Source organism: Myxocyprinus asiaticus, chromosome 48, assembly GCF_019703515.2.
Source record: "Myxocyprinus asiaticus isolate MX2 ecotype Aquarium Trade chromosome 48, UBuf_Myxa_2, whole genome shotgun sequence".
In the NCBI taxonomy this organism is placed as follows: domain Eukaryota; kingdom Metazoa; phylum Chordata; class Actinopteri; order Cypriniformes; family Catostomidae; genus Myxocyprinus; species Myxocyprinus asiaticus.
In genome coordinates, this window is record NC_059391.1 from 20,301,682 (window position 1) to 20,590,039 (window position 288,358).

At 38.0% G+C, this 288,358-nt stretch overlaps 10 protein-coding genes, 1 long non-coding RNA gene and 2 pseudogenes across 26 annotated transcripts; 9 read left to right on the forward strand and 4 right to left on the reverse strand.

The window, feature by feature from the left end:
- The first annotated feature begins 5,122 nt into the window (after positions 1-5,122).
- On the forward strand, positions 5,123-48,828 carry LOC127437801 (fatty acid 2-hydroxylase-like). Its single transcript, XM_051692990.1, has 7 exons — positions 5,123-5,518; positions 31,512-31,604; positions 38,693-38,835; positions 39,056-39,156; positions 39,414-39,586; positions 44,875-45,127; positions 46,269-48,828. The coding sequence occupies exons 1-7, from the start codon at positions 5,225-5,227 to the stop codon at positions 46,334-46,336; spliced, it is 1,125 nt and encodes a 374-aa protein (XP_051548950.1). The 5' UTR covers positions 5,123-5,224; the 3' UTR covers positions 46,337-48,828.
- Positions 48,829-50,755: 1,927 nt separating this feature from the next.
- LOC127437287 (anoctamin-10-like) lies at positions 50,756-81,788 on the forward strand. Of its 3 annotated transcripts, XM_051692129.1 has the most exons (16): positions 50,796-50,871; positions 50,956-51,011; positions 53,410-53,516; positions 53,613-53,821; positions 54,026-54,199; positions 55,804-55,944; positions 57,203-57,322; positions 63,912-64,544; positions 64,877-64,932; positions 65,101-65,175; positions 65,264-65,428; positions 65,841-66,032; positions 66,148-66,285; positions 66,468-66,584; positions 67,547-67,638; positions 72,007-72,140. In XM_051692129.1, exons 4-16 carry the CDS (start codon positions 53,620-53,622, stop codon positions 72,032-72,034), a joined length of 2,133 nt encoding a protein of 710 aa, XP_051548089.1. In that variant the 5' UTR covers positions 50,796-50,871; positions 50,956-51,011; positions 53,410-53,516; positions 53,613-53,619; the 3' UTR covers positions 72,035-72,140. The 3 variants fall into 3 exon arrangements, with proteins under 3 accessions (XP_051548088.1, XP_051548087.1, XP_051548089.1); XM_051692128.1 differs by lacking the exons at positions 53,410-53,516; positions 72,007-72,140 and adding an exon at positions 81,761-81,788 and having other exon boundaries at positions 50,756-50,871; XM_051692127.1 differs by lacking the exon at positions 53,410-53,516 and having other exon boundaries at positions 50,756-50,871.
- Positions 67,641-102,906, reverse strand: snrkb (SNF related kinase b). Of its 3 annotated transcripts, none has more exons than XM_051692125.1 (6): positions 102,795-102,906; positions 87,087-87,758; positions 76,927-77,068; positions 73,075-73,287; positions 72,870-72,986; positions 67,641-72,285 (listed from the first exon to the last, which is right to left on the reverse strand). In XM_051692125.1, exons 2-6 carry the CDS (start codon positions 87,673-87,675, stop codon positions 71,100-71,102), a joined length of 2,247 nt encoding a protein of 748 aa, XP_051548085.1. In that variant the 5' UTR covers positions 87,676-87,758; positions 102,795-102,906; the 3' UTR covers positions 67,641-71,099. The 3 variants fall into 3 exon arrangements, with proteins under 3 accessions (XP_051548085.1, XP_051548083.1, XP_051548086.1); XM_051692123.1 differs by lacking the exon at positions 102,795-102,906 and adding an exon at positions 95,227-95,531; XM_051692126.1 differs by lacking the exon at positions 102,795-102,906 and adding an exon at positions 90,262-91,490.
- On the forward strand, positions 102,384-111,684 carry LOC127437288 (probable D-lactate dehydrogenase, mitochondrial). The gene is made up of 11 exons (XM_051692130.1): positions 102,384-102,582; positions 102,861-102,973; positions 104,937-105,078; positions 105,233-105,374; positions 105,577-105,736; positions 105,878-106,077; positions 106,692-106,820; positions 109,319-109,446; positions 110,201-110,291; positions 110,382-110,493; positions 110,964-111,684. The coding sequence occupies exons 1-11, from the start codon at positions 102,490-102,492 to the stop codon at positions 111,127-111,129; spliced, it is 1,476 nt and encodes a 491-aa protein (XP_051548090.1). The 5' UTR covers positions 102,384-102,489; the 3' UTR covers positions 111,130-111,684.
- A 1,590-nt stretch (positions 111,685-113,274) lies between these two features.
- Positions 113,275-158,112, reverse strand: LOC127437289 (E3 ubiquitin-protein ligase znrf1). Of its 3 annotated transcripts, XM_051692131.1 has the most exons (5): positions 157,088-158,100; positions 133,511-133,606; positions 119,138-119,243; positions 117,284-117,375; positions 113,275-115,832 (listed from the first exon to the last, which is right to left on the reverse strand). In XM_051692131.1, exons 1-4 carry the CDS (start codon positions 157,473-157,475, stop codon positions 117,318-117,320), a joined length of 648 nt encoding a protein of 215 aa, XP_051548091.1. In that variant the 5' UTR covers positions 157,476-158,100; the 3' UTR covers positions 113,275-115,832; positions 117,284-117,317. The 3 variants fall into 3 exon arrangements, 2 of the variants coding, with proteins under 2 accessions (XP_051548091.1, XP_051548092.1); XM_051692132.1 differs by lacking the exon at positions 133,511-133,606 and having other exon boundaries at positions 157,088-158,112; XR_007896554.1 differs by lacking the exons at positions 113,275-115,832; positions 133,511-133,606; positions 157,088-158,100 and adding an exon at positions 122,937-130,002 and having other exon boundaries at positions 117,341-117,375.
- A 2,220-nt stretch (positions 158,113-160,332) lies between these two features.
- Positions 160,333-167,304, forward strand: LOC127437536 (DNA replication complex GINS protein PSF3-like). The gene is made up of 3 exons (XM_051692522.1): positions 160,333-160,633; positions 162,814-163,047; positions 166,551-167,304. The coding sequence occupies exons 1-3, from the start codon at positions 160,463-160,465 to the stop codon at positions 166,779-166,781; spliced, it is 636 nt and encodes a 211-aa protein (XP_051548482.1). The 5' UTR covers positions 160,333-160,462; the 3' UTR covers positions 166,782-167,304.
- Positions 167,305-181,752: 14,448 nt separating this feature from the next.
- On the forward strand, positions 181,753-229,686 carry LOC127437402 (protein NDRG4). 7 transcript variants are annotated; one of them, XM_051692251.1, is made up of 18 exons: positions 181,760-181,863; positions 183,356-183,429; positions 191,315-191,405; positions 194,153-194,287; positions 196,480-196,518; positions 211,512-211,617; positions 214,535-214,655; positions 215,142-215,204; positions 215,352-215,412; positions 215,515-215,658; positions 216,331-216,434; positions 217,250-217,306; positions 217,390-217,441; positions 220,991-221,038; positions 221,121-221,156; positions 221,267-221,318; positions 222,086-222,124; positions 224,158-229,686. In XM_051692251.1, exons 2-18 carry the CDS (start codon positions 183,356-183,358, stop codon positions 224,310-224,312), a joined length of 1,377 nt encoding a protein of 458 aa, XP_051548211.1. In that variant the 5' UTR covers positions 181,760-181,863; the 3' UTR covers positions 224,313-229,686. The 7 variants fall into 7 exon arrangements, with proteins under 7 accessions (XP_051548213.1, XP_051548215.1, XP_051548211.1 ...); XM_051692253.1 differs by lacking the exon at positions 183,356-183,429 and having other exon boundaries at positions 181,753-181,863; XM_051692254.1 differs by lacking the exon at positions 194,153-194,287 and having other exon boundaries at positions 181,762-181,863.
- A 199-nt stretch (positions 229,687-229,885) lies between these two features.
- LOC127437401 (olfactomedin-4-like) lies at positions 229,886-236,159 on the reverse strand. Of its 4 annotated transcripts, none has more exons than XM_051692249.1 (6): positions 236,006-236,141; positions 235,432-235,557; positions 234,495-234,531; positions 234,071-234,289; positions 232,401-232,554; positions 229,886-231,503 (listed from the first exon to the last, which is right to left on the reverse strand). In XM_051692249.1, the coding sequence occupies exons 2-6, from the start codon at positions 235,479-235,481 to the stop codon at positions 230,677-230,679; spliced, it is 1,287 nt and encodes a 428-aa protein (XP_051548209.1). In that variant the 5' UTR covers positions 235,482-235,557; positions 236,006-236,141; the 3' UTR covers positions 229,886-230,676. The 4 variants fall into 4 exon arrangements, with proteins under 4 accessions (XP_051548209.1, XP_051548210.1, XP_051548206.1 ...); XM_051692250.1 differs by having other exon boundaries at positions 235,432-235,554; positions 236,006-236,129; XM_051692246.1 differs by lacking the exon at positions 234,495-234,531 and having other exon boundaries at positions 236,006-236,159.
- A 12,692-nt stretch (positions 236,160-248,851) lies between these two features.
- LOC127437609 (olfactomedin-4-like) lies at positions 248,852-253,053 on the forward strand. Its single transcript, XM_051692637.1, has 5 exons — positions 248,852-248,989; positions 249,610-249,768; positions 250,650-250,862; positions 251,059-251,191; positions 251,395-253,053. The coding sequence occupies exons 1-5, from the start codon at positions 248,957-248,959 to the stop codon at positions 252,204-252,206; spliced, it is 1,350 nt and encodes a 449-aa protein (XP_051548597.1). The 5' UTR covers positions 248,852-248,956; the 3' UTR covers positions 252,207-253,053.
- A 4,778-nt stretch (positions 253,054-257,831) lies between these two features.
- LOC127437813 (uncharacterized) lies at positions 257,832-265,404 on the forward strand. Its single transcript, XR_007896616.1, has 4 exons — positions 257,832-257,902; positions 258,025-258,271; positions 258,371-258,909; positions 264,726-265,404. It is a non-coding gene; the product is annotated as an uncharacterized LOC127437813 (long non-coding RNA).
- An 11,973-nt stretch (positions 265,405-277,377) lies between these two features.
- On the forward strand, positions 277,378-279,404 carry LOC127437541 (olfactomedin-4-like; annotated as a pseudogene).
- LOC127437540 (olfactomedin-4-like) lies at positions 279,395-283,879 on the reverse strand (annotated as a pseudogene).
- A 2,058-nt stretch (positions 283,880-285,937) lies between these two features.
- Positions 285,938-288,241, forward strand: LOC127437673 (olfactomedin-4-like). Its single transcript, XM_051692736.1, has 5 exons — positions 285,938-286,101; positions 286,248-286,406; positions 286,632-286,844; positions 286,977-287,109; positions 287,362-288,241. The coding sequence occupies exons 1-5, from the start codon at positions 286,069-286,071 to the stop codon at positions 288,171-288,173; spliced, it is 1,350 nt and encodes a 449-aa protein (XP_051548696.1). The 5' UTR covers positions 285,938-286,068; the 3' UTR covers positions 288,174-288,241.
- The last annotated feature ends 117 nt before the right edge of the window (positions 288,242-288,358 follow it).

Consider the following 288,358-nt stretch of genomic DNA (forward strand, 5'->3'; position numbering starts at 1 on the left):
ACCTGATCGGCCCCCAAGCACAGACATGATACATCCACACTAATAGCGTTGACAGAACTTGACCCAGTCTATAACAAAGAAAGCTCACACTAATTGAACTGAGAAAAAGATTCATTATGTTAAGTGATCAAAGACATTCTTTGATGTCATTACTAGCATCAGCACTACAGACTCTGTTGGATTCTACAGCAGTCCATGTTTGAATTGTTACATTTCGAAAATCTCTCAACTTCCGCCAACCTACAAGTCTTTTACAGAAAGATCTAAACCAGTGTGTGACTAATGTTAAAAAATACATTCCTAAAATAAATCAATTTTGGTGTGTAGAATGAATATTAAGTCTTCTTTAATATAAGATTGCTTTTCCTGAACCATCAATTATTAAATTCCAGTCTTGTGTGAAGTCATCTTCAATTCTCAGAAAAGAGTGACCAGCTCATCTAAACTCTACAAAAAGCATAAATCAACAGAGCATCCGAATTCTCAAAATACTTACCGGCACAACGGTTGCCATGGGAACCAACTCAGTAATATTCGCCCCAGGGATGCTGCACAAATATGTGCAAATTTTGCCTGCCTTCACTGAACATGCAATTCTTATACCTGTTGCCTTCCCAGGTGGCACCTGATGGGACCAATTACATGAGACCAAAGGGCCCAGCCCTGCCCTCTAACTGTGACATCACCAGGTGATGTCACTCCATCTTCTCAGCCACTGCCCCAAACTGGACCCAACAATGGGCAGAGAGGGTGTCTCGCATTTCAGCTTCTCAGCAGCAGTGACATGCAGTTAATTATCATGCCACCTTTTGTCTCTGGTGGGTAAATTTAGAATCTCGTAGGAGGGGACAAAGGATCATTCAAAGAACAATGAGTTCAATGAAATAGCTGATGCACTCCTGGGAGAGAACTTTTGTGTAGCCTACAAACAGTGCTTTACCGACAGTGAGGCTGCCATAATGAAGGTGGTTGTGGGTTACGTGTTTGTTTATTAAAGTATTCAACTCATAGATGAATATTTATAAATTCTGAGAAATTTCATATAAATAACATGAAAATGATCTTCATTGTGAATGAAAAATCTTAATGGATCAATGAAAATCATCATCACGACAAAAACAAATAAATTCTACTTGCGTAGCACCTTTAATACATAAAATGCAGTTCATGTTGATCCAAAAAAGAAGAAGAGAAATTTACAAAATAAAATGCTTAATATATATTAACCCTTTAATGCATACCTTGGGTCTTCAGTGACCCGGGACCTCGTTCCACCCTTTGTACCTCATCCGTTTTTTAGGAGTTAAGCCCTCACCTCTTTAGTATTCATCAACATTTCACTTATGAATAGGGTAACAAAAAAATGGCAAAAATTGCAAAAAACATATTTTTTTTATAACTGCTTAATTACCAAAAGTTGTATGTTCATTAAAGACCTGAGATATGTAATTGTCATGTTTATGTGTTTTGTTCTTGTTTTCATGTCTTTTATTTTCAAGTTTATTTCCTGTTCCTGTCATGTGATTTCCTGTTCCCTCATGTGATCTTGTCATGTGTTTTCCCTGTTCATGTGTCTTGTTTTCATTGGTTCATTGTTTGATTACTTTGTTATTAGTCTTGTCTTTTCATTGGTTTAAGACCATTTAGACTTGTTATCTTGTTTATAGTTTAGTCTTGTGATTGGTTGGCTTGTTTACTTGTTAACCATGTCCTTGTATTTAAGTCCTCATGTTTGCCATTGTCTGGTGTCAGGTATTGTGTATGTAACTTTGTATCTTGAAGCCAAGAGCCGAGCCGCTCATGTTTTGTTCACGTTAGTAGTCAGGGTTTTTGGATCTCACGTTTGGAAATAAACTGCACTTGCGTTCATCACTTCACCATTGTCTCTTCGTCTGCCTGTTTCCAGCATCGTTGCAGTAATAGCGTCCCTTTTTTTATGCATTTCCATAAATCATATTTTTATTTATTCCATATCTATATTTTAATTATAAGTTTACTATCACAGGATATATTTCTTTGCTTATTGCGAGAAAAATAAGTACTATATTCATACAAATGACGACTATATCACGTTGGAGTGACAATGGTGAATTATCAGTAATCCATTTGTGTACACATACATATTATGCATGCCATTTCTTTCTCAAGGTGGCGCTGATGTTTCAATGATTGACTTGATTTACATTTAACATTGCTGTTTGATGAAGAAGCAACATGGAAGCAAACTAGAGCAAGTGTAACACATAAACAGTATGATTTGGCTGTTGTCATTTGGGTGTACTACTTTAAGTTGTGCAACTATTTAGACACAAAAAGCACCTGAGAAAATACTTGTTTGTATCTTATGTGTAGCTTGTGTTATGTGCAGCTCTACATATATGTTTTTGATAGCCAGTTGTGTCCCATGAAATTTCAGTGTGAAAGTAATGAATCCTGTTCTAGATTTGTTGCATTATCTCTTTGATACATGAAAAATAAAACTTCAGAATGTATCATTGACACTATCTGGACATTTTGAAGATCCATTTTTGACAGATAAACATGGCGGGTCGCTAAAGACCCAAGGTATGTAATAATGTTTGGTGAACACCCATGCATTTAAGGGTTAATCAAAAGCTAAGCCAGGTCTTTAGATGCTTGAAATGAAAATATGAATGCTTTGAGCTTGTCTGATTTCAATATTAACAATTTCATATTTTGGGGGCAAAATTTATTTAAAAAATGGCTTCATCTGTCCTCTTACGGTTTACACAGTTTTCTACATGATTAGCTTTAGAAGACCTTGAAATACAATTTGGAACATATTTATATAAATAATTTTGTTTTGTTTTTTTTAAGCTGCAATCAAGTCATTCAAAGCTAAAAAAAAAAAAAAAAAAAAAATTTAAAAGGACTTTAAAATGAATCCCGTATTTAACAGGCAAATTAGCTAAAACAGGTATAATGTGGTTTCCTTGATGTTGTAAGCACTCTAGGTCCAGCATTTTGTATCAGTTTATCTGTACAAGGCAAGCCAGTTGAATGACACCAACAAAGACAGGCCATGTCTGTGCTGGCACACAACTGCACACACACAAACACACACGCTAAATGCCACCTCAAGGACAACCAGAGCTTTGCAGTCTAGTTTTGCTGTCAGTTGTCACATAAAACCCATCATTGTTTTTCTCAACCTCAAGAGACAGGCCTTACCAGCCATGCAAGATATAGCAGGTCACACAGAAACTAGTAGCATCTTGCAAGTCATTGTTTACAAATGTAATAAAAAGGGGTTTGGTTTAATCTGCGACCATCAAAATGTGTGTGTCTGAAAAGTACAGTTTTGTATTGAAGTAATAATTAAGATAATATGTCTACCCTGTACCCTAATCTACATAAATTTAGATTAATGCTGGTTAACTTTATTTAAAGGTGTTTTGTTTAGTACATAATTTGATCAAACAAAATGGATCCCTGTTCTCTGTGAACTCTACTCTCTTTATCTCTTCTGAAGCTATACATTTGTATGGCTTGGTATCATAAAACACGAGGCGGCAATAAATCTCTTAGTAACCAGCAGAGCAAACTTTGACACCCACTTAAAGTCTTACTGTTTTATTGCTCCTCCCATTATTCTGACGCTACCACTGATATCTTCCTAACTTAGTTTCTTAATAAACGTAATTTTATCAATACTTTTATTTTGAGAATAACGTATGATCCCAAGTATCACAGTTATAGTTGTATTTCTAATTAAGAGCATTTGAAAAAATTATGTTATTAAATATAAATATAATATTTAACAATTTTTTTTTTTTTTTTTTAAATATTAAAATCTGTGTATAATGTTCTTGCAATTTTATTTATTTTTTTAAATTTGTTCAACCTGTTTGTTTACTTTACAATACTGCCACCCTGAGACGAAACTGTAATTCCCTACAATGAACTAACGGAGCCCCAACACTGGAAGAGGTGAATTGCCATCGAGGTTAAAGTGATTTATTTATTTATTTATTATGGATTTTATTATTGATAAGTTAAATACTAGCTATTTACTGTAGGTTTCAGATGTCACTTAAATAAAAAAATAAAAAAAAATAAAAAAAACATTATTTTTCAGATTACTCAAAACATTTTTAGAAACATATTAAAACTGACCTGAGTAAAGCAAGTGACCAGTCAGTTTTTGATGTTTCTGGTCTTCATTTCTTTCTCTCTGTGTTTATTTAACTGATGTGTGTGTGTGTGTGTGTGTGTGTGTGTGTGTGTGTGTGTGTGTGTGTGTGTGTGTGTGTGTGTGTGTGTGTTTGTGATGTCACAATGCATCGAAAAAGAAGCGTGGACGTCAGGAGTTCCTCGTGCAAAATAACCTTAAAAATAAACAATCGCACATTTAATCGAGCCATTAAATCTCATATACATGTTCCAACAGCTAATTTGGGCCTAAAATAATTAAATCACAGCAATTAAATCACACCAACTTTCCACAAAATGTATCTCAACATGCGGGTGATGCCAAATATCTGGTTATTCCGTGTAAAAAAAAAAAAAAAAAGAACTACATTTTATATAACCTACAGGCAGCAGATATTAACAACTTTCAAAATAGTAATTTGAATACTGCCCCTTTCTTCTGCCTTTTCTTCCCCAGATTTGTCTCTGATAAATACGCAACGCTCTAGTAACAAAATGAGTTTTATAAATATCTGCGTCTGAAATGAAGTAAATCAAAGCCAAAAAAATAACCCCAAAAATGAATAAACGATCCAAAGACCAAGTCACGCCTCTCAGTGCCATAAAACGCTATTGACAACCCATCTGAGAGACTCGTCATATGTGCAAACACCAGAGGGTCATGTCACCTACAACACCCACAAGGAGGAAGTACAAAGAGAAAGTATCCATTGTTTACTTGAGGAGTCATCATTTAGCATGATATTTTTTTTTTTTTTTTTTTTATTAAAAAAAAATAAAAATATGTAAACGTTAAAAAAAGAAACAAATGTAGAACGTTTGGTCACGCTGGCAACAAACAAATGCAACAGGTGCTCAGATCAGTAATGAGTAGTGACTGCGTCATGCATTATTAATGACATGCTAATGAACAGGCTGGCTATGAACTCCGCTCTGGTTCGAAGTCGAAAGTCAGTAGTTATAGTCCACAATCACAGCATAAATTTAGTGGGGGTCCCACCTGCGTGCTTATCACTCATACGTTCTCTATCCTCTTGTGGACACCCCCTAAATGAAAAATAATATGTCGCCTTCGGTGTCCCCTCGCTTTTTCTCAGAAAAGGAGATAGCCACGCATTGTACCAAGGATTCGTGCTGGGTGTTGTTAGGGACGCGGGTGTACGATGTGACGGGGTTCCTTCGGATGCACCCGGGCGGAGAGGCGCTCATTCTCCGCCGCTCAGGCAAGGACATCAGCCTCGAGATTGAAGGACCCCCGCATCGGCACTCGGAGAACGCCCGGAGGTGGATGGAGCAGTACTACATCGGGGAAATCGACAGAGACAGCACAGATGAGCACACGGAGGTACGTCCTGAAACAGCTGCAGAAAGTCACTCAAATGGTCACAAGTACGATTTTGAGAAAGTTAACATTATGAGAGGGCACGTCTAAAGAAGATCTCATGCTTTTTATTTATTTTATTTTATTTATTTATTTATTTTTTCAGGAACTTCATTACTCAACACAAACTGATAGTTTTCATTGAATTTTAAATGTAGATTGTTTTGAATTTTTAAATTCAAATGACGCGCTTATTTAAAAGAATCGAGCGTTTTTCAAATTAAATGAGGCGCGTTCCAACGTTCGAAACCGTTAGAATGCCTCAATGACACCCAAAAATTCTGTCTTGGGAGACAAGTTATAAGGGTTTGAAACCTTTCGATCATAAATCGTATAAATAATCATAATGAAAGAGATGATATTTGGGCATCATGTCAGCAGGTGGATGTTCTACTGAGTTCTCTTGTTATATAAACAAGCCTTCTGTCCCTGTTTGCCTCTCATCTGTCACTCCCAAAGGAACAGGTGGGGGGAAGGAGCAGGTTTTTCTCCAACTCCAGCTTTTAGTACTTATTATTCTTATTTTATTAGGCTATCATTTTTATTCATATCTTGCCATATATACAAAGTTGCCACTTTGCCTGTAATAAACACTGATATAAGGCATTTACCAATCAGCAGGGTAGATATTCCAGAATGCAAGAGGTGTAAATGAGTGTGTATTTGTATGAGAGAGTGTGAAAGAGACAAGCAAACCGGTCTGTCTTGTATAAGCAGTGACATTCAGACATGACCAACAACACAATAGCTAAAAAAAAGAATTTTTTCACACCACTTCAGGTTTCATAATGTACTGTCAGCATTTGAGAGGGGTCATGTGAAGTATCATATCAGTAAATGATCTGAATGAGATCTAGACTAACTCTTTCCCTGCTAGCATTGTAAGCCATTTCAACCATGCATTTACAGAAAATAAAGAAATGTATATCCCTCTTTTCCATGGAACCCAGAAGTTATGACAGCTTCAGTCACCATTCACTTTCAACAGTTGTCTCTGTAATCTTTTAGCATGTTTGTTTTAAAGCAGGACGGTTTTTTGTGGAGATGGAGTAGATTCCAAATTGGCCTAAATTCTTGGTTAAATTCTGCTGAATTTAATAATGTAATTTGTTGTCTATTAAGCATTTATGTGATCTCTGAGCCATCCCTCCTGAAACATGTTAAACTTGTATCTTAGCAGCTATAATTGCAGTGTAAAGAGCAGTGTCTTATCCCTTTAATAGTGAGAACTTGGCTCCCCACCACTCAACACAAGGGCTCAGACTGATGAGACGTCTCTACTTTATATTTCCACACTGTTAATCTTTACAGTGTTTCACAAGCAAGTTTAACACCACTGTTGAAATCTCAGGTCATTAAAGAGTGCTGTAGTACAGAGTAAATTGGATTATTTTGTTGTAATGATTTGAAATTTATGGTAGTTTGAATTTGAGAGTTTTTTTGAATGGACGGTCACACAAAATTATTTTTCTTATTAAATTGGTTAATGATACAATTCTGTGTTTGCATTTAGTAATTGAGTTACCAGTGGCTGTTAAGTATTTTTCAGTCCCGACTCCCCAGTGTCTTTATTCTGGAACGCAACCCGATCTCTTGACAAGTCATAATTAGTAATAATTTAGCTCATACTAAAACATACAACTTTAATCCCATAGAGAAAATTAAACAACCAACAAGCAATGTTAATATGATTTTTCCTAAGTTTAACCCCTAACCCAAACCTAAACCTAAACCATGATTTGAATAGGAAAATACCTTTTGTGTATGACTTTGAATAAAAGCGTCTGCTAAACGAATAAATGTAAATGTAGGTTAAATGAAAACATAGAGGTTTGGAACAAGATGAGGGAAGTGTATTACAGGTTATCAGCCATTTGTATTACATAAATATAAAATAAGTAACCAAATTTATTCACAGACATTTCCTTTCTTAAAATAAAGTGAATAGGAGGCTAGCTAAAATGTGATGCCTGTATTGTACCAGTTTGAAATTCTGTTTTCTGGTCTCTAGGGGAATAAAAGTTGTGATTTTGCCATCTCGTACGAATTATTACAAGTTGTCATGAGACTATATCGGATGTCAAAAAAAATTTGAAATGTGAATCTTTTAATTTTTCCTTAATTTTCTGCTGAGTGACAGTGTTTTTATCTCAAGGATTTTATTTGGGGATTTCTAATACACTATATGGCCAAAAGTTTGTGGACACCATATGTGCTGGATGAACATTTGATTTCAAAACCTTAGGCATCAATTTCCCCCTTGGTTGTAATAACAGCTTCCACTCTTTTGGGAAGGCTTTCCACTATACTGTATGTAGTAACATGGCTGCTGGGATTTGCTCTCATTCAGACACAAGGCTATCAGTGAGGTCAGGAACTGATGTTGGTCGATGGGGCCTGACTTACAGTTGCTGTTCCAGTTCACCCCAAAAGTGATCAGTGGGGTTCAGGTCTGGGCTTTGTGCAGGCCAGTCAATTTCTTCCACGCCAGACACAGTAAACCATTTCTTTATAGACCTCACTTTGTTCAAAGGGGCATTGTCATGCTGGAACATAAAAGGGCTATCCCCAAACAGTTGCCACAAATTTGGAAGCACACAAATCCCAAGCCGTTACATAAAGAAACATTAAGATTTTTCTTTACTGGATTTAATGGAGTAACCAAATTCGTTAATTAGATGGGGGTGTCCACAAACTTTTGGCCATATAGTGTATTTTAGACCTTAGGCCTATTGATATGTGGTTGTATAGCGTGGGTTACAAATATACTTGTATAAAATCATAAAGAGATAAGTCACTCAAAAATGAAAATTCTGACATCATTTATTCACCCTCATGGACTGAGCAGCTTGAATATTTTGGTAGATAACTCCCTTTTATGTTATAACTTTAATTTGTATCTCAATTAATAATTGTTTCTTCAGTGTACATACAGCCGTACCCGGCAGAAATTCTCAAGAAATGGCACTTGATCTCAGAGGTAACATTAACTTTTCATTGCGCTATTATAGTAATTGCAAAGAAAGGCTATTTTTGCACGATTTTTCCATTTATCTTTGGAAAGTATTGAAGTGCATTTAAGTGATTTTTGAAAATCTGGTTTCTTGATGGGATGAAATAAGAGCCATTTCACATCAAGAATTCAATTTCTTTGCTTGCATTTTGATCATACCCATACTGTAGTGATTTCCCTAGTAGATTTTTTTAGATGATAAAGACTTCTCAAACAGAAGGCAGCCCTAAACCAGCTTGGAGACACGAGTTCAATAATATTTTACTATTCTTATCATGTTTTTTGTTATTCTTTATTACTCAGCTTTTGAACCAACCAACCCCTACCTGAGATCTTGATTGTTGTTTGCTCCAACTAAGAAAAAAGTGTGACTCATGATATTAACCACATATTCCTATTTAACTCTAAAATACTGAAAAACTCGCTAGACATGCTATAAAGTTTTGAACTTGGAAGTATTCATAGTATTAACAGCTATGACATTGCAAGGGCAAACTCAAGAAGCCTTAGTTAACCAACAAAAACCAATATAGAAAACTAGGGGGATCATTTCTTGCTCTGGTTTCTTATTGACCCCATTCATTTTCTCCATAGGGTAGTAGATTTTTAATGATAAGTTAAACCTTTGAAGAGTTATTGTGAACAATGAGGTTGTTAAACGATGGTATATGCTTCTGTTGAAACCATCAGTCATCAGTGCTAATTCTTCTCCATTTTTTAAAATTGCGTTTCTGGTAAAGAATTACATTACCCATGATCTTCAAGGGAAATGATCTACCAATCAGAGAATCGCAGCGAACAAAGCACACCAAACATGCACTGCGAAGCTGTGAATGATGCAATCAGTTCGGTCTCCCTACACTCTCAACTACTTGTTGGCCATATTTGCAAATATCTGAATATTTTACAATAAATTAAAATACATTGTTTCTATACTTACACTATATTGCCAAAAGTATTCACTCACCCATCCAAATAATTGAATTCAGGTGTTCCAATCACTTCCATGGCCACAGGTGTATAAAATGAAGCACCTAGGCATGCAGACTGCTTCTACAAACATTTGTGAAATAATAGGCCGCTCTCAGGAGCTCAGTGAATTCCAGCGTGGTACTGTGACAGGATGCCACTTGTGCAACAAGTCCAGTCGTGAAATTTCCTCGCTACTAAATATTCCACAGTCAACTGTCAGTGGTATTATAACAAAGTGGAAGCGATTGGGAATGACAGCAACTCAGCCACGAAGTGGTAGGCCACGTAAAATGACAGAGCGGGGTCAGCAGATGCTGAGGTGCATAGTGCGCAGAGGTCGCCAACTTTCTGCACAGTCAATCGCTACAGACCTCCAAAGTTCATGTGACCTTCAGATTAGCTCAAGAACAGTACATAGAGAGCTTCATGGAATGGGTTTCCATGGCCGAGCAGCTGCATCCAAGCCATACATCACCAAGTGCAATGCAAAGCGTCGGATGCAGTGGTGTAAAGCACGCCGCCACTGGACTCTAGAGCAGTGGAGACGCGTTCTCTGGAGTGACGAATCACGCTTCTCCATCTGGCAATCTGATGGACGAGTCTGGGTTTGGCGGTTGCCATGAGAACGGTACTTGTCTGACTGCATTGTGCCAACTGTGAAGTTTGGTGGAGGGGGATTATGGTGTGGGGTTGTTTTTCAGGAGCTGGGCTTGGCCCCTTAGTTCCAGTGAAAGGAACTCTGAATGCTTCAGCAAACCAAGAGATTTTGGACAATTCCATGCTCCCAACTTTGTGGGAACAGTTTGGAGATGGCCCCTTCCTGTTCCAACATGACTGCGCACCAGTGCACAAAGCAAGGTCCATAAAGACATGGATGAGCGAGTTTGGTGTGGAAGAACTTGACTGGCCTGCACAGAGTCCTGACATCAACCCGATAGAGCACCTTTGGGATGAATTAGAGCAAAGACTGCGAGCCAGGCCTTCTCGTCCAAAACCAGTGTCTGACCTCACAAATGCGCTTCTGGAAGAATGGTCAAAAATTCCCATAAACACACTCCTAAACTTTGTGGAAAGCCTTCCCAGAAGAGTTGAAGCTGTTATAGCTGCAAAGGGTGGGCCGACGTCATATTAAACCCTATGGATTAAGAATGGGATGTCACTTAAGTTCATATGCATCTAAAGGTAGATGAGCGAATACTTTTGGCAATATAGTGTATAATCAACAACTTTAAATCAATAGTTTTAGATTTTTACATTGTTTTTAATTCGATTACGGCATTTGAAATGCTTCATGTGATTGTCGAACATGCCCTCAGGGAGGACGTTAAGTACACACTCTTGTACCTTTGTCTTTTTTGTCCAATTTTCAAATACTTATATGTTTCTTCAAATCAAAGTTCATAATGGTGCGATTCACCTCGGAGTTGGTTGGTTTGACTGATGTCTTAGAACTCTTTATGACTCTTGGCTCTCCCAGTGACTGGAATGTTTCCTTTCTGAGGATATGAATCTAAGTTCTCCTTCAATGGACTTTTTGTTTTCCATTGCCTCAGCCATGAAGGAGCATGCCAACCTTCACCAAGGGCCATCTTTGTTGTGAATGCTCAATACAGTGAAATTCCATGAAGAATTTACTTAATATTGTCTCATGGTTGTGCTAGGACCTCATGTTGGATCGATAATAATCTTCGTATGACTGTGACCAAAGACGCTGAACAGGTATCCTCTGGTGTGGGAAATGTTTATTGCGGACTGCTATGCTGAGAGGGACACCCTCCGTACTTAGTTGCTCCAGTGTTATCAAACCTCTTTAGTTTGTAACCCTCCATTCTCTCCCCAAGGAGACTGTGTCAGATAGGTGGATTACACCTTGGGACTAGGTGAAAGGCTTTGGGATAGCACAGGGATGAGGCCAAGGTCCAATTGGATGACATATTCAGAGGGGACAAAGGGAGAGATTGAGTACAGCCTTGCTGATAGATTATAACGTACTACAAATGCAGATGGTTCAGCCACCATTGGTTCCCAAGGTAAGTAAAGTTTGCTTGCTCATCAATTGCATCAAGCCATTGGAGGGCCCCAAGAGAGGAACATGCTGGGTACAAGAGTCATAAGCCTGGCATTACCAGGAGACACCAGTAGCCATGACTCTGGGTGGAGCCTTGGGACCCAGGAAAGGTCTCACTGGCTACTATAGCAAAACCCAGACACGATATGGTTGGTTGTGCCATCTCGCCTACAACCAGCTATGTGTTACCCTTAACATTGTCAGTGAATTGAGGTAAAATATGGGAAGCTGGTATCAGATGTTTGTTATTATGCTGTTTTAAACCCATATAATTTTCTTCTCTGGAACACTAAAGGAGATGTTAGGCAGAATGACAGTCTCAGTCACCATTTAGTTATTTTATGGAAAAAGATGCAATGAAATTCAATGAGACTCAACATGTTATGACAGAATTTTCATATTTGTTGGACTATACCTTTATGAAACTGTTCAGAAAAGGAAACTTGACTGTGGGTGCTTGACTCTGACCAAGTTGAGAGTTCACTCTGCACTACTCTGAGCCAGTAGTGGTTCTAGCTTATATGGCGCCCTGGGCGAAACCCGCTTCATCACGCCCCCAGAGTTTTGGGGGGTGCCCCCCCCCCCCAACCCTAACCGCCTATATCACAATGCATTGTGAATGATTGTGTGAGCTGAACCAGTGTAATTCATAGAAACTCTGTTCAAATTGTGGGTTAACGAAGTAAAAGGATGGATTGTGCTAAAGCTGACACCATGGAAGTTCAGCAGGTATAAAGATCTTGCAACAAGAACCAACCTACAGATTGTTTTGACTTTGATTACTATATTGAAAATTCTTAAAAGCCATTTATGTTTTTTATATTGTTAGTTACAACAATGGATAATAATATTTTAAATAATTGCATTTTATTTATAATATTTTTATATCTGGGATCTTAAGTCGTATGTTGATTTTCAACTCCATCACAGATCTTACGACCGGAATTCTGAACAATGTGTTAAATAAAGCTTCTCAAAGATACTATCCAAAACTAATTTTACCTGTGGTGATTATATTTAAAACAACCAGGTAGTGCAATTCTTCAAGGAACCTGATAAAGGACCTTTTGTAAGACTTCATTTTGACTATGTTTCGTAACTCTCGTATTTCAAGGAGGGTTTACTGAAATGTACTGAAAGGTAAAGCAAACCTCGAAGTTTCTAGCACATTCTACTTGACAGGTTCAATCAGTAGAAAAGAAAGAACCTTGTTTGTTCAACCTGTCGAATTCATCAAAGCTAGAACACTGCGATTATTTCATTGATTCTGTAGGATGTGTTTGAGTCAGTGCATGATTTCTCCACACCAGTTATTTGTTTGCACTAGAGTGAAACTTCAAACCTTTCAAATGCATTTGCAGCTGTCTATTTTTACTGATTTTACAGATGCTTGTCTCTTGAAGGATCTCATCACTGCTTTAAACGATTGTTTGTAGTAGAAAACATGAAGCTGAGATGTTCCCCTTTTAACGGCAAGGCTCACCCTTATTTTGCCTGCATTGAGAATATTTGGTGAGGGTGAAAATCTTAAACTTAAAGTTACAGGCACGAATGAAACCTTTATCACACAAATAATACAAAAATCTGCATTGGGTTATGCATTTTGGTCATTTAGACTGGTACTTTGTTACCATATCAGTACTAAAATAAAAAAGATGTAAGGATACCAGTGTTTCCACAGTACCGGTAGTACCGAGCAACACCGACTTAATTCGATACCCGTACGCTGTCTGACTGACACACAACTCCATTTAAATGCTCACACGCATATTTGTGCGTGTGCTATTTAATTCCTTTTAAACTGAAATGCACAATTAATAAAATGTAAATTTTCATATGTCCTAGTGTGATTATTAAACTGCAAAAGACTGCAATCTTAGTCTGCATTCGAGCTGCATGCTTTAAATGAATGTGTGAAGCAGACCTTGTATACACTGGAAACTCCACAGATATTGAGAATCATTTGAATTGTATGAGATGACAGAGCACTAATCCACTGTGAAGTGCTTATAACTTGTAGACTATATATTTATATAATTAAATCACAGCATTAGCGCTTTGACGATCACACTGGGCCGAACTGTTTATCAGGAGGTATGAAGCTTCCATCAAAACCACACGTCAGAATAAAAGCTCACGTCAAAATAAAAGCATGATTTAAAATAAAAGCTAGGTGCCTGAAATTGAAGCAATAGGAACAGAAATATATTAAAATTTATATTCAAATTAAGCAATATATCACAAGCAAGAGTGCTTTTGTACTGAATAATAGTTTGTTAAAAAATGCAATGGTATGTTGAAAAGTAATTGTTCTATTATTTACTTGTTAAAAGTTTTAAGAATGAATTTAATTAGACACCATTTTGATGATGAAATTAAATTAAACTTTAAAACATGGAATTCTGGAAAAATAATTTTAAAAAAGGAGAAAAGAATTTGGGGAACAAATAAAAAAGATTTGAGTAGAACCCTGCTTAAAAACATTTAAGCAATGCAAGCTTAATTGAGAAACACTTGAAGGAAACAAGCATATGTTTTAATTTAATATTTACATTGAAATTGAACTTTAAATAGGCAAAAGGAGTGTGTTCGATAGCACTTTACCATATTAGCACATTTTTGCTGTGATACCGATACTAGTATCGATAAACGTGAAATTTCAGTGGTATCGGTACCGACTACTGAAATTTTGGTATTGTGACAACACTAGTGTCAGTGTACAGTTGCTGTCCCAAATACAGTATGTCGGACTAAAATGTACCACCCCAAATGCCACCATCACCAATCATGAAATGGTTTGAATTTGAAGAAAAAAAACAACATACAAACAAAAAAATAAATGGCAGAATTATTGTGTATGATCGATCATTGCTGTCCCTTCCATGTACTCAAGTACTTGGGTACTTGTGCCGATCCCTAAAACGTACTGTAGCAACATGCTAGTGAATCTGTGAACGTGCTCTTTTACAGTTGCAGGGATTTCCAGTATTCCTGCTGATGCTTTACCTGGATTGAAGCTTTCAACAGGTGAGGCTGATTTTGATCACTGAACTCTGTATCTTAGGTCAAGCTCATGTGTGCAAACCTGCAAATGGTGAGACCTTTGCACCCTTGTTTGAAGGGAGAGACTCAGAAAATACTATTATTGCATGTCAATTTACGGTCTTCTTTTACAAGCGCACAGCCTTTACTTGTTGAAAATGTACTCTTTCAGACATTTTCATTTATATTCTGTACTATACAAATAAAACCACATTTTCAAAAATGAATGCTAACTAGTTGCTAACTAGTTTGTGAAATACATACTGGAAAGTTAATAAACAGTCACTCCATCATTTTCCCTTTTCAATATTACTAATATAACGTTAACCCTGTCCCTGACAACCATGTCACTCATGTCTGTTTGCTGTTAGCCAGCTATAGTTTGTCAGTACAGTAAGTATTGTAGCAGATTGAAAGGTAAACATTGGAGCATCTTTTTGCAGCTCAGCAGACAACGATGCGGTGGTGGATTGTGTCTGCTAAGTGTTGATTTCATGCTACGTTGTTACCTAGTTGGTGAAACACAATGCTGGAAAATAAAATAAACATGTCTGTCTTTTACTCACCGTGACAACAAGCTTATAGCTAACTAGCTAAGCACAGAGCTACTTTCATTGTTGTCAGCTGAGTGGAAGCTGAGTAAACATATATTCATCAAACTCTTTTGTTCAGGATTCACAGTTTGGTACCCCCTTCAACGGAGCAATTCCAGTCGTTGCATTTACAAAATGTAATATTTAAAAGTATGGTTTTCCACCATTGAAAGTTTCCCCATAACTTGTATAGCAGAATACAGTGTTACCGCTGCCGCTGTTAATCTTGACTCGGCAGTATTAAAATAGCAAGCATTTGACTGATACTAAACAGTACTGATGTTTATTTAGCTATTTATTTTTATTTTTATTTATTCTTTATTTTAATGGTCAGCATTTGACTGATACTAAACAGTACTGATGTTTATTTAGCTATTTATTTTATTTTTATTTATTTATTTTAATGGTCAGCCATTGACTGACACTAAATATACAGTACTGATGTTTATTTAGCTATTCGTTGTATTTTTATTTATTCTTTATTTTAATGGTCAACAATTGACTTATACTAAACATATAGTACTGATGTTTATTTAGCTATTTATTGTATTTTTATTTATTCTTTATTTAAATGGTCAGCAATTGACTGATACTAAACATACAGTACTGATGTTTAATAAGCTATTTATTGTATTTTTATTTATTCTTTATTTTAATGGTCAGTATTTGACTGATACTAAACATACATTACTGATGTTTATTTAGCTATTTATTGTATTTTTATTTATTCTTTATTTTAATGGTCAGCAATTGACTTACACTAAACATACAGTACTGATGTTTATTTAGCTATTTATTGTATTTTTATTTATTCTTTATTTAAATGGTCAGCAATTGACTGATACTAAACATACAGTACTGATGTTTATTAAGCTATTTATTGTATTTTTATTTATTCTTTATTTTAATGGTCAGCCAATGACTGATACTAAACATACAGTACTGATGTTTATTAAGCTATTTATTGTATTTTTTTTTTATTTTTTATTTTCTCAGTGTTCATTTCTAGAATTTGTTGACAGTGTATAATAATAATGACAAATATTCTTTGATAAAAATATTTGTTTAAGAAAGCAGCCTTCTGAGTACCTTTGCATAGTCATATCAGTGCAAAATCGGTGAAAAATCCACATAGAAAAGGTCTGTTTTCATTCCAGCTCAAAAATGAAGTATATCGGCCACCATATCAGTAATCGGTGAATTGTCCCTCTCTATAATCGGTATCGTCTCAAAAATCCCATATATCGGTTGGGCTCTAGTGTACATAGATTTGATTGGTTTCTGGACAAACCATGCCTAATGACCATAGACACCATGTTTATTTTATGCAAAATGAGACTGTGAGGTGTAGATGTTCAGTTTAATGTAAATTAGTTGTTCAATGTTTTTCGGAGGAAAAAAAATTATATGTGACTTAGGAACTTAAGGCAGTTTTTGTACTTAACTGACTGTTATTCTATCCCTCACAGCCTCATTTTGATTTATGTAAAATTATATATGGTGTCTACCCTGACTATACCACAGCTGTTTCCCAACTCTACCTACCTTCACCCTCATCCTCATCCCATATCTTAGCTTTCAGTTACATCTACCAACCGCACGACAATGAAACTGGCCATTGATGTTAAGTTTGGCCTTGGCCTGGCAAACGAGGCAAGCATGAATGAAAAAGAGGGAGTAAGAGAGTGACAGAAAATGCTTGGGAGGATTTTCAGGATCTGGCCTAGCAGGTACCACCAGTTCTCAGGGTGATGCGTCTTACCAACCACCAACATCCCTGTTTATGGCGAGAGCAGAGAGCTCTAGACCCCGCCTACCACTTTAAATTCCAGAGCCACAGGTCTGGGATCGGTTTCATTGTTGTGCTTTTCATTTTACAAGCAAGAAGAACAGTTGACCAGTTGTACAGAGACGCAGTGGTGAGCGAAGCTAAAGAAAAATGCACTGATTTGAATGGCAGTCCTACAGATTACTCAGCACTGAAACCCCGAACAAGGACACAATTGACAGATAATTTACAACTGCCTAATGGTGAAATACTACAAACAAGCTTCTCCATTTACATTTATAGCGCATGTTTGCAATTGAGCTGAAAACAGTGATCAATTCAACAACCTTTCCCTTGGTACGTTTGCCTCAGAATGTATCTTTTGTTTAGTCATTTACATATGTAGTTTGTTGAGCAAAAAAACAGCGTCCTTGTCTGTTTATTATAGGACTTTCTTATGCTTAACCACTGACAACTGTAGCCTTTACCCACTGTACTTAAAACCTCTGCATTCTACATGGAGAAGGTGTGACTCTTTCTTTCGACAATCTGGTGTCTTCTTGCGTGTTTAAAGAAATATAGATCAAGTGAACAACTTGGAATTAATTTTAGGTTGAAGAGAAGCCGGAGACTTTGCACAAGTGTTGCTTTGAATCACAGAGGCCAAATGATTCCATCGGCCCCAAATCAGTGCCACTCCACATGGCTGATGTTTTTGACAGCTTAGAATGGTCCATCAGTTAGCCCCCTTATCAGAATCAGTTTGTCCAACTGTGTGTGGCACCGATTGGATAATGGTTAATCATTGACTTGGAAGAACCCTCATGGGCCATGTAACCCCATGACCAAAACAGTGCCGTTAAAGAACTGAAAAGGTTCTGCTATGCCTCTTAAAAGAGTTCATTAAAAAAATGACCACTGGAACCAGTTTGTGATGAGCCAACAGTATAGCAGACCTGAGATGAATAAACAACCATTTAGCATGTAAATAAACTCCATTATGAGTTTACCCTTCTTCTCACCCTTCCTTTGTGGGCCCAGTAAATTTCATTGTGAACTTCGACCGTAGCTTCTTTAAACGAAAGCCTTGCTCAGCAACCACTGACTCACCGCAGGCTTGGCCAGTCAATAACACTTACACAAATGTCTTGTTATTCAAGCATTACTGGAACAATCGCTCACATTGATGTATCTAAACCAGCGTCTATGTTTTTACAAAGATGATTCATACCAAACGTTCTCTCCTCCCTCACCTTTGTTAATGCTAAACCGATTTTTAACCATTCCAAATGCAGCAAGAGCTTCATCTGCTATTTGCTCCTCCTATCTGTTACAGCGAACAATATGGGTGTTTTCTCACTGGTTGGTATGCTGCCACATGTGTTCCTACATCTGTATCTGTGGTGGGTTTGAGCAAATTGTGAAGAGCATGCCCTACTGTTACTAACTAATGTGAGGAATTTGGGTTTGAAGGAATATGTGTGGCATATTTTTCATTAGCTGGTAAATACCATATTTTATTGTTAAAATGTCCCAATGTCTGACAAATTTAAACATTGTCAAACAAAATCTCAGGTGAAAACAGTACTATGAAGCAGACAAGTCTAATTTCTGTTTGGAGGACTAGCACTCACTTTGATGCCACAATTGTACATCGTGATGCCATTCCAATAATCTTATTGTTATTCAAACAATCTGTCAATGCAAGAACCACGTTTACATGAGATTTGAATTCATCTGATTATTCTGTGCTTTTCAAGTCAAAAAGCAACACGAAATCGGGTTTATGGGCAAAAATGCCAGTCGATTTTTGCTTAAACCGTTTATGACCTTACTCACAATAAAGGTAAAAACAATTTATGGCATTTACATGGCAACACACTTTGTTGGTTTATTAAGCATAATCATTGTAAGAAAGTACATGTAACTCGCTCAATGATAAACTTTGTGTTCACTTGACTTGATTGCTTTATCATTGTATAACATAGCGCATCATGTTACAGTGCAACACAAACACTGAATTTAGTATTCTTTTTTTTCCCATTTGTATGTTATCCTGTATCATTCCTGGATACATTGACTGGCACCAAATTTTCATAGCAGAAACTGAAGTGTGTAGGGGTTGCTGATGGCCTCGGTGCCCTCTGGCCTGGTGCTTTCACACTAGCACTTTTGGTGCACACCCAGAGTCGAATGACGTCAAAGTTTGATTCGTTTAGAAAATGTGGACGCTGTTTTCCGAACTCGGGTGCACACCCGTGAACCGCACCCGAGACTGCACTGGAACTGTGGCGCGGGTCGCATGAGTGAGAAAGCAACCTGTACTCAGGTCCACACTTGTTCAGGAAGTAAAATGACTTGCGCATACATTTTTGCCGATTTAAGCATGATGATATCATCAGTTACACAAAAATAAACACACACAAGTGCATCATGAGTGGCAGGGAAGCGTTGCGGGACACAGAAAAGGTGAGGTGCCTTTTATATATATGAGTGAGTGAGCGTGCAACCAGCTGTGTCCTCAAAAAAGATTGTTTGTGAGCATCAGATATAGTCTCCTTCCCCTGGACATGTACAACTGCTGAATTACATCACGTGAAGCATAGAGGCGCAAGTGTCGTTCACTCTAGTGTGCATAATGACACAAAATTAATTACAAACACACAAATATAGAGACCCACGTTGTGCTTTCCATCATGTGCATATTTGTGATGACGCAAGTTGATGACAGAAAAGCACGGGGGTTCGACAGAATCATACATGAGTCTGAAACCAGACCAATGCTGCGGGGGACGCCGGGAACAATCGCACTCGGATTCGGACCGCAGCAAATGTGCCCAGTTTGAAAACCACCTGAGTGTATGTGTCTGGGACTCTTAACCTCCAACTGTACTTCCACCCCAGCTTCACTCAAAACACTGCCAGCTCTGTCAGACTGAACAAGCCTGAGCCCTCTTTCTCTGTCCTCCGAGCCTTTGTTGTCTCAGCTCTTACTCTCTCTCTCTCCCTCTCTCTTTATGTATGTGGGCCTCTGTCATTCAGTTATCCCAGACCCTTATTGTTTCATAAAGCAGTCTTATTGTTCACCCAGGGGAATTCTATCTACAGCCCTGCCAGTTGGGGCCTGGGTAGCTCAGCGAGTATTGACGCTGACTACCACCCCTGGAGTCGCGAGTTCGAATCCAGGGTGTGCTGTTTGACTCCAGCCAGGTCTCCTTAGCAACCAAATTGGCCCAGTTGCTAGGGAGGGTAGAGTCACATGGGGTAACCTCCTCGTGGTCGCGATTAGTGGTTCTCGCTCTCAATGGGGCACGTGGTATTTTGTGTGTGGATAGCAGAGAGTAGCATGAGCCTCCACATGCTGGGAGTCTCTGTGGTGTCATGCACAACGAGCCACGTGATAAGATGTGCGGATTGACGGTCTCAGAAGCGGAGGCTTGTCCTCCGCCACCCGGATTGAGGTGAATAACCGCGCCACCACGAGTACTTACTAAGTAGTGGGAATTGGGCATTCCAGATTGGGAGAAAAAAAAAAAATAATAACAACAATGGCAGTTAGCTACAATGCTGTCGTTCTTCATTCCCTAGTCTTGCTGAAGGCAGTTATGCAACATTTCCCACATTTCATTTATTCATCTCATCGATGACTTCATTTGATAATTCTTTGATGCACATTTTTGTTTTTTAAATGAACTGTGAAATATAGCAGGATTTGGTTGCTTTCCTGGAATCCCGATGATCCTAGACTACATATGTAAGGACTACACGCAATCTATAGCTAAAGAGGTCTTAAAAAAGAACTTAATAGAAAGGAACTGAAGAACAAAATTGCTAGCAAATCTGGATCAATTGTCTTTTAAAGACCTCAGCGTATGCCTGTAATGGCCAAACCCAACTTCCTTTCCGATACAGTATCCTGAGAACTGCAATGGGATAACCCTGGAAACTTTCTGCACCTGGTGCATTCAGCATTACTTACATGATTCTATGTAAACTATGCTGTCATATCTTCAATTTCAAGTCGGCCAGTGCAGGTGTCATAACTTTAAAGTCCATCAATATTTGCATACCACACTGGAAAATTATTCGGTATAGGTTTAATGAGTTATGTCTGTATTTTCATATATTCCACTCTGTTGTTGTTCATGCAGAGGTTCAGTCTTTGCCACATTGTGCACTTTGTGAACGATTAAAAAGAAGGCAACATCTTGTTGTTTTATTTTATTTCACACCAAGAAGGATCATGCAATGATCCTGTTCAGAAATCTTGTGAAAGTGAGTTTTTACACATAGGACTACTGATAGACGGATATATTGGCCATTTCAATTAATTGGCTGATTTGAGATTATGATTATCTGCATCGACTAATAATTGGGCCATCTTGGTCGATTAATAGAAGTGTTAAGGCCAAAGTATACTTAGGTTGTCTGCATTGCTGATCGGAACATGCACAGTATGCGTGACGGAAATTTCCTCCTCAGCACAGTCTGCGCGAACTGTCCGCATGCAGCCCAGATTTTCTCCACATGCGGACATTCCTCTTCTGTGGGCAGTGTCAGTGTATGCTCCTGCCATTGACTGTACTAAAAGAATATCACAAAGCAGTCGTTGTGCACATGCGTCAAACTTGACCATATTTGCTTGCGATCAAAAGAATATACTTTGAAAGGCTGTGCGCTCGACTGTGTGCGAGGTGATCTGGAATGCTGAAAAACGAAGTACACCTGAACCTTAAGTTCCTCTATTGTATGAATTCCAAGATCTATTTACAGCCTTGTTATAGGAAAATAACACATTCAACAATGTTTTCAGTAAAGTATGAGTAAATATTGTGTAAATAACTGTTTTTTTGGAATTTTGTACGTCTCATTTGTCCTTATTAAGTGTACTATGTACTGCCTATTGTCTACCCTTCTTTAGATATTTTCATTGGCCATTAAAAACCCATGTTGGTCAACCACTAGTTAGGACTACTAACCCTGTCCATTCTATTCTTTATTCTCTCCAACTGATTAGAAATAGTAATAGGTTATAATGTAGGCCAGTATACAGATGACCAGTGGCGGATTTTGGGTTGAGACGTTGGAACATGTAGACATGACTTGTTCAGAATTTTTTTTAGTTTAAATTTACTATGAAGAAATATAATAAAAAGCAGACCATTTACCTGTCTATCTTAATGAAAATGTAGGTCACTTTTGTGGTGACTGCAGTTTTTTTCAGAATTCCATTGCGAGGGAAGTCTGTTGTAGAGTACAGATGAAGTGGTCTGACCAAAGATGTTTCACTCTCTCTTAGAACCATCCAACTCTTTGGTGACATGGCCCAATATAGGCTTAACCAGTCCTCTGACCATAGACTGCTTTTGAAAACCCTTTCAGTTATTGATCACTCTCATTTAACCACAAGTTAAGCCACATTCACATGCTTAAACACGTTCCTCTTTTCACCCTCTCTCCAGTTCAAGTTTTATGAGATGTTTTTATGACATGGATATATATTCTAGCACTTTTTGGCCTCTCTGATTTTGTTTGTTTGTTTGTCTCACTTTAGACCTTTTTTATTGAGTACATGTATTTGGTTTTGTATTGTTTTGTTTTTAGTTAACCCTCAGCATTCAAGCCTTTGAAGGGTTGTGTCTAGATCTAAAAATGTCACTTGCTACATTCATGAACAGTGTTTATTTGGAGTCCCACAGCAAACCCTCAGATAACACTTTATCATAATCTTCATCTTTAAAGGATTTGTACACTTTACCAAACTGCTTCTTTACCTGTTTTTCCCAAAGACTAAGCAGGAAAAATGTTGATTTTAGTCAGCCTTTGGTCTCTTGGCATTGTTCTATGTTCTACAACCATCTCAACCTGTCGTAAAATCATCTTAAATCACCTGCCAAACTGCTCAAATTAAAGCTTGGAGAAATCAGTCTATAAATGGCTTACTTATAGTTATGCCTCTGCATATTAAACAGCTATAGATTAAAGCATTTGAATGTCGAAAAAATACACGCTTCACCTTTAAGACTGAACCTTCACGCTTCTACTGTATCTGCACCTCTCTTATCTCAATTCTCGGTTCAGCACCTTCGTTCTCCTCAGCAGAAGGGCGACACACATCTCACATCACGTGCCAGTTGGAATGAAGTAAACACAAATACTCACGCACACACATAACCACTAATACAACACTATTTTTGAGCTATAATGGCAAATGATTTGCTGTCATTCACAGTCAGTTGACAGTGTCATTTTGACCATGAACTTAAAAACAAGGAAAAAAAGTGTAAATTGCAGACCTAATCACAGCAATTCAATGCAGGCAACCTGCCAGACCACAAAGTTGCAAAGTCATAGAATTTTTGCAGGTTTATTCTGATGTATTATCTAGACCAGATTGTATCTTATTGGTTTCCAAGTTTTTCTAGCGGTACTTAAATGCTTATGTACACTATACGAATTGTTCAATTTAAAGCATGTAAGCAGGGTTTCTTTTGACCTGAGGTTTATAAACTCATCTGCATCTGTGAGTTTTGTTAGAAAGGCCTGATGTGTGGGTTTTCAGCGACTGCAGAGCACAGATAGTGACAGTATCTATAACGACCACTGTTTGTTTCTAAATCCTATCCCTTGTGTATTGTCCTAGTTGCCAGTTTGGTGTGTATTTCTGCGTGTGTGTTTTTGCGTGTCTGCATACGAATGTGTTTTCAGAGGGTGTAAAAAATCTCATAAAGCGTGATTTGTGTATTTGCATTCTTCTGGTCCCTTGATTTAATGGCACGATAACAACTGACAAAGCTTAATGTTTTATTAAGAGTGTTCTTTTCCTTTTCCTCTTTTTTTGCTTTTGGTTTGTGTGTATTTCTAGGCTAATGATTGGCGTGGCGCATTGTAAACAGTGAAACACACAAGTAGGCACATACTGTATGCATCCCGTGAGCAAGGTGTGTCAGCCTTTGGTGCAATAAATTGAAATGACTAGGATGTCAAAATACTAGTACTTCGGTACCAAGTTGATACTAAATTAAAAACAATGTAACAATACCAATGTTTCTAAAATATTGGTACTACTGTGTACTGACTATTTGGGACCCACATGTTGTCTGACTGACAGGCGGCTGCTTTCCAACACTCACATGCATATTTGTGTCCGTATTCTGTGAAGAGTGCTCGCTCCTCGCAGTAATGCGACTGCATGTGTAAATGATCATACACTCAAAAAATGAAGTCATTACCCATACTTAAATGAATTTGAGAAAGTTTTTACAAGCAATTTAATCTATTTCATTCAAATTTTAATTGAGCCAACATAATTTAGTTGGATTAGGTAAAATCAATGCAATATAGTTAGTTTAACTCAACTTTATTAGATTCATATAACTTAATTTTTTTATGTTGGTCAAACTTAATTTCATTAATATACTAAGGTTTATTTAAAGAAGCATTCAGTAGTTCTCTAGCTAGCATTAGCATTGCTCTTCTTTGTGTACTTTAAGTACCGATACAACAGTGGTGTTAGACGCTGTACTGCCATCTATAGACATGGATCAACATGATCATCTCTGCTGCCCCCGTCAGCTCTGGAATAACAATTGCATCTGGAAAATGTTGGAGTTTGAGGTAATTTCTACAGTTATTTATTACTACTATAATATAATTGCTTTGCTTAAAAACAAACGTCAGAATTCAAGTGAACAGACTTCTACAGTTAGGGACAGATTATTATTGTCCCTCATATCAATAATCTTGTTGGAGACTGTCTACGTTTCACGTTATTTCTAAAGACAGTTATTACCTTTATTAGAGAACTGCTTAGCGTAAAATAAACCTCAATTATCTAGTGATACAGAATGTTATGGTAAAGGAAAGAGTAGAATTGTTTTGATGATCCAATTAGCATGTCCATGAATACTGTATAAAGAACTTGTTTTGTTTCCAAGCAAACCAACGTCATGATTTATTCAAAATCCACAACAATCGCTGTGCCAAGTTACTGACCGAATGAACACGTATGGTGTTTCATAGAGGTGGAGGTAGATGGGCCCCCCCACCTTACTATAGCTGTGATAACAAAGAAAATAAAATTACACGTTGCTTTCCAGTTGCGTTTGTAAACACAGCTGAAAACTGTCCATTACTAACATACGTTGACTACACACGTAATTTTAAAAAGGTCTGAGGGAAACTTGTATTTCCACTGTGGAGTTTTCCACTGATACTGTTTTGGAGATTGGTCTAAACAATTAATAATTTCTTACCTGTCCAACAAATAAGAAGCAACATCGGCATCACTACTCAGGTTTTTCTCTGTCATCAAATCTTTCCACCTTGTGTATGCCGTACCGATGTTTACTCTAGTTTTTTGCCTTTGCCGGTCTTTCTGTCTTCTTGCTTTGGACCTTTTTCGCTTCTTCGACAGTACAGCTACTGAACCTCCTGTTGTCACGATAATAAGTATGTTCCATTGTGTTTTTTTTTTTTGTTTTTTTGATCAGTCAACAGTCAATGTTTAGATTTACGGTAGAAAAAGGACTTAAATATTGATCTGTTTCTAGGAATATGGTAAGAAATAATTGAAGATTTTATATTTCTTGGCTTACAGAAAAGTGAGAAATACACTCTCAACTGTGAATTAAAAATGATGTTTTCCAACCTTGCTGCCTTATAATTATAATATAAAATCTGACTCCATGTATTATTCAGTCAATTCAAGTTCTGCTTTAAAATGAATAAAATTATCTTACAATATTTTCAGTTCTAAGGGTGGCTATGTGCTCACCATCAATTGCAAAATCTGATCAATTTCTTTTTCACAGCATTCTCAGAAAAGTCTGAAGTTAATTATAAAAAAATACATATTCTCTCATGGGAAGTGATAGTTCTATCAGAAAGACTTGCAGACTTGAGTGAAATTTAAGATGACATTTATTTGATGAATATAAAACAGAAATGTAATGTCTTAAAAGCCTTCATTCCTCAAAACAATGATTGACTGATGAGTTTCTAGAGAAAGCTGTTTCTTTTTTGCCATTTTTGATCTAATATTGACCTTAAGACACGCCAGTCTATTGCATACTGTGGTAACTCAGAAACAAACACAAAGACAATGTTAAGCTTCATTTAACGAACCAAATAGCTTTCAACTGTGTTTGATATAATGGCAAGTGATTTTCCAGTACCAAATTAGCAATTTAGCATGATTACTCAAGGATAAGGTGATGGAGTGATGGCTGCTGGAAATGGGGCCTGTCTAGATTTGATCAAAAATGACTTTTTTTCAAATAGTGATGGTGCTGTTTTTAACATCAGTAATGTCCTGTCTATACTTTGTGATCAGTTGAATGCCACTTTCACAAATTTCCTTCCGAAACAGCAAAATCTGTACATTCTTCCAAACCTTTGGCCGCCAGTGTTTATTTGGCATACAGTGAAACCATCGATGTGGGAGCCAGGCAAAATCGGTTTGTCATAAAAAAAAATCTCATTCATATCACTCATTATTGTTCAGGACAAAGTGATGTCACATATAACTAATTATTTTCTTTCCAGTACATTTATACAGCCATTTACTATTTAAAAAAAACAACAAAAAAAAAACAGTTTTTCTACTGTCGGAAATGCAAAGTGTCAGAAGGTGGATAAGATGACCATCGAGTCAGAAGGTGTCATCAAGCTGGTGATGTGTAGACAACTTTCGTCCAATCATTTGACATCTAATTATATCAATAGCAGGAGTTGCCAGAATACGGGTGGGGGAAAAATAATGCATCTACACTTCTAGTATCTATATAGGCAGCAGCCAATGAGTGCAAGGATTTTCTTCTTCGACGTTTAGTGAAACACAGTGGACCATGTCATTTCAACATGGCGAAACACATTGAAGGGGTGACCCGCACCATGTATAATAAAAACACTTTTTATAGAAAACTATTATGAGTACAGTCTTCGTCTCATGTGAGTTTACACCATTCAGATCACTCTTCACAAAAACACAATTAATTTGTTAATGTGTAAAACCTTTTAAATTAGCCCCAAATTACTGAATGCACCATTATTTAATTAATTGTCTTATGTTCGTCCAAATTAATAAATGTTTTAATCATCAGTATATGCCAGGTGAGCAACTGTAAGGACAGTGAGACTGTTGCACTGTGAGTTTGATAGCAACTGCTTGAAGAGCTATGCAGCACTTGAATCAAACATCACTTGAAAGTGCAAGTCCATCCTCTACCAAAGCACAATCACCAGTCTTCACAACGGTTACCCCCCAAACTCCAGCCAAACAAACATTACTTTAAAAAAATGATAAAACCGAACAGTAAACATGAACAAAACTCATCCTGTTCTTATCTTGCTCAAAAATGCATTATATAACACTCAGTTTCATCATTTGTTCACACCATCCAGTCCCTTGCAAAGCATGCTAGGAAATGGAAATCCCATGGCCAGTTTCATCAGTGCTACAAAAAATATTAATGTAGATTATACTCAAATGGATTAAGTAAACTTTAATTAAATTTTTGTAGAATGTAGAAATATGAAGTTTGTTTAGGGTTACTCCATTTGATGTAAACAAAATGTGCCTTTTCATAATGTCAAAATATCTGATTTTCTTTTTTTCTTTTTTTTAATACAAAAAGGATTCCAAACTTCTTATGGCAACATTTAATTTTCAAGAATTTCAGCTTATAATTATTATCATTAATATTTGTTCCTGGACAGTTACACCACTTAGACATTTTTTAATTTAACCCCCAGAAAAAGTTACTCTAAACTCAGAAAATGTTTAATGTAAATATTTATTTATTTTTCAATAGCTGACTAGATCTGGACAAAAAAAATGACCGTCATGTCATTGACCCATACCCGTCTTGGCAAGGTATTAATGTTAACAGAGTTGGCTTGCGTTATGTCAGTATTAACAGGTGGGACAAAAGAATATGTGTCAAAATATCAGATCTGAGGATTTTACACTTGAAAGAAAAGTAATATTTACTTGGACACTAATGCTGCCGTTCAGTAGCTAAAAAAATTATTTGTATTTTAAGCAGTGACTAGAAGTATAGCCTATTTGTTCTATTGTTTTATTCATTCTGTAGGTATCTTTATTTCTTAAATATTAACTTCAAAGCAATGTTCACTTAATTGAGAAAAACTTGAAGGCTACATGCCATTGTTTTAATTTAGTTTAATATTAATATTTATATTAATATTGAACTTTTTAAATAAAGAAGCGTGTTCAATTTCATATTCTTTTTTTTCTGAGGTATCGCAATTGGCATTGGGAATTACGAAATTGTACTGGTATTGACAACCCTATGGAGCTATATATTTTTAAATTGTAGCGTAAGAGTGTTATTTTGGCTCCAAGTAAAGTGTTAAAGTGAATGTTAAGTGTGACAACAGCAACTTGGACTGACTTTAAATAAGCTTTAGTTGGTGTCAATGTCAACTAGTGCCTTGAAAGAGGTTTGTGTGTGTGTGTGTGTGTGTGTGTGTGTGTGTTGGTGGTTTATGAGGACATTTTTTTAGGTTACAAACTGATAATTACAAGGGTATTATGCTATAAATGTGGTTTATGAGGATTTCTAGTGTCCCCATAATTGAAATAGCTTAAAAAAACCTACTAAACGCTGTTTTATTGAAAATGTAAAAATGCAGAAAGTTTTCTGTGAGGGTTAGGTTTAGGGGTAGGGTTAGGGTTAGGGTATAGAATCTATAGATCGTACAGTATAAAAATCATTATGTCTGTGGAGAGTCCTCATAAGGATAGCCACACCAACATGTGTGTGTGTTAGGGGTGGGCATTTTTGTCATTTTGTCTACTCGAGTACTCGTCGAGTATTTGAGGGGCAATGACATGTTCATAACTTTATATATAATATGTCTGACAAACGTCTATAGCTGCTGCATTGTCTTGTTGTTCCAGTGTATTGTCTGTTCATTATAGGCTGTTATTAAATAAAATGTTACAAAATGTACAAAAGATTGCATAATCAAAATATAATGCATCATATTTTGTCATTATGTGAAGATTCACTGCCCAGCTCGGAAAGAATGTGCACAACGCGCATCTGTCTGTTCTTCCTTCAGGTTACCGTAGTAATCTTTGTAAGCGCGCACCAGTTTTTTTAGTGACTGTCTGAACCGTCTGTTTTCAAATCGCATTTGGCTTATCAGGAGACACCATAACCATCGTGTTTTTAATATGAGTGTTGAGTTGAAGTTCAGTTTTGAAGATGCTGCATTCTGTTCCATTTAGCTGCGCGCTGTCAAAGTGTTTGAAACACTCGCCTGCTGTATGTGCATTGCTTCAGCGTGTTGAGTCCACTGCCATACTGCCTCTGTGTGTGTGTGTGTGTGCGTGTGCGTGTGCGTGTAAGTGTGTGTGTGCATGCGTCCAAGTGTTCGCTCTTGTGGGGAAAGCCTCGATGCTCAGTATTGTGTTTGCTGTGATTCATGAAGTATTCCATTCAAATCGGAGAGTTGGAATTTCCACCTTTCAACTCGGGAAAGTGCAACAGAATACACTTTATATCGGACATCTAACTTAGAAACTCATGCGTAAATCTTCATTCATTTCGTCAAGATGCAGGTGTGTTACATCACGCAAACATGACGCCACACAGGGCAGGGAGGTTTACGGTCAGTGACAAACATTCACTTTTATTAAATAATGTCCATTAATGAGTCAATGTTCTTACATTAAATGATAATAAAACGTGTTTAGCAAACGTTTTGCAGAGACAGGTGTTCGAAACACTCTCTTTTGATTATCGTAATGATAGCATTGCAGTGTCGTATATCATTTTGGTTGCTATGAGACGTCTCTATTCAATGTACCCCTCAAAGTCACAACGTAATCAATCTCAAAATTAAAAATAAGCTTCCTCTTTGACACGTTTGTGTTTAGTTGTCAGGTAATTGTCACTGGATTTCGAATTAAGTGAAAAGTCACATCATGCATGATCACTATCGATCATCGTTTTCATGATCGATCATTGCTGCCACGTCCGAGTACTCGAGAACTCGAGTACTCGTGCCCATCCCTAATGTGTGTGTGTGTGTGTTTGACAAGTTTTTATACAGACAGATATCTAGAATATCTGGTCAGGCTCGTCTGCTTTCATAAATCTGACAATGTTCCCCATCTGAAGAATGTGGATTGCCACAAGCAGTCACACTTGTGGATCATGCGCCCTCTCCTCCAGAAACCTCTAGAATAGAGAATGAAGACGAAGTGATGTCCACAGACAATATTAGGATTAAAGAAATTGACAAAGCCATGTGGTCAAGTCACAAGTAGTGACATAGTCTTCAAGAAGCCTAAGATGAAGGTCATAAAAACCAGGCCTATATGAGTAATCCTACTTGAATTCTTATTCTGCATACTCCTTTGCATTTTCTGAGCTAATTTTGATGGGAAATCTGTGGAATTCTGCAGGAAGGATTTAAATGAGAGAAAATAAAAGTCCTGTCCTGCATTTTAGTTTTGTTAAATATTCTGTTTTACTCTGAAATATGTTACATTACAGAAGTAAAATGGGTTGCGAACACCGTTTTATGTTGACGTTAAGAATGAAACAAGGGATGAATAAGATGTACAATTTTGTATGTTTGTAATTACTTGTCTTTAAATTATTTTAGCTGCAGATTCTGTGCAGTCCTAGCTACAGTATGGCAAATTCCTTGATGTTGTACAAAATAAATACTGTACAATTAAAATATATCCTACTTCTGTCCTTAGTAAATTGGTGTCCAGGAAGGCATGGACATATAACCAGAACAGTCAGAAGTAAAGCTGCATTTTTACATAAGAATTAATGTTGAGCTTATTTTATTTGTATAACAGAAAATGTGCTTGGCTTGGGTTCCCTGCACAAGTGCCAGGTTGCCATGGAGGTATATGTGTGTGTGTGAGCATGCAGGTGTAATGGGGGGCAGGGCTAATCACCTCGTTAGAATGGTATGGTACGACGTGAGACCTGATTAATATTTCACTTGTCCCACCAAACAAGCCACCTGTGAAGGATGTGTGTCTGGTGTGACCCTATGAAGAAAGGAGAAGTTTTCCATTATCTGGGATAAGGCATGTGTGTACTGCAATACGTGTACCATAAGAATAATTGAGCAGGCGTTGTGTACTTTGGATGGTGGTATGATGTGTGCGGATATGAGTGTGTGTTTTGTATGTGTTCTAATATGAACTGAACCTCCCATTTATTACCTCTGTGTCACATTCTTGGAATTCATATACCAATACATTTGAATGTCTTATTCTAGTACACTCTCTATGTTTGGTGTATTTAACATTTAATTGTTTCTGAACAACAGCAGATCCCACATAAAAGGAAATTAAAGAAGCAGTCCACCTAAAAATGAAAACTCATTTATCATTTACTCACCCTTGTATTGTTCCATACACGCACGACTTTCTAACGGACATCTCATTAAACGTGATAATTGGGGTTTTGCTGACCTGTTTCTATCTTCTTTTCTTTTAGACTCTGAGACAGAGAAAGAAAATGACAGAAAGTACCACAGAAGAAGAAGAAACTTCAGCCATCAACAAATGCAGCAAAGTCGATGAAGAAACGGTATGGAATACGAACAGATACACTGAAGTAGTGTGAAGGGGGAAGTTACGGTAATGTTCAGGGTTAAATACAAGTTAAGCCACAGATACTGTGTCGATTACCACAGAAAATAATTTTGACCAAATATCAACACATCGAACAAACAAAAGATGCATTGACATTCAAGAACTTGGAATGAAAGTCTATGGGGCAACCTTACACAATACTTGCCCCATAGACATAACATGTTTTTGTTTGATTTTACTAGAGACAAGGTAAAACCTCATTTTCAAAATAGGCTAGTTGGTGGGTTGACTAGGCAACTAGTTGGTCTTAAGGAAGCCCATGTTATAAGGCTGGTTTCAAGTTCCCCTGACCCTGATTGGGCGTGTTTTTTTAGAGGCTGATTACTTAAGACATGTTATTGCTTCAAAAACAGCTAAATGTAGCCTTTTGACACTTTGTAGCCTTTTAAAAGTTGGACTATTTTAAACTTGACACACCGTCTTAACACTGTGCTCGTGGCAGGATGTTTAAAAACATTAATTAAGTAAAAAATAATGCTTTAAAAAAATTAACAATTAATCATGTCCATTATAGATATTACAGTTTAATTTTCTGTTAATGCATGATTTTCTGTAAAGCTGCTTTGAAACGTTGTGAAAGGCGCTATACAAATAAAAATGACTTGACTTGGGTGTAACGTGTTACAAAGTAATGTAATCTGTAATCTGATTACATTATGCGGTAACAGTAATGTGGTGCGTTACTTAACAAAATTAAGTAATCTGATTACAGTTACAGACATGAATAAAATAAAATAAAAGTTACTTGGATTACACATTTATTGCTAAAACAATAATATGAATTAAGTAGAATGCGTTTTAAAATGTATTACGTTCCTATGTTGGTACTTTTATGTATGTTGCTGTGTCAGCTAATGAGCATGCGCTTTAACAAACCACTATGGCATAGAGGACACGTATCGAGGCGATGGCAGATGAGTGAACTGTGTTACTATGGACGCAGCGGAGTGTAGTTATTTAAATTGAAAACGAAAGTGAAGCGTTTCAAGTTCTCATGCTCTCGCAATCAATCTCAGCGAGCTCTGTGTCAGCATGCTCCCAGCCCTGGTTGAGGCATGCAAGGCTGGGCCGCCGACAAATCCTCCTTAAATATCCGCGCTCCGCCCCATCCTCGCGCTCCTCACGCTTCTCCCTCGGGTGTCCCTCTGCAGCTGCCGCGGGAGGAGAGGGGATCGGTTTCGGGTGTATATGGAAAACAGCACTCATTCCAGTCTGACAGAGGGATATATCGCTTACAAGGTGGGAACATTTGTAGAACGGTATCTTGAAAAACATGTTGCTAAGCAAACAGCTTTATGTCCTGTACACAATAAAACATAAACACAATGCTATAGCGTTACAGATGCGCAAGTGATCAAGGATACTCAATTCGTCCGAGCACAAGCAGGGAGGTAGAAATAATCCACTCGCTGTAAAGTTGTGTAAACACATACATGCTGCACATGTACACACACAAACAGACATGCATGATGCAAAACACAAGCAAACCTTTATATGCACACCGAAAAGTAACAACAAGCATTCAGATACACAATGGTTTTACTATCAAAGCTGTCTGCAAATGGGTTTTCAGAAATGTTTTCAGTTCATTAGTATTCTTTTTCTGTCTCTCACACCAACACAAACACAGGTAAACAAGCTTATTGTACACATACATTCCACACACAGCTAAGGTTGTACATAGCAGACACACACACACACACACACATACCTGAAGATACTACTACAGCATATTTGAGATAAGAAAGTTAAGTTGCATTTTTAGAAATGCACTGGATCTCTTTAGCAAAGTTGCTGTCTTTGTCATATTGCTGTAATTTGGTTAATATTTCAGTCAGTATTAAAGTACTAAAAGAGCTATTAGTGTCAAATGTTTTTTTTTTTTTTTTTGCAGTTTGATTGGTTTTAGAAAGTAACTTCAAAGTAAAGTAGATAGTAATCGAATTACTTTCCAGATTAAGTAATTAGTAAAGTAATCTAGTTACAATTTCTCAAAAGTAATTAGTAATCAGTAGTGGATTATTTTTTTGAAAGTAACTTACCCAACACTGATCATGTCCCCTGACAGCAATATGGAATATTTCTACCATCGGAGCAAATCATGCTTGAAGTACTTCCTGTTTTCAGCAGAGGGCAGTAAGCAAAACTCCAGCTGTATAGACAACAAACCATGCTCAGGCTTGCTTTACACCAGCGACAGCATAAGATGAGAACGTGTTCCTGTGTTCAAACTCAGACAGACTGCAGTTCCGAATGCAGAGATCTCAAGGCGTACTTTTCTAAATTTCAGACTACATTTAACTTGACACAGCAACCTAAAAACGCGGTGTTTATGACCCGATGCAACCAAAGTGACAAGCTACAAAAGCGTCCGTCTGACACAGGTATACATCGACGTGTCCTTAGACAAGCCCTTATAATAAATCTATCTCAGACAGATTGACGAATTCAATTGCAAAATTAATTGCTGTGGAGACTGTGACCAGTGATAGGCTTATGTTAAATAAAGTGGGAATAAACAATATATTACCTTCTAGAGACACCATTTGTATTGTCTTATCAATGCTTTACGTGTCTGCCATAATAATGTAACGTATTTACATTTTTAATTTGAAATCTGAATTATTATTTTTAGAATATATATTAGATTTATAATAATTTAAATGTAACTATTTCTAATTATTTAATCATTATATATTGAATTATTGTTATTTGAGAGGCTTTCTCAGCAAATATTTATATATGCGATTCATTGTTATTAATTTGATTAATTAATCGGCATATCATATTATTAATTTGATTAAAAACAGTAATCGATTGACAGCCCCAATTTAGAGACAGCTTTGCAAAGAGAGTTTTACCATGCAAACTGTCATACAGTTAAAGCACAGGATGCTAGGTAAAGCAACACTGCTAAAAATGTCAAAACTAAGACAAATTATCATTATTATTTAGTCATCATCTCTAAACAACTAGTCAGTTGTTAGATGACTAGTCGGCCATCCTATCCCTAGTTTTAACTGAGGTATGAATCAAAATTATATTGTGGTAATCAACAACATTCCACATATGTTGTGGATAGAGCTTAACCTGTATAAACTTGTAATATTGCTTTAACAGTAGTTGCCATTTTTGACAAATAAGTAATTGTTCTACATTTGTTTGCTTTGACATCTGGAAGCAAGGCTTTGAATATATGACAGGAAACCACAAGCAACCATTCCTCTTTCTGTTTGCACTAATAGTGTGAAACGCTCAAGAACAGATGGCTTCGCTTTCTGTCACTCTATTTCTTATTAAGTGGTATCATAATTTATTCTGCCTCTTTAAGTGTTCTTTTTTCTGTGGCAAAAATACGTTTTGCTTTACTGGCTATGAAAAGATATTTACACCCGTAAAAAACACCAGTATATGGGAGTTTCTTCAACAGTAGCCACGGTTATAGAATTTGGTTGTCACACCCGTAAATAACCGAACTGTGTGTGAACGAACCATATTAAGCACTCAAAACAGGACTGACAACCATATTCTGCTGCTGTGTGAATACAGATTTAGAACTTTCTTCTTCGTTATGTGAAAGTCACTTCCACCACAACCAACAATTTTGGCCCATAATATATATATATATATATATATATATATATATATATCGTATGATACAATGCTCACTATACAATGCCATATGTATCGTACAATACATAAACACATTATAGTGTAATTAAAATCAAGCAGCACAATATTGAGAGCTGCGGAACAGTCTCTTCTCCAGAGAGCGCTCACAGGAAAACAGAGCAACATATCTACAGTACATAGAGGAGAAGATCGATGGCAAACGGCAAGTAGATTGTACTGTAGCGGTACAGCTTGTGAAATTTGCCAAACAACGGTGTCATGTCCTGATGCTACAGACATGTTTTATTTATGCCGACATCACCGTGCAAATCGGTGGATTTGTGAGGCAGGAACAGCAGCAGTAAGTTTCACATCCGCCTCTCCCAGCCGACACCGAGTGTGACATGCACAGCAAGACGCTCATAAATTATGAGTCATATCTATCAAAAAACCGACAACGTAAGAAACCCTCGATTACGTAAGACTTATAATGATCTGCTTTTGACTTCGAAATGTAAACAGCTTTGAGAACAACACTTGTGCACGTGTTATAAGCCAGTAATAATGGTGGTAAAGTTCACATACAAAGTGAAAGAGAGGAAAAAAATGATGTGTGCCTATAGGTTTTTGCTCAATCTATTATTATTAATATAAATTAATGATGCATAAATGGCTAACTATGAAATTAGCCTCAACAACAAGACAAAGGAGTCTGCCATTTTATTCTGAAAATGTTGAAATGGAATTTCCACCACAAAATTGATGGTGATTTAAACAAAAATGACAGAATTCTCTTGTGCTGCATGCATAGCCACTGTTGGAAATTGTTAAGGCAACTTAAATAAACTAGTGATTTTGAAAAGTGTATTAAGGAAGAAAAAATGTCTAAAAATCCACTGGGCCAGAAGTGCCCGTAGTATAAGAAACACCTATATACATCTCTCATTCATGTTTTAGTGCATGTGAATGTCCTGTGTTCTCTATCATAGGCATGTTACTCTTTCACAAGCATTGATTTTTTGGTACAAAGCCCCTGAATTGAACAGACGGGGGGTCAGCGATCTAGAGTTCACTGACCCCCTTTGCAGAACCGCGCTGTACCATTCAGTTACAACTTTCCAGTTATCTCAGAACCCAGTGTATGCCTATGTGTGCGGGTGTGTAAACAGAAGCGCTAATGGATAATTTTTTCCTCATTCACTACTGGTATTCAGAAAACCAGTAATCTCATGAAAACCATGTCAAGGCCCCCCCCCCAAAATAAATAAAGTGTGCAATTTACATATTATTAAACAATTACATACACCTCCCAACCACAGTTGACCGTACATGACTATAATGCAGAAAAAAAACCTTGTCTTTACCATATTGTGAAAAACACCCAAAAATACATCATGATAGTATTTCTTAAAGTATTTAGTTATTGTTCTTGTCTTTAATAAAATAAAAGGTAAATACAAATAAAAAACATGGAATTCAGTCTGGAAAGGTTGATTGTCATTACTGTACTACAGTAATGAGTGAGATTTTTTATTTTTTTTTGCATTACTAGGAATTTAGCTGAGAAATATGCTTTATTGTCATGAATAACGTCGCAATGCGAGAATAATTTTTAAGAAAGTGAAGTGAAATTTGAAAGCAGCCGTGTGTTATGCTGACAGTGCGTGAGGTCGGTTTTCGGTACTACCGGTACTGCAGAAACGCTGGTATCGTTAGGCTACATCTTTTTCTATTTTAGTATCGACTTGGTACCGAAGTAACGGTACTATTGACTTGACTATATATATATAAAAAATTAAGTCAACTAAAAGTGTTAATAACAATGTAATCAAACTCACCAGTCTACCAATCCAGACCAGATTTCGGGGTACATTATGAGAAGAATGTGGTCTCAGTACCGGTTTATAGACCTCACACTCCGGGTTTTGGAACGCGGAGGTAAACGTTTGCAGGGTAAACTTTGACAGCGGTGAATGGGAGTGAATGGGAGATAACAGCAAATATTATTTTCACTTAACCATTTGCTCAAAGACCAAAAGAAAAAATACGCTATTATGTTTGAATGACTTTCCAGAAGAGAGGGTTTCTATTAGAGCACCTGTAATAGAAACCCCCTTGCAGCTGTGGCAATTTTTTTTTTTTTAACTAATTCCAGGGTAATATAACACAAGGCATAATGTTATAAATGTACACTCATAATGTTATAAATTTACACTCAATATTTAAAAAATTTATAATATAAAAAAAGTGAGATTTACGCTGCTAAATAAGGCAGAAACGCGTCATCACAGAGTGTGAAAAAGGTCTGTTGGCATGCTCTCATCCATTCCTGTGAAGGAAAAGGCTGAAATTCGTCATAATACGTGCGCCCGTTGATGGTGTGAACAGTCAGATGACGTTTCACGGAATTCAAACTGATTTCTTTGCCTATTACCTTCCTCCTCACCCTTAAATCAGGCAACAAACAGGGAAGTGGGTGGTTATCTTTAGTTTTACTTGGTATTCTGTCACGCAGTATCTTCGCTTGAAATGACATCACTTATCATGCCAAAGTTATGATGAAGCTTCATTTGTTTTTTTTATGCTGCTCCTTGATAACATCAATGAAATTGAATGATCTTTTGTATTTTGTATCTAGCTGCAAAGTGACACCGGAGAGTTGTTAATATGCACATGTGATTCTTGTTACATAAACTACACATACAGATAGAAAGATGCAAAGATAGAGGCGTCTATTCACCTTCAAGTCCTTGGCGTTCTGTGTTTGAATAGTGGTGTTTGTCTCCTTCTTTTGGTCTTGGGATAGTATTGACTGTCTCCACTTAGAGACCCCCACAAACTTTGTAATAGCGACATCGTGTGGGGAGAGGGGCAAACTGCTCAAGTTAATGACTGATCTAAGTTGGCACAGTCAAATAATTCAGCAAACTGACGTTATTAATAGACTGTTTGAAAACTAAAGAACCAACCTAAGCAGTGTGAGAGAGTTTCTTCTAAATTATGCTAATGTAAATGTCACCAAGGTAAAGCAATCTAGTTTACAGATGAGGTTTTGTTGAAATTATATAAATATATATATGTATGTATACATATATATACATATATATATATATGTGTGTGTGTGTGTGTGTGTGTGTGTATGTGTGTGAAACAAATTCAGTATGTTTTGCACCACATATCCATTAAAAGTGTTTGGCTAGGACAAACATAATAGTTGTAAATATTATTATTATTATTATTATTATTATTTTAAAGAAAATAACATTTAATAAAATATATAAATATTTCTCTGACGCTTAAAAATATGTTCCAGATATAGCGAGAAGACATGGCAATTAAAATCTGAACTACTGGCCGATATTATTGTTGAGACCTGTTAAGACTTAACATATTTTGTCATTGTGTGTTTAGGATCTGGTAGACTGGAAGAAGCCTCTAGCTTGGCAAGTTGGATACCTCGGAGAAAAATACGACACTTGGGTCCATCAGCCTGTGGACCGACCAATCAGACTATTTGAAAATGACTTTTTTGAGGCCAACACAAAGACTTCATGGTAAGAGAGATTAAATCAATTGTTTGATCATATTCAATTGTGTGATTGTGTGATTAAGTGTAATTATAATATTTTAATAGAATATACAGTAGTCCTATAAATAATGTAAGTGTACATAAGGCTAATTGTATTATGTAACAGGGATGTTATTCAAGTTGCTACTTCTTTGTGCCAGTATTTGAAAACATGTACTTAAACATTGGTGTGGTTGTGTTTGCAGGTACATGGTGCCAATTGTGTGGATGCCTTTAGTTATTTTTCTGAGCTGGTACTGCTATACATTATTGGCACAAGAGAGTACAAAGCTATTCATTACATCAGGTAACATTAACCCAACATCATTCATTCATATGAAATAAGTAACAAACACAGTTAAATAATTGATTTTAGTGATTTTTGGACTTATGGATTTGTTATTAGCCAAAAAATATTTTTTCCCTTCCTGAATATGTTATAAACTTTTAAAGTTTGAGCCAAAAGTTTGGACACTTGACCTTGACCTGCATGTCATTGTGGTTAAATGTGTTGTATCTGAATGTATCATCCCTTATCTTGAATCTGTTCCCTTGAATCTCTAGATTACTCCATTCTGATCCACAAGTACAGCTTTCCATTTATTTTCATGCTTGGCATGTTCCTGTGGTCTTTCATCGAGTACTGCATCCATCGCTTTGTCTTCCACATGCGCCCACCCGCCCACAATTATTACCTCATCACGCTGCACTTCCTGCTACACGGTCAGCACCACAAGGTGTGTGATTCTGTTTAATACCTGAGATTCATTAAAATACAGGTAGCACATCAATTTACACAATTTACAACATACAGTTGAAGTCAGAAGTTTACATACACTTAGGCTGAAGTCATTAAATCTAATTTTTTAACCACTCCACAGTTTTCATAATAGCAAACTATATGTTTGGCATGTCGTTTAGGACATCTACTTTGTGCATGACACGAGTAATTTTTCCAACAATTGTTTACAGACAGATTGTTTCACTTTTAATTGACTATATCACAATTCCAGTGGGTCCGAATTTTACATACACTGAGTTAACTGTGCCTTTAAGCAGCTTGGAACATTCCAGAAAATGTTGTCAAACCTTTAGACAGTTAGCCTATTAGCTTCTGATAGGAGGTGTATTGAATTTGAGGTGTACCCGTGGATGTATTTTAAGGCCTACCTTCAAACTCAGTGCCTCTTTGCTTGACATCATGGGAAAATCAAAAGAAATCAGTCAAGACCCCAGAAAAAAAATTGTGGACCTCCACAAGTCTGGTTCATCCTTGGGAGCAATTTCCAAATGCCTGAAGGTACCACGTTCATCTGTACAAACAATAGTACGCAAGTATGAACACCATGGGACCACGCAGTCATCATACCGCTCAGGAAGGAGACACATTCTGTTTCCTAGAGATGAACTAAAATTGGTGTGAAAAGTGTGAAACAATCCCAGAACAACAGCAAAAGACCTTGTGAAGATGCTGGAGGAAACAGGTAGACGAGTATGTATATCCACAGTAAAACAAATCCTATATCGACATAACCGGAAAGGCTGCTCAGCAAGGAAGAAGTCAATGCTCCAAAACCACCATAAAAAAGCCAGACTACAGTTTGCAAGTGCACATGGGGACAAAGATCTTACTTTTTGGAGAAATTTCCTCTGGTCTTATGAAACAAAAATTGAACTTTTTGAGGGATCACGTGACGCTATACGAGAAGCAGATGTGTGAATCACGAGCTCTGCACACTTTGCTGTTTTTTTTTAATTATTTTCATGTTATAATCCGGTGAGATTTGATACACCCAGTACATATTTGTTCTTTGAGGTAAACATGGCAAAGAAGTCAAAATCCTCAGGCTCTGGAGACATTAAAAGACACTTACGTGCTCAAGATGAAACCTCTGGGCCTGCAGACCAGGGACTCGATTTGGAAAGCTCGTCGGGAGATGAAATCCAGCGTCAACTGTCCAACATCTCGGTGATGCTGACAAAGGTTGTTGCTGACTTAGAGGATCTCGCTGTAATACGTCGATCGATTACGGTGTTGGAAGCAAAGTTCTCTGAGTTGGTCACAAGAGAGACAGAAGTTGAAAAATAAAATCGATTATCTGGAATCATCGGAAAGGGAATTATTCGCTAATCTGCCCGCATCCAAAACAGACTTGGAATATGTTTTGGAAAAACTGGAAGATCTCGAAAATAGAAATCGAAGGAACAATATTCGAATTGTTGGAATTCCTGAGCATGAAGAGGGCAGAGATATGGTGAAATTCCTGGACGAGCTCTTCCCAAGTCTGCTCGACATAACAGGCCATAAACTGGAAATCGAGCGAGCTCACAGAGTCCCAGCTCGCAGATCTGCTGAGGGAGACAGGCCCCGATCAATTCTGGCCAAATTTCTTAGATCATCCAATAAAGATCTCGTGCTACACGAGGCAAGGAGCAAAGTGAAGCTTTCTTGGAAGAACCACAATATTTTCTTGTTCCCGGACTTTGCGAATGCGACGAGAGAAACGCGATCGGTTCAAGGAATGTAAGGAACTCTTATATCAACGGAAGATCGCTTTTGCACTGATGTTTCCGGCCAAACTGAGAATAGAAACGAAGGATGGCCGCAGGGTATTTACGTGTCCAAAGCAAGCACTGTCTTTTATAAAAACAATGGGTGAGTAAGCCATTTGGGGTTTTTAATGTAGCTCCAGAGTGGATTAACTCGCTGTGTTTACTCTGGCTGTCTGAAGAATCGGGGCGCCATTTTTGTTTCTGTTTGTGTTGGTTCCGCCTAGCGGCTGGAGTTTGTTTGTGGCATGACTCCTTCAAGAAACTTTTGCATGGACAGATGATCGCTTTTACACAGAAGTTCCCGGCCAGATTGAGAATGGACACTAAGAATCACTGCAAAATATCTTCATGCCTACACAAAGGATGTCTTTTATAAAGTTGACGGACTGAGTAAGTCAAGGTGTATTTTTATTTATTTATTTATTTATTATAATTTTTTTATGCAGCCTCCAAGTGAATTTGATTCGCTCAATACACACTTGACCATTCGAGAAACCAGGGCGTCTGTTTTGTTTTTTGTGGGGGTTTTTTTGTGTTGGTTCCGCTTGGCAGCTGGAGCTTGTTCTGTGGAATAACACTCCTTCGGATCAGCTGTGGATGAATCTGATCATTCTTTGTGCTTTGCCTCCCGTTGGTTTGTTTTGTGGAGTATTTTTAAGGGACATTAGAATGATTACGTCATCTGCTGCACTCATAACATCCAGCTCACTGAACAATTGTTTACCTGTCTGAGGAAAGTGAACAGCTTTATATCAGCTGGAGTTTGTTTTGGGGAGGAACACACCTTCAAGACAGTCCTGTGAATGAATCCACATGTTCTTTGTGTTTATTCTGAATAATCCGACGGCAAAGTTGTCACGGGGGTTCTCGTATGCGTACATGGACCTTTTGAGTTTAGAGGAATTGACGCCGGTTGGTGCTGTCGTGCGCGGGATTAATGCTCACGTTTTTCTCTTTTCTGTTTGTTTTGTTCGGGGGGAAGTTCAGGGTTTGATTGTTGCTCTAATGTTGGAATGTGATCTGTATAATCTTGTTTTTGAAACACGATTTATTTTTTCTAATGTCAATTGTTAATATGAGTGGATTGTCTCTCTCCACATGGAATGTGAATGGGTTGGGGCACCCCATAAAAAGAAGGATAGTTATTTATTTTCTTAAACATTAGAAATATGATATAGTGTTTCTGCAAGAAACGCATCTTTGGAAAAATATGGGAAGATATGGGGTGGACATTTTTTCTTTAGCGCTGGCTCAAGTAAGAGCAGGGGGGTCATTATATTGATAAATAAACATCTACAATTCAAATTTCTCAAACAGATTAAAGTTAAATCAGGAAGAGTCATTATTGTTTTAGCAGAAATTCAGGGGCAAAGGTTGATTTTGGCTAATATTTACAACATTGATGATCAGGGATTTTTTATAGATCTTGAAGGGATGTTGCAAGCTGCTGGCTCCCCTCATGATATAATATTGGGAGGCGATTTTAATCTTTTGATGGACTCAGTCCTTGATCATAGTGAAGCAAAAGTGTGTAAGCCCCCTAGAGCAACATTGACGCTTCACAGAATGTGTAAAAATCTTGGTTCTTATCTTGGTCTAATCTGGGAGGGACTATACATTTTTTTTCATCAGTCTATAAAATTTATTCTAGAATATATATTTTTTTCAACAGTCCATAAGATTTATTCTAGAATAGAATTTTGTTGATTGCTCAATTGGAAATATCTCAATTGTCTCAGATCACGCCCTGGTTAGTTCAGAGGTGTTGCCTCATACGGAGAAAAATAAATCATATAGTTGGCGCCTTAATGTATCCCTTTTGCAAAATCCTGATTTTCAACAAATGTTAAAGACTGAAATCAGTGTTTATATGGAGACCAACTGGTCCTCAGTATCATCTGTAGGCATGGCTTGGGAGGCACTTAAGGCGGTTCTTAGGGGTCGGATCATACAGTATGCCTCATTCACCAAAAAATCCAAAGCACGTGAACTTGTGGAGTTGGAAGAGAATATTAAAAGTGCAGAGGCAGAGCTGAAGTGCCGAATGTCATCTAATGGCCTCAGAGAACTGACCCATTTGAAATACAGATATAATACTATTTTGTCGTGGAAAGTGGAGTTTTGGTTATTCAGGGCAAGACAGTCATATTTTGAGTCGGGAGACAAAGCAGGAAAACTTTTGGCTAGATATATAAAACAGAGAGAGTCTTTTTCTACCATTCCCTCAGTGAAATCTGCTGGTAGTGAAATTTTTACCTCGGCTGCTGATATTAATAATGCTTTTAAAGAGTTTTATCTTGATCTCTATAGTTCCACATATTCATCCACTGATGAAGATATTAGGAACTTTGTGGAACAATTAGAACTCCCTAAACTTACGACTGAGCAAAAAAATTCTCTTGATTCTGAAATAACCTTGGAGGAGATTGATGAGGTAATTAAGGCCTTACCTACAGGCAAGGCTCTGGGGCCAGATGCCTTTGCCGCTGAATTTTTGAGATCTTATGCTACAGAATTGGCTCCACTTATACTAGAAGTTTATACAGAATCATTAAAGAATGGAGAGCTTCCCCCAACCATGACACAAGCCCGGATCAGTCTGATTCTTAAAAAGGACAAAGATCCAAGCGAGTGTAAGAGTTGCCGTCCAATTTCCCTGATCCAGCTAGATGTAAAAATGTTGTCAAAAATTCTGGCTAACAGATTAAGTAAAGTTATGACATCTCTTATACATATAGATAAGATGGGGTTTATTCGGGGCCGCAGCTCTTCTTTTTTTTTTTTTTTTCTTTTTCTCCCAATTTGGAATGCCCAATTCCCAATGTGCTTTTAAGTCCTCGTGGTTGCGTAGTGATTCGCCTCAGTCCGGTTGGCAAAGGACAAATCCCAGTTGCCTCCGCGTCTGAGACCATCAACCCATGCATCTAATCACTTGGCTTGTTGAGTGCATTGCCATGGAGACATAGTGCATGTGGAGGCTTCACGCCATCCACTGCGGCAACCACGCTCAACTCACCACGTGCCCCACTGAGAACGAACCACATTATAGTGACCATGAGGAGTTTACCCCATGTGACTCTACCCTCCCTAGCAACCGGGCCAATTTGGTTGCTTAGGAGACCTGGCTGGATTCATTTTAGTCACATTTTTGTTATTTTGAGGAAAAAGTCCTTTAAATGTATTCATTATTTCGTTCTGTCGTATTCATACATTTTAGTCAGTTTTGTTCTGACTAAAATGTCATATAATTTTAATCAACAAAAATAACAGTTCAGTAGTTGATAATTTGCAAAATTACAAAACCGGTCAAACTGAAACACACATAACTCTTCGTAATCATTGACAGAATTAAAAAAACCTTCGTCAGTAATTTCACTGGCGTAATTAAATCTCGTATTCCTGACAAACTGTTTATCCATCCAACTTTCTTACAAACCAACCACCTAATTTGCAAATTTTCTTTTTTTTTCAGTCTCCATTTGACGGCTCTCGTCTGGTGTTTCCTCCGAGCCTGGCCGGCATCATCATCGGTAGTTTTTATCTGATCCTCATGCAGCTCTTTCCCGAGGGTCTGGGTACCTCCCTGTTCGTCGGGGGTCTGTGTGGATATGTGGTGTATGATATGATCCACTATTACCTGCACTACGGCTCACCAAGCAAAGACTCCTACTTGTATGGACTAAAAGCTTACCACGTCAAACACCACTTTGAACACCAACGGGCAGGTGAGGATATGATTTATTGAGATACCAGACATTAGGGCATCTGTCTACAAATTTGTGGCTACAGTCGTAAAATATTCAAAGCTCTTAGGATTAGAATAAAATAATATGTAGAACATTTAAATTAAAATTTGTAAAATTTAAATGGATCAAAATATAACACTTTACTCATTGTTTATAAGCAAATTATTCATTGAGTAATGTGCGTAATTTTTGCAGTGTTCAAATTCTTTCTCTTATCCCAGCTTTATATGCAGACATATGTACTAGTAAGCCCCAAGAAAGGTTGGGAACCCCTGATCTTAAAGGGATAGTTCACCCATAAATGAAAATTCTCTCATCATTCACTCACCCTCATGTCATCCCGGATGTGTATGACTTTATTTCTTCTGCAGAACATAAATGAAGATTTCAGCTCTGTAGGTCCATACAATGGAAATGAATGGTGAACAAAACTTTGAACCTCCAAAAAGCATGTAAAGGCAGCATAAAAGTAATCCATACAACTTCAGATATTTAATCTATGGCTTGTGAAGCGATCCAATTGGTTTTGAATGAGAGTGGATCAAAATGTAACTCCTTTTTCACTATAAATCATGACATCAGCAGTCTCCTTGGCGATCATGATTTCAAGCTCGATTACATTTCTTAGCACCATCTTGCGCTCTGCACATGTGTGAAGCACTAGGAGACTGGAGTGGCAATATGTACAGCAAAAAAGGAGTTACATTTTGGTCTGTTCTCATCCAAAATCGATTAGATCACTTCAGAAGACATGGATTAAACTGCTGGAGTCATATAGATAACTTTAATGCTGCCTTTATGTGCTGTTTAGAGCTTTAAAGTTTTAGGCACCACTCACTTGCATTGTATGGACCTACAGTGCTGAGATATTCTACTAAAAAACTTAATTTGTGTTCAGCAGAAGAAAGATAGTCATACACATCTGGGATGGCATGAGGGTGAGTAAATGATGAGAGAATTGTAATTTTCCCTTTAACCAGCTATACAATAAATTATTAATATTTTTTTAAATAACATTGAATTTACATTGGTTTTCACTCTTGTTTTGTGTGTTTTTGTAAGTCTTTGTTTTTGTAAGCATCCCTTTTGATACATTCTATTTATTCCTTGTTTTCTGCAGGTTTTGGGATCACTACCACATTTTGGGATTACCCCTTCAACACAGTCATCCCTGAGCAGACATTTTAAAAGAGTCCATCTTTTGCCACAATGACCAAACCAATATGCCACAAAAAACTCTCATAAGCCTTTCCCTTTCCCAATCCATCTTTGTTAATAGGTACAGTGTCTTACCCCACTGCTGTTACCAGCTATAGTCTAAGTTTTTCATCGCCACCATGATCATCAATTTTACTAGAAGGGGGAGTGCCTGAATCACCAAATGTCTAGCTATATAAATATTTATAAACTGTATGAATGTACTGATGAATCAACCGTTTTCCAAATTATGTCAGATGAAACTTTTATTAGAGGCACTAGAATAACAAACTCACAGTTTTGCGCATCCATGTAACGATAGGAAAGGCAAAGACAGATACCGGTAAGTGTAGGATGGTGTGTGAAGGAGTGGACGGATGAGAGAGTGTAACTGAATCTTAGCTGTAGTGTTAATATGCTGAAGGGTGGCAGGAGGAGTGTAAGGACCTTGCGGCCCGTTCGGTGGCCATGTGAGCTATTGACTTTAAGGAAAACTCAAGAAAGTCTCAGATGCTTTAATCGTCTCAGTGTTGATGCTCCAACCGCTTATGGACCATTGGTTCCTCCAGCTGTCTGTCAAGCTTAGCTCCTCCCATTAATGATGTCATCAGCTTGTGTTTCTCTTATTACCATTCTACGTAGGGCTGCAACTAACAACACTTTTTAATCATCGATCAATTATTTCTTCGATTAATTGGATAAAAAGACAAATTGTTGTGTATTTTAATGAATAATGATTGTTCATCTCCAAATAGTGTGCAAAGTGAAGGCTCTGAAAACAAATATATATGTGTGATTGAATGCTCTACATTGTGCTGAACATTGTGCTCAAGCTATAAATATATATAAATTGCAATGGCTTTTCACATTATCAAAAAAATAAATAAAAAAACTTAAATTTGGGAGCATAAATAATAATTGAATAAACAAAACAAAGGCAAGGTTTCCACTGAAACGTAATTCCGTTGAAATATTTTAAGTTGTTGCAGCCCTAGGGGGCCTTTTACATGCACTTTTGCGACCATCTGCACTGTTTTGAAATTGGTTTTCTATGTAAACATGCATAATATGGATATTTTTTCCATTGAATGGCACTTAAATCCATGTTTCATTCTGCTTTTTTGGTGTGGGCTAATTTAACCCTATAGGCTCCGGTTGTCTTTAATCTTGCACTTTGTTGTAGGCAACATGGGGAAGCAAGTTTCAGTACCTGATGGCTAGATCACAAGCATACTTTCCTTTCTCATGTCATTCACTTTGAGGTGTTTTTTGCCAATTGACTTGCTATTAACAATATCCTGTACTGGGAAGTCATAACCAGCGGTTCCTCTGGTAATATGTTACATATCCAGTGAGATATTAAATTATTGAGAAACAAAGCTGGCTTTTGATTCCCCTGACTAGCACATGGAACTGTGTTGTCATGATTATACACTATTGAGGGCATGAAGCAGGGTGTATGGGCCTCTCCTGTCGGTGGGGGTTGCCAGCTGTCCGTAGCCGTCACAGGATAGAGGGTCTGTATAAATCCTCTGTTGTTGTCATAGATCTAGCCGGCACGACCCCCCAATCTTGTGTGACGATCTGTTGTATCTGAACAGGCATCAGGACAGGGCTTAGATATTAGAACATCCTCAGCTGATCTCTCATCAGTTCATATGGCAGATTTTTCAGAACTCCTGAATCTCTGTTTTGTCCGACACTTTTGTATTTTCGGCGCTAGTTCTAACCGCTGCCTCAGTCTTGACACTGGTTAAACTCGCTGCGTTGATGTTGAAATTCTGGGTATTTTCCAGAAAGGTAAAATGAGAGCTGTGGCCTCATTTAGCTCTGCTTTATTGGTTGTATTCTATCATTTTGACATATTCCGATATGAGCATAATTAATGTTACATATGTCAGTGATGGTACATTGATTTTCTAGTTTATTGTATGAGCTTTTTGAGGCCACTGTATCCTAGTTTGTCCTTGAAATTATAATGTATGTATTTATATATATAGATTGAGATTATATCCTGATGTGCCTTATAGGGGCATTCCCCACCTTCCTGCTATTTCCAAACCAATCACGTAATTGGTTGGATGTCTCAGCCAAAGACATGGTAGAGGGTGTCAGGGTTTGACATAGGGCCTTTCTTCCTACCATGATTAAATGGCAGAACAAAAATAATAAATTGCAATGGACATAGAAATTATTTTTGATTATTTTGTAACTGTGACACCCTCTTGAGCTTACATGGATAGATCTCATGGCATAAGAGAATGCTTTCAGTTAATCAAGTGAACAGAGCAATATATTTATCTGTTTACTTGTAATCAATGGAAGCTTTTAATTTTGATAAAGAAAATCTTGCAGCTACAGATGTCTCTAATAAATCCCAAAATCTGTTTACTACTATGTATTTTTATGTTGGAATTTAAAATTTCTATGCAAATGCAACTGTATTTGTAAATAAACGTATATATATTTCTGAAAAGATTTAGTGGGTCACAACTTCACTGGCTTTGGTTTGTTTTATTCAGTTGTTTTACTCTGGAAAAAAATCAACTAGCAATTTTTTAGTTATTTAATGAGGAAAAAAGTAAATGTAAAGGTAAAAATAGTGCTAACACATTTTTCACTAATTTGTTAAATTACAAAATATTGGTTGAAATCCTTAATTATAGCTTGATGATCTATGAAGTCTTGACCATCGAGATATCAATTGATGTCTTTTAAATTATTCTGTATAACATGATTCCAAAGCTACAAATGGTCAAAGTAAAACGTTCTTTCTTTGTGTTTTCTATTAGCATACAGTTAGCAAGCAAACTGATTAGCCTGTTAAGCTAGCTTATACTATGCAATATACTACACATTCATGACATAATATTGGTAGAAATCCTTATAGATTGATTATCTATGCAGTTTTAACCATCAAAATACATCAGTTGATGACTTTTAAATTATGATACCAAATGGTCAAAGTATTATTTTTTTCAGTTAGCTTACAGTTAGCAAGCTAACTGATTAGCCTGTTATGCTAGCTTTCTCTATGCAAGTTACTACACATATTCCTGACAAAATATTGGAAGAAATGATCTATGCGGTCTAAACCAATGAAATACATCAATTGATATCTTTTAAATTATACCAAATGGTCAAATTAAAACATGTTTTCAGTTAGCTTACACTTAGCAAGCTAACTGATTAGCATGTTAAGATAGTGTACTTTATACAAGTTACTAAAAACTGTATGTTTATTACAAAATATTGATAGAAATCCTAAATCATAGCTTGATGATCTATGCAGTCTTAACCATTGAAATGCATCAATTGGTAGGCCTACCTTTAAAATTATATAATATGATACCAAAGCAACAAAAGGTCAAATTAAACATTATTTGTGTTTTCAGTTAGCTTACAGTTAGCAAGCTAAATGATTAGCCTGTTTAGCCTCTATCCAAGTTACTACACATATTGGCCTATTCATATCAAACCATCATAAAAGTTTGTGTTCTAAGCTATTTTTCTTATTGAATCCTAAAGGGCTAATGTTAAATTGTCAAAATGTATGTTTATATTTGTATATTATTGTTTAGATTATTGTTTAGGCAGAAATTCTTCCAATAAGTTCATTTTTTTAAATACATTTACATAAAATTTGCAACATAAAAAGTTGCCAGCTGCTCGTTTAAATAGTAAAACGGGGAATCTAATTTACATGAATGCATTTATGTAGGCCAAGCTAACAATCCTGTTTATCCACCCTAATGGACTCCACCAACTCAGTGGTTTCAGAGGTAATAAAAATTAGAAAGAATCATGGAAACTGGCTTATTACAATGCTTTAGAAATGTATCAGCACATTTATAGGATATCAGTATTGCTATACAAAGGCAAAACACAGTAAATATGCCAACACTAATACTGGCTTCAAAGCTACTTCATTTTTGTATGGATTATGACAATTTTCACTCTTCGTTTTCTATTAATCTGAGCATAACTCAGTCAAACCCATCTGTCACAGGACAGATCATAGTCCAAGAGATCCAATTTCAAACATAACTCCATTTTGACAGAACATGTAGTTTCTGCATTTTTTCCCCATTGCATGGCAGAGTAGAATAATAACAATTTGTGAAGAAACATTTTATTACAATGTTACTACTGGGTTATTAGGGCTCAAGTATTTGCCTAAGAGAGAAAATGAATTAAATCAGTTTATTATATAGTGGAAAAACTAAATGTTACTCCTTATAACCTGTTGCACATGCTCATAGGTACTGTTAATGCATTGTGCATTGTAAGTCTTGATTATATTTCATTTGGCATATTGTAGTTGGAAAGTATCCTACTATATCCTACATATCTGACAGGCAGTAGGACCCAGATGTGCACAGACTGTAGAGCAACATTCACCATCAGAAAAAAAAGAGAATGTCCCTCCACACCCTGAATACTGGGAGGAAAGACATTTAACTGCATTCCTGCCTTCTCACAGTAAACCAGGGTATGCTTACAAACTCAGGATTGGCTCTGAAATGGTGAGTGTGGTGAACAGCCCATTCCCGCAGTGTGCAGTGCAGTCTGTTTGTGAGTTTTCACACTTTACATTTTGTTTCTGTCAGCACATTGGAGGGGGTGTGAACGTCAACAGAGGAAAGAGGGTCCCTGGTATTGACAGGTAGCATGAAGATTCATATCTTTCCATTTCCTTCCTATATATCTTTTTGTGATGTACTCTTCCTCGCTATATATCTTGTTCTCTTCCTGTTTATTTTTCAGTTTCACTCTCCTCCTGAGTTGGACTTACAAGTTTAATCATTGTGCATTGTAAACAATTGCCGTAAACGGCAGACATGGCCTCTTTTTGAGTGCACTTGGTTTAGTCCTTAAAGGGATAGTTCACCTAAAAATTACTTTGATATGACATAATTTACTCACCTTCATATCGTCTAAAACCCATATGACATTCTTCCTTCCATGGAATACAAAATAAGTGACAACCTCAGTCACAGTTTAGCTTCATTGTATGGAAAAAAGATGCAATGAAAGTGAAAGGTAAGTTTGACAAAAACAAAAAGTAAGAAATATGGGTTTGGAACAACATGGGTGAGTAAATGATGACAGAATTTTCATTTTTGGGTGATATCTGAGTACACTTGCTCAAATCACTGTATTTACTTTAGTACATGATGTCTATGAGCAGCATTTGTGTGGACAAACTGTAAAGCTGTGTTTTGTTTAGCATAGGCTTATTTATTGCCAGTACTAAGCCAGACATCTGATAGCTATAGTCATGTGAGTGTTTGCATGTACTGGAAGTGGTTTGAATGAACTGTAGATGTACTGTATCTTTGTTGCCATAAACCTCTTTATTTCCCTGTTCAGTACCAGTTTTTGACTCAGTTTCAAACTGATCTCTGTCAGTTTTTCAGACACTATTATGAAATATATAGTACAATGAAGAGCAAAATTCTTTATTCTCTCCCAGCATAATATTCAGAGATAACTATTATGAAGCCATTCATATGTTGATTTCCCTGACAAGTTTAAACACTATCTTCATGGTGCTTTGAACATTGTCTCAACCAATGGCCAGAGTTTGGAGCAGGACTATGGCAGTTTTCTGACCTATGACAGACAGGGATAGTGTTCAGGAAACCTGTTTGAAAATAGTCATTATTTTTTGTAATTCCTTATGTTGGCTGTGTCTCGTTTGGTAGGCTGCATGCTAGGTAGGACATGTCCTTTGAAGCCTGTAGTATACCGAGTGTCCTCCTTTAAACAAGCCTCATTTAAACGAGACGGCCTTCGTAGGACAAACGGAAATGGAATGGATCATGGTTGTTATGACAGCACGCCACTCTTTAACAAGCACAAGCACTTTGAGTGAGATGTGAACAAAGTCCCTTTGGAAGGGAATGTATGAGGTAAATTTTAGGAGAGTTATAATGATGTAAAGAGAAAAGAAAATAGATTTTACAGGTGTAGTTTTAGTCTAATACTTTATTTTAATTATATATTAATATAATTATACATATTATATACTCTGCACCCGTCTACTGAGGTACTTAAACTTGGGAATTAACATTCCTTGCGTTTGAACATCATATTTACGGGCAAATTGCCGTTATTTTTTTTAGACATTTCCGCTGAAGCAAAGAATTATGGGTTGTGTGTGCCCACGAAGGATACACCTCATGCATCCTCCGAATTCCCGTGAAAGAAGGGCGCATTCGAAGGCTGCATTCGAAGTGTCCTACTCGCTTTTCTGAAACAAGACAGCCACGATGACGTATGCGGCCGACAAATGTGACCTCCGGAGGATGCAGCCTTCCAAACGAGACACAGCTGTTGATGCTAGCGGCACAGGAATTAGACACTTCACCTTTAAAAAACTAAATAAAAACAGGAATATACACACTCAGATTGGTCACTTGTGCTATGCAGGGACACCATAGCTACATCAATTGGTGCCTTTAAATTGATGTAACATGATACCAAACAACAAATGGTCAAATCAAAACTTTCTTTGTGTTTTCAGTTAACCTACAGTTAGCAAGCTAACTGATTAGCCTGTTATGCTATCTCTCTCTATGCAAGTTACTATGCATAATCATGACAAAATATTGGTAGAAATGATCTATGCAGTCTAAACCATCGTGATACATAAATTGATACCTTTTAAATTATGATACCAAATGATCAAATTAAAATGTGTTTTCTGTTAGCTTACCATTATTAAGCTAACTGACTTGCCTATTAAGATAGAGTACTCTATGCAAGTTACTACAAACTGTATATTTATGACAAAATATTGGTAGAAATCCCAAACTATAGCTTGATAATATGCAGTCTTAACGAATGAAATGCATTCACTGATGCCTTAAAAATGGTGGAAAATGACACCAAAGCAACAAAAGGTCAAATTAAACATTCTTTGTGTTTTCAGTTAGCTTACAGTTAGCAAGCTAAATGATTAGCTTGTTTAACCTCTATCCAAATTACTACACATATTGGCCTATTCATATCAAACCATCATAGAAGTTTGTGCTCTACATTGTTCTGTTTATTTTTAGCATTGTCTCAACCAATGGCCAGAGTTTGGAGCAGGACTATGGCAGTTTTCTGACCTACGGCAGAGGGGGGGAGTGTTCGGGAAACCTGTTTGAATCAATTCCTTCTGGTGATGCTAGTGGCACAGAAATTAGACACGTCACCTTTAAAAAACTAAATTAAAACAGGAATATACACACTCAGACTGGTCACTTGTGCCATGCAGGGACACCATGATGTCCCAGAAGGAGCCTCAGGAGGGGTCTTCAACCCAGACTAAAGTGACGGGTCCCACCTCCTGGTCTCGGGTCACTTGCCCCTGCTGTATTTCTAGCCACATAGAGCCTTTGGTTTTGATCCAACTGGCTGAGGATGTCCAGCCCATTACCAAGCAGTGGATCATGTCAATGATATCTGCACCAGTGAAGGCTGGAGGTGAGACAACCTTTGGAGTTTGATTAAATTCAAATTCTCACATTGTAAGCTTGTAAAATGTTATAAAAAGTATCCTGGGTGCTATACAATATATTAAATCCCCAAGTCTTGACCCCTTAAGTGAAATTGCTCCAGCTGAAAGTGCCATACAGTAAAATTACTGCTTTTAAAAATACTTTCCTTCTGTCCACTCCTGTTGTGTAGGGGCTCAGCTGTTAGTTCATCCAGGGGAAGACATGAAAGGGGACATGATAGTTGTGGCTGCCCCTCGCTGCACCCTTCTCATGGTTACTGAGGACCTGGGCCTCTGTAAACCCTACCGGGATGGGGAAATGACAGCCTTTTCCTCTGGAGACCGTGACAACTTTTGCAACATTGGTAAGGACACAAGGGTAAACATTGTATTGGATGAATGTAACAAATTAACAATAGACTTAAAGGGGACCTATTATGCAAAATTAAATTTTACATGGTGTTTGAACATAAATGTGAGTCAGCAATGTGTGTATACAACCACCCTGCAATGTTAAAAGTCCACCCACTCCTCTTTCTTATATTTCTATTAATCAAAAACAGTGTCTCAAAATGACTGGTTTTCGTATCCGCTCTAAAGTGACGTCACTTTAGAGCAAGCCACAACTGGTGATGGACTCCACCCTATTATCATAGATCCTCCCCTGAGTGATCGATACACAGTCCACCATTTTTTTCCACGCTGGAGCAGCTACAGTGAGAAGAATAATGTCTCAAATTCATAAGTGTCATAAGTGTTCTGTTGTAGGATGTAAAAGTGAACATAAGAATATTCATGTACTCCCGGCATCAGAGCCACTGAAGATGCAGTGGACAAGTTTTGTTTTTGAAGAAAATGTGCCCCAAAACATACAAAAATTTGTGTATGTTTGCGCAAATAATTTTACACCGGACTGCTTTGTGAATGAGAGTCAATATAAAGCAGGATTTTCAAAAAAATTGACTCTCAAGCATGGATCAGTACCAACTGTTCGTGTTCCAGCTTTATATCCTGAAGGTGTAAGTATCGCACTTTATATTTTGTGAATGTTTGCAAATCGCCTTTCCGAATGTGCTTGTTAGCTGATTCCACGGCTAATGCAGCTAAAGTTACCATTGCCTCTGATTGTATTCATGGAGACCAGAGCTATGTCGTTATAGCTTGTTTGCGCATGACGTCACTGCGTTGCTGTGGCGTGAAATGCAGATGGAGGGCAGGAAGTGATTTTCTACATAAGAAGCACTATCACAAACACAAAATGCCTATGTTTTGCGTCGTTTACGGTTGCTCATACATATATGGCTGAACTCCGGTATTTATGGTGTCAGTCATATTGGTTCTGATTTGTTGTTGCTATAGTATCCGAAGCAGGAGCTGTAAAGGCACAGCCCTCTTCCAGAAAGGGGGCGGGGAGCAGCAGCTCATTTGCATTTAAAGAGACACACGAAAACAGCGTGTTTTTGATTCCACCCAAAAAGAAGCATTTACAACATGGAATAATAAATGATCCGTGGGGTATTTTGAGCTGAAACTTCACAGACACATTCTGGGGACACCTGAGACTTATATTACATCTTGTAAAAAGAGGCATAATAGGTCTCTTTTAATAGAACAGCCAAAAATGAAAATTCTGTCATCATTTACTCACTGTCATGTTGTTCCAAAACTATATGACTTTCTATCTTCCATGGAACACAGAAGGGGACGTTAGGTTGTTAGTCTTAGTTACCATTTACTTTCATTGCATCATTTTTTTCATAAAAAAAGGTTGGATGGATAGTATGCAAATTGGGATGCATCCACTGTCTGGTACACACCGGAGAAAACTAATATGTGGATCCATTTACTGCAACATCTCTGTATTTGTGAGAACAAGGTGTTCCGATCTGCAGGGTACAATGAACAACACAGTAAATGAATCATTACTGTTGTTGTGGAAGTATTATAACAGGCTATGTTGTCTCTGCAGATGACATGAGGCATTTCCTGACGTTGGCAGAGAGGCAGTACATTGTGAAATATGAATTGGATTCAATGAGAGCTTTGGAGGACCAACGTATCCCAGGGATCCCAGCACTCAAGGGGAAGTTGAAAGCCAGAGAGGGTCTCTGTAAGTGTTTGTGTATGTGTGTAAATGGATAGGCCTATGTTCGGAATGGCGCACTACCAATGTACTCTTACTGTTCTTGCAATTGTAGTATACATTTTTAAAAGGGATAGTTCAGCCAAAAATGAAAATTCTTTCATCATTTAATCACCCTCATGCTATCCCAGATGTGTATGACTTTCTTCTACAGAATTCAAAAGTAGATTTTTAGAAGAATATCTCTGCTCTGTACTGTAGGTCCATTAAATGCAAGTGAATGGTGACCAGAACTTTGAAGGCCCAAAAAGCACATAAATGCAGCATAAAATAATCCCTACAACTCCAGTGGTTAAATCCATGTCTCTGAAGAAATAGTATATGTGTGGGTGAGAAACAGATCAATATTTAAGTCATTTTTTACTATAAATCTACACATTCACTTTCACATTCTTCTACTTTTGTTTTTGGCGATTCATATTCTTCATGCATATCACCACCTACTGGGCAGGGAGGAGAATTTATAGTAAAAAAGGACTTAAATATTGATCTGTTTCTCACCCACACATATCATAATGCTTTTGAAGACATGGATTAAACCACTGGATTTGTATGGATTACTTTTATGCTACCTTTATGTGCTTTTTGGAGCTTCAAAGTTGATCTCATCATAAGATAATTTTATTTTTGTGTGAACTATCCCTTAAACATCTCCTTCTTGACACATTATTTGATGGAACTTCCAAAAGTTAAGATTGTTTTATACTAAACTTTACTTAAAAGGCAAAATAAAAAACAAATTCTAAGAAGATTACTGGCAATGTTTGGATTAGAATACTACCTTACTACTCATATTATTTTTTTTTAAAATGTACTGAAAAATAATAAGCAGCATATTTAATGTGCAGCATACAGCCTGACTGAATGCCTTTCACTGAATTAAACATGCAACATAGTGAGGCCATTTGACAAGTGTTGCATCCTACTGTTTAAAATGTTCATCGCTGCATACTGCATACTGTTTCACTTATAATTGTTTTAAATAGTATGCAGTATACAGTATGTACTGCGCAGTAAGCAGTATGCAGTATGCAGTAAACTATACGGTGGTATTACATTCTGAACATAGCATATTTCTCTGTGAACAGCTCCAGACTCCTCTCTTTCTGAATTGCTTAGTCACTGCATGCAGCCTGGACTCCCTCTGGTATACCCCCTCCTCCCAAGAAAACCTAATATGGTAATGTTCTATCCATCTTTCTTTCACTCTGTCTCTGTGCTGCAGTACAGAAGCTGGAAAAGGCAGGCGTGATCCGCAACATCACTCCTCTACATGACCAGAAGAGGCTGAAAGCTCTGGGGAAACAGTGGTACTCTCAGAAGAGCCTGTGGGGGCAGCCTCTAGGTGTAAACAAACACACTTACCTTAATAGATATACAGTTGTGCTCAAAAGTTTGCATAACCTGGCAGAAATTGTGAAATTTTGGCATTGATTTTGAAAATATGACTGATCATGCAAAAAAACTGTCTTTTATTTAAGGATAGTGATCAAATGAAGCCATTTATTATCACATAGTTGTTTGGCTTCTTTTTAAATCATAATGGTAACAGAAATCACCCAAATGGCCCTGATCAAAAGTTTACATCCCCTTAAATGTTTGGCCGTTACAGACACACAAGGTGACACACACAGGTTTAAATGGCAATTAAAGGTTAATTTCCCACACCTGTGGTTTTTTAAATTGCAATTAGTGCCTGTGTATAAATAGTCGATGAGTTTGTTAGCTCTCACGTGGATGCACTGAGCAGGCTAGATACTGAGCCATGGGGGAGTAGAAAAGAACTGTCAAAAGGCCTGTGTAACAAGGTATCGGAAATTAATAAAGCTGGAAAAGGTTATAAAAAGATATCAAAAGACTTGAAAATGCCAGTCAGTACTGTTCAATCACTTATTAAGAAGTGGAAAATTCAGGGATATCTTGATACCAAGCCAAGGTCAGGTAGACCAAGAAAGATTTCAGCCACAACTGCCAGAAGGATACAAAGAAAAACCCACAGGTAACCTCAGGAGAAATACAGGCTGCTCTGGAAAAAGACGGTGTGGTTGTTTCAAGGAGCACAATACGACGATACTTGAACAAAAATGAGCTGAATGGTCGAGTTGCCAGAAAGAAGCCAATGCCACAAAAAAGCCTGGTTACAATATGCCCGACAACACCTTGACACGCCTCACAGCTTCTGGCACACTGTAATTTGGAATGACAAGACCAAAATAGAGCTTTATGGTCACAATCATAAGCGCTATAATTAGAGAGGGGTCAACAAGTATTATGCTCCTTGAAACAACCACACCGTCTTTTTCCAGAGCAGCCTGTATTTCTCCTGAGGTTACCTGTGGGTTTTTCTTTGTATCCTGAACAATTCTTCTGGCAGTTGTGGCTGAAATCTTTCTTGGTCTACTTGATCTTGGCTTGGTATCAAGAGATCCCCAAATTTTCCACTTCTTAATAAGTGATTGAACAGTACTGACTGGCATTTTCGAAGCTTTGGATGTCTTTTTATATCCTTTTCCATCTTTATAAAGTTCCATTACCTTGTTACGCAGGTCTTTTGACAGTTCTTTTCTGCTCCCCATGGCTCAGTATCTAGCCTGCTCAGTGCATCCATGTGAGAGCTAACAAATTCATTGACTATTTATACACAGGCACTAATTGCAATTTAAAAAGCCACAGGTGTGGGAAATTAACCTTTAATTGCCATTTAAACCTGTGTGTGTCAACTTGTGTGTCTGTAACAAGGCCAAACATTCAAGGGTATGTAAACTTTTGATCAGGGCCATTTGGGTGATTTCTGTTGTCATTATGATTTAAAAAGGAGCCAAACAACTATGTGATAATAAATTGCTTCATATGATCACTATCCTTAAAAGGATATTCATGATCAGTCATATTTTCAAAATCAATGCCAAAATTTCACAATTTCTGCCAGGGTATGCAAACTTTTGAGCACAACTGTATATTTACATTTACATTTACATTTATTAATTTAGCAGACGCTTTTATCCAAAGCGACTTACAAAAGAGGAAAACATAAGCGAATCATCTTAAGGAGACAGTGGTATGAAAAGTGCTGTATCACAAAGTTTCACTAGCATTGTAATAGTATTCAAAGCAGAATAAATTGCAACAGGAATTTTTTTTTTTTTTAATGACTGGTTAAGTGCTCATGGAAAAGATGTGTTTTAGTCATTTTTTGAAGACAGAGAGTGAGTCAGCTTCACGGATGGAGTTGGGAAGGTCATTCCACCAACATGGTATGATGAAGCTGAAAGTCCGGGAAAGTGTTTTGGTGCCTCTTTGTGTTGGTACAACAAGGCGACGTTCCTTAGCCGACCGCAGGCTTCTAGTTGGCGCGTAGCTCTGCATAAATGATTTTAGGTATGCTGGAGCAGACCCAGTGACTGTTCTGTATGCCAGCATCAGAACCTTGAATCCTTGAATACGTGCATCAACCGGCAGCCAGTGGAGAGAGACAAGGAGTGGTGTAACATGTGCTCTCTTTGGTTCATTAAAGACCAGACGTGCTGCTGCATTCTGGATCATTTGCAGGGGTCTAATTGCACATGCAGGGAGGCCTGCAATGAGAGCGTTACAGTAGTCCAGTCTAGTTATGACAAGTGACTGGACAAGCGGTTGTGTGGCATGTTCAGAGAGGAAGGGTCTTATCTTCCTGATATTGTAGAGTGTAAATCTACATGATCTTGTGGTCTTTGAGATGTGGTCTGTGAAATTTAGTCTGTTGTCGATGGTTACCCCTAGATTTCAGACCGATTTGGAAGGTGTTACTGTAGTTGCACCCAGCTGCACGGTGATGTTGTGTTCAACAGCAGGGTTGGCTGGAAAGACAAGGAGATCAGTCTTGGCTGGGTTGAGCTGCAGGTGATGCTCCTTCATCCAGGCCGAGATGTCTGCCAGGCAGGCAGAAATTCGAGCAGTCACTGTGGTGTCGTTGGGCTGGAAAGACAAGTAGAGATGTGTGTCATCAGCGTAGCAGTGGTAAGATAAACCATGTGCCTGAATGATGGGTCCCAGTGATGTTGTATATATAGAGAAGAGAAGTGGCCCAAGCACTAATCCCTGAGGTACCCCAGTAAGTAGCTGATGTGACTTGGATACCTCACCTCTCCAGGCTACCTTGAAGGACCTACTTGAGAAATAGGAATTAAACCAGTCAAGCACAGTTCCTGTGATGCCCAGCGAGGAGAGGGTAGAGAGTAAGATCTACAGTATATATATCAAAAAGAGGACATAATGTATACTTCTATTGTTTTTACTGTATATAAAGCTAATTGGAATTACTATAGAGGCAAACCCTAGCCTAAACCCTACCCCTAACCCTGTAAGATTTTTAGAATTTAAAAAATGCTTCATTTAAGAGTCATTTTCTTCATTTCATTCACACACACACACACACACACACACACACAAAACCTCTTTCAAGGCACTTGTTGACACTGACACCAAATAAAGCTTATCTCAATAAGGACATATCATAAACTTTTACTGTTTTTACTGTATATACATCTACAGTTGTCAGAAGTTTACATAGTTTTTCAGCTTTTATTTCTTTCATCACATTCCCAGTGGGTCAGAAGTTTACATACAGTTTGTTAGTATTTGGTAGCATTGCCTTTAAATTGTTTAACTTGGATCAAATGTTTTGGGTAGTCTTCCACAAGCTTCTCACAATAAGTTGCTGGAATTTTGGCCCATTCCTCCATACAGAACTGGTGTAACTGAGTCAGGATTGTAGGCCTCCTTGCTCGCACATGATTTTTAAGTTCTGCCCACAAATTTTCTATCGGATTGAGGACAAGGCTTTGTGATGGCCACTCCAGTACCTTGACTTTGTTGTCCTTAAGCCATTTTGCCACAACTTTGGAGATATGCTTGGGGTCATTGTCCATTTGGAAGACCCATTTGCGACCAAGCTTCAACTTCCTGGCTGATGTCTTGAGATGTTGCTTCAATATATCCTCATAATTTTCTTTCCTCATGATGCCATCTATTTTGTGAAGTGCACCAGTCCCTCCTGCAGCAAAGCACTCTCACAACATGATGCTGCCACCCCCATGCTTCACAGTTGGGATGGTGTTCTTCGGCTTGCAAGCCTCACCCTTTTTCCTCCAAACATAACGATGGTCATTATGGCCATTTTGTTTCATCAGACCAGAGGACATTTCTACAAAAAGTAAGATCTTTGTCCCCATGTGCACTTGCAAACTGTAGTCTGTTTTTTTATGGTGGTTTTGGAGCAGTGGCTTCTTCCTTCCTGAGTAGCCTTTCAGGTTATGTCGATATAGGACTTGTTTTACTGTGGATATAGATACTTGTCTACGTGTTTCCTCCAGCATCTTCACAAGGTCCTTTGCTGTTGTTCTGGGATTGATTTGCACTTTTCACACCAGACTACGTTCATCTCTAGGAGACAGAATGTGTCTCCTCCCTGAGCGGTATGATGGCTGCGTGGTCCCATGGTGTTTATACTTGCATACTATTGTTTATACAGATGAACGTGGTACCTTCAGGTGTTTAGAAATTGCTCCCAAGGATGAACCAGACTTGTGGAGGTCCACAAATTGGAGGTCTTGGCTGATTTCTTTTGATTTTCCCATGATGTCAAGCAAAGAGGCACTGAGTTTAAAGGTAGGCCTTAAAATACATCCACAGGTACACCTCCAATTGACTCTAATTATCCTATCAGAAGCTAATTGGCTAATTGCCTAAAAGCTTGACATAATTGTCTGGAAGCTGTTTAAAAGCACAGTTAACTTAGTGTATGTAAACTTCTGACCCACTGGAATTGTGATATAGTTAATTAAATGTGAAACAATCTGTCTGTAAACAATTGTTGGAAAAATGATTTGTGTCATGCACAAAGTAGATGTCCTAAATGACTTGCCAAAACTATAGTTTGCTAATATTAAATCTGTGGAGTGGTTAAAAAAATGAGTTTTAATGACTTCAACCGAAGTGTATGTAAACTTCTGACTTCAAATGTAAGTATAAATACTACAGATTAACCCTAACCCTACTTTTATAAACAACATTATTTAACTCAATAATTAGTTAAGGGAGGTTTTGTCATATGTAGCTCACGTTTGGGGAGAGATTTGTCACTCACACACATTCACATTGCTTCTATAAAAAATAGTAATTAAGCACATGTTCTTTCTCTCCACATCAGGTATTTTAATTATACACAATCATCTTCCAGTGTACAGGTCCATTTCATCAGTTTTAATGGCCATCACTGAGACAGTAATAAAACTTTATGAAGTAATTTGAATCAAACTCGTAAATGTATTATAATATTAAATTCACAATTAATTTCACAAAAGCTACAATATCTGGATTGAACAGAAACTCTGTTTTTATTATTACCTCATGGTCCCGTGTTAATAATCTGTATTCTGTCTTTAAATTTGTCCCTCTCTTGAAATGTCAAAGCTAGTTTTGATATCAAATAGACACAAAGCCATCACGTGCCAACAAAACTGTTCTTTCACTGTTTCTCTGTTGGTTCAACTCAAAAAAAGCCATTTTATCGTGACATAATCCACCAGTAATCAAATATTGTGTGAACACATTATTTGATTATGTATCACTTCTATGTGAATCTGTATGACAGACAAAAGTTTCAAAATTTTACACTATACCATACTTTCCATTAGAGCCATGGCGCAGCGATGAACACATTTGCTCATGACATATTGAGCTGTGGTGCTCATGTGGGTGATACAGGTTTGAATCCAGCATGCAACATTTCCAACCCCCTTCCAAATAATTTCCAGTCACTTTGTACTTTAGATTTTAAATAAGAAGAAGCAAAAGCCCAAAAATGTAAGTCTGTGGTATTACTTTCTGTATACTTACAGTGTACTTACTCAAGAGAGTACTGAGTAATGTTTGGTAACTACATGTACTTAATATGGGTTAAGGTTAGGGTTAGGGTTATATTTACGGTTAGTGCCTAGTAATTACTGTAGTTGTTGTAATTGTATAGTATGTAAATGTAGAACAGTACTGTAAAATAAAGTGCTACCCTGATGGCTTAGACAAGTAATAGCAAACCTCTTCTTAAAGGAATAGTTCACCCAAAAATGAAAATGCTCTCATCAGTTACTCACCCTGATACCATCCCAGATATATATGACTTTCTTTCATATGATGAACTCAAATGAAGATTTTTAGAATAATTTCTCAGCTCTTTTGTTACACACAATGCAAGTCAATGGGTGCCAAAATTTTGAAGCTCCAAAAATCACATAAGTCAGCATAAAAGTAATCCACAAGACTCCAGTGGTTAAATCAATGTCTTCAGAGGTGATATGATTAGTGTGGGTGAGACACAGATAACTTTTACAGTCTTTTTCTTGTGTTTTTGGTGATTTACATTCTTCATGCATATCACCCCATACTGGTCAGAGAGAAGAATTTCAAGAGAGAAGAATTTCAAGCAAAAAAGGACTTAAATATTGATCTGTTTCTAACTCACACCTATCATATCACTTTTGAAAATATGGATTAAAACACTGGAGTCATATGGATTACTTTTATGCTGCATTTGTGTGCTTTTTGGAGCATAACATTTTTCGCACCCATTCATTTGCATTGTATGGACTGAATGTATAGAGCTGAAATATTCTTCTAAAAATCTTAATTTGTGTTCTGGAGAAGAAAGAAAGTCATACACAGCTGGGATGCATGAGGGTGAGTAAATGATGAGAGAATTTTCATTTTTGGGTGAACTATCCCTTTTAAAAACCACACAATTTGACGTATCATTCATATCTAAAGCACAAATGATTCTGGATATGTTACGTACTTAAGTTTAATACTTGACGTAAAGGTTTGATCAAATCAATGTATGAGAAATATTAGCTGCTGATAGCCATTCTTCAAATGACCAAGTTTATTTATTCTCTCTACAGATGCAATCCACGCTTATTTTGGGGGCACTATAGCCTATTATTTCAGCTTCCTGGACTTCTACACTTTGTCATTGTTTCCTCCAGCCATCTTGGGCCTGTTCATCACTTTTTCCCTTCCCAGTGCAAACTTCTCAAGTGCAAATAAAACAGACAGTGAGTCTGCAAAAGACGACGACGATCAGCCTTCTGTCAGTTCCTACATGGTGCAGGCAGTCTTCAGCATGCTGTGGTCCACAGTCTTCATTGAGCTTTGGAAGAGGCGAAGCGCAGCCTTATCCTATCGCTGGGGCACTTTTAATTTAGCCGAACAATTTCAAGAACCCCGGCCAGGTTTCCATGGAGAACTTGGCACCAATCCTGTTACGGGCAAACTGGAGCCGCTGTTTCCCGATTGGAAGAGGAAGCTTAGGATAGGACTGGTCTCAGTGCCTGTGGTTGGGGTGTTTTTGGGTCTGGTGTTGATGGGGATGGCTGGGTTCTACTTTTTTGAGTGTCTCATTTCGAACTGGCACAAGGGATCTGGCTCGTACTTCACAGCTGCCTTGTTGTACCTACCCTCCATTGCCCATATAGTCTACACCAATGTGCTGGGGAACATATATCGCAACGTGGCCCTGCAGCTTACAGAGTCAGGTAAGATAAAGAAAGTGAATTATATTATATTATTAATATGTACAGTATGTATATGGAATAGCGTATTTTCAGCAAAATTGCTGGAATTAAATTAACATTTATTTTAAAGGATATTTACTCTGAAGTCACTCAAAAATTATTTGAAAACGGAAAATGTGCAAAAATATCTTCTGATACAGTATTCTGCCTGCTTGATGTTCTGGTCTGTCACTGCTAATTAATGACATGCGAAAAACACAGCATATGACTTTCCTCTTTCATAGTCCCAAGGAACATTATCAAAAGCAGTTAAAAAGAAAAACTGAAAAATTACATAATTTCTCTCTTTTCAGAAAATCATAGAGAGGAATCATCCTTTGACTATCATCATACTACTAAAGTTCTCGTGGTAACTTTCATTGTTCTATCCATTTCTTCCTCTTTTTTTCTTCCTCTCCTATATTCTTTCTTTCCCTCCATCTCTAAGATGTAAAAGAACCAGTTAGCACACACTGCATAACTGTAAGATCTCGGGTGTATTTTAAATCCTAATGGCTTTCTATTTTCTCTCATTCAGTTCACCTTTTTCAACAACTTTGCGGTGCTTTTCCACATCGCTTTCTTCAAGGAGGACCTTCCTCTTCTGCGAAAGGTGAGAACATCCCCTGAAGCTCTTCTATTGTATATAATCTATCCAGATTTATGTCTATATGACACTATATCCTTGATTTCATCTACAGAGGTTGTCCTCTCTGCTGATAGTAACGCAGGTGTTGGGTCAGTTCACTGAGGTGGTGGTTCCTTTCCTAGTGGACCGTTTCTACACGTCTTCAGAAAGGAACCTGAAGGAAGATGATCCAGAGGTGGACCATCTCCAGGCTCAGGGGAGTCTTCCAGCTTTCCCAGTGAGTACTGATCACTTCAGCTACCGAAAGCAACTTAAGTATGTTCTGTATTTGATAGAAGAATTGAACAATGAATGAAATTAATTTAGTTGATTTCACAGCCGTGAACCATGATTTGCTACTTGCTATTGCTGGTTGAAGGTAGTTGGTATTAGGGATGGGCATTTTCATTCAGAAAGCACTTTATGGGACAAAAATTCGAATACATCCATGATTGCAAGATTTTCTGGAAAGAGAAAGGGTGTAAAATGTGTATATCTGCTAAAAGTTTATTTTGTCTACTTTAGAAGTTACCTGGATGACCTGAAAATTCACAGGCATGGACTCAAAGTCACAAAACACCAATTGTATGCATTTCATGCAGTCTTTACATTTAGATTTTTTTATTCTTTGCTACTTGTCTCTCTTCTAGGGCCTGTTTGCCGAATACATTGAGCTCCTAGTTCAGTTTGGCTACTTGAGTCTATTCTCCTGCGTTTATCCACTCACTGCTCCTCTGTTATTGCTCAACAACCTCACAGAGATCCGTACAGATGCTTACAAGCTCTGCAAGCTTTTCAACAAGCCCTTTTCTGCCCCTGTGGTCAACATGGGAGTGTGGCAGGTTAGAAATGTTTTTCCTTTCCTGTGGCAGTTTTTGCATTACTGCCATCTCTTAAAAGGTCCCACACATTGTGAAATGTTTTCAGGTTGAAACAGCTTATTTGTCTTTTTCACAGCCAGCGTTTGAGGTTTTGAGTATCATATCGGTCATGTCAAACTGCTGGCTGTTGCATCTGTCACCTCATGTGAAAGTGCTCACACAGGAAGCTGGCCTCAGCAGTGGCAAAGTTCTTGTCTTTGCCGTCATTGTGGAGGTAAGAGAAGAATTTAAGTACCTTGAAAGTGTTAAATGAATATAACAAACATGAGATAAACATATTATTAAATATATTATTGAATGAGTGCCATGCTTATCTGCTATTACCTCTATTTGCACAAGCTTTCTTTGTGAATGAGTGGTGTGGTTTTATTGTTTTTCATTGGTTTGGTCCTCTAGCACGCTCTGCTCACGGTGAAGATGATTCTGGCATTCATGATTCCTGATGAACCAGATTGGGTCCGAATCAAGAGAGAACAGATTGAGTATCACTCAATGCAAGCACTCAAGAAACAGGTAACAGTCACTTTAACTTACTTTAATTACAGTAATAATAAAAATGAATTCAGTAAATTTGGACATTTATTCCACAGTTAAAATATGATTTTCTTTGCTTTGTACACACAATATCACACCAAGTGGCAAACAAATTATGCTAGACATTTTCTCATAACTAGTCTCCCTTTTCTTTAATTACTTTCATTTTTAACTGCAATATCTTTTAACTAGGTGTCAAGGTGATTTTTACTGGATGTATGAATTTGAAGTCAGTTCCATTTTTTGTTAGTTCTGCATGAAAATTGCGCCTTTGCAATATTTAAAATAAATGCCACTTGGTTTGATGTTTAATTATTCAAATGCAATGGCATTCATATATTTTAAAGGAATATTCCGGGTTAAATACAAGTTAAGCTCAATCGACAGCATTTGTGGCATAATGTTTATTACCACAAAAATTAATTTCGACTCATCCCTCCTTTTCTTTAATCCAGCATTATGCCACAAATGCTGTCAATTGAACATAACTTGTATTGAACCCGGAATATTCCTTTAAGTGTGGCTAAATTGTACACAAACGTTTTGGGGCCACTTTATGTGCAAAGTTGAGAAAACAGTTGTAGCTGTAAGTTATTTATGATCAATGTTAGGCTAGTTTTAGCTGTTATCATATAGTTAGCAAAGGTAATAATCATAATACTGGCCAGTAATAACATGAAAATGTTGACAGCCCTTCATGAGAAGTCTCCATGGCTACAGTGCTCTGTGTTTATGTAGGGTGTATTTACAGCTAATGTTATGTATCTTTATTGCTTTATGATGTGGTTTAATCCTGTTTCTTATGCCTCGTGCAATGAACAACAACATTATTTTAACATGAACAACATCATTTGTAGATCTTATGTATGGACTGTTTATATAACCAGAAATATTACAAAAGTTATTTCTTTTTTTTTTTTTTCTTTTTTTTTTTGTTACAGAAAGTTACGCATTTACAGGTGGCTGATAAACTACCTCCAACGGCAAAATTTAAGACTGACCAAAAACCATTGCCAAAGAGGCAGGAAGACAGGTAGATGCTTTGTTGCATGTCTGTAAACCCATATAAATGAGCAACTGTATAATTAGCTTGTTAATGTACCATATGGTCTAGTTTACCAATGACAGCTTTTACAGTTTACTCTACAAGGTATTGGACCCAACCTTAATATTCGTCTATATCAGTGGCACCCTTGAGGAACCAAATGTAATTAAACAATCAATAACTGAAAAACACCTATTAGTAAACCACTAATCTGAATGTTGAGGGTGATGTGTCCCCCTCAGTGTCTATGTTATGGCCCCGTTATATCTATTATAAAGCGGAGGTGAAGTAATATGTTAAATTATGACTTATGCAAACAAGGACACATATAGTGCTGTATTTATGTGTTGCTTATCTTGACAACACTGTGGTATATAATATATATTTTTTTTTAAAGTTATGTTGCTGTTGGTTTGTTTGCACATTTTTGTATGTTTTTTTTTTTTTTTACTCTTGTAGATTTGTTTTAAAATATTGTGATGAATGTATTTGACTTTTATTTGGTTGCATTCATCATTTCATAACTGACCATGTGCTTCATGTGCTTGCAACTCATTTTGATGGTATAAAAAAAATGCTGGATTCACTAAACATGCTATACAAATATCTAGTGATGTAAGTGCCCTTGAAATAAACATCCAATGCTGTCTGGGGCATTGAATGGCTCTAGATTGAGACCACAAAATACAAAGAAAGGCATAAAGTTAACCACACAAAAATTATATTGTAACCAAGATGGATTCACTGTGGATTTGTGCACTAATAAATACCAGTTAGAGTTAAATATCACTTTAACAGTATCTTTCTTTCAAAATAAATAAAATACAAAGACACGAATGGCAGTTTAATCAGTTTTAATAAATAAATATAAAAATAAATTAATCTCATTGAGACACAGTCATAGTTTTAGTAAGGGTAAATGGGACTATAGACAAAGCCAAATCTGACTATTGCCATGAAGCGATTACAACTGCTTGGAAAGGATGGAGACTCATGTCAAATGATAAACAAAATGCATACAAGGAAAAAAAAATTATGAAAACACAGTGCATGTCAACTTTTTACATCTGATTGGTCCATAGGGCTCACTAATTATTTCTTGTCAGAATTGCTGTTCCTAGATCAGTATTTTCTGTTAAGCGTGACAATAGGAATGGAGAAACCTGATCCTAGATCCTCAGCTTTTGTGACTACATATTATAACTGGTGTGTACTAGTGGCAGAATACTCATTTTAGCTGTAACCGGAAATATTCATATGAAATTTGTCTATAAAGGCCTATCTCTTGACAAAGCACCTTCTACATTTCATTAAATCTGTTTTTGTGCTTTTGGTCAAGCTTATCTGTGGTCCGAGATATTGAACAGAAAAAAACTGCAAGACATTTGCACATAAACTGACTATGTGACAGAAGTATTTCACAAACTGATGACTTTGGTGCACTATATATAGTGTGATATAGCTTCAACGTCCTTTGGAGTACCAAAGTAACATTTATTACAGTAAAATCTCCTATATAAATGTTTATGTGATGTGTTTAGGCTATTTAGAGGTAAAACAATGGTAACCATTAGCTTCAGTCATGCCATAGCAACATTCGAAGGCTGGATTTTCTTAAAGTAAGTTTTAAGCTAGGCTCAGCTATGCTATTTAGCATCAAGTTAGCATATTCCTCAAAAGTATTTACAACAGCTATGACAGAAAGTACAGGACATTTATATATACTGTAGACCCTTTCCATATTTCTCTGTAATGACATTAGTGTCATAAAAGTCACTGCCTTCATTTGATAATACCTAAAGTAGAAGGGTTGAAATGGTTGGTTAGCATGTATGCTAAGTGAGGGTAAAAATACAAACCAATAGCATAAGTTCAAAGGAATAAATACACACTGTACATGACTGGATATGAGGTTATCCCATTACAACAAATGTTATATGTGCACAGAGGCAGATGATTAAACAAAAACAGAAGTTCAAATGTTATGTAATTTATCCCCCTCACATATCTCATGTAAAAAAGATGTTTTTTTTTCACGTTTTCTACAAACCCTTGATAACACTCTATCACTTGATAAAAGATTCATACTATTTCCAAGAATTAGCAGTTTTAAAACAAACTCCAATATATAGCTCTAGGAAGACCAGTCTTACATTGTCATGTAATAATATGTCCTTTTCATGAAATGTCTCTCCCAATAATCTCAGAATAATCTCTGTTCAAGACCTCTTTTTGTTTTTTTGAAAATATATCACAGATATACTTAACGTCTTTCCCTGGTCAACCCTCAGCTGAATGTGGATGCTAAGCTAAGCTGTTCTGATTAAGCATGCTCTCAAAACCATGCTCTCAAACTGTCACTGTTCACTGTATCAACGTGGCCAACCGTTCTGCTTGCTGCACCACAGCCTGAGGGTAAAGATGCTAACTAACAAACACATCCACACAAGGCCATGGTGCAGGACATGCAGTCCCACGGACATGCAACTTCTATAAAAATTGAGCGAGTGCCAAGAAGAACCTTGCTTCACAGCCCCCCTGAAAATGTAAACAAACCAAACATGATGAAACTGATTCCATAATTGTCAACAAATAGATGGCTATGTCATCCCACTTGATCTTCTTGTAGCCAAATCCGGCTTGTTAAGTTTCACTGTGAAGCGTGGTCTTCGAACCCCCTTGTTCGATGATGCATCATCACTTATAAAAACAGGGTGGTACTCTAATGTGGTGAAGCAATTACAGTGCAAAATGACAAGATATTGAATTAAAGCTCCTATGCTGGCAAGACATACTCTAGTTCTAAGAAAAGTCTCTGAGATGGCAGAGTATATAGTGAGCAGTGTCAGTAGATACAGGTGTTCATATACACAGCATTTCTAAAAGCTAGGGTACACTTTGTTTTTCTGCGTGCTGTTACGTCTCACACATGGTTGAATGCTCTAGCCTTTCAAAGAGTCCTATTTTGACCACAAGCCCATGCACACTATGACTTCTTTGTGATACTCTTTAGTACAGTCAACACAAGGCACATGTACAGATGATGCACAGATGCAGACTGTCCGCTTGCCTAAAAAACCTGGGCTACACTTGGACAGTGTGCACGTTCAGTGCTAAAGACGGAATTTGCATCATGCACACTGATCGAGACGTAGCGCATGCAGAAAACCAAAGTATACTTTGGCCTTAAGAGGATAACTGTCTTACAGGAAAGCAGCAGGGAATTCTGGTTAAGGAAAGAAAATAGAGATGTATAATAAGTAAATTGTGAGGCAAAGCACCTCTGAGGTTACAGTATGAGGTGCGATCACACTCTTCGTCTTTTAGTGTCTATACAACTCTGGACAGTTGTAGAGGACTTTAATGGGGTTCACGCTAACAAGTCAAATAAATTAAATTGCAAGTCACACTGCCAGTGATGCCAGTTCATTCTTTCTTTGCATTCCTCTCTACAACACATGACAGCAGTTGTACTGGGCAAAGGGAAGGAGCTTCTCTTTAGAAGTGGGCTGGATGTTGAAGGACAAGGCTTTCTCACAGAGTGGGAACTGTAGTAGACGTTCCCGCAAGTTCACGTTCTTGACCTTGCTGGGGTCGGCTCGGATAGCAGTGTCAGTGCTTGTGTCTCTTGGGCTGTGAACACCTTTCTGGGGTTTGGGCTGGGCTTCTTCTGGTTTCTCAACTTCACCCCCAGTCTTACGCATTTCCACCCCATCTGGACCCAGATCTACACAGTGATTCCTTGGTAGGGACCTTGGGGAACTGCAAGGAGTTGACACTACCCCAACCTCAAGAAGCCTGGATTTGGCTAGGGTGTTATTGTTGTTTTCTATTGTGTCCTTTGAAGGTTCCCGCTGTCCCCAGCAGCACTGTACAACATCCAGTCTGGGAGCTGGAGGAGGTCCATCGATATTTGGACCTTGAATCTGTTGTCCATTATGCTCATCTAAAGACATGCTCGGTTGGGTGAAAACACTCTTGTCCCTTGTTCTATTTGGTTGCTCAGTATGGTTGATCTTTTCCACATGGGTTTCAGTCTTTGGAGGTTTTTCCTCTTGATGTTCCACAGTGACTGCAGCAAAGTTAGACTCTGAATCGAAAAGCTTCACCTGCTTTTCTGTGCCCTCCACCCCTTCCTCAAGTTCCTCCTCCTCGGCCAGAGTTTCACAGTTTCCCATCACTTTACTTTTTGGCTTCCCTGTTCTACTTGGGGTCTCTGATTGCAAAGATGTTCTAGAAGGTTTCAAAGAGAGATCTGTTGAAGGAAGTGGACCTGGCATACTGGGTACCACCTTAAGCTTTGCCTCGTCCCTGTTCTGCTCCTTCTCATCCTCCTCATCCTCTTCTTCCTCACAGATCTGCTGTAAGGCTCCAAGGCTCTTGACAGTAGGTTGGTCTGGAGGTAGAGGGCGCAAGCTGAGATTCAAGCATGGAGCTGTGCTACAAAAGTCACTGAAGGAGTTATCATGACGGTTGGGTTTGGGAGCCAGCAGGTCCCCGGACTCGCTCACACCCCTCCGGGTGTAACCAGAGGACAGATCACCGAGGGGTGCCAATGGACCCAGGTGGGCCCCTCTCATTGTATCAGCCCGGGGTGCTTGGTTCACCAAGTCCAGTGGATCAGACATGGGCCTCCTGTAGGGGAGCCAGTAACAGTGTTTAGTAAAATGTCTAAGCCACTCCTTGCAATCTTACAGTTCAATCAATATTCTTTAGTTTTAAACATTGCCTACCAACCAATGTACTCAGATTGCTCAATAAATGACATGTATTGCACATAGCTTGATATTAATAGAAACTATTTTAAGGCATGATTTTCAATAATGTTTTTCAATGAAACTGCTCAATGGGAACTTGAAGACATTTAAAACATTAGACATTACAGCTCAGGCTACAGACATTACTTTCCTTAAGAGCAATTTTGACTTGTTAGAGACATAATTTTCTGGATGAACAAGAAGATACAAAATTATCAGATGAAAAATAGAAATAAAATAGATGGCACATTAAAAATGAGAAAGTCCCTGCTGAAAAGACCAACATATCTTGTAGCATACAGTATGTTGTGTTCTTGATACTGCTTTCCAGTATGGGATACTGGCCTCCAACATGGTTAAACAGTTGGTTCATCAGCTAGACCAGCACAAAACTAGTATAAACTAGTAATTAATTCTGGTCTGGTAAAAAAAAAAACATCTATATACATCACAAGAACTTACTGTGCATGTCTTTGTTCAGGAGTGATACTGGTCTGTTCCTGTTTTTCTCGGAGGAGTCGCTCCCCCAGCAAGTAGTAAGTGGCTGTGATGTGGTTATATCTGTCTGCCTCCAGTGCTCTAAAACAAAGACAAAAATGTGTTTGTGTTAATTTGAAAAAAAGCAACTAAGGAGAGACCAAAGTATTCTGTATAAAGAGGCACTCACTCCTGGATGACATCTCGATCAGCAATGTTGCCACTGGCCATGGCCTGCAGTATGAACTCGTGCTCCTCAGGCAACAAACTGCGGTGAGAGGTGAGCGGGGCAGCTGTGCACCCGGCGGGCGATGGGTCAACACCCTGCAGCCAAGTGTGGCCCTCTATCTCAGTGAGAGATGCCCGCTTAGCAGGGTCCCTTTGTAGCATACGGGAAATCAAACTGATAGACAGAAAAAGGAAAGGGAAGATAAAATGCCATCTTCTCAAATAGGCTTGATTTTATCACCCTTCATCACTCTTGCTTTCCACCTCACTTCATCTCTGTCTCACTCTACTTGCAATTTTCATACATTCCTGTTTTTCGAGCAGTCTAATAAATATTCTCTGCCTGTCTGACAGCCAATTATTGCATAGGCGCATGTTGCCATCAGAGGAGACAGAGTGAAGAGGAAGTGCTCATCTTTCTGCTGATTAATATTCATGAGCACCTGCAAAGAAGTGCTTCAATGAGGCAAACGGAAAAAATATGGAATTGGTCGGAACTCTTACTATCCAAGCTTGTGTGCATATGTGTGAAAGCACTGCATCTAGCTTGTTTACTCAAGTGTTTTATATCACTGCGGCACTAGCACATGCTTTAGTGGCATTTCATGTGGATTGCCAGCAGAGGGAGATATTTCCTCTTTCTGAGTGTGTTTTTACGTCTTTGACAGTTTGTGTGTGTGTATCAGGGTTGTGCGCCATTCAGAATTGAACTGAGAAAATTTGTAAAATTCAAATCCAGTTCCTGAATTTGAATTTAAATTGAATTGAGGTAGAAAACAGAATGCAGAATTGTAATTCAAATTTGAACTGAAGGAAGCAGAAATAAAATGGAATGAAATCCAAAGGCTGGAAGTGTAGTTTTAAATAATACATTTAATTTTTCAGTTTGAATTACTCATAAACATGTTATCAGGGAAAACATATGAGGTTTTACCATAAATAATAGATTACAGTAGTAATCATTTTAAATGTATTATATTTAATAAATTAACTAATTTTATGGACCATAGTGGAAAAACACTTAAATTCCTAGCATTTCTAAAGTTATTTGTAAACAATGTGATTGAAATTGGTGATGAAATACATCAAATTAATTGACCACATGTCAGGGAATAAATATGCATAATTTTATGTTGCATAATTTTCTTTTAAGTGTGACTACGATGAATTTCTTTAAATTGCAATTCAGTAAATTCTTCTTCCCGTTATTCCAATTTAACATCCGATAGGATGTGGGCAATTCTATTCAAATTACAACTCATGAACTGAAAGGAAGCCAATTCTTAAATTCATATTTTGGCCCAACCCTTGTGTGTATGTGTGTGTATAATCCCATATGCTTCATTGCCCTGGAACATCAGTGAAGTTTCTCAGTTTGTTTAACCTCAAGACCTTAAATAGCCATAAAGTACTACAGATGAAAAGTCTGCCTGAAGACACAAGCGTTCTACTCCACAGAGAAAACTCTTCCCATTAAATAGAGCCTTTTGATTGTGGTGGTGATCATGTGATCCAGTCACTATTTTTGGCTGTGCGGCCAAGCACAGATGTCTAATACACACTTGTACACAAAGATACACACTCGTACACTTGCACAATTGACCGATTCAGACCTAAACTCAACCATGATGTTCTGACTACAATTAGCCTGGTGTAAACCCTCTTAAACATAACTTCACTCTGACAAAAGCCAGCCTTGTATAAAATCTGGTCACTATAGTACTCTACAGAAAACACACCTGACCCTCATGTTCTGTTGAGATTGACTTTACTGTTTTATGTTTGGGGTCCAAGAGAATATTTTGTTAATATTCAGTTATGATACTTCAATGCTACTGTAAGTATATTTTTCAAGCAATTAAAATGGCCTTGAGGTCAGGTACAGTAAGAGGGTAATAAATGTTAAATACCATAATTCAAACATGGAACAATACCTAACGTTAGGAGAAGTCAAGCACTTACAGACAAAATCCAGGTGGAATGAATCAAATGAGGGAGGTGTTTTGACCTGTTACCCACAATATCTGTCAAACCACCTGGCATGAGGATGTCAATTCTAGCATTTGTGTCATGACTTGCTCATAAAACTGACCTCTGATAACCTTTGCTCAACAAAACGCCTGATTGGCTTCCTTAGCTTTCACTCAGAGAGCCACACCCTGTGATTGGCTGGCACAAGCAGGTGTAAATAGAAAGAGTACATTATGTTCAGATGGGTTTCTGTCTACACACATATGTATGAAGTTTGGCAAGAAAGTGGTACAAACCGAGGGAGTGGTTTTGAGAGGCATTTGAGAGACTCCATCCTGGCAGTTCTTAGAAAATAAACCACAGAAACACTATGTTCTGATGGCATGCCATTGTCAACTGTACAATCTTAAAAGCACAGTTTATTTACTCAAGCGTGTTAAGTAAGCCTGACAAGAGTAGAATTCTTGCGAACATGGTGGTGTGTGATCAGTCAGCATGGAAAATCTTTGTGGAACAGGGTATTGTCAGCATCATGTTCTTGCGGTTTGGTAATATTGGTCACAAGAAATAGTAAACTCAACAGTGCCAGCATTGAAAGAAGAAAATCTTAATACATGACATATGTTGACCAATAAAAACACGCTCCTGGAGCGATAATACTTGTTACAAAATGTTAGTCTAAGAGTAGCTGACAAATAAAAATTTTTTAGGTTTTAATATCATATTCCATACACACTATATACAGTATATATATCCAAGTCATTTTTGATCAAATCTAGACAGGCCCCATTTCCAGCAGCCATCACTCCAACACCTTATCCTTGTAATCATGCTAAGTAATCATGCTATATTGCTAATTTGGTACTAGAAAATCACTTGCCATTATAACCAACACAGTTGAAAGCTATTTGGTTCGTTAAATGAAGCTTAACATTGCCTTTGTGTTGGTTTTTGAGTTGCCACAGTATGCAATAGACTGGCATGTCTTAAGGTCAATATTAGGTCAAAAATGCATGAAACAACAGCATAGCATGAAATCAACACTCAGCAGACACAATCCACCACCGCATCGTTGTCTGCTGAGCTGCAAAAAGATGCTCTGATGTTTACCTTTCAATCTGCTGCATTACTGACTGCACTGACAAACTATAGCTGGCTAACAGCAAACAGACATGGCTGTCAGGGACAGGGTTAAGGTTATATTAGTAATATTGAAAAGGGAAAATGATGGGGTCATTGTTTATTAACTTTCCAGTATGTATTTCACAAACTAGTTAGCAACTTACTGACACACAGCTCCAATGTCGGCCGACCGATATATCAGTCAGGCACTAAATCATTATTGGGTGAATTATCCCTTAATAAGTCTTGACAGTAAACGGCCACTTTTATGATTGGCTCTCTGTTCTTGAATGACCTGCACTCTTCTTGCCATCTCACTGCTCACCTCTACTTGGCGGGGCTACGGAAGTGATAAGGTAAAGTAGGCATTGATGTGCTGTTGTGGAGGCAGTCGGATGGAAATGTCTACCACAGTATGACATCACAATGTGGAGGAAGTAGAGAACGAGTTGTTTAGGCAGCTTGGTTTCAACAAATGCTCATTTTGCAGTGAGGAGGGAGTTTTGAGCTCTGAAACTTACAGTAAGTTTTTATAGTTCAATGACCTCTTATATGTCAAAAGATCAAGGAAAATTGTATTCCTCATGTCACGACCCCTTTAATACAAACACACAATAAGTTCCAACCTTATGAAATAAATCCAGGACTCATTAAATTAAATATTCCTATACACAAGTTAATGTGCGCCTGAGGAGAATCAAAACACAGATGATATACATACTCTTTGCATTCTGGAGAGACATGGCTGGGTACAGTGTAACGACAGTCCATGATCATGATGAGGGTCTCACTGTCATTGGCCTCTTGAAAGGGTGGGTGTCCACATACCAGCATATAGAGGATCACACCCAGTGACCAGATATCTGAAACACAGAAGCATTAATAATTAGGCTTATATATGTACATATACGGTGTACAGTATGAGACAGACAGACAGACAGACACAGACAGACAGCTAGCTTGCTAGCCAGACAGACAGACAGACAGCTAGACAGACAGACAGACAGACAGATAGATAGATAGATAGATAGATAGGATACAGATGCTTCTCATCGAAATATTTTTGAAAATGTTTCCCCATCCAACTCTGGGTCAATTAGCTATTTGCAAGCATCCTTCAGAACATCACGAACCCAGAACACAGTGAACGGGTCATGAGTAAAAAAAAGAGAAAGTGAGAGTGGGGGCGTGTAGGTCCCACAATGAGCGTGTTTATTTTGGTGACGTACTTTTCCACAGCAACTTTCCAAGAATACGGGCTTCCTCTTTTCACAGTTCAGTGTAATGAGTGTGTGAAAAACAATCCGTACACATACTGTATGGGTGAGAGGTCTCAACCCTGCTTTATTTATCAGGATTTCTTTAAAATAGGAAATATTGCTGAGAATTTTCTCATACATTTGGTCTAGTGTGGGAACCTGGTTGGCAGTTAAATATGCCTGATGTAGGCTATTTTTGGATTCTTTTTTGGAGGGTACACAACTCCATCTGTGGTCAGGATAAACGGGAACATTAGATCCCCTGATATTTCTACATCATACCATTGGGATTTTAACCCACAACCCACTAGCTCTTGGATAACCTACTGAGTATCTGAGTCAAAACTGGGTTTAGGTCAGTTTTTTGTGTGTGTGTGATTTCACGTTTGTGCAAGGTTTGGGTTTGTAAATACTGAAAAATACATAACTATTATTATAAAAATAATATGAAAAGGTTTGAGTCAGGGTCGGTCATAATATTTGGCAGTATCCGGGTTAGACAGGGTCACATAGTCTCATTTACTGCCCTTATTTAAGTTTTAACTTAAAGGTGAAGTCTGTGCTAGTAGCGTCACCAAACAGAATTGCAAAACTAATACATTTTTTAAACAGGTCTTCTAGACATCCCCATCTGCAACTGGCTATACAAACTGATAGTCTTGCCATTGATTGAGCCAATGTTGTTGTGTCGGTCTGGTAAGGATGCTCAAACAAAGAGAGCAATGTATTGATAGTGCCACAAAGCCACAGTATTTACATATTTCAGGTAAATCATCAAAAAAATTGCTTATTTATAATTGCCTCTGCATATTAAACTGGGAATGGAGAAAGTATTTTAACACAAATTACACAATTCAGCTTTAATGCCTGCGCAAGCCTCTACAGCTTTATGTGTAAGCAACAGGTTGAGATCTGACATAATCTCAATGTGTGTATGCGGACGAATTCTGTGTGAAAGAGCAAATACTCTGTGAACCAGAGCAGAAGAACAGTGTGTGAGACAGTCCTTTGAGAGACAGCATTGTCCCAACACTAACAATAAGTCCCTCTTCTGCTCTCTGTACTCTCTGTTCCTTGTGAGAACACAGAGACAGACAGATAGACAAACTCACGTGTGCTAAATATCGTGCAGCAAGTTATGTAACATCTATTGAACGGCACAAGCCACTGATACAATTGTACTTTTCAGTACGCCCAGGAGTCTAACTCATTACACTATTTCATTTACAAATGAAGCATCACTAGGGTGAAGCTGGATATAATAAAAAGATTTGCACAAATACAAATGCTGGGCTGGTAACCCATTCAAGAGGTGATCCATGAACCATTACTAATGTGCCCTTGTACATTAATGTTCTAATTACAGGACTCCCACACTTTTGGACAAATACATTTCCATGATTTTTCATGATCTTTCTGGGCGAAAGGTCAGTGATGACTGGTCACAAATTGAACATCACTATGGCTTGCAAATTTTACTCCACACAAGAGCAAAGTCTAGCTAGTCAATGAAATATTTTTCAACTGATCTATGTACGATGTTTATTCACTACAAAATGTTGACAATATTTTAATTTCTATGACTTTTCCATGAAAAACACAATTTCAGAATTCCAAGACAGAACTCTGTGATTGGCACTTAAAAGTTTCAAACATTCAACTTGTTTCCTTAGCTAAATGCTAAAGGTATTCTATAGGGCTTATTTTTATAGTGTTTGTCTATGTACATGTCCCAGATGGACATCTTTGGCTATTGCAGCTTTTTCATAGTCTTTTGCTATGAGCACTGCGTTTATAAGATTCTGATTTAAAGGGGCCAGTCAGGCTTCCCAAGCAACCAATTGGCCTGGTTGCTAGGGTGGGTAGAGTCAAGTTGTGTTAACCTCCTCGTGGTCGCTATAATGTGGTTCTCGCTCTCGGTGGGGCGCGTGGTGAGTTGTGCGTGGATGCTGCGGAAAATAGCGTGACACGCTTCCACACGTGCTAGGTTTCCACGGTAACACGCTCAACAAGCCACGTGATAAGATGCGCAGATTGATGGTCTCAGATGTGGAGGCAACTGAGATTCGTCCTCCGCCACCCAGATTGAGGCGAGTCACTACACCACCATGAGGACTTAGAGCGCATTGGGAATTGGGCATGCCAAATTGGGGAGAAAATCCAAAAAACAAACAAACAAAAGATTCCGATTTAAAGGTAGTCGAATTTTGAAAAATGTGATCCCTGCATTGTGTTGCGTTCCATCTATCTGTTATCCATCTTAACAGCTCCTAACTGTCACAAACATAACCTCTGCATTTTTTTTAAGACACTTTGGTATGAAAACATCTGCCACAATCTACATATACATGTTTGTGGAGGTGGCAAAATGTATCATGAGTTTATTCTTGTCATGTTCTTGTTCCAGCTTGGTTTCTTTTCCCATCCATCCAAAAGTATTTTTATTTATTTTTTTACCATTGATGTCTCAATCATGCATTTCTTGAAATGATCTCTTGCGCTCTCCCTCCCTCTTGGTTTTTAAAATTATCCCAACAGATGGTGTTTGTCTATAAAGTACTGTAGATATCCGCTCACTCTTCCAGAGGAGTTTCCCTGGATCTGGACTTCATAATCATTCTCTCTGTGGCTCATTATGCTGATGCAGGATCAGTGTGACTGCTCACTTATAATGCTGAAGACTAAAGAGGCCAGCGTGAGCGCTGACTCAAGCACAGTGGTGGATGGGGTCTTTGTATGAGTGCCATGTGACAAGTTTACACAAAATAGATCACACAATGGAGGCTAACAAAGAGCGGTGTATGGTTATGAGTGTGGGTCAATGTTGAGGTTACATAGTGTGACAATAGTGAAAGAGAATGTCCCCAGGTCATGTTTTAAAATCATTAAAAACTCAAATTCTTTAGATTCTTACACATTTTAATTTTTAGTATCTTTAGAATCTTAGACTCTTCAGTGTTTTTAGAATCTTTAGAATGTTAGAATTTTAAAAAAATCTTATAAACAAATTCAAATTCTTAGAATCTTCAAATATTTTGAAATCTTTATTATTTTTACAATCTGTGTAATCCTTGAATCTTTGTAATCTTAAGTGTCTTTAGATACTTGAGAATCTTTGCAATGTTATAATCTTTAAAATGTTATAATCATTAGAATCATAGAACTTTAGAAGATTATAATCTTTAATATCTTACAATCTTCCGAATCTTTGGAATCTTTAGAATCTTGGAATCTTTCAAATCAAAATGTACACACAATGTGACAATGGTGCATGACAGAGAGTGCGTCGGGTTCCATTTAGAACCTCCAGAATCTTAAGATTCTTAAAAATATGAATCTTTAGAATCTTAGAAATCTTTGACTCTTTAGTGTCTTTAGAACCTTTAGGATTTTAGAATGTTTACAAATCTTTAGAATCTGTGAGTCTTCGGAATGTCTAGTCTTTAGTGTCTTTTGATTGTTTCGAATCTCTGGAGTATTTAGAAAATAGAATCTTTGGAATTTTATAATCATTAGAATCTTTGGAATGTTTTCTTTAAAATTGTACAATCTTGATAATTGTAGAATCTTTAAAATATTATAATCTTCAATATCTTCCATACTTCAGAATCTTAATCATTAGAAACTTGGAATCTTGAGAAGCCTAGCCATTTTTGAATCTTAAAATTTTTAGAATTTTTGAATAATTATCTGTCTCAAAACATCTCTGATCAGCACTGTCTACAACCTTCACACACAGCTCAAATGTCATGAAGCTTTTACAAAATCTTTAAAAAGAATACATAATTTGTTCATTTTTGCTTTAAAATAGCTTTAAATGTTTTATAAAAGTTCCTTTTTTTTTTTTTTTACAGTCATTGCTGGAATTTCTGCAAAACACACACTGTCCATATTTTACCCACAGCAACCATTAACCAAACAGTGTGTGATCACACGGTTGTGTGTCATTTAGAGAGCCGCTTACTTAAATGTGTGTCTGCAAGTGCATGTGTGTGTGCGTGTGTGCACATGTGAGCTGGCACTGTGTGACTGAACACTTGTGAGTGGATAAGCGCCGAGCAGCTGATTACTGGCTATGAATAAAACCTCACACAGAGCTAATGAATATTCAGCCATGCACACAACACACAAGGTCAGGCTTCAGGCTCATGCATGCTAACAAACAAACACACACAGACATATTAAGACTGACATTCAAACATTCAAACTGAAGATATCAGCTTCTCTGCAGCTGAAACCTTCTTTAAGAATGGAAACACATTCTACTCTTTCACCTCCCTCCCTCTATCTCCTCAGGTTAATGGCATAAGTTTGACCCAGAACTGGCAGACAGGAATACTGTCCAGATGAGGTTACAGATGCCAGCCCGTGCCCAGCAAACTTCAGAAGCTGATTAAAACTACTAGCAATGGGCAGCGTGCCACAGGGCAAGCAGACGGTCACTGCCACATATTCACAAGATTAGATTAAATAAACAGACCTCTGTACAAACCGCTGTACAATCACATGTAACATAACCTAAATACACAAAGCCGATCTGAATTAGATGTCTGTATTTTTGTGCTAGGCTGTGAAAATATAAAGATTAAAGTGATGCTTAAAGAGAAAGGGAAAAAAACGTTTTCCTGCTTTTTTCCCCTTCTTATTTATTGATACAATAGTAGAGAGAGGAAAGGAAATTATGGGGAAAAACAATGCTCACTGTAAATAATAAAATGCAACTGTCTTAGTATCTTTAGAATCATAGAATCTTTAGAATAATAAAATCTTTAGAATCATAAAATCTTACAAATTTAGGAATCTTAGAATTTTTAGAATTTTAACCCTAAAAGGTTTTAGAATCCCGGCGGATACAAACATTTAAGAGGCTGGGAAGGGGAGCAATGAGGGAGTCGGTAAATTGTTTTTGACAAATATTGAAAAGGGGGTCCCTGCATATACTGAGGAAATGTGACTTTGTATGTAAAGTCTGGCATCAACTCACAATCTTTATCTAAAATGAAATAGGCAGCATTACAAAATTTCCGAAGTCAGAGGACGCGATACCAGCTCAGAGTAGAATCTCAGAGAACTCATCTTGTATTTACAGTAATTCCGACACAACGGCACAATGAGATTAGGAGAAGGGGGAATGTGATCAGGAAATGTTCTGAGCCAGATTCGAACTCACATCGTCAACATGAGCACCAGAGCTAACCACTGTCAACTTCTTCGGCAACAGTCCTGCTTTTAAAGTTCTGTTTACTGTCAATTCTGACTGACCCAGTAAGTTAATTATCCACAACGCATGACCATTTCTAATGAACTTCTAACGAAAGGGTAGATTTCACTCCGAGAGAGGTGAAACAAACCCTTGGGTTCGCATACCTCTAGCGTCCATGCGGCAAAAAACCTGTGTGTTTTTTTATACGTGTGCGCCAACATCCTCCTTTGCATGCTCTGAGGAGGCTGACTCACTTTGTGTGGTTCTAATCCAGACACATGCAGCCTCGGTGAGAATTACTGTCCCACCGTCACATGCCGCTCTGAGTAGAACATATCAGACAAATGTAATATAAATAACAGCAGAGCAGGCGAGCAGAAGGGTACACACATCTGTGCTTTAGCCATCCATATACTGAACTGGGACAAGAGAGAGAGACAGATGTAGTCCATGCGCAGTGTCATTTCTATTAGTCTTCATCTTCCTGTCTGTCACAACGTTAAGCTCAAGTGTCCTCTAAAGTCTCTGCCTGCCCCATTGTCTCTCTTACTGGATCTGTCTTGCTCTACCCGACATTGAATTGCGTTCCGGATATGCAATTTTTTTTTTATTGTCGGTGCACATAAACATGCTATACAGACGTGTTTGGGCGCTACAGCGCATCTCACACCATGAACGCTGAGTTTTCTAAGATTCTGTCAAAATAATTAACACATCAAAACACATTTAATCTTGCCATACAGCACTGCAAAACTTAAAATAAATATCGATGTTCAAATTTGAATCTATTCATATACAGTATATTGGTGTTTGTCTCCATTTTGAAGAGTTTGGGGTAAATTAAAGCCACAGTCCATAAAACTTTATGAAATATAATGAAATATATATACAGTATAGAAACATTTTTATGTAATTCATACTGAAAAATTAAATGTGTTACTAAAAACTACATGTAAAGCATTTATATATGAATTTCTTTGAATTTAATTCTGTTTCACTTCTACTTCTTTAAAATCAAATTACAAATTATAATCAAATCACATTTCTGCATCCTGTTTGCTACATCAATTCAATCTGTTCTGTGTGAACGACACCTTAATCCGCATTCTTTTCTCTTCTCCCCCTCTCCTTCTCTCTCTCTTTGTCATACATTGAGTCTCCTGAGCTTAATAAGGTGGCTGGGTCTGAACAACAGAAAGGATTATGGATAGAAGCAACATGACTAACCCTAACCCTACAGCTAGAAACATTCATCCTCCCATCCTCAAAGACACAACATTATAGCACACACAAGCAAGTCTTAGACAAAGAATTTCCTGACACATCTGAAATATGTACTGCATGTACTGTGGCAGCAAAACATTCTAAACATTACTGGTAATAAGTGGGCACCAATATGGGTTTCTCAATAGCCAATGCTGAAGTGAATATATACACAATCTGTTTTAGTCATCATGAAAAGAAGTTTGCAACCCATTTTACTTCTGTAATGCAATATATTTCTGAATGAAGAAAGCAGTTACATTTTGATGAATGATTATGATTTTTTATTTTATTTTGGAATAACGTACATTGATGAATCATTCACTCATAACATATCATTCACAAATGCTGGTCAATTATTAGCCAGATATTGATTGCAATATCAGTCATCACAATTAAGTCTTCCCATTGGGTGGTTGGGCTCTCATGCAAATGTCGATCAGATGTGCTGAATGCAGCAGGATTTGAGTCATGTTTAGATCTGACCAGATACAAAAATCTCCATGCTTGACCTCTGCCAGAGCACAAGATGTGCAGTTCATTCATTCAGAAGATTTCCGCTCGGCAAATGGTAGGGATTAAAAGCCAGAAGAGGCACGTGGACAGAGGAGAGTGGAGGATGAACAGATGAACTGAGAGAGAAGAGCAAAGTGGCCCACAGCTCTTGTGACACAAACATAGAGTTTGACGTTTAGGATTGCGGGCAGCTGGTATTTAATCCCTGCGTGAATTAGTTAGACTGCACTGCATACAAATTACAGTCCGACAAGACAGAATATATAAGTCTCATTGACTGAATGAATAAAGCAACACACTCGGATACTTCCTGAAGCAGAGAAACTACGAATCAGGAAATTGAAGGGGGGCCATGTCAGTGTGGCATTACTGACATATTTTTTATCATCAATACTGAAGGAGTTTTTTAAAGGGATTCACCTGAAAAATAAAACATCTGTCAACATTTACTCACCCTCATGTTGATTAGCTTAACATCTCCTTTTGTGTTCCACAGGAAAAGGAAAGTCATACAGGTTTGAAATAACATGAGGGTGAGTAATAGATGACAGGATTTACTAATCTATATGCATATTAATTTCTTTATGTAAATTTTAAAAAATTTGTAAAAATATATTCATTTTAACTTAAAAGAAATAGTATGGGTCCGATACAAGTTAAGATCAATCGACAGCATTTGTGGCAAAATGCTGATCGCCACAAAAAATAATTTCGACCGGTCCCTCTTTTTCTATAAAAAAGGAAAAATTAAGTGAGACACTTACTATGGAATTTTTGGAGGGTTTACAGGCAGAAATGTAAAGCTTATTATTTTATAAAAGCACTTGCATTAATTCTTCTGTTAAAATTTCTGTATTATTTAAGATGTAAAGTTGTTTAAATTGTCATTTTTTTTGGTTGATTATTAAATTACCGGGATTGTAGTTTTTACAGTGAAACATCATCATGGCAACAGAGTTGTAAAATTACATACAACTTTACACAGAAAAGGTTCTAGCGATTTTATCACACTAAAATCATGTTAACACGCAATATGCATGTTAACGTGATTTTAGTGTGATTACTTATAACTTTACACAGAAAAGGTTATTAAGGGATTTTATTGCACTAAAATTATGTTATGCATACAGTTTACGTATTCTGACTTTTGAAACAGTGAGTATTTTAATGTTTACGGATTGGCCCTATTCACTTCCATTGTATGTAAGTGCTTCATTGTAACCCAAAATTATTATTTTATTTTTTTAAAGGAGGGATGAGTCGAAATTATTTTTGTGGTAATCAACATTATGCCACAAATGCTGTCAATTGAGCTTAAATGAATAGATCACCCAAAAATGAAAAATTTCTCATAATTTATTCACCCTCATGCCATCCCAGATGTGTATGACTTTCTTTCAGAAAATATCTTGGCTCTGTAGGTCCATATAATGCAAGTGAATGGTGATCAGACCTTTGTAGCTCCAAAAATCACATAAAGGAAACATAAAAGTAATCCGTAAGACTCCACGTGTTAAATCAATATCTTCAGAAGCAATGTGGGTGAAAAACATGACTAACCCTAACCCTACAGCTAGCAACATTCATCCTCCCATCCTCAAAGACACAACATTATAGCACATACAAGCAAGTTTTAGACAAAGAATTTCCTGACACATCTGAAATATGTACTGCATGTACTGTGGCAGCAAAACATTCAAAACATCACTGGTAATAACTTTTTTCTAAATCTCCACATTCACTTTCACATCTGAAAGTCACATGTGGTGCCTGTTTAGTTTCACTTTCACTTCTGTGGAGATTTAGAGTAAAAAAGGACTTAAATATTGTTCTGTTTCTCACCCACACCTATTATATCACTTCTGAAGATATGGATTTAAACACTGGAGTCATATAGATTAATTTTATGTTTCCTTTATGTGATTTTTGGAGCTACAACGGTCTGATCACCATTCACTTGCATTGTATGGACCTACAGAGCAGAGATATTTTTCTAAAAATCTTTGTTTGTGTTCTGCTGAAGAAAGAAAGTCATAAACATATGGGGTGGCATGAGGGTGAGTAAATGATAATAAAATATTCATTTTTGGGTGAACTATTCCTTTAACTTGTATTGAACCCAGAATTTGTTTTTTAAATAACTTTTCATTGCAAATGGTTTCTTACAAAGTTTTGCAATTCTGTTTAACTTTATGTTGTGTACTGTATCATCTTTCTAAGTCAGAGATAAGCGGTTGTATCCATTTAAGGTCTTCCGAGGCCATAAGTCCCTGTTAAGCACTAAATTTCCATTCTGGTCAGACAAAGTCAGACAGAGCGTTGACAAATACGCAACTAAGGTTACTGAATAAACTCATTTCTTAACCGTTTGTCTCCTGCTGCCTGCTCTTTCCTCTTGGCTGGGAGAAGAATTAATTTGACAACAGTTAATTTGACAAACAATTTGATATTTCCTGATGGAGAGAGAGAGAGAGATCTGGTAACAAAATATACTGGATCTAAACATAGATCTCACAATACAACTGGCAAAACTTTGTCATAAAAAGACAGATGAACAGACATAGACTGAGAAAAAATCCAACCAGAAATACAGACAGACTAGAATATAACCAGAAACAAAAACACAGTTTCCACACTTACCCACTGCAGGAGCGTCATACTCTTCGCCTAGAAGTATTTCTGGGGCAGAGTACGCTAACGAGCCACAGCTGGTCATCAACATGGTGCCGGGCTGAAAATGGTTACTGAACCCAAAATCTGTGAGTTTCACCGTCCCCTGTTGCCTGAAGAAAACAACATTCTCCGGCTTCAAATCCCGGTGCACAACATGCAGACGATGGCAGTAGGCTATGGCTCGTACGATCTGTGCAAAGTGCACTTTCGCTGTGTCTTCGGCCACACCACCTTCATGGCGCAAGATGTAATCGTACATGTCACCTCCATCGCCCAGCTCCAAGATAAGGTAGAGCTTGGTTTGTGTATCGATAACCTCGTACAGTCGCACAACGTTGGGGTGCTGGACTAGCTTCATGCAACGGACTTCTTGGAGCAGGTGGCCAGTCGCCAAGTCGTCAAGCTTGGTCTTGTCGATGACTTTGACTGCAACTAACTGGCCTGTGAAAACATGACGGGCTAGTTTGACCATGGCGAAATGGCCTTTGCCCAGTGTGCGGTCCAGGTCATACAGGCCGGCTATCTTGCCCTCGTAGCCGCTTTTGGTGGTAGCCATTTTGGATCAAGCAGGGGGATACAGTTGCAGGGCTCTGTGACCAGAGGGAGCTGAAGGAAACCAGGGCTCTACTGAGACATCACCTGTTTAAACACAAAAGAGGGAAAGACACAGTGAGGAGAAAATAAAGAAAGAAACAGCAGACCTTTGATCTGGACCTAATGTCTACAGAACATTTATCAAATTGTAAATAGTGTGTGCACTCTATGATTCTGCAATAATGCAGTCTAAGCTGAGGGTGCACTTCAATGGTTCTTCAATGGCTAACCGAGAACAATCTTTCACTATTTAAGGTTCTTGAGTTGGCTTAAGGTATTTTGGAGTTCTTGAGGTTACATTACAGATTCTACAGAGCAGCATATTGGTTTGAGACTTCATACATTAAAGGAGGAACATAATGTGGCATAATATTGATTACCACAAACATAAGTTTTGACCTGTCCCTTGTTTTTTTTTAAATATATATATATGTATATATATATACATCATTTACTTCCCTCATGCCATCCCAGATGTGTATGACTTTCTTTCTCATCTCATTTTAGAAGAAAATTTCAGCTCTGTTGGTCCTCACAATGCAAGTGAATGGTGGCCAGACCTTTTGAGCACATAAACACAGCATAAAAGTAATCCATAAGACTCTAGTGGTTAAATCCAAGGAAGCAATATGATAGGTGTTGGTGAGAGACAGATCCATATTTATGTCCAAATTTTTTTTTTTTTAAAGAACATCTACATGCTCACTTTCACTTCCACATTCTGGTGAGGAAGTGATTTTTCCTTTCAGCAACCTACTGTTTGGGGCTGGTCAAAGGTGGTGATGTACAATAAAAAAGGACTTAAATATGGATCTGTTTCTCAACCACACATATCATATTGCTTCAGAGGATTTAACCAATGGAGTAATTTCTATTACTTTTATGCTACCTTTATGTGCTTTTTGGACATTCTGTGTTCTGGTCACCATTCATTTTCTTTTTGTGTCAACACCTGAATCACAACTATGCTCATATTCAGTAGCTCTCTTGCTAATGTGATATTGCTGATATGGCATCAGGTTGTAAAACCCTTTTAGGAATCTTTATTTACAGAGGATAAAGTGCTCTTTGTGTTGAAATAGACCGTGCTACCTGTACAGATGAACTATACTTGACTTTTCCATGCCCCTGCATGGTATTATTGAAGAGGAAGGTTAGTGTGGGTGTGTGTGCTGTCTGCGTGTGTGTGGGAAAGAGTACAGGGTCTAACCTGAGAGTAAGTCGTCTAACAGGTTTATGTACTGATCTTATGTGTACATTCAAGAGAGGATAGGTACTGTTAATATTCGCCTCCAAGAATGCCAGACACTGATCTTACAATCTTACAAAAAGACCTGATTAACCAATTGTCATGTGATTAAACAATTATTACTATCACACAGCAATTACTTTATGGTAAAATAGTTACTTAGCAACAAGAGTTCCTTATACTGTAACTAACAACTTCATAACAAAACCCTTCCTGTTATGTAACACAGTGCACATCTATAATATAATTAATAAGGAGGGACATTTCTCACATGTGTGAACACGATTCTGGCTGTCTATAACAAAATAGCCAATCGTAGACAAGAAGTGATGTCATAATGGTACAATGCATGCCAAGACAAAAATAATCAAGATACATTCTGGCTGATGCAATTAGCTAATCGTGAAAAATTCTACTCCCGTAGAATTAAAATTCTGTATTTACATTTTTGGTAACACTTTACAATAAGGTACCATTTGTTAACATTAGTAAATGCATTAGGTATCATGAATAAATAATTAACTATTTATTTTGTCTGCATTTATTAATCTTTGTTAATGTTAGTTAATGAAAATAAAATTGTTCATTGTTAGTTCATGTTAGTTCATAGTGCATTAACTAATGTCAACTAATACAACTTTTGATTTTAAAAATGTATTAGTATATGTTGAAATTAACATTACCCAAGATTAATAAATGCTTAATAATTATTATTCATTGTTAGTTCATGTTAACTGGTGTTGCTAACTAATGTTAACAAATGGAACCTTATTGTGAAGTGTTACCATTTTTTTTTTTCAGTGACTGAGCATTGTAACCAATCACAGACATGTTCATTAAGTACATAAGCCTATCAGTAATGGTGCAGCAAAATTAGACCTCTCAAAATGTATGTAAAAATAATTTTAATGTAACATAAATTTCATGTAAATTCTATTAATCGAAATTAATAATCGCGATTGCAATGTCAAGGGAAATAATTGACAATAACAATTTTTGTCATATCGTGCAGCCCTACATTTAATACTGCAATCACAGGAACTGACATTTATGACTTCATTTGGCATTAAATACATACTTTGTAACATGTTGTAAGATGCTTTGAATGCCAAAAGTTTTTGATTAAGGAAAGTAACATATTAAACAGTTTGTTTGCATGCAAAAGAAGGACTTAAAGGTTAGTTCACCCTAAGATTTTATTTATTTATTTATTTATTTATTTTTATCCCCTTTTCTCCTCAATTTGGAATGCCCAATTCCCACTACTTAGTAGATCCTCATGGTGGTGCGGTTACTCACCTCAATCCGGGTGGCAGAGGACAAGTCTCAGTTGCCTCCACTTCTGAGACAGTCAATCCTTGCATCTTATCACGTGGCTCCCTGTGCATGACAGGGCAGAGACTCACAGCATGTGGAGGCTCATGCTACTCCCCGCGATCCACGCACAACTTACCACGCGCCCCATTGAGAGCGAGAACCACTAATTGCGACCATAAAGAGGTTAACCCATGTGACTCTACACTCTCTAGCAACCGGGCCAATTTGGTTGCTTAGGAGACCTGGCTGGAATCACTCAGCTCACCCTGGATTTGAACTTGCAACTCCAGGGGTGGTAGTCAGCATCAGTACTCACTGAGCTACCCAGACCCCATTTCACCCAAAGATTAAAATGTATTTGTTGCTTTGTGACTTTGTAAATACACAAAAGGAGATCTCTGTCACCATCCACTTTCATTACATGGAAAAACACAATGTAATGCAAGTGAATGGTAAATGAGGCTAACATTCTGCCTAACATCTTTTGTGTTCCATAGAGGAAAGGAAGTCACACTGGTTTGGGAATAAACAAATTATGTAAATAATTACAGAATTTTCATTTTTGGGTGAACTGTCCTTTTATAACAACAAATGCAAATAAAATTCTTATTTGGCCTAGATAAAAATGCTCAGATGGAGGGAAAAAATAAGGGATGAGTAGAAAGAAAGGGGTTGCGAGGAGTAGAGTGTGGGACTCCAGAGGAGTCGGGTGACGGGCATAGCACAAATGGTATGGATCAATACCTGTAATGGGATATCATTATTAGTGTGTGTGAGTGTGTGCATAAGTGTGTGTGCGGTGTGATGGAAGAAGCTGAATTGTTAATGAGCAGTGATAGAGGTTGAACAGGACCTCAATGCCATGATGCCAGAGTAAGACATGTGTGTGCTCACACACAAACACACATCAAATAGACTTGCAGAGCTTTTCTTGTCAGTTGAAATCAATTGTGCTAATTATGGCCTGCCCTTTGTCTGATGGATTAAGTCTTTGTGAGTACCGACTGGGATACACACAAAAGTCCAATGTTATTGTTTATGATAAAATATATGCATAACATATCTGCCCCCCACCAAAAAAAAAGTGCACTATATTTAAGAAAAGCTGCATGTTTTAAGGATATTGCTGTCTTTTTAAAGAAATAGTTAATAATAGTTAATAACAGGCTGCCTAGCAAAAAAACAACCACAAAGATAAATAAACATAAAAATATCATGAAAATGATCCGCAATGCTTCCTGCCACCACATACAGTATTTGAATGTACACAAACAAACATGAGATTTGAAAGCTACAGCGGAGGGAAAACTTTCAGTGTGTAATGACATAAATTTCAGTCCGTTCCTTACAGAAAACTATAGCATGGCTTAAAAGGACTTGTAATATAGCACACAAGATGTAAGGACCACATTTATGGTGCTTTTTGCAAATTTTTGGAGCATAACAGCCTTCGTCTCCATTCACTTTCATTGTATTGAAAAGGACATGCTTGAACATTCAATTTTTTTTTTAAAGATTATTTTTATGGCCTTTTGGATTTAATGGGATAGGGAAAGTAGAGAGGTGACAGGAAATGAGAGGGAGAAGAGTGGGAATGGGATCAAGAAAGGACCTCATGAGCCGGGACTCGAAGTTGGGTCACCTGTGATGCATCAGCACCACATGTCATAAGCACAGCCCACTAGGCTATGGCATGAGGGTGAGTAAATGACAACATTTTCATTTCTGAGAAAACTTTCTATTTAAAACTGATCTGAAAGCTTTCTTCTGTTTTTTTTTTAGAATGTGACAGATCATTATTCTTTTTCCGAACTCCCACTGCTATTGACGCACTGAGAAAAGAAGCTGTCTGATGTTTTACAGGCTTTTGTGAGATGTATTTGTTTAGTGGTAAGACTGAAAGAGAGAGAGAGAGACAGATGACAAATAAAAGAGCCAGTTAAGGAAAGAAAAACAGAGTAAAAGGACGTAACAAAGACCGGGTGGCCTCCATACTGAGGAAGGATAGGGCTGCCCACCCTTCCCATGTTCCTCTATCATTTACAAAGCATGGCAGGGAACGCAAACCTCGGCAAAGCTATTTCCTACGGGGAATGGAGAGCACACGCAGTGCTTCCTGCCAATAGTGCCCAGACATCTGCAGCTTGAGACGACTTTCTCAGTAACACAACACACACGTAGACGTTGCATTTCCTGTGAACATTTTCCTCATCTTCCTGCGAACGAAGAAAGAAAAGGAGATGGAAATCTAGCGAGCTCAGCAATTTCTGAACGGCAGCATTAGGAAATGACAGCAGTCGAAACGAGAAATGCTGGGGTCTTTTGTCAGATGCAAGAAAGCAGACTCCAATTCATTTATTTTGTACACTGATATAGAAGCCATACGCAGAGCTGTCAGAAGGCTTGCGGTGTGACAGGAGGCACCAGGGGAGAGTGTGAAAGGATGAGTCATTCCCCTCTCTTTTTGGAGAAGGGAGGGCTGATGGACGAGTGGAGATGTGAAAAGAGATGAAGAGTTGGGAAGAATGGAATGGGGTTTCCTTTAGATATGATCTCATTGCCCCATGTTCCAATCATGCAACATTTATGGCGGTGAGGTCAGTATGGTGCAGTGGGAGCTTGTGTGCCTACTGTTCGGAGTGCATTAACGTGTTCACACACTCGCAATCTCAGACATACACATTTGTTTTTCTATCATGTTTGAGACATTCCATTGACTGGTGGTGTACTTATATTGGACTAATTATATTTTCTATCCCCCTAACCAACCCCCACCCCAAATATAACCCTCACAGAAAACTTTTTATATATTTTTTTTTATTTCTTTAAGACATTGAATGTGTTTATTAACCTGTTTTCCCAGCTAAAAGTCACCACAATGTAGGCCAAGGTGACTGCAGGTTGCTCAAACTTGAGTCGCACAGACAGTAAAACATTTAAACTGCCAGTATAACACAATAAAATTCATATATTAGCAAAACAGAGGGGGCCGTTAACCCGAACGCGTTTTTGCATTCATTTGCACTGTTTTCAAATAATTTTTTTACGTAAACCTGCACTGTTTTTACTGTCTCACGCAGAAGCAGCACATTTTAAGATCAACTTAAAAATAAATTTAGCCTTTAAAAATGTGTCTCAAGACACATGCATTCTGTTATATTTGTTGTGCATATCTGTGCCCTACGTATCGATATTTAAAGGGACAGTTCACCCAAAAATGAAAATTCTTTCATTATTTACTTACCCTCATGATATCCCAGGTGTGTATGACTTTATTTCTTCACCAGAACACATTTGAATAAAAATTTCACACACACACACACAAACAAACTTGTTTTTATATCATTGTGGGGACTCTCCATAGACTTCCATGCATTTATAGATTTTATACAGATCTAACGATAATTTCTATCCTCTAACCCTACCCCTAAACCTAACAGAAACCTTTTTGCATTTTTACATTTAAAAAAACAAAAAAAAACATAGTTTAGTATGTTTAATGAGCCATTTCCCTCGTAGGGACCAATGACTGGTCCCCATAATGTAGGTGATCTCAGGTTTTACTATCCTTATGGGGACATTTGGTCACCGCAATGTAGTATAAACATGTACACACACACACACACACACACACACACACACACACACTCCAGCATGATCAGGGTGACCTGCGCTCCCCTCTTATCCCGAATCCCTGAGGCCTGCCTTGTGATTGAGCTAATGTGTATTAGCACACGCATACACAAACTCCATTTCGATCTGATATACTAAATCATTGTAAAACTGCCACAAACCACCATGTTCTTGCACATTTGCTCACACACATGCATGCTCACACACACAGTGCTGAGTCTAGGAATTTAGGCACATGCTAGGCCTGTATATATTCAAGTATGCATCTACACAGCAATGCTGCAGAACATAGAGCTCATAGAGACAATATAGTGCATATCTCTCTTATGGCTTTGCCTTTGCATTGCATTAGTTTTTTGCATTTTCATCTGTGTTCACTTTAAGTGGTATACAACCTCTCTTTCAACAATAACAACTTGGCACCTAAATGCATTACTTACGACTCACTCTCTCCGTTTTTAAATTTTTATTAGCTTCCGTTTCAGTTTTAATGTGGTTCATTGGCATGTCAAATATTAGTATTTTCGTATTGCCAATGCATTTGCAGCTTAAAATAGTGCAAAGAACAAATAGTGCAAAACAATGCAAAAACAATAAAAAGAAACCCTTTCTCGTTCTATACTCTGTCTCTTTGTCTTTTTTTATGTCTGCTTTTTGTGTCCCCGTAAGATGCCCCAAGTTCTAGGACTACAGTACATAAAACAGATGACATGTGTATGAAGGAGAGATTGGAAAGGAGAAACAAAATGCAGGCCAGCTTGATGCCTCTGACCAGTGCTTGTCCGCCAGCCACATCTCTAACTCACCTAGACTCACCTATTAAACACCATTCACACTCTCAAATAGCAACAAAACCTGCCAATGACAAGGATGTAACAGCACATGCAGGATTAGAGAGACCATAATATTAATAATTTATGAATCAACCATTTAAAAAACTATATTCGTCAATCACTAATCTAAATAATGTGAGGTCCCCCTAAATATCCATGTTGGTTACAGCACTGGCCAACTATGTAACAGGATACAAATACAACAATCAGTAGCTATTTTTGATCAAATCATCATCATCAACCACAACACAAACAATAAGAGCAATAACATCAAACTATTACACCCTAGCATGCTGTTTCCCAAAGATCACACATTAAACTCAAAGCAATATAACCCTAATTCTTAGGTCCTATAGATCAATAGCAGTGGGCCACTTCAGCAACATGAACTTCAGCTCCGCAACTGCACTCCTGAGTTCCTGCCAACATCCATACAATTAGGAAAAATGTCAACATACAATTGTTGTCTATAATAACTTACCGTATAAAGTGGTAGTACGCAGCGAGTTACGCGTCTATGTACAAGAGCATCCGATGTAAACATTCCCTGCCTCCCCTTGTTTTCTGTATTTATCTATGCTGTTCGAATTGATCAAACAGTCGTTACTAAATAAACCTATTATTGTTTTCGTTAGATCTAAATAATGCCCGCTGTCCGATAAGGACGAGGCATATAGTGGCGCGCGTCGCAGTTCTTTTCCTCCTATGTGCTCGTGGCTCCGCAGTGCTCGCGCGCTCACTTCTGCTCTAGCGCTCGAGCGCTCACCCTCTTCTGACGTCAATGCATTCCAGCTTACCCGGACTTGGGAGAGAGCGCTGAGGCTAGGCAAGGCCATGCTGAGAAATGTTTCTGAAGTCTGATGAACACCATTATGCAACCCCGCTATAATTAGGTGAAGGGAGTAAATGGAAAAACAGCAAATAGAATAACATTCCGCACATTGTGATGGTTTAAATCGCTTTAATGTCAAAATGTATGTGCAAATGAGATGGATGAGTTGTCTAAGTTGAGCAATGTGAAGATTCCAGCAAGGTCTTGTAATGCATGAGCATATATGATACTGGCAAAAGAAAAATTGTGAAAATAGTTTAATTTAAGAATGAAATAGATTTACAGAGGGAATCACATTGATTGTCATTTGCAACTCCCTTAAAGGAATAGTTCACCCAAAAATGAAAATTTTCTGATAATTTACTCCAAGATGTATATGACCTATTTTCTTCATCAGAACAGGATTTAAGATTTTTAGGAAAGTATCCCAGGTTTTTAGCTTCATCCAATGCAAGTGAATGGACACCAATTTTTGGCGGTCCAAAAAGCATACTTAGTCAGCATCAAAGTAATCCACATGACTCCAGCCGATCAAGTAATGTCTTCTGAAGTGAATCGATACGTTTGTGTGAAAAACTAATCACTAATTAAAACTTGTAACTTTCAAAAAAATCGCTACTTTAAACACTGAATGCTTCACGTCGCTGTCGTGTGACGTCATCATGTTGGTGCGTTCACGCAAGAGTTCAGAAGTTCCGTTCTGTTGACCACAGAGCAACGTACTCTACGCGAGAGTTGGGTCAATTCAAACAGCTACAGAGAGCTGCCGGAAGTGCCGGTTTAAAGTTAAAAACATTTTAATTAGCGATTTGTTTTTCACACAAACGTATCAATTAACTTTAGAAGACATTACTTAATCCACTGGAGTCGTGTGGATTACTTTGATGCTGCCTTAATATGCTTTTTGGACCATTCACTTGCACTGGATGAAGCTAAAAACCTGGGATACTTTCCTAAAAATCTTAAATCCTGTTCTGATGAAGAAAGAAGGTCATATACATCTTGGATGGCCTAAGAAGTAAATTATCAGTCAAACTTTCGAAAAGGAAAATGTTCTCATTATTTACTCACCCTCACACCCAGATGTGTGCGCCTTTCTTTCTTCTGCTGAACACAAACAAAGGTTTTTAGTAGAATATCTCAGCTCTATAGGTCCATACAATGCAAGTGAATGGTGACCAAAACTTTGAAGCTCCAAAAAGCACATAAAAGGCAGTATAATAATAATCCATAAGACTCCAGTAGTTTAATCCATGTCTTCTGAAGCGATCCAATCAGTTTTGGGTGAGAACAGACCAAAATATAACTTATTTTTCGCTGTACATCTTGCTATTGCAGTCTCTAGGCACGATCCTGATTTCAAGTTTGTTTACATTTCCTAACGCTTGATGCATGCGCAGAGCACTAGATGGCGCTAGGAAGTGTAATCGAGCTTGAAATCATGAACGCCAAGGAGACTGCTGATGTCTGGAATTATTTGTTTGTCTGTTCTCATCCAAAACCGATTGGATCGCTTCAGAAGACATGGATTAAACCACTGATGTCTTATGGATTAGTTTTATGCAGTAGAGCTGAGATATTGTTCTAAAAATCATTGTTTGTGTTCTGCAGAAGAAAGAAAGTCATTCACATATGGGGTGAGCAAATAATGAGAGAATTTTCATTTTTGGGTGATCTATTCGTTTAAACCCTGTTTGGGGTCTGAGACACTTTAAGACCCATTTAACATCTCAAACAGTAGGGGAATACAGCTTAAGTGGAAAACTTTCTGATAGTTTGTCATTGGCACTGTTTTAAAATATGATGCCAAATGGCTTAGCCTATTAAAGATCTCCACTACACAATAGAGAGAAAAAGAGATATTAAAAGGTGCACTCAGAAATTTTTTTCTCATTAAAAAAGTTTATCTCATAAAAGACATGAATTGTAATTTTAACTGAAACTGAAAACTATTGATTTTAAATGATGCTGCATCCAAGCCACTAGGTGTCAGTGTAAGTCCAAGATGACACAAAGACAAAAGTTACTGAGTGCACCTTTAAATGGAAAAACTTACATTAACTGTCCCACTTTGCCTGTCTGTATTCACTTTACTTAACATTGAAGTATCAGATTGATGTTTCATGACTTTTCCTTATCTTATGAGAACTTATTGTAAACATATTTCAACTTATTGACACTAATTACAGGTCCTGTATAAAATATGTTACATTAGGACTTCTTTTTAGGATCTCAGAGCCTGCAAATTATAACAATTTAATTAAATGCTTTGATTTTCAGATATGTGTACATACTGGAACAGTACACTCCTGCCAACTATTTGGATGTGTTTTGTTGTTTTTTTTTTTCAACAGTGAGATACTGGCCAGTGTCAAATTGACTCTACTGGAAATATATTGAATATACTATATACTGGATAAGTCACTTTTCTAAAAAAACAAAAACAAACAGAGCATGTTTACTTTGTGAAAAAGCAAAGGGTAAAAGCTTCCATAATATAGCTGTCAAATGTGTTTTGATTAGGTATACTATTATTATTAAATACTATTTTTTTTTACTAATTTTTTTTTAACTTATTAAATACTAGATTATTTTTTACAAATAAATCACATAGAAGATAGGAAAGTAAATCTGGAACGGCCAAGATGGTTGATAGTGAAGAATATCATGGCCCCTTACCACATACTCCAGTTTTAGAAATAAATGCGTTTGTATTTTCTTTTTTAAATGCGAGTTATTAATAATAAAAACTGTAGCCTATATCCTTTCTTATATGCTAAAATGAGAACTTTCCTGACCCATGACTTATTAAAAAACATCTTATATAAACACACACACACACACACACACACACACACACACACACTGATGGCCAAAAGTTTGGAATAATGTACAGATTTTGCTCTTATGGAAAGAAATTGGTACTTTTATTCACCAAAGTGGCATTCAACTGATCACAATGTAGAGTCAGGACAATAATAATGTGAAAAATTACTATTACACTACTATTACTATTAGATTACTTCAAAGAGTTCTCATCAAATAATCCTCCACGTGCAGCAATTACAGCTTTGCAGATCCTTGGAATTCTAGCTGTCAGTTTGTCCAGATATTCAGGTGACATTTCACCCCACACGTCCTGTAGCACTTGCCATAGATGTGGCTGTCTTGTCGGGCACTTCTCACACACCTTACAGTCTAGCTGATCCCACAAAAGCTCAATGGGGTTAAGATCCATAACACTCTTTTCCAATTATTTGTTGTCCAATGACTGTGTTTCTTTGCCCACTCTAACCTTTTCTTTTTGTTTTTCTGTTTCAAAAGTGGCTTTTTCTTTGCAATTATTCCCATAAGGCCTGCACCCCTGAGTCTTCTCTTTACTGTTGTACATGAAACTGGTGTTGAGCGGGTAGAATTCAATGAAGCTGTCAGCTGAGGACATGTGAAGCATCTATTTCTCAAACTAGAGTCTCTGATGTACTTATCCTCTTGTTTAGTTGTACATCTGGCCTTCCACATCTCTTTCTGTCCTTGTTAGAGCCAGTTGTCCTTTGTCTTTGAAGACTGTTGTGTACACCTTTGTATGAAATCTTCAGTTTTTTGGCAATTTCAAGCACTGTATAGCCTTCATTCCTCAAAACAATGATTGACTGATGAGTTTCTAGAGAAAGCTCTTTCTTTTTTGCCATTTTTGACCTAATATTGACCTTAAGACATGCCAGTCTATTGCATACTGTGGCAACTCAAAAACAAACACAAAGACAATGTTAAGCTTCATTTAATGATCCAAATAGCTTTCAGCTGTGTTTGATATTATGGCAAGTGATTTTCTATTACCAAATTAGCAATTTAGCATGATTACTCAAGGATAAGGTGTTGGAGTGATGGCTGCTGGAAATGGGGCCTGTCTAGATTTGATCAAAAAATTTTCAAATAGTGATGGTGTTGTTGTTTTTACATCAGTAATGTCCTGACTATACTTTGTGATCAGCTGAATGCCACTTTGGTAAAATAAAGTACCATTTTCCTCCTGAAACAGCAAAATCTGTACATTATTCCAAACTTTTGGCCACCAGTGTATATATATATTTGATTATTTATCTTATTTATCTTCTTTAGGTATACATTTTGGTTCGTTTATAAGTATTTTTAAAAATGATGATTTCTATGATTTTTTTCCTTCACCTGTATTTCCTGTCTTTATGACTCAGTGATTATATTCATACATTGTTTGATCTGTGTAATTTTGTACATCTTATTGAACACATTTTCAGCACAATGTGTGGACTTTTCAGGCAGTTCCTTACCCACCCTAGGCAAAATTTCCAACTTATATCAATGTTAAATTAGCGATCTGGAATGATTTCACCATGATGCCATCTGACCAGGCTTAAAAACAGGACAAATCGCAGGACATCATTTCATCATTAAATACAGGATGATCCCGTAGGGATTGACGTGTGGCAACCCTTTTCTTAACATTCCAGAACACAGGAGCAATTGATCAAAATTCCGGACACACACACGTTGGTGCGGCTTTTATTACGAGGACTCTCCATAGACATAATGATTTTTATACTGTATGAACTATAGATTCTATCCCCTAACCCTAACCCTACCCCTAAACCTAACCCTCACAAAAAACTTTCTGCATTTTTACATTTAAAAAAAAATATATATTGTTTAGTATGTTTAAGCAATTTGAATTATGGGGACACTAGAAATGTACTCATATACCACATTTATAGCATAATACCCTTGTAATTACCAGTGTGTAACATAAAAAAATGCCCCCCCCCCCACCCAACACACACACACACACACACAGCAACAGTGCTGGCTGACTGACATCCTGTTTCAAAACACTAGAGCCAAGGAGACAGTGATGTCATCAAAATACATCATCTCGCCAAATGTGAAATGCCTTTGTCTGTCTTTCTCTTCACCTCTATGCAAGTCTCTCTCATTTATCCAAACAATCACACACTTATAAACACTGACAAACACAAGCTTGTCCATTAATACACCTTAATAATTTTATAAGGCAAGTAATATACTTGAATTGTCTATTACGTAAAGGGATAGTTCACCCCAAAATGAAAATTGTCAACTTTAACTCACCCTCATGTTGTTCAAAACCTGTATGGTTTTCTTTTTTCTGGAACACAAAAGTAGATGTTAAGCAGATGTTAGCCTCAGTCACCATTCAGCAATCATTCATTGCATCTTTTCTCCATACAATAAAAGTGAATGGTGACTGAGGCTAACATTCTGTCTAACATTTCCTTTTTTGTTCCACGAAAGAAGGAAAGTCATATGAATTTAAAACAACATGAGGGTGAGTAAATGGTGATAATATTTGGTACGTCAAAGCACACTCACCTCTGTCTGTGGGTGGGTTTTTATTAGAAACAGGCTTGGCAATGATCAAGTTGGACTTTGTTTTAATGATTGTATGCTTTCATAGTCAACATGGACACAATGTAACTATTAAGAGCAGACAAAGACAGACTCTCCCCATGGGAAACAAATGACGTTTGTACATGGCGGAGAACACATTGGTTACTATGGGAACCAATGCCGTAACTTGTCAGCTCGAACTACGCAGGTTGCAAAGCCCACTGGATCTTTATCTAGAGTTGCATATGAGGCTATATTCATTTGTACATTCTTAAAAATCTCCAATAAGCTGATAATCTAATAAAGGTCACAATTAAATGTCAACCAATGAACTGATTTACTTGTGTTAGAGAAACACAGTACCTGGGGGTTCATTTCTACATTGAGATGTAGGCCTACTGCTACAATCGCACAATTGCATGATGTGGGTACGGTCATTCTGAGTTTGTATTACCTTAATCTGCCTACATGCATGTTCAAAGAATCACATTAACTTATGTTTGGCCTATTTCTGTCCATTTTATTGGGCAAGCAAGTGTGCCTGTTAAAAATGCAGTCAACATTTATTTTCTTCTGAAGTTTCAGAACATGAAATGATACACCAGTGGATTGCAAGCTTTTACAACCTGAATTGCAAAACAGGGACATAATACCAGAGAGTCACTGTTTTTAACAATGGAAGGATAATGGTCGGGTAAATTGTGAGCAATTACAAAGTTATAAAGCAATATGCATTAGTTTTAAATTATTTTACACAATGACCTAAGTAGTTTTCAAAGACTAATCTGTCTATCGAAATGCAGGCCAAAACAACCGATTAGCTTTGCGATGTAATGTCGCCATCTTTTGGTCTGTTCTGTAATAATGACCATAGACTGCAATTTTTTGGTTTGTTGTTGTAGTAATGTCCCCTTGTTTAGTCATGTAATGACACTTTATCAAACATACTGGAACAGAGATCGGAAAATAAACTTATTCTCTAATATATCCCAATAATAAACAAAATAGAATGAAGTTCTCAGTGAATGACAGAGTGGTTATTACAGTAAATACAAAAAGGGAAAAACATCTTCAGGGTCTTAATTTTAGGAGAATGTGATTTCACACAGTGTAAATTTCCCTCATATTTGGTATGCAAAATTATATTTTTTCCATTGCGAATCCTACAATAGAAAAGGTTCAGCTCATGAATATTAATTCAATTCAACAAACTCGTGTTGACGTTGCTTTGTAACCTTGAAGCATCCAGTCATGAAACCTAATTAATATTCATAAGGCACGCAATCGTTGGCCTTTCAGCCAATAACAAAAGCCTTTTGGGGGAGCATCACATTACGTAATTAATATTCATACAAAAGCCTACACCATAGTAGAATTTGTAAATGAGTGGGCGGGACTTGAAGTTCAGAGTAGGCGTGTCGCCGTTACGTTGATCCGGAAGGATATTTAAATAAACTTAGCTTTATGTAAGAAAGCTTGTTTATTTCAGCACGATTATTCTAGATCGTCGAAATGACCTCTGTTTTGTTCAGACAAGCGCTACGTTTTAATTCTCCATGGCTAACGTTTAATTGTTGGAGGTGCAGGAGATATTACTCTGCTCAAGTAAGCGCCTGGATCATCCGTGTTAAATGTTACATAATTTTCTGATCTTATAAATAGACTTTAAATGGGATCACCAATGCATTGCCGTTTAATAGGCAAAGTATAAAAGTTAAAGCATTTTTTTATTATTTCAGTATAATGCGGATGCGTTAAAATAAACTGTTGAACAAATGTAATTAAAAGGAAAAAATAAAATAAATGCATACACTCACCTGTCACCAGCGAGTCATGCATGTAAACTTTATATTTCTTGCTTTGCACGATCGTGGTCACCATAGACTGGAGAGCTTGAGCGGGTCATATCAGCGTTCCGCGCGGTGAGCGGAGATGAAGGCGTGTCTCTGGGGTTGACTGTCAGGGAACAGCACGGAAGAGACGAGTCAGTGCACAGGTGAGATTCGAATGCCATTGCTGTTCAGACAAGTACCGATGGGCTCAATTATAATATGACTGTTGCATCACTTTTCTCACTGAACGTGTCACTCAACGTTCTAGCGTTCTGCCTACTAAACTTTACAGTACCGAGTCTCGTCTGTGTCTTGGGTGTCAGAAAAACTTTTAGCCTTCTTCATCTTTTTAATAGTACCCATATTTAGTTGCCTTTATTTAGAAATGTATTTGTAGCTGTTAAAATAAAGATGGACTTTTTGATCAGTCTTACAAAGAGCTACATAACTTAGTATAACCAGGGTTGGGAGGGTTATTTTTGAAATGTATACCACTACACTGTTCCCACTGTTAGATTACTCAAGGTCAGTAACGTATTCTAAATACTTTGGATTACTTCTTCAGCACTGGTAGATTTTTTTCACTTGTTTTGACTGTAAAAACTCTGCCAGTACAGTGAGACAAAATACACATGTTAAAAATACATGCTCTGAAAAACCTAAATATCTTATGCAGTGTTGTTTCTAAAAGAAGACAAATCAAACTGATCTTGTTTTAAGGATTTTTAGATATTTTTACAGGAAAACAATGCAAAAATTATTATCAAGAATACGATTTTTGCCATAATATCAAAGGTCTTACTAGAAAAAAAGAAATTATGATCTAACGTGAATTTTCTTGATAAAAAAAATATGATCGTGCCTGGTGACGTGCATGTAAAATGGGCTAGAAATAGCATTTTAGCTTAGCGTAAAGCTGACAATTTACACAAGGTTTATTTCTATTTCTTCTGCTCCAAACTTACTTTGAACTTACTTCTCTGTCTGCTCGTATGAATGTAACACATCATAAGAAAGTGTTTCACTGCTGTTCAAATGCACTTTGGATCGCATCATTTATATGTCTAAATGTTTTCCATCTAAAAGGACTAAATATTAAATGAAACAAATTACAATAAAATGCAAAGTAATCTCTTCAGTAATCAAAATACTTTTTGAATGTAACTGTATTCTAATTACCAATGATTTAAATTGTTACTGTAGTGGAATACAGTTACTTATATTTTGTATTTTAAATATGTAATCCCGTTACATGTATTCTGTTACTCCCTAACCCTGATTTCACATAGCATTGTTTGCTGTTGTTCTACATAACAGTGGGTGCTTCTCTAGTTAGGCTGTGTCCTTTCTAGACCAGTCCTTCTGAGGCCGTGGGCTAGACTCCCCCTCAACATTATGAGATGGCCTAGTAAGTGTGCATGGCAAACCATATGATAATTTACGGAGTTTAGAAAACCCATTTTCTTCAGAAAACAAGAAATATGTCCATAATCTCTAAATTATTTTTAGCAAAATTTGTTTACCAGGCCCCCGGTAAAGAATATTATTAATTAATTATATGGATATATATGGTTGAGGATTTAGTTCAATAAGGTCAGACGTTTTTGAAAACAATTTATCTATTGATTGATACAGTGGTCCCAAAATTATTTTGACACTGCAAAACAATCTCCCAGTGATCCTGACTGGGAGATACTCCGAGCAAGAGTCGTAATGTTCTATTTTCATGTTGATATTATGTTATACGATTAAACATTTAAAACCAAAATATTACTTGCTTTGATAAAGATAAACAACACTTGTAATCACAAATTTTGAATTAATAAATGAATGAATGAATGCATACATTTTTCACTTATAGTGCTTTTCTGACACTACACTCAAAGCGCTTTTTCATGGAGAACAGGGGACTCTCCTCAGTCACCACCAGTTACCAGTATATTTTAATATGATTATTCAAGTGTTTTATCTACTATTAATGTTTGAATTGTACTACACTTATCAATTTAAAAAGTGAACCTCTTCAGTAAAATCAATCTATATACACTATGTCATCAACTAACCAACAGTATTTAAGCTGTTAATTGTTTCGGTTTTCTTATTCCTTGTGATTTTTTGCCATGTCAGATGCCAACCACCAGATGTGGTGGTCTTTCCACGGTCCGTGGATGAGGTCAGTGCTCTTGCCAAAATTTGTCACCACCATCGATTACCTATAATCCCCTTTGGCACTGGGACGGGCCTGGAGGGAGGAGTTGGTGCTTTGAAAGTAAATGCAACAGACTGTGTTAGGGTTAGGGCCTAAAAAGTGTTCATTAAAAGCACAAAGGAAAAAGAAAGATGGAATTCCCTATCTTTTGCATACAAATACAGTATATGGATGGAGCAAATTTCCATATGACAGAACTGTGTGTGTTTGTTAGGGTGGAGTGTGTTTTAGTCTGAGGAAGATGGACCAGGTGCTGGATCTCCACCAGGAGGACTTTGATGTGACTGTGGAGTCAGGCGTGACACGCAAATCCTTGAACGCATACCTGCGTGACACTGGCCTCTGGTTTCCGGTCGGTCAGTACAATCCTTGAGAATTAGGGGTGCAAATATCATAGTTGGTCTCATAAGCTTTGGTTCCTGAATGCAATTAACTTGGAAGCTGATAGTTAAGACTAATTTACATTTCAACACTTGGCAGTGTATTATACGTATGTCTAGAAATTATTGAAACTGAAAGGGACTTTTGACAAATGAGAGCCATTTGTGGTATCCACAGATCCAGGCGCTGATGCATCTCTCTGCGGCATGGCTGCAACTAGTGCATCAGGCACCAATGCAGTTCGCTACGGCACAATGCGCGAAAATGTCATGAACCTAGAGGTGGTGCTTGCAGATGGGACAGTCCTCCATACAGCTGGAAAGGGGCGTCGTCCGAGGTATCACGGTTCTACAATAAACAATACAACTACACTGAAAGAGGCTTAGTAAATTGAAGTTAACCTTCTATTGACTAATACTGTAAGTAACAGTGTTTAAAAAAAGAACATGTTTATTTTCACAATGCAATGCTGTTTCAGAAAGACATCAGCGGGTTACAACCTGACAAACCTATTTGTGGGCTCAGAGGGAACTTTGGGTATTATTACCAAAGCCACACTTCGTTTATTTGGTATTCCTGAGAGCATGGTGTCAGCTGTCTGTTCGTTTCCATCCGTCCAATCAGCAGTGGACAGCACGGTTCAGATCCTACAGGCTGGAGTGCCCATTGCACGAATAGGTAAGTGAGAGCTTATTGAAAGAAAATAAAGGTTGAAGCACATGATCACATTCACTTTTAACAAAAGTGCTCTTAAAGTATAGTTCACCCAAAAAACGTTAGTTGTATCCGGTTAAAAAACAATATAAGGGTTCAAAACTACTTGAGGGTGAGTAAATTGTGTCCGAATTTTCATTTTTGGATGAACTGTTCCTATAATCATGGGTCTTTTGTGTTATGAACTGAAAAATCAAGGACTGTGGTACTAATCTTGAATCTACTTGCATGGTCTGACTCAGCTATTCATTTTATTGTAATCTATTCATTGAAGCCTCTTGCAATATCATAAACATTAATTCAGAAGGCATCATTGTCCTTATGCATAGTCAACACTGAGTACAGTCAAGGGTTTAATTAATTGCTTACTTCTCAGAACCACAACATGTTTTTTCTTTTGCAGTCCACTCAGGGAAAGTATTCCACCAGTAGCCCCATCCAATTTATGTGTAACCAGGCATGACGGGTCTCTTAGATTTTTAAATCGAGGCAGCACTGAGCCATTGATTTTTAAGTCAGAGCTTTCTACCCACAAAGGCCTCATACATCTTCATCGTTGCTGATATGTTACATTCCAGAGTTTTTGGACGATGTGATGATAAACGCCTGCAATCGCTTCAACAACCTGTCTTACGCTGTAGCACCCACTCTCTTTCTCGAGTTCCATGGAAGCTCCAAGAGTATGGAGGAGCAAGTGTCCATCACAGGTATATGTGGATAATATAAAAAGCATTTTTGGGGCCTAAAAAGAAACTTACAATATCTGTATTCTACTAAAGCAATTTTCATGTGTAATAGGAAATGTATACTAGTTCTAGTACACTAGATAGTGTACACTGTTCCCGGATAATAAAATTGCATACTGCACAGAATACTGTGCACAGAATTTAAAAAAAAATAATTAGTATGCATTCGATGCATTTGTATTTTATCAAGTGACATTCAGTTATCTTTTTGAAAATACCACAGTTTTGTGGAAAATGTCTTGGCAGTCAGATCAGTATCACAAAATCATGGCTGATTCCAGTTCATTTGTTACACTGGAAATTAAAGGTCAAGTCAAGTGCATTGTATTGTTGCACATTTTGGATTCAGAAAAAAATGGATGCATACAGAAACATTTGCACATTGTGCACAGTATACATGCTGTCTATTGCAGAAAAAGAGTAGTGTTTTAGTATGTTATTCTGAACATAGCCATAGTATTTAAAACCCATTGCAAATCTAGTATGCACTGTATATGTAGTATGCACTGCAGCAGGGGTTTTCAATCTTTTTAATGCCAAGGACCACAAATATGATGATCAGCTTGCAAGGGACTCCCATACAGCAAAATAAAATAAAAAGGCAACAATACGTTTTTATGTATAAAAGCCCTTTACAGTATAGTGTGTGAGAAAAATAGTAAGACAAACTTTGATGTTAACTTAACAAAGCCTTTGACTGAATGAGATGGACGGACAGACAGACAGACAGATAGATAGTTGGCTGTGCGGAAACCATTATTCCGATCAATCCACCTTTTTCCTGAACGCGGAAGTGTTCCTTAATTCGATTGTTTTCAAATTCCAGTCTCCAATATTTTCACTCGCATCGGCGTATAGTCTTAGCGGGTAATGTTATGTTTAAGGTATTACATTTGTAAAAATTGTCAAAAAACATTCCGATATTTCACAGAGTTCAGATGACCGTATTTTTATAGACGGTGCCTCACCTTAGTGTGTAGATGAAATGAAGCAATGGTCCGAGGTTAATTACATTGATATCATTAATTATTCTGAGTTGTTATGACAGCCAACAATGGCACAAGTTGAGCATGTAATTCATTTTTACACCAAGTAACACTTAAGTGTTGTTCTCCTCTGGATTGCTTGTTTTGGCAGTTTTTACTTGGCGTCTCGAGACCAGAAATACAAAACAGGCAAATAGAATAATCATGGCGCTGGCCAGTCAGGAAAACTGTGGATGGACCTTATTCACAAAAACACCGTATTTCATTTTTAATGGGAATGAAAACGAGGCTATGAGGGTTAGACTTACCATCTCTTTAATGGCACACAGTTGTATCCCATCTGATTTTCCACAACTCTTGTTGTCTGGAGTTTTTTGTCTACTGAATGTTCTTGGAAAGATGTTTTTCAGTGTTTTGTCACGGAACCATCCAAAAGTCTGTCCCTCACAGCCTCATTGTCATTCCTATTAAAAATCAAAGATGGCGCTGCTGTGAATAAAGTCTATTAGAAGAGATATAGCAAGGTGAGTCAGAAGAGTCTGAAGGTCTGCGTCAAGTTTGGTGTACTGTAGCTTGAAAGCTCTAGGAGGAGTTACAGTTGGTAACTTGGTATGTTTGGACTTGGTTGAAGAAAAACATCTTCAGTTTAAATGAAATGTGTTTGCTGTCTTTCGAAAACCAAATGAAACCATATTAGTCTCAAATGTGATAAATGCTCACTTTTTATTTTTTTATTTTTCCTCTTTTTCACCCAGTTTGGAATGTCAAATTCCCAATGTGCTTTTAAGTCCTCGTGGTCATGTAGTGATTCACCTCAATCTGGGTGATGGAGGACGAATCCTAGCTGCCTCCGCGTCTGTGACCACCAACTCGCGCATCTTATCACGTGGCTTGTTGAACGCGTTGTCATGGAGACATGGCGCGCGTGGAGGCTTCACGCCATCCACGCTCAACTCGCCACACGCCCCACCGAGAACTAACCATTATAGTGACCATGAGGAGGTTACCCCATGTGACTCTACCCTCCCCAGCAACTGGGCCAATTTGGTTGCTTAGGAGACCTGGCTGGAGTCACTCAGCACGCCCTGGGATTCAAACTAGCAAGCTAGCAAACTCCAGGGGTGATAGCCAGTGTCTTTTACCACTGAGCTACCCAGGCCTTTTTTTTTTTTTTTTTTTTTTTTTTTTTAAATGTTCCACGGACCTCCTAGCACCCCCTGCTTTCCCCCTGGGGGTCCCTTGATGCCAGTTTGAAAACCCCTGCACTACAAAACTGTGAAGAATGCTTTATGAAGGTTTTTTATTCCTCATAATTGGGGTGCATACTTAGCACATGTATGTTGCAGAACCATCTATGTTAGGTGTGCATCATCTGGAAATCATGGCCATCTACAGTATATGTATGTGTGTGCCACTTTCTGGAGACAAGCAAGCAAGGAGGGGATTTCTAATTCAGGTGTGCTTTGTACACAGAGGAGATCACACGGGAGAATGGAGGCTCCGACTTTGCCTGGGCGGAGGATGAGGAGATGCGTGCCAGACTGTGGAAAGCACGTCATGATGCCTGGTACGCTGCCCTGGCCCTAAGGCCTGGATGTAAGGTGAGAATGTTCACACATATGATTCTGCCGTTTATCTGCTCATAACTCCAAGAACACATTGTATACTTTAGAGCAACTTCAGAAAATAAGCCCTTTTTTATCAGATGTAAATCATTTTTGGATATTGGCTACTTTTTTAATGGAAGGGTGATCACATGCTCTCATTCTCCCAACAATACATTTAAAAAAAAAATTTTTTTTTGCTGCAATATTGTGTTTTGTTGCACATTTCTAAGATTTGATTTCTTATTTCATTCATGCAGTTTGTACCTACAGTATGTGGATGATTTTGAGAGTAGGCATACTTGTTAAGTGACTTTTATTTTTTTAGGGGGGAATTTTTCTCCCAATCTGGAATGCCCAATTCCCAATGTGCTTTTAAGTCTTCGTGGTCGCGTAGTGATTCAACTCCGTCCGGGTGGCGGAGGATGAATCCCAGTTGCCTCCGCGTCTGAGACCGTCAACCCACGCATCTTATCACGTGGCTTGTTGAGCGCGTTGCCACGGAGACATAGCGCGTGTGGAGGCTTCACGCCATCCACCGCGGCAACCATGGTAAACTCACCACGCGCCCCACCGAGAACGAACCACATTATAGCGACCACGAGGAGGTTACCCCATGTGACTCTATCCTCCCTAGCAACCGAGCCAATTTGGTTGCTTAGGAGACCTGGCTGGAGTCTGTTAAGTGACTTTTAGTAATTTTTTATATTTAAATATGTAAGAACTTAATATTGTGTTGATTTTCTTGCAGGCATATTCTACAGATGTCTGTGTACCTATTTCTCAACTACCTCAGATAATAGTAGAAACAAAGGAAGATATGATTAGCAACAATCTTACTGGTACTTTATGTTTATGATTTTCTGATTTTGTGTTATGAACCTTTTTTTTTAACTGCTGATATGATATGGTTAGGTGTTTTCCTCTACAAGGTCCGATTGCAGGTCATGTGGGTGATGGGAACTTTCATTGTATAATGGTGCTGGATCCCAATGACCCAGATGAGGTGCAAAGGGTTCACTCCTTCACAGACAGACTGGCCAGGTACTTAAGTATTTTTAATATCAGTATGTTGTATACCAGTATTATTTTTCTGTTTCATATGGCATTTGAAATACTTTTGACAAATGGACTGTATGATGGGTTTGGAAGGTCTGGTGTCTGGCTTTGAAACAGGCAATTTCATGGTTACCATGCCTCACCACAATCGAGACCATGCCAGAAACATTCAGTGATTTGACTTTTTTGCCCTTCCAATTTCTCTCTTCAGTGTCACTCCTTAAGTTGCTGATTCTTGGTTTCTTGTAATTAATGAGTTAATGTTTATATGTTATGAGCCCGAGTGCACAGTACAGCATTTGAAAACAACAATGCAATATATTGCCGGGGGTTTTGACAATTGCATTTCATGTGATGTATGTACGATCAAAGCTCCATGAAGATGTGTATTAATCAGTTCTGTCATGCCCTCTAAACGCTCTTTTCCTCTCCTTCTTGTTAATTTCCTTGTACAGAAGGGCGCTAGCGATGGATGGAACTTGTACCGGTGAACATGGAGTGGGACTAGGAAAGCGGGCCCTTCTCAGGGAAGAGGTTGGACCCTTGGCCATAGAGATCATGCAGGGCCTCAAAGCCACTCTGGACCCCAAAAACCTCATGAATCCTGGGAAAGTGTTATAATTGCAACAAAAAGCCAGCACGGTACACTAAAGCAGGTTCTCAACACTACACATTCTGCTCACTAGAGGTCAGGAGAATTGGTGTTTTTGTAGGTATTGAAGGTGTTGTGTGTAAATTTTTTCCGATGTAATTACAATTTTAATGTGTAAAGACAATTATAAGTTAGCCATTCATAGGTTGATTCCCCCAAAGAGTATAATCGCTGTGCCTTTTTTTTGCTTTAACATTGTTTTGTTTGTTTTAGCGGTCCAACATTGCTGCTTTGGCACAAACAATAGTGTGAATTTGGGGCAGGACTACCTGTTTGTCCCATCAATGGCAGATGGAAGGCATTTTTGGTCAACTCTTCAAAAATTGTCAATATGTTAGCAATTCTGTTTATACCTTTTAAAGAAATAGTTCACTCAAAAATGAAAATTCTTTCATGATTTACTCACCCTCCTGGCATCCCAGATGTATGTGACTTTCTTTCTACTGCAGAACACAAATGAAGATTTTTAGACTAATATTTCAGCTCTGTTGGTCCTCACAATGCAAGTGAATGGGTGCCAAATTTTTGAAGCTCCAAAAATCCACATAAAGGGAGCATAAAAGTAATCCATATGACTCCAGTGGTTAAATCCATGTGTTCAGACATGATATGATATGTGTGGGTGAGAAACAGATCAATATTTAAGTCATTTTTTATCATAAATTCTCCTCCCTGCCCAGTAGGTGGTGATATGCACAAAGAATGTGAATCACCAAAAACAGAAGAAGGAGAATGTGAACTGAGCAGGGAGATGAACTGAGCAGGGAGGAGAATTTATAGTTAATAATGACTTAAATATTGATCTGTTTCTCACCCACACCTATCATATCGCTTCTGAAGACATGGATTTAACCACCAGAGACGTCTGGAGTACTTTTATGTTGCTCTTTTGTGGATTTTGAAGCTTCAGTATTTTGGCACCCATTCACTTGCATTGTATGGACCTACCGAGCTGAAAAATTCTTCTAAAAAACTTTGTTTGTGTTCAGCAGATGAAAGTAAGTCATAAACATCTGGGATGGCAGGAGGGTGAGTAAATGAGGTGAGAATTGTCATTCCTGGGTGAACTAACCCTTCAAGGCACATAAATTACACACTGCAGTTTTAAGAATGGTAACGATTTAAAGCATTGAATCTTTTCACTTTCACAGGCAGATTTTCTAAATCTGTGCAATTAAAATCATATTTTTGAGAAAAGCACTTTCACAAAATATGATTTTTCTGGCTCTTTGTATGATCAACCAGGAGTACTAATTAAGTATTATTGTGAATACACTATTAATGTATGGGGTACACTGGAAAACAATGATTTTGTTTTTATAAAGGACAATGTTATGTTCTTTTAGTCGGCTTCTACAGTTGTAATTTAAAAATGTTAATAATTTGAAACCATTTCAAAAGTATGAATTAATGAGGATTCATTGTGCCTTGACAAATATGATTTAATGTGGTCTTTTCACTTTCCCTCTAAATATGTGAATTTATTTGCAGTATATTATTATATTTGGTGCTGAAGAGCATAATCTGTGAAGATTGATAAGCTAATTGTAATACAGACAATAAAAAGTTATAATACGTATCATTGTTTAGTCACTTGTTATTTTGAAAGCACATATTTTTTCATTAATCTTTTAAAAATTATTTTATTTAAAATGATTATTTAAAATTAATTGACATTTTTGGGAAATTGATGTGTCCTGCTGTGTGAAATGCAATCTGAAAACTCCATCTAAAACTAAAACAACATTTAAATTATTTTATAATTATGACGCAGCATATTTTATGACCTCATATTCATTGAGAGACTAAATAGAATACTTGTTACACTGTAGGACCATTTAAAGTGAACATTTGAAAGCAAAATGTTGATTAAAAATGGTGAAAAACATGGTTACCAGTTACAGGATCTACAGGTATATTGATATACACTTTCTCTCATAAACTTATAATCAATTTTAACCCTAACTCTAATTAACTCTTGATGTTGATAAAAGTGAGTGTACATTGTATGGCTGTACTATCTACAGTATATGTGAATGAATCATGAAATTATTTCAGCTCAGTCCGTCCTGAAATCTAAAACCACTTGTCACTTTACAGTGTGTTTTGCAGTGGATAAAGGCCAGAAAAGGTTTGTTTTATATCATCTTTTTTAATTATATGTATGATCATCATCATTATTACTCGTCCCACAGATTGCACATCAAAATCATCAGACAATTAGTTTGTACCTCCTAAAAACAGGCATCCATTCACATCCTTAAAAAAGAAAAACATACAAAAGAACAGACAAAAATTAAATGAACAAAAGCAAAAATAATGAAAAGGATGGGTTTTGAGGGTGCCGAGTCACTTCTGCAGACGAAGCTGCACCAAATGATACTACACTTTCCAACATTCATTTATTTTACATGGCAAGGCGAAATTGTTATCCATTGTTTTGATGGATGGCGTTTGTTTGCCCTCATTTAGGCACAAAGAAAAAAAAAAAACCTTTCAGAAATGCTCTATTTCTACCCAACCAAAAAATTAATAGGTTGTCAAATTTTTTCCTTGAGGATATTTTTTCATTTTACTCCTTTCATTTTTGTTTGTTTTTATTTCTCTTTCTCTCTCTTTTTTTTTTTTTTTTTTTTTTAACTATTTCAGCAACATTATTTTCTAACAGTGCTTGCTGTTTATACAGTAGACAGAGGCATCCTGAAGGTTAAATAGTTGTTGTTGGTTTTTTTTTTTTTTTTTTTTTTTTTTTAGGTTTCTCACACATCTTCAAAAATAAGAAGTAAATGTAGATCATAGAAATGATCATTCTAATAGATTCACACCAGTACATCTGGGCATTACATACAGTAGTGAAGCAACATTAGCTTTACCAGACAAAAGCTGGTCACATACAGAAAACATGGGAAGATGGACAGAAGCTTTTGAAATCACACACATACACACACACCAAATACATACTCAAGGCTTTTACAGGGAAATTGTCTGAATATTATGGTCAGTGTTTCATAATATCTCCCCAAAATTTGCAGATGAAACAAAAGAAAAGTAGCTATTAGCTTGTTTTCGTTTGAATCCATAGGGGGAAAGACATCTATTGTGAATTGTAAACATTTGAAAGACTGACCGAGAGTATATTTCTCTCCTTTTTTTTACGGTAAAGGACTAGTTCACCTGAAAATGAAAATTTAGTCTTTTATGTCCAAACCCGTATGAATTACTTACTTCAGTGCAACACAAAAGGTGAATTTTTGAGGAATATCCCGGGACACTCTTCACTCATTTGTAAGTTGCTTTGGTTAAAAGCGTCTGCTAAATGAATAAATGTAAATACTGTATAATAAAAGTGAATGAGGACTTGGACTGTCAAGCTCCAAAATGACATAAAAGCACCATCAAGTATCATAAAAGTGATCCAACGACTTGTGCGCTACAGTCTTCTGAAACCACATGATAGCTTCAAGTCGTTATTCGCTGAAAATCTCAGCATCCGCTCTAGCTCTCCCTGTCATGTTCATGAGAGAAGTAGTGATGTCAGATTTGTGAATTAATCATTCGAGTCAGATCTTTTTAATGAATCGGTTGATCTAGTTCACAAAAACAGTTAGTTCACAAATTGGACTGATCCGATTCTGTGAATAACGACTTAAATGTAAGACTGTTCCACACACAAAGGTATTTTATGACTTCAGAAGACTTAGAATATAGCGATTAAGTAATTTGGACCACTTTTATTATGCTTTTTTGCCATTTTAAAGCTTATTAGGTTAATATACAGGAAAAAGCAGCCAGGATATTCTTAAGAAATTCACTTTTTGTGTTCCACAGAAGAAAGTTATACAGGTTTGAAACAACATGAGGATGAATAAATAATGACCAAATTTTCATCTTTGGATGAACTATCCCTTTAAACCCCAACCCAACACACACATGCTGATGTCTTCATCTGCCTCCGGCACTAACAGGAAACACAATTTTCACATTTCACCCCATCCGTGGACACATGATCACACACACATACATGCACACACAGAATAAGTACATCTACATCCACTGGCTGTCCAACACGTCACCAAAGAGTGAACCGACACTCAAACACACACCAAACTCCACCCATGTATCAGGTGTGTGCCTGCACCCAAACCCCGCCCCCTGCCACACCCACAGTCCCCTTAAGGACGATTTAAAGCTTTAGCAACACCCATCTAATCAGCATCAGGTATGGCCTCTGGATTGGTCGCAAAGCATAGCCTACTTCCTACTTGTTTGCTGCCGCTGCCCCGCCCTTTTAAGCCCCGCCTTCTCATATTCCTCTCCTATTTGAAAAAAAAACTAGGAGATAGGATCTGGCCAGAATGCAGACTTGAACAAGCATGTCTATAAGAACATAGAGTATGTCGAGGGGGGCAAGAAACTAGATGTTTTCCAAAGCCAGAAAGATCCAGTGTTCATGGTCGGCTTGGGGGCCGGTAAGCAGTTTAGCAGTCTCTAGGAGATTCAGCAGGTGGGAGATTCCAGGATGCAAGTGGTAATGACAGTGTTGGCTGGATGGACTCTTTTTATTTGGTTCAGTTTTGCGGTGACACATTTCCATAGGTTTGATCAAATTGGTTGGTGGTTTTATTTGGTTATTTTTGTGTCAGGATATTCCAGTTTAGGTCCATAAATTGCCCTAAAGTGAGAAGGAAAAGAGAGAAAAATAGACAAAGAAAAAAAAAATAAGAGTTACAGGGTGTAGCCAGGAAATTACTTTTGAGTGGGCCTCAATAAAAATGGATGGGCTAAATTTTTGCCCAAATATTTGTTTTTTTTGTTTTTTTTTTTTACCAAATTTTCCTTAACAATAGAAAGGTGGTGCATTCAAACAGTTCTTTCACACTTTCAGGAATCAGAATTTATGCATTTCTTTTTTTGTTTACTATTTTATAAATATATATTAGATGTCAAAAAATTCTCTCTCATATTCTGGGTGAGCCTGGGATTAATTTGGGTGGGCCCATGCCCACCCTTGGCTACACCACTGAGTTGCACATCTACAGTATTTGTGAAAGAGACCTGACTTGAACTTGCATCGAGTAGATATTTCAAGGTCCTCCATAATAGCACAAGGTCATGTTACCTCAATTAGGCATTTCGGGTGATACTTTCACATTTACTATATGTCTAAAAACACTCTGGACAAGTGTAAAAGTGTGATTCCAATAAAAGCTGGTCATAAGAATTACGATGGAAGTTTATTTTGTAGGAGGTGCTTTCCAAAGTGTTTGCATGTGATACATTCAAAATATGATGAATTAACATCAGGACCCCCACACTTGACCAATTAATTACTGTTACTTTTCCATGACATTTAAAAACCATTTTATAGATATGGCTAAGGCTAATTTTTGTTTGATTGGCAGGTAACAATCTTTTCAGCCTGATCATGAAAATTAGATGAAAATGCAGTTGCTGAAGCAACTACGTCATTTTGTGGTACTTGTATGACACTTTTGGCTCACAAGTACACTCTTCTGGACTCGTACTCCCATCATTCACATTGCAAGTGCAAATACCATGCAGTCTTGCCTGCGCTCTAAGCTTGTGAATATAGTTACTACATATAGTTATGTAGTGCAAATTTTAAAATGTATCGCCTTACAAGTCATGTGCTATAGTAAAAATGTTTAGATGTCATAAGATAACATTGTGTGAGTAACAGAGTGAAAAGTAAGTGTTTATGAACTGATCTTCTGCTGTTTTACTTGTGATTTGTGTGAAAGGGTATAAAATCTGTTGTTTTAGCACCTTTAGTGTTTATTTCACCAGGTAACTGCCGCGATATGTGCGAGCCATGTAAAAATCATTTTGCAAAAATGTACATCCAGTAATGTGATTCTGTGTGACCTGGTTGAATCTTTTAAATAAATAGATGTAAATGATTATACTTATGAGTGTACAGATGTCTCTGTACAAGACCATAAACAGACAAGCGCATGTTTAACGCTGGTTTGTTGGCAAGTACAAGCACTTACAAAGAGCAACATCTAGTTTCTGAAATATTTTTGAGCAAAACTAGAAAAATGCATATATAGAAATTTCCATGACATAAAAGTAGGTGAATGTTTGTGTGCTTGTGTTCACCTTTCTCAGTGGTAGCTGAAGTAGCTGATTGAGGTCAGTCTGAAGGATGTTCAGGGCAGGAGCGGTTGATCTCAAACCAGGAGTCTATACAGCTAATAAAAAAAAAAGATTCACTTTAAAATGTAATTTATATCAGAATCTCAGGCCACGTTCACACTAATATGTTTTGTTTGAAAATGCATTGATTTGGCTACATTTACGGTTCTCATCCACACTGGAATGGCGTTTTCCTCCAACGAAAATGTTATAAAAGACTCTCCATAATGGCATACTTTGGAAAATGATGCCGTTAGAAAACTAAAAACGGAGGTTTCAAACTTAAACGGATTAATGTGGGCATAGCCTGAAACAGTTCTAAACCGTTGCCTAAAAAGCTATGATTTTTAAGGTCACATCCACTCTAATCTCATCTAAACTAGAATGTTTCCTCCATGAAAACGGGCCGTTTTGAAAACACTCTCTATAACTGCATACTTTGAAAATGATGAGATAGTGGAAACTGAATAAATGATAAACAGAGTTTTCAATCAAAAACTGGATTATTAGTGTGAATGTGGTCCAAGTGTGATTTCTTCGGTCCTCACTCAAAGCAAAATACTGCTTGAGATGACAAAATTGCAGCAAATCAGAGCAATTTTAGGTTTAATATATCTCTATACTCTAAAAATGTTTTAGCCCATTTTTAAAGGTGCACTCTGTAATTTTTTGTTCGTGTCATCTTGGACTTATGGTGCGTTCATGTCATGTTAGAATTACTATAATTATGAGACTCCAGCTTGTAAAAAGCATTCACGTCTTCGCAGAACTTGTAATTACAAGTTGAAATCTCGGAATTCTATGAAAGCTCTGAATTATCAGTCATGACATCATGTGAAAAAAACCAATATGGCAGAGGCCTCAACAGTTAAAGGTAGTGAACACATATTTCTGTTTGATATGCCACCTTATCATGCAATCATTACCTGGAACACTTTCTTTGTTCTTAAACATTTTGCAACAACATATTGAGGTGAATTAATGAATTAAAGTAGTGATAAATATTTTGCTGTTATCAACAACAAAGCCATTTTGGTGTTATGAGTGTTGTCATAGAAACAGATAACTTCTGAGTTCCCAGGACAAGAACTGCTCCAAGAAGAACCACAGAGTTGCCATCTTGTAATTACGGTAATTTCGACACGACGTGAATGCAGCATTACAGTGACATCTAGTGGTGTGGATGCTGCATCATTTAAAATCAATAGTTTTCTGTTACAGATGCCATTGTAGAAATTCACTATTCACAATCAGCCATGATTAATTTAAATCAAGAGTGAAAGTGTCCAATAACAAGATGGTTACTGAGATTAAGCGAGTAGTATTCAGCTGGTCATGTGATTCTAAAATGGCAGCCCCCATGAGGGCGCCCCTGCCATATGTAGAATAAAACTGCTTTTATAAGGTTACTGATATAACTAGTGTTCTCATCACATGTGAGTGGTCATGATTTTATACATACTTTTCAAAATTACAATACATTTCTTTAGGAGTAAATCTTTAATGGGGAAACATTTCTAAGTGCACCTTTAATATTTACGCATTTCAATTTTATAACAAAATTCCATCAAATTGAATTACGTAAGCAGTAACAAAGCGAAAAGAAAACTAAACATTCTTTTTAAAATCCTAACGCGGTTTTACTTAAAACCAATTGATCAACAAAATGTTACTATAAATGCCTTACCATTGGTCATGTTTCAGATCAGACCGGGGTTGGACACAAATATGTTTTTAGTTTTCAAAGGGCATATTAAAATTATGAGAATGATGATTTGATAGGGTGGTACAGAGAAACTTTGTAGTTGTCCAGCTCACCTTTTATGATAGATACAGAGGCACGGCAGTCTAGCGATGGTGTCTCCTTGCTGTAGCTCCTCGAGACATATTACACACTCTCCGGCATCTCTTGACAACACATCATCTAAAACACAAACACATACACAGAATCACATAAACCTTAGATGCCTTTATATACAGTTGATTTATTCACCTTTATTTATAAAACAGATAGTTTTGTCACCTTAAATCTGCCTGGATGAGCCAAGTTCATTGTAAAAAAGCTGATACATGCACATCTGACCACACATCGCTTGGATTTTATATTAATCAACACATGGGTATAGACTGTACAGCATTTACTAGTTGGCCTAATAGATATAAAAATCCTACAGCATGTTAATTCAGGCTGTGTTTGAAGAGGCATTTGTCTGTAATAGTCATATATGTACATTTGTGCTTCCGACATCTCAACTTATGTCTGTTTTCTGGATAGGATCGATAGCATTGCAAATTTACTTTAACACACAACACATTAGTCAGAGAGGTTTGTTTGCCAGCAGGGGGCAGTGGTGAGAAGTAAAGGCATATGAAATGCAGTTTATGCTTCATCCATTATAGAATATAGCTGGTTAAGAGAGGCAGGCTAGTGGTTAGGATAACTAGATGTTGCACTGCTGTGTGTATGTGTGATAGAGAGACAATGAGGTGTGAACTCCCCATCTGCTAATAGCTTAAGGTCAACAACAGCATGATCTGACTTGCATGCCCAAACCGGCTTAATGACTCAAATAAATAGAACTTAGAAGCTGTATTTGTGAGGACCTCTCATAGATGTAATGGTTTTCATGATAAGATAATGACATTTACTGAACCCTGCCTAACCAAATCCCTAAACTTAAAGGGATAGTTCACCCTGAAATGAAAATTCGGTCATTCTCTGCTTGTTTTAGTTTCCAGTGACCGTTTTCTTTGTGAAGTATTTACAGGAAATGCGCCAGGAAGCGAAACAGGCCACATCCTTTAACGTTCACAGCTTCCCCTGGAAACACCTGTGCATTAATGTGTGTTTGAGGATGTGTTTATGTGTGTGTAAAGGTGAGGACTGTGGTAAATACTGACAGAAGGTTAGAGAATCATGATGGGATAACAAGAGTTCAGCTGAGTACAGGATCTTGATAGAGGGTTAACCCACTTTCCAGAATGCTTCTGGATGAGTTTCACATTAAAGAAGTGCTGAAGTTACCACCTGAAATATGTTTTAAAGGATGCATCACAAATGTATTTGTATTGTTTCCTCTTTAATGCTATAATAAGGACTTTGAGGTTTGTTGGTATCAGGATTATGACATTTCACTTGTTTCATTTTGTATTTTGTTTTGAATTTTAGTTCTGTTGTAGTTAGTTTTAATGGGGCATAAATATTATATTTTATATATATATATATATATATATATATATATATATATATATATATATATATATATATATATATATATACACACACACACACACACATTTTTAAAAAAAAAATTTCAGTATAGGTTTAGTTTTTATCCCAAATAACATAGTACCAAAAGTTGTTCATCTGCCCATGATGAAGATGCACTTTATTAGAAACTGCACCATACTAAAATACAACCACATGCTGCCCTGCTAGGCAGCAAATAGTAAGTACCAACATTCTGGAAATCAAGGGCATTCATAATTCAGGAGCATGAACTGGATTCACTCAGACCTCAGATGTTGGGATTTGCCAAAGTTTGCATGGTTCATGACATAGAATCTTTGAAATATATTCAAGAGTTTTGTGTGCTTCTACAAAACAAGACTTTAAAGTAATTTTTGTTGTCTTTACAATGTTTCACAGAGACAGCTATGCCACAATTTACTGGTTTATTATTGTGGTATCAATTTATGATTTATCTGTCTCTTAATGTTATATACAAAAAGCTAACTGTAGTTAGGTGTTTTACATGTCAATCAGATGCCCCCTTTCTGTCTAATTGGGTTGTTTTCCTAAATACCAGATTAAAGGTGCACTTAGTAATTTTACGTAAATTTGCATATTGCTCCTCATTCCTAGTTACGAAAAAGCAAAGGTTTTCAGTAACCGATGCCACTGTAGAAACGCACTATACTCCATTAGCCATGATTAATATATTCTGCGAGCAAAAGTATTGGATAGCAGTTGGATTGCCGGCAACCCGCTCCCTGTAAAATAAAACAGCTTTTATTAGGCTACTCATGTGACGTTTTCTTATGCGAGTGTACAGACTGATCTCACTGTGAACAACAGCAGGTCAAAAGTTCTTCAGTTGAAATCGATCAGTGCTTACCGAAATTCGAATCACTGCCCCCAGTGACCGAAGCTGGAAGTGTTGTTGAACATATGAGCATGTGTGAGCTCCAGTTTCCGGGTGAAATGTCCACAGAGTGGTGCCAAAAGCGAGTTGTAACAGTTGTGAAACTAGTTGTTTTTAGATGTAAATAAGGTAATACAGTCAACGGAAATGCATTTTTTATTTTAAAAAATAAATAAAATAAAAATAAGAAAACTACATACATTTTCTATGTAATTCATATAATCCACACACACACACACACACACACACACACAAAAAACAATTTGTGTGGAAGGAATAGGCAGAGAGAAGAAGAGATTAGATTGCTATTCAGAGAGGGTGTGATGGAGGGGGAGACATTGACAGTGAAAGAGAGATAGGGTGAGCTGGAAAAAACAAGAGATGAAGAGAGGAATGAATAGAAAACAGACAGGAGACATATGCTCCAAATACAAATCAGCTTAGCAGAGCTGACGGAATACAGGCCCCCATATTCTGCCCCCTCTAAAAATCCTCAGGCACCAGCCCGTCTCCCCAGATGCTGGTCCCCGCAAACACAAACACGCCTGCCCTTTCCGCCTCACACATCTCTGGACGACAGCAGGGTGCACACCATCCTGCACTTGAGCTTGTTATCCTCTTAGGGCCTATGACTTCAGCAGCTCAGAGGAGTTGCACTTGTTTACGGGAATGGACAGGTGTGTTTATACAAAAACGGTGTTAGAGCTGGTAAATTCGATTCATTTCATTAAATCAAACTGTCCATTTCCAGTGGTGGAAAGAGTACTGATTTTTTTTTCCTAAGTAAAAGTACTGCTACTGAAGAAATAATTCACTTGAGTACAAGTAGAAGTACTGAGAAATATTATGACTCAAGTAAGAGTAAATAAGTAGTTTGCCGAAAAACTACTCAAGTAATTACGTTACAAGTTAGTTTATTAAAATTATATTATATATAGTGTATACGCTTCCATTTTTAGAACACAAAAACATTTTTGTTCTTGAAAGATATTGATGCTTCCTTTTCACCAAGCATTCTAAAGTGCTAATTTGGAAATTTTTCTTATTATTAGAACAACTGAAAATGGTTGAGCTACCATGCAGAAATCACAATACAGTGGGTTTTCCTCCCCATTTGCTGAGGTATTGAGTTCTTACAAGTTGCTTTACACTTGCAAGTCAAATTTTGGTTTTAAAAATAGGCAAAAAGAAACACATTTCTCCTGAAATTCTATTTTCTCCTAAAGTCTATTGTTTTAGAGAGATGAAGGCTATTCCATGCATTACTCTTTTGAAAAAATAATCTCTAACCAGGATAGAGAGGGAAGCGGACGGCCAGATGCACAATAAAACGATAAGTAAATCACAGTCTCTAGTTTGAGAAACAGACTCCTCACAGGTCCTAAACTAGCAGCTTCTAAATACCAAAGACCTGCATTGCTGCAAGAGGATTCTTGGACAAACATTCTAAATGTCTCTAAATCGTCCCTTACCGCTTTCTCTCTCCCCGGATGGACGCTCGACCACGCCACCGCTGCCACATATCCCCACCGCCCGACTCAGGCCGGGGAGACATCCGGCCTGTCTACCACTCCCCCCCATTTCTGGAAAGGAAGTCGGCGACAGCCATCTGTGCCCCCGGTCTGTGGACCACCTTGAATTTAAAGGGCTGGAGAGCCAGATACCACTGGGTGATCTGCGCGTTGGTATCCTTCATGCGGTGAAGCCATTGGAGTGGGGCGTGATCTGAGCAGAGGGTGAAGGCCCGCCCCAGCAGGTAGTAACGGAGAGTGAGGACTGCCCACTTGATGGCCAGACACTCCTTTTCCACAGTGCTGTACTTTGTTTCCCTCAAGGAGAGCTTGCAACTGATGTACAGCACCGGGCACTCCTCCCCCTCCACCACCTGCGAGAGCACGTCCCCTAGCCCCCTGTCTGAAGCGTCCATCTGCAATACAAAAGGGAGAGAAAAATTAGGTGCATGTAAAAGCAGCCCCCCGCAAAGTGCGGCTTTAACCTGCGTAAACGCCTGTTGGCACTGCTCCGTCCACTGGACAGGGTCTGGAGCTCCCTTTTCAGTGAAATCAGCGGGCTGGTGACGTCCGAATATATAGGCACATATCTCCTATAATAGCCAGCCAGCCCCAGGAACTGTCTCACCCCCTTTTTGGTCTTGGGTCTCGGGCAGGTCGCAATCACCGCCATCTTGTCAATTTGGGGACGCACCTGCCTGTGGCCCAAGTGGAACCCCAGATACCGTACCTCCACCCGCCCAATCGTGCACTTCTTAGGGTTTGCTGTGAGCTCCGCCCATCTCAGCGATCTCAGAACCCCCCTCAGATGCTGCATATGCCGCTGCCAATCATTGCTATAAATGATGATATCATCCAAATAGGCAGCGGCGTAAGCCGTATGTGGTCTGAGGATTCGGTCCATGAGGCGCTGAAACGCGGCTGGAGCCCCAAACAAACCGAAGTGTCACAAATTGGTGTAATCCGAACGGTGTGGAGAAAGCCGTTTTTTCACGGGAAATTGGTGTCAAGGGGATCTGCCAATAACCCTTTGTCAAATCCAGTGTCGAGTAAAAATGAGCAGTGCCTAACCGATCGAGCAACTCATCAATACGAGGCATTGGGTAGGCATCAAATTTAGACACCGCGTTGACTTTTCTATAATCCACACAGAACCGTACAGACCATCGCTCTTATGCACCAGAACAACCGGGCTGGACCTGTCGCTGTGGGATTCCTCTATTACTCCCATATTGAGCATTGCATCCAATTCTTCCTGGACAATTTTTTTTTTATGTTCGGGCAATCGGTAGGGACAGGTACGTACTACCACCCCCGGCTCGGTCTCAATGTGATGCTGGATGAGGTTTGTGTGACCTGGTAGAGGGGAAAACACATCTGCGAATTCTTGTTGTAGTTTGGCAACCTCTGCGAGTTGGTATGGTGAAAGGTGGTCTCCGCAAGTGACCGTGGTGACATGATTGTGTTTTGTGTTTACCTCCGGCCCGAGCTCCGCCCTCTCCAGAACTACCATAGCCAACATCACAGGGGCCGCCTCCTTCCACAATTTCAGGAGGTTGTGGTGATAAATTTGACGCGCGCCCCCTCTCTCAGCTCTCCTTACCTCATAATCGAGTTCCCCCACTTGTCGTGTGACCTCAAAGGCAAGTCCTTGCCACCTGGCAAGTAATTTGGTGCTCGATGTGGAGAGTAATACGAGTACCTTATCTCCTGGTGCAAATTCCCATAGCCAAGTTCCCCTGTTATACAGTCGGCTCTGTCGTTCTTGAGCTTGGAGCAAATTCTCCTGTGTTAGTTGCCCCAAGGTGTGGAGTTTTCCTCTAAGATCTAGAATGTATTGAATTTCATTTTTACTGGTTGAAGGTCCCTCCTCCCAAGCTTCGCGTATGACATCAAGCACGCCGCACGGGCACCGTCCATACAGAAGCTCGAATGGGGAAAACCCAGTGGAGGCTTGCGGGACCTCTCGTACTGCGAATAACAGGGGATCGAGCCATTTGTCCCAATTTCTAGCATCCTCGTGCACAAACTTACAAATCATAATTTTAAGGGTTTTATTAAATCGCTCCACCAGGCCATCTGTTTGTGGATGGTAAATGCTGGTGCAAATTGACTTAATGCCCAATAATTCATAAAGCTTGTGTAGTGTCCGTGACATAAGTGTTGTGCCCTGATCGGTGAGGATTTCTTTCGGAATCCCCACCCGGGAGATTATTTTGAAGAGTGCCTCCGCAGCACTGCGTGCTGAGATGTTGCGCAGGGGCACTGCTTCTGGATATCACGTTGCATAGTCCACTAGGACCAATACAAAGCGATGTCCGCGTGTTGACCACTCTAATGGCCCGATGAGGTCCATGCCAATTCTCTCGAAGGGGATCTCAATCAGCGGAAGGGGGCGCAATGGCTCTTTTGGGGTGGCCGGTGGGTTCACCAGCTGACATTCACGTCAAGCCGCACACCACCTGCGAACATCGCCGCCAATGCCCGGCCAATAAAAACGGGCTATTAGTCAGTTCAGTGTTTTTCTTTCCCCTAGATGCCCCGCCATGGGATTATAATTAGCCGCCTGGAACACCATTTCCCAGCGGCTCTGTGGTATTAAGAGCTGGGCTGTATCTTCCTTAGTTTGAGCATCCTGCATCACTCTATACAACCACTCATTTATAATTGCGAAATAGAGATATGAAAGTGCGACATTCGGCTGGAGTTGTTGACCATCGATCACTCACTTGGTTGAAGGCTTGCTTGAGGGTTTCGTCTCGCAAGTGCTCCAAAGGAAAATACCCTCCCCCGAGGATGGGAGGGGCTGCAGCCTCTTCCCCCCTCACCTCATCCTGACGTGGAGCTGATGAAGACGGCCCAGGCTCCACCTCCCCTGCCAGAGCATCGCACATTTCGTCGCTTTTGTGCAGGACCCATCCACGCATATTCCCTTTAATACATTTCTGAACTCAGGCCAATTAGTCCTCAAAATCAGCGGATGGGTGAGGCGGGAACTAACCGCGGCCTCCACTCTATGCTTTGTTCCCTGAAATTTAATAACGAGGGTCACCACAGGGTAGTTGTGAATATCCCCATGTACACATTTCACCCTCACACTTTTAGTTGTGCCCAAAGCCTCGTGTTGAACCAAGCATTGGTGGATAGTGGTCTGGTTACAACCCGTGTCCACCAAGGCTTGGTGTGTTCTCTCCTTGACTCTTACCGGTATCCTGTACCCTCCAGCCCGATCGGGGGCAGCCTGTGGTGGATCGGGGATCCGGACTACAGTTCCCAGCTCCATCACAGGACACTGATCCCGGAAGGATCCCCGCAACGCCAGCAGGCCGGCCCAGGCGCTATGCCCGCACTTGAAGGGGCAGGTACATCCACCTGAGGGGGAGAGCGGGAAGGCACTGAAGTCGCCGGGAAAGGGATAAACCGGCGCAAGTGAGGAGCTGGCTTCGGTGGTGGGTTTCCACGCCTCCAGGGTGCAGGAACAGGGCCTGGAGAGAGGACAAAGTGAGAGGGGAGGGGGGAGTGGGAAGAGATGGGAAGAAACACAGGGGGAGGAGAGAGAGAGGGAGAGGGCCCTTCCGCCCTTGGACACGCCGCCATATGGTCCTCTGGCAGCTGGACTGCTTCCTCCAGCGATGCTGGGCAATGGCACTGGACCCATTAGCCGTCCCTTCTGGAAGCCGGTGGATCAGCTGTTCCAGCACCATTTGGTCGACCACTCCCTCGATGTCGCGGTCCCCCACCAGCAGCCATTTCCGGCAGGCATCTGAGAGGAGGTGAACGGGTGGCTGGCTCCTTCCAGCTTCATCGTGCAGAACAGTTGTCGGTATTGCTCTGGGCTCCAGCCAACCCGCTGCAGGATGGTCTTCTTCAGGTCGCTGTAGACCAGGAGATTAACCGGCGGCAGTTATTGTGCGGCAAGCTGGGCTTCCCCAGACAGCAAAGGGATGAGCCGGGCCACCCACTGAGCATGCGGCCAGCCCCAGATTTCAGCGGTGAGCTTGAACAAGTCGAGGAAGGCTTCCAGGACATCTTCCACCCCCATCTTCATCAGTGTGGGCAGGGGCTGCTGTTGTCCGGGGGTCACTGCCGGGGCTTTCTCCTGGTTGAGAAGGCTCCGAATGGCCTGCCGGTCCTCTGCCTGAGCTCCAAGAACCTCATGGAAGTGGCATTCCTGATCTTGGTGGAGCTCAAGCAGAGCCTGTTGGTGGGTCTGATGTAGGTCAGCGAGGGACTTGATGATGTCAGACAGCGGGAAGGACTCCATGGGGCGTGCGGTCTTTAAACCAATTCCCGGGTTGCGGCACCAGTGTAAAAGGCCTTCACAGCAGGAGGACATAGGAGAGCGGTTTCCTCACAATACTGTACAAAACTAATATAATGCAATATCATAGAGGAGGAAATTTATCCTCTATGATATTGCAGCAGTTATCTAGATATGGAATGAAATTATTAAGCAAACTGTTATCAACTCCTACATGCCAAATGAATAAAATAAGGCAAAAATAAACATTTCACACAGTGTTTAGTGAGAGATATGATTGATTCAAACACTAAAAGTGGTTGCTCTGTATATGTATTATAGTATTATAGTTGTAATAATGTCTTAATTAACATGATGGTTATTTAACAAATTGAGATAATATTATTAAGTAAATTGTAGCATTTGGTTATATTATATTTTGTGATTTCTCATACTTTCTTTATATAATATCCATACCATGCGCACTTTTGGCCTCTAGCGGGTTAGGCTTTTCAGAGAGATAAACAGCAGCACAGGGCAGGGAAGTACAGTACAGCACCGTGAGTGAGAGTGTTACACGCTAGAACAGTTTATTTTGAACAATTTCATGATAACGACACACTTTTACTCCAACGCATCTTTTGAAAAACTATACATTTTAATGCTTGTATTACAGACACACCTACATATATACACTTATTCCAACATGAGTAGCTTGTGCAGTAGCTCACCTGATAGGGCGTTGGACTTAGAGTTGGAGTACTGCAGTTCAAGTCCAACCATGAACTCAAGCTGATTTGTGACATTACAGAGTCGTAGAAGTGGCAAGAAATGCTGTGGTTGGTTCAGAAAATGTGCTTTTGCTTCAGCATTTTAAAACACTAATGGTTAGGTTTAGGCATTGATAAGGTAAGGATATCTTTTTTAAACATCTCATTTCTATTTTAAAACACTAATGGTTAGGTTAAGGGTTTGATTTGGTAAGGATGTCTTTTTTAAACATCTCATTTATATTTTAAAACACTATTGGTTAGGTTCAGGCAAAAGTTTTACATTAGGGAGTTATGTTTTAAAAACATCCATCTAAAATTCACCTTAAAACCTCGTCTGAACACAACACCATTTTACTCCCTTTTGGCACCCTCAGCTGGACATTTCACTGGAAACCTGCAGCCAAACGTGTTATACAGCATGTACATTTTGAATTGCAAAAATGTTGTCATGTTCATGTAAATTTCATGAGATCAGGCTGCTATTATTAGGCTTTCATATCTAACTGAGGGTGATCTAACATTTATTTGCACCACAGTAGAACCGGGCCTGTTAGTAATTATGTTTCAGGTTCCTTCCATATTTTTGTGCCTGTGCTTTTTAGTATGACCCCAGAATGGTAACACTTTTACTTTGATACTGTAGCAGCTTTGTGTGTCTATGTTTGTTTGTGTATATCACACTCTGAAAGGGCCCATGTGAGCTGACCAATGTATCTTTTCCAAGCCAGGGTAATGCATGATGATATTTTAATACCTACTGTTAAATTTAGCTCTCAGAAAGGGAGGGGGAAATTTGAGATGTAGAATGATGAGTGGGATATTTTTTTTAAAGGGCAGAATAACACTTCAACTACGCTGATGTTTTCTTCATGGCCTTATGCCCTAAAGGGAAACATATTGATTCAGTTTGGACTAAATATATTTTTTTACATTAAATATAAATATCTAGTATAGAGAGAATTGAAGTTGAACTACTGACAACAGAATGTCTACATTTTTGTGAATATGAAACTATCTTATAGGCTAATATGAACCAGTCAGTAAATAGACTTAATTAGGTCTGACAAACCTTACCAATTTGCATTTGTATCAAAAAGTACACATAACACACAATATAATGGCTCGCAATGTAGTGAATTATTTAGTGAGTTTTTAACTCCGTAATCACTAAATCCACATCAGGACGTGAGCGGTTAATTTAGTAAATCACTCCAACTGATTTAGTCTGTGAGTTATCAACTCAGAAATTGATTTGGCCGATTCAGTGAATGAGTGAATTGACTGACCAGTCCAGTGAGTGAGTTGTTAACTCAGTAATCCCTCCAAATGATTCAGAAAGTTGTCAACTCTTTTATCACTCAAACCGATTCAGTGAGTGAGTTATCAACTCAGTAATCAATTTGACTGATTCAATGAATGAGTAGGTTGTCAGTGAGTGAGTTAACCAATTAAGTGATTGAGTTAACGCAGTAATCACTGCAACAGGTTCAGTGAGTGAGTTGTCAACTCAGTAATCAATTTGACTGATTCAGTGAATGAGTAGGTTGTCTGGCCGATTAAGTGATTGAGTTAACGCAGTAATCACTCCAGCTGGTTCTGTGAGTAAGTTGTCAACTCAAGTAATCACTCCAACCAATTCAGTGAGTGAGTTGTCAACTCAATTAATCACTCCAACTGATTCAGTGAGTGAGTTGTCAATTCAATTAATCACTCCAACCGATTCAGTGAGCGAGTTGTCAACTCAATTAATCACTCCAACCGATTCAGTGAGTGAGTTGTCATCTCAGTAACTGATTTGACCAATTCAGGGAAATTAGTAAGTTGACTGGCCAATTCAGTGAGTGAGCTAATGCAGTAATCACTCCAGCTGGTTCTGTGAGCAAGTTGTCAACTCAGTAATCACTCCAACCAATTCAGTGAATTAGTTGTCAATTCAAGTAATCACTCCAACCGATGCAGTGACTTACTTATCAACTCAATAATCAATTTGACCAATTTAGTGAAATGAGTAAGTTGTCCGGCCGATTCAGTGAGTGAGTTAACCCAGTAATCACTCCAGTCAGTTCAGTGAGTAAATTCTCAACTCAGTAATCACTCCAACCGATTCAGTGAGTTAGTTGTCAACTAAATAATCGATTTGACCAATTCAGTGAAATGAGTAAGTTGTCTGGCCGATTCAGTGAGTTAGAGGTCAATTCAGGTAATCACTCCAACTGATTCAGTGAGTGAGTTGTCAACCCAATAATCAATTTGACCAGTTCAGTGAAATGAGTAAGTTGTCTGGCCGATTCAGTGAGTGAGTTAACTCAGTAATCACTACAACCGATTCAGTGAGTTAGCTGCCAACTCAAGTAATCACTCCAACTGATTCAGTGAGTGAGTTGTCAACTCAGTAATCGATTTGACCAATTCAGTGAAATTAGTAAGTTGTCTGGTCAATTCAGTGAGTGAGTTAACCAAGTCATCACTCCAACCGGTTCAGTGAGTGAATTTTCAACTCAGCAATCGATTTCACTGATTCAGTGAATGATTGAGTTGTCTGAGCAATCCAGCAAGTGAGTTGTCAGCTCAGTAATCAATCCAAAAGATTTAGTGAGTGAGTCGACAATTTAGTAATCTTGAAAGATTCAGTGAACGAGTGAGTTGTCTGACCAAACCAGTGAACGAGTTGTTAAGTAATCACTCCAACTGATTCAGTGAGTGAGATGTCAACTCAGTAATCGATTTGACCAATTGAGTGAATGAGTGAGTTGTCTGAACGATTCAGACCAATAACTTTAATTCAAACTCATTTGCAAATTGGTTCACCCGACTCATTAACAACAACAAAAAAAACGCCTCGGGGGGCCTGGGTAGCTCAGTGAGTAAAGACGCTGACTACCACCTCTGTTGTCGCGAGTTCGAATCCAGGCCGTGCTGAGTGACTCCAGCCAGGTCTCCTAAGCAACCAAATTGGCCCGGTTGCTAGGGAGGGTAGAGTCACATGTGGTAATCTCCTCATGTTCGCTATAATGTGGTTCTCACTCTTGGTGGGGCACGTGGTGAGTTGTGCGTGGATGCCGCGGAGAATAGCGTGAAGCCTCCACACATGCTATGTCTCTGCGGTAACGCGCTCGACAAGGTACATGATAAGATGCGTGAACTGACTGTCTCAGACGCGGAGGCAACTGAGATTCGTCCTCCGCCACCTGGATTGAGGCGAGTCACTACATCACCATGAGGACTTAGAGCGCATTTGGAATTGGGCATTCTAGATTGGGGTGAAAAAATGCCTCAAAAGGCAGATTCGTTTGCAAATCAGACATCACTACGATGTTGCACTATGAGTTCGTTCTTGCATGCAGCTAGCGTGGACATTGCAATATAAAGTCATGTTGTTGTTTTTTTTGTTTTTTTTTATTTATTATTTTGTAGTACAGAGTCTAGCTTCTGTTGTCATTCAATTCAGATTTCAAGTTTAGAAATATTATATTGTTTTGCAGGCTGCTGAGTAGCAAAGCAGGAAACACTGATATGTTGGTATTTGTATATAAAGATTATAATCTGTATAATCAGAGGGTCCTGTAGACCCTGTAAATACAGAGAACAGACCATGCAGTTATATCTCACTTTATTTGATGTTACAGTCTCACAGCCCCATGCAGATACTATGCTCTATTACCATCTCCTCTGATAGCAAAACATGAATTAGTTCCTGGGCTATTTCCCTGTGTGGATCAATACAGAGTATGGTGGATTAGAGTCCACAGAGAAATGGAGGGCTGGCAGGCACAAACTCAGTCCATGGCATCAAAAAGCAAGCAAAGTGTACATACTGCATTCACACAAACATATTCACACACAGTGGCTTTTACAGCAGGCAGATCTGCTGACGTGTGACTGTCACTGGCCTCGGCTGACAATGGGGACATAGTGCATTGTGGGAAAGAAGATTAACTGCAGTGTGTTCTGGTGTGTCAGTTGTGTGACTAACTTAGAGAACATGATGATGAGTAAATGATGACAGAATTTTCATTTTGAGGAGAACTGTAACTTTAAATAAATGAGAAACAGACACATTTTGTGTGAAGAAACTAACTCTGCTTAACCATTTTGTCTATTTTCAATGACTTGCTACTGTTTGCCTTCATCTTTCAGAACTCCATACCAGCAAAATCAAATAGTGTGTGTGTGTGTGTATGTGTGGCACCGCAGGTCACCTTTAGCTCAGGCTGGGTTGGACAGCTGTCCCTCAGTCAGGTATATGTCAGTCAGCCACAACCATCAGATCTTTAGCCAACCCACCACAGCTATTACAAGCAAAGACTACACACATCAACGGGTCTCTACAACTATTTCATGTGTGCTGTCTTCCTGCAAAGCTACAGTAGGCTGACTGATGCAATTCTCACTCAGTACATTTACATACACTTTAATATTTTGATTTCAGTCAAACCAAAACAATGATTCGTCTTTTTAAAATGCTATGTACATGCTTTGGTCCGACTGAAGTAAGTCCGATTTTTGCATGTAAACGTACTGACTTAACTGATGGTGATTTAGTGCTACTGATAACCATCATTTATTGTAGAATAATATGTAATAATGTGATTTGGATCTGTAAAAAATTGTTGCTATTGCAACACCTAATCGGTAAAATCAAGTCCCGTCTTACAGTACAATATTTCCCACACTAAAACAGCAAATGAGAGAGAAGGCATATTAAAAGAGCGAATGGGAGGGAAGGGTAAAAGGAAACAGTGGTGAAAGTCATATACTGTACAGTAGTCACCTTGCTTTATTTCGGCGTTCAACAGAGAAAGAGACAGAAAGAGAGAAAGGCCTAGATTGAGAGGTCATCCCGAGTTCACACACACATTTCAGCACTGGAATAGAATCACGCTGAAGAATGAAATAAAGAAAAGAAAGGATAAACTAATACAGCAACAAAAGATGTGAGGATAAAAAGGAAGTGATGAAAAAAAGAGGGGTGATGGTTATCGATATGGACAGTGGTGAAATACCACTCTGGAAAGTTGAAGTGACAAATGGACCCTTTTAATATTTACGGGTTTGGAACATGGAAGTAAACTATAGCTTACAGTATATAGTGATCAATGGGAGAGCACAGGAAATATTATTGTTGTGTTCCCATTTGTTTTAGCAGCAAAAGAAAAATCCACTATTACACTTCCATGACTATCCAAAAGGGGGGAAAAATAGTGAGAGGTGGATTACAGCAGTAAGAAGAGAGAAAGATATCAAATTTGCTATCACCCCCTCAGCAGCTGTATTTAAAACCCCTTAGCAGCAGTGGTGATTAGTATTTTGTTTTGTTTGTTAGTTTTTTAATAATGCCAGTGTAGTATAAGACAATGAATAATAATATAAATCTACTCTAAATAATTAAAAATGTTTGCAATATTAATGCTGCTTATTAAGGTGAAAAGGCATCATCATCACAGTGTGTGAAAAAAATTCGATTCAATTTCGATGTGTCGGTGAATAAATAAAGGGGCGGAGTACATTGAGGCATCTCCTACCATTGTAGGAGAGGCGGGGCTTGCTCAGACACATGATGAAGTGAACTTCCATCTCATTGGATGCCACTGATTTGGAGCAGACGGGACATTTAAATCCTGGAGAGGAGACAAAAAGTATCATCGTCAGAACTGTTTATTCATGGTCAGGAAGAAAGCAGATTTGTACATGCCACAAACTGTCAAGTATGCGGTAAAGCCAGTAATGTCCACTGCGACAGTGGTGCTGCGGTCTGATGACTGCCAATACCATATTCCTGTGCACCATGTTGTTTTCCGAAGACTCAATTGTAAATGCACTAGCTCGGCTGTCACTTTGTTTACAGAAGTAATACTTTTTTTAACATATAATAATTGTAATGCATACCTTGCAAACCCATACATCAATGCCATTTGTTCACCAGTGTCATTTTAACATAACCAACCAACATGATCATACAGCATGTTGTTTTCTAAAGTTCATGTACACTTAAATCAAGCGACTTCCCCTATCAGACATTTTTGCATCAATTCAAGTGTGAACACATTTCCATCAAGCACTAATCATGTTGCTTGAGCAACTTCTGATGAGACATGGGTTCTGGACCCATGGGAACCAGGAAGTAATACGTTCAAACAAACACTCTAAAATGACATTCTTTATCTACTGACAGTTATGTTTAGGACTGAGGTTTGGGTTAGGCCTAAGATACATAAAATATGCCTTCCTGTGGACTGTATAAAGTCATTTACAGCTAAAATACAACTTGGTTTTGGTGCCACTCTGTTGACATTTCACCCGAAAACTGAGAAGGGTATAGCTGCAGACAGAGCTCCAAAAAAGGGGCGGGAGCTCCAAACCACCAGCAAAGATATAGGGAGCCCCTTACCTAACCCTTTCCCTAACCCTAACTGTTTGTGCAGGTGCAACCCCCTTTGAGTAACCCCATCTTTTTATGGAGAAACCACACCCTATTTTGGAGATTCCACCCCCATTTGGAGATCTCCAGCCTGCAGCTATACCTACTTGCGGAAACTGGAGCTCACACGTGCCCATACATTTAACGTTGTCCAGCTTCGGCCACTAGGAGCAGTTGTTTGAATTTTGGCAAGCACAGACCAATTTCAGAAGCAAAAATGTCAACCTATTGTAAGCAAATTCACAGTGTGATCAGTATAAACCAGCTAATAATGTTTCCATACCAGTGGGGAAGCTACTTCAAAAATGTATTATGCCAAGCTACTATAATTTTTAAGATTCAACTTTCAAAAACGCATCTCTAGATCTTTGCATTTTGTTTCATTCCACTGCGTTCTGTCCAAGCTACAGTGTTACCCTGTGGAGAGTTAAGTGCAAATCAAGCGTTGTAACATAATGTTCAAAGTTCAAACTATTTCAGTTTCAACAATTTCAAGCTGGTCTTAGTTAGTCTCAGTAGGGCTAGGCATATGCAAGATGTATATATATATATATATATATATATATATATATATATATATATATATATATATATATATATATATATATATACACACACACACACACACACAATATTTAAAAAAAAATTGCAACATCCAATTACTTAGTCAAATAGATGAATATTCTTGCTTTGTTGATTTTGCTTTAACATTTTTATTCATTTACTGAAACATGATAAACTCAAACCAAAGTTATTTATAAATTCAAACGGCACTTTTAATGAAATGAAAAAGCATCTAAAATAACGAAAATAAATCGTATATGACCACCTCCCCAAATCCAAACATTTAATAAAGTGAACCTGCAGAATTGTGTTCACAACGCATGTTATTTTTAAGCACGAAGTGCTCTGTGGAAATAAAGCAAACTAAACTCAGAGCACTTCCTGAGATGGTCTGAGATCATTTGCAGCATTCTCATGGACGCCACTATTCTTGCTAACTGTTTTCAGACGATGAAAAACAGGTAGATCAGCAAAGCCGCTACTGCACATATAATATCAGCATTTGGAGGGTGCTAATTTCACACCCTGGGCTAATAAATATATATTTCATATATTTCGTGACTTCCCAGCACCATGGTTTTGTAATTTCTTGATGTTGTCAATCATCGTCTGTCAATGAGTGTCGCAATCAGCATCGTGACATTTGTCAGATATTGTCAATATCCGATTACATCGTCCCTTCGCCCAGCCCTTGTCTCCAAACCTGGTCAAGCTTACATGTTTTGCTGATTTTGGAGGGGTTTTGGGCACCTGTCAACTGGTAAGGCCACTAGACCAGCTGGCCAACCACTTAAACACCAGCTTGGCCGGGCTGGGCGACCAGACCAGCAAACCAGCTTAGGCTAGTTTAAGCTGTTTTTTTTTCTGCACCCAAACCACTTCTTGCGTGTACCTTACTAGACTTTGATGAATGAATTGTTGTTCACAGTGATTTTAAATCTTGCAGCGTTTGCATGGCTATAAAGAAATCAAGTTGGTGAGTTTGGGGACTTCCATTTGAGAACGACCAGGTGTGGTTTTGAAACATGAGGGCCTGGCCTTGCTGAAAACTCTCAAAACCAAGCAAAAAACAGTTATGTAAAATTCCTGGGTGGATACTATAAGTTTGCTTTCAGTTTTCACCAAGTTTAGGAGTGAGATTTTAAATTGAAAAGGGAGTTTTATCACAATTGCCTAGAGGGTTGATTGCCAGGAATTGTAAACATAAGAAACAAACCTGATTGGATCTCCACCGAGACCAGCTTACAATGTGATCATGATGTGGAACCTTGGTTTGAAGAGAGCTTTGCAAAATCTAATTAACAGTAGATTCGAGGCAGTTTTACACCAATTCAGTGCTTAGGCTGATAATTATTCAGGTTGAAGACAGGTTGTTGGACCTGAAACATAAGCTGCACAAGCTCTCTGATTAACTTTAGGATTCTGCCATTTCTGTCTTGAAAACAGGGCAGAGAGAAGCATTGGCATTAAGAAGCTGTGATAAAAAGCGGCAGCTATACCAGAAATGGAGTAAGACAAATAGTGAGAGGCTAACAGAGGAGGATAAAATGCAGAGTCAGTAAAAATACAAAACAAAGTAAATGTAGGGATGAAGACTGCCCCATCTGTCAATATAACCCAGGTTTGATACCCTCCAGAGTGCATGCATCGCGTAGCGCACACCCCAACCTCTAAAACACACCCCAGGAACCCATGATGATGGCTGACCCAATTTTCCCTAGGCTGCTATTTTCAGGCATTCCTTGGGGACAGATGGAAAGGGAGAGAGAGGGAGAGAGAACGCAAGAAGACTGAAGTGGAAAACGGAGGTGTGGAAATCTCTGACAGGGATGTCCCATCTTCAAAGAGGTGTGATTCATTGAAACAAAGATTCTAAAGGGGGGCTATGGGACTCCATCTGTCAACAAACAGAACTCGAGTCACACATGCGAGATAGACCAACTGTCTCTACTACTGCAAGGATCACATAGCACCGAAAATTTCAACACAGGCTCACCACGGCAACAAATAGACCAGAGACTTCTTTCCTGCCAAACTGGCCATAATGACAGTGAGATAATCAGATCAGGTAATTAGACTTAGACTTATTTGTAAATTACCTCCATTGACCTTCTCCCAGTGTGTTGTTGCTCCAAGAGCAAAAAAATCCCAAGGGTTTTTTTTCTTCTTCAAAATTGTTTAAAGGGATAGTTCATCCAAAAATGAAAATTATGTGACCCCTTATGTTTTTCCAAACCCATATGACTTTCTTTCTCTTCCTTTAAACACAAAGAAAAATGTCCTGGTAACTGTGTTTACCATGCAATAAAAATGAATGGGTAACTGAGCTTTTAAAGGAATAGTTCACCTAAAAATGCAAATTCTCTCATCATTTACTCACCCTCATGTCATCCCAGATGTGTATGACTTCCTTTTTTCAGAACATAAAAGAAGAATTTTAGAAGAATATTTCAGTCCTGTAGGTCATCACAATGCACGTGAGTGGGTACCAAAATTTTGAAGCATAAAGGCTGGTTTAATCCATATCTTCAGAAGCGAAGGTGTGGGAGGGAAACAGATCAATATTTAAGTCACTTTCACTTTCATATTCTTCCTCTTTTGTTTTTGACGATTCAATTCTTCATGCATATCCCCATCTACTGGGCAGGGAGGAGAAATTATAGTAAAAAAGAACTTAAATATTGATCTGTTTCTCACCCACGCCTATCATCTTGCTTCTGAAGATATAGATTTAGCCACTGGAGTCTTATGGGTTACTTTTATGCTGCCTTTATGTGCTTTTTGGAGTTTCAAAATGTTGGTACTCGTTCACTTGGATTGTATGGACCTACAGAAATATTCTTCAAAATATCTTTGTTTGTGTTCAGCAGAAGGCAGAAAGTCATACACATCAGGGATGGCATGAGGGTGAGTAAATTATGAAAGAATTTTCATTTTGGGTGAACTATTCCATTAAAATTATAAAGGATGAAAAACAACATAAAAGTATAAGTATCATAAAAGTGTGCCGACTTGTATGCTATAAACCAAGTCTTCTGAAGCCATACAATACATTTGTGTTAGAAATGGACAGAAATGTAAGATGTTATTCACTGATAATTCACTGATAAACTCGAGAATTGAGTTATTGAGTCAGATAGTTGAACTCAAAAGGATTTGTCTGATTCAAATCAGTTTTATGAGCAGGATGAACCGATTCATTAAAGAACATGTCAAGATTTTCAGTGAATAATTACTTGAATTTGACCTGCTTCTCATACACAGCTATCTTATCATATTTAGGGGTCGTTCATGTGTAATTAGGTCTATAAAATCTAGACGGAGCGCAACAAAAGGAACAGAATGTGTCTCGAGACATGTTTTTAAATGTTGAAGTACTTTTTGACTCGGCACAGTGACAGAAAATTGTGCCGCTCCTGTGTAAGACACTTAAAAAAAGCGTGATGAGACACAACTGTCAAAGACGTCCATTTAGCATGTTTACATTTAGAAAAAACTATTAAAAACAGTGTAAATGGATGAAAAAACGGCCCCTTAGAACAGTGGTATATTCAAATAATTGATCACAAGTAATTTCATTATTCCAGAAGTATTAGGATAGTAATTTTTATCTTGATAAAGAATCTTGATTTTTAGCATTTTAATTAAGTTATGTTAAAAAAAAAAATCAAACTTATTTTTAATGATTTTGATCCTTTTGAGGCCCCCTTGGAAGTTTACTGAGGCCCCCCCATTGGGCCTCAACCCCCTAGTTGAGAACCACTGCTTTAGAAGACTTTGAATATAGCACAGAAATCATATGGACCACTTTTATGATACGTTTATAGTGCTTTTGCATTCTTTTTGATTTGTTGTTATTGCATTGAAAACAGGTCTGTTTTCAAAATTTCTACTTAGTATTTCACAGAAGATGAAAAAAGTTCATATGGGTTTGGAGCGATTTGAAGGTGAGTAAATGATGATAGAATTTTAATTTCTAGGTGAGCTATCTTTTAATATAAAGTTCAGATGCCAGGCAGCATGGCTTGAACCTGTATAAACAGGACTGAGGCTGCAGACGAGGGGCAGAGTCTATGTAAGAAGCCCAGAATAGAGTTGGGACCCTCAGTCAGTGAAATCCTAAGGGCTCCAGTGAAAACCAGCTGCTTGTTCTCACAGTACATGGCTTAATTAGACACTCTATTGGTCTTAATGAGCACTAGCTCAGACCAGGCCATTAATGGAAGACTGAGTGTTTGGGCAAGTGTGTTTGTGGGTGTGTGTGTGTGTGTGATTGCCATTGTTGTGAATTTGAGTGGTCAAGGGGGTAGCTAGCTATTGGTCAAAAAGACACTTTAAAGGGATAGTTCACCCAAAAATGAAAATGTGCTCATCATTTATTGCCATCCCAGATGTGTATGACTTTCTTTCTTCTGCAGAACAAAAATTAAGATTTTTACAAGAATAGTTCAGCTCTGTTGTTCCATAAAATACAAGTGAAAGGTGGCCAGAACTTTGAAGGTCCAAAAAGGACATAAAGGCAGCATAAAAGTAATCCATAAAACTCCAGTGGTTTAATCCATATCTTCAGAAGCGATATGATAGGTGTGGGTAGTAAACTGCTCAATATTTAAGTCCTTTTTTACTATAAATGTAACCTTTATGTTCACTTCCACATTCTGGTGTAGAAGTGACTTTCACTTTCAGCCACCTATTCATTGGGGCTGGTGAAAGGTGTAGATTTATAGGAAAAAAGGGCTTAAATATTGATCTGTTTCTTATGAACACCTATCATATCACTACTGAAGACATGGATATAACCACTGGAGTCATATGGATTACTTTTATGCTGTCTTCATGTATATTTTGGACCTTCACCATTCACTTGTGTTGTATGGACCTGCAGAGCTGAGATATTCTTCTAAATATCTTCATTTTTGTTCAGCAGAATGTCACACATCTGTGATGGCATGAGAGTGAGTAAACAATGAGAGAATTTACATTTTTTGGGTGTCCCTTTAACTTGAATTTAACCTTGATAATCCTCTTAACTCTTCAAACTCTTTACTCTTATACTTTCAAAACAGTAACAGTAACTTCCATTTTTTCAGTTTGGTTGGTCTTGTATAGTTCTTCTTATATCAGAGTTTTTCACTGCATGTCAAAGGCCCTGCACTTTGTGACCTTGATGACACTGATTATTTAAACAAAGCATGCAATTCAACTGCAATCGGCATCAATTTCACCTAGTAAAAACAATCCAGACTCGTGACTCAGAGAGTATCTTCTCGCTCCGTGTCTATGCTCAGATCTGAAATAGAGCTGTCACACTCCGCGCCCGTTAAAGTGTCCCCTGGCTCTCATCCTGCGAGCTGACGTGTTCCTCAAGTATAGTCGACTGCTCGCTCTGATCTCCATGCATTTTTGATGATACCTCCGCATATAGTCTTTGCTCTGTTCCCCATGGCCGAAGATGAAGTCACAAATTGTGCCAGTGCTGCTAAAATTCCCAAGACTCACTGACAGTGTTGCACTGTATTAAATTCTTTTTTATCTTAGAAATTATAAACTTGGGGCCTTATTCAGCGAATCAAGCCTTCGAAAAGCAAGCAAAAGAAAACATTTACAAAAGCAATTCAGAAACAAATGCAATACTAATGCAATTCTAACATACTAATTTTGTAATTTAAAAGGCAATACTACTATACTGCAAACCCTGCAGTATATACTGCATGTTGCCTACTATTTTTAAAGTATGTGAAACACTATGCAATGTGCAATAATAAATTATCAAAACAGTAGTAGGCTACATAGCTGTCACATTAACACTCTACATTGCATTTTTTAATACAGCAAATGGTGTCGAATGTAAATACTTCTGCTTCTGTTATTTTTAATTAAATTTTGTGTAAAAGCTATTGGACATCCAATCAAATAATTTGTTCAGAATGAAATATCCAAAATTGTAGTTCATAACGCGGTTCATTTGCCAAACTGAAAGTAAAAGGTCAAGTTGAGCATATTATAGTATACCATATCTCACACAGTCTGCTCTGGCTGTATGCTGCATATTTTGGCCAATGTAAAACGTCAGTTGGGTATTTCACGTATACAGGAAAGTTGAATAATGTGCACAGTATGCATACTGAAAAAATAGTACAAGTAGTTTGCAGTTTGCCGTTACAAACATAACAAAGACATGTTTAGTAATCTGTCAAGGTCCAATTTGATGCTCATGTTACCAGCGCATGTTACTTTGCCCTTTTGATTGTACAGAAGCCTGATTTGCTGGCCTTTGCTTGTCATCTTAACCCATGTGTATTTGAAGATCTTAGGCTTCTTTCATACAGCAGGTTTTGGTGCAGACAAAAACAATTCGTCCTAAATCACGAAACAAAATTATTATTGATGACATATAAAGTCTCCCAAGTCTTCAGAAGCAATATGATAGGTGTGGGTGAGAAACAGATCAATATTTAAGTCCTTTATTTACTATAAATCTCCACTTTCACTTTCACGTTCTTTGTGCATATTACCACCTACTGGGCAAGGAGGAGAATTTATGGTAAAAAAGTACTTAAATAATTATCTGTCTCTCATCCACACCTATTATATCACTTCTGACGATATGGTTTTAAACACTGGAGTAATTTAAATGACTTTTATGCTGCTTTATGTCCTTTTTGGAGCTTCAAAGATCTGGCCACCATTCACTTGCATTGTATGGACCTACAGAGCTGAGATATTCTTCTAAAAATCTTTGTTTGTGTTCAGCAGAAGAAATAAAGTCATACACATCTGGGATGGGTGAACTATCCCTTTAACTTCAGTTATTATCTATGTTTAAGACAATAAAGTTTAAGTTTCATTTAATTTTGGAAGAGTGTTGTCTTAATAATATCATGCTTAATATTTCTCACACAATATAAATGGGCCTTTATACAAGAAAATATTTAGCTGCCTTTACATTTTCGGAAGGGGATCCCTCACTAGGGCATAGTTACATTTGGGAGTCTTTCTGCATCAAAAGTTTGAAAACCTCTGTTATAATGAATTCTCAACAGTCTCTGCATTCTTTGCATCTCTTGCAATGCATCCACGGCAGAAAAATGTAAGTGCTGTTCTGTGCATGTAAAGTTTTGCTGGTAAATCCAAAGGAACAAAAAGATGTGTAAAACTGTGAAGTTGATGTCTTCTCGTCCTGAGTTATAACCTTGCTACACTCTCAGAAAATAGGTACTATTTAAGGTACAAGGGCCATTACTGGGGTGGTGCCCTCAAGGTGACCTTTTTGTACCTCTAGTTAAAATTTAAAACACATATTGGGTACATAAGTGTACCCTAAGGACCTATTGTGTACCTTTTTCTCTCCACTGGGAACCCAAAAAACGTACCTTTCAGTCTCCTTATGGGTACAAATATGTACCCAAAGCTTCGGCAGCACCCCAGTAACTGCTTTGTACCTAAAATATTACCTTTTTTTCCTGAAAATGTACAGTGGTAAACAGCTGCTTCTAGTTTCACAGTGGTACTTGTATTGATGACAATTTGTCCAAAATGGCTAGCAGAGGAAGGGGAAGGGGTAGAACTGAACTTGCCATCGGACCAAGCAATCGAAACGTGTGAAAACAGCTTTATATTACTACAGTATGTGTTTTATATGACAGTTTATGTCTATGTCAGCACTTGATCAAGCTATTGATCTGTGTCTCTCACAAAACAGCCTAAAAGGATCGGTGTTTCCTAAACCGTATTCAAACAAAAGTATTTATTAGAACGAGGGGTGTTACAGACAGCAGCGATGCTTGATCAATCATCAGCACAGCAGCATGACACTGTAAAGGACTAAATAAAAGTAGTGCATCATAAAGGACCCTGTGGCTTTAAGGAACAGTGAGACGATTCATACGCAGCTTCTTAATAAATCCAATCTATAAGAAACAGCCTCCAGTTTGCTTTGTAGACAGCTTCAATGTGACATTCAGAATGAAGCAACAAACTAGATCTGGCAAACTGCACAGTGCATTGACGTCAAACAGACATGGATATGAAAAGTTGTTTCAAACAAAAGCGATTAAATTAAGGATAGCCACTTGTTCAAAGAAAACATAGGCTGATGTACAAGCGGGAAATACAGTATGACTCAACATTAAATCACATACAAAAACAGGTCAAACCATTAAGAGGTGTTAAATGCAACATGACTAACTAGAAACCACAACTGCCCGGACAACAGCGACTTCCTGTGACCATTCATGTGTCAGAACACACTACAGCTTACCGCCACAGAGAGGAGACCAGGGATAGTTGTTGCACTTTTTTAATTCTGTGAATATTTCTCAGATTTTGAAAGTCAATTACTGCAGAGCCACATACAGAATCTTAAAGTATTGGCAAAAAAAAAAAAAAAAAAAGAAGCTGCACATAACCTTTCAGTTGACACTTGCCTGAGTATACTGTATGTCAGTGTGGTTTTATTGTGTATATAAAAATATAAAAAAATTACACATTTGTGTAATTGGACTTTTGACTCCAAACCTTATAGTTACTGAGATATAGGTCTTCTAAGAACTTCTCCATGTGTCGACTAGTTCTAGTCTCCACTATATAAGTTGTTTCACTCTCCAGCTTCTCTTTCATTACAAAATATTGATCCAAAAATATACAGTAGCTACTCTGGTCACATAATAGTGAAGCATCTCTACTGGTAAAATCCATCACACTGGCGCTGGCCAGTGCAAAATCCTGCTTTGCAGTGTTTTATTGACGTTAAAATTCCCTGCTTTCAGTTAATGCTTGACAAGTACTAATTTTCTCCCAGTTTGACCTTCATTCGGGTTTACAAAAGAACAACGCAACTAACGCACATCTGCACGAATACAGTACCGGTATTCCATTGTCTGGGTGAAGTTTTTGTACACTGTACAAATCATACAATGGCAGCAAACAAAAAGAAGGACTGAATGACTGGACCACACAGAACAGAGCCTTTTTTCAAACAGGTACAGGTCTGTGAATGTTGACCGAAAAAATCCATTAACAATATAATATTTAGTCATCTATTCTAGCCTGCAATGGACAATAGTATAAAGTAATAGAATAATAGAAACTGTACTCAACAATGAATATTTTATGATGTAATGTTTACAGCAGGTTTAACAAGCTTAAGACTTCAACATATTTAATTATCTACAATTATGTAGTCATTAGTGGTTGACCGATATGGGTTTTTCAGTCGCTGATAAAATTGTGATGGATGGAGGTATGGATGGTTGAATGAAGGAAGGAAGACAGACAGACAGATAGATAGATAGATAGATAGAACACTGTAAGGACAGAGTGAAGGGAAAAGGGGAGGAGTGCAAGAGAAGAGCAAGACAAGGACGTAAACATGGTGACACAGCAGTTGAAGGAGGGACAAGAGAGAGCCAGACAGCATGACAGCTTCCTTTAAAGCAGTGCCCATCAGGAGAGTATTTCTGCATTTTCAGGCCACCTCACAACACGCAGCTTTGCCTTTTAAAGTGTCTGATTCAAGATAAGTCAAGGGCATTCCCTGTTACGAGTTGCGAGGGGTTGTCAGGCGTTGTGTATTAGCTTATTCAGCACAAGTGTGTTTGTGTGTGTGCGCACGATGTGCCTCCATATTACTTTGTAGGTTGTACTGAAAGATATGAATATTACGTGTTTACAACTTAGTAGTGGAGGCAAAGCTAATGGAGTTCTTAGTTATTTTTCATTTAAATGTCAACTTATTCTTAAAATGTTTTGCATAAAAATTTGCTAGGAGAAATAAAATTAGAAACTGAAGAGACAATTGTTGACACACAGTAAGAGTATAGAGCTTTAAACTGATTGTGAATAGAGACAGACATTTGGATTGAGTATTTGTAAAGAAATGTTTGATTTCTTGAAAATCTTAAGATCTTTTTGATTGCAGACCAAGTCCAAGGTATCTGGGCAAATATGAACATGGTTTGTGACATTGTTGAGATCTCTCCTGAAAATCTAGAGAAGACAGATGTCAGATTACTGGGGTTTTTTTTCCCACAGAAGAATAATCTGAGAAGCAGCAGACTCCATTTACCCTCCTTTAATGTCATTGCTGTCTACAAGAAACAATTGAGCTAAAGAGATTTAATTTGATATTATACAATTTGATGATATCAAATGAGACTTGAAATGCTCTCATTTACTCACCCTCATGCCATCCCAGATGTATATGACTTACTTTCTTCTGCTGGAGACACAGATTTTTAGAACAATATCTCAGCTCTGTTGACCAATTCAATGCAAGTGAATGGTGGCCAGAGCTTTGAAACTCCAAAAAGCACATAAAGGCAGCATAAAAGTAATCCATACGACTCCAGATGTTAAATCCATGTCTTCAGTAGCGATATGACGTGTGGGTGAGAAACAGATCAATATTTAAGTCCTTTTTAACTATAAATCTACTTTCACACAGCCTTCTATGTGCATTCACAAGAGCTCTTCTGCTTTTTTGCTGATTCGCATTCTTTGTGCATGTGGCCACCTCCTGGGCTTTTGTGCAGCTAGGATTTATTTATTCATTTCATTAGCTTTTTCCCTTCCTTTTTTTATTTCTCCTCCCTGCCCAGTAGGTGGCGATATGCACAAAGAATGCGAAGAGAAGAAGAACTCAGTTCTCTCGTGAACGCACACACTATCATCTCGCTTCAGAAGACATGGATTAAACCACCGGAGTCGTATGGATTACTTTTATGCTGCCTTTACTTTCTTTTTGGAGCTTCAAAGTTCTAGCCACCATTCACTTGTACTGAATGGACCAACAGACCTGAGATATTCTTCTTAAAATCTTCATTTGTGTTCTGCAGAAGAAAGAAAGTCATACACATCTGGGATGGCATGAGGGTGAGTAAATGATGAAAGAACTTACATTTTTGGGAGAAATATACTTTTGAAAAATTAAAATGTACACTATTAATTGATAAAGTACATAATTCCTCCAAATTTCAAACTGACACAAGGGGGATCTAACCCTTTTGTTAATCGGCCAATCAAGCACTTGTTAATTTGATAATTTGTTGCAGATAATCTCATAATGGACAAATATCAGACAATCATCCAAAACATGATAACACAGGAAGTCGACATGTTGCTACCAAACCAATTTTGCCGAGTTCATGACACGTGGCATCTCCCATCAGACATTTTTGCATCAATTTAAATGCGTTAACCTTTTTCTGTGGTGTGACTAATAGCGCCTTGCATGTGTTGCCTCAGAAACACGATTTCTGGTCCCACGGAAACCAAGTAGTAATTGCATTCACATAATTAATGATGAGCACGATTTGGAGGTTGCATTTTCCCTCTACGGTTAAATTTTTACTCCACTGACAGTTGGGTTTAAGGTCGGGGTTTGGGTTAGGGTGTATGGTTAATAAAATATGCACTCCTGTTGACTGTATTACATCATTTACAACTAAAAACAACTTGCGTTTGGCACCACTCTGTGGACATTTCACCTGAAAACTGGAGCTCAAACGTGTTCATATGTTTAAAAATACATCCAGCTTTGGCCACAGGGGGCAGTGATTTGAATTTCAGCAAACAGACCGATTTCAACTTTCGACCTACTGTCGTCAAATTCACAGCAAAAACAGTCTGAATCAGCCAGACTATCATAATAAGGTCTATCATTAGATCACATAATAAAATCATCCAAGAAGGTGAGAAGACACAAATAAGCATACTGTAGGCACAAATTCATTCGAATGCTAAGAGATACAGTGTTCGTGGGTAAGGAGTGTGCAAGCATGAAAGCAGTAATGAAAACAAATCAATATTGCATGGTGTTTTCACTGTGTATCGGCTCTCAAAGAATGCTCTCTGCGATACGGCTTATTGTTGCTTGACAAAAGCGGCTACCCCTCACTGCCATCGGAGGGTCTCTGAATCACTGCCTCTGATGGTTCTCAATGGAATGGCCAGGATGCCCATACATGGGCTTACCCATGTTCAAATGACATCAGAACTAACTCTCCTCAACTAGTTTCAACTTATTACCTTCAGTCGGAAAAGAACAGCTGTTTCCATGGCAACAGTAGAATGAGAGGGAGGTAATGACATGGAGAGGGAGAAGTGTGTCTGTGTGTGTGTTTATGTATGTGCGTGTGTTTTTTGGTGGGGGGCACAGATGCAGACATACTGTTTTCGTCTGTAAACTTCCTGATTACAGGATGTTGTTTGGGCCGACGAGAGAAAGACAGTGGTTTATTTTCTTGTCGATAGACATGAATGATCACGTAACAATGTGTACGCAACAATAGGGTTACAAAAGGAAAGAAGAGATCACAGGTGTCAGTATTCCTGCTGAAAAGAACAGCATGAATTTCCATGCAGGTTGAGGCTGGTTCACACTGGGTTTGTGCTGGTCTAGATGGTGGAATTCGCCCTGTTCCTCACACAATGCTATCATATGACATCAAAACACTTTCACTATAGTGCATGACTTGTAATGCGATAATTTTTAACGTTTATATTACATAACCAACTACATGTACAAGATTGTTCATGTGTGGTAGCTCAACTGATAGAGCGTTGCACTTGCATTGCAAAGTAGGAGTCCTGAAGAGCATACTACAAGTCGACACATGAGCCAAAGTCGAGTCATTTTAATTTGTACATGTACACTACCCGTCAAAAGTTTTGAAACACTTGACTGAAATGTTTTTCATGATCTTAAAAATCTTTTGATCTGAAGGTGTATGCTTAAATGTTTGAAATTAGTTTTGTAGACAAAAATATAATTGTGCCACCATATTAATATATTTCATTATATATCTAAAATTTAATTAAAACATTTTTTTTTTTAATTGATGACTTGGACCAAATAATAAAGAAAAGCAGCCACTAAGTGCCCAACATAGATGGGAACTCCTTCAATACTGTTTTAAAAAGCATCCCAGGGTGATACCTCAAGAAGTTGGTTGAGAAAATGTCAAGAGTACATGTCTGCAAAATCTAGGCAAAGGGTGACTACTTTGAAGATGTTAAAATATAACACAGTTTTGATTTATTTTGGATTTTGTAATCCCATAATTCCCATAGTTCCATTTATGTTATTCCATAGTTTTAATGACTTTACTATTATTCTAAAATGTGGAAAGAAAAATTATAATAAAGAATGAGTAAGTGTTTCAAAACTTTTGACCGGTAGTGTATATTTGTATTTTCACAACACACATTGTTTCAATGCAGCTTTAGTGAAAATTATTCTGTAACATAAAACAATGCCGTATGTCTTTAATGTCTTACATGGGATAGTGTCATAAAAGCACCACAAAAATGACGTGGTTGCTTCAGCAATTGTATTTTTCATCTCACATTTGCTTTTTATGACACTATCGGTTAGGTTTAGGTTTAAGGTTTAGGGAAGGGAGGTAAATTTTGTTCATTTAAACCTCAATAGAGCATTAAGGGATAGTTCACCCAAAAATTACAATTCTCTAATCATTTACTCACCTTTATGCCACCCCAGATGTGTATGAATTTCTTTCTTCAGCAGAACACAAACAAAGATTTTTAGAAAAATATCTCAGCTCTGTAGGTCCATACAATGCAAGTGACTGGTGATCAGACCTTTGTAGAGCCAAAAATCACATAAAGGAAACATAAAACTAATCCATATGACTCCAGTGGTTAAATCCGTATCTTCAGATCAATATTTCAGTCCTTTTTTCACCCTAAATTTCCACTTTAACTTTCAGATGCAAAAAAAGGAAAAGTGAAAGTGGAGATTTAGGGTAAAAAAAAAGGACAAATGATTTGAACATTTTCTCACCCACACCTATTACACTACCGGTCAAATGTTTTGAAACACTTACTCATTCTTTATTAGAATTTTTTTTCTCCACATTTTAGAATAATAGTAAAGTCATTAAAACTATGGAATAACATAAATGGAACTATGGGAATTATGTTGTGACTAAACAAAATCCAAAATAAATCAAAACTGTGTTATATTTTAGCATCTTCAAAGTAGTCACCCTTTACCTAGAATTTACAGTCATGTACTCTTGACATTTTCTCAAGCAACTTCTTGAGGTATCACCCTGGGATGCTTTTTAAACAGTATTGAAGGAGTTAACATCTATGCTGGGCACTTATTGGCTGCTTTTCTTTATTATTTGGTCCAATTCATCAATTTCAAAAACTTTTTTTTTTTTTAATTAAATTTTAGTTTTATAATGAAATAAATGAATATGGTGGCACAATTATATTTTTGTCTACAAAACTAATTTCAAACATTTAAGCATACACCTTCAGATCAAAAGATTTTTAAGATCGTGAGAAACACTTCAGTCAAATGTTTCAAAACTTTTGACCAGTAGTGTATATCATGAGTAAATGATGAGAGAATTTCAGTTTTGGGTGAACTATCCCTTTAAAAATGTCATCTGGGAGAACATTTCACTTGCCTTTAGCGCCACACAGCAGATATTTTACCTTGGAAGTGCCGCAATATGTGTTATGTACCATGTAATATAATTTTGCAAAAATGTCACCAAAGTCAAATTTATTTGTTAGATCAGACTCCAGCTATGCTTGTCTTTTCAGTAGGGTAGACACACGAAAATCAAAACTCGGAGCGGTAACCGTTCTAAAACTTCATAACAAAGGTCCCAAGGGTGACACAAGCCACCCTTCCTGCCACAGGTTTATCTTTAGCTGGTCTCCACTGTATAATGGCGAGGTTTGGTCTCCACTCCATGGAAACAGTTGTTCTGGCCTCTCGCAGTTGGTGCTGCTAACTGGCCAGTCGTTTGCACAAGCGGCTCCACCTTCAATGAAGGACTCTGGCAGCTGTCATTCACAGACTAGATGTGAAACAGCACTCAGGAAGTGCGAGTGACAGGGTGCAAAGAGTAAAGTCTCTCTCTCCCTCCCTCTGGGTTAGGGATGCCATGATTATACAGTTTCACTGTTAACCGTGATTAAAAATGTCACGGTTAATTTAACTGCAAGAATTTTAAATCCATGGTTAAAACCGTGAAATGCTTTATTTAGACGTGCTTTAATAAACTGTTGCAGAAGAAAAACTGTTGGATGCCTTGAACTTGGCTACATGTTGCGCACCCACAATAATCTTGCATTTACGCACTTTTGAAGCACTCCAGAGCACATTACTGAGCTTGGGATGCGCATAAGCGGTGTCTCACCATCAAAAACTCACACCGTGGCATACCTACTCTGGGTCTCGATGAAATGGGTGTACGAGTGTTGTTGGGGTGTCAGGAGGCTCGTTGAGGCCGCATTGAAGACTGCAGGCTGAAAACGGCGGTGACAAGCGGCAAGGTTGTCACATCAACAGTCGACCTCCTTCAACCATGCATGTGTATGTACTGTATGCATCTGATTCTGTATTTGGGACTCTTCATGAGCAGTGATAGACTGATATATCTGATCTTTAACTATATACTGCAGAGAGAGAGTTGTCTGTCACAATAACAAAAAAATCAGCAGTCGATACCAATACCACTGAAATATAATGATTATCGAAACAGATTTCAATTCCACAGTAAAAACTTATATGCAACTGAAAAATTAATCAGAGCTTTTCCAAGTAATGATTCAATCTAAACAGTCAGTAAACAGTCAGTAATAAAGAACATAAAGCGGTTATGAGCAGTGAGTGGTTTTCACTTTTATTGTTGTCAAATCTGTTGTTTGATTAATATTAACTTAAATGGATAGCTCACCCAAAAATGAAAATTCTCTCATCATTTACTCACCCTTATGCCACCATTGTGTGTGATTTTCTTTCATCTTCTGAACTCAAATTAAGATTTAAAAAAAAATGTTTGGTCCATACAATGCAAGTGAATGGGTGCCAAAATTCTGAAGCTCCAAAAATCACATAAGTCAGCATAGAGGTAATCCAGAAGACTCCAGTGGTTGAATAAATGTCTTCAGAAGGGATATGATAGGTATGGATGAGAAACAGATCAATATTTAAGTCCTTTTTTACTGTAAATTCTCCTCCCTGCTCAGTCAATCTCCACTTTAACTTTACCTTTCACATTCTTCTTTTTGTGTTTTTGTTGATTCACATTCTTTTTCTTACCCACACCTATCATATTACTTCTGAAGATATGGATTAAAACACTTGAGTCATATGGATTACTTTTATGATACCTTTATATGCTTTTTGGAGCGTCAAATTTTTGGCACCCATTCACTTGCATTGTATGGACCTATAGAGTTGAAATATTCTCCTGAAAATCCTAATTTGTGTTCTGCAGATGAAAGAAAGTCATACACATCTGAGATGGCATGAGGGCGAGTAAATGATGAGAGAATTTTCATTTTTTGGTGAACTATCACATTAATAGACAGTGGCAAGTCTATTAAACTGCTTTAAAAAGGCTTAATGCAAAGATCCAATTTTTTTTTACACAAATCTGATTTTGTCCCATCTGTTTACATTCACGTCAGATATAACTAAGTGCATATACATGCACACCAGTGTGCTAAGAATGAACAAAAATCTGCTTTTTATTGTTTTTCTATTGTTTGTCATTTCAAACCTACACTTTTGCTTGAAAAGTGTGCTTGTGCTATTTTCAAGTATTAAGTAAATGCCACTTGGTTTGCCACATATTTTGTCATGCAATGACATGGACTATGTTTACATCATGCACACCAATACGCTGATAACTACCAAAAATCAGCTTATTCAAAAAATCCAACAATACAGGAAAAGGATTATTCTCTGCTTTTGATGAAAAAAATGCAAACGGTATGTACACAACACTTGCGCACATTAGATAGAGGGTAAGAATTCCGGTGAAGGTGTTTACATGCAATGCAAAATCGGGGGATGGGTAAAAATGTCAATCAGTGTCAATCAGTTTTTGTTTAAACCATTATGACATTACCCCAACAAAGGAAAGCCATTTAAAGCATTAACATGACATTACAAGTTGCCAGCTTATAAAGAAAAATCGGTAAAAGATTGTGCATGTAAAAATACAGATTTCCTGAATCGATTCTATTGTGGTTCACAAGCTTTTGACTCTTGATTTAACATTCAGTGGCATTTTTAGTTGTATAGCATGAAATTTGGTCGCATATGCAAGCTGCTTTGTAGAGTGTGGCTGCATAGTGTAAAAGATCGATCTTGAGATTTTAAGAATCGATATAGGATTGTTCAAATGAAGATTGAAATTTATCGGAAAAGATATATTTATACCTAGCCCTACTCATTAACTGTGTTTACAATAATACCTCACCAAGACAGTCATTTTGACCAAGGAGTGTGTTTTGACAAGCCTACAGTACATACAGGTATATGCATTACATCGGCCAGCGTCCACCCTGCTCTCTAAATAACTTATCGGCATTAGCCATTAAAAAACCTTATCATCTGAGCTGTATTTATGAGTGCTTTGTGATGTTTTTGTGTCAGTAAGATGCTAGCGTATGGGTACGTGTGCATCTGTCTTCGCATAAATGTATTACACCCTGAGCTAAGGGGAGCAGAGAGAGAGATGCAGAGAGTTGCAGAGAGAGAGAGAGAGAGAGAGACCAGCGAGGCAAAGTAAAAGCAGAAATAATTGAGAGAGTGACCTATTTTCTTGGAACCTGCTGCCAGACAGTTCAGCACAGATGTTCCACAATCCCAACATTCCAAAGACATGCCACCACAACCAACACGGTAACACTATATTGTTGTCGCAGTTAATGTGAAACATTGATTTCTATTTAAAGGTGAAGTGTGTAATTTTTGCACCACTAGCATTGGCATGCGGAACTGGTAAAATAATAGTTTTCAAACAGGTTTCCTGAACACTTCTCAAGTCTGCTATGGCCAGATACACAGATAGCCTCGCCCTAAACTCACGGCATTGGTTGAGCCAATGTTGCTATGTTGGGCTGGTCGGGATACTCAAACAAATAGAGCAATGTTTCGAAAGCACCACAAAGTGACAATATTTATTAGGGGTGGAAAAATGCATCGCTGCATCATGGTGCATTGATCTATTAGAGAAATTTCAATGCATCGATTATGAAATTTAAGAATCGATTATCACTATAAATTAATACCCAATGTGTCCGTCTCATATTACACAGACCTTCTTGCAACAGATTAAAGGGAAAGAAAACGCACTCTGAAATATAGAAAGTTTATGCAGCTGAGTTCACCCGATGAACCTATATAAGATCAAATTAATGGATGGATGGATGGATGGATGGATAGATGGATAATTTGGCTTTCTGTGCCATTATTCAAAACTGTTTGCATCCATTGACCAATGTAAATTCATTGTTGTTGCCTTCTTCCCCGATGATTGCGATATGTTAATATTGCTTTTGTATCTCCATAAAATGTGAAATTTCTCCATAAAACAGTTTAACCACAAATAGAACTTGGTTTAAATAAATGTGTCTGGTGGGCACACAATGGCTGTGAAGGAAAACACTCACTCGTTAATTCATTCTTTTTATAGTAAATGCTACAGAATAGGGAGTGATTTCAGACTGTTCTGAAGGGAACTAACCAGTTGATTACAGCAAGCTGTGATTGGTCAATGACACATGGTAGCTGCAAAACGATAAAACATTTTTATCTTTTGCAGTGTGCATCGTGACGCATCATAATTTTTAGGTAGAGAACTGTAATCGAATCGAAGTCAGAGCGAATCGTCACACCACTAATATTTCTACTTTTGGAGAAATCAACCGACAAATGGATAACTTAGCGTTGTCTCTGCGTATTAAGCTGTTTGGAGAAACATTTTTAACATTGAAAAATTACACACTTCACATTTAAAGTTTCCTCATAAAGAATCATGACTTCCATTGTAATATAACCTCAGATACGACATATGCTGTATACAGTGGCTGCTTTATAAGGGGGAAATACACTGCAGCACAGGCAAGTGAATGATTACTTGGTTTTCTAATGGGTGAGCAATAATGATTAAACAGAGCACTTTTAGCCAAGCGATTACTTTCACTTTTAATCTCTTTTTGCGTGCAGCAAACAGGTGAGTGACTGCCTCAATGACTCGACCAGCGCTCGACACAACAGTTTCAGTTTTAACCTGAATGGAATGGCTTTGAAATTAGCAAACTAGCTATGTATGTAGAGAGCGCAAAGACTGTAGTGAGTGACCATGTACAATGGAATTCATAGTTTTGACGAAATGGTCTGTGAAAATTAGACTTCCTTACAAACACAATGAGCCTTGACCTGAACAACTTCCTTCTAATGAACAAATATCAATGAGTTAACTTTAAAGCAAGGGAAATAGCCACTGATTCTTCCTCGTTAAACAAGGGCCATTGCTGATTGTAATGGGGGCTTGCTAAGGTTTGGAGCAAAGTGTTCCATTGAATGACGAACCAGAGCCATATCTAAGGACCAGAATATCATAGAGACACAGGGGTGGGCTTTTTGACTTGGGCCAGTAAGCAACCACCCAGCAGCGCACTAGCAATCAACCACCCAAGCATTGTAGCAGCAACTTTTCCGATGGCAGGCACCACTCACATTTGCTTCAGAAAAAATATAAATTCTCACTGCTTACTATTGGTTTTAACCAATCTATCTATAAAGAAAGACAGAAATAATAAGAAAGGAATAAATAATAATTAAGTCTTATATCACCAAAAGGTCTTTGACAACAGAATAGCTTACCGTCACCAAAGATGGTCAATGGTAAAGTTGCTACTGTAAATATAATGCATAAAGTTTGACACATGAGAGAAATTAATAAAGCAAGTTGTCTTGCAGTTTGCAAAAATATGTTGTAAGTAGTCCTGCCAGTCATGTAAACAGTACTTCTGTCTGCCTAGTGAGCATAAACAGAAATAACTTGTAAGACACTGATTGAATCCAGCCTCATTCATGCTTCATGGTTTGACAGCAGTTAATACAAGCTTACTGTTTTAATATCAAAACCATGCAGTTAATGTTTCTCCTGAAAAATTCTGAACACTACATTGTAAAAGGCCTTTCATTGGTGGAGTCAATGTAGTTTTATTCTGATATATTACGTACTTTTTTGTCACTTGAATAAAACCAGTTAATTTAGATATTATCCATTTTTTTAAAGGACTATTCTGGGTTCAATACAAGTTAAGCTCAATCGACAGCATTTGTGGCACAATGTTGCTACCACAAAAATGTATTTTGACTTGTCTGTCCTTTTCTAACAAAAAGCAAAAATCTGAGGAATTTACAGTACAATAGAAGTGAATGGAACCAATCCGTAGAAATTTAAATTCTCACTTTTTTAAAAGTATAGCCACAAGACATAAAAAATATGCATGTAAACATGATTTTAATGTGTTCATATTAATATAAGGGCTTTTATAAAATGATAAGCTTCACATTTCTGCTTTGAAACCCTCATAAATTGGCCCCATTCACTTCCACTGTAAGTTGCTAAATGATTTATTTGTTTTTTTTTGTTTTTTTTTTGTGGTAATAAACATTATGCCAAAAATGCTGTCGATTGAGCTCAACTTGTATTGAACCCGGAATATTCCTTTAAGTTAACTGGCAAATAATACATAATTTAATGCAATAATGGCTTGAGACCTGTTCTAATTATTACATGGACATAAAAAAGGAAATTAATAGTGATTGTATTCACATTACACGACTTTAAAATATTATAGACAAATAAGACTAACATAGAATGTGTGGGCATGTTTAAGTCAGTGTTTTAAATGAGTCACTCTCAATTCAGTTGACTAAATCTATAAAGACTTACTTTCCAACACAGGGGAACAGGCAGTACTCTTCCTAGAACTGTTCCCCCATGAAAGGGCCCCACCCTTTAAAAAAAGCACCTAACCTTCCTGTGTTCACTGTGACATTCATTAACTCACAGTAGCAACCTGGCAACCTGTGGTTGATCACTACTGTTTAGAAGCCAAATTACACACAATGACATTCAGAGCTGAACGCCTCACCTGTTAACATGGGCCACGTTCCCTGATTTGGTGTAAGTGAGATAACCTTTGAGGGAAAAAACATAGTCAATTGTTTACATCTGTCGTCTTTTCTAGAGACCACATTTGGGGCTTAGTTAACGAGAACCAAGGGACTTAGGTATGCTGGAAGGCGTCAGTAGAGCGCTGCGGCTCAGGCCTTGACAAGCCCATGTCGGAGAGACATGTTGTGGTTTGAGCTAAGCGGATGATAACCACTGAGTCCCCCCTCCCTCTCTAATCATAGGCTAATTGTCTCAGATCTGGCAGGAAGGATTATTAACGTTAATTCGAGCCAGTAAAGTTCAACGGGCGAAACTGGAGCAGAAACGTGCCCTCGAGCGATATTCCGTGTATGGCATCGATGTACAGTACTGTAAAAAGCTGTAACCCCCTGCAATTGTTTAAAAGGATATATTTTTGTTGGTGTAAACTAATGTAGCTAGTTAAGTTGATTAAAGGTGCTGTAAGAGATTTTTACAGTTCTAGAACACGTAGCAAAATAGCGTCCTCAAAACATTGACCACCGTAAAAATGACCGCGGCCAATTCGTTTTTTCACTGTTTACATAGACTAGCGCATATCACCACTTCTGGGCAGGGAGGAGATTTTGTAGTAAAAAAGGACAAATACTGATCTGTTTCTCACCCACACTTATCACATCGCTTTAGAACAAATTGATTAAACCACTGGAGTCATGTGAATTACTTTCATGCTGCCTTTATGTGCTTTTGGAGCTTCACATTTTTGGTACTCATTCACTTGCAATGAATGGATCTATATAGCTGAGATATTTCTAAAAATCATCATTTGTCTTAAGCAGAAGAATGTCATACGTCTGGCATGGCGTGAGGTTTAGAAGGCTATATGATGGGAGAATTTTGCTTTTCAGGGTGAACTTTTCCTTTAATTTAGATGTCACAAATGTGCTTCAAGTGGTAACATCTGAATTAACTGGTTTTATTCCATTCAAAATGTTATTTTATCGGATTAAATGTATCTGACAAATTAAGGTTACATTAACGAAGTCATTTTGTGGGCTAGATTAAATTGAAATAGATTCTTTAGGTAATAATGGCAGGTTCTCAATTTTTCTGTGTAATTTTGTGCCACTGCGCCCTGTTTATGCGCACTTAAAGTTATCACTTACCGCTGTGAGCGCTAAACCACCTGGGCGCGATGTGCAGGGGCAAAGTGTCTGCCAAAGACGCACGGGAACCCAGGTAAAGCATACCGTCCGTGTGGTGCCCACCGCCGGTTTCCTGGTAGCCGTTCCCGTTATGGGCTGAATCGGAGCCAGACCCCCCTCCAGCTCTGTCCGAATCTGTTCCTCTGGGTGTGTAAAACCCGAATGGCACCGAGGCGCTGTGATCTATGCCCATCCCCGCCACGGAGCTCACCGAGCGACTACGCAGTCCCATCGTGCCACCTGGCCGGTAGTGCCCGAAGTGGGCCGAGGGTGGCACCGCGCTGTCATCTGTCGAGACACCGGGAAAAGCTCCCCGGGGCCGCCCCGCAGTACTCTGCTTGCCCCCCATCCAAAAGTATCCGCTAAAAAGGAGTGGGGGTGTCGCGGAAATGGTGTCACGGATCGCCCCCGATACGCTTGTCTGCGGCGCTTTTTCAAGCCTCCTTCAGACAAGCGACCAAAATATGCGCTAAAATCCGATTAAAACAGCTGTGTCTCGTAGACGCAACAGCCCATTTTCCTGGTCGGATCATGGACCTAAAGTCTCTATAATCACCTTAACTCACGAGAGAACAAGGGACTGATTAATAAAGCCAAAGTCACAATGTCGCGTATTTCAATCAAGCAAAAAACGCAACACGTTCTCTCCCCTGTAACCAACTGAGAGGACAAGCTGCCCAAAATCACCAGAGATGATGACACGCGCAACAACAGATCCGCAGTACTTCTTTCTTTTTCAGAAAGGTATGACTTAATATATATCAGCCATGATTGTCTCTTGATGCCTGTCAAGTGTGCACGTCCTGGTCCTCTCGTCCTCCCTCCGTCTGCCCGGAGATTCGGGTCAGTGTGTGCCGCTCCCCTGTACGCGCAGATCAGTCCGTGCGCTCACTCACTCGCCGCCGCTGCTGCTGTTGGAGACAATAGAGGCGTTTACTGCGCATACGCGGATTAACAGTGGCGAGATGTGCAGAGGTGCTGTAAACGCGAAGATGGATTTACAATTTCTAGTCCAAACAATCAATTATTAAGAAGGATCGTTTTTTTTTTTTTTTTTACTCAGCAGACCATGCACTTTAAACAACTGCACACTGCCTTCACTGAATAGTGTTAAAGGAGGACAGAGGTGTGACCCAGTAACGTTGCCATAACGAAGTTAACACTGAGGCTGCAGACATTATTTAATTTACTCATGTTTTCATTTCCAACCTTTCTGTTGTAGGCCTAATAAATGCTTGAGTTACTATCAAGAGGAAATTATAGTCTCTCATCTCCATAATGGGGCAAAAAATGTGTGTGTATTAGGTCAACAAGCCATGAAATCCCAGGGGAACAGTAAAAATTACGAATTTAGAGCAAATGGCACAGCTTGCTCAGAATCACAAACAAACTGATATATTCCTCTCTCTCTGCTGTATTTTACTTTTGCTCTGTGGCATGCACACAGCAAATCAATACATTATGCTAATTAATATTGCTGCATTAATAAATTATGGATATGTATTGTATACCCAAGGGGTGGGTGGGGGGGGGGGGGGGGGGTTACAGTGTGAAGAATTTCCATGTTTCCATTGATCATGGTATAAATATTGTTGTTACCTGCCCCCATCCCCCCCTGTAATCTACTAACACAATGGTGTGCACTGCATAAAGCTGTCATGTTTTCATGCACATTAATTTCTAATAATGCCCCTTTTAAAAGAGGTTTTTACATTTACATTTACATGCATGATTATTAAATTATCTCCTTGTGCAAGTGGCCCACTTTACAATGAAACTAAATTATAATCATATTAGCCTAATTTGTGTGTAAAATGACATTATGTAACTGTAAAATCATACCGTGGGCCATTTAGAGCAGGAGTTTTCAAACTGTGTGCACTAGTTTTAAAGAGTTTAAAATATGTTGATATTATTTTACATTATTACCAATCATGAGATTTATCAAGATTATTTTATTCTATCTATAGCAAGAAATAAAAATAAATATAATTTCATATATATATATATATATATATATATATATATATATATATATATATATATATATATATTAAGAAATAATGGATGCTATTCACTATTCTCTGTTCTCTTTGAAACAATAATTATTATCAAAAACATTTAACAAAAGCATTTGATTTCTCTTTGTGTTTATACATCTAACAATACTCCAATAGGAGAATGATACACTGTCAGCTTAATAAAAAGTAAATCTTTTTTCAGATAATATTATTTTAATAATTTATGTTGGCTTTAGTACAATATAAAAGCCAATTATTTAATTTTGCAAACAAGAAGTCTTATTATTGTCACTTTCACTATTTTTTCTCTCACAGGGGTTCCCATGCAAGGGGATCATCATATTCGGGGGTTCATGGCATCAAAAAGGTTTGAAACCCCCGATTTAGAAAATAAGAATTCCTTGATGGTCAATCTAAGGATCTGTGCATATAACAAAGGTATTTATATCTACAGTATATTTGGGTTAAAAGCAAGCATTAAAACAGTCCCAACTCTCTTTTCCAAAAAACTTGAATGTGACCACCAGAAATATAATGAAATTATGAAGATAGAGTCCACAAAAATGTGTGGTCATCCAAAAATAGATAACAGATAAATGGAGACTTGCAAGAATAGAATTGGTGTGGTTTGAAATTGACTTGCTGTTTCAAACCAAGAAAGGCTTGTCTCATTTTGTTGCACATTTAAATGGGTGGTAAACAACCTGATATTAAACTGTTTTATAATTCTGTTTAATTAAAAGCCACTGATAAACCACTACATTTATGTTTGCCAGAGACAATTCATATTTGTAATGAAATCCAGTTCCAAAATGACAGTAATGACTTGTCAGAGACTCTCTCAGAAGTAAAGAAACAGTGACATCTGGTGGCCAAAGTGCTAGATACATATGACGGATTTACTGAAACAGAAAAACAAATTAGGCCTATTAATAAATCTCACGTGAACATATATAGAAAGGAGCAAAAATTAAGTGTTTTTAATATATGCAAATCTTTAATTAGTTTTTTCACGAAAGTTAAACATAATAAAAATACATTCAAAGCCCCTTTCAAGACGTCACTGACGTGGTATTTGCTTTTTAGCAACATTTTAGAATACTTTTATGCTGCAACCTGATTCTTAGCGTCTTACGTCTCTCTGTTATCGACTGCTCGCGCCTGCTCGACGCTCTATTGCTTCTCATTTGAAGTTGCGCGCCAAATGCAGCCATTTGACAATGCTGTTGTTTTGACAAGTTGTTCTTGATTTTCCTCTCTTTGCCCATGTTGGTTTGCACATTTATCGTTCTGTTATCGTTATCGTAAGCGTATAATGGACTCGCAATCCTACATGCCCGTTCCTCCGGGTATCGGAATGGAGGAGAATTTCTTTTCTCTGGATGATATATTATTGTCTCACGAGCGGCTGCCGTGCAAGACGGAGTGTGTTTTTCCGCGACTCGGGTTCCTAGAGAAATCCAGTGAGACCAGGGACATACCAGAGGTACACAATACATTAAAATAGCAATATTTAACGTTTGTTTTACGGCTGTTCAGTTATACCAATAAAATGGTCCTGTTAGACCATGATGAAAAACTCTGACCGGCTTGCTCCCATATACAGTATGTCGCGTGCAACTGTTGCAGGTGAGAAGAACTTGTTTGGATGTAGACCACTTTTTGTTCTTCTTCTTTCTTATAATTTTTACTAAATTTAAGCATTTAATCTTTAGGGTGTAAGCACTACTGGGTAGTTGACATGGCCTGCGGAGTGACATGCTAGCTTCAATCTAAAACTTAGCATTTTGTTAATTCTTTTATAATTATTGTGCATGCAATTTTTATGACCATATTTATTAAGAAACTAAATTTAAAATAAACTAGCGAAAGCAAAAATGTGATTAAAAACGGTAAAAAAAACAAACAAACAAACAAAAAAAAAAAACAACAACAACAATTACAGCACCTAAAATATACACTTTCCCTTATACATTATTATAAACAATAGCATAAAATTTTCTTGATTATACTTTAAAATGTTAATACATTAAAAAAAGGTTCATGGACGTTATATGCTAACTACCTACTGGAGCTGAATTTAAAACCATAGACAGCTGGCCCCAGAAAATGTCTTGCTAGATAGTTCCATATAGTATAATCTCTATGTACCTAATATCAAGTCTCTCTTTTTGTTTTCTTCTTTTTTTTAATTTATTATAATTTTTTTTTATAAAGGGATAATTCACTCAAAAATGAAAATTCTCATCATTTACTCACCCTCATGCCATCCTAGATGTGTATGACTTTCTTCAGCAGAACACAAACAAAGATTTTTAAAAGAATATCTCAGCTCTGCTGGTCCTCACAGTGCAAGTGAATTGTGATCAGAACTTTGAAGCTCCAAAAAGCACACAAAGGCAGCACAAAAGTAATTAATACGACTCCAGTGGTTAAATCCATGTCTTAAGAAGTGATATGATAATTGTGGGTGAGAAACAGATCAAGAATTAAGTACTTTATTTTTACTATAAATCTATAAGGGATGTGCACGGTTACCATTTTTAACATTCGGTTAACCGCGAGGTTTCATGAATGGTTAATTGCTTTTTCATCTGGAGTCGGGAGGTGGGAATAAAAGTGTTTATTGTAAAGGGAATTTCCTCAAACACTACTCAAAACAGCAGCAAATAAAGTGCACGGTGAGCTATGAGTCTAAATAGCACAGTGCATAAATCTTCAAATGATAAAATCTCGCATTAAAAAGTCAAACAAAAATAATCAAACTGTTACTACCTGTTTGTGCGCACACATCCGAGAGGCAACGGACACAAATATTATCATGTGCGTGGAGTTACACTGCTGCGGTTAAATTGCCTCTTTGGGTGTTTTGATTTTTAAATAGTTTAAAATCAAATTACACTGAACTTGTCTAATTATTGTAATAAATATGCACACCAGAGCAAAAGGGGAAAAACACGGTCTTACTGTTTATCAAGCGCTGAAACGTTGCTCGGTGAAAAACAATCTGGAATCATGTTTAATGGTGTAACGGTCACTTAAAGTAGGCTACTCTTCTTCAAAATGCAGCACATCGAATGAAACACAATGTAGGTGTTTCGAGATGCATTTATAATAAAGTATTTTTAACTTTACTCTGTGTCTAAGAATGTGGCAATCCTGCGAGAGACGCTGAAAGTGAGATTCAGCACAACAGTCAAAGACATCTGTCCAGAAACAACAGAAAAACAGCACAGATGCACACAAAAGCATGTTTGAACAGCCTCTAATTCCCCAAACCTGGCCGGAAAACCTGATGGTTTGTCGAAACTTGTCGAGCTCGTCAGGTTGCAGACCTGTATTGCACGTGTAGAATAACCGAATTGTGATTTTGATATTCTAATTGTGCCACGTCGAGCGGTTAACCAAATGTCAACTATCCGTGCACGTCCCTAAAATCTATACTTTCACTTCCACATACTTTTTTTTTTTTTTTTGGCGATTCACATCCTTCGTGCATATTGCCATGCCACCTACTGGTCGTGGCTGGTCAAAGATGTAGATTTATAGTAAAAAGGGCCTAAAAATGTATCTGTTTCTCACCCACAAGTGTATGTTGATTGTTTAATGCTTTATGTAATAATTAACCCTTAATGTGTGTGATTAATTATTACTGTATACGTCCAGGCTACAAAGATGGAGATGCCGCTCTGGCTTGCCAAGGGCCTGTATGAAAAGAAGAGGCGAGTGCTGTCTGTGGAGCTGCCTAAGGTGTATCGTCAGGGCTGGAGAACAGTGTTTGGGGCGGATCCTACTGTGGTCGACCTTCACAAAATGGGGCCCTATTATTATGGTTTAGGCTCCCAGATGCTGCATTTTGACAGCCCAGAAAACCCAGAGATTGCTCAGACCATCCTCCAGGTGGGCACACCCATAGAACATTAGACAGTAAATGAATTATTTTAAAGTCAATGCAACAGAATAGAAAATTTGGTAAAACTTTACAATAAGGTTCCATTCATTAACATTAGTTAATTTGTTGGGTATCATGAACAAATACTTAACAATATATATATTTTTTTTTACAGCATTTATTAATCTTTGTTATTGTTAGCTAATAAAAAACAAAACAATTGTTCATGTTAGTTCATAGTGCATTAACTAATGTTAACAAAAATGTAAATTAGAATATGTTGAAATTATCATTAAGATTAATAACTGCTTTAAAAGTATTGTTCATTGTTAGTTCATTTCAACTAATTTTGTTAACTAATGTTAACAAATTGAACCTTATTTTAAATTGTTACAAATAATAAGTTGATCTTTACATACAGTTGAAGTCAGAAGTTTACATACACCTTAGCCAAATACATTTAGACATTTAGTTTTTAAAAATTCCTGACATTTAATCATAGAAAACATTTCCTGTCTTAGGTCAGTTAGGATCACTATTTTAAGAATGTGAAATGTCAGAATAATAGTAGAGAGAATTATTTATTTCAGCTTTTATTTCTTTCATCACATTCCCAGTGGGTCAGAAGTTTACATACACTTTGTTAGTATTTGGTAGCTTTGCCTTTAAATTGTTTACTTTGGTTCAAACATTTTGGGTAGCTTTCCATAAGCTTCTCACAACAAGTTGCTTTTTCAGTTCTGCCCACAAATTTTCTATTGGATTCAGGTCAGGGCTTTGTGATGGCCACACCAATACCTTGACTTTGTTGGCCTTAAGCTGTTTTGCCACAACTTTTGAGGTAGGCTTGGGGTCATTGTCCATTTGAAAGATCCATTTGCAACCGAGCTTTAACATCCTGGCTGATGTTTTGAGATGTTTCTTCAATATATCCACATTAATTTCCTTCCTCATGATGCCATCTATTTTGTGAAGTGCACCAGTCCATCCTGCAGCAAAGCAGGAAGTTATGCTGTCACCTCCATGCTTCACGGTTGGGATGGTGTTCTTCGGTTTGCAAGCCTCACCCTTTTCCTCCAAACATAATGATGGGCATTATAGCCAAACAGTTCAGTTTTTGTTTCATTAGACCAGAGGACATTTCTACAAAAAGTAAGATCTTTGTTCCCATGTGCACTTGCAATCTGTAGTCTGGCTTTTTTTATGGCAGTTTTGGAGCAGTGGCTTCTTCCTTGCTGAGCAGCCTTTCAGGTCATGTCGATATAGGACTCGTTTTACTGTGGATATAGATACTTGTCTACCTGTGTCCTCCAGCATTTTCACAAGGTCCTTTGCTGTTGTTCTGGGATTGATTTGCACTTTTTGCACCAAACTACATTCATCTCTAGGAGACAGAATGCGACTCCTTCCTGAGCGGTATGATGGCTGTGTGGTCCCATGGTGTTTATACTTGCATACTATGGTTTGTACAGATGAACGTGGTACCTTCAGGCATTTGGAAATTGCTCCCAAGGATTAACCAGACATGTGGCGGTCAACAATTTTTTTTTTCTGAATTTTTGGCTGATTTCTTTTGATTTTCCCATGATGTCAAGCAAAGAGGCACTGAGTTTGAAGGTAGGCCTTAAAATACATCCACAGGTACACTTCCAATTCAGTACACCTCCTATCAGAAGCTAATTGTCTAAAGGCTTGACATAACTTTCTGTAATTTTCCAAGCTGCTTAAAGGCACAGTTAACTTAGTGTATGTAAACTTTTAACCCACTGGAATTGTGTTAGTCAATTAAAAGTGAAACAATCTGTCTGTAAACAATTGTTGGATAAATTACTTGTCATGCACAAAGTAGATGTCCTAAAGGACTTGCCAGAACTATAGTTTGCTAATATTAAATCTGTGGAGTGGTTAAAAAGTTATTTTTAATGACTTCACCCTAAGTGTATGTAAACTTCTGACTGTGTTTATAATTACCATACAAGTTACGGAGATGACTTTTGTTTCATGTGTTAAACTTGTTAGTAATGGGTAGTTAGGCTTGTTAAAGGCATGAATAACAGTTAACCTGTCACTTTGGGACAGGCTGTTGTTAAAGCCCACATGCTGAAATCGTTTTGGTTCAATAAATGAGGCTCATAAACGCTTGTAATATAGCTGCTATTTCCTATCTCCACCAGTAGAGGGAGCAATATGCTTACTGTCATAGTAATACTAGTGAAGCTCAGTTGCTGGGCAGACTGGAATCAGAGATCTACTTTACTGATAAAACAACCTTCCTCTTGTTACCATAGGAGAGAGCGTTAAGGTCAACTAGCATGTCACCATTTACAGATACCATACAAATGAATGGGGAGAGCTGTAAACTGACATCTACAGTACCTGTTGTTAAATTGTCTGAGTCTTCTCTTATAAAACAGCAATTTTATCACAGTAAACTCCATAGTTAATTCCAGAAGGATTGTTTAGTGTAAAACAAATGATAAGCTGTTTCCTCTCAAAAGCATTTTTTTTTAGCACAGTAAAGCATCTCCTCTAGACATCCATAAAAAAAATGTCTAGGGGACCGCCACGTTATACATTACTTTACCAAACTTGTAGGCTCTCCTTGATAGAAGGGATCTGGTGGAATCCTAGGTCGAGTTCAAATCAAACTTCTGTTGTGTTTTAAAATTAGTATATTGTATAACTGTTATCCACATTTATTGAGTTCAGGCAAAGCAAATTACATTATAGATTTGTTCTTTCTATTTTCCCATGTTGGAATTTAATCAAATGCATTAATGAAATGTTTTCGTGGCAAAATGGCACAATATATCCACAAACTCCATGTAATGAAGTCAATCAAAGATTATTTGAAACCTGAAGATGTGTCTGCTGGTCAAGTTGTTAAAAAGCAATCACAGATACTTGCATTCATTGACCACCAAAAAATGGAGATTCCGTTTTGAACCTGGGGAATTATGATTATATTATATTATGCCATTTCTACTGCCTGTCATAGATCTCAATAAACCATTTTGATAATGATTATTTCCAGTATTTAGAGAGTAACAGACATAATCCACAATAATGCATTTACTGTTGTGAAACTAGAGCTGTTTTATAATAATCTATGAGAGATGCGTCACCAGGTTGTCTGTCAGTGAGGGATTCGGAGGATTAAAGGGCCTTTGCATAATTATAATGACTTATAAAGGATTGTTGTTGAAAAAAAAAAAAAATATATATATATATATAAAACAGTTGTTGAAATGTATAACAGCTTTAAAAAATATCTTGTTTGATCAGTAAGTTAAGATCTAAATAACTGATATTTGGAGATAGTCATCATACAGCCATGTCCATAAAACCTACCTTTATAAAATTCATATTGTAATTCTACCTGTTTGTTGGGTTAGTGGTTTACTTGCATCAACTCAACAGTTGCATTAGAATTAGCAATATTTGATACATATTGCATTCCCTAAGGTTGTACCTCCATCTGTATACTATCCCAAACTATCTCTCTTATCAGACCTTTATTGGCCGTTTCCGCCGGACCATGGACTCGTCCCAGAACGCCTACAATGAGGATACATCAGCACTGGTGGAGCGCTTGGACTACTTAGAGAGGAGTTTGTTTAAGGCAGGACAGAGTGGACTAAATAGTTTCCAGCTGTGGGAAAAAGGTCGGTCCTCACACCTCACTGCCTCTAGCCTAGTTATCAACTACAGAAAGAGAAAAATCACTGACCTGCAGGCCTGAGAGACAATCGCAGATCAACAGGTTGGAAAGGAAGAAGGACTTTGAATTGGAGGGGTGTGCATTTGTGTGTTTTTGAGTTGTGAGTGTGAAAAATGGAGACATGTTTTTGTGTGATTGTGTTATAGAGAAACTTATGTTAAATAACCTATGATCATTTTTTACTGTAATGTATAGCCTACTGCCTTGTATAGACAATATTCCAATTTAAAAAGTCAATAAATCATCTTATCCTATTATGCTCTTTCTATTTTCCTATTTTGAAACTTCTTAAAAGGCATTGATGATAATGTATGTGCAAAATGGCACACATTTACAGTGGTAATCAAATATATAAAAACATCAAGATATGTGTCTGCTGGTCAAGATGATGTGATTGTTTTAAAGCAATTGTCAATTCTTGCATTCATTCATCCCAAAGAGAGTGGATATTCATCTTTTACAGTCCAGGTTCCAGGTATTTCTTAGCCTGGGAATAATGATTTTGCGATTTCTGCTGCTGGTCATTAATCTCAGTACAGTAAACATGGTAACACTTTACAATGAGGCTGCATTTGTTAACATTAGTAAATGCATCAAGTGACATGATCTAACAATGTTTTTTTCTCTCCAGAATGTAATAATTTTTGTTCATGTTAATTTATCAAAATACTATTCTTCATTGTTTGTTCATGTTAGTTCATATTGCAATAACTAATGTTAATGTATACAACTTTTTAAACTGAAGTGCGCAATTTCTGTGCCACCTAACAGAATTCCAAAAATATGTTTTCAAACAGCTTTGTTGAATGCCCCACCTATCTGCCATTTGAGTCATTTAGGGCTGCAACTAACGATTGTTTTGATAATCGATTAATCTTCAATTATTTCTTCGATTAATCGGATAAATAACTAAATTTCCTGTATTTTATTAAAACTTTATTTTTTTAAGAAACAGAAATGATAAAGGGTATAAGGATTTGGTTTGGTTTACTGTACTGAACGATACTAAACTCTCACAAAACTTTGAACAAAGCCGGAATAGTTATATATATATTGAATTGTATTATTATTATTCCTTTCAGGACAAATGCAAAACAGTTCCTTTACTTGTAAAACTTAAAAAGTACTGTTTATTAAAGAGTAAAATGATCCATCAGGGATGGACTAGGACAAAAAAATCAGCCCAGCAAAGGGCAATGGTGACACCAGAATAGAAATATTAATAATTTTGCCCTGCTGAAAAATACATAATTATGTTAGATACATATGCTTGTTCACTGGCACTGATTACATACATTAAGTATTTTAAATTAATATTGTAAGTTTTAAAACCATATTGTCACTGATTAAATGTTTCTAATGTAATCTTTTCAAATCACAGTCATCTGTAAATGCAGTGCAGATTCACTCTTGTGCTGAAAAGTCTCATCCTGGTGCTCATTGAATTACATGTGGTTACATGATGAGAAACAATCTAAAACACTTCAAAAACTGGCACACATGACCATGACATCCATGAAAGCTGCACGATTGATTACATTGAAACTGAAAGTGCGGTATGATATTGCACAAGTTTAAACAAAGTGATTGCGCTCCCTTTCTCCATTGCGATCGGTTTGATGCAGATGCTGCGCTCGTTTGCTTAAAGTTTAACAGAGACTCGCATGTGGTAAAAACAAACAGTTTTGGGAAATAAGTGCCTTACTTTGAATTCATAACATGTATACATTATAAAACATTGAAAATAGCAGTAAAATGTAAGTTATGTGCTGGAGAGAAACAACTCTTAAGCTCATCAAACAGCACATGCCCTCTTTCAACGCATCTGATGCAGCAATCGCTCCACATTAAACTGTATGCTTACTATGATCTTCTTTGAAGTGTTTATAAAGTGCGCTTGTGCGCTGGACAACTTGGGTCGTGTTTTTTCCGCTTCAGTTAGTATCAGTTTCATCATGCAACACATTTTCACTGGGCTGTAAAGTGATGTCACTGGCGGAGCTTCTCCGTGCTGGCTGCATGTCCAACTAATCGATAATGAAATTCGTTGTCGATGATTTTCATTATCGATAATTATAAATTTTATTGATTAATTGTTGCAGCCCTAGAGTCAATTATGATGTTTACATGGACAGTGATCTATTGCGAGAAAACTGCATTCCAGTTTACATACACTGAATAAGCGGCGTACTCTTTACTCTGGTATACATGCGGCTTGGTTGGTAAGCAGCTTTCTCCACAGCAACTTATTTTTCCCGCGACGCTTGTGTAAATAACACACATTGCATACGAGGAAGACTTTGCTATTTTATTCTCTGTTGCTTTACTGTATTTCCAAATATTCCAGAATTGTTGCTGTGTTTGTTTCCTTCACTTTCTGTTGTGACCTGGAGCAGAATTACACTGCAATAGTGGGGTTTCCCTCTTACGTAAAACTCTGTGATTTCCCCAATGTACGAGCGCATACGTGAACGTGAGGGACAGTCGCTATTATATTTGTGTGTATAAATGGGTATAGTTATGATGTATGTGATTTTCCCACTTTACTCCCAGAAATGTTGAATTCTTTCCACTGTGTTGACATGTCGTTGGGCTCCATCATATGACGTTTGTTATCTGGTGTGTTCCACGCTCATGCACTCTTCAAACACCCATCAGAATGCTGCTTATGCGTTTACATGACCACATTAAGGCGTGTTCTCAAACAAATACCAACTTATTGTAAAGTGTTACAGAAAACATTCCAACAATGATTATTTACAATGTTTAAAGTATAGCAATGTGTTAATGCTATCATGTAAAGGGAGTTGTTTTCTGATAATCTGAGATTTATATTTGGAATATTGGAGGTCACATTCAGATGCGTCACCAGGTTGTGTTTGTGCGAGCCTTATTTACGTCAGTCAACACAAGGACAAATCAAATCGCTGTGTGTCTACACATCTCACTGCCTCTCACTCTCCTTACCTCTCGCCTCATAATACAAACATTGTAAGTCAGTCTACCTTTCAGATTTTGCATACATTTGAATCCGAAAGCACTTTCAAGTTTCGGATTTCAAACATCTTGACCTTCTTCGATTTAATGTGGATGCTTATGAATACAATGTCCCAGCTGGTTGTTCATCTGTAAAATGTGGGTCAGCTGATGAGAACGACCTCATCTGGGATTTTGGAATGGAAGTTATTGATATATCCCTCTGGGATGGTCATATTGACTCTATCTCTGCAGCCTCAGTTTAGTTGGTTTGGGTGGGGTTGGAGGGATTTATTGACTTTTTGAGAGGTCTGATAAAACTAAAGAAAAGTCACTCATTGTCAACAGTTGTCATGACGCTAAATCATTTGGTGGCTTGGTTGCATGACATAGGACCACATTTTATTTAGTAAACGATACAAATGCAAATATTTAGTGGGGTTTTTTTGTATTCAGAATTTCTTTATGGTAGTATGTTGTTTGTCATCACTAGGCATGTGACGGTATCACATTTTCACTTTGATAATTGCTGAAGCTTTTATCACAGTATACAGTATTATCACGTTATTGAATTACATTACAAAGACGGGTTGAACGATAAACAAACTAATGTTAAATTAAGGCTAGACTAATTTTATCCAGCCAGCTAAAAGGCTACAACAATAGTATGCATGTTTTTCAGGATAGCAAGCCAGTTGCTAATACACCGATCAGCCACAAGATTAAAACCACCCGCCTAATATTGTGTAGGTTCCCCTCGTGCCGCCGAAACAGCGCCAACCCGTATCTCAGAATAGCATTCTGAGATGCTATACTTCTCACCACAATTGTACAGAGTGCCATCTGAGTTATCATAGACTTTGTCAGTTCGAACCAGTCTGGCCATTCTCTGTTGACCACTCTCATCAGCAAGGCGTTTCCATCTGCAGAACCACCGCTCACTGGATGTTTTTTTTGTTTTTGGCACCATTCGGAGTAAATTCTAGAGACTGTTGTGTGAAAATCTCAGGAGATCAGCAGTTACAGAAATACTCAAACCAGCCCATCTGGCACCAAAAATCATCCATGTCATTATCTAATCAGCCAAATGTGTGGCAGGAGCTTCAGTTAATGTTCACATCAACCATCAGAATGGGGAAAAAAATTTGATCTCAGTGATTTTGACCGTGGCATGATTGTTGGTGCCAGATGGGCTGGTTTGAGTATTTCTGTAACTGCTGATATCCTGGGATTTTCACACACAACAGTCACCTAGAATTTACTCCGAATGGTGCCAAAAACAAAAAACATCCAGTGAGCGGCAGTTCTGTGGATGGAAACACCTTGTTGATGAGTGAGGTCAACAGAGAATGGCCAGACTGGTTTGAACTGACAAAGTCTACGGTAACTCAGATAACCACTCTGTACAATTGCGGTGAGAAGAATATCATCTCAGAATGCTATTCTGAGATGCGGGTTGGCGCTGTTTTGTCGGCACGAGGGGGACCTACACAATATTAGGCAGGTGGTTTTAATCTTGTGGCTGGTCGGTGTATATAGCTAGGTGCTAGCTACAACTTTAAAAAAGCAAGTTCTCTCTCACTGTATGGCAATGCACAATTGTGTGGAGTTCCATCTTGAAATTAATATTGATATCATCATTGTGCCACATTACCATTATTATTTGCAGGACTTAGTGTTAGCTGATTACAACTGTATTTTTGTTGTTTCTACAAGGCGCAAATGTTACTGTGTAGCTAGCAGTTTTAGCGAACTACTCTCTGGCCACTAGAAAGCAAGCTACACATTATCTGCAAATGGCAACAAGAATTCATTTTCTTTGTCGTCTTAGTTGTTACTTAGCTAGGTGTCTCTTAAAGTGTTGTCTCTCAGTTTTCAAAAACTGTTTGGAAAAACGAGCAGAACTGTCACAACTTTATCTAGCTGAATTGCACGGGATGATTGTCCCGCAAATGAGAATATGTTGGAGGCGTTCCCGTGTTTTGCTGCCACTTTTATGCCATATGTTTTACACAAAAGGAAACCATCTTCCACCAACAATCTCTGTGCATTTTTCTGGAACCCAAAATACTTCCACTCTACCGACTTGAATGTGGATTAAGGGTCGGCAGCGTTCCTCCTTTTAGCCACGTTTCTCTTCCACGCTGGTTTGTTTTCATCAGTATGCACATGTGTCATTTGTGCCACACATGCAGTGTTGTGAATCTTGACTCGTTGATGGGATAAAAACTACTGTGCGATCAGGAAAATCGAAACAATTTGGCTAAAAGGTTATCTAGAATTATTTATGGTATTTTGAAGTGCCCACGATAACAATATTGTGCATGTTAATTACCGCGATGTACTGTATAACCAAATACGTCACATGCCTAACAATCACTAAAAAAACAGTTAATGTTTTTCTTTTTCTCTTTTTTCGGTTGTTATAGCTTAGTGGTTAAAATCTAGACTTGAGCTAGTAACCATTAGGTTGCTGGTTCAAACCCCCAAGGAGCAAGCCATGAGCTGTCACTGTGGTCTCTTGAGCAAAGAACATTTAGAAAATGTAAAAATTTAGTTATTTTTTGAGGTGGTATGTCAGAGTGGTTAAAACTTAGGGCTAGTAACCAGAAGGTTGATGGTTCAGTCCCTGCATGAGCTGTTGTGCCCTTGCACTTTGGATAAAAACATCTGCTTAATATTTTATGTCTGTAATATTTACTAATGGACTGCTTATTGCCTGCACTCCATGCACTCTTAAAAAAAAAACAACAACAACAAAAAAAAAAACCCGCTATATTCGTTTCATAGCCTCTTGGTGAATGGTGTCAAGTAGGGCTAGATATAAATAATGATTTTCTGATGAATCAGAGTCTTCATTTGAACAATCCCAATATAGATTCTGAAAATCCCAAGAGCAATATTTTATCTTTTAAACTTCACTATTTGTAATCAAGAAAACATTTTTAAACAGATGAATCAGAGTCGTAGGAGAATCTGCATTTTCTTTATGGTCGACCGATATATCGGTTGTAGCAATTAATCTGCGCAGATAGTTCGGTTATGTTGCCTCTATCTCTGTCTCGTTGAAGTAAGGAAAGACTTATGAATTGTTTTACATTCAATAAATTGATTTAAAAAACTATCGGCTGATTAATAATCTTTCCCGGACTTTCGGCTTCATTGTACCACGCTGGTGGAATGATCTTCCCAACTCCATCTGTGAAGCTGACTCACTTTCTGTCTTCAAAAAAACAGCTAAAAACACATCTTTTCCATGAGCACTGAACCAGTCACTAAAAAAAAAAAAAACAACTCTTGTTGCACTTTAATCTGTTTTGAATGATATTCTGATGCTAGTGAAACTTTGTAATATGGCACTTTTCATACCACTGTCTCCTTAAGATGATTCGCTTATGATTTCCTCTTTTTTTTAAGTCGCTTTGGATAAAAGCATCTGCCAAATGAATAAATGTAAATGTAAATTAATCTGTTATCTGCCATTTCCACCCCCTTTGTTATCGGTATCGGCAAAATTCAAAATCAGTCAACCTCTAGTGGAGTATGTGTGATGTGCTTTTACAAGCACATCAAATCAACCTGTTGACACATCTTCAAGAGAGCTGCAATTCATGACCAAGCAGAGGCTTTCACAGAGTTTGCAAGTCTACAGTGTCATCTCTGTAAAAACACATGAGCAGACTTTGGTGAAAGTTCAACATTTTGTTGAGTCTTTAGATCGCATTTCTTATGAATCACAAAGCAGATTGTCATAAAGACTAAATATAGTCTGATGTGCACCAAAAAGATAAAAAAAACAAGATTCATGATTTCTTCCCTTCCTGACAGTCCTCTAATTGGGTGCAGAATTATTCATGTTTTTTTCTAACTGTATGAAGTTGCTACATAAGATTTGATATCCCATCTGTCCTGAGCTAGCTGTTCTGCATCTTGTATTAACCAAGCTGGCGGAAAAGTATCAGTTGAAAAGCATTCCCATGATTTCTCTGAGCTCCCCTCTGCCTCCTCATCTGAGACATTCAGTCGAACAGATTTCAGACCTTCTCATTCCACAAGAACAGACAAAACTTGGAGGTATAGAGTTAAAAAAAAAGTGAGTGAGAGATGGAGAGAGAAACAGAGGTGTCAGGATTAGCAGTATCTAAGCTAACGCCCCCGCACTGCTCTTCAGATGTGGCTAATCTCTTCCTGACTGGGTTTGCATTTACTCTAAACCACCGGTTCTTGCAAATCTGTGCACTATAACAGGTGGGAGCTTGAGAGCAGTATTTTATTCCCCCCCCCCCCTTTTGATGAGGCATAAACTTGACTGATGTTGTATGTGTTTGAACGAACACTTGGGTTTACCAGCTTAGATGAGAATTTCAGGGTATAGAGACATGGAAACCAAGCCCTGCCCATCTGAGCTATCTGCAACACATCATCCATTAGTTTTGTATTCATTGAGCTTTTAGAAATTCAGCCTACTATTTCATTTCAGATTGACCTGTCTTTTATAAACAGGCCGAGCGGGGGTTCGATGCGCAATAAACTGTGATGCTGTATTTTTTATGGATGTCTCTCTCTCTCCTTGTTTTTCTCTCTTTATCAGTGTCAGTCGAAGCCAAATTGATGGACAAATGCACCCAGGCAGATGAGAAAAACTGTCCATAAGTATCGGAGTTGAGCAACCGTCTCTGCTTCGCTCCTGCTATAACGGAGCGATGAGTCATAGCTCAGCTGCCCATCCCTCACTCTATGTATCTCACTCTTTTTCTCTACATTTGTGTGGTACATCACTGCATGCAAGAAGCATTTTTGTATTTCAGGCAAGTCTGATCTAGGATTTGATCTTGGTGCTGCAAGCTTTATTTATTTATTTATTTGTTTATTTAAATACCATACATAAAATATCCCCACTACCTGACAGTTTTTGTTGAAATAGGTGTCCTGAGAAACACATCTGTCTCTGACATCCATCAGCTCTGAAAACTGCAAAAAATTGTCAGTGGAGCATCACATGCTTTTTTAGCTAGTCAGGGAACTCTCTCTGCCTTTTATGTGTTATGACTGCTGCACTTAGAGAACTCTAGAATTCTTCACCTTTGCTTCCATTGTATCAATCTTTGCAAATCTTCGTGAGCAAGAAGATCCATTATTGACCCAAATGGCTCCTTCAGAACCTTTAGGCACATCTGTTGTATAAAGGGAGTACTTGTGAGCCCCCTTCTGAATCATAAAATGACAAACATAAGACCGCAAGTCCACATCAAATGCATCATTTGAATCTGGTTCAATCCCTGCAAGAATGAACCATGAGGTGTCACTTGTGCCCTAAAGCAAGGACTGACCTTGTAATATGTGTACTGTAAGTCACTTAGGATAAAAGCATCTGGTCTTTGTCTACTTTGTCTGCAATATTTGTTTTTTTACAAGGGATGCACTGATAACACTTTTTCTCTCGTTATTCCATTTCCGATACCTTAACTCTCGGTATCGGCCAATCCGATACTGTGTTGTTATTTTCTTAATCAGTTTTGAATATCTATACCTCACTGTGTGGAACTGTTTGGATGTACTATTTTATGTGTTAAGAGACACAATTAGTTGGTTTTTACAATAGCAATATATTTCATTTATAATTACTTAACTTTTAAACCTTTTTTAAAGACTTTTATTTTGGTGGAAAACTCCAAGAAGAGCTTTGAGTTTCTGTTTGTAGTTCACAATAGTTTTAATATGCTTCTGATTCAAAATCTGGTGAAATGCTCCTCCATTGCCATTCTCAATGCATGTTATAAGCGAACTGAACTATCAAGCATCATCTTTTGAGATGTAATTTGTTTGGAGCCCTCACATATTCTGCTCTTTCTCAAGCTTTCAGCATCTGCAGGATTTATATTTCTTAAACACAGCCTTTTGTGATATACAAAGCCATCATATTGCTTCAATAGACTTTTGAATATACAATAAGTTATATGAACTACTTTAATGGTGCATTTTGTTTTTGGAGCTTGACAGTAACAACCACAACTAACACGTGGCATCGGATTTGGATCGTCAGACCAATACCCAGACCAATCCATCTAAAAACTTCGGTATCGAAGCTGATACCAATCCAATTAAAGAATTGGTGCGTCCCTATTTTTTAAGTGTTTAGTAATTTTTTGTCCTAAACAACATATACCGAAGGTGCTTTTGGCCCCTGTCCATGTTCCAAACAGGGAAACAAATGAGAATTTAAAAGCAGATAAAAGTACCCTTCTAATGGGGCTGTTTACATCTAGGCATTTTTGCGTATGTCTACGCTGTTTCTAAATTATTTTTCTAACACATACTAGAAGGACGTTTTTGCCGCGTCTCACTGTTTTTTCCCTCCAGCATTTTACGTAGGAGCACTGCGGGTTTTTTTTTGTTTGTTTGTTTTTTAGGTACTATGTCAAAAGCTTCTAAACTTCTAAAAATGCTAGAGAGACCTGTGTTCTGTTATATTCCTTGCCCTGCATCTAGCTTTTCTTGTGTGGAAGAACTTGTTTGGTCTGAACAGCCCTTTACTGAACCAGATAGCTAGTGATCATTGTCAGTCATCTACTTGGCTCTTGGGTACTTCAAATTGCGGCCATCTTTCCTCTGGATGAAGATTTATTGACGCTCTCGATGCTTCAATGGGCCAACTGTGTTGCCTCTGGGACTGTGGGATAGTTCATGCATTGAGTTTGTCATGCTTACCAGTGAGTGGTTGTGGTTGTCACACTGGCACAGGCACAGAAAAACACACTTTGGATAAACTAAAGGCCTCAAAACGTGCTTAGCCTGTCAACCACAGCTTTCCTGCTGCCAGGTTTCTCCCAACTCTCCACTTCAGATCTGGCTACAGTCCATCTACTGTTCTAGACCATTCCAAAAAAGGCGACTGACCTATTTCTCCTTATCGCAGAACTAATATAGGGACAAATAAGGGTCAATTGGCCTGCAAGACTGTGAGCCAAGAATGCCCAGTTGTCTTTTCTTTTTCAACAAACAGTAAGGCCAGGAGGAATTCATAAACAATTCTGCACAGATCTGTTAGTGGAGATAACTTGCCCATAATTCCTAATGGGGAAGCTAAACAGAATCATGCAGGTCTGGTATGAGTTTGCACGTTAGCAAGTTTTCAGCTGCTGAGTGGAAAGCAGCCTTCGGCAAAGAGTATGCCAAACTGTAGCGCACTGCGAGGCCCTGTTGCTGTGAGTTGATTATATGTAACATCCCTCAGTCAATCAACACATCAAGTATGTTAAAATACTGTAGGTCAGCTTCGATATCTCTCTCAGACTTTGACAAGAGGCTGTCATGGGACGTTTAAGTCAATTAGCATACCATGAGCCTTCATGTGGGTAAATTACGTGGTGTTCCTACAGCAAAACACTCAGGTCGAACAGTATTTGGTCAGCCAACCAAAACATCTTTTGAATTGATTTCATATAGTTAAAGGAGTTGACTCAAAAAGAAAACTCTGTCGTAATATACTCACTCTCATGACTTTCCAAACCTGTATTACTTTCTTTCTTATGCGGAACAAGGAAGTGTTTGTTTTAATGAATATCCTGGTCCAACTTTTCAATACAATGGCAGTTGATTGAGACTCACTTTAAAGTGTAAAAAAGGACTCAAATGTATCAAAGTAGTCCATGCGACTTGTGCGTCATTTTCCGAGTCCTCTGAAGGCATACCATAGTTTTAGGTGAGAAACAACCTGAAATCGAAGTCATTTTTCAGTGAAAATCTGGACACCCATTGCACGTTCAAAAACAGCTTTCGAGCTTTTTTTTTAGCGCTAAAATATGCAAGTTCTCACCTGAACATGCAAGCCATTGTGAACAAACTTCTCTCATAGCACTCATGAATATGAAACGGACATCGTATTTATTGAAATTCTGTATTGTTTCTTACCAAAGCCAATAAGAATAGTGGAGAAGTGAAAGTGACAGAAAGGTGTTGCTTGACCGTTATGGCAGAACTGCAGTTCAGTACTGTGCGATTCTATAATGAGCTGATACTGGGGGTTGGTTCTACAATGTTCAATAATGTATTTCTTATTATTAAAGCAGTAAAAGCTACATTTCCTTCAACACAATGCTTATGAGATTAGGTTGGCATGTGCTCATTCCTTTATAGCTTTTCAATTCTGCCAACAAGATAATAAGAAACACATAAAACTGTTTATTTAGAGTCCTAATCTTGGCTCCATACGGGTTATGTGCAATATCCAAATGCTAAAGGCCCTCAGGATGAGGGTAGCATTGCCAATGGAAAGTTTTATTGCTGTTTCCAAAATGCTGATAGTTTAGCTGCCCATGAAAGTATACAGCATCCACCCAAATCTTTTGGCTGAGTCAGACTTTACCAGAGTTGTCTTGGTCTTTTGTTTGTGCTAATTAGGATATTGATTTGCCTAGTCATTGCTCTTGGCATCTGATTGACCGACAGGTTTGGCAAATGACAAGTTATCACTCTTGACGTCATCTTCATCAATATCATCATCATTGTGAAATTCATTGACCACTTGATGAGCATATCTTCCAAACTGGCATTGGTGAAGTGTCACAAATCACATCATAAACTGGATAATGGATAATGCATGCAAGAAACATTTTCTGTGACAATACCTGTTGACAACCATGTTAAAAAAAATTTTTCCCATTTGTAAAACATAGATTAACAGAGTGATTGATTTATGTTAACTGTTTTTGAATGTGCATTCTTCCATGGAAGCGGACAGCACACCATGCTAAAATACTGTGCCATACCATTCAGTGGCACTGCAACACTGATATTGAAGTGTGAAACATACAGCTTCAGCTGTAAAGTCTGATTCCCAAATGAATGACTTGTATTACTCTGTTCTTTTGAATCTACAATGCAAAACATGTTACCTTCTGAATAAATGACTCTAATAAGCCAGTTCTTTTTAGTGAATGAAAAAGCTACTGAACAGCAAGTAATTGAAAATAACCAAGAACTGTAACTGTATTAGGTGTTTTTAACCAGGTAAAGCCTGACATATGAAAGAATTGTCTGAAAACTGTTTTTAGTACCATTAGACAAATTATAAAAATAAACCTTTTTTTTGTGTGTGTGTGTGTGTGTGTGTGTTTCATATTTGATACATTAGGCTTTAAAGGTCATTATCCTTCTGAGGCCCAGCAATTAATTTTTGTAGAGGAATTTAAGTTTTTCTTAGCCTATACATAGTACAGTGGTAAATCTTTGGGTGTTATCAGAGGATTCCCTGGGCTTTTCAGAGATACCAAATATTAGGCCATGACAGCTTCCTCTCCTTGGTCTATAAATATGGATTGAAATTTATCACAGTTCAATTCAGCTCATCAAATATAATATGAATAAAATATTTTTTCAATAAACAATTTTTATAAGTGTTTTATGCACCAAACACTATATTGACATTTAAAAAAGGGAAAGTGTTAAACTTTTTTCCCTGGGTCTCAGTAACTTATGGTAAGATGACATCATGATAGCTTGTAATATAAAATAATGAGATCTTTAAAATGACACAGCAGGCTGCATACAAATACACAGAAATATTAGTTCACACTTTAAATATATCATATAAAAAGTATATGTCAGAATTTTCAAAGCTCTGTTATTTATTTATTTATTTTTTATAGTGGGCATGAATATAATGTAATGATGATTGAGAGATATACCTCAGAAGCCTGTTGTTTCATATTTGATACATGTAATTCAACATGCTTTTTCAATAAAATAATATACAAAATATTAACAAAGCATAAGTTGCATATATTCAGCAAATACTCATGTTAAAATATCAGTAACAATATAATCATTACTGTCACTTTTACTTTATTAAAATAAGCTGTCATTTATCCCAACATAAGTCATTTATTGCTCAAGTTTGCTGCCATTTTAAATAGATAATTTACAATATAAACACTGAAACCTTTTTTCACAAATAACCACTAGATGGTGCCATAAACATATGAAACTTACATGCTATAAATGTTTTGGCTTTTCAGCTTGAAAATAGTGAAACAGGAGCCGTCAAACGTTGTGTATCATATTTGACACACACTGCGTTATAGGGCTAAGGTTTGTGAAACTTAAATTAGAGTAATTAGCAGATGGTTGTTGATATGAAAATGTATAGTGACTAGGGTTGTCGATTTAACATGTTAATTTGGTGCGATTTATTACATAAAAAACAATGTGATATACTGTATATATACATCGATCAGCCACAACATTAAAACCACCTGCCTAATATTGTGTAGGTCCCCCTTGTGCCGCCAAAACAGCACCAACCCGTATCTCAGAATAGCATTCTGAGATGATATTCTTCTGACGACAATTGTACAGAACAATTTCCGTAGACTTTGTCAGTTTGAACCAGTCTGGCCATTCTCTGTTGACCTCTCTCATCAACAAGGCGTTTCCATCTGCAGAACTGCTGCTCACCGGATGTTTTTTGTTTTTGGCACCACTCGGTAAATTCTAGAGCCTGTTGTGCATGAAAATCCCAGGAGATCAGCAGTTACAGAAATACTCAAACCAGCCCATCTGGCACCAACAATCATGCCACGCTCAATAATTGAGATCACATTTTTTCCCCATTCTGATGGTTGACGTGAACATTAACTGAAGCTCCTGACCTGTATCTGCATGAGTTTATGCACTGCACTGCTGCCACATGATTGGCTGATTAGATAATCGCATGGATGATTGCTGGTGCCAGACGAGCAGGTTTGAGTATTTCTGTAACTGCTGATCTCCTGGGATATTCACACACAACAGTTTCACAAACAGAAAGTTTCAAGCAACTTTTAACTTGACCGTGACCTAAAAACGCGGTGTATATGATGCGATGCAACCAAAATGTGATGCTCCAAAAGCGTCCGTCTGATGCATGTGTACATTGACACATCCTTCAAAAAGCCACTTTTTGTTTTATCTAATCAATACTTTACTCGTCTGCCACAATAATGTAATGCATTTTTATTACGTTTTATTATATTTATGAAATATATTTTTGATTTTTTAAGAATATTTATAATTATTTAATCAGTATACAGTATATTGAATTATTGCTATTTGTGGGCATTTCTTATCAAATGTTTATATATATCGGATTAATTTGATTAATTTATCGGCATATTTTATTAATTTGATTACAGATTTTAATCCGTTGACAGCCATAGTAGTTGCACGTTGAGTTTTGTTGAATTTGGTGGGAATGAAAATAGAATCTTTCTTGTCAAAATATGAAGTCATTTCATAATTTGGTAAAAGGTTGCTGAAGGCAGTAAATCCAATAAGAATTGCATTTATTTATTATTTCCAAAAGATTTGTTAATGGAAACATTAAGGACTGTTTTCATGCAAGAAACCTTGATTAACATTATAGGTAGTCTTCAAGAGAAAATAGTAAATGGCAACAAATGAGTAGTATGCCCTGATGAACACGTACAAAATGAACGTATGAAATTAACACATACGCCTTGTGAGCATGGGCGTACGTGTCTGTGTGTCTTTGATTCATGCTGTGATAAGTGAATGTGTGGGTTTGTTTTTGCAGTATTTTGGGTGGGTACATGAGCATGTACTTATAATCTTCTGTATGAACAGTTTCTAGTAAAAATGACTCAAAACCTTGTACTGCTGAACTATTGCCTCAAATGCAACATTCATTGTACAGAGCTGTCTCTAGCAGTCTAATTGGACAGCCTTTCATCCTAAGCCTCCAGGCTTTACTCAGTCACTCGGTCTTTCTCCTCTTTCCTCCCCTCCTGTCTGTCCTCTCTCCTTCATTCTTCTTTCATTCCTCTGTTGTATCCAATTTCTTATCCCTCTGTCTCTCTTTGTGTGTCCTTCTCTGTCACTTTCTCTTTCTCTCCCTCTGTCTCACCCTCATCTGTTGGTATGGCTCAGGCTGCATCATCCAGGAGGACACGTGTTCTCTGTTTTTTACTGAGTGTGGGAGGGGGTGAGCGAGTAAGGGAGGGCGGTTTGGATGTAGAGAGACTCGCATAGCATAGTCCTCACAGGGTAGACCGCATCTCTCCGAAACACACTCACAAGCCAAACACTAAAATCCTTTCAAACTACGACAGACGACAATCCTTTAGCAAAGGTAAGAACGATATCCTTACTCATTGTGATCAGATATATAAAAAATAGTAAGATCAGTCAAGAGAACTATAAATTAAGACATGAGTTGACTACTTGTTTTTTTTTTTTTGTGCAAGGTAAAGTGTATGAAGGTTTCAAAAACAAAAGGGACCTAACATTGAGCCTTGAGGCACTCCACTTCAAGAGCAATAATAGAATGACTACTCTGCACAGTGTAGTGCCCATGTCATAAGCTATGCATCAAATAGTTACAGCCTCTGCATTGGCGTGGATGGGAGGTCGACAGGTTGAATTTATTAACCCCGCAAAATAACTGCGTCATACAGGGAGGCTTTACCAAAAACAGTAAGCCAGCCGCAGTCCACCCCTAAAACAAAAGCTAAGTCCACTAACAGGTGTTCTTTCCCATCCATTGGTTTAATGCTGTACACTGTTGTGCTGAGATGTCTTTGGGTCTGTGTTATAACAGAGAAGCAGAGCTTTTGTTTTCCTCCATCTTCCTAATCTCAATAACACTTGACAGAATATCTGACGCCAGTGTGCCTGTATGGGTGCCAGCTTGCATTGAAGGCCAGAAGGTCCGTGGAACTTTCCAATGGTGGTGGTTAATCTGGAACTTTTCATGAGCCTTGACACTTTCAGTTTTAAAGGGGTGATGGATGGTGTTTGTTTGCACATGTCCTAAGATTTACATAGATTTTACTGTATTAAACTGAGATTTCTAGGTACAGCTGACATGAAATGGGTGATGCTTGCCGTTCTAATGCTTATATTTCAACCATGTGACTCACAGGTTTGTGGAAAATCGAGCAGTTAGTTTAATTACTCATGTATGGGATCATTGAAACTGCTAAGATAAAAAATAATAAGATGGCATGGTTTGAAAACAAGGATTAATAAATCAACAAGAGAGGATATCTATAAGTAAACCTTTTCAGTAGCACTCGGGCTTGTACTTTAAAAAGGAAGTTGCCAGCAAAGATGATGGTGCAAGGCTGTTTTTTTTTTTCTCCTAAGTCTCCCAGCAAGATGACAACAACTAGATGGCCCCATTTCTGGATTATATAACCATGCAACAGACTCCTTGGAAACTTTGCCATCTCTGTCTTATAAAACCCATTCCTCCTGGAAGCTTTTCCTGTTAGAACTCTTGTGCTTTTCCTCTACTAAGCTAAAAGAAGATTGTCCAATAAAAGTATTTTCTGTGTGTGTTAGCCACACTTTAGTAGGAACTCTAACTTTGGCATGAGTTTTTATATAAAGAATGTCATTTAAAGAGGATTTTGAAAAACGCTTGGAACTTTTCAATAAAACATCTCTTTGTAAGAGGCCTGCCTTGGGTCAGGTTTGCATTTTTGATATAGTGACGTGGGTGGGGGGGTGGGGTTTACTGAATTTTATTGCCCAGGTCAGCATGCTTGCTCTGAGATTTTTCTGAATACCGAATATTATGTATAGCTGAATTACAAATGGATCTTGTTTTGTACTGATAGATGGGGCCCGGATTGTTCTGGAACTTTACATCCAAGACTAGCTGCACGGTTCCACAGAGCCTGCTGCAGACAATGTACGTAGTTCCGCCCGTAACAGAGGTTCTAACTTTTCTTTTCCGTTTTTAGCATTCATCCCCTTCATTTTTATGTCCGTCTTTTTGCTTGTGAATTCCATGGCCAGTTGTTGTGTCTGACCGCACCTTGATTTGTCGAAGCAGTGAGCTGAGCAGTGTGTCAAACAAGGTCAAGTGTCAATACCCAATCATTATTCAGTCCTGGATCATAACTCATAAATCATTGGCCAATCGCTGTAGATTGTTCCAGCCTTGAGTCATCAACCGCCCTCTTCATATAGATTTAAACGTTCAGTCTGATTTACATTAAAGAGAAGATAACATTTATCATCTAAGTCACATGTCCAGCACATTTGGATCTGAATTCTGATGTTGAGAAGACTTTGAATTAGTCTTAAGGCCGAAACATACAGCATGCAAGTATGTGAACGCTGATGGTTCGGAACGCAAGCATGCATCGCTTTCTCAATGTTGCCTCAAGGGGCGCTGTAGCGGACATTAGTGTAAACTGTCTTGTATGGTGTTTTCTATTTCAAGCCTACCACTGTCATGGCAGAGCAGGAGTTTGAAGAGAATATTGCTGAGCAAGCAAGGTAAAGTCAATATATTTAAGGCAACCTACCTGAATAATAATATCCAGCTTAATCACACAGACATTTGAAGGTAACTATATTGCCCCCTTGAGTTTGTTACTGCCACAGTAACAAAAGAATGCTGTTGTTCAATCTGCGTACGCATTTTTGTATATGTATGACCTAGTTTGCCATTTTTCCATAAAAAAATTTTTATACTGGGGCATAAATAATTTTAATGTTATCCTATTCAGAGGGGCCTAAATATCTTAATTTGCCTCCTGTAATCCTTGACCTCCAATGCCCCCAGTTCAGTTTATAATCGACTGAATCACATGACACCAATTCCACATTAATGAACTATGATAAATTAAAAATCTCCATGAGTAATTTGAGTGCACCTGAGTGAAGAAAGCCATTATGAGCTAGATTTTCTGATTTTTTTTTTTAATTCTATTCTGACCTAAATAGGTGCGCAGCTGTGATAAATGCCTTGGAAGGGGGAAAGATAGCCTCATAAAATCTTTTATATGCAGGTTATTAATCAAAATGGATGAAGAGCCATTATGGAACCATTAATCTTTCGATTTAATACATTCCATTTGAGGCAGACGAAACCACACCTAACATCCCTGCATTGGTTTCTCAATGATCCATACAGTAGAAACCAGCTATAAGGAAAAGTTTCAGCCAGGTTACTGTACTTTTGGCAACATTAAAAAAAGCCTTATTGAGGGCCACATACCAGCTCACCTTCTGTCAGCAATGGGCAACTCCTGACAAGAGGACATGTGAGGAGCTGGAAACATTGCTATCAGGGCGTCTCTGACACCCTTAGAGCCAGATAACACTGATTGGTTCGGATGTTATACAGAATCCCACTGGAGGTGTGAAGTGAGCTCTGTGAGGGGTCGAGATTACCATGAGTTTTCACAAGTCTGACTGCTGCTTTTCTCTCTCGAGTTTAATGCAAGGCATGTTTTGCTTTTACCCAATAGCTCAAGGTATGCATTAATGCACCATTGTAATATATTTGTTCTGTGTACGTAAGATGATCCAAGACATCTTCTTCCTGGAACCATCTGTTTCAATGTTTCTCATTCCTGGTCTGGAGAACTCCTAGCAATCCACATTTTGGTAATCTCCTGTAAAGGGATAGTTTATTTTAACTGCTAAATTAAATTTAATCACAGCCTGATCTCATGAACACTACGTGACAGAGGAAAAATTTTTGCAAAATGAAATTACGTGCTTCATTACACATTTCGCAGTAGTTACCCATTGAAATGTCCAGCGAGGGGTGCCAAAAGCAAGTGAAATGGTGTCGTAACCATACGAGGTTTTTAAGGTGAATTTTAGAAGTTTTAGTGAGTAAAAAATACCTTCCTAACCTAAAACTTTAACCTAAACCTAACAAATAGTGTCCTAAAAGCAAATGCGACATGGAAAGCACATTTTCTGAACCAACCACATTATTTTGTTTTCGCTTCTACTTTTGTCCGTGTCAGCTTGTGTGCTTTGCTGTGCTCGAACCATGGTCTTCTGTGTCCAAAGTCCAACGCTCTTTTACATGAGCGGCCGCACAAGCTAATCTCATTGGAATAAGTGTGTAAATGTAGGTGGGTCTGTAATACAAGAGTTAAAAATATATAGTTTTTCAAATGATGCCGTGTTTCGATATTATAACACCAGTGTGTGAGTAATAGAGTGAAAAATAAGTGTTAATAAAGTCTTAATCAGCCATTGGAGTCATGATTTGTGTTAAAGTGAATAAAAAGTACAGTTGTTGTTGCGTCAAATGTAAAGTAACCTATTTGTACCTTTAATTCAAATAAAAAAATGAAACTTGTTCTGTCATAGTGTGTGGTTCTTGGTAAAGAAAAACATGAAAGTATATAAATAAGAAATGAATATATCATGTTGAGTTTAAAAGAGCTCAAATCCAAGGTAACGTCTGGAATAAATTACCTCCGTTTTAAAAATGTATCACGAGGAGGACATGGCACGCTGAATCAGGTTCCTTAAAGTGACCATTGTATGTACCCTTAACAGTCTTATGGAAGGGCCCTTCGGAAAGGATTCTGCTGCTCACTTTCATTTAGAATGACCCTTTGAGTGGCGTTCCCTTCCCTTTAAAGGTGCAAGAATGCAGTGTTGGGGGTACTCCAGAACCAGTATTGGGAAACACTGGCTTATTTACTGTGAGCGAGTTGTGTTTTTGTGCATGTTTTGAGTGTGTCTTGGTTTGTTGATGTGAACAAAAAGACCATTTGATGCTTTACCCCATTTCATTTTCCGTCATCCTCAACATTTGACTTCATAAAGTGGATCATTGTAGAGTCTTGTCCTTCAGTGGCTGAGAAATTATACACACAAGAAGAACAAGGTGATCATTCATGCTATAAAAATCACCAACCACAGAGAAAAGTTAGCTAGCAGTGAGGTCAGGCTAGTTTCCAGTGGGCATAAGTTATTTGTCTGGACTTTTGGCTTTTTCAAGGGAGCAACAAGTGCTCCTTAAAAAACACTTCTGCTCTGATATCTTCCTGCTAAAAAGACCAGCATGCTATTCCAGGCTGGTTTATACTGGATAGTGCAGGTTTGGTGTCTAGCTGTGCTGTTTAGCAGCAAAAAATGCTGGTCAACCAGCATAGTCTCTCAGGTGAAACTTATTGACCAAGGAAGTCTTGATGGTTAAGCTAGTTAAGTCCTAAACACACCAAATGCTGGTAACCATCAATGCTAGTCCTTTTAACAAGACTCTACTGCCTCCACATTAACATGCTTTTTATCACCAAAGATTAGATCATTTTCTTTTTCTTTTGCTGGAATATTTAATTCTGCCAGCATGTGGGTGGTACTTAGCACTCTTTGCACATTGTGTGAAAAGCAATTTTTCTTCTGCGTACCTCATGTTAGCATCCATAGGGCTAATTAAAACTTTGTACATCCACCACTTGTCCAACCTTACAGTGATGCCAAGGAGACTGTAATGCTCAAATTTTTGACACAGTTATGTGCCAAGGTACTTAGTCAAACTGATTTGCGTTCAGAGTGTAATGTGCGAACAACATAAACACACTGTCCTAACCCAGTTACCAGGTATTGATTGAATTTAGACTTCAGTTTGAACGGACCTATTGATTTGGTGTTTGACAGATACTCTTCCTATGGCCTTTTCTGTGTTGTCATATTCCCATAAGGCCCCCACACATACTTTTTGTCACTGTGCAGGGTTATGTATGTACCAGCACTGGCTGATGTTGTCTACTCAACCTGAGAGCACTCAATGTTGGAACACATATAGATTAATGATCTTTTAGCATGCTGTAAACATATCTAAGAGTGATCACATTATTTTGGTCACCACGGCACCCTGGCTTTTGTAATACTGCAGTTAGCATTGGCAGAAAAAGAAAAGGGAAAGATAAAGGTTATCCAAATCCCTGAAGATAGCAGGGGCGACAACTGGCATTACTAAAGGTTGCCATAGCAACACAGATGGGTGCAGAACCCATAAAAAAACAAAAGCATAAATCTCTGTGAACAAGAGGCCAGGTTCACTGTTTATGTGATATTTGACATGACCATATTTATAATCTCTTTATAGTTTTTAGTATAATAGAAATGTTCCCTCATTTCCAGAATACAGGTCAAAATATTTTGTGAGCCAGCATTAATTAAATGGAATGATAAATTTCACTGAAAGGCAATGTAACTTTTAGAACTTATTAGGCACAAATGAGAGAAGGGCAATGGACCCTTTTCACAGCCTGTCTGCATTTCTGCCTTATTTAGCAGCATAAATCTAGCAAACTTTTTATCTTTTTTATCTTTTTATTTGTTTTGTTTTTTATTTAATTATATAATGTAATAATAGTCATGTAAATAATTAATTATATGTGTAATTAATAATTATCTTTATATTATAAATTATTAATAATTAAATACTATTGTATTATTTATATTATACTATTATACTAATATTATATAAAGAATGAAATCTTTGTGTTAGTTTCGATGGGGTCTCAAATACAGTTACAAATGCCAGTGCAATAATTTTGTCATTTTTTTGACATTCAATTAGGCACTGTCTTCTGACTGTCGTAATCCACACAATCCATTCCCTCCCCCCCCCCCTTTTAGGAAAGTTGTAGAAATGTAAGAGTGGATTTATTTTCCTTTGCTGTTGGAGCAAATGGGAATGCAAAAATAATATTTGCTGTCGTCCATTCACCTCTATAAAAGTTTACACAGCTACAGTTTACATTGGCTTTCCAAACACGCATATGTGAAAAGAGTCCATTCTACGCTGTTTGTGCTGTGGGCATGAATGATACCTCAAATTGTGCAGCTTGTTGAGAAGAGGTTCGGTATTACTTTTCTAAGTAATCAGAGTTATTATTTTTACCCTGTGGTCAATAAAATGGGTGGAAAATTTGGGACTTGTTTAGGGACCAGAATATAAAGACGTGGTCTCTGTTAACAAGGGCCAATTAGCAAGTTAGCAACCACCCACAACACGCTAACAATCACACAGCAATGCGCTAAACCACTCAGAACACTTTAGGAACCCTGGCAACCACCCACAACACCCTGGTGGTGGTGACTTTTTTACAGCAAGCACCACTCAAATTTTCTTCAGAAAATGTAAAATGTTACTTCTATTATAGCGTAGCAAAACAGAGTGAGCGCATGTGGTGGAATTGCTATGCCCGATTACTCTTGTCTAATGGTCTAATAATGATCTGAGAAAGGTCAATGGATGTGAGGAAGGAAAGGCAAGACAGATAAACAGAGAGAGCGTGACAGAGAGCGAGAAAGGGAGGGAGAAAGAAAGGGCAATCGAGAGTATTGTGGTCATGTCTAACCCTTGTTATAATCACCTCCTAGGAGGTGTTATGTAACCAAAATATTCATTCCCTGCAGGGCCCTGAATCATTCTGTCCATTCACGTCCGAGGGTTTGATTTACACTGCCCATGATTCCAAATTCATGCAGCGCTTGGGATTGACAGGAAATAAGAGTGGACTGACTTCTCTGTTGACAAAGTGTTCTGGTATTTCAATTCAGAGATTCGGGTACTCTGAGTTCTAAGAGAAATATAGATTAAAGTGCTCTGCTTTCTCTTGTGTAAAGGTGCAGCAATCTGCAATAAATATTTGATTCATAATCTTGTTTATGCAGAATGCGGAGCTCATTTTCACTGCAATAATATTTTTATGGATGGCAAGAACGTTAACTTTGTAAATGTTACGAAAGGATATCCATGACTTCGCTATTGTTGTTGGCTGTACTAGCATGCTAGTTATATAATACCATTAAAGCTATGATAAATGTATTCTTTCTTAAGCACTGCCTGCATGCATGTCTGCAAAATTAGCAGACACGCATGTATAGCTTTAGCAATACTATAAAGGCAAATAAGTTAGTACTGGACTGTTGCTGCTCTTTATTAGCTTAACATTGCGTTATCAGAGTCATAAAAGGAAAAATATAGACACGTATTACTGGATTGTGGTATGTCATAGGCAGTGAAGGATACATCTGGCTTTCAAAATCAAGAAGATCTCAGTAGACAGGATGTTGCATAAACATTGGATTTATTTCAGAGTGCCGGGTTGCCTCCCTACCTCAACGTATATGGCTTGCGAAGGCAGTATTTTTCAGTTTTCGGACACAGCCAACAATAGAGTGCAAGTCTGGTTCCGGAAGTTAAAATCCCATTCATTTTCTCCATAAGCAAATACATTTTTAATGATAGCTTATGAACCTTTAAATACCTACCGGATCTCTGTGGTTGTTAATCAATGGTATAAGTTAATGTTTGAGCCATTAGTTTGCATTATTTAAAAAAAAAACAAAAAAAAAAAAAACAATTGTGCTTATTTGCAGAATTCCTGCTGAAGAAATTCACTACCTATATCGCTGAACAGAAAAGATCCACTTACAGTATCAAGTCGGTCTTGCTACATGCTCAAACTACTTGTATATTTGTATATATCTGTATATTTTGTAATAAAATTAAAATTCTATACTTTATAATCAACAATTTTAAATCAATAGTTCAATATTTTTCATTGTTTTTAATTTGATTATGACATTTGCAATGCTTCATGGGATTGTAGTTCATTCACTCATGAAAGTACACAGTCTTGTACCTTTGCCTTTTTGTCCAATTTTCAAATAGCTCTCTGCATCAAATCAAAGTCTGTATTGTTGTGATTCACCTCGCAGAAAGTGGATTGGCACTGCTGCGCTATCTTGAAACTGTGTGTGTTGCACTAAAGAACGCTGGTAACCATAAAAATATCATTCTAAAAATCAGACAAAGCAAGAAAACCGAATTTACATGACTTTTAAAAAATCTCTCTTTTTTATATCAACGCGTTGAACATACATGTGCACATTGAATAAGCCACCAGATCAGCTGTAAAGGTGTTTACATGCAGAGCAAAATTGAGATAGTATGGGCAAAAATCTATGTACATTGATTTGAACAGATCTGTTAACATTTTAAGTACAAAATATGCAAAATTACGATAATTTAAAATGCCTTGTAAACACGGTTTTCTTGCGTTGTTGGGTTTTCAGAAAGAGCTAATTTTTGATTGCTATTAGCATTTTGTTGAGCATGTAAACACACTCAGTGATGGAGCTTCCATGCATGAGCTGACTGACTTCAGCCACACAGCTTGAGTTTAATTAGTGCATAATGGAAAAGTATATTGCTTTTCCAGTCAAAACCTGATCCATCAACAGATACCTTCAGATAAACTGTTAGCTAGCTTCCTCCAGTGTCACACTTGATCATGTGTTCCTGGTGATTGACATTTGGACAGAAATGTTTGTACATTATTGTCTCATCATGAACCTAACCACCTCCAAAAAGCATTGAAGTCATGTTCACAATGCCACCACACTTCACAGAGACCCATTTTTAAGTCCAAGAAACCCCATAACTTCATGTACTTTTATATGGTTTGGAGATAGATCAGGACCCCTGCTAAAAATGTAGCTAAAACCAGTTTCTGGTTTTACATAGGGTGTCTCAATCTGCTCCCTAGCTCACTAGGAAGTACACTGGCCAGGGAGTCAGCCATTTCTAGGGATGAGCAGCAAACCACCTTAAGCTGGTTTAAGATGGTTTTCTGCAGGGTAATGTGCCATTTTTGACAATTACTTTATATTTGCACACTGCTGCTTGGGTAATATTACAATATTGGAGCAATATGAACAATATTTGATTGGAATTTGGTGTGCTGTTTAGGAGCCATGTTAATCTCAGGTGTATGTTGCCATGGTGATTGCAGGTTGCTCTCCAGGATGGCTGGCATGAAGGATCAGCATTTCACTGAAGAGAAACCACTACTGCCAGAATCCAGGGGACAGGAAACAGAGATGGTGAGTGACTATGTCTGCTTGGCTAAATATAGTGTACTGGTTAAAATGTGCCCTGTTTTTAGGCAAGAGAACAATAAATATATAAATAAAATGGACGTGTGCGTGTGTGTGTGTGCATGATAGAGGATTTATCCACCCTCACCAAGTAGCACATTTCATCTTGATGCACACATGTGTATTAAGCTAATCTGACATGAAAAGCATGACATATCTGTAATGCCAGTAGAAATAAATGGCTTCAAACATATCAGTATAAATTTGGAATGGGATACTGGGTAACGCAGTTTGTGATTTGTATTCATATAATAATAAAAAAAAATAATTTAAATGTGGTGCATTGTCTTCTTAATCTTTAATCAAAATGTAATCATTTGCTTATCTTTTCTGGTAATGTCACTTAGGTCATGCAAGCTATTGGATAATGTTAACCAATAGCCAGATAGCTAGTTGTTTTAGTAAACTCGCATTCAGTCGTGGATCTATTCTGGTACAGAACGCCCACTTTTCACGATTCATTTAATTACAATGGATAGAATTAAAGGGATAGTCCACCCAAAAATGAAAATTATTTCATAATTTACTCACTCTTATGCCATCCCAGATGTGTATGACTTTCTTTCTTCTGTAGAACACAAATTAAGGTTTTTAGAAGAATATTTCAGCTCTGTAGGTCCATACAATGCAAGTGAATGGTGACCAAAACTTTGAAGGTCCAAAAAGCACATAAAGGCAGCATAGAATTCATTCATACGACTCCAGTGTTTTAACCTATATCAGGGGTATTCAGTTAAATTTCCAAGAGGTCTGGTCTCGACATTTCCATCCCACCAAAGGTCCGGGCAATAATAACATATTTCGTAGCCTGACTAATGACAATGAGTAAGAAATGCAATTTTTTTGGAATAGTTATTATACATTTCCAAGTTGGCAGCAATAGTATTTTGTAAAATGAGAAAAAAATTATAAATCATAAATCAACTGTCAAAAAGTCTCTTAAGAACTGGTCAAGAATGAGGACATTATGGCCCAAAGACAACCAATGTAGTGGACTATGGGTGATCTACCATATATATATATGTATATATATATATATATATATATATATATATATATATATATATATGAAAGATACTGTATGGGGGTTCAGGGGTAACCCCTGAGAGAAAATGTAGGTAATGTATAATGAACCATTTTTATATTTTCCTAAAAATGCAAATCTACCAAAAACAAACAATGTACATCTAAATAGTGCAGTTTAAAAATACTGTTTGCTATAGTTAAGTATAAATGGGCTGACAATCAATAATGGAATTGTTTTTAATTTTAAGCAGAGAACTCATAATTTCAAAGTTTTTGCTCTTTCTTGCCAACCATGCCAGAGATGGTTATCGCTGATTAATTTACACAACATTTAAATAAAAATCTCTGTTTATTATCAATAGACTCGAAAAATGTTGATTAATAAAGCTAATTTTAGACGGAAAAAAATCATTTCTAGTCTAAAGGCGCTCTGGAACCACAATAAATTGTCCTGTCACAAACCTTGCTTAGCTGAACCGTCGGAGTCGTATCAGACACATGAAGAATGTTTCTACTTCATTTTTGTTTTCTGCAGTGTATTTTAGCAAAATATTCTGGGATCCATCTACTATATCGCTGCTCACTGTATTTCTCCGCTATGTTGTACTGTCGATAAAGAACTGCATCTGCAGCTCTACTATGCGGCGCCTCATGTCGCGGTCTGGGGGAGAGAGGCAACATGTGCGGAGCACGAGAGGGCTTAAATGAAGCGTGTTCGGCGATAGAGAAAAATATTCAAAGGTATAGCGCTGAAAGATCAGTGCTATCTACACCCTGGAGCACTTGCGGTGTGCACAGCTCCGTTGTTTTGTCGCGCTACTAACCTAAAGTGTAGAAACGGTGAGATGGGGCAACCATTATCATGATGTCTCGCGGTCCACTAATTGGTGACCTTTGATCTATATCTTCAGAAGCGATATAAGTGTGGGTGAGAATTAGATCAATATTTAAATCCTTTTTTAGTATATATCTCTACTTTCACTTTCACATTCTTCTTTAATTTTTGGCGATTCACATTCTTCGTGCATTTTGCCACCTACTGGTCAGTCAAAGGTGCCGATTTATAGTAAAAAAAAAAAAGGCTTTTTGGAACTTCCAAGTTTTGTTCACCATTCACTTTGAATAGACCTACAGAGTTGAGATATTCTTCTAAAAATCTTCATTTGTATTCAGCAGAAGAAAGTCATACACATCTGGGATGGCATGAGGGTGAGTAAAAGAGAGAATTTTCATTTGTGGGTGTACTATCCTTTAAGTACAACCGTAAATGTTTTCTTTCTTTTAGTTGAATATCCAGTTTTACTCAGAAATGCATCACATTATGGAAGTAAAATGGGTTACGAACAGCAGTTCACGTTGACTTTAATAATAGACATACAAGTGATAATAATAATTTGAAATCTATTTATTATGATTACATTTCATGCTGTAATTATCAAATTAAATCAATATAGGGAACCAATCGAACGACAGAAAGTGAGTGGAAATCGTGTTTGTAACTTATTTTACCATTGATCCACATATCACACAATATTATCCATACATATCATCATACTTTCTTCAAATACAGCTTCTCAACTTGCCCACTATTTCCTCCAATCCTGTAGAGGGTGCTGTTTGAAGTAGCATGCTGTAACTAGTATTTGTGTCTGTGTGTAACGTGGCAGGCCAAAGGACAGTGTGTGCACGCGCTGCCCTCTGCTACGCCCTGCCCCAACTCAGCACGCCCCCCCAAACGCTGGCATGCGATCGCCCGACACTGGCTCGGCATGACGCGCCGTCGGACCAGCGGGTACATCTCGGTAGGCTGATTACTGCACAGACCATGTCCACCCCTCCAACTCTAAAGGGAAACTCATTTCTGTCAAACCTCTGTCCTTAGTCAACTTAGACTAAGTTCATCTTTATCAGAAAAGACCTGATATTTGTTTTTTTCTGATTTAAGGAATATATTCAGGGATTTTAAATTATGATGATTGCAGCATAAGTATTCTGTTTGGCATAACATCTTTGCTTCATAGCATTCACATCATTTAAAAAGCATAGTTCATTCAAATATGAAAATTCTGTTATAATTTACTCACACTCTTGTTGGTCAAAACGCATATGAGGTTTTTCCTCTGTGGAACATGATGTAAGGCATACTGTTTTGGAACAACATGAGAGTGAGTAAATGTTGACAGAAATTTACATTTTGTGTGAACTATCCCTTTTAAGAAATATTTCAGTTTCAATACAATTTAAGCTCAATCAACAACATTTGTGGCATAATACTGATTACCAAAAAATAAATATTTCTACTCGTGCCACCTTTTCTTTTAAAAAAAAAAAGCAAAAATCAAGGTTACACTGAGGTACTTACAATGGAAGTGAATGGGTTCAATTTTTGGAGGGTTAAAAGGCAAAAATCTAAAGCTTATAATTTTATAAAACACATACATTAATTTTTCTGATAAACTTGTGTATTTGAGCTGTAAACTTGTTTAAATTGTCAATTTAGGGTTTTAGGGTTTACAGCGTTGTCGCCATGGCTACAAAGTTGTAAAATTGGCTATAACTTTACACAGAAAAGGTTAGTAAGAGATTTTAATCACACTAAAATAATGTTAACATGCATATTGTTTACGTCTTGTGGCTACTTTTTAAACAGTATTTAAATGTTTACAGATTGGCCCCACTGTAAACCAGAATTTTGATTATTTTCGAAAAAGGAGGGACAAGCTGAAATTAATTTTTGTGGTAATCAACATTGTCACAAATGCTGTTGATTGAGCCTAACTTGTAATAAGCCTGGAATATTCCATTAACCAATAATCTCTGGATTTCCTGTAACAGTTTGTTTTGCACAAACTAAATGCTTTTCAGCAAAACCTGTTTCAGCAGCACCCACATCACCATTTGACAGGTTTGTAAAAAGCACTTAACAGAAAGCATAAATGCATAGGCAAGTGTCATAAGTAGGTTCTTCAAAAAGGAAGTGGCACATTTGGTTGTTTACCTACAAGAGTGCCCTCTTTTGCAATTCCGGTGTACTGCAGTGTTTTGAATCCTTAAAAAGGAGTGACACCTGCTGGTCCGACATTATAACTGCTTTTACCATTCTTCTGCCATCTCTCAACACCTTGATCTGCATGCACTAATGTCTTTCTTTAGGTTTGTTGCTTTCTTCCAGCTTCTGCCAGTCTGCACAAGAATCACAGATTCTTGCTTTACCAAAATGGATGCTTTGCTTCAATCTAATGTAGACTGTAGTCATGCCTCTTTGCATTTGAAAAGAATAAGATGGAGTTTTATGGTTTTTCCTACTGTGGGATAAAATATGTTGTAGTTTAGCACAAAGAACAAAATGAACTCCAGTGACCAAGACCAAGTCATGTTTTCGAACTGTTCTTTCACAATGTTTCTTAACCCACTTAACTTTTATTCCATTGCACACTGTTCTCCCTGCTGAGAAAAAAACATCTTAAACCAGCCTAATCTTGTTTGCTGACCTTAATTGGTCTTCCAACCTGGTCAGTCTGGTCTCTCTTACTGGTTTTAGAAGCTGGGAGACCAACCAGACCATTTGAAGACCAGCTAAACACCAGCTTGGCCAGACTGGGAGACCAGCTAGACCATCTTAAACCAGCTAAGACCAATCGTTTTTTTCCCCCTCAGCAGGGCTTTCAAAATGCTTACCATTATACCTCAATGTGTAATGCTGTTAAACAGGTCTCATATCAGCAGCAAAGCAATTGCAGCCTGCACGTTTTAACTTATTTTCCACAAATAGCTGCCGATCTGATGCCAGCAAAGCCACCCACACTAACCTTGTCTAGTGAAACTAAAACTCTCATATCGGTCTAAAACACCAGCACAAGGTAACTTGTCTTTCTTCACGTTGCGGGACCTTGCAGAGTGTTGCTCCAGTAAAATATTGCTTATTTTACTGTGATAAAACATGTTAAAAACATGCTGAAGGCTTTGATAAAACTGGACTTTTGTGTTCCTGCAGGAAAACTGTGAGACCTTCATTGCTGCAGGAGATTGGAAGGTACAGTAACTCTTCCCTGTGCACACTTGATGTTGACGTATGACTTGCATTTAACCAGCCTACCCCTAGAGGGAATTTAAGCCAGGCTTTCCGCATCACCACAGCAAAGCTATGTCAGATTTAAAATGGTGTGGCTGACATTGCCTCATTATTTCAGTCGAATATAAACTCCCTTTTGGCTTAATATAAATGCATTTTTGGTTGATTGCTTTGGATGTGGATAAAGACAATGTATTGTTTGTCTTGGCCACAAAGAGGAATGTGCTGACAATTCTAGTTAATGAGAGATGGTAGATAAGACAGAGAGAGCGTGAGAGAGAGAAAGCAAGAGATGGCGGCGGCACTGTTGTGACCTCCTCATTCTAGATTCAATCAATATCTTCTTTGGTATGCAGAGAGCAACCTGCAGTTTCAGTTTTGTACCAGTCATATGACAGATTATTTTATGACAGCCATGAATTTTAAACCTCAAAGCTGAAGTGTGTAATTTCTGCTCCACTAGCGCTATGAAACAGAATTGCAGAAATAAACATTGTTTTCAAACAGCTTTCCTGAATACTTCCCCCATCTGCCAAAGTTCAAACAAGCAATCAATTCCTGATGGATAAAATCAAGCACCGCCCTTCTTTTTTTTTTTTTTTTCTCATTTCCTGTCTTACTCGGAAATATGCAGACTGATCTCACAGTTAAAAAAAAAGGGTTCACTTGTGTCCTTGAAATCCTTGAAAACCTGGAATTTTGCAATGCAGTTTTCCAGTCATGGAAAAGTCATGGAAAATTAGAAAAATACGTAAATGTCCTGGAAAATAATTGTTGGAAAAAAAATGTTTGATTGTGTCGCTGACAAGGTTTTTTTTTTTTTTTTGACAAGTATTAATATAGTGCATTTTTTGGTTTTCTTGTTTCAACACTGCTGTAGTGTAAACTAGAGCCCAACCGATATGGGATTTTTGAGACCGATTTATAGGGGGAAATTCACCGATTACTGATATGGTGGCCAATATAGCAAATTTTTTAACTGGAATGAAAACAGACCTTTTCTATGTGGATTGTTCACCGATTTTGCACTGATATGACTTTGCAAAGGTACTCAGAAGGCTGCTTTCTTAAACAAATATTTTTATCAAAGAATATTTGACATTATTATTATACATTGTCAACAAATTCTAGAAATGAACACTGAGAAAATAAAGAATAAATAAAAATACAATAAATAGCTTAATAAACATCAGTACTGTACGTTTAGTATCAGTCAGTTGCTGACCATTAAAATAAAGAATACATTCAAATACAATAAATAGCTAAATAATCATCAGTAGTACTGTTTAGTATCAGTCAAATGCTGACTATATTAATACTGCCAGTCAATTATTGGCAGGTTGTAAAACAAGAAGCATTTACACCTGCCGAGACAAGAGAAAAACAGCGGCAGCGGTGTTACACCATATTCTGCTATACAAGTTCAGGGGAAACTTTCAATGGTGGAAAACCTTTTAAATATTACATCTGATAAATGCAACAACTGGAATTGTTCGGTTGAAGGGGGTACCAAACTGTGAATCCTGAACAAAACAGTTTGATGAATACATGTTTACACATTAGCTTCCACTCAGCTGATAAGCAATGAAAGTAGCTACGTGGTTAGCTAGTTAGCTATAAGCTCATTGTCACAGAGAGCAAAAGATGGACCAGCATTGCATCTCACCAACTAGGTAACAGCGTAGCAAGGAATCAACACTCAACAGACACAATCCACCACCGCACTGTTGTTTACTGAGCTGCAAAAAGATGCTCTGATGTTTACCTTTCAATCTGCTATATTACTTACTGCACTGACAAACTATAGCTGGCTAACAGCAAGCAGACATGAGTGACATGGCTGTCAGGGACAGGGTGAACATTATATTAGTTATATTGAAAAAGGAAAATGATGGGGTCAGTTAGCAACTTACCAGTACTAAGCTCAACTCCGCCCTTTCTGCAGAGCCACCGTCAGCTCAGCTCTGTAAACAATGGAGTTGGAGCATGCTCTGCTGGACAAACTACGTAATGAAACCAATTCTAAAGCATTGTTTTCTGCATTATATGTTCTGAAAAAAGTTTTCATATCTGCGCATATCGGTAAACATATACGCCGATACGATATATCGGTGAAAGTCTAATATCGACCGATAATATTGGCTGGCCGATATATCGGTCGGGCACTAGTGTAAACTACAAAAACATTTGAGTTGTTAAATTTAGACAACGGCGATGGTCAGACCACGATGCAGAAAACATGGATGGAAACACTGAATCCAGTCATAAAAATTGCATTAGCTATAAAATGCTAAATCAAAGGAATTTGACATATTTGGGACAAAAATGAATGCTTTAATGCAAAATTAATCAAGTTGAATTCTCGATATGTGATTATTAAATGTGATTATTAAACTGCAAAAGGCTGTGATTTTAATTAAATATATACTCCGCATGTGCGCTAAAACCCCTCAGCATGAGAATCACGCGTGCTGTGTATATTAGATGACAGTGAGCAGAGCGCTCTGAAGCGTGCAGTGAATACAGACTACAGATTTTGTAGAAAAGCACTTCATTTGATAAAAATAAGGCAATCTAATGTTGAAAAATTGAATTAATTGAAATAATTCATAATTAAATAATTAATTGAAATAATTATATTTTCATTTGATTAAAGTTTTAACAAATTAATTTTATTAGACACCATTTTCACGATGAAAATTAATTAAACTGACGAATACGGAATTTAAAAAAACAAAAATAAAAATAACCCTCCAACAACCACAATTTTACTGGCCTCTTGTGTGCTTACTGCCAAAATATTACAACTGTGTGGCACAATAAATGTGCTGGAAAATTGTGCCTTGAAAAGAGTGGGAACCCAGTAAAATCGAAAACAGTAGGTTGACATTTCTTTAGCTGAAATCGGTCTGTGCTTACCGAGATGCAAAACACTGCCTCCAGTGGCCTAAGTGGTAAGTGTTGTTGGGCAGATAGACACGCGTGAGCTCCATTTTCCTGTTGTAATGTCCACAGAGGGGCACCAAAAGTGAGTTTTCATCTGTACAGGCTGTAATACAGTGAAGAGGAATTTACATTTTTTAAACCGTACCCCTTGTTAACCCAAAACCTAAACCAAAACCTAACCATCACTGGAGTAATAATGCAACTTACGAATTGCACTCTTCACTGATTATGCGAACGAGATTACCTCCTGCTCTCAGTGTGGGATCTGAACCTGGGTCTCCCATGCTGGTCACACTACAGGAGAAGGTAAACACACTGGAGTTGATGCAAAAATGTCTAATAGGAGATGGCACATTTCGGTGAGTCAGAAACAACATGCCGACTTCCCATGTGATCATGTTGCAAAATGTCAGTATTTGAAAGTAAAATGCAATTATAGCTTCTGAGTAACAAACTTAAGTTTAAAACAACCAAACAATAATCCATCCTTCAAATGTACAGATTTTAATATGCTCTGAAAATTAAGTCTAATTCGTCTCCTCTGGGAATCCAAGAGTGGATGGTCGTCCATCTAAAATCAGTTACCTTGTCAAATTATTAATTTTGAAGCTCTCAGTTCTTACTGCACTTTGCGTTACATCATGTCATGCCAGTGGAAATCAAACTACTTAGATAAGTTATAGAGGTACTTTATCACCTAAGTTTTGTATCTGTCTCACGGTTTGCATAATCTCTTCACACCTCCGACATAAATAGAGCTAAATCACAGAGAGAAGCGTTTGATTAAAACAGTGAAAAATCCAAACAGCTGGGGCTGGAGATGACAGGATTTGTGAGCCACATGCTCAGCTAATGAGAGGTTTTAATTGTTACAGAGAAGAGATAATTAAATAGGTGTTTTGCTGCAGCATAGCTACCTAAATGGCAAGGACAAAAAAGCTAGAAATGAAACATTAGAGAATGGATATTTCTGGTTCTATATGCTGAAATTTGTGTTAATGTTTTATAGTATATAAAGTGTATTATATGTACACAGTGCGGTCCAAAAGAGTTCTGAGTCTACGTTCACAATGAGGGTGTTTACATAATACTTAATATGCCTACAATGATTAAGGTAATGTTAACGCCTTGAACTGCATTCCGTTATCGAGGTAAGGTCATAAAGCAACCTGGTCTCATAGAATCTCATCACAATACCTACATTTTTTGCTAAATTGTTTTTACATGGCTCGTTGTAGGTATTGCGGCAGTTTCCTAGTGAAATAAACACTAGAGGCACTGCAGCAACGACTTTTATTCACTTTCACAAATAAAATGGCAGATTATCATCTTTTTCTTTTCACATTTGCTTTTTATGAGACTATCGGTTAGGTTTAAGGTAGAGAGGTAGGTTTTGTTGATTTTAAACTCAATAGAGCGTTAAAGGGATAGTTCACCCAGAAATGAAAATTCTCTCATAATTTACTCACCCTCATGCCATCCCAGATGTGTATGACTTTCTTCTGTTGAACTCATATGAAGATTTTTGGAAGAATGTCTCTGTTCTGTAGGTCCATTCAATGCAAGTTAAAGGTGGCACATAAAGGCAGCATAAAAGTACAACTTCAGTGGTTAAATCCATGTCTTCAGTAGTGAAATGAGAAACCAATCAATACTTTTTTTTTTTTTTTTACTATATATTCTCCTCCCTGCCCAGTAGGCAGGGTTGGGAAGGTTACTTTTGAAAATTATTCCTCTACAGATTACAAAATACATGCTGTAAAATTTAATGTTGTATTTTTTAATTACATGTTTTCTTATAGTTATCAGCGTGTAGACCTTATTCACAGTAGTGCAATCTTTGGTTTTTGATATGAATGAAAATGAGGCTGTGAGGGGTAGACCGTGATAGGCCTGTATAAAGCTCTATAAAGCTCCTTGATCACATTATTGAAAATCTGGGATGCAAAATCGAATTTATGGCTGTACTGAATCCGATGCATATCGTGCCTAATGTCACCCTTTAGCTGTGACTATTTTCACAATATTGCCCAGCCTCTCAGACCTTATTGCTTGATTAAAGATTCACTCAATGATTTTTGCTATCGTGATTTAATCTTTTTGTACCCTAAAAAAAATTTAAAATTCAAGAGTGCCTTTGTGCAATAACAGTGCAACTGTATCTACACCGAGTGTGCATGCTTGTAACAGATAGAGAGACAGAGAGTGGGAAATAGAGGTTGTGTATTTAAAGCTATACTATGTAACTTTTTTTTTTTTTTTTAAATAACAATGTTATTAATGAGAGAGTGCAACAAAAATCCATCTTCCAAACCATGTCTTTACTCAAATTCACTTTGATAAACCTATAATAATGACTTTAGAGCTGTCGGGATGGATTTCATGGGAAATTGCATACATACGTCATTCACCCTTGCATGTTCACGACATAGCCGTACACAGAGAAAATAAGCTCCGGCTACTATAGCGCATGTATGGTGTAGGAGTAGCATGAAGCTGAAAGTTTGTTGTCACAACAAACGAGAAAATTGATCATGGATCATGGTTCAAATGGCAAACCTCCGGGGAATCACCGGTTGTAAAAACAAAGAAACCCCGAACAGAGCAGAGTTTACAAGTAAAAAGTGTAAGCGACAGAGTCCGTAATAAAACACGAATCAACATCGGCTTGGCTTTGCAGATGTGGTGACAACTGAAAGGATTGAAAAGCGACCCAGAGATGGCTTTTTTCTTACTCAACAGGTAAGATATTTTATTGATATGGTTTATTTATAGTTGTGTAATCACACACACCCACACACACACACACACGTCTGTGTGTGTAGTGAAATACAATAATTATACTGTAACCGATGCAGCACTTTTCACTTGCTAACACACGTGTGTATTTTTCTTTATAACGGCAATAATTTACATAAATAAATCCTTTAGTCCTAGGCTTGCCAAGGACATGTGAGTCTTGAAATTATGTTGACCACTGGTTGGTAACAATGGCAATCTATAAATTTGTTAGTATTATGGTCTATTTGGCCAGAATATCCTGCAGTTATAAAAATGTACAGCGTTTGACCTTATCAGACTAGCAATCCTTATGTCTAATTTTAACGAATGCTGCCTAACGTTTGTAACGTAATTGTAAGGAGGAGGCGAGAAGCAGCTTTCCTGGTTCAGGTAAGGATTTATTTTCTCTGTCTGCAGCACAATTACAGTCTCACAGTCTTAATCTACAATCACACACTGCTTCACAAAATAAACTCTCATCATTTGTAATAAAAACTCTTTGCTTCTTGTTCGGGTCTGTGGTGCCCAGGCTCTCTCTCCCTTCTATTTGCGGTGTGTCTCTATTTATGCCGCTCTCCCCATGCTCACTGAAATTAGAGACAGGTGTTAGACATAATTTAGCTCAGGTGTAAGCGCCCTTACCGCTTTCTCTCTCTCCGGAGAGATGCTTGACCACGCCCCCGCTGCCACATATCCCCACCGCCCGACTCAGGCCGGGGCGGCATCCGGCCTGCCTACCACTCCCCCCCCATTCCTGGAAAGGAAGTCCGTGACAGCCATCTGCGCCCCTGGTCTGTGGACCACCTTGAACTTAAACGGCTGAAGAGCCAGGTACCAACGGGTGATCCGGGCATTGGTATCTTTCATGCGGTGGAGCCACTGGAGTGGGGCATGATCGGAACAGAGGGTGAAGGCCCACCCCAACAGGTAGTATCGGAGAGTGAGGACCGCCCACTTGATGATGAGACACTCCTTTTCTACGGTGCTGTACTTAGTTTCCCTCAAGGAGAGCTTATGGCTAATGTACAACACCGGGCGCTTCTCCCCCTCCACCACCTGCGAGAGTACGGCCCCCAGCCCCCTGTCTGAAGCATCTGTCTGTAAAACAAAAGGGAGAGAGAAGTCAGGTGAATGTAAAAGTGCCCCCCCGCAAAGTGCAGCTTTAACTTGCATGAACGCCCGCTGACACTGCTCCGTCCACTGGACCGGATCTGGAGCTCCCTTTTTAGTGAGATCAGTCAGCAGGCTGGTGATGTCCGAATAATTAGGCACGAACGTTCTATAATAGCCAGCCAGCCCCAGGAACTGTCTCACCCCCTTTTTGGTCTTGGGTCTCGGGCAGGTCGCAATCGCCGCTGTCTTATCAATTTGGAGATGCACCTGCCCGTGGCCCAAGTGGAACCCCAGATACCGTACCTCCACCTGTCCAATCGCGCACTTCTTTGGGTTCGCTGTGAGTCCTGCTCGGCACAGTGATCTCAGAACCGCCCTCAGATGTTGCATGTGCCGCTGCCAATCATTGATATAAATGATGATATCATCTAAATAGGCAGTGGCGTAGGCTGAATGCGGCCTGAGGATTCGGTCCATGAGATGCTGAAACGTAGCCGGGGCCCCAAACAAACCGAACGGAAGTGTCACAAATTGGTGTAATCCAAACGGTGTGGAGAAGGTGGTTTTCTCACGGGAGATTGGTGTCAAGGGGATCTGCCAATAACCCTTCGTCAAATGCAATGTCGAGTAAAATCGAGCAGTGCCCAACCGATTGAGCAACTCATCAACGCGAGGCACTGGATATGCATCAAATTTAGACACCGCGTTGACTTTTCTATAATCCACACAGAATCGCACAGACCCATCGCTCTTAGGCACTAGAACAACTGGGCTGGACCAATCACTGTGGGATTCTTCTATTACCCCCATATCGAGCATTGCATCCAATTCTTCCCGAACAATTTTTTTTCTAGTGTTCGGGTAATTGATAGGGGCGGCTACGTACCACGACCCCCGGCTCGGTCTCGATGTGGTGGTGGATGAGGTTTGTACGTCCCGGTAGAGGGGAGAACACGTCCGCAAACTCCTGTTGCATCCTAGCAACCTCCGCGAGTTGACTCGGTGAGAGGTGGTCTCCGCAAGTGACCGGGGTGAACTGTTTATGTTTTGAACTCACCTCCGGTCCGAGCTCTGCCTTCTTGGGAACTACCATAGCCAACGTCACGGGAACCGCCTCCGTCCACAATTTCAGGAGATTGAGGTGGTATATTTGACGTGTGCCCCCTCTATCGGTTCGTTTAACCTCATAATCGAGATCTCCCACTCGTCGTGTGACCTCAAAGGGTCCTTGCCACTTGGCGAGTAATTTAGAGCTTGATGTGGGAAGCAATACAAGCACTTTATCTCCCGGTGCAAATTCCCTTAGCTGAGTTCCCCTGTCATACAGTCGGCGCTGTCGTTCTTGGGCTTGGAGCAAATTCTCCTGTGTTAGCTGTCCCAAAATGTGGAGTTTTGCTCTAAGATCAAGAACGTATTGAATTTCATTTTTGCTGTTTGAAGGTCCCTCCTCCCAGGCCTCTCGCAATACATCAAGCACGCCGCGTGGGCGTCGCCCATACAGCAGCTCGAATGGGGAGAAGCCAGTGGAGGCTTGCGGGACCTCTCGTACTGCAAATAACAGGGGGTCGAGCCATTTATCCCAATTTCTAGCATCGTCATGCACGAACTTACGAATCATGTTTTTGAGGGTTTTATTAAATCGTTCTACCAGGCCATCCGTTTGAGGATGGTATACGCTGGTGCGAATTGATTTAATATTTAACAACTCGTACAGTTCGCGTAGTGTCCGTGACATAAACGTTGTGCCCTGATCTGTGAGGATTTCTTTCGGAATCCCCACCCGGGAGATTATTTTGAAGAGTGCCTCCACAACACTGCGTGCTGAGATGTTGCGAAGAGGCACTGCTTCCGGATATCTCGTTGCATAGTCCACTAGGACCAATACAAAGTGATGTCCGCGTGCTGACCATTCTAATGGCCCGACGAGGTCCATTCCAATTCTCTCAAAGGGGACCTCGATCAAAGGGAGAGGGCGCAATGGTGCTTTTGGGGTGGCCGGTGGGTTAAACAGTTGGCATTCGCGGCATGCTGCACACCACCTGCGGACATCGCCGCCAATGCCTGGCCAATAGAAACGGGCTATTAGACGGTTCAGTGTTTTCCTTTATCCTAGATGACCCGCCATGGGATTATAATGAGCCGCCTGGAATACCATTTCCCGATGGCTCCTTGGAATCAAAAGTTGGGTTGTATCCTCTTTAGTTTGAGTGTCCTGTGTCACTCTATACAACCGCTCATTTATAATCGCAAAATAGGGGTATGAAAGGGCGATGTCCGGCTGGAGTCGTTGACCATCGATGACTCTCACTTGGTCGAAGGCGTGTTTGAGGGTTTCGTCTCGTGACTGCTCCAAAGGGAAATCCCCCTCAGGGAATTCCCTGAGAAGGGGAGGGGTTGCAGCCTCTCCCCCTCTCTCGTCATTATGACGTGGAGCTGTCGAGGACGGCCCCGGCTCCCCCTCCCCTGCCAGAGCATCGCACATTACACATCTCCCTAACTTCGTACAGGACCCATCCGCGCAAATTCCCTTTAATAAAACTCTAAAATCAGGCCAATCAGTCCCCAGAATCAGCGGATGGGTGAGGCGGGAACTAACCGCGGCCTCCACTCTATGCTTTTTCCCCCGGAATTTAATCGTCAGGGTCACTACCGGATACTTGTGAATATCCCCGTGTACACATTTCACCTTAACCGTTTTAGTTGTGACCAATGCCTTGGTTGAACCAGGCGTTGGTGGATAGTGGTTTGATTACACCCGGTGTCCACCAACGCTTGGTGAGTACCCCCCTTGACACTTACCAGTATCCGGTATGCCCTGGCCCGGTCGGGGGCAGCCTGTGGGAGGTCAGAGACCCGCACCACCGTCCCCAGCTCCATCAGAGGGCACTGATCTCGGAAGGGGCTCGGGTCTCCGCACCCCCAGCAGGCCGGCCCAGGCGCTACGCCCACACTTGCGTCGGCGGGCACCCCCCCCCCGAGGGGGAGAGCAGCGGGCATTGGAGTAGGGGAAGGTGTCGTCTCCCACACCCGGGGAACTGGTCTCAGTGGCTGAAGTCCTCCTCATCTGCGTGGGGCAGAAATGGGACCTGCAGAGAGAGCAGAACGAGAGGAGAGAGGGGAGGGGGAAGAGACAGAGGGAGGAGAGAAAATGTAGGAGGGCTCTTCTGCCCTCGGGATCGCCGCCATGTGGTCCTCCGCAAGCCAGACAGCTTCCTCCAACGACGCTGGGCGGTGGCACTGGACCCACTCCGCCGTCCCTTTTGGCAGTCGATGTGTGAATTGCTCCAGTACCACCTGATCGATAATTCCATCGACGTCGCGGTCCCCCGCTAGCAGCCATCTTTGGCAAGCGTCATGGAGCCGCTTGGCGAAGGCAAATGGGCGGTCGGAGCTCTCCAACTTCAAGCTCCGGAAGAGTTGACGATTTTCCTCCGGAGTGCGACCAACCCGTTGCAAGATGGCTCTCTTTAAATCTCCATAGGCCAGGAGGCTCGTCGCTGGCAGTTGTTGAGCCGCGAGCTGGGCTTCCCCGGACAATAGTGGGATCAGTTGGGCCGCCCATTGGCCGAGCGGCCAGCCCCAGATCTCGGCGGTCTGCTCAAACAAATCCAGGAAGGCCTCGGGTCGTCCGCCGCCCCCATTTTCTGTAATGTGGGCGGGGGTAACGGCACGGGAGTGTCCGGGGTCGCGGCTGAGAATGCCTCCTGGCTGAGGAGGCTCCGGATCGCCTGCCGGTCTTCGGCTTGAGCGTGCAGGAGCTCGACAAACCGGCGATCTTGATCTTGTCGGAGCTCAAGCAGTGTCTGCTTGTGGCTCTGATGTAGGCCAGCGAGGGCTTGGAGGATCTCTGCCAACTGGGAGGACTCTACGGGACAACTTCCATCCATCTTCAACCCAAACTTCAATTCCCGGGTTTCGGCACCAGTGTAAGGAGGAGGCGAGAAGCAGCTTTCCTGGTTCAGGTAAGGATTTAAATTCTCTGTCTGCAGCACAATTACAGTCTCACAGTCTTTGCGTTATGCACTAAGTTAATCTACAATCACACACCGCTTCACAAAATAAACTCTTATCATTTGTAATAAAAACTCTTTGCTTCTTGTTCGGGTCTGTGGTGCCCAGGCTCTCTCTCCCTTCTATTTGCGGTGTGTCTCTATTTATGCCGCTCTCCCCATGCTCACTGAAATTAGAGACAGGTGTTAGACATAATTTAGCTCAGGTGTAAGCACCCTTACCGCTTTCTCTCTCTCTGGAGAGATGCTTGACCACGCTCCCGCTGCCACAGTAATTTATTTCGAAACATCAATATTTCCAATAAGTTAAAACAACAGCATAAGATATGGCACTTATCTGCTCAGATTACATGTTTTCGGGTATCTGTCTTTTCCTTTCTTTCGTTATTTATTTGTCCATTCGCTCTGATAAGATGTCCTGTATTCATGTGTACACCGGTGCCACAAACTACACTCATACGCGTAGAGGAGCAGAGCCGAACCACAACCAAAACAACGTTCTTCCGCAAGATGCATGCAGTTTTATTTAAGTTACATAGTGTAGCTTTAAGATAGATAGCAAATGCTAAGTCAGCCTGACAGACATTAAACTCCCTTTTCCGCAGAGTAAAACTCACGCGCTGAAAAGACAGAGTGATTGAATGTGTGGTCGAGTCAGCATGGCATTGTCCTCTTAGGCATAAAATGAGATTGTAAATGAAAATAGAGGTTGTTAGTAACGTGGAACATAGCGGATTGCATGTATAAAAACAACCACGTCCTTTAGGCAGCACAAAAGTGGGTCATGTGCCTCTAGTGTTCATGTCTCAGCACTGCCTCACCTGTTCATATCAAAGCGCATGTACACCGCTCAAAGCAGACAGTGTCATATACTACATAAATACAGTAGCCTCCTGTACTAGTAGGACATGGATGTGTTCATTATGATGCTGGAGACTTTAATGGGATCGTTCACCTGAAAATGTAATAAAATGAAAATAATTTACTCGGCCTTATCTCATTCCAAACCTGTATGATTTTCTTGCTTCCGTCAAACACAAAATGAGATTTTAGGCAGGTTGTTCAGGCTCTTTTCCATGCAAATTAAGTGAATAAAGTGAACTTTTGTCATTTTTGGAGCTCGATAGTCCCTGGTCACCATTCAGCGTGAAAATTCTGCTTAACTTCTCCATTTGTGCCCCACAGGAGGAGGAAAGGTTACCATACAGGTTTGGAATGACATGAGGGTGAGTAAATAATGGCAGTTTTATTTTATTTTTAACCATCCCTCAACCCTCTTCAGACTCTTTGCCCTGGCACATTTCTTAGATGATAGATTTGTATATGTAAAAGCATTCAAATGCGTAAGCAATGCACCAATAGGGAATAAGGACTCCTTTTTTAAACTATTCCCTGTGAAGAGTTGATATCAATGCTTATTAATAGAGAACAAGGATGAATAAGTATTATATCACTACAAATTATTGGAAAAATAAAAATGTCCCCTTTTGTAACTGAATGTTTAGCCATTTCAAAGTTCTCTAGGAGCATGTGGAAGAAAGGAGACCACAAATATGGTACAAATACATACAGAGAACACAATAGATTTAGCCTGATAAAATGCCCAGCCAATGCCAGGCAGGCATTCTTTGCTTTCAACCAATGGGACATTTGGGTGGGGATAAAATGTGCTGGGGGATGGGAAAGCAGCACTGCAAAGCTCAGCCCCTGGCCAGGACGAGGTTAGACAAAGAAACACCGTAGCAACCGCAGCATCTCTCTGGTTACCTGGATCCAAGTCTGATTGCCTGAAGAGGACCAGATACTTTCTTATCTTCCACCTGCTCATGTTCTCTATTATCGTAGACTATCTCTAAGCAACCATGCCGGAGTGCTGGGACGGGGTGAGTGGGATGTCTGTAATCATAGGAATATAAATAGAGAGAGAGACAGACAGGCAGGCAATGAGCGTGCTTATGTTATTCTGCTATGAATAAATAATGCAGCTTACAATGTCAATGACTTCATATATATATATATATATATATATATATATATATATATATATATATATATATATATATATATATATATAAAATGTGTATTTCATAGCAGTTTGCTAACGAGCATTTTGACCTATTTTCCTGCCTACTTTGACCTGTTTTGAAACAAATCCTTAGCACATTTATGCATTTTTCATGAAATTAAAAAATATGCATATGAATAATCTTATATTAAATAAAATGAGATATATTTTCTGTATTTAATAATGTGGAAAATATAAAGCTCATTGTACATTTGTGATGTTGCTCATGAAGAAATGTCCAGTCATGTATGAAGTGGCCATTTGCACTGACACACTAACACACTGACACGCATCATGGAATGTGCGCTCCAACATATGCATGCACCTCTGCAGTAACCTGTGTGTTAGTGTATGTGTCTGTATATATGACAGTAAATCATTCTTACGACTGTTTAAAAATCTAGAAATCAACAAAAAACTCCTGACAAGGACAAATCAATGACCTTAAGCTTGAAAAATGAACAGCTACTACAGAAATCCATGAGAGATTATGATCCCAGACGAAGATTGGATTGCACAAAGGTTGCTATATCAGAGCTCAGGAGACTAAACGGAGAAAATATGTTTAAGTATCCAATTTGTCTTGGATGTTTCTACTAAGATTCTTTAGGAAAAATAAAAAATAGACCTGAATGAGACAATTGTTGGCATACAGAAAGAGTATAGAGCTATAAAATAAATGAGGATAGCTTTTAATTTGATGAGAAATATTTGAGTTGTCTAGGAGAAACAACTGAGATAGTAACTAGATTTACTTTGTGATTTTTCTTTCCTATGGGATGTATTCCTGAGCGCATAGTGTTTTTTTTTTTTAGAGTGTTATGACTTGTCTCATATTTGCATAATATTGTCATATCTAGGTCAAATTCCATTCTTATCCTTTAGTGTTTTGTTGTAGCCTATTTTTTCTCCCTAGAAAACCTGCTCGGCATTTTGCCGCAGTGACAGCTGTTGTAGGCTGCCATGAGATTTCATCATGACCTCAACACAGAGGGACACAAACAGCTGTCCTTAACTCAAACACACATACACACATCACTTGCATCCGGCCTGATCTTCCACAATTTTCCCAACTTAAAAAACACTGAATGACAGGGGCTTAAACCCCATGGGAGATTTGTTCCCTGTCTCTGCCTCGATCTGCATTAAGCTTAAAAGTGGTTTGCCTCTGAAGTGTGCTGCCTGCGAGGTGTCTGCCAGGATTTATGTGTATGACTACAGACAGAAAAGCTAGAGACGCTGAAATAATCCTTAGGACCGAAAAATAAGTCTGGGACTTAATGTGGGTCAGTGCAGATTAAAATGCCTTTGGAATTTGCGAATGGTATTGTGTTATAAGAATGTTTCCCATAATCTGGGATCAGAGGCTCTAATTAAAGATACATTTTTCTTGTTTTTAACTCTTGTCACTCTTTATTGTATTATTTTTGTTTACCAGTGGACTTATGTTGTAACAGCCGACTATTGCAATTAAAATAATTCTTCTGTTTCAGTAAATCATATACACACAACAACATTACAAATAGGCTGAATTCAGGTAAATTGGAAAACTTTTTGACTTTCACCCTACAAAAAGGTAATATATGTATAATAGATGTAGATAGACAGATGGACGGACGGACGGATGGATGGATAGAGAGAATATTGTATATATATATAGGGTGAAAATGGGTAATGTGGGACATTTAAGCTTAATCATCTGTCAGGCAACATTAAGGTCATCCTTAACTAATATTTAAACTAGATTACACTGATGTAGCTATGTGGATCATGCATAAAATCATTTTAAAAACAACAGCAATGAAAAATGATCATGATGTTTCCCAGTTTACCTGTATTTACCCTATATAATACAGTATGAAAAAAAAGAAACATCAAATCCCAACAGATTGAACTTTTGGGGGGTATTTTTTGGTCCACTAAACCTAAACATAAAGACTGAACAGATCTGTTTTGGGTCAGTGACCATGCAGGACAAGCCATGACCCATCTGGACCATTCCAGTCTGTATTTTCTGAAACGGTTGTTTTTGTTTGTAGGAACACGACGTTGAAACCCCTTATGGGATGTTGCACGTGGTGATCCGCGGGGCTCCCAAAGGCAACAAGCCAGCTATCCTGACCTACCATGATGTTGGGCTCAACCGTAAGTAAACTGAGTGTTTTGTGTGTGTGTGTGTGTGTGTGTGTGTGTGTGTGTGTGTGTGTGTGTGTACGTGCAACCAAGGTGAACTGTACCCAAAGCAACAGGATTTCCTCTGCATCATCTGTCTTCAAGCATTGATCTGGAGTTAATTTCTCCATCTGTACAAACAACATGAGATGTTTGTGTGTTATTGTGTGTGTGTGTGCTTTTGCATCTATGCAAATTCAAAGAGCATTGCTCTAGAAGTGATGTGTGTGGGCTGTGATCAGCGGTGTCATTTGGATGCCAGCTGACTGCAGTTTATAAGTTCCGTTATAAGATCATGTTCAGTGTGAGACGGGGTTGAACTCAGGTGGCAGGTGATCTCAAATATGCAAATGTGACAGTGCTGAAGCTGGTAAAGAAAAATAATCTATAAAAAGTCACAAGAAACACAGATTATAAAAAGGTGAAAACACAATCAAAAGGCTTGTCTTAGATATTAGTAGTACAAACTAGCTACAGATTAACTCATCATATAACCTGTTTAAAATGTTCATATTTATTTTGTTATTATATTATACTATATATGTATATTTTTATTATATTTTAATATAAATATTTGTTTTTATAATTTCTACATTTTACAGGGAGTGCAATGAAATAAGCACTTCTTGAATTAATTCTTGAAGTTGGCTTTATCCTAAATATATATATATATATTGTTACATAAACTGCAGTTTTGAAAATATTGTTTAACATTTTGAACATAGCTCAATTTTTTACAGAGAGTGTTAGATATATAAACAAAGTTTTAGCTTCTTTGTCTTAAGAGCTGAATGTCTGAAAATCTAAAATCTTATCTGAAATAGTGCATCATAACAATTTACACTTTTAGTTTTAGCTTAACATGCGTCAGTGGAGTTTCCTATGTTTATTAAAAATGAACGTTTTAGTCTTAAGAGAACAAAAATGTCTATGAAAATCGTATGTAGTTTGTCATGGGAATTTTTCATTTTATCATGAAATCCATCATGATAATTTTGTTGTCATGTTTTTCGTTAAATTTTACTTATAAAAAACTATATAATAGCTACTTTATCTCTACTGTCTGTTAAAATTTAAAACAGCATTTGTACCATAACATGCATCATGAGAATTTTATATGGTATCATATGGCATTAAAAGTAACGATTAGACTTGTTAATGGGTCAGCAGAATAAAGCTGACCAAGTCTCCATTGACCTTGATATTGAGTTCCACATTCCATCAGTGTGACTGAATTAAATTACTCATAACCTTGACTGAGAGCACTTCTCATCACTCTCGGAATGACTTTCCTGTCCTCTTCTGCTCTCTCCTTCCCCTTTCCTCCGTATCCTTTTCTTAACTCCTCCACATATCTGTCCCTCATTATCTAGCTCCGAAGTGTCTTATTGTCTGCCGGGTCTTATTCATATGCAGCAAGAAGAGAGTGTTTAGGAGAGAGAGTAAGAGAAAGAGAGAAAATATTTAGTTCAGAAACTCATGCCAATTTAATTATTTGTAGATATATATCATTTTTATATTATTATTATTATTATTATATAAAATAATAATATATATTATATATATTTTACATATATGTATTTCATTTATATATTAGGCCTACTGTATATTTATATTTTATGTTTATTATAATATATTCATATATATATATATATATATATATATATATATATGTAATTAAAAAATATATAATAAATATATATTTCAAATATAAAAATATATAAAAGAAAATAAAATTACAACATTTAAAAAAGTGAGAGAGAGAAAGAGAGAGAGTGATATGTAGGTCAGAAAAACATACCCATCATGCAGTGCTGGGTAGGGGGAAGGTCAGCACTGCGGCATGGAGTAACTGTGTCTCTCTTCTCTGCTGCGGATACATGCATTAGTATGCAGGGCCTTACTCTATATTTCGCGAAACATGACTCAGTGAGAGAGAGAGAGACCCAGACCACCGAAAGGAGACACTGGCCTATAGAAAAAATGCAAAGTGAGCAATACAGCCGGGGAGGGTATGAAAAATGGGTCATACAGTAGTAGGGCACAGAATCTGGCGATATGATTCATGTCACGACGTGGCACCGACTTGCTCAGCCCTGAATTCCCCGGCAAGTTTTCTGCTTTAGGTTTCAAACCATCACAGAAGACAATTTCAGAAATCCGATTTTTAGAGGTCGGGTTAATGAGAGCCTACATGGGGACTAATTTATTCATTAAATGCATTTAATAGCTTCAAGACCTGCCAAAACACCATTTGCTGTTGATTAGATGAGATGGCACATTATAGAATGATTATTAGTGCCGCTTAAGGAGTTAGCTAGAACACTCAAGCTGTTTTGTTTCTTTATTTTATAATCTAAGTAGGCCAACAACTCTAGCAGGAGAGATGGGAAGGGAAGCTGATTTTCAGAACTGCTCCAAATCGGTATTGTTATATAATGTGTAATGTGACGTAAAAAGATCCAATGAGGCCATTTTCTATTGCCATACATTTTTATGGTGCATTAAGTAATTAAGTAATTTTTTCCACTTTAAACTGAAGTGTGTCATTTATGTGCCATTAGCGTCATCAAACAGAATTGTAAAAATAATGATTGTTTCCCGAACACTCCCCTTGTCTAACATTGGTTGGATATAAAGTTAGTTATACTGCTCCTAAAAAATAGGATATTACTATAATGCCATCAACAACCATAAAGAGTTGCTTTTATGAAAATGTATACATTGTGTTGCATCTATAGGAGTCTTGGTAAAGTCCAAGACTGCTGTTGTATCGTATTTTTGCGAAACAAAAAAAACAAAACAAATTTCTTATTGCATCTTTAGAGATATTTCCAGTCTTAATAATATTTATTCATACGTATTTTTCTCTCTCTCTCGATCTGAGCAGACAAGTTGTGCTTCAACACATTCTTCCACAATGAAGACATGCAGGAGATCACCAAGCATTTTGTGGTGTGCCATGTGGATGCCCCAGGCCAACAGATTGGTGCCCCACAGATGCCACAAGGGTAAGGCAAAAACATACCATTATTAGCCATTTAACTAGGGCTGTCAATCGATTAAATTTTTTTAATGGATTAATTACATGGTGTCCTGATTAATTAACTGAATTAATTGCATATATAAATATTTGCTGAAAAAGCCCCTAAAATAAAAATAATTAAATCTATAATGATGAAATAATTATAAATAGTTATCTTTAAATATTTACAATATATATATATATATAGTTCTCTGTAAAAGCTGTGCATTGCCTTTACAGCTGAAGTTTCGCTTACTGACCCTTGGAGAAAACAGGTGGTACTTCAAGCTTGAATTTCTCAGGAATCATCCTTATTATGGTCCAAGGACTTGATTAATTGCGTACAAAATTAATCACACTGAATTAACGCGTTAAATCGACAGACCTACATTTAACAGAAGATGTTGGTTAACCTCTCAGGACAACTCAAGATATTATTCAAAATATGTTTTTCTGGGCTTGTTACTACCAGGCACCAGTACCCCACCATGGATCAGCTCGCTGGGATGCTTCCTAGTGTGGTGCAACACTTTGGGTGAGTGTGGTCAGATTATACTTCAAGTTCAAGCAGTCTTGTTGTGCGAAGTCCAATGAAATTCCAATTTCAAATTATTTGATTTCAAATATCATTCGATTCCTGAAATTTCCTCATTTAAATTCTGCTTTGATCTCTTTTCTCTAGCTTCAAGAGCATTGTGGGAATTGGAGTTGGAGCTGGTGCCTATATCCTTGCCAAATTTGCGGTTTGTACATTTTTGACAACTTATGACTTAAAATGTATAAAGTATATGTGTTCGTTTTGTGTGCATTCAGAATAGTAATTCAATCCTGATTTCTCCCAATAGTTGATTTTTCCTGATCTCGTGGAAGGTCTGGTTCTTCTCAACATTGATCCCAATGGAAAAGGCTGGATCGACTGGGCCGCCACAAAATTGTCTGGACTCACCAGTGCTTTACCAGACACTGTTTTGGCCCACCTCTTCAGCCAGGTACAATAATAATGGATATATAACAAATGCTCTAATGTTAGTACAGTGTTCATGGGCAGAAGTTAGTGAGAGGTACATTTCTTACTTTGAGCTCTGGATACAAGCATTTAGTTACTTTAGGAAATACATTTCAAGGCTTAAAATAAATCATGCACACAATTATTTCTCATGTTGTATAGCCTATATTTAATATAGGGTACACTTTTTCACTTGTGAAAATGTATTTTTGTTGTTTGTGATTGGATAAGGATGTTTATGAATCATTTTATAGAGACTGTACTCACAAAGATTAATTTCTAGCCAATGAAAAGGTTTACAGCTGTGCATAACAAGAAAAATGTATATTCACTATAGAAATGTTCATGAATTTTCCAAGACTTTTCCAAGCCTGATAATCACAATTTTAAAATTTCCTGTTAATAATATCTAAAAATTGCTATTATTAAATACATATATAAATTTAAAACTTAAATCTAAATATAAATGTTTTATCTAAATTTAAGTGTTAAAAATATTTCTAAATGTTAAATTGAAATCTTGAGCTAAATATTTAGCTAACATTTTCAGAAGTGGACTCAGATTGTTGAACTGCACCGCATGTAATGTTAGTATTAATACTTTTGTAATTATTTTCATATGTAAATAACATATTTTGCTGTGTTTGAATTACAGGAAGAGCTTATGAACAACACTGAGGTTGTACAGAGCTACCGTCAACAGATCAATAACACTGTCAACCAGTTCAACCTACAGCTCTTCTGGAACATGTACAACAGGTAATTGCCTCATTAAAGGAATAGTTCACCCTAAATGTGAACTGTAAATGTAAATGTAAAATTATCTAATTTATTCACTCTTATGCCATCCTAGATGTGTATGACATTCTTACTTCTGCAGAACACAAATGAAGATTTTTAGAAGAATTTCTCAGCTCTTTTGTTCCTATACAATGCAACTGAATGGGTGCCAAAATTCTGACACTCCAGAAATCACACAAGTCAGCATAAAAGTAATCCACAAGACTCCAGTGGTTAAATCAATGTCTTCAGAAGTGATATGATAGGTGTGGGTGAGAAACAGATCAATATTTTTACTAGAAATCCTCCTCTCTGCTCAGTCAGTCTCCACTTTAACTTTCACATTCTTCTTCTTCTGTTTTTGGTGATTCACATTCTTCATGCATACTGGGCAGGGAGTAGAATTTCTGGCAAAAATGTTAAATATTGATTTGTGTCTCACCCACCCCTATCCTATCACTTCTGAAGATATTGATTCAACCACTGGAGTATGGATTACTTTTATGCTGACTTAGATTTTTGGAGTGTCAAAATTTTGGCACCCATTCGCTTGTATTGTAAGGACCTACAGAGCTGAATATTCTTCTAAAAATCTTAATTTGTGTTCTGCAGAAGAAAGAAAGTCATATACATCTGGGATGCTGTAAAGGTGAATAAATGATGAGATAATTGTCAGTTTTGGGTGAACTGTTTATTTAATATGTGCATAAAACTATGCATAATGTATGAGTTGAAATAAAATGTATGTTTGGTGTAGGACTTGGTTTGAACATATGAAAATCTCTTTTTCTCAGCCGCAGGAATTTGGAAATGAACCGCAGTGGCTCTGTGTTGAATGCCAAGACCCTGAGGTGAAGACTAACTTAATTAAAGTCTCACTAATCTCATTTACATATGCGTGATCAGAGTGTTTGACGAATTACGTTTCTCGCAGGTGCCCGGTCATGCTGGTCGTTGGAGATAATGCTCCGGCTGAGGAGGGAGTGGTGAGTTTTTGTCTTTTCTCATCCGTCTATTTTTTTTAATCTCCCCCTTTGATCAATAATTCACCTACAATTAGATTTTTCTCATCATTTTCTAACTCACTCATGTTGCTTCAAACCTGTGTGACTTTCTTTCTTCTGTGGGACATAAAAGGGATGCAAGGTAAAACATCTCCTTTTATTTTCCATGGAAGAATGTCATATGGGTGTATAACAACATGAGGAGGGAGTAAATTTTTTCTTTAAGGTTCCCTCCTACCAAACAGTCTCTTATTATGTCTATGCCCCCTCGTGTGTCGCCTCTGCATCTCTGTAACATAACTGGCAAACTACAAAGAGGAAGTGTTTTGTCATCTAGTGACAGCCTAATTGAATCTCCATTCCTCTTGCTTCCTCTGTTTGCCTCCTCCTGGCGTTCTCTCTTAATCCCTCTTCCTCAGCTCCGGTTGTCTTGTGGGAGCAGATGGCACTGGCCCCGGGGTTGATCTCCTGGGCTTTGCCAGCTTGTGTGCACTGGATATTTTTAACTCAGCACCATGGCACTTTAATCTAGCATATGAAAGCTGGGCCACTGCCCCATCACATCTTATCAGCCACACAGAGTGAATCCCCACTCAATAGGAACAATTTCCCATAGTAAATAAATGAATGGGTGACAATGGGAACCAGGATTTGTTTTCCCTTACGCTAAACCCTGGCCCTAGAATAAGTCAATTCTCAAGTCAAATTTTTTCAACTTGAATACACTCAGACTCCATCTCTGCACCTATATGGAGTTTTCATTAGAATCATGAGGAAAATTATAGAGAGAGTGTCCGTCCTTTTTTGAAAGTGTGGAATGGAATATGACTCATCTCTGCAGTATTGCAGTCACTGGGTCATGCCTTAAGAACACACACACACACACACACACACACACACACACACACACACACACACACACGCACGCACAGGAGGACTCTCCATAGATATCATGATTTTTATACTGTACGATCTATTGATTATATCCCCTAACCCTACCCCTAAACCTAACCCTCACAAAAAACTTTCTGCATTTTTACATTTTCAATAAAACAGCGTTTAGTATAATTTTTAAGCGATTTAAATTATGGGGACACTAGAAATATCCTCATAAACCACATTTATAGCATAATACCCTTGTAATTACCAGTTTGTAACCTAAAAAAGGTCCTCGTAAACCACTTAAACCTGCCCACACTTATGTATACATACAGTATAATATATGTTTGTGTGTGTATATATTTATATAGAGAGAGAGATAGAGGCTATATACGTTTATATTGTCGGGGATTTTACAGTTAAGACCCAAGGACCAGATATGATGAATGAACCTGATATGATGAATGAACCAGATATGATGAATGAAGACCAGGAGTCAGAGATGCAATCAACTGTAGAAAATTTTACTGAAGAATAGTTTGCAGTTTCATCAGCAGAAGTCAGCTTCACACTCACGAGGAGTTTGTAGGCCGCTCTCTATACATTCTCATTACAGCAGCAATTATACTATCACACATGTCACTAAGCTACGTCATCATGTCAGGTTGAAGGATTCTGATTGGTTAAGACAAAGATAAACTTTGAAAATTTCCACATATAGGCTGTTAGCCAGAAGAATATCTCCACTGATTATCAGAATCCCGGTTTAGGCACAAAGTGATCCACTGAGGTCACCAATCTGAGGTACTAGATGCCATTTTGTCCCGTCAGATGGTCATCTCACCTCCCCTGCGTGCCAGTTGTTCACGTCAGTTCCTGTGACAAAAGAGAAACAGAAACACACACACAGATACACAGCTTCTTCCAGGTTAGATTTGGTCGAGCTCTAGCTCTAACCAGGAAACTTTCCCAAAACATATTGATTAGATATGCTTTCTCTCAGTAAGAGGTTCAGACAATATTCGTCATTATTCTCTAGTGATTGAAGATGAAAAGTAAAGTAAATGCTTTAACTAAGAATTGTCACGTAGGCAACAGGCCTGAGTGACCCCCAGTGTCCTAGGCTGTCAGGGTCAGCTAGAAGAGTAAATATAGGTTTTTAACAGGTGTTAGGTGCTTTTCTTATAAACACACAAAGAGAGAAAGCACATTTCAGACATGTAATTTTATAACTAGGAAATCTCATAAGCTTTATTACAAATCACTCAAAGGATATATATATATATTGAAGAGGCAGGGGATTCCAGAATCCTCCCCACCCCCTTCAGTATATATAATATATATATATATATATATATATATATATATATATATATATATATATATATATATATATATATATATAACACACACACACACACACACACACACACACACACACACACACACACACACACACACACACACTAGTGGCCAAAAGTTTGGAATAATGTACAGATGTTGCGGTTTCGGAAGGAAATTGGTAAAAAAGAAACAGCTTTCTCTAGAAACTCATCAGTCAATCATTGTTTTGAGGAATGAAGGCTGTACAATGCTTGAAATTGCCAGAAAACTGAAGATTTCATACAAAGGTGTACACTACAGTCTTCAAAGACAAAGGACAACTGGCTCTAACAAGGACAGAAAGAGATGTGGAAGGCCAGATGTACAACTAAACAAGAGGATAAGTACATCAGAGTCTCTAGTTTGAGAAATAGATGCCTCACATGTCCTCAGCTGACAGCTTCATTGAATTCTACCCGCTCAACACCAGTTTCATGTACAACAGTAAAGAGAAGACTCAGGGGTGCAGGACTTATGGGAAGACTTGCAAAGAAAAAGACACTTTTGAAACAGAAAAACAAAAAGAAAAGGTTAGAGTGGGCAAAGAAACACAGACATTGGACAACAGATAATTGGAAAAGAGTGTTATGGATCTTAAACCCATTGAGCTTTTGTGGGATCAGCTAGACTGTAAGGTGCATGAGAAGTGCCCAACAAGACAGCCACATCTATGGCAAGTGCTACAGGAAGTGTGGGGTGAAATGTCACCGGAGTATCTGGACAAACTGACAGCTAGAATGCCAAGGATCTGTAAAGCTGTCATTGCTGCATGTGGAGGATTTTTTGATGAGAACTCTTTGAAGTAGTTTAAGTAAAAAAAAAAATTCAAATTGTAATAGTAATTTTTCACGTTATTAATGTCCTGACTATACATTGTGATCAGTTGAATGCCACTTTGGTGAATAAAAGTACCAATTTCTTTCCATAAGAGCAAAATCTGTACATTATTCCAAACTTATGGCCGCAAGTGTGTGTGCGTGTGTGTGTGTGTATATATATATATAACACACATACTCCTCCCTCCATTAAACAATCCATCTTAACAGCCCATCATTCATTTTACTGTCTTGTGCAGGGCTTGTTCGATTTCCATATGTCTTCTTCTTTTGCTTTATACACCTCTGTAACTTTCCTAGTTTTTACTTAAATGTTAACAAATTTAAATAAAATTCTTTATTCAGTAAATATGTTTAAAAATGTATTATAAATGTGTTATAAATCTCTGTTAGCATTATGTACAGTGTTTTTCAAGTTGTTCTCTGTTCTCAGGTTGAGTGCAATTCCAAGCTGGATCCAACCAACACCACATTCCTGAAGGCAAGGAAACTTTTCAGTTAGACTGTTTTGCCCCACAAAAGTGCAACATTTCTGAAATGACCTATTATTTGTTTTGTTTTAGATGGCTGACTCTGGCGGAATGCCTCAGATTACACAGGTGAGATTGCTTGACTGTGGTTACTCTAATAAATGCTTCAGTTAAAGATACTGATCATTAATTTTTATTTTTTTTCATTAAAATTATGTTCCATGTTTTGATTACTACAGCCTGGAAAACTCACAGAGGCATTCAAGTACTTCCTGCAGGGGATGGGTTACAGTAAGTCTAATTAAAAAATATTTTTATTATCAGTTCAATAATTTACGATGGTGTCTGGTGAAGTCTGCACCTCCAGCAATCAAGAAATCAATCAATTATACCACGGCAATCTACCTCTAAACCAATCTACCCATGTTAAACCCAGTGTCCCTTTCCATTCAGTCTCCGATTATTGTAATTGTGTTGCCAGTTGGATCCAGTACTGTATCTCTCTATCTCTCCCATGTGTGTCTATTTGTTGAGACTTCTGTGAGAGTAAGGACATGTGAATGAGTTAGTGTGTGAACTTGGAGTTAGTTACTGTTAGTTAATGTAGGTGGCAAACTTGTCCCCAAAACTGAGCTAAATCTGACAAAAAGTATTTTGAGAACATGGGGACTTCTATATTTGAAAAACTGATTCATAAATAAAGTACTGTAAATTGTTTTTCCCCCTAAAAATGTACTTTATGGTTAATAAGGATATGGGTGAGGGATAATAATAATAATTAATAATAATTTTCTTTATTTATCACACATTATACATTTGCACATATACAGTGAAATTCTTCTTTTTCACATATCCCAGCTAGGCTGGGGTCAGAGTGCAGGGATAGTCTTCCTTATGGTAATTATGGCTAGCTTTATGTAAAAAGGTAGAAGTCTATGGTTTGTCCCTATTTAGCTAAGTAAACATTTCTGTATGTGTATGTGTGTGTGTGTGTGTGTGTAGAGGTGTTGTATTTGTTGTAATCTGTACCTTATGTGTATTTTCCTGCCCTTCCTCAGTTGCTTATATAAAGGATCGGAGAATGAGTGGGGGGCCAGGTACTTCCTACTTCCTGTTCACTCCTGCCCCTCTTTCTCACCCCAAGTCTTCATTCAGATGATATGTGTAGTTTACTCTTGTAATCCCTTGATTTTTTTTTTTTATTGACCATAATTGATTTCAGTATTTATCTGTCCCAGACTGATATTTCCATTCATTCAATTTCTTTACTGATCTGTGATTTTTCCTCTGGAGGAAAAATGAGCTTTGCTCTTTTGCACATTGCATTCATTGAATGCCCTCTCATGCTCTGCATGGCAATTATTATTAATATTAATATTATGTGATTGTAAAGGTGCACTGAGTATTTTCTACTTAAAGATTTACACTTTAAGAAGTGAATAGTACTTTTGACAGATGTTTAAAGTGATGCACACTCACATGAGATGAAAATTCCCCTTCATGGTGGTTACCATGTTGAGGTCACATGACTATCTGAATACCACTCATATTATCTCAGCAACAGGCCCTTTACCGGACACTTTTGATTACTTCTGCTAAAAGGGTATTTCTACAATGGTATCGATATTTGAAAACTGATAACTCTCACTATAAAGTCCAAAATCACTGTTGTATCGACCAGCAAAACAAACAGAATTACTTAGTGCACCTTACATTGAATTTCAAAAACATTAGACTAAATCATTATTTTTACTTTCAGGAACATTACATGCACAGAAGAGTGATCTTTTCTCTCAGAGTTATATTTAAAAATGTCAGATATAGAAACTTGCTATTGTACAGTCTTTGTTGGAAATCTTTAAGAGTTCTGCAAGAAAATGTTAAAATATATCCTGCTTTAAAAAAATGGCAAAATCATGAATTGGTAGGACTAGTATCAATCTAATAATGTAAAAAAAATAATTTTCTTAATCACATTTTTTTTTCTTGCTTTCCAGTAAAAATATCTAAACATCCTTAAAACAAGATCAATTTACTTGAGAAGGAAAATACTTATTTTCAGTGAATATATTTAGAATTAAGTAACTTTTACTTATTCCTTTAGCAGATTTTTATTTTTATTTTTCTTCTTGTTTTAAGCATTAATCTAACTAAATTTAACTTAAAAAAAACATTTGCCAATGGGGTAAGAAGCATAAACTTAATGTTGTAAGGATGGTAGAAATTTTACTGAAAACAAAAATACTGATTAATGGAATAGTTCACCAAAAAGGAAAATTCTCTCATCATTTACTCACTCTCAATGCAAGTTAATGGCGGCCAGAACTTTGAGCTCAAAAAGCACATAATGGCAGCATAGAAGTAATCCATACAACTCCAATGGTTAATCTAAATCTTCAGAACCTATGTAATAGCTGTAGGTGAGTAACAAATAAACATTTAAATTCTCTTTTTTTATAAATCTCCACCTTTGACCAGCCCTCTCCAGTGAGTGGGCTGATATGAACCAAGAATGTGAGTCGACATAAAACAAAAGAAGAATGTGGAAGTGAAAGTAGAGATTTTATAGAAAAAAGGACTTAAATATTGATCTGTTTCTCACCCACACTTATCATATCACTTCTGAGGACATGGATTAAACCACTGGAGTCGTATGGATTATGTTTATGCTGCCTTAATCTGCTTTTTGGAGTTTCAAAGTTCTGGCCACCATTCATTTGCATTGTGAGGACCAACAGAGCTGAGACATTCTTCTGAAAATCTTAATTTGTGTTCTGCAGAAGAAAAAAAAGTCATGCACATCTAGGATATCATGGAGTGAGTAAATATTAAAAGAATTTTAATTTTTTAGTGAACTATCCCTTTAAGAATATTATTTTTCTAGTGAAAACAAAGGCACTTAGATGTCAAGAATCTGTATGGAGGCTTATTAAGTTGGATTTGAGACAGTCTGAAGTATTTATAGTAATATAATTAGCTTAAGGCTAAAATTATCCCAAGAAAAATCTCAAGCATTTCATCCCTGCCTTTTCTGCAACATGTCATACAGCCTGGACAAATTTACCTTTGGATATGGAAAGAGTATTCAACATTTCCTCTCTCTCCCTCTCTCTCTCTCTCGCTCTCTCAGTGCCTTCGGCCAGTATGACCCGTCTGGCTCGGTCGCGAACAGCCTCTCTGACCAGTGCCGGCTCTGTGGATGGTTCTCGCAACCGTGCATGCACACACTCAGATAGTGGTGAGGGCGTCGGCCAGGTCAGCCACACCATGGAAGTTTCCTGCTGAGCCTGCATTCACTTCCTCACACGCACACATTTAGAGAGGCACAACGTGAAAAGAAGGTCTGAGAAGAATATTTTCCATGTCCTTTTCACTCATTTTTGTTTATCAGTGTTAGCCCTCTTAACTTGTAAAACAAAGACTTGATATCCTTCTCCCCTTTAGAACAGTGTCTGGTTCTCTCCGACTTTGTAATACGGTTTCTTATCACCAGGGTCCAAAATTGACTGCCCAAACCTGCCGATGGGGAGTGCATTGAGAAAATTGACTGGCCAAGAAATAAACGTACATTTATTTTATCAAAATTAATTTCAATATTTATTTTTGTCCTTATGACAATGGCCTTTTTTAGCTGTTTTATTACTTGCATTTTAGTGACAAACAACGCAGGTCATTGTGTCACTCGCAGCCTCATATACGCACTAGTCAAACTGCACCAGTCACAAAAACGATCATGATTTTGTTCCAAATATATCAGTTTTGCTGGCTTAATGCAAAGAACTTTCCACACATATGTCACTTCTTGGCGACTTTAGGCATCCTAGATAAACTTCTGATGTTACATTTTTCACTGAGGTAAAAGTCATAAGAAGACTTTTTTTTATGTCTCTGATTTGAATTGCTCACATCACTTACATCAGCGAGGGTCAGATTATCATTCTTACAGTTTGACTTACACCATGTATTATTGCTGATAACTTGTTATTGAATCGGTGAAGCCAGTTTTTACTCACACTTGACACTTGGTGAGTGTTAATTTTGGACCCAGATTTTTCGTGTCAGTATATCTGCACCCTTTGCTTGCTGCCTCTGGCCTTCACCTCTTCCTAAGACAAAAGTCCCATCAGCCCCTGCTCTCACTCATTCCTGTCCTATGACAGTCTTTGTGGAGTAACTGATGGATTGGTAGGCCGCAATGAGGGGAGTGAGTCAGAGGAAGAGAATGAAACAAAGCAAGAAAAAGAGGAAGGGTGGGAGGGGGTCTTAAAAGAGTGACATTTGTTGCCATGTTATAAATGCTCTCCCTCTCTTTCTTGAGCGAAATTGAAGCAATTGTATTGTCGAAGAGTTTGAAAGTCTTTTAACCAATGAACAGCTGCTTTCGGCTAATTGTCTCAGCTCATTCAGTCTTTAGGAGTGTATGTATCACCACACATTTATAAACAATATTTATTACACATCGGTACACCGTGTCCTAACCAGGTGCAGAGTTTCTATCGTTAATTACTAAAGCTACAGTATCACGTCATTTTGTGTTACTTTTATGACACTTTCGACTTATTTGTCGGCTTGCGTGCTCTTCGGGTCTCGTACCTTGGTACTGCGCATCGCAAGTGTAACACGATCAGTTGAGTCACCTCGCTGATGAATGCTTATAAATTTTGTTGAGTATGTTATGCAAATGTTTAAAATGTATTGTTAGGTGTCAGGCATTATAGTAAAAGTGTTTTGATATCATAAGATAGCTTTGTGTGAGAAACAGGGTGAAAAGTAAGTGTTATTAACTGATATTCTGCCCTTTTGCTCGTGATTTGTGTGAAAGGAAATAAAAGTCATTGTTGTTTTAGTGCCTCTAGTGTTCATTTCACCACGAAACTGCCATGAAACGTGCAGGTATAGTTACTTACTTCTATGAGACCAGGTAGAAATTGCTGCATGAAAAAGTGAGGTTTTGGACCAATCACATTAATTTTCCAGGAATGGAAACCAAGCGACTGATATCACATTTATAACTGATTTCTCAGATTAACATATAAGAAATTGCCTGTATCGTTTATTGTTTTATTGCATCACGCCTGGTCAGGACACGTTTGCTAAAATGCTATATTTAGTCGTTACTTTCACACTATGCACAAGTATAATCAAGCACACTTTCAGATCATCAAAGAAGACATACAACAGTAGTTATAGTAGTGTGCACTCTCTGTCCTATGAAGGTGGCTTTGCCTGGGATTGGTTCTGTACGATCTCCCTTTTATAGACAATCAGCTTCTGACCCAAACTGGAACTGTCGACTGAGGCAGATCCTGTGTGGTGGGGTTTGCAGTTAGTTGGTTAGCAGTTAGTTGCATTTAAGTTTTAGAAGTGTAGGCTCAATGCTTTCCACTTCCCTTACAGCACCTAGCCCTGCACGAAGAATATACCAAAGTTACAGAAACAAATGCACACACACATACACTGGCGGCCAAAAGTTTGGAATAATGTACAGATTTTGATGTTTCGGAAGGAAATTTGTACTTTAATTTACCAAAGTGGCATTCAGCTGATCACACTGTATAGTCAGGACATTACTGATGTTAAAAACAGCACCATCACTATTTGAAAAAATTCATTTTTGATTAAATCTAGACAGGCCCCATTTCCAGCAGCCATCACTCCAACACCTTATCCTAGAGTAATCATGCTAAATTGCTAATTTGGTACTAGAAAATCACTTGCCATTATATCAAACACAGTTGAAAGCTATTTGGTTCGTTAAATGAAGCTTAACATTGTCTTTGTGTTTGTTTTTGAGTTGCCACAGTATGCAATAGACTGGCATGTCTTAAGGTCAATATTAGGTCAAAAATGGCAAAAAAAGAAACAGCTTTCTCTAGAAACTCATCAGTCAATCGTTGTTTTGAGGAATGAAGGATATACTGAAGATTTCATACAAAGGTGTACACTACAGTCTTCCAAAGGACAACTGGCTCTAACAGAAAGAGATGTGGAAGGCCAGATGTACAACTAAACAAGAAGATAAGTACATCAGAGCCTCTAGTTTGAGAAATAGACGCATCACATGTCCTCAGCTGACAGCTTCGTTTGAATTCTACCCGCTCAACACCAGTTTCATGTACAACAGTAAAGAGAAGACTCAGGGGTGCAGGCCTTATGGGAAGAATTGCAAAGAAAAAGCCACTTTTGAAACAGAAAAACAAAAAGAAAAGGTTAGAGTGGGCAAATAAACAGACATTGGACAACAGATAATTGGAAAAGAGTGTTATGGATCTTAACCCCATTGAGCTTTTGTGGGATCAGCTAGACTGTAAGGTGCGAGAGAAGTTCCCGACAAGACAGCCACATCTATGGCAAGTGCTACAGGAAGCGTGGGGTGAAATGTCACCTGAATATCTGGACAAACTGACAGCTAGAATGCCAAGGATCTGCAAAGCTGTCATTGCTGCACATGGAGGATTTTTTGATGAGAACTACTTGAAATAGTTTGTTTATAGTTTTTATTTTTCACATTATTAATGTCATGACTATACATTGTGTTCAGTTGAATGCCACTTTGGTGAATAAAAGTACCAATTTCTTTCCATAAGAGCAAAATCTGTACATTATTCCAAACTTTTGGCCACCAGTTTACATGCACACACTCCCCGAAAAGGGCTGGGCTCTGCAAGGGAATGGAGCTTTTGTATGCACGCACACAAAACTCGCACGCAACTTACACATAAATAACACAGTAAGATTCACATTCATTAGAATCACTACATATTCAGGTATTTAAATAAGATTACAGCCACAAAGTGCATGCTTATTTAATAATTTAGACCTATCCATTCACATTGTCATTTTTTGTGGTATTTTACAAAGAACTGGTAAATATATTGTTGCTTTGTTTAGCAACAGCACAAATAATTGTAGAAAAAGTACAGCAAACAGCATACACTAAAAATATGGACGGATGGATGAATTGTGTTAAATTATGGAAGTGACTGACATGAGCTCAGAGCTGATTGGCTGGCGCAGCTGCCTGATTACATTGACAAATGATGGTTGAAAGCGGGTTGAGGAACCGTTTCCATTGTACACACACTTATTGAATGTCAATTTCCTGCAGCTTCTTCAACCAGGAAGCACACATTGTGACTTTTTTCAGGGGTGTTTCCTGTGTGTGTGTCTGTAAGGGGCGGGGCTTTCTGGAGCGTGTTGCTCCAAGCTCAGAATGTAGGGCAAATCCCACTACCAAAAATCCCAATCCTTAAAAACACAATGTGCCCCGTCTCTCACATACACGTCCAGTTGCCCCCAAAGGGCTATTGACCCACACAACGCATCGTAATTACCTCACTCCATGCAAAGCTGGGTGCAGGTTACTGTAGATAATGTACAAAGAGAGAAATTAATGCATGATATGGAGTACAAGGTGACTGTCTCTGTAAGAAAAGGAATGTGAAAGAGAGGGAGAGATGGAAAAAGAGAATGGATTGATGACGGACAGTGTTCAGGGTCAAAACATTTTTTAAACCGTCTTGAACAGTCTTAAAACCAGATTGAAAAGCAAAACTCTGTAAGGTTTTTTTTTTTTTTTTTTTTTTTTTTTAGTTTTAAACAAAAATCTATCAAACTTATGTGAAAAGGTTTATGCATGAAAAGCAATTTATCAGGTATGATGTATAAGATAACACATTTTAAGGATAACGTTTAAATATTTTTACTGGAAAAGAAGACCAAATACTAAATAAGAAAATAATTTTCCTCCTTTATTCAAATTGTGCACAAACCGGGAGAGTGAAAGTCAAATGCTAAATTTCTAAAAGAACAACATGGAAAACCAGGGAAAAGTAAATAAAAAAAATGGAAGAGTATCCAAATGGATGGGTATCCTCCTACAGACTAAATGGACAAACACAAGTTCTTCCCCAGTATTGACTGAGTAATGCAACCTCATGTTTGTGTCGTTTTCCTTTATTTACTGTCTGAAGTATGCAGTGTTATCTCTTATTAGATGAAGAGCATGCCACTAGCCCACCTTTCAAGGGTGCATTCCCCCCCTCCCCCATTCCTGATCTCTGCCTGGGGTCCCTGAATGTATTTTGTCCTTTGAAAGTGCTGTACAGTATTGTCAATGTGGCCCCATATCTTTTCATTTTTACTCAAATCAGGGCTCGCACCAGTTCGACGTACCACACCTTACCTTCCGTTGCATCCCTTTCCTTCTCAGTCTATGTTCTACATTGTAGATATTTGCTGTTTTTAGGGCAAAAATCTAAAAATAGGTCTCTACCACTAGCCTTGTCATGTGGAACAGTTAATTTAAGATTCCCTCGAGTTCCTCTTTTGATAATATACTAGTTCTTATTTAATCTTTTCTTGTGAACATTCAATGAGTATTAATAATAATATGATCACTGTTGTTACAACTAGACATCGTTTTACATTAAGCAATAAGTTCTTTGTGTATTTTTATTATTTTATTTTTTTGGAAGGGAGGCTGGTTGTTAAAAATATGTGTAAAGAAATGGTAGGATTCAGTCTTAACCTGCTTTGCCATAATAAAAATATGAAGACTAATGTGTATATGTAATATGTATATCTATATACAAGCTGTCATTGTCTGTGTACTAAAAAAAAGCTGAACATGCAACAAATAAAAACAGACATAAAAGCAGATGTTCTTTTTTTTGAGTGGTGTGCTTTTCATATTTTCTGTAGCTCAGCTGGTAGCGCATGGCACTAATAACAGCAAGGTCATGGGTTCAGTTCCCAGGGCATTAATTTACCGGGGGAAAAAATGCTGTTTTGGATAATAGCCTCTGCTACATGTGAAAATATAATGTTATATTTATCTGCAACAGCAATCCAGCACATTTCATAACCATTGCTATACTTTATTTCAAGAAATTTGCGATACATCAGTGAATTTCATCAACTCACAAAACAAAGCCAAGCATTTCAATAATATTCATAGGCTGCATCACAATTCACATACTTCTACGACACACTAAATGAACTGTATGTCCTGATGGGAAAGTACATATTTTGGAGTATGGAGTAAGGCAGTACACTTGTATTGGCATGTAATACAACATCATAAATGTGTCTTGATCAGTGTTGGATGTAATCTAATTACTAAGTAAAGTAATTAGTTACTGTAATCAAATTGCATTTCTACTTTAAAAAAATAGTGTAGTGCATTACATTTTTAATTCTTGTAATCAGATTACATTACAGTCTTTCAAATAATTAATTTTAAGTACATTAATTGGGTTGTGTGAAAAGTGTTTAGAAAGGAACTTTAAGGTAATTAGTAATGTGATTTATTTTTCAGTGAAACAATCATTATAGTTATCTGATTACAACTGTAAAGAAGTAATTTGTAATAGATAACTTTTTGAGTAACCCAACACTGTTCTTGATGATGCAGACTCCTTTGTCGCATATTGTTTGCATTAAGCATTAGCATTTAGCTAAATTCGTTATCTTCATTGAAATTTAATATAATCTTTGAATTCTTACATTTAAAAACCTTAAAAATCCACCAGAAATATTATACCATCTGGGTAGCTACCTATGAATTACAATTATTTTTTTATAACAAACTGTGATTTTGGATGCGCAAATGCTGTTCTGCTAAAGTTCTGTAAAGTTTTCTGCAAACTTACTGAAACATGACCTCATAGGTTACAATGTAGGCATCACTGTACACGTACAGCAAGTGATCTCTGGGGTCATAATTCAGATACTCAATATTGGGCTGCATCTTCCTAATGTGAATTTTCAAATCATAGCGCTCCTCATTGGTTTTGGTGTCAAAAGAATAAAAGATCTGTTCTGTTTCTTTATCGATATAACGAGTCGCATAAAGCACACCACATACCATGAAGGTGTTTGTGGCTGTTGCTTTGTACAGAGAAGTGTACCAAGTTTCGCCCAAAACAGGTGTAGTACTAGTCTCAACTTTAGTAATAACCACATTTCCAAAGTTGCCTGTAGTCGCATATATAACATATAAACTGGATTCATCTGTGGCAAAATCTATGTCGGTATAGTCGTATGATTTTCCGAGAATTCCAAATGGAAACTTACTGTTGTAACCTGCATCCTTAGGTAGTGCCACAGTACTGACAGTGCGAGTCGTCATGTTGAACCGACAGATGGACAACGTGTAGTAACAGTTATAATAGAGCGCATTGCCGTACATGACCATGTTTGGCCCCTGAATTGTGTTAGTTGTGGGGTTGGAGCTCGATATGTATGTATCTGTAGGTCCTAAACCTAATAAAAGAGTACTCAAAGTACTGTACTGGCGGACGTAGTGGCCATATACATTACTACTGGACAGCACCACCAGCCAGTACTTGTCATTTCCTGGAGCAGGGTTTACATCTCTACCCCAAGCACCAAAAGAGTAGGAGGTTCCGTATGCCGTGAGGGAATAGGTTTTGGGTCCCGACACATTGACCATTTGACCCAGACCACAGTGGCCTAAAAAGATACAAAGAAAGATACATTTAAGACTGGAACATTTAGGAATGTGTCCTAAGGCTTGTAATTTTGTTTTGCAAAAATGTTGCCACGGTCACGTAATGTTCATGCGCTCAAAAAATAACTCTTCGGCTGAATTTGATTCAGTCATGGACATGGTTCCACATGTTTGAAATTTGTTTATTTTAATTAAAAGTACCTCGAAAATTCAACTTAAAAACGTAAAAAATATAGTAAACCTAACTGAATCAAGTAAACCCAACAAAATGTAATATCAAAATAACTCAAATAAAACTTTTAGTGAAATGCTAGCTAGGAAAGAAAATGTTAGCATGCTAAATACATGCTGGTGGGAAGCACTACTTAGTGCAACTTGGTCATTATGCTATGGTTAGCACAGCAATTGCTCAGTGGATAAAGCAAATATAAAAATAACTATTGGTCCTCAGCCTAGGCTCAAGATTCACTCTTCACCATGATGGTAACCCCTAAAACTACAACATAACAGAAAATCTTCTAAATCTCAACAGAACAAAACAATAAACACTAAAAAGTCTCTCCCTCATATTCATCAAGACATATAAAATAACATTTACACATGGATTATGTAAAGCTGACAAGACACTTTTTGTTAAATTAATTCAGTTAATTTAAGTTCTTTTGGTAACAAAAGAGTAATATGAACATGGGAGGACTGAGTAAAACTGACGATAGTGAAAGTTGTTTTTTTTTTTGAGTGTGAGATCAGATTTTCAAATAGCCTAACGTTCAAACTTTTTTGTCCTTATAAACCAGCTTTTATAAACACCCATTAGAAATTCCTAAGGGAATATGACTCAAAAATGCTGATTCTCTTTCGGATTTTAGGACAACAAACCAAACAACTCTGACACATACCTGGCGAAAGTGTAGGGGGTGGTAAGGTGGCCTTTTGCTCATTCTTACACTTTTCCAGGTCTTTCTTAATCTGCTGGTTCTCGTGCTCTTTCTTTATCACCTGCATCTTGTCAAATTTTACCAGCGCCACCATCGTGTCCATCATGTCCTGAAGCTTTTAGAAGAGCATGGACAAACACTGGTCAGGGGTCTTTCAGACCGAATGTGGTCTTGCGCTTAAAAAAGTTAGATGCAGTGCAATGAACAGAACAGAACTCAGGTTTCTCGAGATACATTTTTAAAAGTTGCCATTCTTTTCAACATGACACGGCATCTGTAAAAAAAAATAAAAAATCTTCTCTTGCGTTTACACAGTGAAAAAAAAAATTGGACACAAAAATAAATTTGGTATGAATGGCCCCTTAGGACTATTAAAGGTGCAGTATGGAACAATTTTCATGTAATATTCGCCCTTTTTTTTTTTTGCCAATGTGTGAACGGCTTGTAATGCAACTTAAAAAATGAGTCCTTCCCGGACTGCCTAGGTTGCCTATTAAAGCCTGTAGACTGATTTTCATGCGAAGGGAGCGGGTCGGTTTTGCCGGGAAAATCCAAAGGATGTGACGTTTATGTGCACTTCCTAGAGCCTTGCCTCAGTGCTTCTCTTCCGCTATTCAACAGCAACAACAAATTGCAACACTAGGTAACGTTACTTTAGAGATGGAATCCAGCAAACGTCCGGCCCCCAGCACAACACCGACTCCTACACAAACTCAGAGTAAGCCAAAAAAAAAAAAAAAAAACATTTATCTACTGAATCCCGTCTGACTAAGTAGGAACGTGATCGTGGTCGAGCGAAAACTAGAGTGAACACCGGCAGGGTATTTGATTCCTGGAGGGACCCTCGTTCGGTTTTGGGGATCAAAACCGACCCTGAATTGGCGTTCTTCTTATTGGACAGGTAAGCTTACATAACTGCAAAGCATGTGAAATATAGTGCCATAAGGATTGATCTGTGTAATTTTAGCTAACTTGATCTTGCCTGCTAACGCTGACGAATTGCAAGCTACCTTGCTTCGTAACTTTCAAATAATTTCAACAATCTTCTCTTTATACTAAAATCAGGTATACAAAATAAATTTAAGCAAATACGCTGGTTTCTTGATCGTAGTACAACATATGACATACAAAACATACAATAGTGCAACATAACAGTGGAACAGTAAACTGTCTGGTATAGTTCAGTAGTATGTAGCTGTATGTGTGTATCAGTATGCTATGTTAGCCGATAAGTAGTTTTAGTTTAGTCTCAACATTTGTAGTAAAACAATCATAACTGTGTAATTTTAATTATGCTACCTCATCTGTCAGCATGATGCCGGTGAATCACGTTCAGTCTCTTTGTACGTTACGTCATTATTTTGGTCGATGCTCGCTCGCTCACGTCCCTATGGAGTGTGTGCACGAGCGCGAGTACGAGCAACAGGTAGCTGGCTGCAGTTCACTTAACGGCCACAGGTGTCATTAATAACAATGGTTTCTGAATCTTACATACTGCACCTTTAAACACGAATCAACAAAATAATATTTAGCAAAATGTCATTAATAGGCTACTTATTACATAATTATTTAGGCAGTGATAAATACATAAATAAATAAATAAATAAAGTGTCATAGTGAGCAGCAAGTACCTGAGCTGTAGTCTCTATAATGAGATGATGGTAATTGCTGGTGGTTCTGTTAAGTGTGTCAAGGAGGGCCAGAATCTCAGCTAATTCTAACTCAATGATGCGCAGAGATATGGCCCCATACAGATTTCTGTCATCCTCTTTTTCCAGGATGACCACATTTTCATCTAGTTGCTTGATACGTTGTCGTAGACCTAGCATAATTCTGTCAACTTCCGTCATCTGCAGACATTTACATTCATTCATTACATTCATATTTACATCAAATTAATTTTATAGTTATTAGTTTAATTAGTTACAAATGATGAACAGTACAACCAACGTGATTTAAAAAAAAAAAGGTCTACTTTCACTTAAAAATGTATTTACTTAAATTACTTAAAGTAATACTTAACCCAAAAATTAAATTTTGCAATAATTTACTCACCCTCATGCCATTCCAAACCCATATGTCTTTCATTCTTCTGTGGAACACAAAAGGAGATTTTAGGCAGAATGTTAGCTTCAGTCTCCATTCACTTTTTTTGAATGAAAAATAAAAGCTGCAATAAAAGTAAATGGTGACTGAGGCTAACATTCTAATATCTATCTTTTGTGTTACATGAAGAAAAGATCTTATGGGTTTGGAACAAGAGTAAGAGAAATATCATAAAGAGTAAATGATCACCAAACTTTTTCAAATATTATTCGATTGAGAGATAAAATGTAAAAAGTCACATAGTATTTTTGCATTTTAGTCATATATATATACACATACACACACACACACACACACACACACACACACACACACACACACTACCGTTCAAAAGTTTGGGGTCACTTGCCTGAAATGTTTCTCATGATCTTAAAAATCTTTTGATCTGAAGGTGTATGCTTAAATGTTTGAAATTAGTTTTGTAGACAAAAATATAATTGTGCTAACATATTAATTTATTTAATTACAAAACTAAAATTTTATTTAAAAAAAAAAAAAAGTTTTTGAAATGGATGACTTGGACCGAATAATTAAGAAAAGCAGCCACTAAGTGCCCAGCATATAGACGGGAACTCCTTCAATACTGTTTAAAAGCATCCCAGGGTGATACCTCAAGAAGATGGTTGAAAAAATGCCATTTCTGCAAAATCTAGGCAAAGTTTGGCCACTTTGAAGATGCTAAAATATAACTTAGTTTTGATTTATTTTGGAATTTTTTAGTCACAACATAATTCCCACAGTTCCATTTCTATTATTCCATAGTTGTGATGACTTTACTATTATTCTAAAATGTGAAATAAGTAAATAAATAAATAAATAAAGAATGAGTAAGTGACCCTAAACTTTTGAACGGTAGTGTGTGTATATATATTAAATATTTTTGTACCTTTTCTGAAGTGATGGCCTTAGTGCATTCTGCAGCAGCAGTCTGTACATTAGTTAGTTTGTTCTCAGGGAAAACAGGATCATAATTTTGTAGGTCGCACACACAGTCCTTTTGTTTCACTGACTGCTGTGATTAATCACAGGACATTAAATAATTAAACATGCAAAATTATTATTATTTTTGTTTTTAATTGACAAGTTCACTTTACAGTGCACTGTAAAGATTGTTTTGTCAGGTAACCTAAAAAATGTGCTTCATGTGGTAACATCTAAATAAACTGGTTATATTTAAGTCAAAATGATTGAATTAATATGATTGAATCAACCTTACAACATTGGGTTAGACAAACTAAAGTCATTTTAAAGGGTTAGATCAAGTATAAATATTCTAGGTCCTAGGTGATATTTGCATGTTATTACTTTTTACAGTGTGTGATATATGCATTAAAATATTTCACACTATTATATAGCCTACATTTTGTTTTTTATGTTTACAGGTATTGTGTTGTAGGAATATACAGTATAAATTCTTAAAGTCTGAATTGTGTATGTGAAAGGGACTTTTTCTTTCTTACCTGAGAGAAAATTTGAGGAATGGCAATCATCAAAATTAATAAATTAGACTGACCCATGTCTGAGATAGGAAAGGTTGGGACCTCAGGAGCAAAATACAACTTTGTGTGACAGCATCAAAGTTTTTAAAGCCAAAATGTGAAAAAAGAAAAAGAAACAAGATTTGTCAGACAATTGTTTTTTTTTTTTAACCTGAGAAATATGATGAAATAAGTTAGAAAGAAGTTAGAGACTTCTTCTTTTTTTTTTTTTTTTTTTTTTTTTTTGGAAGAAGTAAGATTATCTGTTGCAACAGGACTTGCTCAAATTATAATTTTCAACATTTGCTCACCTTTTTTTTGATACTGAACTGAATTAGTTGTCTTGAAGATTTGTTCTTCATATTCAAAAGTCTAAGGGTTTAAGGTTCACTTTGTCAACCAGCACTTTGCAAAACAGAACAAAATATATAGGAGAGATTAAAGCTAGTTGTCACTTTGTACTCCAGTGAGTAAATTTTGAATAGGCATGAAAATACTATAAAATATTTCCAGATATTGCCCAGGAAAAAGGACACAGTTTATTGAACACACCTTGAACTTTTGTGACAAGATAGTGTAAGTTGTGAAAATGAAACCTGCCATAAAACAGCTTAATGTAGGCTCTTCAGAAAAATGTAAACAGTAAAAAACTAAGAAACACAGCATTTGGGGAGTCACGTGATGCCATGCATGGTTCGGACGTGTGAATGGCGAGCTCTGCGCACTTTGCTGGTTTTAATACTTTTTATGTCATAAACCGGTGAGATTCGATACACCCTGATCCATTTTTTGTATCCCCTTTTTATCCCAATTTGGAATGCCCAATTCCCACTACTTAGTAGGTCCTTGTGGTGGCGCGGTTATTCACCTCAATCCGGGTGGCAGAGGACAAGTCTCAGTTGCCTCCGCTTCTGAGACAGTCAATCTGCGCATCTTATCACGTGGCTCATTGTGCATGACACTGCGAAGGCTCATGCTATTCTCTGCGATCCACGCACAAGTTACCATGTGCCCCATTGAGAGCGAGAACCACTCATCACGACCACAAGGATGTTACCCCATGTGACTCTACCCTCCCTAGCAACCGGGCCAATTTGGTTGCTTAGGAGACCTGGATGGAGTCATTCAGCACACCCTGGATTCGAACTGGCACCTTCAGGGGTGGTAGTCAGCGTCAATATTCTCTGAGCTACCCAGGCCTCCACACCCTCATCCTTAACTGTTCTAGGAAGACAATGTGTCAAAGAATTCAAAATCCTTGGGCTCTGGAGACATTAAAAGACACTTACATGCTCAAGCTGACGCCCCTGACAAGGCCGCAGACCAGGGACTCGATTTGGCCGGAGAAGTGCGGGAAGTTCGGCAAGAATTGTTGAACTTGTTGGCACTGCTGATGAAGGTTGTTGCTGACTTGGAGGACCTTGCTGTAATACGTCGATCGATCACTGCCATGAGGTGGTTACAAGAGTGGGGGATGTCGAGAAACGGATAGATCGGAGTCATCGGAGAGGGAATTAGCTGCTAATCCACTAGCGACCATGGTGGATTTGAAGCGCGTCTGGGAAAAGTTGGAGGATATGGAAAATCGTAGTCGGTGGAATTACGTCCGGATTGTTGTAATTCCTGAGGTCAAGAAGGTTAAGATATGGTGAAATTCCTGGAAGGGCTCCTTCCAAGTCTGCTCGATATAACAGGCCATAAGCTGGAAATTGAGCGAGCTCACAGGGTTCTGGCTCGGCGATCCGCTGAGGGAGACAGGCCCCAATCAATTCTGAACAAATTTCTGAGATCATCCGATAAAGATCTTGTGTTACGCAAGGCGAGGAGTAAAGGAAGGTTTTTTTGGAAGAACCACAGCATTTTCTTGTTTCCAGACATTGAGAATTCGACAAGAGAGAAACGTGATCATTTCAAGGAATGCAAGAAACTCTTACATCAATGGAAGGTCATTTTTGCACTGATGTTCCCGGCCAAATTGAGAATAGATGCTAAGTCAATGGACTGAGTAAGTTGTTTTGAGGTACTCACATTGCAGCCAAGTGGACCGACTCACTGTACATTCACTTGACCGTCCGAGGAAACTGAGTGCATTTTTTGTTTTTTTTGTGCTGGTTCTGCCTAGCGGATGGGGTTTGTTTTGTGTAGTAACACTCCTTCGGGACAGTTATGTGGATGAATCTGCTCGTTCTTTGTGCTTATGCCTCCTATTGGCTGGAGTTTGTTTTATAGATTATTTTCTGTTGTGTAATTCTGTCTCACAAAATTTGTATAGAAGCACCTGACTTGAGCAATCCAGTGGCAAAGTTGTCGTGGGGGCTCTCGTAGGCATACATGGACTGTTTGAGTTTAGAGGGATGGATGCCAGTTGGCGCTGTTGCGCGTGAGGTTAATGCACACGTTTTTCTTTTTTCTGTTTTTTGGGGGTTTGATTGTTGCACTAATGTTGGAATGTGGTCTTTATAATTTTGTTTTTGACACACAATTGATTTTTTCTTATATGTCATGTAAATATGAGTGGATTGTCTCTCTCCAAGTGGAATGTGAATGGGTTGGGGCACCCCATAAAAAGAAGGAAGGTTATTTCTCTTCTTAAACTAAAGAAATATGATATTGTGTTTCTTCAAAAAACGCACCTTTCCCCGCAGGAAGCTGAAAAATTTGGGAAGATATGGGGTGGACATGTTTTCTTTAGTGCTGGCTCAAGTAAGAGCAGGGGAGTCATTACACTGATAAGTAAGCATCTACAATTCAAATATCTCAAACAGAATTCAGGGGCAAAGTCTTAATTTGGCTAATATTTACGCACCTAACGTTGATGATCAGGGCTTTTTTATAGATCTTGAAGGGATGTTGCAAGCCACTGGCACCTTTCATGAAATAATATTGGGAGGAGACTTTAATCTTTTGATGGACTTGATCATAGTGAAGCAAAAGTGTGTAAACCCATTAGAGCAACACTGATGCTTCACAGGATGTGTAAAAATCTTGGTCTTACAGATATTTGGAGACATTTGAACCCATCTGGTAGGGACTATAAATTTTTTTCATCAGTCCATAAGATTTATTCTAGAATAGATTTATTTTTGATATCTAAGTCCCTCATTTCATCTGTTGTTGATCGCTCAATAGGAAACATTTTAGTCTCAGAATTCTATCTTGAACTCTAGTTCCACATCTTTGTCTACTGATGAAGATATTAGAAACTTTGTGGAACCATTAGAACTTCCTAAACTGACAGATGAGCAAAAAAAAAAAATCTCTTGATTTTAAGATTAACTTGGAGGAGCTCGGCGAGGTAATTAAGGTCTTGCCTACAGTCAAGGCTCCGGGGCCAGATGGCTTTGCCCCTGAGTTTTTTTATTATCTTATGCTACAAAACTGACTCCACTTTTGCTAGAGGTTTATACGCAATCATTAAAGAATGGAAAGCTTCCGCCAACCATGACACAAGCCCGGATCAGTCTGATTCTTAAAAAGGACAAAGATCCAAGTGAGTGTAAGAGTTACTGTCCAATTTCCCTGATCCAGCTAGATGTTAAAATATTGTTAAAAATTTTGGCTAACTGATTAAGTGAAGTTATGACATCTCCTATACATATAGATCAGGTGGGGTTTATTCGGGGCCACAGCTCTTCTGATAACATTAGGCATTTCATCAATATCATGTGGTCAGTGACAAATGATCAGACTCTGGTCATTGCCATCTCACTTGATGCCGAAAAGGCATTTGATATGTTAAAATGGGATTATCTTATTAAGATTTTTGGAAATGCACAGGATTGGGAATACATTTATTGGATGGATTAAGTTATTTACTTTATAGACACACGGTAGTAGTGGTAAAAACAAATGGATACATTTCAGATTACTTCACTCTGGATAGGGGCATCCGGCAGGGTTGCCCTCTTTCCCCATTATTGTTCTGTCTTGCCCTGGAACCATTAGCAGCTATAAAATAGGAGGAGGATTTTCCAGGGGTGATGGTGGGAGGTGTGGCGCATAAGCTTTTGCTTTATGCAGATTATATTTTATTATTTGTCTCTGACCCTACTAGATCTATGTCTTGCCTCCACAGAATTATTAATTCCTTTTCTAAGTTCTTGGGATACAGAGTAAATTGGTCTAAATCAGAAGCTTTGGCTCTGACAGCATACTGCCCTGTAACGGCTTTTCAGCCAGGCGACTTGCAGTGGCCCAAACAGGGCATTAAGTATTTGGGTATTTTATTTCCAGAAAAATTTGTGTGATTAGTTAGTTAATTTCGACCCTTTAATAAAAAGGTTTGAGCGATGTGGGCAGATGGGCTTCATTACATTTATCGATGATTGGGACGGTTAATGTTATTAAAATGAATTGTATTCCATTAATAGTGGGGGTTAATTGTTGATTCTGTGTATATATGTTTAGTTTTTCTGTGTTTAATATGTGAATCAATAAAAAAAATGTTAATCAGAAAAAGAAACACAACATTTGTGAAACAGCAAAAATTTAGAAGGTAACTTAGAAAAATGTTAAACCTTTGTTTTGACCTTTACATGAAAAATACCCTTCTTCTGAGAACACAATTCAACATGTTGGTTAAAATCTATCTTGATTATAAAACTGACTCTTACATAAAGGTATGCAGAGTGATTTTATTGTTCACTTGTTTACACTAGCGGCTATTGCTAAAATGAAATGATTTTGTCATTTTAGTTTGGATTTAAGATATAACAATATATCGGCTTTTAATGAGCTAGACATGGTCTGCAAAGTAAGAGTGAGTCAGCCATTTTAACTATTGATAAAGAGACTGATAAATAAGTGAAAAATGAAGCAAGAGTGTTTGAGTTTTCTTATCTCTGTGGACACCTTCTGCAGGTCACGGAGTAGGAAAAATGTTGCAACAGGACTTGCTCAAATTGTTATTTTCAACTTTTGCTCAACGTCTTATTGATACTGAACTGAATTAGTTGTCTTGAAGATTTGTTCTTCATATTCAAAAGTCCAAGGGTTTAAGGTTCACTTTATTGTCAACCAGCACTTTACAAAACAGAACAAAATATATAGGAGAGATTGGGGCTAGTTGTCACTTTGTACTCCAGTGAATATTTCTCTTTTGAATTACACAGTGAATTACACAGTTTATTGAACACACCTTGAACTTTTGAAACAAGATGCCAGCCGCGGCCCGTGCATTCATGCCATTAAGAAAACATGATTTCACAATGAATAAGATACCGTATGCCTATCATACATTACGTGGCTATCAACTAATAATACCAACTGACATTTTAAAAACACGTCCACGTGCGAAAGCCAGATCCAAGGAGGTCTAATACCAAGAAAAAGCTCTCTAATATTATTTGCAATTTAAATTTTATATATATATATATATATATATATATATATATATATATATATATATATATATATATATATATATATATATATATATATATCAGTGGCGGCTGGTGCCCAAATTTTCAGGTGGGGCTCTGAGCCAATGCGCGTGCAGGAAAAAAAATGTCATCACGTTTTTTTGTAATGCAGGCAGATGGATTTATCAATAAATCCAAGTCCAGATGTAAATTGCATTTTACACTGAATTCTCTTTTATTCTTTATATTATTTAATGCCAGTATTAAACAAATTACAATTTTACAAACATGTGTGTGTGTGTGTGTGTGTGTGAGAGAGACAGACATCTTATTTGTACAGGAATTTTGCCCTTCTGTCCTTCTGAGTGGCAAACTTCTCAATGACCCTATTATTGAAGTCAGGAATGCTTTGATAAAATGTGCCTATACTTATCCACCTCTTCATTGTGTTTTCTTACCCCGATTCTGTGGCCTTCGTCCAGTTGCGTAGCTACGTTGACTCTGCCAAGGACTGCTAGCTTGACACTATTGTCCATATGTGCTCTTGTAGACTCAAGTTTCTTCGTCCTCCCTGATAAATGTTTTAGGTCCCTTCATTCTAAAACAGTCCATGTTCCATCTGTCCCTGTCATTTTAAAAAAGTAGACATGGAAAGCAAAATAAGGCATTTGCATGACTACATCCAGCTAGCCAAGACTTTCTGCTGTACCAAGAACGGGAGAAGCATCGTGTGTATGTTTTGCTCTTTTCACTAGCCTGTTATTTGATGTTGATGTGAGGTTGATCTGGGCCAAGCTCTTTTACTCATAGTTTCTCCACCAAAGTTCTCCTCTCAAATGGATTTTGATGAAGAGATCTTATTGAATTTGCGGGCAGACTGGGCAGCTGAGATCCTGCTCCTGTGTCCGCGTTCATCATTGCTACAGTATTACAATCTATTGGCAGAGACTGTCAGTCGAATAATGAGACAATGGTGAGAGGGAACGTGACTATGTCAAGAGTCCCGACTGCGCATGCTTGGGGTGCTTCTCTCAGCACCCCTCAGGCCATAATATCGAGGCTGCTGATTGGCTACATTTCTTTTGCACATGTGAATATCTTGTGTCAGCATTGGTTGTTACTGCTTCACCGAGGGGCGCTGGAAAAAGCGCCGCAAGCATGCACAGTCTGTGGTGGTCGGGACTCTTGACGAGAGTAGGGATGAAAAGGAAGCTAATTTTCCCCCACATAATGATTTATAGATAGATAGATAGATAGATGTGTGTGTGTGTGTATATATATATATCTTTATGCAGTGTGTACAAGAGTTGTAAGATGTCATATATTATGTCTTGTCTACAGTCAGAATGTGCAAATTGCAGACTTTTCAGGGCTGCTAGAGACTTTGTGCAAATGACAAGTTTGTCAAGTCTTACTTCTTCCACCCACTGGAGAGCCAAATATATTGCCACCAACTCAACCGTAAACACCATTAAGTTGTCTGGTGCTCTCATTTTAATAGCTACCTGATATTTCGGTACATACACAGCTGCTCCTGCTTTTCCAGATGCTGGGTCTTTTGATCCATCTGTAAAGATGTCTACCATATTATTATATTTTTGTATAATGTATTGATTAACTATACAATCCTTTGTCAAGTCCTTTTTTTTTTTATTTGATTTGTTCTTATAGATGTGTATCAATGCAGGGCATAGGAAATAACCATGGTGGAACTACAGGTAATGGCACACTTTGACTATATTTTCTTTGATCAAGACACATTGATTGGAAAGTTCTATTTCCTGTCCATTCTATGCTCTTGATGCTGCCTTGTGTGTGTTCCCAGCACTCATCAAACACAGATTTTGTGGGATGCACATTATTGTGTCCTTTTAACGATACCCAATAAACCATTGATGGTTGATGCCTCACCGTCAGTGGCATTTCACCCATATCCACTTGCAGGGCATTTACAGGAGATGTACTAAAAGCCCCACAACATATTCTATGAGCCTGCGTCTGCACCACATCTATTTTCTTTAGTAGTGAATCACTTGCTGTTCCATATGCCATGCAACCATAATCAACTGCTGATCTTATAAGTGCACAATAAATGTTCTTGAGTGAATTGCGGCTTGCTCCCCACTCACATCCTACCAGGCATCTCATAACTTTTAGTTTATGTATTCTTTTACACTTTGTATTCATTTTACTAATATGTACAGTAAAGGTCAACTGTACGTCAAGCCACACTCCCAAAAATTTCACCACATCTACCAATCAAGTGGATGGCCATATAATGTGAGTTTTACTGCTGTATTGTTCTTTTTTGAAAAACACATTATTTGGGTTTTAGCTGTTACAGACGAAATCCCCATTTCATTGCCCACTCCTCAACCTGGTGTATCGCTAACTGGACCTTTTTTGCAGTGTACAAGATATTCCATCCTCTCTTCCACACTGCCCCATCATCAGCATAAAGCGATCCTCCCATACTCGGTTCAACCTGCTTAAAGATATCATTGATCATTATGTTAAATAAAAGAGGGCTGCATACACTTCCTTGGGGTGTTCCATTATCAATTGGATAGCTGTTAGAATATGATGTTCCCACCCTGACCTGTATTGTTCGGTTATACAAAAAATCCATCACCCAATTATATACTCTACAACCAATATCCAATGAATTTAATTTAATCAGAAGGCCCTCTTTTCATTACATGTCATTAGCTTTCTCCACATCAAAGAATACAGTTGATCACTGTAATGCCACTATTATCTGGCCAAATTTATATAACTACTGCCTCTAATTCATTGTTGTTTTTGACACTAAATCTCAGACATTGTTTGATAAAAGTAGCCACTCCACCTCCATTTCCTGTTTCCCTATACTTACGTGCAATTACTTTTGCATGCAAAACAAAGTTAAGGTGTGGTTTAAGCCATGTTTCTTGTATGCATATGACATCAGGTTTCTTCTTTAATTCATCAATAAATGTTTTAAACTCTTGTCCATTTGCAGTAAGACTTCTCGCATTCCAATGAAGTACAATCAGTCCTTTCATATTTTTTCCACACTGGACGATTATGTGCCTGCTGGTCTGGTTCTAACCGATTCATTAATTGATTCTATAGTGATATCTTGCACATCCAGATATTTTTCTGCTGCTCTAATAATAATCTCGATCCTTTCTGTTCTGCTAGATGTTTGGGCTGAACAATTAATCACTTCTGCCATGAATGTTAGAAACTGATTTGTGTCCACCACTAGAGATTCTTTAGTTACCCTACAATGACTCCTCCTCTCTTTCTCAGGTATCTTAACTGCATTTAAGTTGCCATGGCTGGGCGTTGATGTGTTCTTGACTCTCTTAATGGCTTCAGCATATGAAATCCCCTCTATTACTTTAATGTTCTGTACCTTTACTGCTCTTTTATTCACAACACATCCCCATAAGCAGCACTATGCTCTCCCCCAAAGTTATAGCATTTTAGTTTTATTGCCTCTCCACATGATCCATACTGATGTTCTCCACCACATTTCCCACAGAGTTGCTTACTATTGCACACAGCTGCCACATGAACATATCATTGACAATTGAGACATCTCATTGGTGGTGGTATATACTCTCTAACTGGGTAGCTCATAAACCCAACCATAACTCTAAGTGGCAGCTTTATCTCCTGAAAATGAATCAGTACTGACAAACTGTCCTTTTTCACTTCATTTCTCACATATTGCAGTCGTTTAATCTTTGTTACTTTTGCTCCAGTAATGTTGCTCTTAATCACCTCTTCTGACATGTCAGTTGGTGCACCATATATCACTCTGTGGCAGCGGGGCGTGGTCGAGCGCCCGTCCGGAGAGAGAGAAATTGGTAAGGGCGCTTACACCTGAGCTTAATTATGTTTAACACCTGTCTCTAATTCCAGTGAGCTTGGGGAGAGTGGCATATAAACAGCCACGCCACCGCCAGAAGAGAGAGAGAGAGTCTAGCACGAGAGTCTCACGGTGATGCTACAGAGTTGTGATAAAGACTTTGTGATGATTAAGAGGCTGTGACTAGGAGCCTGTGATGCTAAAGAGTTTGTGAAACTGAAGAAGTTACTGTACCAGTTGTGACTGTGTTATCCCTAAGTTTGTGATTAAAAGCTCACCTGAGACCTGAACCTTCCTGTCCCAGTGACCTCATTCCCTCACACTGGTGCCAAAACCCAGGAATTGAAGTACGCCCCATGGAGTCCTCCCAGGTAAGGTACTTGTATTACTCCCCACATCGAGCTCCAAATTACTCGCCAAGTGGCAAGGACCCTTTGAGGTCACACGATGAGTGGGGGATCCCGATTATGAGATAAAGCGAACCGATAGAGGGGGCACACGTCAAATATATCACCTCAACCTCCTGAAATTGTGGAGGGAGGCAGTCCCTGTGACGTTGGCTACGGTAGTTCCGGAGAGGGTGGAGCTCGGGCCGGAGGTGAATACAAAACACAGTAATTTCACCCCGGTCACTTGCGGAGACCACCTCTAACCGTGTCAGCTCGCAGAGGTTGCCAAGTTGCAAAAGGAGTTTGCAGATGTGTTTTCCCCTCTACCAGGTCGTACGAACCTCATCCAGCACCACATCGAGACCGAGCCGGGGGTGGTGGTACATAGCCGCCCCTATCAATTACCCAAGCACAAAAAGAAAATTGGATGGAAAGAATTGGATGCAATGCTCAATATGAGGTTAATAGAGGAATCCCACAGTGATTGGTCCAGCCCGGTTGTTCTAGTTCCTAAGAACGATGGGTCTGTACGGTTCTGTGTGGATTATAGAAAAGTCAACGCGGTGTCTAAATTTGACGCATACCCAATGCCTCGCGTTGATGAGTTGCTCGATTGGTTGGGCACTACTCGATTTTATTCGACACTGGATTTGACAAAGGGTTATTGACTGGTCCCCTTGACACCAATTTCCCATGCAAAAACAGCCTTCTCCACACCGTTTGGATTACACCAATTTGTGATGCTTCCATTCGGTTTGTTTGGAGCCCCGGCTACATTTCAGCGTCTCATGGACTGAATCTGCAGACCGCATTTGGCTTACGCCGCTGCCTATTTAGATGACATCATAATTTACAGTAATGATTGCCAGCAGCACATGCAGCATCTGAGGGCATTTCTGAGATCGCTGCGACGAGCGGGACTCACAGCAAACCCCAAGAATTGCGTGATTGGACGGGTGGAGGTACGGTATCTGGGGTTCCACTTGGGCCATGGGCAGGTGTGTCCCCAAATTGACAAGACTGCGGCGATTGCGACCAACTTAAGGCCCAAGAGCAAAAAGGGGGTGAGACAGTTCCTGGGGCTGGCTGGCTATTATAGAAGATTCGTGTCTAATTATTTGGATGTCACTAGCTCGCTGACTGTTCTCACTAAAAAAGGGAGCTCCAGACCCGGTACAGTGGACGAAGCAGTGTCAACAGGCATTCATGCAGGTTAAAGCCACACTTTGTGGGGGGGCGCTTTTACATTCACCCGATTTCTCTCTCCCTTTTGTCTTACAGATGGACACTTCAGACAGGGGGCTGGGGGCCGTACTCTCGCAGGTAGTGGAGGGGGAGGAGCGCCCGGTGCTGTACATTAGCCGCAAGCTCTCGCTGAGGGAAACAAAGTACAGCACCGTAGAAAAGGAGTGTCTTGCCATCAAGTGGGCGGTCCTCACTCTCCGGTACTACCTGCTGGGGCGGGCCTTCACTCTCTGCTTGGATCACGTCCCACTCCAATGGCTCCACCACATGAAAGATACCAAAGCGCGGATCACCCGTTGGTATCTGGCTCTTCAACCGTTTAAATTCAAGGTGGTCCACAGACTGGGAGCGCAGATGGCTGTCGCCAACTTCCTTTCCAGAAACTGGGGGGTGTGGTAGACAGGCCGGATGTCTCCCCGGCCTGAGTCGGGCGGTGGGGATCTGTGGCAGCGGGGGCGTGGTCGAGTGCCCGTCCGGAGAGAAAGCGTTAAGGGCTTACACCTGAGCTAAATTATGTCTAACACCTGTCTCTAATTCCAGTGAGCTTGGGGAGAGCGGCATATAAACAGCCACGCCACCGCCAGAAGAGAGAGAGAGAGTCTGGCACGAGAGTCTCCCGGTGAATCTACTGAGTTCATGATGCTACAGAGTTGTGATAAAGACTTTGTGATGATTAAGAGGTTGTGACTAGGAGCCTGTGATGCTAAAGAGTTTGTGAAGCTGAAGAAGTTACTGTGCCAGTTGTGACTGTATTATCCTTAAGTTTGTGATTAAAAGCTCACCTGAGACCTGAACCTTCCTGTCCCAGTGACCTCATTCCCTCACACACTCCCTTGACCATCTTTTTCTCTTCCCATTTTACTGCTTTGCCTGCCAGTGATTTTAATCGCAGAGCCATGTCACGTTGTTTGCTATCACTACACATTTTTTTTACATTTCCATCACTAAGGAGCATGGCTTCGGGCATGTGATTTGTGAAACAGTTGTCACACTTGTAAGCATCAAGGAATAAATTCTGATTGGATAAACTTTTTTGTTTTTTGCTAATTGTTTGTAGATGACTTAGGAGTGGAAAGCGATAAGTAAAAAGGTCAATGAGAATGAATGGATGAAAAAATATTTATTTATTAGGCATATTACGCCAGCAGAGAAGGCTTTGCTGGCCCTGAGAATGGGGTAGTTGTGAAAATTAAACCTGCCATAAAACAGCTTATTGTAGACTTTTCAGTAAAATGTAAACAGTAAAAAATTAAGAAACAACATTTGTGAAACAGCAAAAATGTAGAAGGTAACTTAGAAAAATGTTAAACCTTTGTTTTGGCCTGTATACATTTATAGCATTTAAAACACATGTGACAACTTATCCCGACCTGACATAAAAAAATACCCTTCTTCTGAGAACACAATTCAACATTTTGGTTAAAATCTATCTTGATTATAAAACTGACTCTTACAGGAAGGTATGCAGAGTGATTTTAATGTTTACTTGTTTACACAGCGGCTATTGCTAAAATGTGATGATATTGGTATTTCAGTTTGGATTTTAGATATAACAATAAACCTACTTCAGCTTTTAATGAGCTAGTGTGACGAGGAGGAGGGTGCATGTCTGGAGCCGAGTCAACTAATCAGCGGGAGAGAGAGATAAAGGGGAGCCGGAGACACCAGTTTGAGAGAGAAAGATGCGTGTGCTCTCCTTGCCCATCCCTTTCCGCTAGACATGGTCTGGCAACTAAGAGTGAGTCAAGAATTTTAACTATTGATAAAGATACAGATAAATAAGTGAAAAATGAAGAAGAGTGTGTGAGTTTTCTTATCTCTGTAGACACCTTCTCTATAGTTGCGTTAGTCTTTGCTCAATCATGAACTGTTCAATTTCTTTGTACTTTTATTTATTATTATTTTCTTTTTTTAGCCCCACCCTAAAACCATGTCGCAATTGTAGGTTATTTCAAAATGTTTGTTTTCTGATATTTTTATTCTACTTTATTTGGAAGTGGCATAACTACAGTTGCAACATCATAGAGTTTGTGTGACGGTTAAAAGCAGGTCTTTTAGTCTTTCGGGCCATTTGATCATCATGCTTTTGTACCTATTACTCCTCTCAGTCATTGTAAGTCCTTTTCTCACTTTGGATGTCTTAGCTGAAAGATAAAATGGAATAAAATATCAAAGAGTACAAAGTTTCATTTTTCTAGTATTACTGACATTTGATCTTTACTACAGTTAAGTAATCTAGATACTCCTAATTTTCTTTACTGCACATTTCTACTATGTTTATACAATATTTGTTAATTTGTAGCTTATTTATCTGTACATAATACTTTGGATGTCTGATAACTGTAATTACAGAAAATTCTATTGAAAAACATTAACAATCAAGATTATTTTATTTTTAGATAGGCAGGAATAGCCAATCGTATTTTATTCACCAAATCCAGTTCCCTTTAATAATAATAATGTAAAATAACAATAAAAAAGAAAAAGGAAAAAGAGAAACTGAATCTTTTTGCTTAAAAAAAGGGGGAAATTTCCAATTTAATGATTGTACTGTTGCATTGGTCTTAAATTTAAAACAAATGACAATATTAGAATTAAAAACAAATGTGCAATAAATATCAGCATTGCAAGTAGCAAATCGCAATACAGTAATGTAGGTGGTTGATCGGTGGTATGATTCAGAACAGCGTGTAGTGTCCACTATGGTATGTTTGTCTGTGTGTGTACACCCAGGTGACTGGTCATTCTCAGAAAGTTCCAGGTAAACAGGATGGTGATTCCTGTGTGTGTAGAATAAGCAGTTCTATCTGGGATTTTCCTGCTGTGCGGTTTGAGGAAGTCACAAAGCAGGTCCAGACCTGTGAGGTCAACCTTATTGAGTTTCAGAAAAAGGTGAGATCCAAAGTCATCTTGAATCAAATGGCAAATGACATTTAAGGTGTCTTATGACAAATGTAACTGAAAAGAAACTTACTGTATTTTTGCATGACAACACATTTTACAACACTGAGAGAAGAAAATAGAAGCCACAGTCTTTAATATGGTATTTACAATTGGTCACTTAATGCATTTTTACTTATCGGTAAAAACTTACGATTGCTATCCCATTTACACCTTGTTTTAAATGTATACTCCAGCATACCCGATTTACACCTATCCCTGCTTGAACCAGTGTACTGTAAATGCCCTTCAAAACACATACAAGACAGATAGCAATTCGATCATCTCATGAAAAACACTTTTACTATAGTGCATGACTTACAAGGTGATACATTTTAACAAATGCATTACATAACCAACTACATCTACAAATTTGTTCAGGCATGATCAACTGACAGAGCGTTGCACTTGTGACGCAAAAGATCCGTGAGCCTAAAGTATCATGGAAGTGGCAAAAAATGATGCGGTTGATTCAGCAATTATGCTTTTTATATTTGCTTTTAAGTTTAGATTTTAGGTTTAGGGTATGGGTTGTCGGATTTGTTGATTTAAAACTCGATAGAACATTAACATTAAAACCCTTATCTGTTTGGGAGAAAATGTAACTTGCTTTTAGCAGCACTCAGAAGACATTTCATCTTGGAACTGCCGTGATACGTGTAATGATCCATGTTATAACATTTTGCTAAAATGTCACATTCACAATGCTCATGATCAGGCTAGGAATGATCATGAGCATTGTGACAGTAGTCCGAATCAGACAGCAGTTCGAATAATTGTGTGTCTTTGCCAACAAATAAAGTAAATTAACTAATGTATGGCGTGACTTCCAGATAAAGAACAAAAATGCTGAATTGCCGAAGATGGAAGCCAACATCAAGAACATCATAGCACGTCTAAAACCCTTTGAGTACCTGAACACAAATGGCTTGTACAATGCCCTTCAACTGCAACAGTTGAACGATGAGCTTGAAGAAATCCATCGGGCTACCAGAGAAGTACACAAGAACAACCCCAGCAAAGAGACTCAAAACCTGCTGAATGAGGTAGACCTCGATCACAGTCCTAAGTAAACTTCCAAAAATACACAACCAAAATCAAAACCAAAAATATTTGTGATCAGAATTTGAAATGACTTAATAGGGATAAAGTTACTTGTGGTTGAGGTTTTCTGTTGTTAAAGAGCACCGAATTATGGCAACAAGGGCATGTTTTGCATTTTATCATTTGTGTTCCTCTCAGTTGCTTAAGGCAAAGAAGGAAATCCAGAACATGTACAAAGACAGTTTGTTCAATCTTGAGACAATGAAAACGAGGTTACGCGAACTCAACAATAGAGCACAATCCTGCAAAACTATACCTGAAGATTTCAGAAGTAAGTACATCTGACTATCAGTGGGTAAATAAATTTTATTTTGACATTTAGATTGTGGTCTAGAAAGACACCAAAGTCAGAATTTATGGTTGTATAAACCTTTAAAACTAAATGTGTTGTGTATATATTGAGGAATTACAGTAACCACCACAGACGTTGAGTGATCCTCAACAAAGGATTTAAAAATACAATTCCACTTGCAGGCACCTGTCATCAGCGCATCATGACCAGCATTAGTTCTCCAGTCGTCACCAAGCTAAATTCCCAGAGCAGCTCATATACCTCTGGTGCTTGGGGCCGTGATGCCAAACTGAACAGCAAGGAACGCTATTGGGAGCACTGTCTGGTGAGTGGATACAAGCATGGCAACACAATCAGGATGTACAACTCGCATGAAGATTTCATGTCCAACAAGAACTACAAGGATGAATATATTGCATCATCATACAGTGACAAGAATGCTGTTCAGGGCTCTGGCACCATACTGTACGATAACACTGTATTTTACCAGTGCTATGGCACAGCTGAGATCTGCAGCTTCAACATTACAACACAGGCAACCAAGCGAGTGAAACTGAATGGTGCCGGTATAGACAATAAGTTCCCTTTCTGCTACTACAGCTGCCGTGATTGGACTGATATCGACCTGGAGGCTGGCCAAAATGCTGTGTGGGTAATATATGCCACTGAAGACAACCATGGCAACATTGTTGTGAGTCGTTTAGACCCAGTACAGCTCAATATCACACATACCTGGAAGACAAATCTCTTTAAGAGGTCTGTCACCAGCACGTTTATGGTGTGCGGTGTCCTGTATGCTACACGCTATGTTAATGCCTACCAAGAAGAGGTGTTTTATGCCTTTGATACAACCACTGGTCAGGAGATAAATACACTTTCTTTGCCTTTTGAGAAGGTAGCAGCAGGAATAGCCAACCTCAACTACAACCCTGTTGATAGGAGACTCTACTTGTATAATGACGGCTATCTTTTAGCATATAATGCCTTCTTCTGAGGGTTTATCATATGCAGAAACTTGCGTTAGCTTCAAATTAATTTGTATTTCAAAATCTCAAAAGCATTAAAGGCGAAGTGTAACTTCTGCGCCACCAAAAGTAATTGCAAAAATATATATATTTTTCCCATACTGCTTTCCCAAATACTCGAAGTATATAGCTCCAGGCTGAGCTCCAATAAGGGGCGGGAGCTCTAAACTGCCAGAAAAGATGTACAGAGCTCCTAACCCTCTCCCGAACCATGTTTGGAACTGATGCCCCCTTTTGGAGTTGGCCCAACCCCATTTGAGTAACCCCGCCCCCTCTTCTGGAGTTACTTCACACTCATTTGGAGACTCCGCCCCTATTTGGAGATCTATCTGCCAACATAATCTCACCCCAATCTCACGACATTTGTTGAATCAGTGTTGCTGTGTGAGGTGGTCAAACTTCTCAAACAGAGCAGTATTTTCAGTGCCAGTTTTGAAGAACTCAACCTCTGAATGGCTTACTTATAGCTGCCTCTGCATATTATGCTGAAGAGTATTTTAACATTGAAAAGTTACACACTTCAGCTTTAAGTAATATATGTATGCTTTGCAATATTCAGAAGTTTGTACTTTATCAGTCTAAATTTCATAATATGCCCTGTTCTGCTTTATTTGAAGAGGTTATTGGTAGCCTGTTCAAATAAAAAAGTAAATACACAGCAAATAAATCAGAGATCGTGTGATTAGTGTGAGATAATTTTGAGGTCTGCAATATGTAACTTATTTTATTATGTGACCGTTAAGACTTTTGAAATGTTTGAATCAAATGACCCAAACACAACCAAATGTTTGCAATAAATGTGCTTATGCATGGTCACTATTGCTGTTTCAGTGTGTTATTGCTTGCTATTGGATTAAATTCAATGAATGAATGTTAAACATTTATATAGAGCTTTACACGGTGAACAGGGGACTCTCCTCAACAAGCAGTGTGCAGCATCCACATGAATGATGTGACAGCAGCCATAGTGCACCAGTATGCTCACCACACACCAGCTAATGGTGGAAAGGAGAGCGTAGTCATAGAGCCAATTAATGGATGGTGATTATTAGGAAGCTATGATTGATGAGGGCCAACGGAGGGGGTATTTGGCCAGGCCACTGGGGTTACACCCCTACTCTTCAAGAAGAGTCCTGAGATTTTTTTAATGACCACAGAGAGTCAGGACCACGGTTTAACCTCTCATCCAAAGGACGGTGCCTTTTTGCAGTATAGTGTCCCTGTCACTATACTAGCACCCCCTTCTGGCCTCCCTAATACCTTTTCCAGCAGACTGATTAAATAATACAATGTTGTAATCACCAAGATGTTTTTCAACACATGATAATGTAATATGTGTGGGGGCATATTATTATAAAACAAGTCATATCACATTTAAAATGTATTTAAATTATGTATCTTTAGTGTACAATGCTTAGTGGAAAAACTGAGGTGACAATGCATGGTATAAGACTTTTCTCTCAACTCATTCATAAATAGTGATTGATTAAATACAATGTTGTAATCAGAGGTGGGTAGAGTAGCTCAAGTAGTGAGTAACTTGTTACTTTCACAAATGACACAATAGACATTTAGTCCCCTATATTCCATTACATAATACACATTGAACATGTACTACAGAGTTATTATTATTAATTGAAATTTTGACATCATTCACCATCATGTTGTTCCAAACCCATATGACTTTCTTTCTTCCATGCAACACAATTAGACAATGTTTGCCTGAGTCACTATTTACTTTCAGTGAATGTGTTTTTTTATATATATATATTTTGAAAGTGAATGGTGACTGAGACTGTCAGTCCCTAACATTCTGTCTAACATATTTTGTGTTCCACATAATACAAAGTATCACACTGGTTTAGAACAACATAAAGGTAGAGAAATGAGGACAGAATATTAAATTATGGCTGAGCTATCACTTTAAAGGGATAGTTTACCCAAAAATGAAAATTCTCTCATTTACTCACCCTCATGCAATTCCAGATGTCTATGACTTCCTTTCTTCTACAGAACACAAATTATGATTTTTAAAAGAATATTTTAGCTCTGTACGCCAAAATGTTGATGCTCCAAAAAGCACATAAATGCAGCATAAAATTAATCCATAAGATTCCAGTGGTTAAATCCATGTCTTCAGAAGTGATATGATAGGTGTGGGTGAGAAAAAGATCAATTTTTGTCATTTTTTGCTAGAAAGCAGTGGCGATATGCAGAGAAGAATGCGAATCACCAAAAACACAAGAAGAAGGTGAAAGTGATCTGTTTCTCATCCACACCTATCACATCGCTTCTGAAGATACTGATTTAACCACTGGAGTTTTATGGATTACTTTTATGCTGACTTATATGATTTTGTTTAGCTTTAAAATGTTGCCACCCATTCACTTGCATTGTATGGATCTAAAAATCTTCATTTGAGTTCAGCAGATGAAAGAAAGACTATTTCATAGCTTTTAAAGTCCTGTGTGGAATCTTATTTTAGTGTAGTTACAGTTTTCAGTGTTGTAAGTATTTAGATCATTAGTTCTGTACAGCAGTACCGCCGCTCTCTAAATGCAGAGTACACAGCCTAGTGTGTAGGGCACCAACCTCGGTCGTGGAACACTCGCTGTGTCTGAAACCGCCCCCTATCCACTATATAGTGCACTATTTTGGGTGTCTGCCATTTTGTAGGAGTGTCTTAAATCACCCTGAAAATTACCATCTCATTACACAGAAAAGCCCGCTTTAGGATTAGAGCCAAAACTTACCTCAGCGTGGTGCCTTAAATTGGAGCTGTGATTTTAATCTTGAAATATCAGCTTGTCTTGGTGTTAAATTAAGGCATTGCATGATGAAACTATTCTTTTCATTGTGAGTAGTGGAGGAAGTGTTTCTCTTTGAAGAGTTTGATAATGCAGCACTGATTAAGTGACAGTCTGTGACAGCGGCTCAGCGCGCGCCGCGCAGCTGTGTAAACTTCCGCTGTCCAAAAAGTCCCATTCAATAATCTCTCAATAAATTACACATTAATTAAAATTAAACCCAGTAATGTAACGACAGGAACGCCACCCATTGTAAAGAAGTAAAAGTAAAAAAAAAAAAAAATCATCAGAAATTTACTTGAGAGTAAAATGTACCCACTTTTAAACAGTGCAAGAGACTTTTATACTCTAAAATATTTTTTTTTTTTTTTTTTTTAAAGTTAATCTGAAAAGTTAAATGTAGCGCGTTACTACCCACCTCTGGTTGTAATCAAGATGTTTTTCAACAATGACGACATAATATGGGGTTATTATTATTATTATTATTATTATTATTATTATTATTATTATTAATAATGTAAAAATATATGTAGTATTACCATGTTAAGGAGCTATGGTGTGTTCCAATTCATGGTGATGTTTATCCATGGTTAAGATCAGGAGATATCTGAAAAAATTTGTAAACGTAGACCAGAGGATTCCTTACAGTTTGTGTGTCAAACAGTGATAGTGGATAGTGGTAACTAACTCTTGCAGGAAATTGTGTGGATTCATGTTAGACACACCCCACCCTGGCGATATTCTGAAATGATTTCTTTAGAGTAAACAGGGGCTGTCACTATTCCCGTGGGGAAATATTTCAGCCATATGCTTTTGCTGCATTTAGGAAGTTTGTGTTTTTTTGAAAAAGTATTTGTTTAAACAGGATAAGGACAACTGTTCACATTTTGGAGCTGGGAACAGGATATTTTTTTGATTCCCAACTTTAAAGTGTCATTTCTCTTAGGATGTGTTTTTAAAATCTTTTCACCCAATAGGTGTAATCAGGATAAGGGGGGATTTTTTATTTTATTCTATATTATTTTTGTACAAAATGGGGTGTCTGCATTCCCATAGGAAAATGTTTCAGCCAAATGCTTTGTTGTGTTCAGGAAGTTTGTGTTTTAAAAACTTTGATCTGATCCTCTCTGAAGTGCCACCCTCTATAGACTACTTGAACAACAAAAAACAAAAACTACGGCATGGTATGGTTGACAGTCCTTTTAAATTATTCAAACATAGGTTATACTATCAAATCTACCAAGATCGTTTTCAGTTCTAAAAGAATTTTTAACAAAACATACATTCAAGAATTAGTTTACTCAATCATTTGTACTACTGTATATCAGGGTTAATATTGTAAATTTCATGTCTGTGTTTCTTCTCACACAAACACCTTCTAAAAATGAACTAAAACAATCCAATAATAGCCTAATTAAAAAACAGCTACAACTGATGTAACAATTGTTTCTTCTTTTCGTGCTACAAAGCAAGCTGAACTGATGATTTTCACTTCTCACAATACATATGCTCTTTACTTCTGTAAGTGGTTAAACCATTTATTTGGTATTAATTAATAGCTATTTCCTACTAAAATCTTTTTACGATGTTTATACATGTGTAGGCTATTAATTGGTAGTCAATCTAAAAAGAGTTTATTTTAAGCCATAGTAAAAACGAATTACCATTTGGTGTGTACATGTGTTTTTCATGCAGATAATTTGGGTATGCCTCCCCACCGCAACTCCACCCCATTTTAAATAGATTGTGGCTTGTATTTTGTTTTCTATAATCACTGTAGCGGCGTTCGTGTTGAGGTTTGTGCACAAGACCACGACTTGGATTGTTTATCGTGTAACATTACATATTAATAAATGGCATTTATTTTCAAAAGTATGTGTTGTTTGTACGATTGATTTATTTACAAAATATTTGTAATTTACAAGAAAACTTACAGTTTGTAACTTGATGTTTAACAGGCTTTTAAGAAATCTTGTATGCAATTCAGGATAGCCTATGTTGATGACCGCATTGATCAACTGTGTAAGTTTGCATAAATATAATTTTCTTGTATTTATATATTTGTTGTTAGAGATGTGTAGATGTTATGTGACTTATTTTAATCTTAATGTCTAGTCCGTTAATTAATAATAGACCTGCGGATCAGAGCGGAGCTTTCAACAGAGGTGTTCTGCAAGGTAGGCATAGGCTAAATTATTTGCTGTCCCTCTCTCAAGCATACAATGTAACAATGTTGTTAAAGGAACAGTTGAAAATGAAAATTTGCTGATAATTTACTCACCCTCAGGCCATCCAAGATGTATCTAAGTTTCTTTCTTCATCAAAACAGAATTTAAGACTTTTAGGATTTCATTTCTGGCCTCCCCCTCTAAACAATGCAAGTGAATGTACTCCATTTTTCGATGGTCCAAAATGCATATTTAGGATGCATCAAAATAATCCACACGACTCCAGTCGACAAATAAAGTTCTTCTGAACACAAACGATTGATTTATTTTGAGAAGCAAAACAATACTTATATACTTTTTAACTACAAATGTTCATTTCTGTACCTCTCTGTGAGGTGCACTAATGAGAGGGATGACGTAAACTCGTTGGTAAGGTCACGCGTCACGTGGAGGAGGAGTCAGGATGCGCGTCATTGTTTACATTGTTTTTTATTATTATTATTTGGAAATTATTTATTTTATATTGTTTTGGACTGTTTTGGTTTGTGAAAGGCGCTTGGTCTGTGCAAGATTCTCTTGTAAACAATGACGCGCTTCCTGCATTGTTTAAAGGAGGAGGCCTGAAATGAAATCCTAAAAGTCTTCAATTCTGTTTTGATGAAAAAAGAAACTCCGATACATCTTGGATGGGTAAATTATCAGCAAATTTTCATTTTTGGGTGAACTATCCCTTTAAAAACAAAAAATACATGTATTTTCTGTTTTTGTAGACATTTCAAATGTTGACGTGGCCTCGCTTGTTTCACAACCAGAGTTCATCACGAGCGGTTCTGAAACAACCGCGTTGTTCCCACTGTCGCCCCATTCACGTCGGAGACGCGCGGCAACTCACAGGGGTAGTATTCTGAGGACTTCACGAAGTAACAGATTACACGCTGTATCCCCGGTAGCAGGAAATAGTGCAAGAGACTATTTTGGTGGAAAAAGTCGTGAGAGGTTATCAGGAAACCGGAGAAATTATCAACTCCCGTCACAGTAACCCCATTCAGTGTTAAACGAGTGAGTTGATGAGTATGATGTTACGCTAATATTGCTGAAAATAAAATTGGTTTTCACTCGCTAATACACTTATCCTTAAATATCTTTTTATTTTTTTAGATCTGCACACTACAAGGCTGTTGAGTGATGAGAATAACGCATCGAACTGGGACGAAGCATTTGAGTGCCTGGGACGCCAGTAGTTTCAGCGAGGTGACTGTACCAAACAACACTGATAATGCAGTCTCATCACCTGCTGGAGCTGTGGTTTCAGATAATGTTATGGATGACGAGGAGCAGTTGCTAACCGATGCGGGGGTGTGGTTTCAGAGCGTAATACAGACTTGGTTGTTGCGGATGGTGATACGAATCATCAGGCCAGTGTGGAAGAGTCTGTGTTGATTGCTGATCAAACTCTGCCATCAAATCAACAAAACTTTTCCCATGACTTGTTAATAGTTACGTGAACAGAATCACAGGACGGACGAGAGGGTGAATGTCATTTCAGAAAATGTCAAAAGACTTTGTGGATGTTTCAACATGATGATGAGACTCAGTAGAACAAGGAAGCCTTATTTGAATTCTCCTCGATCGGGTTGGGGCCAAATAAGAAATTTGACAGTGTGCTCCAGGATGCCTACAGAGAATGTCAACTCATGGTAACAGTTTTATCCAATATCAATAACGTTGTCGTGAATGATAGAAAATTATTAATTGTGTTTATGACTGATTTGTGTTAAAAGGCTATTGTTTTGGATTAGGCCTACTTAGCTGTCAGTGGTGTGTCATGATCATTTTTTGTTTAAATTTTCATAAGGTAGATATTTTTTTGCGGTTGGGGTATAATCAGTGGAGAATAAGGCTTAACTGATTTTTTAATTTATTTATTTATTTATTTTTTAAATGGCTGGTAAAAGATTGCATTCAGACGATGATTTGCACAGCTGTCAACTAGACTATGAACAGAGGCCTTTTGCAAGAACTAGATACGAACATTTGTCAAATATTGAGAAGTTACAGAACATAATTGATCAGCAGATGGTTGTTTTAGGACCTGACTATTTGAAGTTAAATGCTAGATTAGAGTATATTATTCAAACACCGAGGGAATGGGTAAATTATCCTAAAACCGACCAAGATGGTGACATTTTAAATAATGCACTAGAGCCATTACACAGCTCGACAATGCATGATCTAACAGTTGCAGACACACAAACATTAGACCCCTCACACTCTAATCTGTGCGAAAGATTAGAAGAGATAATAAAAAGGTGTAATGAAGAGGTGGGGGACTCACGCCCTAATCTGTGTGAAAGATTAGAAGAGACGGTATAAATGTATGATAATGATGAGGTGGATGAACTGTTTGTTGAGCCAGTACAGGCTGCTGGTGGTGAAAGAAACATTTCTACAGAATCATTACCATACTCAAATGCATCCCATGTGGGTTTAAGTCAGAATGATGCTGATGTTCTGGCTAGAAATGGTGGCGTTGTAGATGAATACACAGTTGTACCAAGACCGCGTTTCAATGGTATAGAGATACACAGAGCTCTAAATCTAAGGGAACTATCTTCTACAGATTTGGCTGCTTACAGTATATTTGTGCATAGTGCTTTGTCAGAGATGGTATCATTTTCCAGACAGATGGGTGGTGAGGGTGGTTTTATCAACATTACACTGAAAGGCCCCAGTCTGAAATCTGATGTAAACACATTATTTTCGCCTAGTAATGACTACAACAAAAACATTTTTGTAGAACAATTTGAAAAAATTATGCTGAGTAATACGGATGTGATGGCCGACGACAGTTTACAATTACACATATCCATAGCCAGAAGTAAGAATGGTGGGGCTTTTAGGAAGGTTGTTGATAGCGCATGATGACGTGATTAGAAGAAAACAAATGTATTTATTCTACCCTGTTACTTTTTCAAACAACCTGTGCCTTTCAATTTGCCTAGCATATTTTCTCGACCCACAGATTTCGCATGACGACTTAGAAAGAAGGGGTGAAATCATACAGAATGCAGCCGGTTGCATGCCTCAGGACAAAATTGGCCTAGGTGATATTGCAAAATTTGAACGTGCTTTAGGCATAAATATTTTAGTCTTTCACAGGTCAAGTGATCAGAAGTTATAAAACTTCTGATGAACCACACCCCAAAACAGCATATCTTTACATTCATAATTCACACTATTACATGATAAAGAATCTGAAAGCATTTATTGGGTCGGCATATGTGTGCGATTTCTGTAACACAGGGTATACGAGCAGACAGAATCATGACTGTAAATATGTATGCTCTGTTTGGAATGATAGTGCCTGCTACAAGCATCCTAACAAAATAATACACTGTCCGGACTGTTTGCTGCGCTATTGCAAATCTAGCTACTGTTTTAAAGCCCATAAAATAGTACCCCCCACGGATGATGGTTGTGGTAGATCTCCATGTGATACTACAAAATATTGCTGTAAATGTGGTAAACGCTAACACACTGCGGCAAAAAACCCCAAACCTCATAATTGTCCAGATGATAAGTGTTTACATTGATGATGTAAGCCATGGAGGTCAACACGAGTGTTTCATACAGCCTACCCCTCTCAAGGAAATTACAGAACGTTACATTTTCTATGATTCTGAAACACGTTGTGATAATGGAAAGCATATTGCTAATTATGTTTGTGCCATGACTTTTGATGGTGAGAAATTTGAATTTGGAGGTGAGGGTTGTGTGAGACAACTCGTTTGTAGGTTTAGACACTCGAGATACAAAAATTACACGTAGATGGCACACAATGCATGCGGGTTCGACAGCTTTTTAATACTAATGTATTTTTGCAATGCTGGACTCAAACACAACATAATAATGCAGGGGTGTAGAATCATTTTCATATATGATGAAACTTTCAGGCAGCATTTTATTGATTTCTTTCTCCTTCCTCCACATGTCTTTATCTAAGACGTCTTCTGCATTAAATTTGCAAAATGACCACCATTTCAACAGGCAGGAGAATCGGAGTTATATAGGCCCATACCCTGCTAAAAACTACTACGGGTACAACACCATGACCGATAGTGCCAGGACAAAATTTGATCAGTGGTATGAAACACTCGATGGCAAAGTCTTTGATTTCAGAAAAGAGATTGACCTTTATAGCATGAATGATGTCATTTTATTACGAGAAGCATGTATTAAATTTAGAGAAGAGTTCCTGCGTTGCACACAGCTAGATCCTTTCAGTATACGTGACCCTTGCTAGTTGCTGTATGGGGACTTTCAAGACCCAATTTCTCCCCAGAAATACATTGGCGGTGACACACAATGCATACATCAATCAGTATATGACATACTCGAACACCTCTATTGAGTGGCTTGAGTATGTGAAACAACCTGCGACGTAGACATCCACCATGCTCTAAATCATGGTGAAGTGAAACTTGGAGGATACTTTGTTGATGGCTATTACTAAAAAGACGATTTTTCTCTAGAATTTGCTGGCTGTTTTCACCGCGGACATGAGTGTCGTTACAGACCCGATTACGCCAACCCTCTGTCAAATATCCCTTTTGGAGTGCTCAGGAGGATGATTAATGAGATTGAGGTTTTGCAGAAGGCGTACTGTATAGACGTTGAGGTGATGTACGAATGTGCATGGAAGAAGCTTAAGCAAACTGATCCTCATGTAGTTGCATTTATGACAACTTATTCGGCACTCGAGAGACTGAAACCACATGATGCACTCTTTGGGGGACGTACAAATGCTTACAAGTTGTACCACAAAACTGCAGAATTCAGATATGTTGATTTCACGAGTCTTTATCCTTACTGCCAGGCTCGAAAAAACTACCTGGTTGGACATCCTGAAATAATTGAAGGATTCTGAACCCCTTGAAAATTATTACGGACTTATTAAGGCTACAATGCTACCCCCCGTTCTCCCTTACAGATGTGCCGGGAAGCTCATGTTTCCGCTATGCAGAGTCTGTGCTGAGAAACAAAACAATGTTACACCTTGTATGCATGCAGATGAGGAGAGGTCTATCTCAGGGTGCTGGGTGAGCATTGAATTGTTAAAGGCGGTTGAGAAGGGTTATGTTGTAGCGGAGGTCTCAGAGGTATGGCACTTTGCAGAGAAATCAGAAAGGTTTTCTGATTATGTAAAAACCTTTCTGAAGTTTAAACAGGAGGCTTCAGATTACCCCTCTCACGTAGTCACTGAGGAGGACAAAAAGGCCTATATCGATTATTTAAAAAAAGAGGGCGTTAAACTTGATCCTGAAAAGATCTGTCACAACCCAGCTCAGAGGTCTATCAACAAATTGTTGCTGAATAGTCTGTGGGGGCATTTTTCAATGAGGGAGAACCTCGCCACTTCTAAGCTTTTGAAAGGCCCAGAAGACTTTGCTCACATCATATTTGGCTGTCAGTATGACGTAAAATATTTCACATTCGTGTCTAACGAAGTTGCTCTGGTACAGTATCATCACACTGATGGTGCTATGTACGATAAACGTGACGTGAATATATTTCTGGGGGCCTTTACAACAGCGCATGCCCTGTGAGTTGTATAGCCTTCTGGACATTTGGGGGACAGACAGTGTTATCTTTATCTCTAGAGAAGGTGATTGAGAACCACCTCTGGGACCTTATTTAGGAGAGCTGACATATGAAATAGGCATTATTGATTACATCACAGAGTTTTGCTCATGAGGCCCTAAAAAATACGGATATCACACTGTGAAAGGTAAAGTGTGCATGAAAGCAAAATAGCGGAAAAATAACGTTGAATGCAGAAAATTCCATAGCCATTAGATTAGACACTTTGGTCTTGTTGACAGCTATGTAAAGTCGCATGACACCAGACACATCCTAGCCACATCCACAGACAACATTGTGAGAAATAAAAAGAACTTCACTTTGCAAAACAAGTCAGTTGTTAAAAAGTTCTAAGTGGTGTATGACAAAAGGCAGCTACTCCCTGATTATACAATGCTACTAATCATTTTTTTAAATCACCACAGTGTGGATGGTTTTGATTTTAGACTTCAACACCCTTTTTCATGTGTAATAAGTGGACCTTCAAATTCTGGAAAGTCTTATTTTGTAAAAATGTTGTTGGAAAATGCTGTAAATATGATTTCTATAAAGGTTGAAAACATTGGTTGCCAGCAATCATAAATGTACACACTGTATGATGAATTGTATATATTGTATAACATTAAATTTGTGGAAGGAATACCGCAATCATCTCTGAATGATGATAATTTACTACCTGTCAATAAAACTAATCTGTTGATAATTGATGACATGATGGAGGCGAGTGGAAACTCTGAAGTGGAGGAGTTAATCATGCAATACGTTCACCATAGAAACCTCAGCGCTATTTACATTGTGCAGGATTTATTTTTTCAAGGTAAATCCAGCAGAACCATCAGTTTGAATAAAAATGATTTAATACTGTTTAAGAATCCGCGTGATAACAATCAGATAAATGTGTTGGGGAAAACAAATGTACCCTGGAAACACAAACTACTTTATGGAGTGCTATTAAGATGCTACCAATCAGCCTTTTACCAAGGTCGCTCTTAATGTTCTCTATGGCACAATTCCGCTAACACCCCAGCAGCCCCGCCGGTTGAAGAGGAGAAAGACCGAAATAAAATACATCCCCAATAAAAAGATTGTGTCTTGTAAAAAAGCGAGGTTAAGAGTTTTGTTTGATATTCCAGACACATTCGGAGATAAACGGCGATAACTCTTAAACGGCTTAGGAAAATATTTTTCAAAATAGTATTACTGTAAAACATGGAAAGCTAATAATATTCTTCAAGCTCGTTTTCATTCTTTTCAGTAGATATTATGAGCATTTGCCTGCAAAAGCCGTCGCAATGTGAGTTACACCGGGAAGAGGTCCTCCTGTCACAGCGGTAAGCAAGGGACCGTGAAGTGAATGTTTTGTGATAGTGGGGTGTTATGACAGCAGAAAATACACTATATAGGTTTGTGTTAACAGTGGTAACCCGTTAAACTGAGGGACACTCCTGTGCTGTGATAGCCTGCCTGTATTCCACTATAGTAGCAAAACACAAGCTGCCCTTGCTCCCAGCAAATTAAATTCAAAATGTTTTGTAAATACCAGTTAAAGACAATGACATGATCATACAGCAATATATTTAACTCCCCACTAAGTACCTACAGGTTTAAGTCAAACGTTGCCCTGCAGCTTGATGCAGTTAACCTCATGTTACAAATAACTTCATAACAAATGTTCTATAGTCAACTTTATTAAGTTAATCAAAAGCACATATTTCTTTATATGCCACAACTTATACAATTTTATGATTATATGTAGAAGTTAATATTGTAATGTCATTAATGTAGTATGTTCAAATGTTAAAGTTCATTTGTACATTAAAGTTTGTTATATAAAAGTTTACAATGTTTAATTGTCACAATTTCCCCCCACCAGATTCAGTGCAGCACATGAGAACGATGGTACCACTCCTCCTGTGTCAACATGAAGAAACAAGACATCATCAAATTTAAGAGAATAAAGTGGGTGTGTGTGATCTGTGTTAAAAAAACTTCAGCACATTTAAAGATTGTATAGACATATAGAAATAAAATGTTCTTTTCTGTACAAGATTCTATACTTTTGCAATTCATTTGAAATGCAGACAATACACAAGCTGTCATTTATGGTTTAGCCATGCAAGACAATAACACAATCTGAAATATATGAAGATATATAACCCTTGTGTGGTCTTAAAATTTTGAGTATTCACCCAGTGTTTGATGGACACACAACATTATTGGGTTTTTAAACCCTTGAGTGGTGTTCATTTTTATGTTATTCGGTCTGATGGAGCCACAACATTTTTGTGTTTTTAACCCAAAGTATGCATGTAAATGAGTTTGGTCCATCTCCTTCCATCTCTCTCCAAAAACACGACTTCTCTCAGATTTGGTGCAGTCCAGAAGATTTTCTATATGGTGTTTGGGATGAGAACTTCAAAAGAAGACTTTGTCCTGCACACAAGTAACGGCCATCCGCATCGGCCCTGGTTGCATCCTTATAACATTGTCGGCCATGCGGGGTGGCTCATTCCTTGGGCCAGAAGACCATTCAATTTCACCAATTTTTGACATCCATATTCCTGCTCCTTCAGGCTGCTGATGAGCTTGTTGTAGACAGGCAGGTCCTGGCTGCTGACGGGCTGGTCCTGGGGCTGACTGAGGGTCAAACTCATCCTCTTCTACCTACTCACTGTCCGACTCAGAATGGACATGATCATGACACCAGTTTCATGCCTCCTATGTTTTTCAACAAAAAAGCTATTACAAAAAGAAAGGTGATTTTGGACATGCAGTTCCCTATTCAACCACTAGGGGTAAAACAAATGGTTGTGAAAATTGTGCACTGCCCTCTACTGAATGATGTTGGTTTCATGTATCTATGTCCTTTAACAAAAAAGCTATTACAAAAAGGTTTATATTTGACATGTAGTTCACACACCAAGCTATATATATATATATATATATATATATATATATATATATATATATATATATATATATATATATAAAAATGCACTTTCTCCACGGTCCCTTGCTTACCGCTTGTGACAGGAGGAACTCTTCCCGGGGTAACTCGCATTGCGAAGGCTTTTGCAGGCAAATGCTCATAATATGGAGTGAAAATAATGAAAACAAGCTTGAAGAATATTATTAGCTTTCCATGTTTTACAGATACTATTTTGGAAAATATTTTCTAAGCCGTTTAAGAGTTATCGCCGTTTATCTCCGAATGTGTCTGGAATATCAAAAACAAAACTCTTAACCTCGCTAAGAAAAAAAAAAAAAAAAAAACATGATCAACCAGAATGGAGGATTTCTTCTATCATTCTTGAGCATAGTAGTACCCTTTATATCCAGTCTGATAACGTCTAAACAAGGTTGAAGGTGGAGTATGCTGAGATGTTTTTAGTCCCTCAAAACCAATGAGATAAACTAGAGCTGTCCAATACAAGAGAGTCTATTCAACAAACTGTGGAAAACGATCTAGATGTTGCTATAAGAAATATTTTGTATAAAGACAATTTGGACACTCATGAGAAGGCCAAGCTTTGCACCGCAGTTTTACAAAGATTTTTAACAATAGTTAAGACAGGGTGATCGGGACAGTAACACCTTAACGCTCGCATTACCACAAAGAGCCACCTGTTACGTCTGTTGAAGATGGTGGGGGTAATGATGTTGTTGCTGCTGAGGTATTGAAGAATATACATAAACATAAACGTTTCACCCATTTGCACACACTGAATACACTTAAATGTAGTACTATTACGAGTTATCCTTAGTTTTTCCACAAAACATGATACAAATTCATCATTTTTAATTAAATCATCACAATAAAGCATCATAATATCATCATAATCACGACCTCGAACCATATGGTATAGGAAAAAAACACAATGATGACCACATGTGACCGCCATAAAATGCTGAACTTGTTTAGCTGAGTATTGAATGTAGGATAAATGATTTTTTAGAAACTCAATGATTGATACAGGAAAACGAATAAAATCAGGACTATTACCGAAACTGTCAAAGAAAACTGCCGCACCATCCTTATTTTATGTAAATAGCCAACCAGTGTTCACCAGGGAGGTGTGAAGGGTGTGTGTTGATTATGGCTGACGTGGGGAACGTTCTTAATGGATCCTTCGGTAAATTATCACATGGTAGTACACCAAGAAAATGTGTTTTGTGAGATTCTGTCTATAATAACCATAAGCTGTATGGTGTTCATGTTTAAATTAATAGTAGTCAACAAGCACCTGCCTTCAGTTAGAAACTTCAATAATGTTGTCAAAAACAGCATAAACAATCAGATTAATGGTTCTTGGGAGTGGTTGTCTGAACTGCACTTCTAGTCTGATATTCCCAGACGTGTTGCCCACAATCTTCGTCCGGAGTGAGGTTAAAACCATAAAAGGTATACCCCTGTAGAAAATCTTCTCTGTCGATTACCAGTGCTCGATTTTTTAGCTGTCTTCCAGACAAAAGCGCAAGTTGGTAAAATTCTTGTATGGCGGTGCCTGCTCCAAAGTCAGGTTGTAATGGTTTGGCGAGATGTTGCTTACCATCCACATAAACAGCTAGAAACTCCAGATCGTAATGTTTAATGTAAAAGGGTTTTTATCGTATGCCCCTGTAAACGCATCATTATCGACCATACCTAATATGATAGATTTGGGCAGCGTTACTAAGAACAGCTTTTCCTGGTTTGATACACGTCCTCCTGCTGGTATGGAGAAATTTGTCAGGCAGACCCTATCAACGAGGTACTTGGCTGTGGTTGAGAGCCATTCTTGAGCATGCCCCAGCCTCACAGCTGGAGATACAGATACTTTTTTGACAAACAAGGATGCTAACAAAATATTTAGTTTGTATGCTGTAGCATCACTCCTCATTAGACAAAATTCATCTTTGCCTCTTGTCAATCGGATTTTAATGTGCACACCAATAAGCATTACTTTTTCTTGAAAGAAAATATCACATATTTAACATAATATGTGTATGGGTGTTAAAAGTTCGACTACTGCACTTTTGTTGCTAAAGGCAGCCCTCTTTGTCAGACCACTGTTAGCCCCCGCTGGATCACCCACATCCATATGCCCTGCAGAATCTTTGTAAAATAAACCTGCTGAGAAAACACTTTCCAGGGTGTCTTTACCATAGTTTAAAAGGCACTCTATGATGCAGCATTAAGGGTACGTGTTTGTACACTGCAAAATTAACAAGTGATACATCAACCTGTGAAAAAATAGAGGCTCCTGGATAATTGATCAATCCAACAGGTGTCCCATCTATTTGAACCGTCTGGATTTGTGATTTTAACATGCATGTATAGTAGTGTATTATTCAAATCTATGTAACCTTCACCATTTCCCACTAAAAAAAACCCTCCAGTGGCGCACTGTCCGATATTGCTGATAAAGGTGAGACTTCTATATATGTGTTTTCTCAATAGCTGTCTGAGTCATCGGTACTGTAAACAGGTCCAGCTCGGATTTAATACACTCTTCAGACATATGTAGCAACGCCATGGTTTAGAATATTGTTTTAACAGATCTCTTAGCCGATCCAGATGAGGTGTGTTTCACAGCTCTCTTTCGCTTTCGTTGTCTAACTGTTGATTTCTTGGGGACATTCTTGGTTTTCTTTACTGTTTGACCACTCCTCCTCACTCCAGGCGGTTTAGAACTCCGTTTACGTAACATGACCATTAAACCTGACCCGTCTTGAGATTTATTGTTATTAAAAGAATGTGTCATAGCATTGGTGACAACATTGGTATTTTTAGCAGCATTTTTAAGGTGTGGTCTGGCTATGCTGAAACCTCTTTTTAACATTGGAAGAGCCAATCGAAACAAACCCCTGAAAAGACCTCCGAGCCCTGCACCATACATAATGAACCCCACCAGCATCCCTGGCAAACCTCCACCTGCTTGATTTTTATAATAGTTTACATAATGAGTAGGGTTCATTTGGTACAGGTTATAATAAACCATTTTTAAAGGATCGGTTGTTTCACAGGTCTGAAATGTAGTTTACGACAACTTTCCCATAAGAAAACAGCACTTCCCTGTTTCTGTCGTCTTTGAGATCAATACAGATTTCTCCAATATAATTTTTATTCACTGACACGTTGTGCACTCTATCATATGCAACACTGACCATTTCACGATCCGATCCGGTTATATGTACACATCTCAAAAGCAGGACATGTGCAAACCCCACAGATTAGTATTGGATGACATCTGTGTACAGGTACATAGTGTAAAACCCACCATTTATGTCGGCTTGGTGTGGTCCGTACACTGATGTAACATTGTTATCGATGTGTTGATTTGCAGTATACACATTTGCAGTTTCCAATGGCTTCTCCGGTATTACACCCAGATAATGGCTAGTTTACCATGGAATGTTAAGGATCTTCCTGGTGGCACTGTCATGAACACATTGTTTTTCACATGATCGTAACCGAGACGCACATGTTGAGGTAACTGCGCATTTATTTCCCTAATTTCAAACAAAACTTCATCATAATAACCGCTTTTCAGATTCTTGATCTCAAAAAATTTATTTCTATCGTTTCTAACCTCTCTGAAGTGGAATCTCGCATCATCATCAGCAATAGTGTACCATGATCTAAGGCAGAGGTGTCAAATTCAGTTCCTGGAGGGCCACAGCCCTGCAGAGTTTAGTTCCAGCCCTGCTCCAAAATGCCTCCTTGTAATCTTCAAGCACTCCTAAAGACCTTGATTAGCTGCTTCAGGTGTGTTTAATTAGGGTTGGAGCTAAATTCTGCTGGACTGTGGCCCTCCAGGAACCGAGTTTGACACCCCTGATCTAGGGTATTCAATTTCAGCAAGACCCTCCTCCCACTTGCCTTTTAAGTTTATAGGCCTCGCTAACCTGGTTCTGTAATTTGAGATTTGGTTTTCGGGGTGAAGAGCCAATGAAGCACTGCACGGAAATGTGACATAAAACCCTGCTTCATCCATGGTCATTTACTGCAGAAATGAGCTCAGGTGTCAAATGTTTATCAGTTTTAAGATGGCTGTAGATCTACAACATCTTTTTCATTAACCCAACTGTCGAACTTTGGAGGCCATCCCGCCCACCGTATGAGCACCATGGTTCTTTTACCATGTTTCTTCTTGTCTAATATCTTTTCCACTTTAAAAGCTTTTTCCTTGTCCACAATAATTTTTTGTAATTCCTCTTCATAAAATGATCCATTGATAACATCACCATCATAATCAGACAGTTTGTAGACTGGTGGTTGAAGTGGTATACAGTTGGTTATAGTGAAGAACTCCTCTGTGTAGTTTTGTTCATACCCCTTGGTAAAAGGGCCTCTCATCTTTGAGATTCTAACCACGTCACCGATTTTGTATTTAAATACAGGTGTCTTCTTACACACATTACCATACAAATTGTTATAGACGACCGGTTCATTTTCTTTGTTGACATCCACAGGTCTCATTTGAATGCTTCTGTGATAACTACTGTTGTATCCTTGAATAATATCTTGTAAAACATTGTTTTATCATTTAGAATTTATAGCTGTTAGATACCTCCACATCCGTCCTTTTAATGTTCTATTAAAATGTTCAGTAACGCTTGCCTTCAATTTGCTCCCTGTGTTGAAATGGTAAATGTTGTGCTTTTTAGTTAGCTGTTGGAAATGTTTGTTAAAAAACTCCTTCCCCTTGTCAAAGTGAACAGCTGTTCATATTGTGAATTGAAACACAAATATATCCCCTGTATTTTATTCCATGGCTACTGGGAAACAGCTGATTGAAGTTATCCAAATAAATCACAGCTGATTCCCATCTAGGAACACACTCAGGTGTTGAGGTTCTTTCAATCGCATGACCATATGGTATACAGTAAAAGAGGACCTCTTTGGGCTGATCTTGTGTGGAAAAGGAACAATATAGAGCAACACAAAGAAAGTAAGAAAAATGCCTGCACGAGGGAGAGGAAGACGAGTATCAGGACAAGGGAGAGGAAGACAAGTACCAGGACAAGGGAGAGGAGTGCCTGGACGAGAACAAGGTAGAGGGAGAGGAGTTAGAATGTGTAGTGGTGCTCAAAGAAGGGCCAGAGCTAGGGTAACTGATGAAATAAGAGCTACTATCATAGACCATGTCATAAACCTCGGGCTATCATACAGAGAGGCTGGTGAACGAGTACAGTCAAATCTCAGCCGGAACACAGTGGCATCCATTGTCCGGATTTTTCGAGAAACCAACAGGTAGGATATTGTATAAGGGATTCTCCTACTGCAAAGTGTAAATAATTTTACCATGTATTACAGTGACTGTATGTCTCTGGTCTCTAATTTGTAACTGTATTTTGTCTCTCTAAGGATTCAACGTCTACTTCCGTCAGGGGGCAGAGGAAAGCTCCTAAATGAAGAACAGGAACTTGTTATTGTCAACATAGTGATTGCTGACAATGAAATAAAACTGAAGGACATTCAGTCCAGAGTTGAAGACAACCTTGTCTTTGGGAACATTGCAGCAATCAGCATATCATCCATTTCTCAGACTCTAGCTAAACAATGAAACAACTATTCAAAGTTCCTTTTGAAAGGAACGGTGAGCGCATCAAAGAACTCGTCCAATACGTCCAGGTAAGGTTATGCAATACAGTCATTACTGTACTATACATAGTGTGTTTTGCAGTAAACTACTCTATAACCCTGGAGTACAGTAGGACATACAGTAGGTATACAGCAAAGCATTTACACACACTGTGTCTGATTACTTTCAGAGAGTCATGGATTTGGAGGCCAATCATGTCCTACATGAAATGATCTACGCTGATGAGGCTGACTTCAGTTTGGCAAAAAGGCGTCGGCGCGGAAGAAACATAATTGGCAAAAGGGCCACAGTTACCGTGCCGGGCCAGAGAGGAGCCAACATCACCATGTGCGCCGCAATATCCAACAACAGTGCACTCATGCATAAATGTGAGATTGGCCCCTACAACACCGACTGCCTCTCCTGTTTTTAGAAGACCTGCACGAAAGACTGGTGCCAGAGGTAGAAAGGGGACAGGTGGGAGACCACTTGCCAATATATGTAATCACATGGGACAATGTGACATTCCACCATTCCCGTGCAGTCACAGCCTGGTTTGACGCCCATCCGAGGATGATGTCCCTTTTCCTTTCCCCTTACTCCCCTTTCCTCAACCCCACTGAGGAGTTTTTCTCAGCCTGGAGAAGGAAGTTTTTTGACCATCGTCCACAGGACCAAATGTCCCTCCTGGATGCAATGGATGCTGCATGCCAAGACATCACAGCTGAACACTGCCAGGGGTGGATAAGGCATGCCAAAAGATTTTTCCCAAGATGCCTTGCCAGAGAAGATATCAGGTGTGATGTAGATGAGAACATGTGGCCAAATGCAAAAGATCGGGCAGATTAGAAGATAACTTTTTTTTTTTTGTCTTTTTTTTATTCTTCAGTGGCTTTTTCTGTTTGTATATTTTGTATTTTCACATAATAAATGGCAGCTATATTGCATATTTTTGTTATCTTGCAGTAATGTCCTGTTGCAAATAAAGCCTTTACTCTTCTTTTTTTCATAAACCGTACATTCTATAAGGCTACTCTGAGATGGGTCATTCATTTTTTGTATTGAATTTCTGCAGCAAAAGAAACAAAATGCATGCATTTACTAAACCCAACAAAACAAAAATGTAGAGAGGCTTCAAAAGAAACTGCAGTGAAAACACAATCTATGATCAATACAATATACTGTCTATTGTATAAGGGCAGACCTGACACATATAAAATAATGCAGTTTCTGTAATTCCATCTGACGTTAGTGTTTCTATGACATTGTGCTATGATTGACTAAATGTTCCTGTTGGAAGAGAACAAGTTTTAGTGTTTTGGAATAATTATTTGATTTTGAGACATGTTTGCAGTGTTTTGGTAGACATAATGTATTGTGTTAGTGTGTTCTTGTATTTTGAAAATTTGTGTTGGAATTTAGTTTACAATGTGTGATTTTGAGCATGAAATTAACCGTTTTGCCAGTTGTGTGTTGTAGGTGTGTTGGTGCGTTAAGACTTTAGGAAGTATTGAAAAAATTGTCATAGCGATCGTAAAAAACTGTAAACAGTTGGTCTATCTTTGAAAAATGTCATTCAGGGTAGGAACATCTTTCCACTGAAACAAAAACTTCATGTGGAAACGTTAATTGTTCTCTGCCTCAGGGAAAGGCCAGACTCTGTCACTGAGACCCAGTTTGTCCTTGCAGGTAAGTATGTAGACATAGTCATCTGGCCTCTTGTTGGTGTGATCGCCAAACACACGGTATCTTGGAAATGGACATGTTGAACCATCCCACTCTGCAACAAATAACAGTTCATCTCCAGAGTCATTCAGGTCCCTCCAAACACGATTGTAAAATAAACCCCAGTCCTTTTCCTTGAAATACAAAAAAGGGTCTTCATCCTATGTATAACGATCAACGTCCCTGTTGTATAACTTCACATCACGAGATGTTTTGTCAAAGTTGTACACACACAAATGCTTGCTGTCTACGTAAAATTTGTAATTAAGATTTCCTAAGGGGACGTGGAGGAACTTGGTCAGACATAAGCCATGTCTTTTCCTCGGAGCACGACATAACCCATCAATCCTTTCTACATCATTTACCATCAATTTTTTAGGAGTGCTGGGGGCAGCCATTGTATAAGCGAAAATCACAAAAAAGAAAATGCGTGTTGAATGGTTTTGCAATGAACAACACAACTCATTTAAATACACAGATGGTACGGAGGGGTGGTGTCGGCTACAGCGTCGTTTTCATTGTTGATGGGTTTTCGAGCGGGGGGAAATCGCCAAAATGGAACACGCAACCTTAAATCCCAGGGCCCCCCTGGGCAGTCAAGGGCCCCTGGGCACTGGCCCCATTGGCCCGGTCGGTAATCCATCCCTGGGCTGTCATTTCCTCACATTCTGCCTAACATCTCCTTTTGTGTTCCATGAAAGAAAGAAAGTGATATAGGAACACATGAGTAATTATTTAATAATCAACCATGGAAAAAAGCATATCTATTATGAATATTGGGGGGTACATGTCCCCCTCAATGTCAATGGTGGTTACAGCCCTGGCCGAAAGCCATTCACATATCTGCCCAAAGAAAGATATGACTATCATCATTCTTTTGTGTGTACCCATTAACACTCTTTTATACACTCATCTTTGTAGTATCAGTGTCATCATACAATAAATTACAATAACAGTGTAATTGCATGAAGCCATTAACACATTTTAATGTCATATTCAGGAGCGGACTGTCCACAGGGAGAACCGAGACTTTTCCTAGTGGGCCAGCTGCGAAACGGGGCCGAACGGGCGGCGTTAAGCTGAAACGGGTTGCCACGTTATGGCGAATGGGCCGCGACTGGCTGAAGAGGGCCGCAAAACGGCACCACTATATGCCGAAGGGGGATACCCCGACCCCAAATGAATGTTTTTAAACAGTATGTCGTTGCTAAGCTGTTTCAAACTTCTTTTTTTACCTCTGAATGAAGAAGAATTTCTCTGTAAGTGTGCTGGGGCCTTTAAGGGGGCGTTCACACCGATCACTCATTTTAACAGAGGTGGGTAGTAATGTGATACATTTACTCCATAACATTTACTTGAGTAACTTTTTGGAAAAAATGTACTTTTATGAGTATGTGTCACGACACAACACAGACACAGATGACAGGTTGAACTCAGTAGCGGGAGCTTTATTGAAGATAACTTTTCAGGTAAGTCAACAGTTATAGGAGGGATTGGTAACTTAGCTTATAATGACAGAGTTAGTGTTTCCAGGGAGAATGCAGAAGGAGCGCCACACCAGGAAGTCGAAGGAAGAAGATGAGACCTTGGGATATCGAGGACGAGGAATTCGAGGACATGGATGTAGCTTCACGTAAGTATTCAAGGTAAGCAGGTAATTCAGAGTGTTCCTTGCGGAGACTAGACAAGGATGGAGCGGCGGGATGAGTATTTATAGAGGGGAGGTGATTGCATGATGGATTGGGATCAGGTGTGAGTGATTAGTAGTCCAGGGAGAGAGAACGGAGTATGGAGTGAGGGGGGGAGTCCGGTGTGGATGTGACATTACCCCTCTCCATGGGCCGCTCCAGAGGCCCGGAACTCCCGATGTCGAGGCCGGCCCCTGTGTATACAAAATAACAATACAAAAATTATTATCAAGAATATGATTTTTGCCCTAATATCAAAGGTCTTACTAGAAAAAAAGAAATTATGATCCAATGTGAATTTTCTTGATAAAAAAATATGATCGTGCCTGGTAACGTGCATGTAAAATGGCTAGAAATATCATTTTAGCTTAGCGTAAAGCTGACAATTTACACAAGGTTTATTTCTATTTCTTCTGCTCCAAACTTACTTCAAACTTACTTCTCTGTCTTCTCGTATGAATGTAACACATTATAAGAAAGTGTTTCACTGCTGTTCAAATGCACTTTGGATCGCATCATTTATATGTATAAATGTTTTCCATCTGAAAGGACTAAATATTAAATAATACAAATGACAATAAAATGCAAAGTAATCTCTTCAGTAATCAAAATACTTTTTGAATGTAACGGTATTCTAATTACCAATGATTTAAATTGTAACTGTAGTGGAATACAGTTACTTATATTTTGTATTTTAAATACGTAATCCCGTTACATGTATTCCATTACTCCCCAAACCTGCCTAAAACTTGCCACAGAATTGCTCATTTGGATGTGACGAATTTGTGGCAAGTTTATGGCAGCGATTTGTTTTGTTTTATACATTGCATTGGTTTTATCTTCTTTTACCCCAAGAACGCATTCGGGCTGAACAGCCCCCTCTGCAGTTGTTTTCAATCGTTATGCCGTGGCCCCCAGTGGGTCATTGCGGTACTGCAGGAGGGTTATTTTCTTCTGTAGGCTAAATAATTTGTATTTTCATATGTAAATAATTAATAAAATATATAATAAAAAAGAATAAGTATTGTTTAAATTTTTTTGCATTATAATAACTTTAATTAACGGTTGGTATGCACATAAACTTTTTAGTCAGCTATGATGCATTGCAGTACATCAGACTCCTTTCAAACTTTTAATCAACATGAAGTGGCATTTGCATACCATTTCAATTCCATAATGATGATGTATTTACATGTAAAAAGGATATTCAACAATAATGTGCACCAATGAATCATTCAAATTAACCCCAGGAACGTTTTTTAGAAGGCACATTTTTATTTAACTGAAGATCTCTCAAAAGAACAAATACAGTTTTAGTCCATCTACGGCGTTTCAGTCTCACCTCAGCTGAGAGTGCTCCATACTGAGCTGCTTGTTACTACTGGTGGTTCTGTTGAGTTTGTCCAGAAGGTCTTGAATATTAGCTAACTCCATGATGCGCAGAGACATGGCTGCATACAGATTTCCATTGTCTTCTTTTTCCAACATGGACACATTGTCCGCAAGCTGCTTGATACGGCGTTGTAGACCCAGCACAAATCTGTCAGTCTCCACCATCTGCAAATAAATGAAGGAAGGAATATTTTGAGTAGATCACTACAAACAAGAGATTACAGAAAGTTTAAAGCAATAATTTTGAATCCAATGAGTAATTATGCCCATCATAAGACAAAATTAGTTCTTAGATGTCAGGACACTGAATGATTGTCTGGTAGAGTTGTGAAAAGTCAATAATCGATAATATTATGTTCTTTTTTATCTCCTTAATCCTTAAGGTCAGTTGCAGAAGCAAAAAGCATTTTGCATTCTTGTTACCTTTGCTGAGGAGATGATCCACATCCATTGTGCAGCGGCAATCTCTACATTCATGAGTTTATTCTCTGAGAAAGCAGGATCAGAGTTTTGTAGCTCGCACACACAGTCCCTCCCTTTTACTGGCTGTGGTGACAAAAAAAAAACAACATCAAAAAAAAAAAAAAAACAGGACATAAGAATCTACCTGGAAAGGCTTAAAAACAGTTAGTCATTCTACCCCGACGGCTTTCGCTGTTGCGCACTGTCTCCATGTTTATATTCGCGTCTCCTGCTGAATGCGTTTAGATGCACTCTACAATATGGAACAGCCTTTCCTCTCCAGACCGGGCCCAGCCCAGGCCTGATTCAAAAGGTCCAGTTGTCCTCCCTTATTGGCGGCCCTGGGTGTGGTACTGTAAGCACAGACCAATTACAGCTGAAGAACTTTCGACCTACTGTCACTGAATTCAGTGCAACCTAAACCCTTTCTGACAAAAAAACCCTTACTTTACCTACCTTCCACAGGTAACTTCTGTAGTCAGAAAGCCACAATTTTGCAGAAAGCCAACCATTTCTGCTGACATGAGAATAAAAAGTTGAAATTGAGATTGTGTTTTGCATATCTCCATTGCATGACCTCAATAACCATGCACAGACCTGCAGGAGTAAAAATCACTGTTTCTATATTTTACTGTATATAGTTTTGGCATTTTCAACTGTAATGGCTTGAAAATGGGTTTAACAAAGAAATATGTTACGTCTTTGCTTAATTTCCATAAATAATCCAAATATACTTGAATGTAAACCAATGCATTTAAATATTATGCCACTTGCAGGCACTTGTCATCAGCATATCATGACAAAAATAAGTGCTCCAGTTGTCACCAAGCTGAAAACCCAGAGAACTCATACAGTATATTTCTGGTGCCTGGGACCGTGACACCCAGCTGTACAGTAAGCAACGCTATTGTGAGCACTGCTTGGTGAGTGGACACAGACATGGCATCACAATCAGATTGTACAACACATATGAAGATTTCATGGCCAACAAGAACTACATTGATAAGTACACTGCATCAGGCTACAGTGACAAGACTTCCATTGAGGGATCTGGCACTATATTGTATGATAATACTGTATTTTACCAGTGCTGCGGCACAGCTGAGATCTGCAGCTTCAACATTACAACAAAGGAAACCAAGCGAATGAAGTTGAATGGTGCTGGTATAGACAATAAGTTCCCTTTCTGCTACAACAGCTGCCGTGATTGGACAGATATCGACCTGGAGGCTGACCAAGATTCTGTGTGGGTGATATATGCCACTGAGGAGAACCACGGCAACATTGTTGTGAGTCGCTTAGACATATGAATCTCAACATTACACATACTTGGAAAACACATCTCTTTAAGAGGTCTGTCAGCAGCACGTTTATGGTGTGCAGGGTCCTATATGCTACACGCTTTGTTAATACTTATCAAGAAGAGGTGTTTTATGCCTTTGATACAACCACCGGTCAGGAGATAAACACTCTTTCTTCACAATTAGAGAAGGTTACAGCAGGAATTGCCAATCTGAACTACAACTCTACTGACAGGAAACTATACATGTATAATGATGGCTATCTCTTAGCATATGACACCCTCTTCTGATGGATTTGTATGCACTGCAATAACCTATAGTTCTTATTTTAATATTAATTATCACATTCTATTATGAATTTTCTTTGTTGGCTGACTGAATCGCTTAAGAAAACTATGGAACACTGAAAATGCCCTCAAGTGGTCTGTTTCATTTAGGCTACAGAATTTCAGCTGTAGTCTTAGAAAATGAAGGATCCATTGAGGCCTGCCATCACATATATGCAAACAATTCTTTATAGTAGCCTATTATGTGACTGTCAGATGTGACAGTGACGTCATCATATACTACAGAGACTGGAAAGTGACAAACTCATTAATGTTAGAACTCCAGTAAGGAAACCCAACCTATAAATACTGTAATATGCTCAGATTCATTATCAGGTCTAACAAGTATACTAAGTGGTAAATCATCAACAAGACATTCTTCGTGGCATTCTTCAGAACTTGTTTAGAGTTCGAAATATGAGTTTACAGTAAATATGAACTTTCTGTGGGTACCAGCACGTGTAGAAGTAGAGGGAAATGAAATAAGATGGGTGTGATATTTCTGTTCCACGATACAGGCTTCTTTGCATCGTTTTTAATATTTTTGCGGACCTTAAGAAAAATTTGGTGCTTTTGCTAGACGTTATGTTGGCTTATGCCTGATGATAGGCTAGTGTTAGATATTATTAATAATTAGCATACTGCTATTATGTTTTTACATTTACTTTAATACTGAGTATTGTAAAAAAAATTAACTCGATCACGATCACTCAGCAAGTTTTGACAACTCTCACTGGCACGACAACTTTAACTTAATAGCAGTACTGCATGCAAACAACAGAGGGCAGTGCCAGCCAACGCTATATGAATATGTCTTGCCATGTTATGATATTTTGTAATGTCAGATATATATATATATATATATATATATAAACCCACAACTGATGTTTATGTAGGTGTGGTAGGTTTGTTTGCCATTCTAGCTTCTAATAGTAAAATGTATTTGCTTATGCACTGCACTTATAATATTTCAATGTTTTGTGTGTGTGTGTGTGTGTGTGTGTGTGTGTGTGTGTGTGTGTGTGTATATATGTGTGTGTGTGTTTGTTTTTTTTAAACTTTGGTAATCCAGAACTAATAATTCATAACAACTACCAAGTTTTATTTCAGAACCACAATTTATGATGCATACAGTTTTTAGATGATTTCCACCACAAAACAAGCACTTTTAGCATTTCATACATGTAATGTTATAAGTCTTCTTGGCTAAAAAGGATAAAGATAACTTGAAGCAAGTTCAGTGAAAACTTATTGAAAAATGATTTCATATTACAATGTAGTAATCACAGTAGACATAGAGCAAATAATCTCTTGTGTCATAATTCAGATACTCAATATTGGGCTGCATCTTCTTAATTCTCAAATCATAGCGCTCCTCATTGGTTTTGGTGTCAAAAGAGTAAAAGATCTCTTCTGTATCTTTATCTAAATAATGGGTAGCATAAAGCACACTACATACCATGAAGGTGTTTGTTGCTGTCATTTTGTGCAGAGAAGTGTACCAAGTTTGGCCCAAAACAGGTGGAGTACTAGCCTCAACTTTAGTGATAATCAAATTTCCAAAGTTGCCTGTTGATGCATATATAACATATACCCCGGATTCATCTGTGGCAAAATCCATGTCGGTATGGCTGTATAATGCTCCGAGGTGTCCAAATGGAAACTTAATGTTGAAGCCTGCATCATTAAGTAGTGCCACATTACTGACAGTGCGAGTCGTCATATTGAACCGACAGACAGATAGGGTGTTATAACAGTTATAATAGAGCGCATTGCTGTACATGACCAAGTTTGGCCCCTGAATTGTGTTAGTTGTGGGGTTGGAGCTCGATATGTATGTATGTGTAGGTCCTATACCTAATAAAAGAGTACTCATACTACTGTACTGGCGGACGAAGTGGCCATATACATTACTAGTGGACAGCACCACCAGCCAGTACTTCTCATCTCCTGGAGCAGAGTTTGCATCTCTACCCCAAGCACCAAAAGAGTAGGAGGTTCCTTATACTGTGAGGGAATATGTTTTGGGTCCCAACACATTGACCATAAGACCCAGACCACAGTGGTCTAAAAAGATAGACATAAAAATACAAGGTTAATACTTCAGCGCTTTAATGATGGCTAAGTAATAAAGAAAAACTAGTTTATGGGTACTTGGGGAAAGTGTTGGGGGTGGTGATGTAGCATTGAGCTCATCCTTGCAATGTTCCAGGTCCCTCTTAATTCGCTGGTTCTTACGCTGTTTCATCATCACCTGCGAGTGGTCAAACTTCTCTAGGTCCACCATTATATCCTTCATATCCAGAAGCTTTAAGAGTAAGAGTGAAAAAAAGAATTAGTGTAGTACACATGGAAAAACTTTAACTTACATGACATGCTGATTAATCAAATTCATTGCAATTAAAGGTGCACTCAGTAACTTTTTGCTCGTGTCATCTTGGAGTTACAGTGACACCTAGTGGTGTGGATGCACCATCATTCAAAATCAATAGTTTTCAGTTACAGATGCAATTGTAGAAATTCACTATTCACAACCAGCCATGACTAATTTAATCCAAGAGTGAAAGTGTCTAAAAACAAGACAGTTACTGAGATTAAGCGAGTAGTATTCAGCTGGTCATGTGATTATGGCTGCCCCCATGATAGCGCCCCTGCCAATGTAGAATAAAACAGCTTTTATAAGGTTACTGATATGACTAGAGTCCTCATCACATGTGAGTGGTCATGATTTTATACATATGTTTCAAAATTGCAATTCATTTCTTTAGAAATAAATTTTTTTTTAATGGGGAAACAATTACTGAGTGCACCTTTAAATGCATATATCAATATTTGCAGAAAAAGCCCCCAAATAAAGATTGCAATAACAACAATTTAAATAAAAATATGAAAATAATTAAAAAGAATAATTAAAATAAAAATCTTAAAACAATAATAAGAATCATCATCATTAAAATAATGATATATACCAAGTATTATAATTCAGCTATTCAGACTAAATTATTGCATTATTGTGACAAGTAAGGCATTGGCTATGTCTCGTTTGGAAGGATGCGTCCTCCGGAGGTCTCGTTTCAGAAAAGCGAGTTGGACACTTCGAATGCAGCCTTCGAATGTGACCTTCTTTCACGGGAATTCGGAGGATGCATGAGGTGTATCCTTCATGGGCACTCATAACCCACAATTCTTTGCTTCAATGGAAATGTAAAAAAAAAAAAAAAAAAAAAAAAAAAAAGAAAATGATGCCAATTTGCCCGTAAATATGATGTTCAAACGCAAGATATGTTAATTCCCAAGTTGAAGTACCTCAGTAGATGTATAAAATATGTATAATTATATTAATATATAATTAAAATAAAGTTTTAGACTAAAAGTACACCTGTAAAATCTATCTTATTTTCTCTTTACATCATTATAACCTCATACATTCCCTTCTAAAGGGACTGTGTTCCCTTCTCACTCAAAGCGCTCACGCTTGTTAAAGAGTGGCGTGCTGTCATAGCAACCATGTTACGTTTCTGTTTGTCCAAGAAAGGCTGTCTCATTTAAACAAGGCTTGTTTAAAGGAGGACACTTGGTATACTGCAGCCTGCAGCCAAGGATGCGTCCTACCTAGCATGCAGCCTTCCAAACGAGACACAGCCATTGATTAGACAATACTAAAAGTGGCTTCAGAAGTCAATCGATTTTTATTTTATTTTTCCCATATAACTGAACATAAGCCTATAGACGACAGCAATCTATTTTGCAACTGAGTTCGTCAGTCTGTCCTGTTCTCACTGGATGCGTTTTTAGGACAACGTTAAAAGTTAGTTCTCGGGATCCCTGAAGTCTGTTGTGCTTAGTCCATATTTCAGGAACGCATCCTGTGTGACTGGTTCTCATTCGGTGGCTGCACACTGCTTGTGAGGTTTGTTAAGGTGACTGACTGACTGCCCCCCAATGCGGCTCATGAAAACACAAAGTTCCTGTATATATACTTCAAGCTTGAATTGCTCCAATGGTAGAAAAATAAGTACCCTCTGTATATTAGGGAACTTATATACTTTATGTAATTTATGTAGCAAATTTAGTAGGCATCAATAATTGAGTTGATTTTTATTAACAGATAATTTTTTATTTAATTAATCACACTAAATTAATGCATTAAATCGACAACCCTAATTATTATGTGTTCACACAGCTAACATTAGCCTTAACATTAGTTAACTACATAAGCTAACATGAACAATACTTTTTGAGCACTTATAAATCTTGGTTAACATTAATTTCAACATACAGTATACTAATACATTTTTAGAATTATATGTTGTATATGTAAAAAATGTGTAATGTTAATTATGAACTAACATGAACTAACAATTAACAATTGCATTTTGATAAATTAACATTATTATGTTAATTTTTAGTTCAGTATACCTAATGCATCTAGTAATGTTAACAAAACTTAACCTTACTGTAAAGTGTTACCAAGATTTTTTATGTTGAGTGGATCTGCTTCAACATCATTTTGATTTGTTGAACTGAACCGAACTAATTTTTCAGTTTTCCCAAAGTTCTAGGCAATATAATTTTTTTATTTTTTTTTATTTTTTATTTTTTTATACACATTACAAATAATTATACTGGATTTGAAATAAATAAAATGGAAAAGTCACCTCAACTGCAGTCTCTACACTGAGCTGCTGGTAATTGCTGGTGGTTCTGTTGAGTTTGTCCAGGAGGAGCTGAATCTGAATAAATTCTATGATACACAGAGACATTGTCTGCTTTTTCCAGCATGGACACATTTTCTTCTAAATGCTGATGTGGTGTAGTAGACCCAGCACAAGTATGTCAATCTCTGTCATCTGCACACATAATCAGAAAATAAATTGTTGTAATGAACTAATATATAATTTCATGAGTATTCAGAATAGAATGCATACTTAATGAACTTAGATTTACCCAGAGGGTAAAATGAGTTATTATCATACAAGCCAGATTTGCAATTATAAACATCAGGAAATTTCATTATGTTTTTACATTTTTGTTACCTTTTCTGAAGTGATGTTCCCAGTGCATTGTGAAGCAGTTATCTCCATATTCTCGAGTTTGCTCTCAGGGAAAGCAGGATCAGAGTTTTGCAGCTGACACACAAAGTCCTTCCCTCTTACTGGCTGTGATGACGAAATTGCAGGACATCAATAAATCAAACCAACAAATATTCAAACAAAATAACTTCCGACAAATACAGAATACAACATGTGCTCTGTTTTATACAATATTTAAACAAAGTGTTGGTAATAATGAAAAGATGTACATTTAAATAGATAATATATTGCTTTTTTCTTTACCAGTGATAACATTAGAGGAACGATGATCATCAAAATTAATAAGCTTGACTGGCTCATGTTTGAGATAGAAAAGGTTCCTGTAGCCTTGAGAAACAAGAACAACTTTCCGTGACAGGAGCTGATATATGTATAATGCAAAAAAACCTCACTGAGTTTGTCAGTGAGCTAACCATTTCTGCTGACATGAAAAAAATAAAGAAGTTCATCACCTGATTCTGTGGATACTCTGGGTGAGGCAGAAGAGGAGGTGGGAGGTGGTTCTCTATTGCAATATGGTTTGCTTAACTATGAATTTTTAACTTTTGCCAAACCATCAAACTTAGCACTTAAAATACTCACATGGCTTTGAAGACCTCAGTTTCTGGCAATTTTGAGTAAAGTGCATCTAGTGTTTGATGCTCTTTTGCAATACATAATTTTTTTCCACTTCTTCCAATATAAAATATACATCCACTTTAAGAAATATTGGTTAGGGAACAAATCCTGTGCTTCAAAGAACAAATTTGTCCGTTTCCATTAATTGACCATTAGAAAGTGTACAGACAGCCTATACAACAAATTGACAGAATGCAAAATGCACTGCTTTGATCTCATTGTAAAACCTCAAAATGACGGAATAGAACTGAAAAAAGCACATCTTTTTGTTGCAATGGAAGTGTAAAATGGATAGTTCAACCATATGTGAAAATTATGTCATAATTTACTCACCCTCATACTTATTCCAAACCAGATGACTTTTCTCCTCTTTAGAACCTTTAGAAAATGCAGAACGGCTGAAGAAAATGTTATTCTCAATCACCGTTCACTTTCATTTAGATGGAGAAAAAGATGCAATGAAAGTGACTGGTGACTAAGGCACAATATCTCCCTTTGTGTTCTATGGAGGAAGGAAAGTAAAATGGGTTTAGAACAACATGAGAGTGAGTAAATGACTGAATTTTCGTTTTTGGGTGAACTATCACTTTAATAATTAATATTCCTTTAGCAATTCCTTATTATTAAATTGGAGCCATTTAAATCTATATTGTTAGATGAACTTGTCGGAAATATCCTAGACAGACAGAATCTGTCAGTAAGCCAATCAATTCTGAATTCAAAAGGAGAAATAAATGTGAAATTAACAAGTTAGAAATTTTGTTTTCTTCTGTGAATTCCCTTGTTCTTGTTCCTGACATTTTCATCAGTATGCTTAAATTAATAGTACAAGTTATGAGAAGCCATGCTTATGTCTATTGTCAGTATTGTCATAACCAAAGCAGGATGGATCTTTTTCAGAGACCAGGTGGTCCTGAGATGCTTTCTGGTCCAATTTTGTCACATTTAGTTGGAGAGAGTATCCACTGACTCCACTTTCTTAGGCACCTTCCATCAATATGTGGTCAAAGTATTGTTTCTGCAAAGGTTTTTACCAAACCTAATGAAACTGACCATTTCAAAGCACTGTAAATGCATCATGAAAATGTGTCTCATGATGTTCCAATAATTTGTATTCTTTCTGAAATATTGTATTCTTTCACTTTTTTATGAATTCAATCTTATCTACTTTTTAATTACAAATAGTCTCAGAATGGCACTTTTTGGCAGTCAGTCAACCATTTCTGCTGACATGAGGAAAAAAATTAAGAAGTTACAGATTGTGTTTTCTTCATTTCTGTCACTGCCTTTGACACATATGTGAAATATCATTTCAATATCATGCTGCTATGCCGAAATCAGTGGCACATCTTGAAGACTTTCTCTTTCTAATTTTTCTTTTGCCATCATAATGTACATGCAGGCCTATTTACTACTTTTTTTTTTCTTTTTTTTTTTTTTAGTATTTGCTATGATTTATTTGGTTCCATTTCCATCCATAACCGGAAAAAAGTAATTAGTTTTGTAAACATCTCATCTCAACTCATCTTATCTAAACATCTCAACACAGATGTTTTTAAAATAATATAGCCTATTTTTTATATATATATATATATATATATATATATATATATATATATATATATATATATATATATATATACATATTTTTAATAACATCACCTTGAATGTACAGTAATTTTCAGCCGGAATATCAGTGTTGGAAAATCAGAGTATATCATCACAGTATATGTAAATAAAAAACATAATTATCATTACTATGAACGTGCAGATGACATGGAGTTGACCTGAGTTACTGTGTGTTTCACCAAGTCTGCATAACATTTTTGACGGGCTAAGCTTGTAAACTTTTGGGGTGAACTTGTGGTTGACTGAGATGAAAATTTCCCACATTTCTCAACTTCATTTCTTCCTGAATTTCAAAAATGCGCCATTTGTGCAATTTTCACATCCTCTTCAATAAAGCATAACTGAAATTGCAACATCTTAGTCGTTGTTTGGCAGTTTAAAACAGGTCTTTGAGTCTTCGGGCCATTTGGTCATCATGTTCCTGTACCTGTTGATCTTCACAGTCACTGTAAGTTTCTTTTTGTCTTGAATTAGCTCTCAGGTTGTAGTCACTGACTACTCTGAATATAAATATCAGAGGGGACACAAGTTAGCATAGCTCATTATGTATGTACGGTATGATTTAATAATCTTGATACGTGTGATTGCTTGAAGGCGACTGGCCAGGCTCAGAGAGTTCCAGGTAAACAGGACAATGATTCCTGTGTGTGTAAAATAAGCAGCTCTATCTGGACTTTTCCTGCTACACGGTTTGTGGAAGTCACAAAAGAGGTCCAGAGCTGTGAGGCCCACCTGAACAAGTTTCAGGAAAAGGTGAGTTCCTTTGAAGTCATTTTCATCCATTTATAGCATTAATTCAGTTAACAGAGACTGCAACGATTTTCAGACGATAATCATTAGAATGGATTATTTACATATTTGCCTTATACGATACACATAAAAGCTATATTAAGCTAAATGGAACCAAGATCTTCAAATATTTGTACCTACATCCCTAAATATCAATGTCATTTAACTAATTTGTGGGGTAACTTACAGGTCGGGAGCCAACTTGTTGAACTGCCAAAGATGGCAGCCACTCTTAAGAACATCACAGCCCATCTGAAACTATTTGATTATCTTCACACAAGTGGACTGTACAATGCTCTTCATCTGCGTCAGCTAAACCATGAGCTTGAGGAAATCCATCATGCTATCAATGAAACACACTTGCACAACCCCAATAAGGAGACACATAACCTACTAAATGAGGTAGACCTTGCTGTTAGTCCAGCGTTTGACAGAATGTGGAACTATTTAAACATAAATGAATATAAAAGTTGACCATATTTCCAAATAGCATTTACAAATTTCAGATAAATGTACCATCTGTGTTCTTCTCAGCTGAATAAGGCTAAAAATGATGTCCAGAAGATGTACAGAGATGACATCTTCAACCTAGAGACAATGAAGAAGAGGTTACGTGACCTCAACAACCGTGTGCAGACCTGCAGGACCATACCAAACAATTTCAGGAGTAAGTACATTTCTAACTATTCGTGGATACGTTTTGGTTGAGGGTGAGTTGTAGAAACTTTCAAAGAACAGAATTAGTTTCAAATGATGTTTAGGAGGAAATGGTATTATATAATGTCTAATATAGTATTTTGGCAGTTTTATTTATGAAGTTAAGAAAATGATTATAAAGTGAACAAATGTAAACCGCTGCAGTTATGAGGATATGATAAAATAACTAGCCGATTACTTATAAATATTGTGCAACTTGCAGGCACTTGTCATCAGCGTATCATGAACAAAATAAGTGCTCCGGTTGTCACCAAGCTCAATTCCATCAGCAAGTCATATATTTCTGGTGCTTGGGGCCGTGACGCCCAACTAAATAGCAAGGAACGCTATTGGGAGCACTGTCTGGCGAGTGGACACAAGCATGGCATCACAGTCAGATTGTACAACTCGCATGAAGATTTCATGGCCAACAAGAACTACAAGGACGAACCGATTGCACCATCCTACACTGACAAGAATGCTGTTCAGGGTTCTGGCACCATACTGTACGATAATACTGTATTTTACCAATGCTACAGCACAGCTGAGATCTGCAGCTTCAACATTACAACAAAGGAAATCAAGCGAATGAAGTTGAATGGTGCTGGTATAGACAATAAGTTCCCTTTCTGCTACTACAGCTGCCGTGATTGGACAGATATCGACCTGGAGGCTGGCCAAGACGCTGTCTGGGTGATATATGCCACCGAGGAGAACCACGGCAACATTGTTGTGAGTCGTTTAGACCCATTGGAGCTCAATATCACACATACCTGGAAGACACATCTCTTTAAGAGGTCTGTCAGCAGCACGTTTATGGTGTGCGGGGTCCTGTATGCTACACGCTATGTAAGTACTTACCAAGAAGAGGTGTTTTATGCCTTTGATACAACCACTGGCCAGGAGATAAACACTCTTTCTTTGACTTTTGAGAAGGTAGCAGCAGGAATTGCCAATCTGAACTACAACCCTGCTGACAGGAGACTGTACTTGTATAATGATGCCTATCTTTTGGCATATGACACTTTCTTCTGAGGGCTTGTCATGTGCAGCTAACCAATAACATTTCTCATAAATAAATGTTTCAAATTCAAAAAGTTCAAGGAGTCTCAATAACTGATGTGTTTTATTTCCTAAAGCTTATTTGTTGATGGTCCAGTGACTTGCTTTGCATACTGGCAATAAAATGATTATGAGGTCAAACAATTAACAGGTATGAT

Bases quoted from the DNA above. Each gene is read 5' to 3' on its own strand.
- LOC127437402 (XM_051692251.1), top strand. From the start codon at position 183,356: ATGGGGCCCGGATTGTTCTGGAACTTTACATCCAAGACTAGCTGCACG. The intron at 215,413-215,514 runs GTTTGTACATTT...TTCTCCCAATAG, and splicing joins ATATCCTTGCCAAATTTGCG to TTGATTTTTCCTGATCTCGT. The intron at 221,039-221,120 runs GCAAGGAAACTT...GTTTTGTTTTAG, and splicing joins CCAACACCACATTCCTGAAG to ATGGCTGACTCTGGCGGAAT.
- LOC127437401 (XM_051692246.1), bottom strand. From the start codon at position 236,062: ATGGGTCAGTCTAATTTATTAATTTTGATGATTGCCATTCCTCAAATT. The intron at 234,290-235,431 runs GTACAAAAATAT...AAATGTCTGCAG, and splicing joins AGGCCATCACTTCAGAAAAG to ATGACGGAAGTTGACAGAAT. The intron at 231,504-232,400 runs GTATGTGTCAGA...GTATCTTTTTAG, and splicing joins ACCCCCTACACTTTCGCCAG to GCCACTGTGGTCTGGGTCAA.
- LOC127437673 (XM_051692736.1), top strand. From the start codon at position 286,069: ATGTTCCTGTACCTGTTGATCTTCACAGTCACT. The intron at 286,102-286,247 runs GTAAGTTTCTTT...GATTGCTTGAAG, and splicing joins TGTTGATCTTCACAGTCACT to GCGACTGGCCAGGCTCAGAG. The intron at 286,407-286,631 runs GTGAGTTCCTTT...GGTAACTTACAG, and splicing joins TGAACAAGTTTCAGGAAAAG to GTCGGGAGCCAACTTGTTGA.
- snrkb (XM_051692125.1), bottom strand. From the start codon at position 87,675: ATGGCTACCACCAAAAGCGGCTACGAGGGCAAGATAGCCGGCCTGTAT. The intron at 77,069-87,086 runs GTAAGTGTGGAA...TCTGTGTTTCAG, and splicing joins GTATGACGCTCCTGCAGTGG to ATATCTGGTCACTGGGTGTG. The intron at 72,987-73,074 runs GTGAGTGCCTCT...TCTTTGTTTTAG, and splicing joins GATCGAGATGTCATCCAGGA to AGCACTGGAGGCAGACAGAT.
- LOC127437801 (XM_051692990.1), top strand. From the start codon at position 5,225: ATGAAAAATAATATGTCGCCTTCGGTGTCCCCTCGCTTTTTCTCAGAA. The intron at 38,836-39,055 runs GTAAGAGAGATT...TTGTGTTTGCAG, and splicing joins GCCAACACAAAGACTTCATG to GTACATGGTGCCAATTGTGT. The intron at 45,128-46,268 runs GTGAGGATATGA...TGTTTTCTGCAG, and splicing joins CTTTGAACACCAACGGGCAG to GTTTTGGGATCACTACCACA.
- LOC127437287 (XM_051692127.1), top strand. The intron at 51,012-53,612 runs GTAGCATGAAGA...TGTGCCATGCAG, and splicing joins AGGGTCCCTGGTATTGACAG to GGACACCATGATGTCCCAGA. The intron at 65,429-65,840 runs GTGAGTACTGAT...TCTCTCTTCTAG, and splicing joins GGAGTCTTCCAGCTTTCCCA to GGCCTGTTTGCCGAATACAT.
- LOC127437288 (XM_051692130.1), top strand. From the start codon at position 102,490: ATGACCTCTGTTTTGTTCAGACAAGCGCTACGTTTTAATTCTCCATGG. The intron at 105,737-105,877 runs GTATCACGGTTC...ATGCTGTTTCAG, and splicing joins GGAAAGGGGCGTCGTCCGAG to AAAGACATCAGCGGGTTACA. The intron at 106,078-106,691 runs GTAAGTGAGAGC...GTTACATTCCAG, and splicing joins AGTGCCCATTGCACGAATAG to AGTTTTTGGACGATGTGATG.
- LOC127437536 (XM_051692522.1), top strand. From the start codon at position 160,463: ATGGACTCGCAATCCTACATGCCCGTTCCTCCGGGTATCGGAATGGAG. The intron at 160,634-162,813 runs GTACACAATACA...GTATACGTCCAG, and splicing joins AGACCAGGGACATACCAGAG to GCTACAAAGATGGAGATGCC. The intron at 163,048-166,550 runs GTGGGCACACCC...CTCTCTTATCAG, and splicing joins TTGCTCAGACCATCCTCCAG to ACCTTTATTGGCCGTTTCCG.
- LOC127437289 (XM_051692131.1), bottom strand. From the start codon at position 157,475: ATGGGGGGCAAGCAGAGTACTGCGGGGCGGCCCCGGGGAGCTTTTCCC. The intron at 119,244-133,510 runs GTAGGAGATGCC...TTTGTGTTTTAG, and splicing joins GCCCCGCCTCTCCTACAATG to ATGATGTGTTGTCAAGAGAT. The intron at 117,376-119,137 runs GTGAGCTGGACA...TTTTTTTATTAG, and splicing joins CTCTGTATCTATCATAAAAG to CTGTATAGACTCCTGGTTTG.
- LOC127437609 (XM_051692637.1), top strand. From the start codon at position 248,957: ATGCTTTTGTACCTATTACTCCTCTCAGTCATT. The intron at 250,863-251,058 runs GTAGACCTCGAT...TGTTCCTCTCAG, and splicing joins CTCAAAACCTGCTGAATGAG to TTGCTTAAGGCAAAGAAGGA. The intron at 251,192-251,394 runs GTAAGTACATCT...TTCCACTTGCAG, and splicing joins TATACCTGAAGATTTCAGAA to GCACCTGTCATCAGCGCATC.